The sequence below is a fragment of the Caloenas nicobarica genome, chromosome 3 (assembly GCF_036013445.1).
Source record: "Caloenas nicobarica isolate bCalNic1 chromosome 3, bCalNic1.hap1, whole genome shotgun sequence".
Lineage (NCBI taxonomy): Eukaryota > Metazoa > Chordata > Aves > Columbiformes > Columbidae > Caloenas > Caloenas nicobarica.
This window is the reverse complement of record NC_088247.1, coordinates 73,943,970-74,232,327: the sequence shown is the minus strand read 5'-3', so window position 1 is coordinate 74,232,327 and position 288,358 is coordinate 73,943,970. Positions and strand designations below refer to the sequence as shown.

The following is a 288,358-nucleotide window of genomic DNA, read 5'->3' as shown; positions in this document are numbered from 1 at the left end:
AGTGCTCCTCCACTCTCTTGTGGTGATTTCCAAAATAGGTTTAGTTTATGTTAAACACGATAGATGAGGGGGTTTTCTTTGCCTGCGAGGGACTAAGCAGAATCAGCTTGGACTCTGCCTCACATGTCCTTTTCTTTATCTTGAAGACTATTCCTCCCCCTCCAACTTGCTGCCTAAAAAATATATTCAGGGACTAATCATATTCCCTCTCAGTTTCTTTTCTGCAGAGCTAAACAAGCCAAACTCTCTTTAGCCTCCTTTTGCAAGGTAAGCTTTCCAGTTCCTCTGCTTTGTGTAGTATCGTTCTCCTGTTTGACTATTTATTTCTCGCACGCGAGTAACCAGAAGTACACACAGCTTTGCAGATGACAAATATGTGTGTCAAGATGTTTCATTAGACACACTGTTAAATCACATTTGCCTTTTCCAGGCTGCTTGATCCGTGGTGGCTCACTGTCATCTCTGAATCGATCCTTGGATTACACCCCACTGTTCTCCTGTGTTGATTCCAAACAATAAGCTGCTACTTTTGGGTTCTGAGGGTTTATCACTTTACATACCTGTTACTGCATTTCAACCACATCGCTATTGGTGAGAATCAGGGCATGGTCTTTTCAGCAGATTTCATCCTCTAGTCCCTATTTTTTGTGCAGAAGTTATTATAAAAAATGTCGGTGTCAGGATGAAGTCTGAAGGAAATCTGTTAGACCTTTTTGCAGCTTGGAGTAAGGTTTTCATAGTATCTGCTTTAGCTATTTTCCCCTATGTAATATTTCTGTATCAGCCTCCATTTTAACAGCTTCCCCTCGTGGCATGTCACCAAATGCTTTATTAAAATCTGAATAGATAAGATCTACTCTGTTTTATTTCTCCAGAAAATTAGCTATTCTCTGAAAGAATAGGCTATTCTGGTACTACCTGCCTTTGATAAATGGTAATGTTATCAAGTTCCATTTTTGTGTGTGTGTTTAATTGTATTTTATGTTGGTTTTAAAGATTTTTATACTACTGTGAACAAGCTAATATAATCTTAGGCCTTAAGTTTAATTTGCAGTGATCTCACATCTTTCTCTTTTTTAAATGCAGATGCTATGCTTGTTGTTTCCCAGTGATGGGGTATCATCTCTTTCTGTAGAGGGAATTCCAGAGGGAATCCATATAGAAAGAATTTATTGTATTAAAAATGTATTCTTCTGGATTTGTAATTTCTTATGTCAAGTGTTTTAGCATTCTGGGATGGAGATTGCCCAGTCTCTACTTAGAAAATTGCAGCAAGCACACTTAGGTTTCTTTCCATCTCAGATGTGGTGTTTTCTGTTCTTTTCATTTCTATACACAATAGTGGTTTTCAGTTCAGACCTGGATTGCATTTAAACTTCTTGCTTGTCTGTGAAATCATGTAGGTTATCTGCATTACCTATTTTAAGCAGGTACAGGCATTATCTCTTAAGGGCAAAAATTAAGACTATAGGTATGGTCATCAGCCTGACTGATGATGACCACAAAACTATCTGTATTAGACCTTACATAATATTTCCCATGGAGTGTGGTAGTAATTGTGAAATTTTGTTGGGTTTATACTGTTGAAAAACTGATGGACTCTTCATAGTGTTACTTAACGTTTGCCTATGAAGCATATTCAGGTATTGCCACTAATTCACTGTTGTGCATGTAAATATTAATGTGTGATTACTTTGATATAATAATAGGTGAGGAAATGAAAACCTTGCAGAAAGAAATCTGACTCCCATGTATTTGGGAAGTAGTAAGAATTGTTGCTTATTCATTTGCCCACTGAGATTGAATCGTGTTCAGGCCTTTTTCTGGTGGATCTTTGGTCTTTTAATTATCGGTCAAGAATTATGTATTTCCAGTAATACACAGCTGAGAGACATGGGTCTGAATCAGATTTGATTTCTTTGGCCAGATTCCTTTAAGGTCTTTGAATGTCACCACTCTGACTTTGTTGGGATTACGTATTCAATGAAAGCATAAAAATGATGTGTTCAGTGTTATCTGTATTGCTGAGCAGGCTGTCACCTCTTATGCCAGATGGAGGATTTTTCAGGATGTGCGTTTCCAGTTCCAGATATGAATTACAATAATCAACTTAGCTGTGCTCTGCAAAGCTTTCCCTTTTGTTGCATAATTTTAACTTTAACCACAGCTGTTAAGACCCTCCATGATAGTAAATATATATAGCTCTATTATAATGGAGGAATTACTACTTTCAGTGGGCTGCCTTTCGCAAGTTAGCTTTTTTTTATTTAATGTGATTCTTTCGCTGTGACAGTTCAGGACTCTGAGACCCAGCAAGTCTCATGCTAACGTGTATGTACTCTGTGGCTGTCAGCAAGTGCCATTCTCACTTGCAACATCAGCCTCAGAGCCAAGAATGCACGTAAATGATATTTGGATGTAACTGTTCTTGCTCATTTCTCAATTTGCATGGGACCCCCTGGAATTTCTATAAAGGCCTCTCTTTGATACTGATTACCATTGTGTAAATGTGGTTTATGACTCAATTTCTGTGGTAATTTTTCAACAATGCATAAACACCTCTGTAATGCACACTGAAGACTGCAGCCCAAACCAGCTTTATTTAACATTTAGGGACTTGAAACATGTTTTACTGTCACTTTCTTTTTGCCTAATGCAGTTATTGTTCAATGAAGTAATTTTTAAAATATGCAATGACCACATTTGAGTCAAATACAAATCGTGTTGGACTTCAAATCCTTAACAAAGGGTAGAAACATCTGCTCTGTGGGTGGGAAGCTAGTGCCTAAAGCAATTCTTTCAGGAGTTCAAGTAAGTAGGCAAGATGAATGCACTTAATTTTCAAAGCATTCAGATACAGGAATTTCTCAGGAGGATTACTTCTATGAGGAGACCACTTTTTGACTTGCTACAAGGACCTTTATTTCCTTATATTTTCCTGCACCCTTGTATAAACAGTTTGAAAAATGATAGGACTTACTTCTGTGCTGTCTGTCTAGTGATAAGTATTTATCTCCTATACAGAAATTTTATTTGTGTGTTGCAAATAATCCCCTGTTGTTTGGGGGATCCACTTGGGAAGCAGGCTGAAGGCCTTGTGCCTGTTGGCCATTGTCCAGGAGCTTGTAACTAAGGAGAGGGATCTTCAAAATCATCTGAGAGTAACACAGTGTGTGATAAGATAATTTTGAGTTTTCAGTCATTAGGACATAAGTGAACCAGACTTTGCAATTTTTTTTTCTGTACAATTTCTAGAACTAGAAATTACAATTTTCTTAAATGACTTTTCATATCCTTGTAAAATCACCTGACTCACCTGACTCTGAGAGCTGGGGTTAGAAGATAAATATAAAGTTGTTATATCAGCTATTATAAAACTGCAGCACTGACTTCCAGGAGGTTGAGAGAAGGATATCAGAGCAGGTTTATTTAAAACTTACTTCTAATGAGAAATTAAAGGCAGACATACAGATTATTGTACCCAGCAAGGAAAACAAAAACAAACAACAAAAACAAAAAGCAAACAGATGTAGTGCTTTTAGATCTTTATCTCCTTTTAATCTGTTTTGCTTTTAACTTTCTTGTTACTGTCTGGCAGTGAAAGTTACATCTTCTGTTGTAAATTAGACGATTCTGATCAAAATCAAGGATGCTATACATATTTATGTAAAATAAAGAACTGGTTCAAAATAGTATATTTTATAGTTAGGTAATAGGAACCTGAATCCACAAAGTAAAAACATGCAGGACTTGTCATGGCAGTAAACCCTTTTGAAAACTTGTAAATGAGTTTTTAAAGTTTTCCATTCCTTTTGAGTTTTGGAGAAAGCAAAGAGGTATTTTTGCATCTTTATTCTACTGTTGCAAATTTAGCAAGACTTATAATATTTCAGTATGCAGTGTTGCACTATTAAATTATTTAAACTTTGTGAAACAATTTAGAAACAAGTCTTTAAACAAAAGAACATACCATTTTGTGGATGTTCTGTTACAAAATCTTGAACTATTTAAAAGAAATATTTGTAGTATGCTGCACAACTGTTGTGGATCATTACTACTCTGTTTTAAATTCTTCAGCCTCTTCAAAGACAGATGTTTACCTAACTGGTCCACATTTTGAGGTCTACAATGTAGGGAGATATTCCATTCTCCAGAATTTGTTTTGATAAATTCGAGAAGGCTTTTTATTCTCTTGCTTTTCTTCTCTACAATGTTTTTGACCGTGAAAGAAAAGAGAATTTGAGTTAAAAGTTCTCCTTAAAATGTGAGTTACATAAATTATTATGCTTTCCAAGTGTAGTTGCATCTGACCACGGATATTGGTAGCAAAACTTCCTTTGGTTTCCAAAGCATGTGCAGATTGTTGGTGCATGCAATCACTTTGTAGTGTCTTCAAAGACATAGGTTGATTTATATGTGCAAAAGAAAAATATTGATAGAGACGACTGACTTTCCTGTCATGTTCCAGTACAGTTTATATACGTTTCATGAGGTCTGTTTTATCTTCTTCCTGAATCTTGACTTTGCCAAAAGTCTAGTATAAGAGTATAAACTTCAGCTTCAAGGTTTTTTTGTTTTTTCCTCCACAACTCTAGTGTTTTTTTCTCTATCCATTCTTCATCCTGTAGACTGAAACTGTAAAGCTGACTATTTATGTAAAAGACTTGTTGGGAAGCTTTACTTCAACTTCTTCAGTACCACTAAGCCAGAGTTCAAAGAATTTAATCCTTCCATTTAGACAAATGGATTTGAAAACCCATGCCCCAAATTAAGTGTGAGCTTAAGTGTTACTGAAATGGGGAGGTTGCATTAGGATGTCCAAGCTGCATCTGGAAGAAAAAATGAAGAAGGTGAGTGACAGCAAAAGGAAAATCAGAACCTTGCAAGTTCCAGTTGTGTATACATTCAAAAATGTAAAACTTGTCAGAAATTCCATTTTAAAGCAGATAAAAACCACCTATTTCTTGAAATGGGGAAGGGAATTTTTCCTTCTGCTTTCCTTCTGCACTTCATACATTGACTTCTTTCTTTGCCTTCAAAGATTCACTTCTGTGAAATGGACCTACTCTCTTCCAAGTTCTTGTCCTGAGACAACTTGAAAATTGAGGTCAAATGCTGAACTCACTTTTCACTGGAAGGGACGAGGGGAAAGAGATCAGGCAACATGATCAGGACAAATAAAGAATTTTCTTTCCATCTCTAAGTCTTAAGGGAGAGTTAAATTCTTTTCTGCAAAGGTTTGAAGGTTCATATTTTCTTTTTGCCACAAGTACTGTAAGCAAATTACTGGAGGATGTTATGAGGGAGGGAGTGTGCACTCTTCCCTGCAAAAGCTGTCCTGATTTGACAGAGGAGGTCTGAAATGCGTAGATCCCAGATCCCAGGTGTGAGTGCTGTCATATGGTCATTTTCTCAGGTATATTTATTAATAACTTTGTAGAACAGCTCTAGCAGGAGACATTGTGGAGATTTTAATGGCTATTTCATGACTGGAGGCTTGGACATTTTTCTTAAAGAGAAAGTAAATGTATTCAAATCACTCTGGGAACTAAAGAGAATTTAAAATGGGTACTGAGATTGAAGTGTAATGTGTGTGTGTGAGTGCTCTAACCAGTCTCTGACCAGTTCAATATTGGGTGAAGACATGGGTAATGACTTCTCACAAGTTGTGAGTCTAGCTCATGCTTGTCCTTCTTCACTCTTGTAATTGTTCAAAACAAATTACATTGTGTGTGTGAGCAGCATATTCACAGAATCACAGAATCACAGAATGTTAGGGATTGGAAGGGACCTCGAAAGATCATCTAGTCCAATCCCCCTGCCGGAGCAGGAACACCCAGATGAGGTTACACAGGAAGGCGTCCAGGCGGGTTTTGAATGTCTCCAGAGAAGGAGAATCCACAACCTCCCTGGGCAGCCTGTTCCAGTGTTCCGTCACCCTCACTGAGAAGAAGTTTCTTCTCAAATTTAAGTGGAACCTCTTGTGTTCCAGCTTGAACCCATTACCCCTTGTCTTACTGTTGGTTGTCACCAAGAAGAGCCTGGCTCCATCCTCGTGACACCCACCCTTTATATATTTATAAACATTGATGAGGTCACCCCTCAGTCTCCTCTTCTCCAAGCTAAAGAGACCCAGCTCCCTCAGCCTTTCCTCATAAGGGAGATGCTCCACTCCCTTAATCATCTTTGTGGCCCTGCGCTGGACTCTCTCCAGCAGTTCCCTGTCCTTCTTGAACTGAGGGGCCCAGAACTGGACACAATATTCCAGATGAAATGGAAACTATTCTTTGTTTTAATACAAGGAGGAAAGACTGGAAATGCAAAGGAGGGTTTATTTTACTGAAAACTTCCTTATCTGCCCTCACCTTTCTCTCTTACAAAAAATAAATTTCAAAGTTGGTTTAATCCAAGCACAAGAGCATTTTCTTAGTTCAGTTGTTGAATGATAATAAAAAAAAACCCCTGAAACTTTACACAGCTTTACTCATCATTTGTTTAATATAATAAGCACAGGATTTTTTTCCCCCATGCTAAGTTCTTAATTGTAACATTGTGAAAAATGCCCAGCTAGCCAAGTAAAATTACTGGAGGTGACTGTTGACCTAAAGTACAAGAAGAAATCAAAGATTGCTATTCTAAGATAGCATCTAAAGATCTTAAGAGAGAAGCCTTTTGGTAGACAGACAAGGTAGCTCTTATGTGCTGAAAATGACAATGTGATGCACCTGTTTGTAAGGCAAATGGTGGAAGATAGATTTGCCAAGCCTGTAGAATTTAGACAGGTCAGGTTTTGCGTATCAGGCTTAAAATTGTATAAAGTCACTACAAAAACAGTGGTATAGAGATATCTGTGTAGCTTTTAATATGTGAAGTCATTTAATTTTTTCTAATAAATTGAACTTTTTAATAGTGTTATCTGTAAATACAGATCATTAGTTTTCCCAATTCTACAATTTCATTTAAAAGTAAAGGTCCCTAGAGTTGATTGAAGACATATTTCTTTCCAGTATGCTTCTTGAAAGTCAGCTTAGAGAAAACTTCAACAGATTAGGCATGTTTTTTTCATAATGGCTGCTGAAATTGTTATTTTTTACGTTATATGTTTAAGCATGTAGTGTTTTACAAATAAATATCAAAGCATTTCTTTTTTCACGAGTAACTTGCAGCCCAAGGTCCTCACCCGGTGCAGATATTTGTCTGTGATTTGCAGTATCATCCAGGATTTAAGGCCAGAAGGGATATTAGATCACCTTGTGGGATTTATTTTGTAATACAGGGCTTTCACGTTTCCCATCTCAACTGTTTTGTTCTGAGAAACATTTGTTTGGCTAAGCAGATATTCCAGAGAAGTGCTCAGACATGATTCAAGGTTCACAAAGGGTGGAGAATCTGCCGCTTCTCTTGGTAACTAGTGCCAGAGACTGATCATCTTCTCTGTTTAGAGTTTGCACCCTATTTTCAACTTGCATCTGGCTTTGGCTTTCAGGCTCAGGGCTGGTTCTCCGCTGCCCAAGCTGTCCCGCTTCAACTCAGCATTATGAAACATCTCTGTGATTCTAGTAAAACATTTCTTGCTCTTGAATACACGCAAAATACTTGGTGGGGTGTGTTTATCCCTGTGCATGCTTTGGGATAGAGCAATTGTTGCTGTCCTTTAAAGCAGAACTAAAATCGCATGTTTCTTACAGTAGGTTAGGAGAAGGGCCAGCATTTAATACTGTTTCCTACCTGCTGTATACTTGTGCAAAGACCAGCTGTGACCTAGCTTTGAATGGTTTTATTACAGAAAAAATACTTTAATAGGCTTTTCTTTAATCTGTGATAATTAAAAGCAGCATTTGCCTTTTATTTCTAGAAAGATGGTTAAGGGGAAACATTTTTTCTCGTTTTACTGTGAAGTTTCTTACATATGCTTGGTGTAATGTGAATCTAACCCAAATGTGTCTTAATGGTCTTGCTTATGTATGTTAGAAAACCCTTAAGGCGTTCCCTTAGCTGGCCTGTACTGCATGTATAATTTCTTGCAGTTTATGTCTGTATTGACTCATCTGAAAATTCATACTTTGCTTTCCTGTTGCACAGAGAGTCTTTCCATTTTATATTTGCATCATGCTCTTTGTTATTGATTGCAGTCCTGTATTTTCTAAATATTTTAGGTGTCAGGAAGGCAATTCCTGCATCAGTTGGTTTGCTTCCACGCATCCTGCATCAGAATATTCTTTAAAATTAAAGTGTGAGGGACTTTTGACTCTTTAATTACAACAATATAGTTTTGTTTTAAAAAGTTCTTCTGTAGCCTAATAATTTATTTTCAAGCTGAGGATTTTAATCCGTCACAGACAGAGCCACCTCTGATCTATATCGAAATGAGGCACAGCTGCAGCTACACCAGACAACGTGAGATATGGACTCCCCACACCCTTCTGCTAGTGGCAGCACAAATCTGCTTAAACCTCCTGGGAAATCTGCATTTGTCTATACTTTAATTGTAAGACAGGGTAAAACTGTGTTTTCTTGCTAATGCCTAATGGCACATGTGGTTCATAATGTACATCCCAAGTCAAATAGACACTGGATAAATCATCTGTGACACTCGCTATTGTGTTAAGATATTACTGGATTTATATTCTTGTGGGTATAATTAGTTTCTTTTAAGAAAACCTGATTGTTATAAGCGAAACCGTATGCCAATCTCAATTATCGAATTAGAATTTATTAAGCAAGCAGTAAACAGGCAAAACAGCGCTGGGCGGCCGGGCAGTCTCAGCTCCACCAACGGCACGCAACCCACCCCCACCAGAGTCCCTCTCTTCATAGTTTTCTTGTCTCCAGGTAGATTTTCAGGTGGGCATGGCTTGGTCCCATGTCTTCTGTGGCTGCGCGTCTTGTTACTAGGGGGTCTCTTCAGGCTCCCTGGCGGCTGTGGGACGAAGGCAATAGTTTCCCCCCCACACCGCAAGGTGCGACCTCACCCCTTGGAACATGCGCAGCACATTTCACCCACATAACTCCAATACATTTCCCCACCAGGCAATCATGCCAACATATTTTGTTCACCCGGTCTGATCAACAAATTTACAATATTAATCTATTACACTGATCATGAGATATATTGCTTAACATCATTTGTGCTATTTACGTGTGGATCAGAAGTTTTTAATGGTTCTCAATTATAATGGGCGCTCTGAGCAATCTGATCTAGTTGAAGATGTCCCTGCTCATTGCAGCGGGGTTGGACTAGATGATCTTTAAAGGTCCCTTCCAACCCAAACTATTCTATGATATCTGAGCCGTGACACTGCAAGTGACTGGCAGAGTTACAGATAGTCATGAAGCAGAGCTTTGTGGGGCAGCTGCTTGTGCCCACAGTTTTCAGTAGCGTTGCAGTAGTCGTCCTCATGAGGCCTATGCTGGCTATATAAAAACTTATCCTGGGTGTGCCTCCCAAGCCAAGGTACTCTTGAACCCAGTCTGAGGCAGTGTCAAGTGAGAGAGGTCAGAAGAATGCTGTTCAGTGGGAGAAGGTGCCCATGGGGGTCTTTGGAGTATAAGCCTCCAGTAGCATGGCTGTGTCCTTGACAACTTGCTTCCTCTTTAGCTTCTGGCCTTGTTATTAGGAGCAGCCACAACAGCTATATGGTAAAGTGCAGCTTCTGCCTGCCCTTAAGTATAGATGCCATCCCAGGAGCAGATGTTTTAGTAGTCCCTGGCTGGTTTAGTTTCTCCTGCAGCTAACCTGCCAAGGGTGGGGAACAACAGTGAGTTCCTTCTAACTCCATTGCACATCCCACTACACTTTGCATGTACTAGGAATTAAGGATTAGGTGCTGATATATGCTTTAAATACTGATTATGAAGGATGTGTGGGAAATAAGATTTCTCTACAAGAGAAAGAATCTAGTCTCAAGAGAAAGGATCTGGTCTTAAATGTTGATATTCATAATTTGCATGAAGGTGTAGCGCTGCACCTAACATACCCCATTCCAGCGTGCAAGCATAAAGTGGTGTCAAATCCCTGAACAGCCTGTGGCTTTTATTTAAGCATCAGAACTTTCTCAGACAGGAACAGGGAGTTCAGAATTCTTTCTGTCAGTGTCTAACTTGCACGTTGTTGTCTAAGTCACCCGAATTTGTTTACTGAAGCGTTTGCACTAGTTTGGCATACATAATGTTTAAGAACGTGATGCTCAGGCAAGCTGGCAAGCTGAAGTTTTCAGGTAGATAGGCAGATTTTGTTCTAAGATGTGGATCATAAACTGGGACCCCAAATGTGAAATATGCGGAATAATTTTTATTGAAATACTGCATTCATGTTATATTCTGGTATCTAAACTCCAGTACAAGGTGGAGTTCTTTTGTGCTATGAATTGCACAGAATGTAATCTAAATGTCAGTTTGTATTTCAAAGAGCATACACTGAGACACTTACTAACGATTTGCTCTGAACTCTGTGGTGATGGTGGCCTGCATGTAGAGAGAGGTGTTATTAATCCATCATTTGTAACAGAATCATGGATGTAGGCTATGCCATGTTAAAACTTCTCCAGCAAGTGTAGTAATGTCTAAGATAACTCGCTGAGAAAACTGCAGAAAATCTTAAAAAACTACTTACAAAAGACAAAGAGCTGCATATAAAATGAAATGAGACAGCTTGTCAATGTATTTAATATGCTGCTTACAGCTGGCATTTCAGATGAGTTGAAACACTGAGAAGTATGGTACACATCAAGGCAGTTTGTGTATAAAATGAATATTTTAATAAATATTTGGTTTTATCCTTTCTGAAAGATAGTCTTATGGGCTTGCCTGTTTTGTAGTTTTGTTTTGAGGTTTTATGTGTGTGGTTTGTTTTGTTTTGTTTGTTGGTTTGTTTTTTTTTAAACTTCACCTTCTCCCCTAGTCATTGGCAGCTGAAAGCAAATAATGATCAAACATTGTATGTTTTCAGTACTACATGATTAGTATCCAAACAAACACATTAGAGCAATGCAATTCTCTCTGTCTCTAATAGTCTGCTGGCTTGTATTTTAGAAGGATTTAGTTTTCTGTTATAAAGAAAACTTGTCTACCCTGCCTGTATGTCTGTGTTAGGGCTTGGGAGTGCATAAGAAGGGTGGAGTTGACTTTTCGAGTCAGTTGCATGCAATGTGGGAAAATGGAGTCCTGAAACTGGAACCCGAATGCTGAGGCTGCTGTTTGCTTCTGTGCATTTTAACTGGATGAATTTTATTGCTTTTTGATGATGTTTCTCCTCTTAAAAGTTATTCAGGATTTTAATGCAGTTAGTGCATCACAGGATATATAGTCAGTGGTGCAGGTACTCACTTAAATCTGTTGTCGTTCAACAGGATTTCTGTTTTAATCTGCAAGCTTCAGGCAAAAGCATAAGAGTTAAGCTGCACCATAAACAAGCAGGTAACAGTAACATTATGTGCCAGCCCAAAGCAAAAGCGGGTGATAGCCACCTCGTTTCCTGCTGGAGAGACAGTCATAGAATCATTTTGGTTGGAAGAGGCCCTCAAGATCATCGAGTCCAACCATAACCTAACTCTAGCACTAAACCATGTCCCTAAGAACCTCATCTATGCGCCTTTTAGACACCTCCAGGGATGGTGACTGGGTCTGTAGTGGAGATGTGGGTCAGTAGGAGGAGCAGAACTGCAGAAACTGGATGCAGATTCTGAACCTCCTAATTACACACCTGGGTGAAATGTCTATGGAAAGGTGGTATGGATCCCTCCCAGTGCAGCAAGAAATTGTCTCCTGTTTGCCTCTCATTCCTCAGTTCCATGGAAAGCTGAACTTGGATATTCTTGGAATTGCATCAGGATTTCGTCCTAGTGACCTGCTTTCTATTAGTCCTTTCCTTGAGGAATGCACACTGCAGCACCACAGGGAGGCTAATGGGACTGTGCACACAGAATACTGATGATCTGACTGATTAGTGACTACTAATGAGATGACCAATCCTTGTCAGGGCCACATCCTGCCATAGTTTTGACATGAATATGTATGAGATGGCACCTCTATGGATCAGCATACCTATGATACTTGACAACCAATCAAGCTGTTTTTGAAAGGAGTTCTCTCTGATGAAGAACAAGATGGGTGGAGATACCTTGTTTACAGAAAAGTATTATTTTCAGCCTATGGAGAAATTTCTCATCCAGCTTTGCTAGATAGCAGTTTCTCTCTTTTAGGGAAATAGTTTCTGAAAGCAGGAAGCTTAAACTGGAGGTGAAGTAAGAGGGAGATCCATGCCAAAGAAAACAAATGAAGAAGGCGTTCCTGTTTGAGGTACAGGCCAGAAGGTCATAGGGATTATCTGAGACATGCCAGGACACTGTCTTGGGAGTGATTACGTATTTCAGAGAACGTGTTCCTGCTCTTGTGTTCACAGAGACACACAAGAATGATTATATTTTGCCTCACTGGAACTAAGATGAGGAGGACCTAGTAGAATTATATTTTCTTCAGAGGCAACTGAACCACACAGTTTGGACACATGGTCATAAATGGATTTTGCCTGAACTTGAAGAGATTAGCAATAGTATTGAACCCATTAAGCCCCACCTTTGACATTGCTATTGTTATTCCAATTATTATTTTTAAGAGGAAAACAGAAAGATTGAGGGACTCGCTGTGTCAGTTTGTCTTACAATAACTTCACTGTGAAGACACAGTTTTCCAAATGCTGTTCATTTATCAGACCTGTACCTCACATGGTGTGAGCTCATGTCTCTCCTGTTCTGTAGGCATCATTGCAGGAGCTGTCTTGTCCATTGTTGTTAGCCATTTGATCCAGATTTTGAGTGGTTCATATAGCACTGTAAGCTACATGAATGCTTTGAAACCTAATTATCCAGGTCAAATCCTCTTACCTGAGAAACTGAGGGCTGAACCTCCCGTTCCAACAGACAAAGACATTTTAGGTATTTGGAGGAAAAAATGTGTTTCAAAAGAAAGTTAAGTCTCCCACTCCTGCTCCTAATTAACAATTTCCTAGGCAAAGAACACCTTTCCATGGTAAAGAATGACTCACCACAGGTAATGAGTTTTGTCATGCTTTTCCTTATTTGATGCTCTAGCACAGACTTTTCAGACAAGGCTATGTTAGCTGCTCCCTTCATTATCCAGAGCTCCCTCGTAATCTAAGTGGGATTTGTATGTGAGTATTCAAGAAAGAACACATTCCACCTTGAGATATGGGTATTTCAGTTTGTAGCAATCCCATCTTCTCAAATCAGGAGATATTTCCTTTTTCTTTCTCTTGAAAGGGCTGTAGACATTTTGAATGACGTAAATCAGAGTACCTCTGCTTTTCTGAGTATCCTGTTGAGTAGCAGTCAGAGATGTGGACAGGATGTGCAAATGTGGGCTTTAGGTTTGCTTTGTGCTGCTGAGCAGCTCAGCCTGACCAATTCCACTGCACTGACCTTTGTTTTATTGCTGGGGTTTAAACTGCCAGTAGTAAGTATGGCTTCTAGGAGCTATTATTAGTTAAGGAGGATAAGAAAACATCTCAGGTAAGATTGTTTAATTTCCATTTATTCTTAAGATGGTTCTAGTTAATGGATCCCACATGCCCTCTTGTCAGGATCTGTGTCTTGCGTGTACTTATGTGAGGGTTTAATTATGGTATTCACAGCCTTCCTCCAGTCAGTAAGCAGAGTTCACACATACAAAAATAATGTACTGGCCTTCTTTCAAATTATGGTGAGAACACAGAGATGGCTCCACTTGACAGTGATGAGGACACAGTCTTTGAAGCAGATGTTGTTCCTAATCCGTTTTCCTATATTTGCAGGTTGATAAGAAGAAGAAAGAGGAGAATATTAATTTGTACTAGCACAACAGAAACTAAACCATGAGAATGGTTTTGTCAGAACTGGAAATAAGTGATGTTTGAAAATATTCAAACAGTTCTAGTGTTGAAATGGTAAAGGAATGTGTATTGCGAACAGACTAAACATGGAAGAACCTTCAGAAAACCAGATACATTCAAGGCAGGCTTTACATCCCATTGGTAACTTTGAGGTGCTTTACAAGGACTTGGTATTAGCACTTGAAAGAGGTTTGAGTGTGTCTCCACTGGATGTCAGTAAAAGTCAAGGAACAGAAAACAAAAAGAGGTATTGCAAATATGTTGATCTCATTTACAGAAATGTCAATTGCACGTTATCCACAAATCTGCAGGCAGCTGAATGACATTGTACCAGGTACTCAAATGATGGGGCAGTGAACACTTTGCCTTGTCTTTTCAGTGATGGACAAACCCTTTTCTTAGAAAAAGTCTCAAGGTTTTTTCAGACTGTAGCCAAAACTGAACCATAAAAGTCATGCAACTGTGGTGTCACCATGATTTAATCCCAGCTGGAAACTAAGCACCACACAACTGCCCACTCATTTCCCCACAGTGGGATGAGGGAGAGAAGCAGAAGAGTAAAAGTGAGAAAACTCATTGGTTGAGATAAAGACAGTTTAATAAAAGCTGCGCACACACACAAAGCAAAAAAAGGGATTCATTCATTACTTCCCATGGGCAGGCAAGTGTTCAGCCATCTCCAGGAAAACTGGGCTCCATCACACTTAACTGTTATCTGAGAAGACAAATGCCATCACTCCGAATGTCCCCCCCCTTTCCTCCTTCAGCTTAATACACTGAGCGTGATGTCACATGGTATGGAATATCGCTTTGGTCAGTTGGAGTCAGCTGTCCTGGCTGTGTCCCCTCCCAACCTTTTGTACATTACCCGCCTTCTCATTGGAAGGCCTACATGAGAAGCTGAAAAGTCCTTGACTACCTAGCAACAACTAAACCATCAGTGTGTTATCAACATTATTGTTATACTAAATCCAAAGTGCAGTACTATACCAGCTACTAGGAAAAAAAATGAAGTCTATCCCAAGCAAAATCAAGACAGATGTTCTTCACCTTAAAGGGTCACCATTTGTTTACAGCTGAAATGCAAGACTTCTTCCAAAGAAGCCAGAAGAAATAGCTAATCTGCTATTTATTGTTGCACTTGTTTGCACTTCAGCAGGATTCTTTACGCAGAGATGCTAAGAATTCTCAGCACTGGCTTCTCTGCAAAGATATCACCAGATTTATCAAAAATTATGTAACTAATAATGAAGGTTAAAAACAGGACATCTACACTATTGGTGCTATTATTTCACTCCAAAGAAGAATCATGAAGTGCACTGCTCACACTTTCGGGGATCTGAGATGTTCACGTTTTAGGGTTTGAAGATCTCGCATCCCTAGAACTTTGAACAGTGGGCTTTGTTGTCACTGATGGCAGTATTCATTTAATTTGGCAAAAGAGCAGATTGTGACCTGCAGAGCTTTACTTTTAAAAAGCTGCCTCTGTCGTGTGCCACATACTTTCATGCGAAGTAATTTTATTTAAAAAAAAAAAATCCTGGTCTAAGCATGTCAACAGTTTAAAGATCTTTTCCAGGAGAGCGCTAGGGCAGATGAGATTAATCTGGCACTAGATTTCACACCTGCTCTGCCTCTTGCAGTGTATGGGGTCTCCCACAGCTGTTCCTGTGAAGGTTTTCAAAAGTGTCTATGAAGACTGCTGCAGTTAGGTGAAAGAAGCTCTTAGCTGATGATGATCCATTTTAGAGTACTAACGATTTCCTAAAGCTTTCCCATCTGAAGAAAATGTGCTGCTGCTCTTTCTTGGGGCTTAGGGGTTACATTGGTAGGAGCTCTTTTAGCCTCTAAGATGAATATTAGCTTTCTGGATTCTTGACTGAATCTCTGGTAGTCTAAAGTGTGGTGTGGGTGGCTGAATCAGAAGGTGCAGCAGTTCATAAATGAAGTGAAATAACTTTTTGAAGGTCTTAAATTCAACTCTTGATGAGGATGACAAACTCCCAGAAGCTGATTAAATTGTCAGTGATTCATGTTATGACTTAAGGCTCTTTGTGTTTTACAGAAAACTTTGCTAAGGAAACTTAGTGTCATAAAATTTCCTTGCTTTCCTTTTTTTTTTAGTTTGAAAAAGATTCAAAACTTTTAACAAACTCACCCCATTGAGGATTGATCCAAAGTCTCATTTTTAACAAGGCTAATGTTATCACACTGTTTATACCTGTCTTTCAGTTCCTCCACTTATCTTCAGATAACTTTTCTATTTGTTTTAACCCATTTTCCACATATATTGTTGGATGGCTAGCAGGAATAGAGATTATAATTTCCTGGAAAACAAACAAACAGAAAAACCCAAAAACCACAAACACAAAAAAATCTGATGGCCAAATATAGAAAGGACAGTCAAAGGAATACCTCCATTGCAAAGGAGGTTATAATCCTGTACTTTGTGTTTCCCAGAGATAGTAGTCATCTGGTCAGTGGTGGTGCTCCAGTCTGGTCAAAGCATGTGCTGTCACTTGGTAAGCCCAGCATGGAGTGGTGTGGGAAACACACAGAGAAGGAAGGGCACTTGGCACACAGGAGAGAGCTGGCTGAGCAGTGAAGCATTAGAAGTTGTAGGACAGAACACTGTATGAAACATGCTGTGTTAATTCTATTTGTAATACTGCTTCTTGGCATCACAGGTTCATAGGAAGATTGGGGAGGAGCTGCTAGAGGCCATCAGGTCCATCCTCCTCGAAGGCAGGAGATCACCAAGAAAAATGAAATCCTGATGGAGGTTTTGTCTTCAGTGCCTCCTGTGACAAATATCTGATGACCTCCGCAGGCAATCTACTCTGGTGTTTCACTAGCTTCAGATTTGGTGGTTTTCCTAATATCAAGACCAAATCTTGTTAAAATTGAAGCTTAGTTACATTTAAAATTTAAGCTCACTGCTTAGTCTGCCCATTGGGCATATGGTGAACTCTTTTCAAGTGCATAGAAAGTTGTCTTCTCTTCAGAAATAATCTGTATTTACTTCAGTGGGAATTGGATCAAGTTCTGACAATTTCTGAAGAGTTTCTAGTAAATGTACAATATAGTAGTTGTAGTAGACAATAGCACCCATAATACCATATAAAAAGCATTCATGATACTATATGAAAAGTTTTTAAACTATTTATATTGTAGCCCGTTGACTGTCACTTTTTACAATTTTCTTTTTGAATGGAAAGTATTCTTTCTGACTTTCTCATAGAAAGGTGTATTTCTTTTGGAAATGTTGAGTAAAATCCTTTAATAACATAATTTGAGAAGAACAAGAATTTAATTTGCATAGAGAATCTAAGTCTTATTGGCTGATACTGGAAACATGAATTAAAGTATAAAAGTACACTTAATATATTGAAATTATGTGTTAAACTATGGTAGGGAGGAGGTCTGTGTTAACTAGTAATTTTTCTTCTAGTCCAGAACATGTCTGCAATTTGAATACTTGAAATATAAAGAACATACCATATGGCCAACTTAAAGTTGCTTCTGAGTTCACCTGAAAGATGGAATTTCGGAAGGAGATTTTGGATACTTCGTGCTGCTTCAGCATTTTTTCCATGTGATGACAAAACCACAGTCTATAAACAAGTAAGTGTATTTTTTTAGCGCATTTTGGAGCAATGCATCCACCCTCAGTATGAGCTGTGCGTGCTCCTCTGCTAGGGAGGGAAATGGAAAGTCCTGTCCAGAAAACTCTCCATAATCTTTTCCTCGAGACTTGCTTTTTTTATCCAGAGCACAGACTGAAAATCAGAATAAGTCGATGCTTAACTACTGGATGCTAATGATGAGGCCTTTCCAACACAGACTAGCTTTATGAGAGGTGTGTCAGCTGGTTCAGGGTTGGAGTTTTCAGTTGACTTCTGTGTTCGTGAACACATCAACTGTGTGAACGAGCAAAGCGATTCATGATGTGGTCTCTGCCGCATCTCCGTGATATCATTTTGGCTGCCTACAGAGAGATATTGACACTGTCATACAAGACTGTGGTTAATAGACGTTGGGCTCAGAGGTCTGATAAATATGCCTATAATCAATACTTTCTTTTTTATTTTTTTTTTTTTGTGTATGTTGTTGATGTTGACCCAATGCCAGAGCTTTATTAGAAGTTGGAGTGCAAAACAAATAAAAGGAGAATCTTGGCTGTGAAGGGCTTTAACTTAAGATGCAAACAGTAGGATAAGGCAAGAAACGAAAGGAGGTTTGATAAGGGATTATGAATCACGAGCATGCTGTGGTTTTTGGAGGCTGCAAATATTTCTTTATGGTTTTAGTGTACCCAGTCCTAGTTGACATGCATGATTGTACGGTCTGGAATGTGTTAAACATTTAAGGTATCTAGAAAAGGGCAAGTTGAGTTTAGTCATCAGTGCAGTGTTACCTGTATTGATGAGTTATTGTATAATCTTGCTCATGTTCAGCATGGTATAGCAGGGGGTTGGTTATTTTAAATACAATACAAAAATGTTTTCATGCTCGCACTCGATTGCTTTAAACAGTTATTGTGTATATCAAATTTTCAAGCATAATCAAAGTGTTACAAGATACTTAAATGGAGATTCCTGGCATGAACAGTTATTAAACTATTTTATTGAATCTCCTAGTTAGTTTGCTATAACCCAAACTGTCCATCCTTTAATTAAAAAAAACCCTCAGAATCTTAAAATGGCTAATTATGATAACTAATGCTTGGTTGCTGATGCTTTGTTGGACCTACTGCTTTTCTTAAGAGGCAAGTGTTCTCTGTGGTCTCCATTTGTTTCAGAGTAATGTGATTCAGAGAGGGCTAAATGCAGGTGCAGTTCTTATTTTCTCCAGTGGAAATGTCATCCTCTTCACGCTGAATTTCATTTTCTCTAATGATGACTGCATACTGGCAGCATCTCGCGGGTGTGTCAGGTGCTTCTGTGTTGTGTACAGTGTACACATTTAACAAAAAAGATGCTCCTTGTTCTTCTTGCTCAGGAGTTAAGTTTTAAGGAACTTGAAAAACATGATTCTCTTGACTAGCTATGAGAGTGGTTGTTTTTTTTGTCCCCCCCCATCACAAACCCTGAAAGCATGTCAGCAGTGTAATCTTTGAATTCAATAGGAAGATAATATAATAGAGATATTATTGTGAAGGATGAATACCCTGGTGATTGATTTGAGATGGCATTCATATCTGGAGAGTCTTTTGTTTGGATGGTGTTTTGGAATGTTGAGATTTTGGACTTGTAATGGAAATAAGACAGATAAAGTATGAGCTATGATGGACGGAGAATGAAGGGCATCATTATGAAAAGAGCAGGAAGAAAGGAGACTTTTGAGGCTTTTGTTTGTTGTGGGAACCTTAATGAGAGAACATGTTTAACAGATGCAAGGCCTCAAAGTCTACGGTCACAGGCACCAGTACAAAACCCTGCAATAAATAATTCTTGCTGAGTAGAACAGAGAAGTACGAACTTGGAAAGCTTAGAAGACAAGCAATACTGGTTGGCAGCAGGCACTTGCTGTGTTGTACATCAGCAGCAATAAGGGAGGCGGAAAAAGAGCTGCTGCTTAAAGGGAGCGGGCTCATTGCAGAAGGAAACTGCATTCTTTTTTTTTTCTCTGCTTCTTTCGCTTTGGGGTGTGGGAATTTCACAACATCAGTTTTCAGGAACTAAGAGCAACTGCTTTCAGTCCGCACCCAAAACAAGTGAAGAGTAGCAATGAAATGGGTGACTCAGAGAGATGACTGACTCTAAATCCAGTGACTGATTGGATGGAATGCTTTCTTGAGTCCTAGACATCTGTATCAGACTTCTGAGCCTGTTTTGGTGCTTGCTTTTCCAAATATCTGGTAGCTGAATATTTTCCAATCCATATTTGGAAATAGTTGATTCATTCATAAGGATAATATTCGTGCTGTTCAGGAAATGCAGTAGTTTGCTCACACAGATCTAATTCAAGTGGTGGTGTAAAACTAGCCATTATTTTCATTACTAAAATAATATCTATTCATTTTCTGAGAACTCTATATGAAAGCACAAGTGATACGAGCTACCTGTGAGTAACTCTGGTGAAGCATAGGAAATGCTTTTCTTTTCCTTTAAAACGTTGGTACTTAGTTAGCTATTCCTTGTCTTGAAATTTAAAATATTGCTAAGTGATATTTCCTTTTAATGATAAGGTGGGGTCTCGCACATCACATGAGTTGGAACTCTTCCCAGACAAACCTCTGAACATGAAATTGGCCACCATATAGTCTGTTCTTTGCTTACTTTACAAACTTGCCGTTGTGTTTCTTGTGGAGTTAAGAAGGACTCTGTGTGCAGGTGGAATCAGTGTATACGTCAGCAGTGCTGTCAAAGGAATATCAGAACTAAATGGTTGAGACAGGAATATTATGTGTGATTTTGTATTTCTCTGATATAATTTGTGTTTGGCTTCAGGTCAGAGCTATGGAATAAACTTGAAGAAAGCGAGGTCACTGCTTTTCGGGGTACTGCAGACTGGGCATGCACTTCAGACTCTGGGATCTTCACAGCTACACAGCTGGGAGAGAGGTTTCTCTGCCAGGTGATGATGAAATCCTGCGACCATCTGCCTGCAAATCCTGTACTTTTTAAAAACATTAAACTCACTTTTGTTTCTTCTCTCCTTTTTAAGAAGTTATCCATGGCCTCTTCACACAGAATCACAGAATGTTAGGGATTGGAAGGGACCTCAAAAGATCATCTAGTCCAATCCCCCTGCCAGAGCAGGAACACCTAGGTGAGGTTACACAGGAAGGCGTCCAGGTGGGTTTTGAATGTCTCCAGAGAAGGAGACTCCACAACCTCCCTGGGCGGCCTGTTCCAGTGTTCTGTCACCCTCACTGAGAAGAAGTTTCTTCTCAAATTTAAGTGGAACCTCTTGTGTTCCAGCTTGAACCCATTACCCCTTGTCTTACTGTTGGTTGTCACCAAGAAGAGCCTGGCTCCATCCTCGTGACACCCACCCTTTATATATTTATAAACATTGATGAGGTCACCCCTCAGTCTCCTCTTCTCCAAGCTAAAGAGACCCAGCTCCCTCAGCCTTTCCTCATAAGGGAGATGCTCCACTCCCTTAATCATCTTTGTGGCCCTGCGCTGGACTCTCTCCAGCAGTTCCCTGTCCTTCTTGAACTGAGGGGCCCAGAACTGGACACAATATTCCAGATGAGGTCTCACCAGAGCAGAGTAGAGGGGAAGGAGAACCTCTCTCGACCCACTAACCACCCCCCTTCTAATACACCCCAGGATGCCATTGGCCTTCTTGGCCACAAGGGCACAGTGCTGGCTCATGGTCATCCTGCTGTCCACCAGGACCCCCAGGTCCCTTTCCCCTACACTACTCTCTAATAGGTCATTCCCCAACCTATACTGGAACCTGGGGTTGTTCCTGCCCAGATGTAAGACTCTGCACGTTCCCTTGTTATATTTCATTAAATTTTTCCCCGCCCAACTCTCTGGCCTGTCCAGATCTCGCTGGATGGCAGCACAGCCTTCTGGCGTGTCAGCCACTCCTCCCAGCTTGGTGTCATCAGCAAACTTGCTGATAGTACACTCAATTCCCTCATCCAAGTCGTTGATGAATATATTGAATAGTATTGGTCCCAGAACTGACCCTTGAGGCACTCCACTAGATACAGGCCTCCAACCAGACTCCGCCCCATTGACCACGACTCTCTGGCTTCTCTCCTTCAGCCAGTTTGCGGTCTCCACCTCACTACCCAGTTGTCCAGTCCACACTTCCTCAGTTTTGCCGTGAGGATGCTGTGGGAGACGGTGTCAAATGCTTTGCTGAAGTCAAGGTAGACCACATCCACCGCTCTGCCATCATCAATCCACCTTGTTATGTCTTCATAAAAGGCTATGAGGTTGGTCAAGCATGACTTCCCCTTGGTGAAGCCGTGTTGACTGCCCCTGATGACCCTCTTACCCTTGATATGTCTTAAGATGGCACCAAGGATAAGGTGTTCCATCACTTTCCCAGGGATGGAGGTGAGGCTGACCGGTCTATAGTTGCCCGGGTCCTCCTTCTTGCCCTTTTTGAAGACTGGAGTGACATTTGCTTTCCTCCAGTCCTCAGGTACCTCTCCCGTTTCCCAAGACTTGGCAAAGATGATGGAGAGTGGTCCAGCAATGACTTCAGCCTCTTCCTGAGATTAAAAAAAAAAAGAAACAAACAAACAAAACCTAATCCCACAAAACAAAAAAAAAACCAAATAAGCAAAACCAAACCAAAACAACAAACAAACAAAACCCAAACCAACAAACAAAAAACCCCACCACTAACAAAACAGCCTCTGAAATAAAAATTGTAAGGTAAGGTCCACAAAGCTGGAGAGGAAGAGACTTCCCAAAGCACCAATGATAGTGGGACACCCAGTTCCCATCCAGGGTCACTGAGAAATCTTATGGCAGAGCTGAGGAAAGAATACAGGTATCGCCGCCACAGTCATGGGCATGTCCTCCCTTTGTTAGTTCAGAATTTGGGGGTTTTGTCTTGCTTCCTGTTACCTTTTTTTGTTGTTTTTCTCCCAGTAGCTTCATGGGTTCTGCATGCCACAAAAATAGTTTGAAAAAACATCTTTTACTTCTGTTTTCTTGATGACCTTTTAAAATGTTTATAAACAGTAAGAATTGAGCTTGTTGCCATAATAATCAACTATCGAATCAATAAAGTCAAGCTAGTTGCTAAGGAAAGGCCATGGATGGTTGTGATGTAACCCTGACTGCGTCAGCCCATCTTGTAACAAGAGAGAGGCATTGAAGGGGATGATTCTTCTGCAGGGAGGGCTGCTGAAATCTGAATTAAGCTTAGCAGTGTTGATTTAAAGTACCTTTCTTTGTTATGGCAACAGAAGGAAACCATCACATGTCTTTTGAAATATCTAATCTTGCTTCCCTCATTGACCTTGTTCTTGATGAACAGGATTAAATATCCTTGTAAGAAATTTGCTTTAGTGATTATGCTAGAAGTATGTGAAGATGTGCATAGCTGCAGAAGTGAAGAGTAGCAAACTACTTGTAATACAGACTGAATTAGCCACTCACCTTTTCCCCTTCAAAGTTCACCATTTCAAAGTAAGTGCCCCAAATACAACAGCTTCGATGTTGTGAGTGGCAAGTCCTCATCCTTGGGTGCTTTGAAGGCTCACCTCCGCGTATAAAAATCTTCCGTGGTTGTAAAGCTTTAAATCAGCAGCTGCTATGCTGCCAGCTCTCACGGTGGCTGAAGTCATGGTGACTTCCCTTCAGCCCTGCCACCCCCAGCAGGAGCTGTGGGCGACTAGTCTGCCTGAGAGGGACTAGATAACTGGCCTTGCGAGCTGAGTGGTGGCACAACGATGACCAGAGAATCAGTTTGGTGTGCCTGCACTTTCCCTCAGCTTTGTAGCGTGCTTCTTGGCTGCAGCTGGGCCATCAGACCATTGTGTGTTGAACAATCGCCAAACAAAATGGGATTTAAAAAAATACAATATGGATTGTCAGCCTAAGGTTACTGCACAATCCGAGTGAATAGTTAACTCATAATGTAAATATTTTTACTTCAGGTGTTTATAAAAGTAATAGAGAAACAAGATATCTCAGAGGTGCTTAATGGGAGAATTAGGAATGGTTCCCTTCAAGGCCTCCAGATCAGATCTCTCTTAAGGTAGCAGCTCCTGCAAACCAGGAATATTGAACAGAGAAAAGAAATTATTTAGTTGATTTCTAGATCTCATAGCAAAACAACAATCACAGAAACCATTCTTCTTAGAGAGACTAAGAATTACATTGCCATAGAGATTTATCCTCTTGAGCTGCTGCTCTCGTGAATCAGGGTTAACACTCGTCGTCTGAGCTGCCTGCGTTGCCAGTGCTTGTATCTACCTTCCCTTTGCAAAGAGCTTTGACTCCGGAAAGGTTGATCTGCCAATCTGGAGGTCAAACAAAACCTGGAGAACAAATTTCAATTGCAGTTTGTTCCATTGACAGTAATACATAGGTATTAGCATTACAGTCTTCATCACGCTTAGTCACAGCTTGAGAAACGTGCATGTAGGCAAGGAGAGACACAGTGTATCTTATATACAGATGACCTGCAGAAAACAAATTTGTGTAAAACAGGGTTATGAAATTGCTTGCATAAGCAAGGCTTGATTAGTAGTAGTCTTTTTTTTTATGGTTGAGATTTTTTTTTTTTCATTAGGGTGGTGTGAGTCACTGCTGGTGAGATTGCAGGAAGGGTAGTGTTTTGAGGAAGGGAATGTAAAGGACTAGAGAGAAACTGTGTGTTCTCCAGGCTCAGGGATTGTATTTGGGAAGGTTTTGGCTCTACAAATGACAAACTGTAAATACAATTGTAATATTTTGATATTACAAACATGGACCTTTATTCTTTTGTGTCTGCTATCATCAGCAGTCCTCAAAGAAATTACTTTTAAAGGTTTCATGCAGACTCATTATTTTGCCTTTTTTTTAATTGAGTTTTGGCTTTTGTTTTTGACTTTTCTTCAGGGCACTTTGTCAGTACATTGCCCATCAACAACCTTGCTGTGGGCTAGGTGATAGTGTGAGGCACAGCTGGGAAAGGCATGCTTTGCAAGCTATTTCAGTGCCTTAAATATGCTCTGCAGGCAGAAGACAGAGCTTCCTGCACCTTTAGGATGGCTCTTCCATCCTCCTCACAGGTGCTAGGCTGGCTGGCCACGAAGGGAAACTCCTGCTTCCCCTCTCCCTACTTTTCCTTCCTAACGATCCCTGGGCTTGAGCCGTGGCTTCTCTGCATGTGCTACACCATCTGAGTAGCTCTGCTTCATCCATACGTGTGTATATAGGGCTCGTTTGTCCCACCTGCTCATTGCCCTATTGACGATAACAATCTAGCCTTTAGAGTGTTTTCCACTTGGCAAAATTGCCCACAACCAACCATTGTTTAGATTAATGCTGACCTTGTAGCTTGTGATGAACCCAAGACCTACGCAAACAGAAAGTGAATAGCCACAGTTGAAAAGTATCTTATCAGATATTTGAAAGAATAATAAACAAGAGGAAGTGGATAGAAGAATGCCTTTCAGTGAGACCATATTAAAATAGAGCTTCATGGCCCGGCTTCTGTGATAATAGATAGGTTCAGGCAGCGATTACACTGAAGCAATGCTGCTGTACTTTCTTTGAGGTAGTCACAGTAATCCCCTACATCATTGTCCTAGAGTTATTCCCTATCATCACTTCAAGGCCTACGTTGGGCAGTCTGGATTCTACAGTTGCACCTTTGTTACTAGGTGTTTGTCCAATACATTAAAATAATTGTACCTCAACGTACAGCATATTAGCTGAGAATTTCTGGGCTTTGCAGTGCTTGGTTTGAGGATAATTTACAGTCTCCCTGTAATCTCAAGGAGGGTGCCTACCGAGAAAAAGGCTTTCAGAGTCAAGTTGTCTCTCATTGTGTAAGTCCCCTATTGCTCTTCAGTCCAGGAGCCACGTTTGTGCAAGATCTTCCTGAAGGCTCTGCAGGAATTGGCAGCAGGTAGCAACTCTGTAATACCTGTCTGCGGGAGATACAGGGAGGGCTCAGCCCTTACTTCTGCTGGGACTTCCCTGGCAGCCAGGCAGAGCTGGCCAAAAGTGTGTTTGGGAAGCAGGAGGTTGTTGGACACTTGGCTCCGAACCTGTCACGATGTGTGTACTGCCTTGCGTCTGGTCAGTGAGCCAGAGGCAGGTTAGAGACATGAGAAGGAGGGTGTGTGGGAGGATGTGTAGCAGCTGGGAAAGGACATAGGGTGCCAGCCTATGAGGTCAGGGCTGGGACACAGAGCTGGAGTTAACTATGAACATAGCTTGGGGGATGTAGAAGAGCACTGCAGGAGTGAGGCTTGTTGAAGTGAATGTTAGGGATGTAGTTTGCACATTTCCAAATATGATATTTGTGCTCACTGCAGAGTGATCTAGGGTCACGGTGTCGGTTTTTTGTTTACTTTTAAAACACACATATATTCCTTGCAGATGGGCATGTGCAATATACATACTGGTAACTCTTCCATTCTGCTTTACCTTTTTGTCTTGAAGTATCAGGGGACAGACAAGTTGCGTAGTGACTAGTGAACCTCTGTGTGCTACAGATCCTGTAGCTGAATGTGGAAGCAAAGAGAGATGGACAGAGGAATAACCCTGGGGCAAAAAAAGCCTTTCTATTGATATGCACACTCTCTTCTTTTAGGGTCCTGGACTCTTTTTTGGGAGGGACCTGAAAGGATGAGTAGTCCGATAGGTTATCTGTCTGAAATTGCATAAAAGCCATAGGCAGTGACCTAGTTGTTTAAAAAGTTGCAGTTGTTCTCCTGAGGATCGTGAGCAACAACCAAGAATAAATGTCATTGACAGCTCAATACAAATGAAGGAAGCAAGGACAACAAAATTTGCTCTTCAAAACAGATTTGTGTTAAAGCCCTCTACTGCTGAAGCTCAAGGTGCAAATGTTCCCTTTTATGTCGTGCAAGTTAGGAGCTGAACATCATCTAATAGTTTGGTCTGGATTTGATTGATTGATGAACTATATTGATGGCAGTGGGACTGCTGAAATTGAACACCCACTTGGTGCAGGATTGTGATTCACATGCTGGGTGTATTATGCCATCTTTCCCCCAAAGATTCAGTCACTGGTCATCAGGGCTGAGGTGTATTATTATTATTACTGTTGTTGTTATTATTATTATTAAAAATATCTTGGGTTTCCTTGGGGGAAGATGGCTGGTTCTATGGAAGCTGTTGTCACAGTGAGAAGTTATTGCACCTGCAGCAGCGGGATTCTCCCTGCCTTGCAGCCCTGCTGCCACCATGTCCTGCTGCCACCAGATCTTACTGCCATGAGGTTTCTCCCAGCAGCCTGCCGAGATCTGGCCCTTCTGAGAGTGTTCTGAGTTGTGCTCAGCCACCAAACACTTTCTGTTTGCTTTGAAATAAGTGGTTAGGGATGTTTGCAGAATGACCGTGGAATGAACATGTGGTGTAGGGCTTGGTTTGTCTGACTTTATGCTTTGGGAGAAGGGCTTTTTGGGGAGTGTACAGAAAGCCTTAGCTGGTGTCAGTGCACCTGTACTGCCATGAACCACATTACACGGTCAATGAAGTGGTGGAAGCGCTGCTGCTGCTGTCTTCCCTGTGCTCCTTCTGTGGCCTCCTGTGGGCTGCTTGTTGTTTTAAATGGTTGAAACTGCAAAAGCAATCTGAGGCCTAGAATTTATTTAAATGGTTTAAACACATCTAAAGCCTTAAGGCCAAATCAAGCTGTAACTATTCATGCGAGTAGTTATGTTGACGTCAGTGGGTTTTCTCGCTTAAGTGTACTAGATTTGACAGCTAGGTTAGAGGTTATCAAGATTTTAAACTGTTGGGGGGTGCGGGTGAGGGGAAGGGCACTAAACAGAAGCTCTTGATGTCCCTTAAATTGAAGCAGTGCCTTTTGCGTGGACAGCAAGAAACATCTGGCAATGTAAGAAGAGCAACAATTTTGCTCTCTAAACTTTTATGAAGTCGAATAAGTTAAATGCACATGAACACCAAGGTGTGGAAGGAAAACACGTGCCCTGGAGACACCCAGGCTTCTGGCTTCTTTTTCTTGACTAGAATTTGTGGAGGTTTCAGATGCTTATCTTGCCACTTGCAACTTGGGAAACAATCAAGCAAACAAAAGGTCTAGTAAATGCAATGAAGAGGAAAAAATTACCTGAGATCACACTGATATTACAAACTGAATCTTAAAAAAAAATAAATCTGTCTAACCTCTCGCCTGGTACAGCTTTTAACTTCCTAAAATCTGAAAAAGTCCTCAGGTGCCCAGATGCTTTTCTCTTTTTCTCTAGCTTTATTGTTTGACCCAGAAAACTATTGCTTCTTCCTCTAGACTTTGCCCTGCTATACTGTTATGCTGTTAGGCTATAATACTGTTACCACTTTAAATTCATTGTCACTTATCCCTGGGAAATGCAGATATGGGGGACTGTGGGAAGAGAAACTTGAGTTGTACAGCCACAGCTGGGCAGTACTGTCACCACTGGGCACAAGGGACAGAGAAGAGGCTGCAGATCAGTCTTGGCTCCCCGCTGCCTGCCGCTTAGGTGCTTCATTGGGCAAACCTCTTGAAGGAGGGATGGCTTTTTTCACTGAAGAAGCACTGAAGTACTGGTCGCAGAGTTTTGACAACGTGCGCTTTAAAGGGAACATTTTGAAGTTAATCTCTCTGGTAGTTCTCGGCTGCGTGAGGCTGAGTTTTATAAAGCCAGGATTGCGGTGCTGTGAAGCAGAGCAACTTGCGGTTGGTGCGGTACCGAAGCAATCCCAAGAGCACTTTGCAGAGTGGCAAAGCACATGTGAGTACAGTGAGTGCGTAGGCTGGAGATAACGAGGAGCTGAGGAGAAGAATGGCTTAGCTGGGGAGGAGGTGGAATGAAGTGGGAGTGGGGCTCTCAGCCCCAAGGCTGAGCCTGTGCAGGACCCCCAGCCCCTGCCTGGCCGGCCAGGAGGGCAGGACAAGGTGCCGAGGTGGTGACCGGTGTGGGCAGGATGGAGGCAGGGTGACCATGAGCAGGGCGGGCGGGTGTTTGACAGTGCATGCCTGGTTTTGTGCTGGGCTCTGGGTATTTCATTTCCCATCGTGTCTCTGCAGTACCAGTTTGCAAGACATGAGTGGCAGCTTTGCCATGTAATTTATTTGATCACGGTAATTTTTTTGACAGGCTTCCTTGTGATTTTTTAATATATCAAATAGAGTTTAATAATAGCCTGCTATTAAGTCCTTTTAGTTCTCCCTTGGGATTTACTTATGACTGTTGCCTTTCTTATCTATTTGAAGCTCTGAATCTATTTTCCAACTGTGAAGAACTTAGCAGCGTGAGCACATGCATAATATGTAAAAACATGCAACAGAATCATTGTTATGCTTGGGAATTAATAAATGTCAGTGTTGAGGGTAATGGAAGGATAAACCAGGCTTGCTTAATTTCCAGGGGTATTCCTATCAAATTCAGTGGGACAGGCTGTCAGCAGGATGCTTTCCAGAAGATTTTTTTAAATTCTATTTCTACTCCACTTTTGAAGATGAATTTTATCACTGGCTTCAGGATCAAGTGACCTCTGAAGAGAAGAGCCTCAGTGACAGCAAAATTGAACAAAAGAAAGTAAATTGTGCAGTATAGCTAATAGCTTTGAAATATCAAAGACAATAAAAGGAAAGAGGCTATGTGCATTTAATCAAAGTACAGTAAGCACATCTAAATGGCATCTAATGGTAGACGATTATGTTCTTTAATGGGGAGAGCCAAAATTATCTTGTTTTCGTTATTCCCTGGAGACTGTTGGTGTTGTATCTTTCACTACCTGTTTTCTATCTCCACACGTGCTAGGCCTACCTGTTTATCCTCTTTGCTTTCACTGGTATTTTCCAAGAAACTAAAAAAAAATTACTTCTACTCATTCCCTTCATACACAATGTGTAAATGGGGATAGAGTAAAGCCTGATCTGACTGGTCAGTATTCAAGTGCACAGAGGGTGACTCAGACCTTCCCTTTTCTCATCTGCTTGCTACTACTCCGGTTGTTTAGCCCCAATGTGATCATTCAGATTTCTCCTCCTTCTCTCCAACTCAGACTTTTCTGTGTGTCCCTGCCAGAAAAGAAACGTGCTAGATAAGGGACTGGCTCCGTTTTGCTGAATTCAAAGTCAGTCAGAGTTCACAGGCAAACACTGGCTTGTGCTAAGCCCTGATAGTGTTTGCAGCAGTGTGAGGATAATGTAGCACTCTGTGAAATTGTGCATGCCAGCAGCAGACCCAGATTTGCAGTTGTGGCGCAATTCTGGGAGAAGGGAGTTACAGCAGTACTAGGACGGCTGGCAGGAGGAGCTGTAGCAATTCAACCCTCTGCCTATGTGTGCAATGGATAAGGGAGGAGATACCCAAGTGCACCCACCCCCATCAACAATGAAGGTCACATAGTGTTTGAATTATTTGGCTAAAGAAGAACCGACAGTAGTTTGCAGAGCAATCACTCATCCTTTTGTAGAAACCTGAGGCATGTGGAAGTCCTCAAAGCCAGTTGTTTCAGAAGCAGATGATGATGTGGTTTGATCTTACCGCTTGAACATATATGAATTGAACAGCTTTCCTGATTTAAACTTATTTTTATTAAATTGGGAATATTTTCCAGGATATTAGTCAGCCAAGGATTATTGCTTTGTCTGCAATGTGAAATTCTTTTAGTCTTTTTAAATTTTATCTTTTGTCTCTCCTTTTCCTCCCTCTTTGCAATGGCATTTGTTGTGACCATTGGGAGGAAACATTGTTCTGCTTACTAATACTTGGGTTCCTCTTACATAGTTAGAGGGCTTTGGGGAAAGACTGTGTTGAGGTCACACATCACAGCTGTGTGGTGGTGAAGGCTGGACAAGAACTTCCATGGCTGCAGAACAGCATGGCTCAGGGGATCGGCTCTCAGGGAAGGAGACAACTTTTTGCATTTAATAATGACGGGCAAAAAAATCTTTCAAGAAAGAGGATTACATCAAGAAATAATATTTCTGCTATGTAAAAAAAAAAAACAACTTTTTTTTAAAAAAATATTTTATAGTTAAATGAAGTAGAAGGCATGGAATAGGCAGAAAAGTGTAGATCTAATTCTGAGCACCTATATAGGGACAGTGCCATAACTGAAGTTCAAAACGTGGCAGTGCTTGGCAAATCATGTGGAAATGATTTTGGTGTGCACTGAGAAAGCACTTAGTTGGAGTATCCCAACAGTCTGCTGCTTTCTTCGAGTTCCAGAAATATTTTATCTGATCTTGTTATCCATCCTCCCAAGAAACAGTTATTCAAGTAAAATACAAATAGTGTTCTACGTCAGAAAGCATCTTACACTTCCCTGAATTTCCTCGAAGGCTTTCCGAAACAAATAAAACCTGCAGAGTGCTCCAAAGACAGTTAAATTCAAGTTAATTTTGAACTAGGAAGCTATGAGCTTTTCAAAACCCTTAGGCCATTTTGGGGAATGCTGCACTAGCTGTAGCTATATAGCATTTTTCCAGAGCATTGATGAAGTGATTGATGATGCAAAAGCAGGGAAGTTAATAGAAAGGGCATGTGTATTTTGTAACCAGTTGAAAAATGAAGTAAAGAGAAAAAAATGGTGCTGCTTTCGTGAAAAGATATGGACAGAAACTTTGATCCCGTCCTACCCATCGTGTCCCGTTCTGTTCCCCTATGCATTGAAGACAAGTGGAGGAGAGGGATCAGAATTATTTATAATTTTGGCACCAAGGATAAAAATAAATGGCTGGCAGTCTGTGGAAGTTCTTTGTAACTTTCTGAATTTCTGAATATGAATTGAGTGAATGGAGAAACTGTTATGCACCCTTTTTCTTTCTACCAGTTTGTCATTGCCTCTGGATTTTGGTATCTGAAGTGCTTGCTTGTTGCAGGAACCAGGGGACTGAATCACTGCAGGCAGCCCACAGGTCTGGTGACTTCATTTCCTGGGTTATATAAAATCCAAACTTCCTAACAAATTGTCTGCAGGAAGTGTTTACCACATTGCTGTAGAACAATTAGAGTGCACAGAAACCTGACCAGGTTGAAAAAACAATTATGTGAAGCATTGACGTTAATTTCTAAAGACCTCTAAACACGGCAGTGGGGTTGCCAGACAACGAACAACCAACTTACCTGGGTTCCTGAGCAGGAATATTCAGTTAGATGTTGAGACTAGATTTATTGTGAAGGGTGGAGAACTGTGTGGAAAAAATGCAACTAAGGCATTATGTCTGTTTTGTTACATTCTCTCTAATGAATTGTTTACTTGTGTAGAGCAAGAGATCCCATATTCACATTTGTTAACATAAATCTTCTGTAAGTCTGCTGAGGGCCCTAGAGTTAGTCTAGATTTAAATAGCCCAATTAAGAAATAAATTTGTTGCTTTGTGTGGAGAGATGTGCCTCCTATTGCAGAAACCTGCTCCTGTTCTGAGCCGTTTGGAGGTCATGAAGATGGAGGGCTCCCAGCACTGGCCTGGTGCTGCTGTAGGAAATAAGGTTAGCAGAAACAAGAACCACTCATTAATCTCTCACTGCATGGAGTTAGGAGTAAAATGGTATTTCCCTGTGCTATGTAGTCCACAGGCATCCTCTTTTGCCCTGCAAGTGCAGCTTTTCTGTGACTAATCATTCTTTGTAGTACAAAATGGCAACAGAACAAAAAGCAGCAGAAAACTGTTGACAACTACATAAAATATGCCTCTTTCACATTCACCATTTTCTTTTCTAAAGACCCCAACCAAAAGAAACAGGTTCTGATGGAGCTGTTATTGAAGCCATGTTTGTAAGTCTTGACTCCCTGGCCAAGTTCTGTTAGTTACTTTTATGGCTTGCAAATTTTCATCAGGATGGCAGCCTTCTGTTCATTTAATATTGTAAATTATACTTGTCAAAAGCATTTTTATCAACATTTGTAAACAGAACCTTGGCCTAGATTTTGAAAAGAAGAAAGATACAACTGCTGTGGTGTGAATGCCTAGCACTGCCTTTATGGAGAAGATGAAATGGGAGAAAAATTGGGAAAAATACATCTTCGCATTCAACTGGAACTGTAGAAAGTGGAAAGAAAACCAGCAAGCTACCTACGTGAACTGGTATTTAGCTGTTTCAGCATAGCTTTAACTGAGAGCTGAAACAGATATTGCTTTGACTGCTATTTTAGATGCGTCAATGGAATTTTTTTCTCTGAATCATGACTATCTCAGGGGTTCTTGTTTGAAGGCAGAGGATGCCCACTTCTAGGAGCTTCCCAGTGCCTAGGTCTTGGTTCACTAGTTTGTTGGGGAAGTTCCTTGTTAGGACTGTTTTTCAGAAGGTTAATTGTTAATGTTTGCTATTTTGCTTTTAGATGGTAAGGATCAGATCTCTTGCTATGAAATTGTAGCTTTCTTTAGTCTTCTAAGAAAGCCTTGCCTCTGGCTAGTTTCTTGCCTAACTTCAGTGACATGTTTGGCTATTGAAGGTTCTCTAATGTGTTATCTTTAGAGAAGCTTGTAGTACTGAAGCCTTTGTGCATTTCTCATTTAAAGCAGTAGCGTTTTTTTGGTTTTGTTTTAGACCATCTGCAATGAAATAAGATCTCTTTCTCACGTTTTCTCGTCTATGAAAGGATTGTAATACTTCATTACTGTTGCAAAGTATTGAGACCTCTGGCCAGTAGCATTTGTGTGGCTGTTAAATATCATGTTGCCCTTAATTCTGTTGGAGGACTCTTAAATAGAAACAGTATGATTTTCAGAAGTGGTGAGCAAATGCAACTGAACTGAAAGAGAAGCTAATAAATACCTAGGAAATCAAGCTGCTTATATTTAAGTGACTAGCTATATTGACTATAGAAATCTGGATCTTGGGAAAGGGTATGAACTATTACTATGTGCTGGAAGTGTCAGTATTTAAACTTGAATGTGCCCAAATATAGAACTAGGTGCCTGCATTTTTACATCTGAATTTGCAGAGAGCTTGACATTTAGGAAATGCTGAGCTCTCATCTTCTGCAACTTTGGCATATCCACAGCATCTCAGAGGGGCATCTAAAATTACTAAATACTTTGTAACTTTTGGCCTTAGAATTTAGACTCTGCTACTCATTTTCTCTTCATTGGGATGCAGCCATTTACAGCACAGGCTGGAAATATACAAAAAGAGGTATTTCCTTCAAGGAATTTGCCAGAATTTATGTTGGTATCTAAATCAACGTACTTGGAATTTTTGCCGAAATTTGTAAAGAGAGCATGCTCTTAACATATGTTTCACGTTAGAGAATGAAACAGCCTTTTGCAGTCTGACTCAGCCTTATTCGCATTGCAGGCTTTGACTATGCATGAGGGCATACGTGTAGACCAAGCTCTTGATGTAACAGTAAAAATTATGTGCATTTGATGCATCATTTCTTACGTGAATCAACCTTTACTGCTATTAAACTACTACTGTGGAATTTTTAAGAGAGTGCTTAAGCCCTATGAGATTTCATTCTCTCTATTCCTCAAGCCTGCCTGTTTTCATTTTAAAACAAACAAACAACTTCCCTACCCGCCTCGCCCGCCATCAATCCTGAAGAACAAACTGTCAGCTTTAGAAATGCTGTAAACATGGGGACAGTAAGTGACATTTTTCTTATAAACTTGTCTTTGGGAAGGAAGATCTGAATGAAGAAGTGATAATCAGAAACATCTGGAAAATATATCTGTAAAGAAATTAATGGAAAATAGACCACTTACACTTCTATTAAAATAACAAAACAAAAAAGAAATCTCAGTGTCTGTGTAGGAATATAATGGAGGCAAAGCTGATTGCTTACAATATGGTAATAATCCCAGGAAGAGTGTTTTCAGCTCTGGTTGCTCTGCTGCATGGCTTTTGAGCCATGTTGTCAGGGTATATGTGAGAAATTACCATCATTTTAGTGGATCTGGAAATCGCAGATGTGGTTCTTTGGGCTTGCTGGGCTTCATGTGCCCAGGGAGCTGGGCAGTCCTTAGGTCTCTGTAAATCTGTAGGCAGGGTGGAGGCTGATTTCTCATTCACTTCATAGGAGATCTGTCACTGAGTTTCTCTGACTGATCCCTTGCAGTGGTTTCTCCAATGTGTTATTCTGGCCTTACCTGTCCTCTCCTGGAAATGCCTGAGGCACTGATGCAGCACAAGCTTAACCCTCACCTCATGTTGCCCAGGCATTCCCCGGACACTGTGAGAGGTTTTCCATGCACAGATTAAGTAATTCTCTGTTTGCTACATGGTGCTTCATATGGACTGTATCGAGTTCATGGGGTGTGAAATGAATCACCGTCTACCTGTTGCATGCGCGTGCATATTTATTTTGCAGGTTGGTCCTGGAAGTACTCCTTGTTGTGAGGTCCCTGGTTACTTGACAGCTTTCTTAATAATGACTGCTTCTGGGACCAGATGAAGAGACATGGCTATTGGGAACGGAGAGGTTCTGGCTAAAATGCAGGGACCTGAGGTGAAGAAATAATGATGTGTGGAGGCAAATGCATGCCAGCAGTATTCTGCAAGTGCAGAGTCCATCTTTTTTGTCTTTACCCAGCTGCAGAAGTCACAGCTGTCAGCATCAATGAAACAGTCCTATAGAGTAAAGGCCATCATCTTTTGGCAGCCCGGTAGCACAATGGTACTCTCATTAGCTGTGTCTCAGGGAACGGTGGAAAAGTCCTGTCTGACTCTGAACATCTACTGAATCTGCAGAGTGCTGCATCTTGGCACTGGTGGGAAGGAAATCTGGCTTCCAGGTAGTACTCTGTCAGTGTAAACATGTTCTGCTTTTATTCCCTTTTAGCGGCAAAGATTGAATACTGTTTTGACCCAATGAGGCCCAATTCATCTGATTCTTCTTGTCAAACCCATCTTAATTGCAAAATAATTTGCTTATTAAAATAATGGTGAATATATATGTCTTCCTCATGCTATGAGACAGAACAGCTCTGCCTGTCCCTTGAAGAGTCTACTTATATTAGGGCTTCAGCAAGAGTAACATTCCACTTCAGTGGCTCAAGAAGTTTTTGGTGGAGAAGGGCTAGACAGCATGGATTACAGCTCTCTTGTTTTATAGCTACTGATGTAAATGCTGTATGCTTCAGCTTGTGCCTCTCTTAGCATGTCTCACCAAAACGAGGCTAGTGTAAAGAAATAAAAATTATGGAAAAATGTAGTAGAGCGGAAAATTTTCTCTGTACACCAAAAGTATTTAATCCAAACATCACAGAAACTCTTATTTCTGAGGCTGAAAACAAGGGCATTAACTGAGTCATAGTTCACAATCTCGTGTTAAAAATCTCTCCAAAATGGAAATATCAGTTTGCACTCTGAGACACACATCCTATTTTAGCAGACTTGTACAAACTGACAACTGGGATATAGTTCCTATAGGCCCGGTGTTGCATACACCCATCTACATGGCCCATTCACCTCTTTGATATTACTTATAGGTTCTGAAGGAGTCAGAGCTTCTCTGTACTGTTAATTTTTTTTGTGTGACATAAGGGAAGTCACTTAACTTCTATTTTGTACTTCTGCCCAATTAGTATCAAACACAGAGACAGATGTACCTGGATGCTATAGAGACCAGCCCCAGGTAGATCCTCCAGTGGGTTCTTTAGGGCTATCCGACTAGCTCCCCAGTGCTTTTGGAAAGAAGCAGACCTGCTTTTGACAGCATATTTTGTGTGTGATGATGTCGTAGATAAGGAATGGACAAACACTTTTGGTTTGCCAGTGTTACTCTACTTTGCAAAAATAACATAGTTAAAATTGAGGGCGGGTGAGATTAAATAAACCATTTAAAATGAAGATAACCTTTTTTGATAGCCTAATTTTCTAAGTGAAAATAACTGTAGGTGGATGCTGGGAGGTGCAGAGAAGCAGGCAGTGAAGGGCATGCTGAGGGAAAAGATGTCTCTGTTTACCAAGGACTCATCCCCTGGAAATACAGGCTGTCCTCTCAAGGTCTGCAGCTCGGGGATTTGCAGAGCGGTGACTGCCTGTGAAAGGAACATCTCGGGATTCCCCTCCACGGCTGTTATCTTCTATCGGTTTTGCTGCTGCTTCCTGTTTGTGGGAAATTCATGGCAGGAATGGGATTGTTTTGGGTTGCAGTTCAGATAAAGTCTAAGGAAAAGTCCTGAGAGCCAGGACCTTGGCTGCTTTGGCCACTGCAACAATCCAGTCCTGTTGTTGTAACTCAGATTTTCTAGCTTTCCTCTCCTGCCAGGAATCAGATTTCTGTCCCATCAAACATTGCAAGGCCTGGAAGGGGCAAATCCTCAATGTTATGGTACCCAACTTTTTGAATTTTTCTGGTCAGTGAGTCACAGATGATTTGGGCATTTTTACTTTGGTTGTGTAAAATCAGCCTGGGTGGTTTGTCTCTGCTGAGGAGGCTGAGCAGCCCAGTTAGTCCCTGCAGGAGAACTCACTTGGCCTGGGGTCTCCCTCAGTCCTTTACCACATGCTTCTTTCCTTATCCACAGGGCTTCCACTGTCTTCCTGTCTCCATCTGTTAGCACTGGCCTTTGTTTTGCTCAAAGAAAGCTTCATCTTCTTTTTGCCCTTACTGCTTTTGATCCTGCTAAGCTGTTTCACACCAGTAATGGTATAAATGAGTTCCCGCTCCTGGTGGTCTCTCCCCTTAGTGTTGGGTGACAGTGGTCTCTCTCCTCTTTCCAGTTACTCTTTTAAAGGGGGAGAAATCACTGACCAAAGTGCTCATTATGGAGAAAAAATAGGTCATCTGCTTGAAGGGTTGCATCCACCACTGAAGAATGCCATGTGGCTCACAAAGATGTTCTCTTCATCCCCTGAAATGTCCACCTCTCTTCCCTCTTTGCATTTTAGGCAGAGGAACCAGGAATGGCATTAAGGGGTAAAATATCCCCCTTGTTATCATTAAGAGCATTGCTTCATGGCCTCTTTTATAAATCAGTAACAGAGGGTAATGGAGCAGAAGGTTCTCTCTGAGTTCTTAATTAATCCAAGCAGAGATATGTGTCTGTGATGTGAGTTAGGATTAGAAATTAGCTCTAAAAACAAAATAGCCTATGCAAAATTGATGTACACTGGCCTATAAAACAATTCCGTGAATGAGTTCCCGTTTGTAATGTGGTATTCCTTGAAATAATTGGCCAACACAGTCTTCAGCAGAGAAGGTAGTAAAGACTTGAATAAATAATTTCATCACTTAAAGTGAATTTATGATGGTGTGGAGAGGCTGACCAGTCTGTTCTACCACTGAGCCAGAGCCTAGCACATTGCTATGGCCTTATAAAAAGATGCTCCTTTTACTTTTTGAGCTACACCTTAAATGTAGAGGCCTGTGACTGGGATGGGAGGTTCAGTCAAGCTCCAGAGGAGGGAACGCATCCAGGAAAAAAATATAAGAGTGTCTATGTGGGCATCAGAGAACAGAGAGGGGTTGGAGGACTGACAGGCTTCCATGTTAGAAAGTAAACTTCTTCCCTATGCACGCCTGTGGGAGTAGGCGTAGAGGGGAGGCTGACTGCTTGACTTTCTTCTGGAAATCTTCCATGTTTTCAGCAGAGTGAAAAGAACATTATTTTTATTACTACTGAAAAGCGCTTCTCCACTTAGAGTGTCTGCAAGTGAGTATTAGAGTGCTGCTCAGTGGAAGGTTAGCTGAAAGTCAGAGGATATGTTTTGCCTAATGCCTTGGGAGGCTTCAATCTGCATTTTACCTGTGTGATCTCAAAACTAAGTACAAGGGATTAGGAGGTTCCTGTGGTCAGTAATGGGATACAGGAGGCCTTCACATGGGGCAGGGGGGCTCTTTGGTGAGCTGTGGAAGGGGAAAGTGAAGGCCACAAGGATTGCAAGCAAGGAAGGAGGCAAGAAAAGGCATGCAAGAGGACAAAAAATGTACCTGGCAAAAGGAAGGTGATTAATGAGCATTTCCAAAGGCTTCAAGTATATGGAGTGTTCTTCCTGGGAGCAAGGCATTAGGCTGAAAGAGAGTGATGGGGGACATAGCACAGAGTCTGAAGGCAAATGGTAATGACGGAAAGCGAGGGGGCTCCTGCATAATGCCCAAGTCCCTCAGAAAACTTCCTAAAGACAAGACAAAATTTTGCAAGGGGTGAATGCTGCCAAAAAATGGATTCTATAAAGTGTGTTAATTTGGTTTTGGGTGGTTTATTTTGTTTGGGGGTTTTTTGGTTGTTTTTTTCCACCTACTGTTTGGTGCTGAAGTGAAGCTATATGGTCATATATACCACATCTCCTGATGCTAGTTGGGCAATATGTCTCATTTCAGCCAACAGAATACAGCAAGATGATAATAAGGTGTTCAGTGGTCAGCTGCCCTTGTGAGTAATAGAGGCACTGAAGACATGAGTGTTTGCCAGGAAGCTGCCAGGAAGGTGCCTTGGATGGGCACTGGTGCTGTGGTATGATTGCTCTGTCCATCCTGGATGTTCCCCTGCTAGTTGGGGAAGGTGCTGGGATCCCTTTGCTCCTTCTGATTGTCAGAAGCAGGTTTGATGAGTCTGATAATGGTCTGAGCAACAGGTCTGGTGTGTTGCTCTGCTTCAGCTGCAGGAACCAAGGGCAGGGCTGCCCTATAGGTGCCTCTGGACAGCCCCAACCACCTGGTCAGCATACCTAGTTATACCTCCTCCCATTTCTTCACCCTCTTTCCTCCACTCCCATAGCTCCCTCTCAGCTAGCAGCTGGTTTGTGAAAGGTGGGACTAAGCAGCTTGTTTAGATGCCCTTCTGAACCCTCAGCTTCATGAGGCTGGAGTGTCTGGAGATGGTTATTCTGACCATGATTTTGTTACTTCTGTAGTTATATTAGGGAGAGGTAGCCTTCTGACAGGCACTCTGTGTACCCCTCTCTTCAGTGTTATCGTCCCTGGTGCCATCAGCCAAAGCAGTGTGTGCAAAGTGTGCCATGGATAAATGATCATTACCAACCAATGTTTTCCTTGCCGGCAATGTTAAGGCAGAATGGTATTCCCGGCATCTCTGTATACTGCAAATAGTCTTTGTTGCCAGCAATTAAGGATTGGATATGATTTTAAAGAATTATATTGGCATCTGTTACAGAAGAACTTAACCCTTCCAAATCAAGTCTGTATTTGGCACAAAACCTGCTTTGAAGTCCTGCAGCTAATAAAACACAGAGGTCAAGAAAGCAAGTCTTAGGAAATGTTGTCTTCTACACCGAAGGAGGATAAAATTAAAGAGCGGCATGACCATGCCTCTGGTAGCACTGTGTTACCTGGGGGATCAGGGAGAAATCACAAATCCCCAGCAGGGACCTTGTTGGCTGCCCATGGGAACTTCCTTATCTATCAGATCAGATCCATGCTCGTTCTTCACTTTTCTTCACATTCTCACCCCTTATGGAGTCAGAAACCCAGTCCTGCTAGGAAATAGAGTGATTGCCCCCAAAGCGTGAGATGGTGCTCCACACTCCATCCTCAGTCTCCTCTCTTTTTAAGGCCAATTAGGCCTCCCAAGAACCAGCGAGACAGGAATAAGTCTGCAGTGAATGCATCAGATTGATTGCATGTGTCATTTAGACTGCTTGCAAGTAAATGATTATGTTCTTTAGATAGGTCGTAAATTTGTCTAATTCTTCACGTAATCCTTAAGGAAAAAAAAAAAAAGGGAAATACACGAGAGACTGGTCAAGGGCACCATTCCTTAGCCAGAATAAAAAGAATGCAAAATTTTTAGACCAAGCTATTCTGGAGAGCTGACAAATCCGAAGAGTATTTAATAACACCTTTGAAAATGGAATCCAATGTTCTTTTCTTATTTGATTCATTTCAAACCTTTTCCTGTTTGGTGGTTGGAGGCTTTTTGTGGTGTGTGTTTGTTTGTTGTTGGTTTTGGGTTTTTGTTTTGGTTTTTTGTTTGTTTTTTGTTTTGGTGGTGGTTTTGTTTTGTTTGTTTGTTCTTGGGTTTCTTTTTTTTCTTTCCCTACTCTGATCAATTGCATGATCAAAACTCAGGGAGATGAGTCAAACTATGGGAAGGATTAGCTCCAGCTTTATTGACAAATAACTCTTCCTCAGTGATATCAATGTCCATAAAGAGGAAAAATGAGAAAATGAGAACACTCTTTGGGGACCTGTACCCATTGCTAGCCTGGTTAATTACTGTTGGTAATTACTAATACTTTGATACTGGCTGCAGCTGAATTTTATGGGTACAACAGAGCATAAGACAGAAAGAAGCAGCAAAGTTTACTAGAAGGGAGTAGCATAGTAGAGTCCTGCACCTCGTTGGTACATGTGTCCCAGGCTCAGGCTGTGGGGCAGAGCTGGTGTCCCTGGGTTCCTTCCATTGGAGAAGTGTGTCACCTAGAGCGGGCGCATGAAGGACAGTTGGTTTACTGCCTACCAAACTATATCTAGCCCTCTTTAAGGTTTGGAAGTGAACAGATGTCCTGCCCCGCCTCTGCTAGTGATGTGGCAAGCAACATGAGGGAAGGGGTGTGGAGATGTCCCTTGTGAGCTTTGTGCCCATACTCTGGTAGCTGCTTTAGAAGAATGTGGAGAGAGGAGGCACAAGCTAGATGAGATTTGTGTTATTACAGCAAAGAGTAGGCATCCTGCTCCCCCTGCCCTTCCATTTCCTGCCCCAAGCTCCTGCAGCATATTTCTGGTGTGCACATCATTCCTGCGTCATAGCTGTCCTCTTCCCTTATTATTTTTCTACCCTAATTCGTCTTGTTACACAGTGTCAGGCAGGCCTAGCAGTAAAATAAAGCAACGGTTTATTAATCAAAGCCCAAGACAAAGGTATTAGCTTTTAGAAGACTTATGACTATAAGCAGAGCAAACTGTATGTGGTTACAGCCTTCATTTAAAGTGAGGTGCTTCCCTAGCTGTCTCAGTACATCTCAGTCAAAAGCTGTGTAGCACATACTAATTTGGGGTGAATGAGCTGATCTCTTCTCACATCAGATAAATTCTTCAAGTTCTAAGGGAATTCAGTTTCCCTCAAAATGTTTCTGGTCTTATTTTTAATAAGAATAACAGGCCAGTAGCAAAGCACTTTACCAAGACCTGCTACTCCTCTCCTACAGTCAGTCTCTGGATCACCTTCTCCCCAGCATGAAGGAAAGTTTTTGGACAGAGCATTGGTGTCTCCATGTTGTACTCCTGCATGCACTTGCGCACACGTGTTTTCTCCTGTGCACTTCTGGGGGCAAATGGCACCGTTTCCATATGCTCTGTGCAGGGTGAGAGGACAGGATGGGCAGGGAGGCTTCCCTGAAACATTACTGTAGCAATGGTGGTGGCTGCACACTGATTGTGGGTAATTCCTCATGATGAAGGAGCAGTCTTCCTCACATTCAACTCAACCCACAGCCATGGCAAACTTACCTTGTCTACCCTGTACTCACCGTTCCCTTCTCTCACACCTGGAAGGGCTGGGACAAAGGGGGATCATTTCTCTGTCTCAGGTGGACACTGTGAGCAGGCTTGGGACCCATCCACCCACTGTACCCTGTCAGAGCTTGTGTTGCCCCTGACTGCCAGCCCCGCTACCGTTGCCATAGTCCTGTAGGCTGCCATCCAGGAGAACCTGTGTGAGGATGTCATGGAGGCACCCCAAAATAAGTTTAGGTGGGCAACAAGGTCCAAAACAAACTTTATTCTGGCCGGAAAAGTACTGCCAATAAACCAATTTGAAACGGGGTTTATACAATTAGTTAGCACTCTGATAACATAAGATACAGGTTCGGATATTAGGTTAGGAGATTCTTTGGAGTGCAGCGAAAATAAGAATAATGAGGATCCACAGTGTGCATATATGCGCTCACAAGAAAACAAACCAGAGCCCTCTCTGCCCTGTTTTGCCCATAAGAGATAAACACTTGCCTCCTGCGGCCAGGACTTTACACTCGTCTGTCCCAGACAAGGAATTTACACTCGCCTACCAGGCGAGGACTTATTAAAGCATATATTCAGTGATTTATCACTCACCCACACGTGGACGCGAGGTGCTCCCAATCCTGGGAGGTTACCTTAGACAGCTTCTCCGTCTAAGGGGAGGGACTCCGGCAGCACGGCAGACCCGCAGCTCCGAGAAGACCACACAAAGGGAGTCTCCGGCGGGAACCCCATTCATAGTCTGCTCAGATCTGACTGTGGGCATTCCAGAAGCTTCTCGGCTTCTCTGGGCTGTGGGCGCTCTTGGCCCCTCCTCTGCTGACGACCCTGCCCACCGACTCTGGGTCTCCACAAAGAGCCATTGGCTGCCCCATTGAAGGCCCCAGTTCTGAGAGGGGCATGGGCAGCTACCAGTGCCACTGCCACACCAGTTCTCACAGCGTGGGGGGGAAAGTGCAACTGCCGCAGAGGATGTATGCAATATGAGTGGAAGAGGAAGGTTTGCTGGGTGTGGTGGGGGAAGAGCATGCAACAGGTGCCTGTTTTAGAAGGGGATGAGTAGTTTAGTTCCACATGTTGCCAACGGAGGTGAGAAATATTAATGTCAGTATGGCCTTCTGTGACTATCAGTAGTGACATGCTGGATTCTGGCTAGAAACTGTTTTCAGAAGAGCATGACTGAAACCTGGGGTTGCTCACACAAGCCAAAGCTCCAAGTACTACATCAGTGGCAGCTTAGTATAGGGAGAGGAAAGCTGACTTTTGTAAATACAATTTTAACCTATCTGTGTCTCTTTAACAGAGACTGAAGTATCTAAGGAGGAAGATGTAAAGCCTCTTGAAAACCTGAAGTTCAATGAATTTCTAGGACCAAAAGGTACTAGTATACACCTAAGGCTTTTGGAATAAATAGTGCGGAATCACAAAAATAATGAATTGTGGTCCTCACCCCAGTCCTGGTGAGGTCCAGAGGAGTTTCAACATGCTCCTTCAGCTGGAGGATGACATCCCAAGTGTGTAGTGAATAGAGTTGTTGGTTTCTTTGAAGGACCAGACAGCTTTATGAATAACTTTTGTATTTTAGCAATTTATGACTAGTTGTTTGTGGAGAGAGGAAGTTGTTGTTGTTGTAGTGCCTGTTATTGACTGTTTGCTGAGGTACTTCAGAGCATAATTAGGGGGAGGAAAGGCCAGTGTAGGGTCCTGGAGAGCCAGTTCCTGGCCAAGTGCTCCCAATTCTTAAGGCCTTTTTGGTGTAGGCCTTCATAAGAAACTCTGAAAGCAAATACAGAGCTACTAGGCAAGGAGCTTTTATCCTGAACCAATGAGTTAAGATTTGGAAGTGTGGGTATCTGCTATGCCAAACAAGGGGCATGCTCTGTAGCCACAGAATAGACAAATGATGACTAGCGGTGGCTCAGAGCAGAGCAAAGTTCAGAGGGGACTCGTAGTTAGAAGGAGTTGGTACTGAACCAAGAGCATTGTAGGGATTTGAAGGATTTAGAAGAGGGAGTGGAAAATAAATTGGGAATTGGCCTGAAGCCCTATGAAATCAGTGGGAAGACTTCCCTTGGATTTCAGGTCAAAATGTGAATGTAGACGGTGAAGAGCACCCGAAGAGTTGTAAGCACCAGTGCAGATGGGGAGAGAAGGAAGAGAGGTGTGAAGGGCACTAAAAGTACAGGGAGAAGTAAGAGATTTCATATTAACTGAAAATCCCACAAATGTCCAGAGATTCCAATGAATTCTTGTGGGCTTCCTACTTCCAAACACTTGGGGCTTCTCATGGCTAACCTGATGGGGGTACTTGGGGAAACCACAATAACCACTAGAGTTGCTAGGATACTTGATTATATTAAAGAGAAGATTAAAATTCAACTGGAAGTTGTAAACCTATATGGCATAAAACTTAGGGTGGGCTGGAGTATCTTGTGAAAGTTTGTCATCTCCTTCAGTGGCACCGATTGGAAAAGATGTGATAAAAGTGGTTAAATGAGGTGGCAGGATCAGTGCATTAGAGATTTTAAAGAAGAAAGGTTTACAGGAGACAGGCATGAGGCTTTCTGAACTGTGAAGGAGATCAGTATCTAAAAATATTAAAAAAAAAAAGGGCAAAAAAACCCTGTGAAACATCTTCATTTCCTTCTGTTTTTCCTGCTGAATGAAGCCTCAAAAAAAAAGAGTAGAGCTAATCAAAGGATATACTTCCTTTCCCAACACCTTGTCAACTGCTGCAGTCCGCAGTCACAAGAGGTAGAGACACGTGCACACTGTGAATTTATTGTTGAAAGACTGGCAATTTTGCGGCAGAACACAACATTTCTGTTGTAGCAACTGAAGAAGTAACGGTGGTGTTGCTCACTAGCAGGTATTGGGAAGTAGCTCTTATATAACCCAAGTGCAGCCCTGCACAATTAGCTGGCTACTTACCTCTTCTCATTTGTCACTCCTGGTCACACGCATCAATTCTCTCACGCTTTTAGAGATATCCATGGTGGTGCTGGCACGACAGCCCCAGAGGACCACTCATCTAATCTGCTGTGGCAGTTCCTCTTCTATGTAGGCCACTGCCGAGCAAATTAAATTTTTGGTGTCATCATCCTGTTCTGCAAATGGCTTCTTTCTTTCGTCCTGCTTTAATTTATATTAGCATCCACCTTTTTTAACCACATGTGTCTGTCCCTCATCTTTGGCCTTGGGGTGAGTCCAGTAGCTGTTTTCCTGCAAATGGCAAGCGTATTTTCAAGGCCTAGGGCTTAAATTGCTGTTCTGGCAAAAAAAAAAAAAAAATTCCTCTCACGCCCTTGACATGAATATAACAATGCGAACAATGGGAGCTGGCTGGAGCCAGCCTGACGCTGGAGCACGCCGTGTGGAAGGAGGTTGAAGAGGAAAATTAAAAAAAACCCCACACGCCATGGAGGGAGGATGTTCGGCAGACTATTTGCATCAGAGTTTGAGAACCCACACAATAAAAATGAAAGTGCAGCGTGCAGGCCAGCTGCCTGCGATAAGATCACATTGTTGGAAAGCAGAGAAACGTACTGCCTCCATGCTTGCTGGGCAGGCGGCAAAAGTACACTGCAGAACAAGTGGTGAGATTGCACATGTAGCCTTTCTTCCTTGGCTGCTGACGTATCGAGCAACTTTGATTGATTTTTATGTGTCATGGTATGTCAGAGCCAACCTGCGAGAATTACAGCAGATGGTATAGCAAGCAGGGGAATTGCGCAGAGTGTGGATATGGAGGGAAGCTAAAATCAATCATTTTTAACAACTAAATGCAACTTTGTGCCATTCCCCAGCAGTGGTAGGGCCGTAACTGATGTGATGGCTTTATTGCAGCTGTTTGTGGGTGCGTTTGGCCTCAAACCGAGGGGAAAGAAGGCTCCACTGTGGCTCGAACAGAGCTCTTGTTTGTTGTCTGCACAGCTCTGGGATTCAGTTCCTTGCATCTGTGGCAAATCATCTTATTTACCACCTCCAGTGACCAATTCAGATGTCTACATAGATGTCAGTTTCAAGAATTCACAGATGCTATTAGACATAATGGGCTAGCTGGATTTTTTTATCATATATTTAACATATGCTGTGGTAACACTGCAGTGTTGGGTTCAAAGTCTCTTACCTAATTTTTAAGTCTCATTTCTTTTAATGAAAATTACTAAAAATTTTTAAAAAGCACCTTCTCATTTACTTTTAAGTTCCCACATGCCTTCCTCAAGGATTACATAAAGTTATGAGGCTGAACTGTGTTTGCATTTATTCTGTTCTGGGTTCCTAGGAGATTGCCACACCAAAATAAATGAGCACATGTCATCATTTTAAGATGATCTTGATTTTAGCCAAGTACACCAACATCAACCCTTTGCCAAAAAAATTGGGCCTGGTTCCTTAGTCTGTATATTTCTTAATCTCAGACTGACAGACTCGCATTTATTAAGGGAATTTGTCTGTAGGAATCAATGCTAAATTTTAATGCTGTTTTCTCAGATTCTTTGTGTATCAAAAGGGCTGGTAGGTACAGGTTTTCCCAGTTTCTTTTCTGTATTACATCTCCTTAAAAATATAGGCCATCTTAAGAGGACACATCCTTTACCTTCTGCCTTTTTTTAAAGTGTTCACACTGAAATAGTTTTATTCTCTTGATTTAACATAAAATATCTACTAAAACAAGGCTTTCTTCACTCATGTTGATGAGAGATGATGCCATCAAACTAACCCAAGATTGTCCAGCATCTTGTGTTGCTGGCCAGTGTTGCTGGTTTAACTTCATGCTCTGCAGACGACTTTCTGGGCCTTCTACACTACTTTTATACTTAGTGATAAAAAACGATGCCTGTGTTATTTGCAAGGAGATGTCAAGGTTTATCAGGGTGCCTGCTGGCCACTCCTCTCCACCCTTGTGCATGCAGGTGCCGACAGGTAACAGTGCTCTCACCCCCAGTGCTCTCACCTGCTTCGTGCTCCAGGGCTCCTTCTCTTCTGCTATGAACTCACAGCTTCTTAAAACTATTAGGGAGAGTTTTTAGGATGAAGTGCCCAAATATCATGACACCAGCTTTAGGTCTCCTCTGATGTAAAGTGTGGTCAACACCTTCTCTTTGTTGCCTTCTCTGCACTTGCCCTTGGGCAAAAAGAATACCTGATGTAGAGGGACCAAGCCTAAACTGGGGCAGCTGGGGAACTTCATCATGGAGCATGGTGCCCTGTAATTGCTTCCACCCAGCAAAAGGTTGCTAAGCAAGCCCACGAGCATTCTTCTGCATCCTTTGTGACAGCTAAGATGGCCTTGCCAGAAGTGAACATCTTCGTCTGCCACAGGACACCAGGCTGTGGCCATTGTGGACCTGGCCTCCCAGTATAAATGTGCGTATCTAGAGGTAAATTCCATGTGCTCCAGTGTGGCTTTGTCAAGTGAAATGGCCTTTTGTACAAGTTTTTGAAGACATCCCTGGTGTTCTTTCCTGTGTTGATACTCTGTTAAATAAAAAGGTCCCATTTTAACAGGTGGGCTTTTTTGTGTGGCCTTCAAAGACATTGACAGGACGGGCCCTGCCGTTTAGCACCTGTAGAGGTTTGTGGATGCTTTGGGTCAGGATTATTGCAGGAACTGTATGTGCGGATTTGGCCTCTTTAGCAGAACTGTTTAAAAATTACTTTCCTGTGCTCGAAATGCAAGATTCATTTGTCTGAATGAAGATGCTGGTCCTGTGCTCATAGGGTTTTTGTTTGTTTGTTTGTTCGAATTTCATACGTATATTTAAAAAAAAATATGAGCTGTTGAGCTATTGTTGATGTGCACCTACATGTGATTATATATCTCTGAGAACCCACTTGGCTTACTGAGTAAGCCCACAAGTATGGTGCTGGAAAAGAGACCGTGAAGTCAAGCTTCAGATTGCTACTAATTGAGGGTAAAAATGTGAGCAAAGTATTTAACCTTTAAGTGTCTTTGTAATTCCTCCTCTTTGAAACAGAGTTTGCGGAATTTGGTTCTGGAAGGATCTTTTGCTTTTTGGGTAAAGGTGCTATAGAAGGAAAGAGCACCTCTTCAGATTCCTGTGAGGCCAGCTCTGCCAGGTCAGCCTTTGCTCAGTCAGACCGATGCTCTTTATCAATTACATCAATGTTAGGGAGAAAAAGAGTGCTAACTAACTAGTCTGTGGGCAATGGGCGGGCAACGTGGCCTGCAGACTAATTAGGATGTTTGTCTGTTTTCTCTCTTAACTGACGCTGGAACTTAAGTAGGTACCTCCTGTAGAAGAGCACAACTGAAACTGTTTCCTGGTGTTTTAGAAAATATAACCTTCCACACACGCCTGCATCTCTAGAAAGATGACCGTGTTGAGTTTGGGTTTGTTTTGGTTTTTAACTCTAGCTGTGTTTTTTAAAAAATGGGCTTTCATGGAGGTGAACCTTTATACAAAAGTAGACCTGTATAGATTTTTTCCAAGCCATGCACAGTAGTAGAGGACAAAGTCTCCATTATTTTGTAATATAATCTTAAAAAATAGCAGAAACATGTATCACAAACTATAAAATACTGTAAGGTCTCAGTGAAGTCTGTTCAACTCTTTGTCTCCATCCTAAAGAAAGACTTTTCTGTAATTCTTGTCCATACATACATGGATTTATTTTTCATTATTATTTTTATTAAAAGAATTGTGTTTTAAGTACTGCTCAATCCACAAGGCTTAAACAAAGAAGTAATGTCTGAATTGTCATAATAATGTAATTTTTAGGCTGAAAATCCTTCTGGTATGGGATGCTTGTAGCCTAAAAGCTTTCTGCTATATAAGGAAATATATTTTATTTAACTTTCTCAACCACAGTCTATGTGCCCAAGAGAGGAGCAAAAGTGGATGAAGACCAAGCTGCCAGGTAACACATGCAGCTCAGATTCCCAATCCTTTGCTTGCTCCCTTTCAGTACAGTGGGCTGTGCAGGGATCTGTGCACAGTCATACCAAAATCAGCTCTTGAGCTCCCCAGCCCAAGTGGCTACGCTGAGTGGTGGGATCTGGTCTCCTGACACCAATTCCTCTGGTGCCAAGGGGGCAGCTGGTGGCTGCCGAGTCATCTCTGAGTAAGGGGGAGGCAAGCTGCAATGGGATGGGGGCAGGCAGGCTGAGTCTGGCCCTCTAGCTTTGGAAGCTGTCTGATTCTGATGCCCCCCGATTTTCTGGGTAAGAATGCCCCTTAGCCACCTTCCCTTAGGGCTGTATCTGCAGAAGAGGTAGTACTGCTAGAGTGTATTTACTTATGGATGCAGTGTTTAGCTTATTAGTATTTTACTGGTGCTTCAGGGAAATAAAACAAATTTTGCCCCATGTCGAACCATGTTATAGCCCCCCAGTCTTAGGAAGTGAGGTGTAACTCTGCTTTCCCGGCAGCACATGCTTCCTCCCCACTGACTGGGAAACACTGAGACAGCACGTGAAACACTGTGGTATGTAAACCTCTCTTGGTAGTGAAGCACAACAGGTTGCTTCACGTACCTGCTGACATCCATTCTTGTGCTTGCACATTGATTCCTCTCTCAGACCTGATTTTGCCTTTCACTGTAATCATCAGTGAGTCCCTTGGTATTGAGGGAGTTCAGTGCTTACAACCCAGCAACAGGAGACTCGGACCTACAAATCCATGTCTCGGGTGAATGTGATGGCTGGGTCAGTGTGCAGTTCTGTACAGTAGATGTTGCCGTTACACACAAAGGATACTTACAAATTCTATGAACAACTTTCGCCTCCCCCTTTCTTCCTCTGCCATCCATAGGCCACTGGCCAGAGAGATTTGATGAGGAAGTTGCAGGACATGAACAAGTAGGATCCAAATGGGCACCCCACGCTTCTGTTGTTTTTGTGTGCTGTGGGCTGGTTTTCCCCTGGGAAGGTGGCAGCTGCCATAGAGCCATTTGGGGTGAGTATTGGGGTGACAGTGGTGGCATGGTGTGGTGTGCCCCCTGTGATGGCAGGGAGCTGCAGATCCTCCCTGGCCTTCCTCTACCTGCAGTTTCCCCTGGCTTGTTTGGGACTGCTCTGGATTTGGGTAGGAAGGAGGAGGCATCTAATCCAGCCCTGGAACCCCCATTCCTGGCATGGGATAGCCCAGAAACTCCCCTTGCCATTTCTCTTCTCATGCTGTAAAATGCAGTTTTTGAACTGCCATGGGAAACTATAAATGCATCAGCTGGAAACAACTCCAGAAAAGTATTTTTTTTCTTTTCTCTTTATTGAATTTGGCAGATCATGGTGACATGTATTGAGACTATAGTTGTGCATCCTCTCAATTCATACCACATCTTCCTCCTCCAGGCAGAAAGCACAAAAGCTCCACATCAGTTGGCCCCCACAGACGATGGACATGCAGAACCTCAAGTTATAGGGCGAGACCTATAAATAGGAGAGTTTAAATGCCACAGGCAAAGCTTGGCATTGCGGACAGGTTATGTGTAATAGGTTTGGAAATGGGTTCCTGTCATTTTGCTCTGGAGTAGCTCACCTCCCTGACAACAGTGTTGTTGGAGCTCAAGGACAAGCAAGGTATCCCCATGAGTTTAACCTGCTTCAGCTCACAGCAAGTGCAGGTGAAAGTTTGTTTTGCCAGTGGCTCTTGGCACTGTATATACTTATCAGGGAAGTGCAATACAGCAATGGCAAACATTTAACACTCAGGCACCTCTGCTAAGAAGTTACTTTTCCTGGAAACAAATATAATTCCCATTTAGTCAATTCCTTAAATTTATTACCAGAGGCAGTAGGAGCTTGTTCATATAGGGAAATTTTACCAGTCGTGCTGACATAGTTATAGCAAGATGGTTAGAAACATAATTCCTTGCATAGATGCTTTTATTCCAGTGTAATAGTGACTTTTTGACAAAGCTTATGTGGCTTCAAATGACAAAAGTATTTTAAGAAGTGTATTTTTGCCTCAGGAGTTGCACTAGAATATCTCTACCAAACTCAGCACAAACTCAGTTTTATTCTACTAGCTTTTCAGGGTGGCACAGAGGTGCCCAGTAATACAGTCTCCTTAATAAAATTATACTACTGAGAAGGGCAGCATGTAACCATTGGACTGAAATCTGGGGGTTTCCCTACCTCAGCCACAAATTCTTCTCCTGTTTTTGAAGGATTCATCATTTAATCCACCTGTGTGTTCATTTGCCCTTTTCTGAAAACTAGGAATACTTATGTTATTTTTTTTTTCCAATTCTTCCAGGGTGCTGCCAGGTTTGAGTTATTAAACTTTAGATCTGTGAATGAAAAGCACTATTAGCTTTACTGCTCGACTATATTATATTATTATTTTTATTATTGTGGTGGTTCTTTAACAAATACAATGCTTTATAATCTCTATCCTAAAGAAATCCTATTTCACAGAGAAAGAACCGTATGCTGTAGTTACATGCAGTGTTGCTGTTAAACACCAGGCTGTTGCTAATTTTCTGCTGGCATCCATGATTTCAGAGGCATCTCCTTATTTTACTACCTGTGACTGGGAGCAATCATGAAGAGTGACTGCAACAGGAAGACCAGTGTCTCTGAATGGACTCCTATACAATCTCCTTTAAAAGGACACATGGATCCACAGGCAGCAGCCTTTGCAATAATGAATACTGCTTCCCTGTGGATTTGTGTCTTGGAATCATAGAATCATTTTAGTTGGAAAAGACCTTCAGGATCATCGAGTCCAACCATTAGCCTAACACCGCAAAGTCCGCCACTAAACCATGTCCCTAAGAACCTCATCTACATGTCTTGTAAACATCTCCAGGGATGGTGACTCCACCACTTCCCTGGGCAGCCTGTTCCAATGCCTGACAACCCTTTCTGTGAAGAAAGTTTTTCCTAATATCCAATCGAAACCTCCCGTGGCACAACTTGAGGCCATTTCCTCGCATTCTATCACTTGCTACGTGCGAGAAGAGACCAACACCCTGCTCGCTACAACCTCCTTTTGGGTAGTTGTAGAGAGCAATAAGGTCTTTGGGGAAGGCTGGGCATGTTCTGCATCTTGCTGGGTTCTTGGATGTCTATTAAGGGTTGTACTTGAAGGGTATGTTTGCTGTCAGGGATGGTAGCCCAGCTTTTCCCCTGCTTCATTGTGGAGAGGTCTCCTGGATCATGTCTGGAACAGGGTGTTAATGAAGCCAAGTTTTCTCCATGGCTGTGGACAAAAGCTCATTTCAATTCGGCATGAACATAATCTGGGCAATCTGGAGTAATCTAAGGCCACTTTAAATTCTCTTTCACTTATGTTGGTGTAACTTCATGGTCTTCTGTGAGGTCGCTTATCATTTACACTGATATAAATGGGAGATGAATTGGCCCTATGTGCTTTGCTGACTGGGAGGAGACGAAATTAAAAACAATGTTAGTGTTGCCTCTTCCTTCCTATTCCCATTTCCCTGTGGTTATCTTGTTAAGTGATTCAGAGTAGCTCCTTTTCTTTGACTCTCTTACCCATTTCACAGTCTTTGCTTTACCTCCTTTTAATAGTCCAGATACCTTTGTGAAGGGCCTATTAGGAACACCTAAGTTTGACAGCTGTATCATTGAACTTATCTGGGCTTCTATTTAATCTCTGCTTATGGTATGTCATGATGAAGAATAATGCAGGAGAAGATGACGTGTCTCTTATTCAGTAGCATCAATCTCTTCCTTCATTCTCCTCTCTATTGTACAATGAAACAAGGATAATGAAGTTTAGATCTTGTCTCTTTTGATTGCTTAATTCATTTTATAGCTGTGTAGTTGTAACGTAGCTTTGACAGGTATATCTCTGGGAGAAACTCTGACCCCGTTCTTGTCTGCATGGGCAGAATATTCAATATTCTTATGGATGCACTTCCTTTATCATGGGTTTTTTTGTTCTTGCAATTCATTTTATTGTCTGTTAAGTTCTTTGTGGGCAAGGTGACGTTAACAGGATCACGGTCAGCAGATACAATGGAGAATTGTGAATACAGTGCAATGCGGTTCATTGTAAAGCAGTAGGCAGATTTCAGGGGTGTTCTGTCTTAAGGCAACATGTTTGTTCCTCAAGTACCTGTAATCACATCCTAGAATAAAATGGTTATAGTAGATGTGTTAAAGTAATTAGTTCCATTTATAAGCACATTAGGAGTTATGTAGCTGCATTTTTTTCAATGCAAGACCTACATTTCAGACATTCAAGGTTGCTCCCTCACATTAACAAATCACTAACATAATGGCTATGAAACATTTTCAATTTATTGTCATTTTCACATTTCTGAGCATCTTTCTGCAGTTACTGAATAATATAATTTGCCTTCTTGGACTCAAACAGTTGATCAACATTTCAAGGCAAGGCAAGCTGTACTAATGAGGAAAAGCAAATGATGGTGTGAGTTGTGTATCTGTGCCACTGCCCTGCATGTCAGCAAAGAACATGCAAAGTCCTGTATTTCTGCACTGGGAGGGGTGTGTATGTTTGGGAAGGAGAGGGGATGGTGGAGGAAAATTGAGGGAATGGGACAGAACCCCAAACAGATGCTGTTTATTTTGAACACAAAATGCTTCCTGAGGGGATGGGGTCCGTGAGCCCAGTGCTTAGTCATGCTGTACTTCCTCTGCTTGTCTGCCTCCATGGGGGTTTGCTTTGGCTTGGTGGTTTTTGTTTGTTTGTTTTTTTCTCTGTATTTTGGGTCATACATCCTTCTCTTACAGGAATAGTCACTGAAAGGCCTTTTTTCCTTCACATGCATAACATGTGCCTGTGTTCGTGGGGTGATCTGTGCCCATGTTTAAGGAGGAGGCTGCCTTTGTTTCTAATACCTTCTTCCAGGAATGAGGCTAAATATGCTGGGGTTTTTTAATGCTTTTCTACATGCCATATTGCTGTTAGACTTATCACGTTTCAAAGAGATTTAATACAATCCATTAGAGCATTAAGTAATTACTTATCTATTGTTGCAATGAGTAAACTGATTACAGTGATGCTTAAAGAGCATATGTTGATTAATGTAGGAGTTATGGAAATTTCAGAGATACTGCTTGATGCTGCTTTTCTCACTATTTTTAATGGATAATGTAGTTTCCATCTTTGTTTGTAGCCTCCATTGATCTCTGCTTATTTTTCTGTTAATGTGTTCATCACTCCCTTGCTGGATGTCTCTCTATAATAGTAAAGCCTATATGATGGTTATTTCCACTGTTTGCCAGTGCTCTCTGTACATATTGCTGCTTGGTTTTCCTACCATGTCTAGTTAGTAACACCAAGGGGTCTTTTGGGCTGTTATGTATGATAAGGCTATCACTGAAGAATTCATTTCATGCTTTCCCTGTACACACATTATGTGGTTGCTGTTGGAAACATTTGAAGTAGCTTAATCTTTACAGTGTATTTCATTGTTTTTATTAGACACAGTCTCTGTTCTGCACTGCTGTGCAGAAAAGCGTTAAATAGCTCTTCTGCCCTGTGCAATGAATGCTTGCCTCTTTATCCCAAACATGGACTTTTCTATTTGGTGTCTGTCTTGAACCAGACACTAACCAGACGTGGACTATCGCTGTTTCAGCAGGCTGTAAAACAAAAGGAAAGAAAAAGAATTCAGTGGAAGTGGAAAAGTTTTGCTGGTCATATTAAACTCAGTGTCAACACTTAATGATTCCGTACTGTAGCTCTGGATATAACTTTTTCTCTCCACTCAGTTTGGACGAGCTTTAAAAAAAAAAAGTGTTTGTGGGGGTAGTTTTGCTCCACTATTGCAGCTGCAGTCATTGAAACACAGAAAACTGCAATGACTGGTCCAAAATCAGTGTTGGGAACAGAGCACAACATGGTTTGACCTTACAAATATTACAGTTTCTAAAGGACAGGTTTCCCAAGCTGAGGATGTTTCTTGTGTTGTTGAAGCATGTGTTGCCGTTTTGCTTGCTTTATCAAAGATCAGTATTTTTAATGTTATAACAAGCATAACATAAGGTTGGTGTTAAAACCTGATCGTGCTGACAGAAATGAGATTTTTGTCATTGACTTTTGAGAAAGGCCGAAATTTCCCTGTTGAATTCTGTATGCGCTTTAATGCTGTTTAAACCAGGATGAAGAGAATTTATTGTTCAAAGAAACTGTGTGGCCTGTCTCACAAGTTTTATTTTTCACAGCAGTGATCCTAACCAGACCTGTGGTCACAGTACTGATGCTGTGCAGGAGGAAACCTTGTAGTACAGCACTTGGCAATTCGCAAAGTAATTTGGCATATTTGTTTAACACTGCAGTCAGCATGTTTGTAGAATTGCTGTATTTTTTTTCCTATTTCTTTTCTTTGTTTTTATTGTCTTGGTGATGGGTTTTGGGCTGAGTGTGTAGGTTTGCCGGAGTATTTCCTCTGCTGTTTACACCTGTTACGTAAATCCCTGTTGTTAAGCTATTTTTCTCAGCCATGGAGACATGTTGGTTTGGACTTCAGTAGCAGAGAGTGCCATGGCTGTAACAGGACTTTGTCCACATGTAACACCATATATCCAAGGGTGTCCCAGTCTCCAAGACACTGAGATAGTGGGACTCACAGCCACAGTGTTCACCACCACTGATCTGTCTATATTTCTAAGGCTGTTTTTGTGAAATAAAAATGTTAAATATTTGTTAATTTGTTTACTTAAGCAAGACGAGGTTAAATCTCAGATTAGGAGTCTATAAAATGGAGAAATGCATGGGCCCATGTTCTGAAGGCCTCTGAGACTTTGGTTTTTTAGTCTAAATATTCTGTAGTGCTGTTGTATCCCTTTGAGAGTGGTGGGTCTGAAAATGGATAGCAGAAGTGATGCTGAATTCGAGCTCTTTAAGTCTCTCTCCTATGGCTTGGCATGCACTATCAAGCAATTATTTTGATTACTTGTATTTTAGTTTCCCCCTTTTTTTTTTCCTTATTCTTCTTAATAACATTCACCCATTCACTATTGGCCTCAGCCAGTATCCTATAATAGATGGGAACTATCCTACATCTCCTACTTTAGAGAGGTGTAAGGGGATGGGGAGAGTGAGGACATTTGGGGCCAAGTTTCGGTTTGCTCATCAGTGGCACTTTGATGGCAGCAGTGCAGTCAGTGTCAGCTTTATTTGCAGTACTGTTGGTCTTCTGGAAATAAAGGACAGGAGATATTCTGGGAGAAAGCTTCAATGCCTGTTCTGCCATCTCAGCTGGTTTTGTCTGTATGTAAAACATGTCATACACATGATTTAAATAACTTGATAAACTTACGCAAAGGTCTCTAAACAAGCGCCTAGCCAGAAACCTAGTCCTGGTGAACATGCAGAGGTCCCTGAGGACAGCAGTGGACATCAGCCAATAAGATGTAAAGATCCCAGATTCAGCCCTGAGACTGCAGCGTATTCTGACCTGAAGCTACCTTTCGGTGTCTGGGCTGCAGTTGTTGTTTGGGGACACTTAATTCAGAACTGGTCTTAATGCAATGGAGAAGTAGGAAAGGTCTGTACCTAAGGTGAGGAACGACATAAGGGTTTGATTTTTGCAATGTATTTGAATAAGTTTTGGCATGGCTGTTGAAATGATCTGAAATACTGAGGCTTGTAACAGTGTTCATTCCGAGCAATGAGATATGGCCCATCCCAGCAACATTTGCTCAATAGGACAAGAGGAAATGGCCTCAAGTTGCACCAAGGAAGGTTCAGATTGGATATGAGGAAAAAATCCTTCACAGAAAGGGTTGTCAGGCATTGGAATAGGCTGCCCAGGGAAGTGGTGGAGTCACTGTCCCTGGAGGTGTTTAAAAGGCATTGAGACAAGGTTCTTAGGGACATGGTTTAGTGCTAGAGTTAGGTTATAGTTGGACTCGATGATCCTGAGGGTCTCTTCCAATTGAAATGATTCTATGATTCTATGATTTTGTGACCCAATTAGCTTAAACATGTACATGAAGGGAGAGGGATAGTTATCCTCCAGTAAGTGAGTAAGTACGAGCACAGCCAATATCTTGTCTTCAAACGTCCTTGCTGGTGTTACCAGCTACCTGACTGCTGGAGGGCTGTGGCTTGGTGTGCGGTACCCTCTGCCCTGTGATTTTGCAGAGGAATGAAACTCCTCTTTCAAGCCTGCAAGTCAGACAGTGCACCAACCAAAAGCCATTTCATTCCTGGAACTGTCAGAAGTAGCAGAGGTCAGGCCAGGGCCGGTTAAGGTTGTGTCTGCCGTTTCAGTGCCAAACACTATTGGAATTATTGCAGTGATGATATGATGAATGCTTCTATTGCAGGGTGGTGGCAAGTGATTTACAGTGTTTATCTGGTGTCTGGAGGTGGCTTCAGCAGGGCTGGTCTTTCCAGATCAGCAGAAGTATTTCAGAATGGTAGGCATAGGCTTTCAGGTCCCTCTGTTCAGTTCTGGCTAGTTTTTCTGGTTGTACTATTTTCAAAAAGGTTTAGACGTGTCTGAACAGCACTATCGATGGAGAACAGAGCCCAGAAAAAGTACGAGTAGAGCATTCACAATCCCAGTGTCCAGCCACTACCATGCTTTCTCTCAGTGAGCCATTATTTATTTTGTTTGTTGATTTGATTCAACTTGAAAAGAGTACAACACAATGTTCCTCAAGAAAGGTTTATTTGGGCTGGCACGTCTACCAGTCAGACTGCATGCATGTTGGCCATCAGCTCTATTCAGAGAGCAGAACTGGAGCCTGACATGTTTATACATTCAGCAAAATCGGATCCGATGACTTCAGCTGGTCTTTAATCTGTGCAAGCTTCTTGCAATGCATTATAAATATTATGAAGAAAAGGTTATGATGGGGAAGCTTGGGATGGACTGAAGCAGGCGTTGGTTACTGAACAACTGAACATCCATACTATTACCTTCCTGAGTCACCTCCTTTGCTGGTTTCACCTTTGAGAGATCAGAGCTGACTCCTTTGTCAGCAGGTACACACTACAAAAAAAGTGTTTGTCCACGGTTGGCATTCCACCTTATTTTTGGGCAGCCTGGGACATACCTATGTGCTTTGTCATGATCTTTTGGCTTGAAGTTCTAAGGCAAGAAGGTCGGTGAGTACTACACTCCCTCTACCTTGTTTTCCTTTGCTACTTCAGCTGACGAAGGTCACCTTCTCTTCCTGCTGTGGGCTGCCCTGTTGTGCTCCCAGCTATTGTTCAGTGCAGATCAGACCTCCACCAAGTGGGGTGATCGCTGAACATATGAAGCTGAGGGAAAGAGTAATTGATATCCAGATGTTATTGTTCTTCTCTGTGTATACTGTTATAACCACCGCTTGATTTTTCATGATGCATTGCCCTTGTGTATAATTGTCCTTAAAAAATTGGTTGTGATAGGCAAGATGAAATCTAGGAAGATGCTATAGTTTTTAAATGAATGTACTTGTCTTCAAATTGGAAATAACTTATCTGGATCATAATTATTCTCATACTGTAGAGAACTTCATAAGATTTTTTTTTTAATCAAGGTTGATTTTTCTTTTTTCAGTTTATCTTCTGTCTTAGAAGGATTCAACTATTATACATTTCAAATAAACCCCTGATGATCAAAAAACTAATGTAACTTTTATTAAAATTCATATAAATAAAAACTGAGTGACCTGAGCTGTTTCTTTCAAACCAGAACCTAGTGAATTTGTCCCAAAAGCTAAATATAATGAGACTCAAGTTGCAATAAAATGAGAATGGGAGAAGTGGAAAATTTTAGCAATGCCCTAGATATTGTTTAATTCAAAGCCACACTGAAATAAAGCAAGCCTTTCCAGCCTTAACAGGGAATTTGATCTGACCTATGTGTAGATGTTAACAGAGATATAAATTATATTGAAATCATTTTTTCTGAATAAAAATGAACCCACCATGTTATAAAATCATCTAATGGTGTAACTTTATGTGAATCTAATTTTATGTTATTTCATGTGCAAATTGACAGTCTAATTAATATCTCACTTATAAAGAATGATATTGAGTTCAAGTAAATTTTAGTGATTTAGTCTTAAGAACATGTTATGCAGAAATTGGGTAAGGAGCACACACAATTTGAGAAGAGACTGCGATTCCTGCCTCTGCTTTTGTTTTGTTGTGTTTTGTTTTGAAAGGGTAAGCACGTTTGATGAGTTTCAGACATGGCAACAAAAGACTTTCTGCTAATCTTTAGTTAGAAGAAATCACCAGTGTTCGTTTTGATTCTGGTTTTAATGAACACAAATGGTGATGACAGCTTTGTTTAGTTTTTAAGGTTGTCAGTCTCTTTTGGATGCTTTTCCTGCTTGGGCTGCAGGCGGGGGGCAGCGTTGCTGGGGTGGGCTCTGAACTCCCCGGGGCCAGAGGGGCCTGGGACACCCCGTTTGCTGTCCTGCCTGCAGAGCGGTGAGCTCGGGAGCTCCTGCAGTCCCGTCAGGAACAACTTGCGCAACTCTGGACATGCCAGCAATATGCTACGCTGTGAAATAGTCTCTTCCCTGCTTGCTGGCTTTTTAAAAAAAAATTTCTTCTTTTTTTTTTTTTTTAATTCCGTTCTTTCTCTCTCAAAGGGATTGCATCATCTGCCTGTATTTCACAGCTTGTGCAGCAGGGGGAAGGAATGGAATAAATCAACATGTTGCTTTTATCAAGTAAACTTCTGTGATGTGGCCTGGTCAGAAGACATGTATATTCTTTCTATCTAAGCCATCTTTAAAGAATGTTTCACCTCCTTCTTCCTTTCAAGGATTTTTTTTAAGGCTTTCCAAATCACTTTATCAGAACATGTGATAAGTTAAAAGGCTGTGTTTTCAACAGTTTGCAAGACTAAAAAATCCTTTTCTCAGAACTGAAAGCATCTAACAGCTAAAATGAAATCATTTCAAAATCTCCTAGCTCTATAGTCATGGTGGGATGATACCTGTTTCCTCCATGAGAGGTAAACATCCAGCACTCTTCCACTGGTTTCCGTGGAGTTACCATGGACTTGCAGAGAGGGAAGGGAGGAGAGAACCTGTTCCAGTGCTACCCAAAGCTGGAGGAAGTGGCACAGGTGTGTGGAAGTGATCAGCAATCAGTGGGAGCAATGGCGACTGCAGCAAAAAAAATGTGGGGCTATGATGTCAGGATTTCTCATGTAAAATCTTTTTCGGCTCTTCCATTGCCTTAAAGTGTGGAGCAATGGCTATAGTCAAAATTTCCATTGTTGCCAAAGATTACCTTGTTGCACTTGTTTGGGTTTTGTGTTTCCTGTGTTTCTTTAACTTTTTGGTTTTAGGGTTTTTTGGTTTGGGGGTTTTTTGGTTTGGAGGGTTTTTTTGTGGGTTTTTTTGTTTTGGTTTGGGTTTTTTTGGTTGGTTTGGGTTTTTGTTTGTTTGGTTTGGTTTTTTGTTTATTCTGTGGGTTTTTTTGTTTTGTTTCAGGTTTTTTGTGTGTTTTGGTTTGGTTTGGTTTGGTTTTTTAATGGAAAAAAATGTCCCGTAAAAAGGAAAGCTCTTATTGGTTTCCAGGATCAGTCTGAGTGTTGTTGGACCACATGCTCTATATTAAAGACAATTGGATCATTTTAATCACTTTATATTGAAATTTCTTGTTGGCTTTCAAGATGAGAAGATAAGGGATAAGATTTGGTAGGAGGGGGTGGGTTTTCCCTCTAGGCAGATAGATCTATGTTAGCTGAAGATCCTAAATCAAAACGCAAAAAAACTTCCTGGCATCTTTTAAGCTTGAAAATACATCCTCATATTGGAGGATGAATACATATAGAATTGTTTAATCTCTCAGAGATTCTTCTAGTTCAAGCAATGCCTTGTACAGTCCTTACAAGAACTGTATTTTAGAATAAATTTTTCTAGCGCTTTTGCTTTCCACCAAGCCACTGCTGAAGCTCAGAGGGGGCTGGGGGTGGATCTATAGAAAGCCATATGTATGGTGAACAAGAATGAACCCATTATCTTCCGACAAACAGATCCATGTTGTTGCTACTAAAGGGTAGATGTGTCCGTCTGCTGTGCTCTGGGCTTTAATGGAAAGAGACTGGCTGTGCAAATAGCATCATTTTTTTTTCATTGTAGCCCAGAAACACTGAAAAGGCAGTGAAAATGGAAGTACACTTGTGACAGGAAAGAAAGAGGACTAAAAGTAGCATTTATGGGGATACCTTTCTTTGCATAGTTCTAGGTATTGGGGCCATCAACGCCCAATTATTTACATTCTTCTTCAGGTATACCCAGGTTCGATGAATTGTTGTCATCTGCAGGCCAGGATCTGGAGGTGTCTGTTTGGGTTTTGATTTATTTTTATGAAGGAAATTTCAATGCATTGGAATTAGAATCTTGTGTTTGAAGTGTTTCTCAAGAACACAGTTCCACTTAGGGATAATATTTACACTTCATATAAAAATTCATAACCATGTTATGAAAAATGTTTTAGAAGATTACAACAAATGGTTTAACACAACAAATTTACTTCGTAATTTTTGTGGGTTTATTAAGTTTTGCCTTTTCACTTCTTAGCCTGCCAATAAAAAGTAGATATGCTTTTATTTTACTGGTAAGCAGTTCCATGTTCCTTGTTTGGGATACAAATTCTGTGCTTTGAAAGTTGAATTTGCCTCTTTTTTTTTTTTTTTTTTTTTTTTAGGAACTAATATTTTTATTTTACTCCAGCTCATTGCAAACTGTGTTCCAGGAGCCAGTTTAACTTGTCAGTGTTATTTTAGATGTAGACTTCATTAAATATCTACAAGCAAATTAAAATAATTCATGTAAGTGAGATATTTTGTCAAGAATTTGGCTTCCAGCACTAGAAATACAGGAAAAGAGTGCCAGGGGCATTACTGTGTTGGAAGGAGAACACTTAAGTGCCAGTGAAGTATAAGATACCTTTATGTAAAATAAACATGCTAGAAGAAAACTTTTAGCAGTATCCTTTGCATTTGGTTTGCTTTGCTGAGAAAGGAAGTGTTTACTTGAGAAAGCATCTGGATTTTATTGTTTTTTAATTCATTGTGGACAGCCTGATGAAGTCTGGAACCACTTAGAGTGTCACAACCTTTCATTGTCACATGCAATGTGGAAACGAAATAAAAAGCAATTCAAATCTCAGACTATGTAGCCCGAGTTGTTAAGTTTGCTGTGGTCTCCCTCCTATAAGACAACTTTCTTCAACAAATACCAATTTGTAGTGACAGTCTTTAGAAAATGCCTCTTTGTTCATCTGAATACTCCTCAGTGAGCCTCAGTCAGGTTTCTCAGGACTAGGGAAACATGAACAAACCTGGATAAAGGAAAAAACCGAACAATGTGCCTATTGTTCCTTTTCTCATGAAGGCAAACAAGAAGAGGTAACATCTATGGTGGTGCATCTGAGACTGGGTTCACTTTTTTTTTTCCCCCCCCCACGTGGTTCTGGTCACTTCTGTCTACTATGATAGATGACATCCCAAGGAAAGTTAACTCATCTGCAAGATGAACTCAGTTTTTCAGGGCAAAGTCTGAATTATTTAAATTATTTTTTTTTTTTTTTAAAATCATGCCTGATTTTTTTTTTAATTCCATGAAACAAACCTTCCTGTTTCTAGTGATTCATTTATAAGATGAAGTTAATGTATATAACCTGCATTAATGACCTGCATCCAATTATTTCATTTTTATAAAATTTCTAATTTATATTTTTAAAGGTAACCTGCCCACCTACATGAGTATGGTGAGCAGATGACACATTTCAAGAGCAGATACTTTCATTCTTACTCCTCCTCTCAAGCCTATGAAATTACATCAGAAAATAATTTGGACAAGTACATCTGAGCAGTCCTTTTGTTTAATAAATATCTGCAAAAGAACTTAGTATTCCCTTTCTCTTCATCTTCCCATTCTTTCTTCTCTTTGTGTTTTAAATAATACTTTTTTGTATCAATCTGTCGCTAGAACTGATGTTCTTGTCTTCACTAACACTTTCTGATGGCAAACTGTCTGCAGCATTAACGCACAAAAATCTTTGTTGTGAAACAGCTATGTTGTATGTTTGTGTGTATGTAGCAACCCTGATGGCCCTAAGCCACAAAGGCATAAAAATCAAAAGCTCATGTACATGCAGCATTGCTGACACAAAATCAAAGAAAAGGAAGAATCTGGAAAATGAAGGCAGTGCATACCTCCCACCCACATGTCCATCCCTTACCGTTACTGCAAACTCCGCACACTTAATTAGTGGAGAGAAAGCTTGCCCTTCTGTTCTCTATTCTTTAGCTCCTTCTCCTTCCCAACACAAAGCGCAGGCAGTGGTGGATATTTGCCACAGCACTGAGTTGTGAAAGAAAAGGAAGATGTACAGGAGCAAAGGATAATTGGAGTGGGGGGAAGGCTGATGCTGCTGTGGAGCAGAATTTGAGACTAGGATTCATGGTCTGTGATTCATGATGCTTGTGTTCATAGTAGAATACCCTCTTGTAGGTGGAGGATTAGCAACTGTGTATTGTTTAGGTGGTTATGCTAGAAATGCTGAAGGCACAGTGATTGTTGTTTCACAGTGCATGATAATTTCCTCATTTCATTGAAAGGCAGGTCAGTGTGGAGGGTTCCGTCAGGCAAATATTTTCCATTAGTGGGAGCAGGGGTGGGGGGAGAGCCTCGTTTCCCTAGTTAGCACAGGTCCTTGAGGGAGACCTTCGTGTGACACGATGCACAGTCAGTTCTCTCCCTTCCCACCCTGTCTCCTGCTAAGATTGTGCAGGATCAGTCCTGAGTCAAGTCAGGGAGTGGGGACAAAGTAGAATTAGTAGTAAAAATGCAGCTTCCCATAAATGTTTCTTTATTAGAAGATAAAATTGGACCTCCCCAAAAAAGAACTAATGAGAATTATGACTAAAAATTGTCTGTAATTCCAACTTTTTTAAGAAGCTCTTGTTATAGGAAGTCTGCTCTGTCCGGATCTATGAGATTTCTGTCTGTCTGTGAGGTTCTTCCTGGAGCAGAATGGAAGACAAACTATAATTTTACTTTTAATTGTTGCAACGGTGGAGGCTAATGACCAACAAAGTTTCTAGAAACCAAAGGGAAAGGCCTTATGAAAAAATACAAATAGAAGAGAACAAAGGGAATTGCTAAATTCAGCAGTCTAGTCATATCTTAATATAAAATATGTGTGCTGAATCCATGTATGGAAAACACATGTACTTTGGCAGTTCTTTGATCTATAGAAGATGGATGTGTAAAAGCTCATTACAATATTATGGCTCCAGATCCTAATTCAGTGTGGCTCTCAGGAAAAAGTCCCTCTTTCAGTGCATGTATCATCCCTGTTGATTTTATGGGTCCCTGTGTGCATAGAGGGTGAACATGACCTCAACTGCTTTGTGGGCTATCAGTCCAGTTTGTTGTACAGAGTGCATGTCATGGTTCCCTGTGGCTAAAATACAGTAACATCCTACCACATATGGGTGATTCACAGCTGATGAAGGCCGAAAGGCTTCTTTGGTTGTCTAATTCGGCTTCCTATAGGGCAGACTGAATGACAGTTTTAAACTGTGATACAGCCTTTAAACTCTGAAACTGTAGCAAAAGTCTACAGCATAAGAGAAATGTTTTGTTTCTGTCTATGGAGGAAGGACTGAGCACCATGGCTGTATATGTGGTGTCTGCAGAATTGCATGCAGCTGCAGATCATTTGCATTGTATTTCTGTGTATTTTCTTCTGAAAAAGCAGTTCCTGCACAGTGAGCAATTGACCTTTTTAATTGTAAACTCCTGTTTACTGTTGCCATGGGTGTTTTCCCTGTTTGAACCACAGCTTAATGGCTCAGGAATCTCTCTTGTGCAGGTTGTGATCTGCTTTCTTTCTGTTGAAACAGAGAGACTTGAGCCCGGCTGTTTCCCACTGGTATGACACTGCCACAGCCTCTGTCAGTGAGCTCTGCTCACCCATGTGATGGCCTGGTGATCCCAGGGCTGATTTGTATTTTGTTCCATCAGTAGGAATAAGTAATTGCACATTTAACTGTCTTCATAAATAATAGGCTTCTTTCTCACAGGATTCTTTAGTTTGTAACTTTTCTGTCTGAATTTTAAATAATATTTGGGATGTAACTCAATCTGCAAATAGATTAATATTTTGTGAGAAAGGCTTGTCATTGGTTTTGTTCTGAACAATTTTGCTGGGAAATTATTCTGGTTTGTGAGGGTACGAAACCAATTAGCGTGCTGCCCCTGTGGCAGCCTAATTCATTGGCAGAATTATTAACTATAAGCTCACCAGTAATTCTTGTACTAGGTAGTAAATAAGTACAAAGCAGACTTGAGTACGGTAATGGGCAAGCACTAAAAGAAATTCAGTTTCATCCTACTCTTCTAATTTCTTAAATGACATAGCTCCCTGGTACTCAAGTTTTGTGTCCTGTTTTAAAGAAGTGACCTTTCCTTCCTGAAGTGCAGACTCAGTGCTGTTTGCAGCAGAAGCAAAGAAGAGCCTTCTGGAAAATTAAAAGAAAAAGTAGCAAGTGAGTTTAATAGGATCTTCATTGAACTGAAACTGAGAGATTTTTCAGACTCCTCCATGCAGCCCTGTTCCCATAGTGATGGCTTGATACCAAGTGATGCTGCATTTGACCAGTCCAACCCTAGATTAGATGCTGTATTTCTAGTGCCAGGGTGCTTTACTGAAGGACTGGCATCTGCTGATGTCTATGGATGTGTATAGGAAGCTCCTACCCAAATATCAGGAGCAACACAAAGATGCATGTTTATAAACTTAAGTTACAAGTAATGCACATAGTTTTCTAGAGTCAGCTGGGCATCCTGGTAGTTGGTGGGAAGCAGTAGGTAGGGAAGACATAAAAAGTTTTTCAGGGAATTTCTTGCTTCCCCCATCTTCAAAAGAGAACAGTGTTTCACTCCCTGCCTCCTAGGATGTTGTACTGGTTTTAGCTGGGATAGAGTTCATTTTTTTCATTGTTCATGAGTATCTGTATTTTGGATACAGCTTCAGGAATAATGCTGCTTTTCTCCGTGCTGGCTAAAGCTCCTGCTGACAAATACTGTGCTACCGGAGCTGCAGTGCTGTTTTTTCCCTACGTGGGCTGTGTGGTACCATACCCCCTGAGCACCCTCTCAACAGTCCATGCCGGGTGACAGTGGCATTCGGATGGAGGTCCCCAAGCAGGCTGTCTCAGAAGGAGCTTGGCTGCATCTGTAGGAGTTGCTGTCACATGTACGGGATGTAGCATGAAGACCTTCTCCTCCCCGCAAAGATATCCATCCATGGGTAGTGATCTCCAGTACTTGAACTTCTTCAGATTCATGTAGTAACATAACAGCGATTTTGAAAGAGAAAGAAAGAAAATAAGTTCCTTTTTATTTTGTTATAATTCTATCATCTGATCCACATACTTTGAAGGCTTAATGATTTCATGAAACTTTGGAAAATCCCCTCTAAAGACTTTTTTTTTCCATTTCCTTGGAGCTCACATGTAAAAAAACCGATACTGAAGCCTCTTTTGAGAGTAGACAAGGCTTACTTAGCTTTCAAAAAAAGGAGCCAACAGAAAATCCTATCAGTTGATGAGACTTTTTTGTTGTTGTTCTTCTTCTTTAAAGTTGCAATTTTGACTTGTAGTAAAATTCTTTGTTTCAGAAGGCATTCACCATGAACTGCCCTGATTGGGAGTGCAGTGGACAGGTCAAACCCACCTCTGAATGTCAGGCATTGGGTACGAAGGGCCATCACAAACTACTTTCTGTTCAGTTTTGTTTGCTGTCTTTGGGGTTTTGGTTTAGAGTTTTTCTTAAGTTGGAAAAAATTACTATATTTAATGCTCCTGCATTTCCAAATCCTCCACGGAAGATCAGAACATGCTAAAAAATGTTTCCGCATGTTCAATCACTAGGAGTTAAATAAATGTATCGGACCAGCCACTCTTTAGCTTTCTGCTTGTTTAACTGGAAGTCTAAGACTCAAATTCTTTCAAAGTTCAGCATTGTCCTTTTTTTTTTTTCTCTGTAGAGTGGCCCTATGAGGTAGTGAGTCATCCTATATAAAAATTCTCCCTTTTATTGAGCTGTTTGGAAAATATGGAAGTGCATTACCTGAAATACTTGTCTCAAGAAACAGAACTACCACCTTCCCAAACTAGCTATTCCACTGAGCCAGACAATAGGCAAAAGAAAAGAGTTGCCCATGAAAGGGGCCTCGCAAGGTGGAAGAGTTAGCCGAGATGAAAAAAGCATCCACTGGCTCCTTGCAAGCTGCTGGTGTCTTGGGGAACAGGGCAGAATGGGCCAATGCCACAGGGACCCAGGAGATGGCACTGCCAGCTGCATCCATCATGTACCGGGAAGCAGGGTGATGATGAGCACTGGGGTGCGCAGCCCCATCACCCACAGCCTTCACAATCCTCTCAACACAGGAGATGTGGAATCGTCATTTGTCAGTGGAATCATAATTTGTCGGTTTAATGGGGTACGCTGTTGGGGCTGCCATTCAAGTATTGCCAGCCAAGGGGAAATAACATTAAAGGTTAAAAGTGCAGGAAATAGTCAAGTCACTTGCAATTTCGTTTGTTATGGAAATGGAGAATGAAGTCTTGAAGTTTCCAGACTGGAAGGGGATTTTTGTTATGAGCAAACTCAGATTTCAAAGGTATTTTGTTTTCATTCTCTGATGCAATATTGTTCAATGATGATACTTTTTATGACCACTAAACTGAATGAAACTGGTTTAGACTCTTTATATTGAAAGTATGGGAATCCAGAGTCAATCATTTAGGATTCAGAGCTGATGCAAAAGGATTGTGGGTTTTGTTTTGCTTTTTTTAATATCATACCTGTAAAGAGAGACGTGTGTGTGCTGTACTGCCAGTTGTCATTCATTATGGAAGTTGCTGAAGCTCCCAATCATCACCAAATCTGAGTATTTCTGGCACTAGAGGCTTAGTCCTTAGTCCTTAGTCCATCTTCATGAGGCTGAGAAGTACCATTTGCCTGGTTGTAAAGGGTGTGAAAAGAAGGATTAAATCATACTGGCAGTCTCTTGCAGAGCTGTCAGCTGGATCCAGTTTGAGACCTCAGGTGTCAAACCTATCTTCTCCTCAGTGCTTTGCCTTTTAAGCCACTTTCCCCTGAATCATTTCTGAAAAACTTAAACACTTGCCGCTTTTAACAACATGATGTCTCTATCTTATGAAGTTGGTGAAATCACCTAATGATGATGCAGGGGAAATGGAAGTACTAACCAAAAAAAATACATGTGGGAATAAATCAGGCAGATGTCCTTACTCCCCCTGGGGTTTGAGCTGGCAATCAGAAGGTCGTATGCATGTGCTGCTCCTGTCTGCACCACATCTGGACTGCAGAGCTCCTACAAAGCACTGTCCAGACTGTCCTTGTTACTGTCCATCCCTATGTTGCTGGAGTATAGGCAACTATTACTATGGGCTTTGTCTCACCATTGAATTACTCTGTGCTGATGAAGACAGGAGAACCCTTTGTGCCTTAACAAGTTTAAAATACATTGTCTTTACCTAAACTGCTGTTTCACCTGCTAGTGTGTGTGATCAGTAATCCTGAGTCAACCAGTGGGTAGTATCTTCCCCCACCACTGTAAAGGTACAGTATGCGTGAGCCCTAACAAGAGTTCAGGGAACCTAAAGAACCTTTCACATGCCTCACTTCGAATGTGCTTGTCTGCTACAAGCTGGACTTCAAATGTGCATTAATTCATTTCACTGCAAGAAAAATATTCAGAGAAACTGAAAATACAGAACACAGTTTCCCCACAGCTCTTTATTAAACACAGGGGTCTCAAGTGATTTGTTTTAATTTGTTTAATAGTTTTGAGATAATTCTGGTATATTCTACTGATTGCACATGCAAATACCTTGAGGATTCTTTCCGGAAGTTGATTTTGAATAGTGTTGGTTTAGTAATGTGTGGGAGTTTAAACCTTCTAGTTTGAGACTATTGCTTACAACTTTCTCCCTCTTTTGAGAGCAGTGATTACACAGACTTAAGAAAAGACAGTGCCAGCTTCGTTGGGACCTAGCTTTTAGTTGCTGAATTTAATTTAGAACCTTGGTTTACAAAACTAGTCTGAAGCAAACTACTTACAAGTTTTCATTTTTCAGGGAGCGGGGGAAGCGGCAGAAATTAGGTTTAAAGACTTGCAAATGTTTTGTTCAATCTTGCTACGCCAACCACGGGAACCTTGCATAGATGTCTTGTAGCCAGAGAATAAAATGTGCCATCAACAGAAATGCAAGTTGTCTAAACTGGGGGTGTCTAACTCATTTTCACCGAGGGCCACATCAGCTTTGCAGTTGCCTTCGAAGGGCCGAATGTAATTTTAGGACTGTATAAATGTAACTACCTCTACATGTATACAGTCCCAAAATTACATTCGGCCCTTCGAAGGCAACCGCGAGGCTGATGTGGCCCCCTGGTGAAAATGAGTTAGACACCCCCAGTCTAGAAAACTTCTGGAGACAAAGTGGCAGAAACTGCCATATGAAATATCTCAGAGGCCAGGCTGGGCTAGGTGGTAGAACTGAACAAAAGTCACTGAATCCACAAGGAAGGCTTTTTGCCTGTGTGCTTCCAGCAGATTATCTTCTTGGTGCACACCATTTTGTCTTCCAGGTTTTGTATAAAAACTTGCTGTCATTCAGCTTCGGATGTCAGCTTCAATTATTCACAGCTTGGTGTAAAATAATAGTGGTTTCTCTTGTTTGTTTGTTTAATTGATAGAGTCTCATCCAATTTGTGTCCCTGTGTCCTTGCATTATGCTCTGGACAGCTTCCTTTGGATCACCAATTTTAATGTGATTTTAAAATTTGACTGATTAGTTTTAGACTGCAGCTCAAGCACAATTACCATAACTTTAAAACAATAAAACATTTTAAGAGGAATTTTATCTCTGTGTTTATGGTCAAAAGGAAAAATGCATAAGTATATAGCAACCACTATTAGCTGCATTAAATGAAGAAACTGGACAATTAATGATTTTTTAGATCAGTTACTTCATTCTGAGTTGCTGTACTCAGTCTCAAAGTTTCAAGTGAACACATGTGAAAAGCTGAAATAACCCTTGCCTTGTTCAGATATTTCATATACCTCCATTTTTGATACCAGACAACCACAGCACAATGTGATTGGATGCTGCTTCCATTTCACTCTTGGCAAGTACTTGGGCTTACAAAGAATGCTGTCCTTGTTGCAAACAAGTAGTGGCTAGCCTTCTTTAAAGCTGTTTACTCTTAACAGAGAACAGGAGGCAGAACCTGCCAGAATCATCACATCAGGGACTGACTGATGGAGAGATGTGAAAAGATCAATGAGCACAGGGAATATGGGCGCAGAGATGAGTATTTCTGGCGATGAGAGCAAGACCACGTAATTTTTTTTTTTCGCAATAAAAGCAGCTAGAAACAGACAAGGGACTCAAGGAAGAAATTCTGCTACTGCAGTAGTAGGAACAATGCGAGCAACAGCATTCAGCATGACCTCAATAGAAGTGAGCACGTCTTTGAAATCCACTGGTGGTTTGTGATCATCGTTCCCATTGGCCAAACCATGACTGCTTCCCAGGCACAAACCTGGATACTTGTTGTGTGATTTGAGAATTAATCACCAGCTCCGGTTCTCTGTGTCTAACAGCCGCCTCTGGGAAGTGCTAGGGGAGCCTTGCCGGGAGACCACAATGCAAGGGACACTGAAGTGCTTGTATTTGATGTAAGTGGTCAACAAGTGATGAGGATAGAGTCCTGTTGGTGCTCTGCTCCTCACCAGTGCCAGGGCAGGGCACGGCACAAACCCTCCAGGTTTAGACCTCTGTCTCCTTGTTCCTATTTAAATATAAAAGAAAGGTTTCCCAGTGGTGATAACTGATGGGCTTTTTAACATGCCGGCTACAGAATTGGCTCATTTCTTAAAATTCTTAAAACGAAATCAATTATTTAGCAATGCACTCCACATGGAACCTGATTAAAAAGCAAATATCCCTGAATATCTGTTAGGTCCATTCTGTTGGTTCATCACCTGAATCAAGACCAACAGCTAATGCATAAAAATGAATTTGACCTGATTTACGCTTCATAATTCTATAGTGAGTCACTAATTAAATTTCACAATTCCAAGTGCAGCCCCTGGCTACTCATAAATATCTCAGAGATCTTAAAGGAAATATAGGTGTTAGTCTTTTAGGAAGATAATGTCAGCCTGTCTTCTAGAATCTTTATTTGCTAAATGCTGAAACTATGGTGTCTGTTTCCAAATACTTGGAAAATACTTCTACAAATAGTGAATGAGTCATGTTTTTCATCTTTCATCTCTAGGTAACTCATACTGACTAGTGCTTCATCTCCCTCTATCCCTAAAATATTCTTGCTTTACCCCTTGTTCACAACCAGTTTTCTGTTCCTTTCCCTCATTAGTTCACCTGAAAATGTTGTCAGCATTGTTAATACTTATTTCCTCACATACAGAATAAACTGGTTCATTGTTCCACACTTTCAAATTAATGTTACTTCGTTATTTCTAAACCAGCCGAGTTTGCTCTCTCATTTTTCAGATTTCGTGAAATTTATTTCTCATGCTACTATTGTCTCAGGGGGCTTAGTCTACCTTGTTTTAACTTTGTGTTAAACTCCTTATGCTGCTGCTTTTAGAAGGTTGGATAGGGCCAGAAGAAGAGATTGGGAGTATATAACATGACTTTACCTCTGAGTGTTATCTTCGAAAATGCCCACCCTGTAAGTTTCCCACACAGTGTACTGGAGTCAGAAGTGGCAGATTTACTTGGAATTGAGACAGTGCCATATTTTTGTAAATCATCGTTTTATCTTGCTGTCCTCCCAGATTTCCTTTCTGGAAGACGTCCTGGTGTTAAAAGAAAGTCCAGTGCGCCAGGGCTTCAGCTGGCTGCCCACAGGGGTTAAGAAGGATGTTTTCCTCTGATGCACAGTTAGCCAGATGTGTTCTGGGGCTCTTTTTCACGTTCTTTTGAGTCCTCCAAGAGAGGCCACAGTTGTAGATGAGAGACCAGATAGGGTAGATACCTGTCTAGTGTCTCACAGTCTTACACCTCATGTGAAAATGCTGGTTAGATTTGGATCAACCAGGGGAAAAAATTATTTTCCTGGTCACTAAGCGGAGACCGGGGAAGCATCTTGATTTTCTCTCAGAATAGGCATGTGGATCACCTACAAGGAATGTGTGGTCGTACCACACCTGTGGTTGCAAGTGTTTGGGGTCTGGCTTCCCTTCCTGCTTGTAGTCTCACAGCATGCAGGTAGCTTGGCTGACTGATGAATGAATTGCTTTATTGTAACCAAATTCTCAATAGAAAGAGCAGTTGTGAAATTTAATGGCCAGCAATAAGCAGGAGGTCATGGTAGATCACCTTGTGATCTCTTCTAGCTTTAAACACTATGAAATCTCCCTCCAGAACTGATGCCATTATTACTCCATAGGTTAGCTGGCAAGGAGAGGCTTCCAAGGCAGGCATCCAGTACCCACCCACAGATTGTGTTGGCTCTGAGCCTGGCAGTTTGAGTCCCTTCCAAAATGTATCCAGGATCTTCTAGTTAGGAATGCAGCATATTGCTGGTTGTGACACAGATACAGCTGAGTTTACTCCATGTCTTATCTGTAACCTTTTAACGTTTTCACATGGCTTACTCATTTGAAGAAGCTTTTGTAAACCTGGAAACATAAAACAGCATGGGCTTCATGCAGCTACTGCTGTTTTCCCCGATGTAAGATGTTCCCAGTCGTGGCTGTGGGTATCCTTCATGTTACTTTTAAACCTCCAAGGGTCTGCTGTTGTTGCTTTCTGGCCCGCGCCCTTCATTTTTCTGGGCAAACCTCCCTCTAGCCTGTTGATGTTGTTCCTAATTGCCCAAAGGAATCATTGCTGAGCAATGTGAGGCATTTCCTTCCCTCTTATTAAAAAGCACCAAAATAAAACTTAGCCTTTCACAGCAGTGGCTAAACCCACCACGTCTTTAAATTGTGTTATGGCTGTGGCATTTTGGACTGTTACTGTGAAGCAAGAAGGTGTTTTAAATCAGGTTTTCATTAATCTTTCCTGCTCCCTGACATTCATGCACACTGTATGTACATGCATGGATGTTCAATGAAGTCTTTCTCTACCTCAGTATCCCCCTGGCAAAAAATTGCTTGTGCCAAGGTCTTGTGACTATAGCACTGTAGACACTGGGAGGCAAACACTGTGCTGTTTGCATCCCAGGAGCAGAGGTTGCTCCTAAACCACAGTGAAGAAAGGTCAATTGAAAATGGTGCTTCTAAGGTACTTACTCTATGTCCCCTGTACTGACCACTTGCTATTTTTTTTCCAGAATTGTCTTGGAGTAACCCAGAACAGAGATCTATTGTGTTAGTTTGTCATACTACTTGAACGCAGAACAGTAGACTCTCCCTGCTTCAAAGCCCTGACAAGCAAACTGGTCAATACCTAGTTTAAGTGAAGTCTAAAAACCCCATATATATATATACACATATATATGTATGTATAAAGCTAGGTTCAGTCAACTGCAACTTCATAGCCGTACAACTCAGTGCTCTTCTTAGTAAAAGAGGAAAAAAAATACAGTAAAAGTCTAGTGACTTCTTAAGGAAATGTGTGGTGGCTGCTGAACACAGACTGCTCTCATCACTTTGTCAAACTCTGGGACTGTCCCTGGAGTTGTGCTGGCCTAGAAGAGAAAAAAACTCAGAAATGAATTGTTGGGCTATTACTATAGATTTCTATAGTACTGTTGGTGGTGCATGAGGCTTTACAAGTCCTTGAAAATTAACTATCATGGATATTAGCACTTACCTACAGTCAGATGCTTTGATTAATTACACTCCGCAATAAAACTTCCCTATGAAAAAAATCCCGTTCTTCTTGACAATCAGCTAATAACTGAAGGTCAAAAAAACTGGAAGGAGGCGTCTTGAAATTCCTCTCAGGGTAATGGTTAGTGATAATCATCTCCCAAAAGTTGAAGTTACATTTCAGATGGGAGGTTGGGATTGCTCTTTGTAATAGAAATTCTGGCCTGTAAGAATGCTGCCAAGATGCTAAAGTCATCCCAGCTGTGGAAACTCTAGCTGCTCCTCACCAGTAGCTTTGGGACTGGCAGGCTTAGACTGAGATTTAGGCACAGCAGCAGTGTCATAGCCCTGCTTTCCTCCACTCTGGCTAGAAAGACTCTCAGAAATGAATGGAGTTAAGCCTGCAAGCCAGTTCCACCCCATTTCTTCCACTGACACTACTGATAAGGCTTGATAATATTTTTTCATTCTAGAGATGTGCTTTTGAAGTGTGGTTACCATCCCTTTTATAGAAATTATTTGCAACCATTAACACCCTACAGGCAACCAGAAAGCTGTCAGAGCACAGAGAAAGGTTTGAACTGTACCTGACAGAAACATCTCCTTGTGAATGGAATGAGACCCCTTTTCTTAAGGGGTGAGGTGTGCTGTATTGAGTCTTAGGGCATTAATAACACAATTATTAGTGTGGTCAGTCTCAAGGTGAAATGTTGTTACTATCACCAGCCTCCTGAGATACCTGTTTCCCCTCTAGTTTTATACCATTGCACTGATTTTGATGCTCTACCCAAAAAAAGGAAGTTGTTTTGGTATATTTTCACTCTTCCTTTGTTGTTACTGAAGATAGTAATTCAGTAAAGAGCTGCCAACCTGCAAACACGTGCTGGGTTTTGTGTTTGCTGCTAGACTGCTATGTTGATGCAACACATTATGTATTAAATTTGTGATTTCAAATCACCATCAGGGACTGCTCAAGGAGTAGGCCAGAGAGTCAATTGTGCCTCTTCCACAGGACTCTTGGTTCCTTCCCTCTTCACAGCAGGTCAGGAGCCATCCTCGCCTCTTGTTCCTGTCCCTCACCTCTGCACCCTCCCTCTCTGCCTGCCCCAAGTGCTTTTCCCAACAGTATAATTGCCCCAACTGGGAACATCCTTAGAGGGTTTGGGTGACAGACTCACCAGAGTTCAAGTTGCACAGTGCCTGGGTCCCTGCAGGCCCTCCTGAGTGCTACCATTATACAAATAATCGAGTGACCTATGCATCTTTACTCTCCTCTATATGTTAGGAGGGAAAGAATAGTCTTCACAGCTAACTTTTGGATATATACACTTTATATCCTGTTCAAATTGGAGAAGGTGAGGCAGATGGATGTGCTTACCTGCCTGCAAAACTTGAGCAGCGCAATGCTTGTTGCTCCTGAGTTAGCAGTGAAATTCAGTGGCTGGTGTTCGTAGGAGCAGAATGCCACATCCAACATTGTGATGTGGACAGAATGTAAAATTAAATCATCCCAAGCTTTAAAAAGGGTCACCCCCTGCAGGTCTGGAGGTGCTGAAAAGAAGGCTGAGGGGAGACCTTATCGCTCTCTACAACTATCTGAAAGGAGGTTGTAGCATGGAGGGTGTTGGTCTCTCATCCCAAGTAGCAAGTGATAGGACGAGAGGAAATGGCCCCAAGTTGTGCCAGGGCAGGTTCAGGTTGGATATTAGGAAAAAATTATTCATGGAAAGGGTTGTGAAGCACTGGAATAGGCTGCCCAGGGAAGTGACTGAGTCACCATCCCTGGAGGTTTTTAAAAGATGCGTAGAATAGGTTCTTTGGCACATGGTTTAGTGCCAGTGTAAGGTTATGTTTGGACTCAATGATCTTGAGGGTATTTTCCATCCAAAATGATTCTGTGATTCTATGCTGGTGAGCCTGAGTTATGCTGTGTGCTGCTCCTGTGTGCTGGAAGAGAGTGAGAAGGTCCTGGCGGATTCTGTCGCCTTCAGTTGCAGGGGGACAAAATACCAGTTGTGTCAAAGAAGGGGTTATCAGACTTTACCTGAGCAAAGTAACTCCTTGACAGAAGCCATATAACTAGTTACAATTTCTCAACTCATCATTTCTGGCTGGTGTTTGCTAAGACATCTCAGATGTAGTATCTGGCAGTGTCTGGAGTTAGCAAGGCATTTTGGTTCCATTCAGCTCAATCTTTTCTTTCATCAACATGCATGGCACTTTCCGATTGAGATAAAGATGCCCTGAAAAGTTTCCAGCCCAAGTTAAAAGGAGAACAAACAGGAGGAACTGGCAGCAGAGATAGGGGTGAGAGAGGAGAAAGTGAATGAATGCAAGACTGGCATGATTATTGCAAGAATTAATTCAGATGACTGATGCCAGTGAGTTTTCCAGATTAATATGAGTAAGTTTAAAGGCATTTTTTTTAATGTGGCAGAGGCCACTGTTTAAGTCTCCTTGAAGTTAATTTTGTGAAGGTGTGTAAGGTGGGAGGAAGAGAGAGCAAATGCATGCCATGATAGGGTTTAAGAAGAGAAATCCAGTCACAGAGACAGCATGAAAAGAGCTTGCAAGCAGGCATGTGAGGGGAACACAAAGGGGCTGGAGGGAGGAGGTGAATAGAGATGGAGAAGGGCCGGGCTGAGCAGATGGAGACAAGGAGAAGAGGAGGATGGGCAGGCAGGAAAGGGGATTTGCTTCTAAAGGGACCCTGGAAAGTGAAAGCAAGGAGTTTGGCATTGGCTAAGAGTGGGGAAAGGGAGAGCGCAGGGACCCCCTGGGTGCTGAAGGCAGGTACTGGTGTGGGGCTCAGCACCCCAGGAGAGTTTGGGTGGGTCTAGAGGGGAATGAATCATCTTTCTGGGGCCAGAGCCCACTCAGCACCCTTGGAGACCAAGGCCTCGCTCCAGAATTGCAGTGGGTACACAGAGAGAAAGGATGAAGATGTTTAGCGGTACAGAGAGCAGGATTTCTCCAAGCACTTTCTGGGGAATCTTTCCTTGTCCCACTCAGCATTGCATCCAGGATTCAAGCACAATCACAAAGATGTTAAAATGAAACAAGGCAGCAGCTCCTAGAAACTCAAACACGCAAAATCTGTCAAGGGGGCACCTCAAACAGAAGAGAAGATAAAGCTCCATGTACGAAGCCATTAAGAGGGAGACAAAAATGAGCTCAGTGATGCTCACATCTACAGAAATGGAGAGCAAACATGCCTAAAATGTTTCCAACTTTAAAAGTAAGGTGTAAGGAACTTCCATGACCTGTTGCTGAGGAGTAACTCTTGCATCCTGGTAGAGGCATGTCTGCCTGGCTGCATTAAGAATCGAGGTAGGGGGCACAAATTGAAAACAGCATCATAACTGGGGTTGTCAATTTTGCGTCATCATTGCAACCCCTTATTAAATAGTGAGGAGGAAACTGATGACAATTTGGATGACTAGCTAGAATTTAACCGTCCTTCTATCAGCAGAGAGCAGGAAGGGTGACCAGGATACCGCTAGGATGCTTTCTGAGGGACTAAATGAAGGGCACAGTGCTGTCTCCCAGCATGATTATGAAGTGCATGTTCTTAGACATGAAGATAGGGTCATGAAAAGCTAAAATGTCAAGAGATTTTGGAGATCTTTGTGTATCCATATCCATGTGTCCTTTTCAGTCTCTTTATTTTTCAGATAGCTTTAAAATAACTTTTTGTTTTGCTCTGGGTTTTTTGTTTTGTTTTGGGTTTTTTTTGGTTAAAGGTTCATTTTGTGGAAAAAAAAAAAAAAATCAGGGGAGGGAAATAACTGAACTTTTTAAAAGGTGGAGTATTTTTCCCAGCTGAGCACAGCTGGCCCTGGTGGCCAAAACTATCTGGTGATAACATGCAGCTCCTCGTGCCTCAGCCATGTATATTTTGTTTGCAATCACCACATCAAGCAAACTGTTGCTTGGGGAATTACCTTTTGGATGAGTGTTGGGGTGATTCAGAGTGCGTTCAGTTTTGTGATTCATGGAGCTGCAAAGGAAAACTGATGACTGAGGGCGGAGGAAGGAGTGAGACAGTGAGGCAGAAAATCGATGTCCAGAAGCATTTGTGAACAGGCACGTTTCAAAGTTTCTAACAACATGGGACAGAGACATTTGGCAACCACTACATTTATGCTGCATACTTTAATCTCTACTTTCTGACAATATTTTAATGTTTTGCAAAAACACTATTGCTAACATATGAACACTAATATTTTTAGATCGCTTCCTACTCTTAGGTACTGTTATATCACACAGAACAAGTTAAACCAACTGTTCCAGCTAGGTACTTTTTGGGAATGCAGTCTGTTCGTCAGGCTATATTCTGAAGTCCTTATTCATCTTCTGTTCTGCCAAATTTCTTTTCCATGTGAAGTTCTCCATTGCTCTGGTTACCCTTTCCCCCAGTGTATTTTTTTAAAATTCTTCCTGCCTGCCCCTCTCCCGCCCCAAAGTTAGGTTTGCTAGAAACACAGGAGAAGCAATTGCAGATAAGCCTGTCTAGTGGTCTTGCCCTGCTTTGAGAGAGTTCACATTAAGAAACTTTGGAAGAATCTACAAGAAATCTCAGTGAAGGCACCTGTGGAATGAACTGCTCATGGGAGAAGATTTTTCCTAGCCTCTTTCATTGATTTGCCAGCCTAAATTCTGAAACTTAGGTTAACTTCTTTTCTAATTCAAGCTTAACCTTGTTAACTGTCTATAAACACCTCATTTTTAAAATAGCAATGATTCCAACAGCATGGTTACACATTGCATATTCTGAATATTTTTAGCCAGTTATACAGTTTTAGCATTTCTGGAAAAGAAGCAAACCTTTTTAGTTATTAACTACACTACACTAGCTTGACTCTTCAAGTTTCTGAAAACAACCAGGTATGATCACCATGCACAAATGCTTAGGTATACCTCAGTATTTAGTGTTAATTATTTAGTTAGTTCTGTGTGCGTAGCCATTTGTACAAATACAGTGTTCACAGAGTCCTTAAGCACACAAGAACAAAATGTTCCGAGCATTAAACGTGGGCTGAAATGACCTGTCAGCTGAGGATGGTCAATGTTTGTGCTTAGAATATGCAAACCTCTAACAAAACCATGATGCTAATGGATACCAATGGAGTCAAAAAGCCCATTCCACTGGGCTCTTATGGGAAGTAGAATACAAAAAATGATGCCAAAAGTAAAGAAATTCAGAAAGGCTTTTTTTCAAGTAAACAAAGCATTTCCCAAACAACAGGACATAATGGTTTTGAAAATATCTGCAGTCAGAATTATCCCAGTCATAACTTGTGGCAAGTTACCTAATTAGACAGTGACACCAGGGAGTAATTAATCTTAAACAGTTTCTTTGGTGCATTAAATACATCTGGGCTTTTATATAGCATCTATGCCTTTTATCCCACCTGTTTTTCCTTTAAAATGTTTTAAAGAACTATAAAGAAATCCATTTCATTCAGCAGTTAATACAGGGCTTTAAAATCAATAGCCAGTGAAGACTGAGTCTACAAATGTGGGCAGTTTGTTTTAGTCTCATGCGTGAAAAGCCCAGTTGTAATTCTGCTTTCCCTGGCTTTCTGAGGTTTTTGTTTTATTTTGTTTTCAAAATGCATGGAAGGCACATGTTGACAACTCAGCAAAATATGACAGTCTTGTTAGCTTTTAAAGTAATTTTCCATCTGGTAGACTCATCTAATTGGAGTGGTGGGCTTGAAGTTGTTCACTGCTGCTCATTTCACACAATTTGAACAGTGTTACCTGTACAGGGATTCCCAAATTTCTCTCCATGTCCAGTGCTCATCAAGAGGTGGATCTACTCCTCATCCCATGTAGCTGCAGAGCATACTCATCTGCAGTAAAAAGCTTAGAGAACTTCTAGTATTTTGTGCCCTAGAAAGAGAACCTCATCTCAGCCAGCTCCTAGTGAGCCGCAGTTGGAAAGGCTTTGAAATGGAAAAAAAAAAAGTATTAAAAAGAGGCAGGCAGGCAAGGGAAGGGCTGGGAGTAAAGTCCAAAAACAGGCAGTCTGGCTCTTCTCTTTGTTTGCAGTAGAAATAACTGAATCCATTGAAGTTGACGGCTTTATGCTGGCACAAAGCAGAAGAGAATCAGGCACAGGGTTTCAGGCATAGCGAGGACACAATCTTTTTCGTGGGCAAATGAGTGAATTATTGTTCAACTTGAACTTCTCATCAAGAAAACTGTGTTATGGATGAGAGAGTCAGAACATGAAGGGTCTATTAGACAAGCATGTTTCTGATTGCCTGAATCTACCTCAAGGATGTGGTGGGATTTACAATAACTGCTAGCTAAAGAATTTAAAAAGCAGAACTTTTTTTTTTTTGGCTAAGATGATGCATGCTTTCCCAGGGCTCCCCCAAAGCTCCAAGATGGTGACTTCACTTGACTCTGCCTGCTTTTCCATTACTTTTCTCTGCATTTCCCTTCCTTCTGAATTTTAACCTGCTATCTGATTAGACAGCTGTTTTTTCTTTCTCTTTTATGTACCTTCATACAAGAGATTTCTAGATCTTTTCCATTCCTTCCTACGTTTATTCTTGCATTCCTTAAAGTGCTATAGAGAGTTGGGGAACTAGTACGGGCTTTACACTGAGATCTCTTTTCTATAGAGAAATATCTTTGCTGAAACACAGCTATGCTGATTTTCATGGAAGAGTAGTAGCGTGAATTAACTTGTTGTTGTTACTCAAAACAAGAGCCATTTCAAAATGTCTTTTGAAAAACCTAATCTGACACACAGCGCACACAGAAATGGCAGCTGTAATAAGTCCTGCTGTGGCTGGGTCGTTTGTGTCCCAAAAGAGGAGTACAGGTCAGTGCAACAGCAGCAGCTGCTGCTGTGTCTGTTATGTTCAGCAGCTGCCTGAAACCCAACTACTGGAAAAATCTAAGAAAAAACTGCAGAAGCATCTCAAACTGTGTGCCAGACTTCAACACGGGTGACGTGGATCAAATATTTTCACTTGGCAGTGTAATACAGCAAGCTCATGAAAGCTGTTTAGTATTGCCAATGCACAAATCTCTAGGTGGGAATCTTCCTTCTAAGCCCAGGCCAGGACAGATATCTGATTACAGAGACCAAGTTCTTACTCAGAAGCAGGTATGTATAACTGGGGAGGTGGGAGCTTTTTTACATCTCACTATGAACAAATAAACAAACCAAGAGATTTTCTTATCAAATAACAAATCAGTTACCGCTGCTAAATTTCTTCTCAGATTAAATGTAGTCATTTATGTACATTGGAATTTAATGTTTGGTAGAGTGGGTTGGCATAGAGGGCTGGTAGTTCACAGCCAAGGAGGGATGGTTTGATCTCAGCAATGAGTGCGGTTTTGTAAAATCACACTTCTGTTGAATGTGAGGGCTTGTTTTAAAAACTGTTTAGTGTCACGAATAACAAAGAAAAATGGCCATGGGAACAGGGAAAACAAAAGAGAGCAGAAATTTGTTTTCCTTAAAAAAGCAGGGCAGCAGGCACTAAGGACAAGCTGCACATTGTGATCATACCCTCGGTGGCTGCAACAGCAGGAGGCTTTTCAGGCAGGGCTGGAGCTGTGCTCCTTGGGTGGCTACCCTGCTGGGAGAGCTTGTCTGCTTGCCTTCCTGGAAGGGCAGCGCAGGCAGCCAGGTGCCCTCTGGCAGTCTGCGGTTTTTGGGATCTGCTTACTTTGCCTCTGCCTAAAGCCAGCCCCAGCCTGGACTTCTTCCTCATATATGTGATGGATGAGAAAACTGTGATATTGCAGGCAGAGGAATAGACGGGGGACCAGGATACTTTCCTGTCATTCTTTCAAAGCTCTTTTACAAGTATTTTTTTTTAATTTCCTGCATAACTTTAGGGAAAAAAAAAATTCTCTGTTTCTTCTTCTGTGAGCAGCATTCATGAACAGTATTTCCCTGTTTTGCAGAGCTGTCAGGCAATGTCTTGAGCATTTCCTAGGTCTGCAGAAACACTAGGTGCTGTAGACCACCTGTGACAGAAGTGCGTATAGCTAAAGGGAGGACATTTGCCCCACTGGCATAAGGAATGTTGCAAGTTGAATTTAGCAAGAATTTGTCTGAGGACTGGACTGGTTTCATATGTTCTTTCCTGCATGCAAAGCTGTGTTAGCAGAGTTTATAGATTATAAAATTTGAGAGGCCATTGTCTGCACATAGGGGAACAGGAGCAGATTCTGGGATGATTCAGAGAGCTTTGAGGTCTGTATTACTATGAGTAGGATGAAACGTAGCAGTACAGAGTGCAAAATCATTCACCTAGGGATGAATATGAATTTTGTCTTTGAGCTCATCAGTTGGAAACAACTAATAAAGAAGGAAATCCTCATGGCTTTGTCCATCACAAAATGACTTGGGCAACAGTGACCTCTCCCATCCCCCCCAGTATTGCAACCTTGATATATCAGGCAAAAATTCTCCAGAAGAACTGGGCAAGTGTTTAACTCATCTGTAAAACCTTAGTAAGAGCATGTCTGCAACATGCACCTGTATTGAGGAAAGATGAATTCCAGATGGAAGAGGTGTAGAGAAGGGCTTGTAAGGTGATCCATCAGGAGATCGGAGTTACTGTTATACGAAAGAACTGAAAGATTGTGCCTCATTTAGTCAAGGAAAATGAAGTCTGAGGAAGGTACTACTGCTCCTTTTAAATACCAAAGGTCAGGAAGGCAGAAAAGATGTTTAAAGCTAGAAGAAAAAACTGGTCCAAAAGAAGTGGCCATACATTTATTTTGGCTGGAACACAGGAGGAAAGAAGAGTGAGATTCTGAATGACCTTTTTACTGGGTCACTGGAAGCTGTGTAACTGATTTTTGGATGTGTGACCAGTCTACGATAGTAGGGACTGACGTCAGTGATCAGGGGATCCCTCACAGGCCTCTGTTTCAGAACTCCACTGACCTGGAAGAGAGTGACAGACTCTATGGGGCAGCGCCTGCAGCTGGAGCCCGACTTCTAGGCAAGGGGCTGGTGGGTGGGTTCCCCTCCCATGGCACACGCTGCTTCCCAAGCTTCCCCTCATGCCAAAATTCTGCCCAGTTGTCTTGGTTTTGCTTTCTTCCCCCTTTAAAGGTTTGTGTGGCTCCCTTTCCCCCTCATTTAAACCCTTGTCCTATGGATCAATTAAAGCTGTGTTCATGGCAGGCTATTATTTTGGAGCTCCAAGGGGTTGAAATAATTAGAAATTCAACCCTGATAATTTTGTAGGTGAGAAAAATAGTCTCCAGTTTTGAGTGTGTATTGGGATAAGCCGTGTGCAGGACAAGGGCTGGCAGGCAACAAAATCTATTTGCCGGAAAAAATCTGTTTTTCTAATAAAATCCTTTAGATTTTTTGTAGCGAAGCCACATCCAGTCAAACCATACTTTAGGTTAGAGTAATCATGGGTGATAAACCCTACATAGAGCTTTAGGTGAAATGGGAGGTTTGCAGTCTCAAAACAGAACCCATTCTCTAGTAATAAACCCAGAGTTGCTCCTGCATTTATGGCTTGTTTAGTCTGGATGTCAATCTGTACTTCAAAAAACAAAATCGTAATGATAGATAATTATATCTGAATGTGCATGAGCCAGATCAGATGTGGAGATGGTCTGATGTGATGTAACTTGGGTGCAGGGACTACTGTGCGATTTACTTTTTCTGCACTTAAAAACTACAAACTAGAGGGCTTGTCAGAAGCTTTCTCGGTGTAGGGATTCTGAGTTATGGGATTTGGTGGGATCCACATTGATGCTTTGTTTGGAAAATAATCAGACCCACAGCTGCAGTATTTACATCTCTGCAGACTGTATCCAGTAAGAGAAAGCTGAGCTGAGGATACTATAGAGTTTGCTTCAAGTGGGTTATACTGTGCATTCTCTTCTGCTTTTGTCCTAAAGGTGCAAGAGATTTTCAGAAAAACAAACAAACCAGTTCAAATAAACTGTTTGCAAAAACCTGCTAGATGCTCAAGTCTGTTCTTTCCAAAAGTGATTGCTTTGTTTTGCAGTATACTGCTCTGTATTTATTTTCTATGTAATAAAGCAATCAATATCTTTTAACATCCCCATCCCATTTGGCTAGCACGAATACACAACTTCCTAGCCTGAACAGGACTCCTGTCAGTTATACCTATGGAACATAACTTTCTTTCTAAGGAAAACTCATAAAGAAATTATTTGTGTTTATTTGATTTCTGGGCTTGTTTGGAGTAGCTGCTGATCATGTATTATCATGGGCGTATGATTTGTCCTATTCGTTCTCCTTGAGCTCTGTGGTCTGTACTCAGTCTCCCAGTCATTCATTTAGGGAACCCATATCAAGCAGGAGGGATGCACAGCTCCCTGTGTCTGTAGCCAGGCTGATACGATAATGCCACTTCATTTCTACCATCCTAAAACCTCCTCCATAGGGAGCCCCAGGCTTCTGGTAGAGCACAAGCAGTCTCTGTCCTTCTTCTTGCCCTGCTTTACCAGCTGCCTTTTATTTAGACCCAAGGCTTGGGAAAAATCCCCCTCCCCTTGTGAGCATCAGAGCTCTTCATGGGACCTGGCCAGCAGAAGGGCAGGAGGAGGTGCTTCTGCTGGGGAAAGCCTTCGGAAGCCATGAAGGGAAAGCAGATGAAGAGCTTGTTGCAGCTGAGACAAGCAGGGATACTGCCAGCTTGAAGTATGTTTGCTGAGATGTGGCAGATGTGGTACTGTGGGGAGAAATGGTGAACTGGAGAGAAGGATGGAAGGACGGATCATGAATGAGGAAGAGAAAGCTGATGGGGAATGAGTAAACAGACAGATAAAAGAGAATGAATAAAAGAACACAGCAGTGGTGTCTTATTTCTGGAGGAGAATAATTGTACTGAATTGAATGAGCTTGTCTGCAGTGGTCTGGGTTTGCATACGTGAGACAGTTTTCAGGGATGATGCAGCAATACTCCAGCCTTCTACATGGTGTTTTTCACAGGTTGATATTAGAGTATCTTCCAAAGGAAATCTGCACTGTTATGTTGATCCTGCAGCTAGAGGAATACTGGCTTTTTGTGTGTGAGAGGGGGAGGGAGGGGGAGAAAGAAAAAGAGAAAAAAAAAAGAGAGGGAGAAGTGTGAAGAACAGGCAAGAAGAAGATAGCAAGTATGACGAAGGGTGAGATGTAAAGACAGCAGATGCATGTTCATAGTGTGTGCATGTGTCCTGCTGTGGGGACACAAGCTGGGTTGAACTTCTTGGTGCCTAAAGTGAGAATGGGATAGAGAAAAGTTAATTAGACAAGAAACTTTTCTCAATTTTACCTGCTTGATTGTGGTATTGAATGAATGCATGTCACAGTGGCATCAATCTGAGAGTCCACACAGGAGAACTATGCATGCACAACAAACTTGAAGAGTTCGAGCTTTCATTTCGAAGTCAAGCTTTGTAGTTTTTAGGATTGCAAAAGTATATTTCTGCATTCAAACAGGGCATGGATTTGAAATCAAAGTGGTTTAGAAAATATGTTAAATAGCCTGTGGTTGCTGGAGGTATGTATTTCTTTGCACTTTTTGTCTCATCAGGGTGTTAACTCTGAAGGCTAATGGCTATATTTCGCTATCAACAGCCACAGTTTCAGGATTGACTTTTTTTAACAGATGGGGCAAGAGTAAAATTCCTGTTCTTCCCAGCAGGTAACTTGGTGGTTACAGCAACTGAGCAAAATGGGGCTTGTCAGAAACTGTAAAACAAAGGCAGAATTCAAGTGAAAAAGATGAAGCATTGTTCCAGAAAGAAACTTGTTTTCCCTCAAGTGATGCTCAGAAGTCACAATAAGGTGCTTGAATTCAACAAAAATTTGGGTTTTTTTTGTAGATAGTTCTAGAGGCTGGACACAGTCTCTTCATTTATTGTAGCACCTGCTGTTAATATCAAAGAGGAATCTGCTGTATGCTTAGGCTAGAACAAAGCCTTACACTTAAACTCAGAGCTGAGATTGCTGGTTCCCTCAAAGAATTTGCCAGTGACGGGGCAATAGGATTTTTCCTGAACCATGTTAGGGAAAAAGTCTGCTTGTTTTTGGTGGTTGGAAAATTTGGGAAAGTGAAGAAGGGGATTGCAAGAGAGTTGTTGGGGAAAGCTGACATCCCTGTTGTGACAGTAGCAATTTATGGTCTGTGCTACATGCTAGCAAGATGCAAAACTCATGGTGAAAGCATAAAAGACAAGTCAGTGTTAACTTTTGATTTTTGATTTTTCTTAAATTTGTTACCTATAAAGCAACTCTAATTCATGTAAAGGTTAGAATTTCTGTGTTCCAGTCGAACACAGAATTGAAATAACTTACTTGTCTCTAGCAGATAGCAGATTATAACAATGTTCTTCTATCATAAATTAACTCTAGATTTCATTATGAAAACAGAAAGACAAAATTACAAAAATTCTGATGACCCTATTTATTTTTCTTGCAATAAAAAATGGCCATTTCAACAGTGTTAGGTAACAGCAGTGCTGTTGCCTACAACGCCAACTGTTACATCGTTTGCTGTTTGCATTTCATTACTACCCAAGAGGCCCTGGTCCCAAGCCAGGATCCTGTTGTACTGGATGTGATTCAAAAGATGCCCTTTGTATCAAAGAGCTTACAGCAGGGGCATCAAACTCATTTTCACTGGGCGCCACATCAGCCTCGTGGTTGCCTTCAAAGGGCCAAATTTAATTTTCAGACTGTATAAATGTGTATAAAAATATATAAATAAATACGTATGTATATATAAATATATGTAGGAGTAGTTACAATTTATATAGCTCTAGAATTACATTCGGCCCTTTGAAGGCAATCGCGAGGCTGATGTGGCGCCCAGTGAAAATGAGTTTGACACCCCTGGCTTACAGTGTTTACAGTGCTTTGGGTTTATAACATAGCATCTTGGTAAAGAGAGCTGCTGTTGGAGTTTTAACTTATTTAGAGGACAGTTTCTCTGAATGGAGGAGGTCCTCTACTTTAACAAAAGTAACTTAAGCCCGAACAGCTGGTTCCTTTTCTGAATGCCCTTTAAATAAAACCAATACATATCTGATCTTTGTGCTGTACAGGACAGCACAGAATGGTAGATGGCATCATAAGGTTTTCTTTAGCTTCTTTCATAGTCTTATGTAGGAAACAAATCTGAGTACAATTATTGTAGATATTTCCCTTCATATATTGACACAAGTTTTTTTTCCTTTTGAAATTAAATATATTTTGCTTTTTATTACAATGTAATACGTAGTAATATGTCTACCTGAAAATTTTGTCATTAAAAATTGCATGAGACATCTTCTTTCCATAAATGATTGTAAATTTTCCCCGAAAAATAATACTGAAAACTTTGCATAGTTTTGTGTGTTTCTAAAAGGGAAAAAAATCCTGGAAAAGACACAGTCTTCATAGCTTTATTAATGTACCCACCATCATCCATCATATAACATAGTATGTCTAGAGGAACTTTTATTTTTTGTAGTTCCAGCAGCATAACATTTCAACTATCACCTTGCAGAGCAGAAAGTGAAGTGACATAAGCTGAGCTGGACAAACTACTGAAAGCAAAGTATATACTTATTTGGGTTTTTTTGTTCGTTTGTTCTGTATGCTAGTTATCTCTGAACAAACCTGGACTACTTAAAAAAAAAAAAAAGTTGTTTCGATTTGCTGAACAAATTGCAGTTCATTTTGGATCTCACAGTATTTCTTCTGCATCTGAACTAGATAATTCACAAAACCACTTTCAAGATGGCAGCTGGTATATGTTAGCATGTTATCAACACTCATCATTAATATTATTGTGGAAAAGAGGTGGCTTCTGCAAAAGTGTGTTTGTGGGAATAAAAGAAAATGGCTGTTACATTCCCTTTAGACAAATTTACTTCTTGCATGGGTACAGTATTTGAGAATAACCCTTTGTAAAAAGAATCCCTTATGAAATAGAGTTGTCTATAAATTACTCTAAAGGCTTATAGAATAAGGCTTTAGGAAACAATGTATTTTCTGTAGGTTTCTAGTTTGTGATGGTAATTCAGTATCTGGGTAATAATTACTATATTTTGTAAGATCGTTTAGCAGAAAATACCTAGAAAAAATGCAATTATTTTTATTAACTTGCACAGGACTTTTCCATAAAGGATTTAATTTGGGGCTGTATTTATTGAGCTCTAGAGCATGGGTTTCAGCTGGATTTATGCTTTTGCTCCTTCCATCCCACCTTTCTAGCAGGTTGCTTTCTCTGTATTTCATTTTAGCTGTTCCTGCCTGATCCACATTCAGGTGGTTGGTCCCATCATCTCCTCTACTGCCATCATCCTACATTTTTCTAAACTCACTTTCTCCATAATCTGTGTTATTCCGTACTTTTTTGTAAAGAATTGATCATACATCATAGAGGGGACTCATGATATAAAGATGATGAGTGAACTAAGAGGATTTAGCAGGCAAAAGAGTTGGACCAGATAAAAATGAGTCACTGTCATTCTTAAAATGTGGCAGTCAGAACTGGGAAAGAACAGGTATGTTTAATACCCAACAACCGTTGTTATAACTTGATTTTATTCTTTCCCTACAATGCTTTCCTTCAAGTATTTTCATTAATGTTGCCAAATTATTGCCAAACAGGCTTATTTTCTGCCTTCAAACCAGGCCTGTTCATGTAAGTATGATACATGCTAGACCTCCTGATGGCTTCAGTGGGCACTCTGACTCCTAAACTTGTGAAATCACATTTACCTATGCAAATACAACCAAAGACTTCTATTTGTTGTTGCACTGACACAGTGCCCTCATGCCAGAACTCTTGCACTTGATGCAAGTGGATGGACCAGAGTGTTTTAATTTGCATTTCTTTCTGTTTCAGAGTTTTTAAAATCCCTTTTTTGGGGGATGATGTAGCAAACCTCACTGTTTCACGTCAAAAATTCCTATTGGACTGGGTGAGACTTTTCCAGTAAATGATACGGGTGTACGGTCATTAACCACAGTGGCATCAGTGACATCGTCGCTCGGTGGCAATGGAAACTGTTGTGAGCTGAGTGAGCAGTGGAAACCTAGATTGACACATACATTGGGGAATGAGCAAATGTAATTCACTACTAATTTATCCTCAGGTATTGAGATGGCCACCAAGTATCTTTGACTTGTCTGCAAATCTATGTGTATATATATATATATATACACACACACATACACACATATATATGTACAGAGCTTAAAAATTAATTTTCACTGTCATCTAACTTTTCTTCTGCAATTGCTTTTGCTTACCTAGCCAAGAAGCAGGTGACGAATCAGGTATGAATTGCCAATGGCTAATGAATAATAACCAAATGAACAGTTTGTAAATAACCCTTAACCTGAAAACTGCTTGTCTAGAATATCTGATGATTTCTCACAAATCAAAATGTATTTTGCCTGGTTTGTTGAATATACACATACATATTTATACATACACAATTCACATTCCTTGTATAAATACACAGATATCCAGTTGCAGGCAGTGATACTTGAACAACTGTATTTTGGATGAACGACAGTTGAGGAATTTAGCACAGATTACCATAGTCAAACAAGATTTCTACAATTATAAATTGACGATGTAAAGTTTCAGTAATTTACTGTCGATTTTTACAGAACAATTTGGGACTAATCTGTCTAGAGGAGCACCTTTCATTTTTTTCAGGTGAATTGCTCTCGCTTTTTGTTAGTCATTTCAATCTGATTATCTCTTTCAATGTAAATGTTTTAGTAAAAGAGATTTTCTAATAAGGAGTTGTTAATTGCTAAGCAAACATGTTGCAACAATGAAACACAATTTACTGAAGTTTTGTTTCCGTTAGCTAAGCTTTTTCTCAGAGAATTTAAGTATTTGCTGGATCTCTAGTCAGCCTGCTGCAGTTATGAGAGAAAAGCTCTAAATGTAAAGTAAGTAAATAACGGTTGGACTTAAGGAAATAAAAGCACCTCACACAAATAGATACATGAAACTGAAGTTATTCAACTGTTTTGATACAGTCAAATACACTGAAAGAAAATCACAGAAGCAGATGCAGCTTTCTGTATTTTAGTTCAGGATTTTTAGGCAACAGCAGTTTTTAAGAACCATGCAGATGAAAACAGTTTAGTAAAACCTGCCTTCTCTGAGTTTGTTTTCTTTTGAGCGGAGTTTGGGGATTTTTTTGAGAGTCTTTGCTCAGTTTTGGCATTTTAAACCTTTTGCAAACTCTGTGGATTGTTTCCTACTGTTACAGAACATTCAACTAGCTGAAAACACATTTTAATTTGAAAGCATTATAATTTTAGCGGAACATCTGATTTTGCAGCCTTCCAGATTCACAGGGATACACAAAGACTAACTTTGACTGGAGTTAGTGCGTATTCTAGCATCAATAGAAGTCCTGAAATTATATATATCAAATGCTTGAACGGTTTAAAATAAAACCCAAAAGCGTAGGTTTATATTGTTTTCAAAGCAGGAGTCGAAATTCGAAAGAAAAGAGCCTAATTTTGAACGGAAATAGGAAGATCGCGGTCGTTCGATGAGGATTCCCGCAGGCACCTGGGACCGCAGACCCGCTAACGCAGCACCGGGACTCCCACCGGACGACGCGGAGGTTTCATCTCCCGGAAGATAGAGGAAGAAAACAGAATCTCCCGCGTTTCGGCTGCCCCGCTGGCAACAGCAAAAGAAACATCTTTCCCGCGAATATCTGCAACAGTTTCCGCGGTACCTGCTCCCGGCCCGCCCCAGCAGCGCAGCCCCGGTGCTGCTGCCGTGCGGCGTCTCCCCGCCGCAGAGGAGCCGGTCCCCGCCGCGCCGCAACAAAAACTGCCGCAAGGGGCACGGCGGCGGCCCGGCCGGGCGGGCGCCGCCGCCACAACCGCTTCTCCGCCCGCGGGCGGGGGGGAAGCACCGTGGGAACCGGCCGTCTACCTGAGGAGCGCAGTCCCCTCCGCCCCGTCCAGGTATTTGAGAAGAGGGAGCCTCGACCGGGACGTCCTGCCGAGGCGGGGGGACGGTGCAGCGTGGGCCGGCCCGGCCCCGTAGCGGAGCCACGGGAGATGCCCCCCGCGCTGGCAGCTGGCGCCGAGGCTTCACCGGAGGGACCGGGTGCTGCCAGCCCGGCGCTCGGGCAGTAGAATCTGTGGTCCGGAGTCCCCGCTGAGAGCGAGGACAGCCCCGCCGCCCAGCAGCCGCCCGCCGGGTGTGGGGAGGCGAGGGCAGAGCGGCCGCCGCCCAGGTGCGCGCCGCCGGCTCAGGGCAAGGGCAGGGGCGGCACGGTATCTACGAGCTGCCCGGTTTACGAACGATCCTCGCCGGTTAACGGCGCCGACAAGGCAGCGAGGCGAGGGGAGAGGCTGCCCCGGGACGGGGGGGCGGCGGGCTGCCCGCTGCCCCGGGTGCCGTTAGGCTGGCAGGTGGCGCGGGGCAACGGGTCCGCAACGGCCGCGTGCCGCGCGGCCCGTTCCGAGGGAAGCGCCGCAGGCGGGCTGAGGGGAGCCCCGCGGCCGGTTGGAGATGTCCTCACCCCTTCCTTGCCGTGGAGGTAAACTCCGCTCAGACTTTGACCTCCCCGCCCGCCTCTCGGCGGCGGCTGGCGCCCATAGCAGAGTGAGTTTGGGGAGAAAACGAAATACGTGGGGCGGGGGCTTCCAGCGCAGCCCTCGGGTCCACTCCGTTCCGAGCCCGCCCTCGGGCTTCCCTTGGCCGGGCGTTCCCCCGGCAGCTGCCCTGCTGAGGGACGCTGTAGCGCGGCCCGCCGGGACGGGCGGGCTACGGCTGGGCCGTCGGGGCGGGGTGGCGAGGCGTCGGCCCGGGGGCCCGCGGCGGTGGCGGAACGCTCCTTCGAGGGGAGCGCGGCTGCCTGGGGGCTGCGGGGCGGGAGCCCGCCTGCCTGGGAACCCCGTCACGGAGTCGGGCTGGCGGCTGGCGGGCGCGACAGGCTCCGTGGGTGTGCGTGTGGAGCAAGGCCAGTGGTGACCCCGGAGCCACACCGCACCTGAGGCCGGGGGTTGAGGTAGCCCCTTCGGGGAGTTGGGCAGCTTGGAGGGCTGGTGCTGAGGAGTATGTGGCTGCGGCTGTGCCCAGTAGAGACTGGGGAGGACAAGAAGGGAAGGAGGGCTTGAAGCAAACACACATGGTGCGGAGCATCGGGAGGAACTGTGCATCTCCGAATGGGAACAGCGGTTTGATACCCCACGGAAACGGGGGGTCAGTTTTCTGGCACCTTCGTCCCGGGCGCCGCAGGGCGTCTGCTTTTTGATCTCGGTGGCTGGAAATATCTGTTTGAAATACTGAGGCCGCATAGGGAGGATCTTTTTCTCGTGCCGCTGCCTCTCCTCTGCGTTGCCTTTAGGTAAGCGCTGTGCTGTAGCTCCTGTGTGCGCGCCTCGTAATAAGAGGAAGGGAGGGAAGGCAGCCTGGGAAGCGCTGGCTCCGCCCGTGGGCGTTTTCTGGCGGCCGGGGCTGGTATTGGAAGCGGCACTGCAGTGATTTTATCTGCCTCTTTGCAGACGCGCACCAACATACGGGGCAATATTTGCCTTTCTCGAAGAAAATACAGATTGTTGCCGTTTTATTGTTTTGAATGCGAGGTGGGAGCATGAGAAAAAGAGGACTTTGAAAGGGGATCGGAACCGCTTGGCGGTCAGTAGCGCTCTGTTCCCTCCGGCTAAAGGGGGAACGGAAATGTGAGGATTTTATGAGGGCGGGGATCTGGGGTGCAGAGGAAATATTGCCCGGGGGTTGCTGGAGGGAACGAAGGACCGAACTGCGGTTGTCCCTCGTTTGGCTCCGTGCTTTTTCGGTTTCCCCTTTCGCTTTATTCTGGTACCTCTCGTATACGTCCTGCCTTAAACTACCGCGAAAGGGAGGGAAGAGCGGAAGCATGTCCAACCCGGAGAAGCGGCTCTTATCCCGCCCCTCGGCCCCCCTGGCTGCAGCACCCGGGGAAAAGCTCGGCTCCGGCAGCTGCTCGCTCCACTCCCATGGCCAGAGCGGCGGAGGTGGAGGCAGCGGCGGGTCTCCTCCTCCTCCCCCCGCTCCTGGAGGCGGCTCGGCTGCCTGCAGCTCCCTCTCTCTCCTCTTAACAACCACCAGCAGCAGGAGCCGTGCTGCAGGGACAGCCTCCTCCGCCGCCTCCGCCAGCATCGTCCCCAGAGCGGCAGCGGCTCCTTTCCTCGCTCCAGTCCCCTCCTTTTCCTCCGCTTCTCCATCTTCTTTTTACTTCTTGCCGCCGCCTCCTCGTTTTCCCTCCTCATCTTCCTTTAACCTCACAAGTCTCCAAGGGAGGGAAGGAGGAGGAGAGGCAGTGAGAGCGGCAGGAGGAGGAGGAAGAGATGTTGGCGGAGCAGCAGCAGCTCACTTGATCGCCCTTCCAGGCAGCAGCGGCAGGAGGAGACTCTTCTCCTCTTCCTCTATCCAGAGCTTGCTGCTCCGTTCCGCAGCCGGCGGTAACCTGCACCGCTCCCGGTTCCTCCTCTCCCCACCCGCCTCTGGCCCGTGGTCCTGCAATTCCCTCGGTGCTGCAGCAGCAGCAGCCCGCGGCGACGGGATCCGAGGAGGCGACAGCCCCGGCGGGAGCAGGACTCCTAGGCGGCAGCAGCGGCAGAGAGGCGCCTTCTTCTCCTTCTCGTCTCCCCTGCTCCTAGGGCCAGACATGGAAGATGGATCTAATTCTGCAAGCTGCTTTAGGAGGTTTACGGACTGTTTCCTTAACACAAGTAGGTACCGGAGCGCTGTGCCCGGCGGCAGGTCACGCGTGTCTCGGGGGAAGGCGAAGGGCTGTGTCCGAGGCTGGGTGCATGCCTTGAGGAAAGGGTATTTCTTTGTGAGTGGGAGAGAGGCGAAGACACAAAGGGGCCGTATACGTGGGGCGTGCGTGGACGCATGGAGGAGCGGCCGGGTGTGTATTGAGGATGCACGGACAAAGGGGATGCTCGGCGTAACTGAGTGCTCTTTGTGGGAGCTGGCTGTTAACGCCTTGGGCATCATTTCGGGATCAGACAGCTACGTATATGTGTGTCAGCTTTTTACTTGGTGCATGCTTCATTTTCTCAGGCATGATACGTAGGGGAATGGAGACTTTCCCCTCTACTTACTTGAAGTAGCAATAAGGAAGCATTACGGTATCGGTGGTTGACTGAAAAGCGGCGGCGGAGGACCGAACATGGTGAAATGTATCGCTTCTTCCTGCATCCCCTGTCAGATCCGCCACACGCCTGCGAATTCCGTGGCTTTGATCCGGCTTTGGTTGTGGGTGCCTTCTTCCCTTGGCCGTAGCTCATTGCAAGGCGGGCGAGAAGCCGGCGAGGAAACATGTGCTCCTTGCTGGGAGGGGGCTGGCGCTGTAACGGGGATAGCGACCGGCTGGCGCGGAAAGCGGAATAAACGGGGCATTGGGGTGCTCCATAAAGGGCGCTCCGCAGCGAGCCTCTTCCGCTGCCGGCGAGGAAACCTTTGCCGGTTCCCACCGAGCCCAACCGCGGGGGAAGGGCGCGGGGCCGCGTTCGCCTCGTGCCGGGTGTGGGGCGAGAGCAGCCGCTCGGCCTTTGGATGCGGAGCTCGGCGAGTGCTCTCCCCGCGCTGGGCGTGGGGAGCCCGGCGGCAGCGGCGGCCGCTGGCCAGCCCGAGCCGCTGGGGCGGGTTGTGCGAGGAGGAGGAGGGTTTCACATGGCAGAAGCTCCCCGTTCACAGGGACGCGGCCCGGCTCCCCCTCGGGTGTTTTGCCCCGAGCCTGCCGCCTCCTTCCTCTCTCCGAGGCGTTTCGCTGATACGCCGCGCCCCGCCGCGGGGCGACCCCAGCGTGGGGCGTCCCTGGAGCGGCCGGCGCTTCGGGCTGAAACCCCTCGGCGTCGGGCTGCCCGTGCCCTCCCGCCAGCCCCTCAGCTCCAGCACCCCGCCGGGAGATGTGCTGATCAATTTCGTCATGGAATTAATGATTTTCCAAGCAGAGCATATACTAGGGCTGAAATACTTTCTCTTTATTTTTTAAATTTTTTTAATCAGAAAGTTTTTTTTTTCTCGCCTAATATTTTGATGTTTAGAGTGACTACAATCAGCTGTGGTTATTTGCGATTTTTATTTTTTTCTTCTTTTTGTGACAGTTTCTTAAATCATAAATTTATGCCTTAAAGCATTACTAAACTTGCATTTTAATTTTCTAGCATACTTTTATTTGGTGGCTTTTTGAATGTAGGTTAATAGCACATAGTTCGCAAGTGTGTATTTTGGGAGGTTGTGAGAAGAACTGTAGAGGTGTCAGCTGAAACCTCATCATTTGTTGTCTTGCAGGCTACTGTGCTGAAGACAGCTGTAAGCGTGGCAGTACTTGTTCTGCTCAGCAGTCGAGATGAATAAAGATGACTATATGTTTGCTGCATTGACTTTTTGAAACTTCATTCAATAGTTGATTATGTTACAAAGCAACATACTTGTTTAGTTTTGAGGCCTGAAGGGAATCCTAAGCTCTTCCAGATTTTATTTTCTCTGTGTTTGAGAGGGGTAGAAAGCTGTTGTGTTAGGTACAACTCTGATGTTTTAAAATAAGTGGTCTTGAGAGTAAAGGACCGAGCCAGGGAATGTGTGTCATGCAGGGTAATTCTCGCCTGTGCTACACTAAGAAAAAAAAATGACATGGAAAAACATCAGCTCTGTTCAAAACACCATTTTGAAAGCAGTGGTGTCTTCAACTTATGCTATTTTATGAACTCTTGAACACAAAAAGCCTGGTCACCTTTGGCTGATTGTGACCTCTGACTGAAGATTTTCCTGCAGACAGGAAAGGAGCAGAACAGTTCTTTCCCCTGTGAGTTTAGTGACGTCTAAGACGACAGCCTCTCTCTCTGTGGAGACACTTTTCCGTGCTCTGCAGCCTGCTCTCATGAAACTTTCAAGAACCTAAATGTCTGATATCTCTGCTCTTTTGAATATGATTGAAACCGGCCAATGGGCTCAAAAGGTATTAGTGAGGTCAGACGGACAGACATCCACGTGCCTGCATATATACATATGCGTACACTTCCCTCCCTCCCTGAATGATTGCATAAGTCTGATTTCCTTAGGAAACTGGGCTGAAAAAAAGGAGTGGAGGGAAGTGCAGATACTATTCAGTTCCAGTGCAGCTACTGCAAAGAGCACTTGTCCAACTGTTTGCAGTACTGTGCACAGTCCTTGTTACACTGCAGCCGGAAGGCTATTATTGTTTTGAAGAGGGTGAGATCATGTAGAATAATAATGATAATGTACTGCATCTCATAGCTTTTGTTCTTGAATTGTATTTTACGTTGTAATCATGTGTCTATACATATATACACTGATCCCTTTAAAGATAAAAAGGCTTAAATATTTTTACAGGGAAACTAACGAGTTATGTAGGGACGAGAATTGAGATGAGCTCTTTTGGAATGGAGATTTGAAAGTGACTTAACAGAATCCTCAAGATTGGAAAACAATGAAATTGTTAGAGATATGTTCTTTGCCTCTCAGCTCTTTAGGCTTGCATGCTCTCTAGTCAGGATTTTGTTAGAAGGTTCTTGATATTATTAACATTTCAGGTTCTGCAATACGCTGTGCCATATCTGGCTATTTTTGTTTTTAAGATTCCTAATAAGGTGTTGGACTAGAGAAGCTTATATGTATGTACTTTGTGTGCTGTGTGTTGTTTTTTCGTAACTGTTTAAAATCTGTTACTTGCTGCATAACATAGTGTTTTGAGAAACTTTTACTGTCTAACATGCTGAATCAATTCTCCAGTGGAGTTCTACCATATTTAGGATACTGCAAGCTGCCAGGTATTCCAGGTTTCTGTCAAATGTCTTACCTTCAGGAGACCATCTCATGTTCCTTCTATGCTCAAGGTCTCTCAAGCTGCACATGTGTACCATATTTTATCTGTGACTCATGAGTCTACTCACAGGTATGAGTATTTTACAGTATGAGGGCTTTCTGCTTCTCAGAGTATTATGACTATATTGGTATTTTATACAGAGTTACCTTTTATCTAGCTTTTTGTGTGTGTGTGATGCAGCAAGTTTATCCTGCACCTTCATGTACCAGTTGCTAAGACTTTCTGAGTAATGCTCTAAGAAAGAGTAGATGTAGTAAGATTTGTAGTTGTAGAAGAAAATAGCAATTAAGGTTTAAATAAAGTTAAAAGTATTTCTGTTACCTGCACTAATGGGAAAGTTAATCTTGGCTTGACTTTTTTTTTTCTACTCTTTGTATTCATTACTTGCGATCAGGGTTTTGTAAGCCACATGCCGATCTTCAGCAATGAATCTCATGTGTAAAGATGAACAGGGTTTGGTTTTACAATGAAATCATACTTAAAATTTAGATGCTGATGTAGAAAGCTGAATTGTCTCTGGTTTTCACTCCAGGGATTCTGGCTCCACATTAATGGCAAGTGAAATTGTCACTAAAGCGGTGTATTGTTGTCATGTTAAGTGATATTGTTTAGAGACTCCATCAGGCTAGTATTTCATAATACCACATTTTGCATGAAGTTATAGGAACACCATCTATCCTGGTCTGAAGCGCTGCCTTTGTAGAAGGACCAATGCATAGGGCAGACAGCAAGGAATGGCATGGAAAGGGAAAGGAAAACGTGGGGGCAGAAGCAGTTAACGGTGAAGGAAGGCTTGTTTGTGGGAGTCAGGGATATTTTTGCAAATGGTTTTCTATAAGGCATGCAGTTTACTTTTGAAATAACTAATCATCTGTCCCTTTGACTCCTCAGCTCCGCTGCTCGTGTTTGCCTGATGGCTTGGGGGTACCCAGTGCTCACAGGCCTTGAGAAAGGAGGTAACGCTTTCACTGTTAACTCAGTAAGATGGGCTGTGGAAGGTGTGATTATGTACGGTGGGATAATGTGAGTTGGGAGGTAGTTTCTTTTTGTCACTCATGCGAGGAGGATGGCAGCTTATTGAAGGTCTAATGCAAGGCTGGCAGTTCGGATTACCCTGTTCATGTCCCTTCCTTCTTTTGCTTAGGTGTAAGCCATACTCATCAGCTGGACATGTGAAAACCCAAAAGTGTGAAGATGAGTTTTTGTTTCAGCATGACTTAGTGACTTGATTTTGAAACAGTCATGTAAACGCTTATTTCCTCGAATGATCTAGAGTTTATATTTGGTTCACTTGCTTTTAAATCATCTCTTGTACAGCACAGTGCAATAGTACCTTTCGTTCAGTTTTAAGATTTTTGTGCTGTATTCTAATACAAATAGATTGTACCTAATTTCTCTCAATGTTCTCAAATCATGAACTTAGTTTTAGATTCAGAAAATAAGAATGAGAGTCTGTGTATGTGTGTATTTATAACTTGGAAATGGCTTATGTAGCTTGTTGGTCGATGTTAACCTTTTCTGTGATTGAAATAATATTTCAGTTTGAGGCTTATAAGAGCTATTTTTTTAACACTACTTTAAAAACTATGTTAGTTTCAAGTAATTATGTTTAATACTTTAAAATTCAATGTTTTTTACAATATTCCAGTCTTTACACTTCTGGCACTATTGCCATAATCTAAAAGAAAACTAAGAACATAGGTTAAAATTATATATATATATTTTATATATATATATATATATATATAAAGAAGGGCTTTATAGATATATATATAAAATTTTGTTTTTATACTCCCTCTGCTGGCTGTTTCAATTACAAGTGCCTGTACTTGAACTTTGTTACTAAATCTGCTCTTCCTTTACTGTTTTATCAAATGAGCAGTAATGCGTATTGATTTCAATCTGTATTTAAAATGCAAAAAAACCCTGTAATCGTTAAATGAAGTAAAGCTATTTGCAGGAATGGAAAATTTGACACCTGTTTTATGGAGCAATGTTTTCATTTTTGTTATACCTTGTATTGATTTGAACTCTAAAAACAATTGAATATTTTGGTGGGTGAGTCACATCTTCACCAGTAAATATTAACATAAATAACAATTCAGGTATTGTTCCAAAAGATTTAGGTATCTATTCCATATATTGTAACAGATTTACTGTGGAGCTTTGAAGAACACTTGTGGCAAAACCTAAATAGTTATGCTATGTTTTGTTATGTTAAAAAAAAAATCAATAATGAGTTTGACTTACATGTACATAATTAGCTACAAGGCTACACTGGAATTATTCTGCAGATGTAATGGATTATTTCTTAGGACACTGGTTTTACTACACTAGTATACAGCAGTGTTAACCCAAAATATTTATAGCACTTAAAAATTGTAATTCTTAGGAACTTCAGAGGTTGTGTACAAGGATCGCTGTATATGCTATTGAAATGGAGCCATTGCATTTCCATGGGTGTTAGTTGTGGTTAAAATTGTGCAATATTTCTCGTTTATATTTCGGCTAAAGATCCAGACTTCGCTATGTAATGTGTCTGTAATGTGTCCTCACTTGTGCTGGTACTTGACTTCTTACTGTCAGAGTTTGGAGAGTGCCACCTACTGAATGACAGCTCCTTCCAGCAATTAGTTCCTTTGCTATCTGAAGGCTCTTGCAGCTCAGCCTCACTTATCTTGTGGGATGTGAGAAGTTGATGTGGTTGAACATGGCAACTGCGTTGAATCAAGCCTCAGCTTTGACCTCTTCTATTAAGTGATGCTATCTTTTCGTTCTGATTCGTTTCAAGGTGAGGAAACAGGATTTTCATCCTGGGAGGTGAGCTTCCCCTTATCCCCTTTTTAAACACTTGTGAGACAGCATTGTATTTCTGTGGTTTTGTTGTCAATTCACATTAAGCTGCCACAATTAGTGTGAGAGGAACCAGCTTGGCTGATGTTTATAGAAGACTTTGGCTTCTGCTATGCCAGACAATGCATTGATATGTTGCACAGTCAAATGAGGCAGTTCAAAAAGCAGGTAACAGACTCGCAGTCGTGACTTTATTAACAAATGAACATTCCAAAATGCTGATAATGTGTTTGTTTTTGCAGGGTATAAGGACAATCTGGTTAACAAGTTCTAAATTTTTATGGTAAATAGATGAATTCATCTCTACTGTTAGTGCACACTGAGAATGCTTTATTTCAACATAGAAGCATGGTAATTATGTTCTCAGGGAAAAAAAAACTTGGCAAGAGTATGAATGAGTTCAAAAAAGTGTATAATTTACATATTTACAAGGAACTTCTTTATTTCAGCATTCTTTTTATATATCTTCTTCCCAGTGATATCTTGCCACAGGAAGCTTGCTTAATTCCCAGCTCCTAAGCACCTTGTCATAGATGGCATTAAGAAGAAGAAATATTGTCTTTCCAAATTTCATATTCTTTCAGAAAATATGTGGATAGTAAATTTTAGTCTGTGTGAGTGAGGTTTTTAAAATGTCACATCATTAAGAGATGCCAAATCTTATCATAGAATCATAGAAAGTCCTGAGTTGGAAGGGACCCACAAGGATCATTGAGTCCAACTCTTGTCCCTGCATATGACAACCCCACAGTTCACACCATGTGTCTGAGGGTGTTGTCCAGTCTCTTCTTGAACACTGTCAGGCTTGGGGCCGTGACATCTCCCTGGGGAGCCTCTTCCAGTCCTGCACCACCCTCAGGGGGAAGAACCTTTTCCTAATGTCCAACCTAAACCTTCCCTGGTACATCTTCCTGCCATTCCCTCAGGTTATGGCTCAATAGGACTAGAATTGAGGTTTCTGTATCACTTGAAGGCTTTCCGAAGTAGTTCTGACTCAATACCAAAATAGAAGGCTTCTGGATATTACTCACTGCCTTTAGAGAACTCATTTTAGTAGTTTCTAATTAAAATAATAATAAAAAACCTCAGCATAGAAGGAGCAATAGTAATGTCATCTACCTTGATGCTGGGACCCAAAGAAGATGCTGTCAGGATGTGAGACCAGTTAATCCACCTTCTGTCTGGAAACTGGAGATTTTAATGCTTGCATTAGCACTTATTGATCTGATTCCTTGTTTCTGCATTATCAACCAGCTCCTGTGGATCTGAGCTGTGCTTCTCAACAAAGTTTATTCAGCTGTTAATAATTCCTAAATTCTTCCTTTTATCCTTCCACTTGCATCAAAAAGAAATCTCTGAATGTCAACGCACTAATAGTTACTAAAGGAAAGAAAATGTGTCCAAAGTTCTAACAACTTTATACAGAAATCTTGCATCTCTAATCCTTCTGATCTGTATGTACCCAAAAGAGCAGATATTTCTAACTGCTGGCAAGCATTGCCATGCTCACCTTAATAATACTGTTTACTTTGCTTCATTCTATGAGGAAATTCTGTAATTAGCAGGGAAGATGTCACTTTCTTTGCCCTAAATATTTTAGTAGCATTTCTGCAAATTGGGGGTGTTCTGCTGGTTCAGAGAATAAGATGATTAGGCTGAAAGGGCGGATAAGTGTGCATTCCATATATTCTTTTGTAGTTTTACTCACTGCCTAATTTTTATTTCCTTGTATTTCTTTCGTAGCATCTTACTTTATTTACTTCCAAACTGGGTAAAGCTACTACCCTCTCTTCTAATGGTCTTCGAGTTATTCTGGGGGGGAAAAAAAAAAAAAAGTAAAAAAAAAAAAGTCATGGGCCTTATTATTTCACTAATAATTTTTCCGTAACACATAGCAGTTAAGTTTATGATAAGTCATTCTTTTACTTACACTGGTTTTCTTCGTTTGTTGTGTCGTGGGGTTTTTTTGTTTGTTTTTTGTTGGTTGTTTTTTTTCTGGGTGTGTTTATATTTTGGTTTTCTTTGATGCACATACAGATACCTTGGTAACTTCTCCAGAGTGAATTCTTTCTTGGAACATAGCTTTGTCAGCTGTGCTTTCTTTGCATGGCTTTCTCTTTCTTTCAGTTGTATCTGCATTTTCGCCTTAATATTGTTTCCTTCTTGTCCACCCATCAGCTTATTTCAGCTGTTGCTTCCTTCTTGATTGCTCAATTGTGTTGATTTTGTTTCTTCCTGCAGTGGGCCTGTGTCTTACCCTGTCCTTTTTACAGTGTTCTTGTTTTCCCCAACTGCTTTGGTTGTGTGAAAGCAGTATGCTGCTGTTATTTTTCTTGTGATGTAGTTTGCTTTGGCTGTATTGTCTATTTTTTTTTTTTTTGTAAGACTAAGTTTTGCATGGCAGTCTGAAAACTCTTGCTATGTGTTCTGTATTTGCAGTGACTCATTGTATTTCCTAATCTGCTACTGTCTGCCCAGCCCTAAGTGTGATGTCAGTAGAGGTTTTTTTTCTTGCTTTTTTTTTTTTTTTAAGCAAACGTAGGACTGATGAAAGTTACTGTTTGATGTAACAGGAAACTGAACTCATCTGTTCTCAAAACAGGCACTGCCTTGGCCAGCGTGCTCAGGTTTCACCATACCAGGCTTCTGCGTCTTGTACTTGGGAGCAAATCGCTTTTGTGTGGATGTGTCTCTCTGTTCCCGCTTCCTCAGACTTGAGTTTTCAGCAGTGAAGACTCCTGAGACAACTACCCTTGAGAAGCTTCTTTTTCATGAATCTTGAGTCTTCATGATTATGAATGCAAGAGGGTCTTGGGATTAGAGATGTCCTTTCAAGAGGTCAGAGACTGTGGGTGACCTATGGTCTCCAATGTTTATAGGACAGTGCATTCTCCTTACAACTTCTGCTTTAGCTCTTGTGGTGGTAGAGAGAACAGGATAATTTGGCGTGTTGTCATAGGCTGTTGGTGGGTAGAGATGTGCTTGTCGATTGCCTGTTTCTTTCAAACCTTTTTTGGACTTGTGTTGGAGCTATATGCAGTGCTTATACTTCTGAACTAAACACACGGAGCATGTAGGCTCAAGCTCTAGCCCTGTCTGTTCTGCTTAATTTTTAGTGTGCTCCTCGGTCCAGTTTAGACTGATGCCTAGCTGCCTGCATGTGCACTGGGAGAAAGCAAAGAAGGGACTGTTCCCAAAAGGCAGTGGGAATGGTACTTGTCTCTTCTGACCTGGTGTAAGGAGAAGTCTTTAGCTTTGTAGACACAAGCTGTGTCATGCCCTTTTGTGGCTAGAGAACAGGCTCTGGGCTGCTTTATTTACTCGCATAGGGACAAACCCACATGGACCAGGAGAGGAATCTTTATGCTGTTTGTGGCAGTGGGACAGACATTGTTTCTACAGACCAAGTTCTCCTAGTGAGTTTCATCACCTTACTGCTTTGTAAGGCTTCTTAAAAGTTGTGGTTAAAATTTGTGAATGAATGGTCATAGGGGAGTGAGAAGACACTAGGTTTGTAACTTGACAAGGATGAATGAAGTGTATGTGGTAATATCTCATGTTTTATGGTAACAAAAAATGATGGAGGCTTATCTGCCTATGGCAGTAGTCATGAAGGGGTAGAAATCAGAAATACAAAAAGGAGAAGATTGGAATGGTACGAGAAATTTAACATTTTTATTGCTCAAAGGAATGTTATTGCAACAGAAGAAAATGTTCATCCTTCTAGCGAAAGCTATTTATAAACTCAGAGGTTTCTTTTGGGGTAGATGAAAGACTTAATATGTAAATCTCTCTCAGGAAATCACCTATTTTTGAAGAAATCTTTTCACTGAAGTGTAAGATTATGGTTTTTTTAAGTGTGAGGGATATTTTTCTTTTTAACATCATCAGTATTTGCTTTCTGCTTAACTATATTTTTTTTTCCTCTTTTTAGTAACAACATAAATGGTGCTTGGTGATTCTTACCTACTTTTTGAACGTATTTACAGATAACCTTTTAATTTATTTCTTCACTTTTCGTAGCTTAATGTTATCTTCACTGATCAGCCAATTGCTATTTGACAATCTCTTGTGTATGCCAGCTGGCCATGTCTTTTATCATTATTTTACTAGCTCACTCTGAAAGTTTTACTGTACTACCCTGTGTACTTGTTTTTTTAAGCTTTATTTGTAATTTGAGAACTTATCCACCTTGTTCCTGTTTTTTTCTAACAGCTTCTTAAAGCATAACTCTGACTACATGTAGAGCACATGCCCCTTCTCTGTCTCTCTTAACGTGGATCGTCTTGGATGGCTCTAGCCATGGGCATGTTGTGAGTACAGCTAACGTCACCGTGTCTGGTTACTTTGCTGATGGTGACCTCTTACTTGTCCATGACAAGCCGTGATTCTTGTTTACAAGGAGATGTTGCAGTTGATGCCTTCTGATTTGGCTGCAAGGCTAATTTTTTTATTTGTTTTTGTTCATTCAGCTGTGTGTACCTTTCTTAAAAATATGTTGAACTACTCTCTTAGCACTTCACAACATCTTGTTTTAACAATGTGTGCTTGAATCAAAGCAACTAGCTGTTCTGCTGTGCCAAGAAATGCTTTTACCCAAGCACTTGTAAAAGGGGGTTTTTGTTCTCCTTGTTTGACAATTCTTTTGGTGCTTATGGAGCTGAAGGGAGGAATGGTAAAGAAGTTGAAATCTGTTATATATATCAAAATTGAAAAGAGAACGTGAGAACAGTTATATTGAGTAATATTGGAATATTGAAATCCTTTTGCTAAAACTTAAGCTGGTAAGTGGAAAGTGACTTAAGCTTTGTTTAAATATAGAAATGTCCTGTGCTGAGCTTCAGTTTGGAACTTAAAACTGAGTTGTCAAAGACTTTTATATTGGCTTAAACAAATATTATTTTGGTAGGTTTTAGACTTCTCAGAGATGAGCTGTGTCAGGTCTACTAGTGGCAGCTGAGATCCCTAACCTGTGCTGCTCTGCTCAAAGTCACTACCAGCTTAGCAGAATTAGCAGAAGAAAGGCTCACACACACTGCCTGGCTTCCTAACCTCTGGTGCATGCGATGTTAAATTTTGATAATATATTGAACTCTAGGCTGTGGTGACTGATGATTGAACTGCAGAAGTGATCTTGGGTCTTCCTCGTATGCTGGTAACATCTGGAAGCAGGTTGCAAGAGGCCATTAGGACCAACGAGGGCATAAACTGCTACACCTGCTTGCTTCCTTCCCCTTTCTGTCTCTTAATGCTGGAACAAGCCTGACTCCAAAGCAAGCTGTTTCAGGGACAGGAGACGGTAGGTGCCTGTTGACTCTCTGGCATAGGTTAAGTTTTCTGCTGGTTGACTTGATGAATAAATTCAGTGTGGAAGCTGGAGGATCACCAGTGCTGTGGGGATAACAAGCCATGTCAGCATGTTGCTGGGAGCTGATAATGCCTTTCATCAGCAGTTCATCTTAGATCAGCTTGGCTGTGCTTGATACAGTTTCACCACAGTTTCGTGGTCACTCAAAGTTCACATAAACTAAACCTCCTGTTTAAAGAAATGGCCTAATTCTTCCTCCTTAAGGCTGCTCTTTCATGTACATAGGTACTCTTCCCTTGTGTAGGAACATTTGTGTGGCTCCATGGTGATCTAGATTGAGGACCCGCTCTCAGTTAAAACAGACCAAGATTAAAAAGGGAGATGATGCATGCCTTAAAGGATTCCTGAACTTCCGAAAATATGTTGGAAGTGCATGTTTAAAATGTGTTAGTTAAGGTGGAAGTGTCCTTCAGAGATAAGGAAATAAGGAAATAACATGATTTATGTGATGTGGATTTTGCCATCTTGGAAGTCAGCTTTATGAAGGTCTCTACTTGCATGCTTAGCGTTTGGTTTTTTTTTTGGATTGGTGTTTGTGTTATGTGTGTGATGTGTTGTTGTTGTTTTGTTTTGGTGGTTGTTTGGGTTTTTTTGGTTGTTGTTGTGGGTTTTTTTGGTGGTGTTTTGTTTTGTTTTGTTTCCTCCACATGTCTTTTGCTTTGCTTGCCCAATACTTTACCCAGCCCAGAATGTGCATGGTGTTGATGACAGGAGGTATTACTTGGTATCTTCTTTTTTTCTTAGCAAACACTGAATCCTTCTAATTCTAGAGTGAAGACCTTCCACAGAATGTGGAATTGCTAGTTGTCTTATGAGCTTTTCTACTCGTGGTGGTTGCATGAAAGTTTTGCGGTCATTAATTTTTTTTTTTTTTGTACTACAGGGTAGTAAAAGACTCTTGTCACTTGCATATTACTGAAGAATGCAAAAGGGATTAGACAGAAGTACAAGAATATTTACTAGTTATGTGCATGTCAGTGATAACCTGAAATAACAATATCCACGACACCTACTCCCTTGCCACCGAGCTCTGGGTAAGCACAAACTAGTTCTCCCAACACACCTGGAAGTTTTCTAAACCAGGAGATTGTCTAAAATTTAGACAACATGGGCACCTCTGCCATCTTTCCGAGCAGTTGGGAAAAACATTTCAAATTAGATGAGTGGGTACTAGGCAGAAAAATGTCAGAGCCACAATGAGACTTCACGACCTGGCTTCTAATCTGGGGATACCTCTGCCAGACAACATTGAGTTGATGATCCAAAGAGAACGTTGCTATAGCTTCCTGTGACTTAATTTGTTCTTGTGTTTATCTTTTTCTGTAGACAGCTCCCAGACACTGGAGATCTAGGAGCTTTGAATGAAAAACATAATGGTGCATCGTTCTTTTCAAGGCCAACAGTGAAACCAGTTTAAATGTGTTTGTATTAAAACCGCGAAGTGAGGTAATGATTAGTTTTGATTAGATCTACTGCTTCCACTTTCCTAAGATAAACTTTAATTGAGGAAAGAGTTACTGTTTTAGCAAATAGCATTACATTTGTTGAGAAACGGTAAGAAAAATAAAGACAAGTTTACCTCGCTAGCATCAATAAGACTGGGTGGGAGAAAAAAGATGAAAGACAGAAGACAAGATATCCTTCAGATGTTTCTGGACTGTATTTACAATTCATGGTTCTCTGGACTCTTGGCATTTTCTGCTCATTTATTGATCCTGAGCATGAGAATTTGCAGCTGCATCTTTGCTACAGTTGGGAAATTTCATGAAACTACTTAAAAGCTTTTGAACTTCAAAATTATTGTTGGGTTTTTGTGAGGAGTGTCAGTATAGGGTGAAAAGAAGGAGAAATAGATAAGCATGTTTAAAATTGTACAGCAATTGTAAAGTACTGTGTCTTTGGTCTAGATGGTGGTTGCTGATACTTTCCTGTGTCGCTGTTCAGTTACGTGCAGGAGTGTGGATAACAATGACTTCCTGTCTTGTACTGCTGGAGGCTATAGGTGGTCCTTTACTTACTAGTAGCTTCTATAGTGTTTTGCTGTCAAAATCCACATGTGAAGGTTTAGTCTTTCAGTTTTAACAACTGATCAGCTGATGCAGAGATCAGCAAACATTTCTGAATTCAGACTTGGCATTTGTTTATTTAGTTTTTAGCAGTTTATTTCCATCCAACACTTGTTTGGCAACAATGCTGCTCTGAAAATAGCTATGTATTCATGAATTATTTTGGTAAAACACTATAATGCAAATACTGTCATCTTACTGCCATACTACTTTCTTTTTTTGGAGCAATGCATAATTTGGGTCCCACCCAAAGTGCCGCTCTCCTATTTTATATGTATCCATATTTTCAGCTAATTTGCTTGCACTGTTTTTCTACTGAAACACTGGGAATCTGCTTAACTCAGCACCTGTAACAGAACAAGTCAAATTAAGTAAGACAAAGACCAATAACCTCTAAACCCCAAGCAATTCACTGGGTATTAGATCTGAAGTCTGGATGTTCCTGCTGCTTTTTTTTCTCTCTTTGCTTCCTCCTCTCATTTTTTTTCTGCCTGGCCGTCGTGCTACCTGGAACCTCTGCTATCTCACAAGGTGGGCAGAACTTCTCTTTTAGCAGACACTTGTTTGTGTCCCTGTGGTCTTTCTAGCTGCTGCTTTTCATGAACTCATCTGATACGTATATTGTGGGTCAAATTTGGTTGCAGTTAGTCATAAGGTCAAACTGTATTTGTAGAAGCAAATTTTGTGGCTGAAAAGCCATTAAGACAATTGCATGTCTTGTTTCTTTTGACCTGCTAAACATTTGGACTTTTGTTGTTGTTGCATCTTTATTAGTTCTTTCAGTAGCATCGAGGTTCTATTAATGATGGCTCCAATTTATTTGGATTCCTAAATTTGTTAATGTTTTATGCACAAGGCAGAGATACATAGCTTCTAGGGTGAGAGGTCAATGATGTTTTCAGTAGCTTCTTCCTTCTGAAGTGTAATTTAACAAGGGACTCTGCAATTGAGTCATCATGATGGGAAGTGCATCTCAACTGATGTAATGCGTTTGTGTTTCCTGGAAACAGAACAATATCGCAGCTTCGCCCCATTTAATGCAAGATTTGTCATTGATTTTGGTTACCATGTGTTATTTACTCCTATCATTTGATCTTTTTGTTGTAATGGGTTGTTCATACTTCGAGTCTGATTTCTGACATCAGTCCCTCAAAGCGGTGTTGAAAGTTTTTATTCACGAAGAGTATTTTACATAATATTTTGAAATACAGCACAGCCAAATCTGATTTCAACAAAACTTCTACTTTCTTCCTCTGTAGACTATGCTAAAACAGGGGATCAACATAACTGGTACAGCAAGAGGGACTAGATGCATAAAGCTGGGTAGATTTCATGGATAAATTCTTCCAATAGATTAAATATTTACCTAATGAGTATTACTCCTGTCAGGAATATATTTTCTGAATAAGATGCAGTGTTTCCTCTTGGTCTATCTTGGAAACTAAAATGCGTTAAGTTAAACCAGTATCACCTTGGTCCTGTCTACTGCAACAGTATCTGTTCAACCAAATCACTTTGTTATATTACATACTATTTTAACTATTTTGTCTAAAAACTCATTTAATCTGAAGTGAAACACATTGCGTTTCATCACTTGCACAAATGCTGTGTATTCTTTCAAAGATTCATACTAGAAATGTTCAGTGACTACTTCTGAATATTATTTTTTGGCCTCTGTAAAATTATACTGTTTTGCTAATTTTTTGATATTACTTCCTCTCTGTTGACTTAAGAAAAAGTAAGTTATCACAGTATATGGAGGAACGTGAGCTCCATGTTATATAAGTGGTTGGTCTGAATGCTTGGTCTCTCCAAATGTTTTTATCCTTTCACAGTTGTTAGAATACAACACACAGAAATTTACCTTAGTAATAGTTTGTAGAGTGAATAATTATGTGTAATGAATTTGTGACCAGAAAATCTTCAAGAACACTCTGAAGTGAATAGTCTTCCCTTAGTTATTCTTGCCTATCCTTAATTTCGGTGGGGATCATAGCAGTGGAGTAGAGGACAGGTTTGGTGCTTAGTAACTTTATCTGATTTTTGCTGTATTTAAGGCAAGGGTAGTATAGGGGATGGGAAAGCATAGGGCCAATTAAAAAAAAAAAATGTAAATCAAAAAAGTCCCTCCTATGTACAGACAGTTTGATCACAGTGATATTTTCAGAATTCAGCCAGACCTATGCAATGTTGTTGTGATGTTGTTCTGTAGAAATTTTTATGCACTTTGTCAGTTACTTATATGTGCAGATACGGAAGCAAAAATGACTACTTGCAGAGGTTCCCATCTTTGTGTGTCATAATGGTGCTCTGGTGGCTCGATATTATTAAAAATAATGGTAATTATTTTTGTTATGGGTACTTCTGTGTGCTGTTTTATAGCTCATGTTCTTAAGGAAGTTTGCAAGCCACTGGCTGAACCTTGTGGCAGCCTTGATAGGAAGGAAATGGTAACCAGACAGACAGTTGTTCTTTCTGTATGCCGTAGGGCAGAAGACTCAATGGTCGGGTTTTTACGTGCTTAACTCTGCATAAATCTTGCTGAAGAAAACTTCTGCAAGTGGTTTGAAAACAGTAGGATAAAACGATTTTGTAAAATAAAACAAATTATGTTATTGTAACAGCTTGAAGATATTTATTCTGGTTTTGGTCATTTTGTGGCTGTTCATTTCTCTAGGCCAAAAATGTATTTGCAACTCAAATCCCAATGAAACTCTAAATAAGAGTTGGATTCTCAGATGAGAATGGTACATAGCTTTATTTTTTTTCAAATAGACTTTTTCTTTTAAGTGGGGTGATGTTTCTCTAAACATATTTGTGAATTAAATGAAGCCTGGTCTGGTTTAGCTTCAGATTTCAGGAAAATGAACTTGAAAGGACTCTGAGTGGTCTGAACTAACATGGATAAGCTATGTTAAACTGGTGAAAGTTTTCTTTTTTCAGATGTTGGAGTGCTTGGTTCCTACTTCATAGCAATCTCATGGGAAACAACTGGCATCCTCTTATTTGTGTGTTTTGTTTTGTTGTTTTTGTCATTTAAATCATAATGAACCATTAAGTTTTTCACGTGGCCTTTCTGTAAAATCATACATTGACACAAGCTTAAGGGCATGAACTGCGTTTTGTGTTTATAAAGAAAATGGAAATCAAGGGAAAGGCAGGAATTGGAAGCAGTGATGGATTTTTCTGATGAAACTTCTACACAGCTCTGCTGCTGATTTCTCCTTATGTGCATGTCTGACAGAAAATGGAAAACACCTTTCCTTCATCACTTCCCCCATGATAAAAAATAGGGCCTTTTTCTCTGCTGGCCTGCAGCTTGGAGGGGTGAGGATGGCAACTCTAGTTTTGCTTATGAAAGGATTTTGATGTTTTTAGGGAAGTTTTTAAGAAAACAAAACTTTAAATAGCTGTTATACAAAGGGGCACCAGTCATAAAATATATTAAAAGTGTATTTCTGAATCATAAGTTGCATTTTAGACTTAAAACAGACTTTTTTAAATTCCCCCAGTGTTTGTGGCAAGTATTAAAAATGCGTTAACGACAATGCTGGTCCCATAGCAATTGAAATATTAGATTATAGAGATGGTTCTCTTGATCAAACGCAGCAGACGGGCAACTCCCTGCTTGCCTTTCAGCCAGTTGTGCAATGTTCAGGGCTGAAAGTCTGTCAACTCAACTCTTTTTTTTTTTTTTTTTTGAGCACATGGGGACACTTGTGGAAGCAGACTGTCAGAGCTCCCTAAAAAAACCTAAAAGGTCACTAGGATCATGACTTGGATAAGGAAAATTCGTTAACTTCATTTCAGGTTTTGAAGGAAGCACAGTGTCGCTGCCCAAGCCAGAATATTTGACATTCGAGTATGTTTTAGAACCTTATATAATATTTAACTGAGTTTTTCCTCTCTTGAAAGTGGAAGGCAAGAAGCTGCTGTGTTTCAGGAAATGAATGTCTGGTTTATGGTGTCTTTAAGACCCTTTACCCTTCTAGCTCAGCTCACAGCAATAGTTCATATTCAGGCACTTGCTATATTTGACTTGAATTCAGCTTGATTTTCCTGACTCCTTTTTAAAAAAGAAGTGACAGAGACTCAACAGATGGGCTCGTGACACCTCTGAAAATCATCAGGCTTTGTGAAAAGAAATTGTAGTTGCTGTTTCTGAGACTGTGGTGAGGAAACAGTACTGTTGGTTATGGTTGGGAGACTGGAGTCCAAAATATGATTGTGAGCTAGCCTAATATTCTACAACTTTTCTTTTGGTATTCACATAGTTGTATGTAGATAGCATTTGTTTCTCAGTGCTGTGGCATTTTGGAGTGGACTACTGTGTGGGGCAGATGAAATAACGCTTCATCTCAACTGATATAATGGTCAAAAGGAAGAAGGGAAATACTGCTTTGAAAGACTGTGAGCTGCTAGAGCTGTTGTGGTTTCACTTAGTCACCTGCTCCCTTCTCTTGCTGATTTTAAGTTATGTATGGTTTAGATCTAGTTCTATGGTAAATATATTTTTCTTTACTGATATATGATACCTTTTTCAAATTCCCATGTATCGTTCATGTAGAAGGTGGGCGGCTGGTGGAAGCTGGGGAAGGAAATAAGAGTTCTACAAGTGCTGGTAACAATATTTTTAACAACATAAACTGATCTGTTCATATCCTCCTAAATACAGAGGTGGGATTCCTGGTGAGATAAGATGACAGCTCTGCCTCCCCAATTAGGGCTATTTGCTGGAAGAGTGAAAGAGCTTTCAGTTGCCTTTCTTCCTTCCAAAACTTCTCTTTTTTTTTTTTTTTTTTTTTTTTTGTTAATTGATTCCTACCACAGCCTCTTAGTAGTTGCAGGATCTTCAGGAAGAGGGGTTTTTTATTTGTTTGTTTTTTATCCCATCACAACTCCATTTCAGAAGAGACATTTCTCTGAAAGACCGAACACCTGCCCCCCCTACGTTGACAGGTTTACCAAGGGAGGGCAGCTGTCAAATGAATGAGATTGGTAGTTTTATAGATACCCATAATCTTATTGGGAATTGATATCTAGTAGTTACAATTCTGTGACTGCTTTAAGTAGCCATCTCACAGCTATTTATTATCTTGAGTAATGCTGGCAGCATAAAGGGCTACTTGATTCTACCTCAAAGTGTACTTTGTGTGCAGGATATGGTAATAGGAGGAGAACAGAAGAGAGCAGGAAAGCATATAAAAGAAACAAGATAGAGTTTCATAGCTTCCTCGCCAATTGGAAAATAAACATAGCTGGAAAGACAATTGGGACATCAAGAAATGGAAGGGGCAGTAAGGAATTTTCTGGCAGAAAAGGGAGATTTAAAAAATCCTAACAAAATAAAAATAGATGATGATACATCAGTTCAGATTTTTCCATTGAGGAGATACAGTCCCACCTACTCAAGTTTCTGAAAGAAAATCTGCCAGTTTGAGGAACTGAAATATCAACCTTCGGTCATATTTCTTGTGATATGTTCTTTTTCTCTGTATGTTAGGAGGATATAGGGACTGTGGTGGTTTTTTAGGTCCATTCTTTATTGCAAATAGCAACTAGTGTTATGGTAGATGCCTTTTATGGTGCACTTAGGTTTTAATGCTTCCTTAATTATTTCCTTTGTTACAGCTTAAAAAGGCAAAGACTGGCCTGCCACTAAGTTTCTAGGCAGCTGATCTGGCTCTAAAAGAGAAGTTTCCTTGCAGGATTTCCAGTGTGAGAGGAGGATGGTATTTCTTGGCCATTTAGGAAATCTTAACTTCTTGAATACCTTGAATCTATTTTTCAGAGCCATTCAGAGTACAGATTCCTCTTATATTTGTTTTCTTACTAAAGAAGGTGACTTCAACTGCAAGTTCAGCATGGAAAGGCAAAAGAGCTTTACAGGCACCTGAGTATTGGAGGGTAAAGTGCTTCATACCAATAGTGTTCTTCAGACTTTAGGTTTATTGGCAAGGAAATGTCTGAGGCTTTACTAAAAAATAGGAAGAAGGCAAAATCCTTTATCTGTTTCTATTCTTTCAGTGTTACTGACTCTATCATTGTATGAGGGTTTTATAATTCTCCCCCCCCCCGCCTCTGCCAAGGGGACACAACTGTCTGCTCTGTAACTTCGACTGTCACCATTAGCACTCTGTTATCTCACACAGCCGTGTGTGGACTTTAATCTTCTATATAATTGGTGGCGGTGATTGCTGCTAAAGCTGTAAAGGAAAAGCATCCGTTCACCTTCGTGTGGAACTGGATGATTGACGAACTCATGAATGTTTCCTCTCTCGGCTCTGAACCGAGTAGGTAAGGCAGAGTACCTCAGGCAGTCTAATTTCCTGGCTTGATAATACGCTGGGAAAAGAGCCATTTGTTGTCTTCGGGGTTGTCCATATATGGACAAATCTTTTGCCGGGCTAAGTAAAAACAGTAATCTTTCAGGAAAGAATAGAATGTTACAGGATTTTGGAAAGAGCAGGTTTTATAAGCAGAAGTCTAGCTTAAAATAATGGATGGTTGTTTAATGCACTTCAAAACAGCACGGGCTCAGGTTTGTATCCTGGAAGTGTTAGAGAATTGCAGCTGGAGATGTGAAGTGTGTGTGTTAACTCTTACCATAGTTGTTTGGCAGCCTTGGCTTTGAGAGGGACCAACACCAGTGCTGCTGCAGACTATACCTGTAGGCTTTCCCTGCCTTTTTATTTAATTTTGGAGTAAAGAACAGAGAGGCATTTATGGTGCAGTAAAATACAAGAAAGTTTCAGTCTTTGATCATCTGTGGCTTAGTAGTACACTTGTTTATCATTTTTGAAGACCTTTAATAGTATTCCTTGATGAGTTGGAGGATCAAGCTAGGTATTATCACATAGGAGATCCAAGAACAGCTGGACAAATTGTGAGTTGACTGCAGAATTGTGGTGCTATTTTCTGTTCATCCAAAAAGTTTGGAGTCTGTGTGGAGTCCTCCTGTTTTTACTCAAGGGGACTATGAAATACAGAATATGTGTGTGGGGAAGCAGTCAAACAGTTTTCTCTCAGATGGACCGTAGGACACCACAAAATGAGCTGCTTTTAGCCATTCCTGGAATGCTGTTATGTTTGCGTTTCATCAGATGACACACTTGAGGATAGTAAGAGTGAGGGAATAAGTCAAACTCATGGTTGTAGGATTATGTTGTATCTACTAATACAGTTTCAACTAGTTACAATATTTTATGTTTATTATCTTTGTTCCAGGTGTAGTAGCAGAGACCTTGATTTCTGATGAACAGAGACTATGGAAAGGGTCCTTCATTTCTGATAAGGGACTGTGTGTAGGACTCCTCCAAATGTTTGTGTTATCAAGCCCAGAGCCACTATGGTTAGGACATTGGTTTACTTCTGACTGAGAGGAGACCGTGCAGTATCCTGAATAGTAAAAATCCTCCGCAAAACTCTTATATTGTTCTGGAGGTTCACTTAGAGTTGTTCTGTTGACAATCTTGAAGATGACATGTTTTGGCACATTAAAGCCCAGAGTGGCTTCTCTCCCCCACCTGTTGTACTTGGAAGGAGAAGGTAGAGAAGACAAAGTAGGCAAGATTTTTTTTTTTTTTTCCTTTTTTTAAGGATAGTGAGAATAAAGCAGCTGATTTGCTTTAGGTATCACTGAAAATTCCAGCTGAATTCCTTACACAGAAATAAGATTTGACAGATGCTTGAATTGGAATGGTCTGTCTTTTTAACAGTAGGTAGGAGTCTTCCCAAAAGTAGGGAAATCTCCTTAAATTTTTTTTTTGTTGTCTTAGAGGTTGGGTCAAAAAAGATTAAAAAAAAAAAAATTTGGCTATCGAAAGTATTCAAGTTTAAAGAGAGAGGAAGGAAGGAATGGACATAGGGGAAGAGAGCAGCATGCGTCCTGTCTTTGAGACTGGTGTGTTTAAGTGTTATAAAGGAACAGTGGCCCAGACTGACTGTGCTGCTGGGCAGGACATCAAATAATGCAGTTTCCATAGTCGGTCTGTAAATGTGTGGGATTCTGTAGGCTTAACTTTCCTCAATGAACAGGAGATTGATGTGGGTTGAACTCATCATCTCTGGCCTAAATATTTGACCTTGAGTTTTTCCAAGCTGTGGTGAAAGTGCTTTCCTTATGTAAGGATTTTATATGTGGGTTCTGAGTTACAATAACTTTTTATTTGTCTTGTTTTGTGTGTTTGGTTTTTTTATGTAAAAAAATAAATGGTTCATTTCTGTTTTACACTTAGCAGAGAGTGTTTCAGTTTCCTGGTCATCTTGCAGTGCTTTCTTCTTACAGATCTGATTTAGAACACTTGCACAGATCTTCAGCTGTGAAACCTATCATTTTGTTTTGTATTCCTTACTAGATTGAGATAGTTGAAGCCTTTTTCTGTTTTTACTATTACAGTTTTTGCTGAAAGCAAAAGACAGTGCCACAAAAGAATTTCTTATTACTGCCTCCTGCTTTCAGAAATACCTAATCCCCTATTGAAAAGAGAATCCAGATCTGCTTGTAGTTCCATAGCAAACATTGGACCCCTTTTTCACTAGGCAAAAAGTTGGTGCTAGCTTGGGTTCAGCTAAGAAAAAACAACTGAACCAGATAAGATTAAATATTTTCTCCCTTTTACACAAATCTATATGTTGGAGGTGAAATTTACAGTAATTGTTTCATTTTTCAAGGAGTATGAATGTGAAAACATAAATGAATAAAAATAAAGCGTATGTTCCTTTTATTTTTACATTTCACTGATTTTTAACATGCATATTATGCTTTTCTTCATACGTTGCACCAATACTTAGTTTATATTAAGTAGATCAATTAACCCGCGTATTAGTCATTACTGAGAAATAGGTTGGCTACATTCCACCACCAGCACAAGCTCTGCAATAAGTTTATTTAGCACTAAATTTAAGATTTTGTGACGTGTTAGTGAGAAGCACTTTGTTAAAGAATAGCAAAATAGTATTTTAGTTTTTTTCTAATTAAAAAATTATCTGCATCTGTCCTATGTATATTTTCTCATTTTTTCTTCTGTTTCTGTGTTGCATTTAGCACTTTCCAAGTTCTGTTTTAATTCTGTCCCAGGCAACTTTACTCTCTGCAGTCAGCGTCCCTCTCCCCTTGTATTTGGTGGATCGCTTTTTGAATGTCTCCCTTCTGATGATCTTCCGACTCAAGTGTAATACCATTCCCTGACTGTCGAACTCATGCAAGGTTTTAATTTTCGGTACACTTCAGACAGCCTGTCTTATGATGACGTGGTACTAGGTTGCCTATTGCCGAAGCCTCTGTCCGCTGGACTGTTCTTCCTGGGCCAACATCGAGATTTAACATAAAGAGGAGAAAACTGTGACTGGGAGCATGTCTGTATTAGTGCATTCAGGTCAGAATTGAAATGACAATTCTAATTGTTCTCATTAGTTCCTGGTTCATATCAGAAAATGGTCCCACAGAGCATCCATACATTAACTGGATTTTTTTCCAGACAAAACAAAACTGGGATGTGAGCTACAGCATTCTACCCAACAAAGCAGGTTTAGTGCATAGGACCATGTAGATCTAGTCTGACATAAAATGCACAAAACGGTGAAAAGTATGAATGCTCTGTCCTTGTAATCACCTGCTTTGGCCTGGAAATCACTCCCGGTAGGCTGTGCTATGTGCTATTGTAGGCACAGCCCTGATTTGCAGCTCACTTTGCTTTGAAAATTCAGCAGTACCACGGGAATCCTTTATGGTGGTGGTGGTGGTTGCAGCAGGAGGGGTACCCAAGGTGTATGTTATACATTGACTGACGTTTTGCTTGCATATAGTTGTCTGAAAAATGTCCTTTGAACACCAGGGTCTGCTGAAGAGCTTTGACAAAGCATGGAGGAAATAGTACAGAATAATGCTTTAAGAATATTTCATCAAACATCGAAACAAAATCAGATGGATGCGTAAGAAGGATCACTTTACCATAGGCCTATTCAATCTGTTCATGATAAATGTGTTTGTAGAACATAGCTAAGACTTATATATTACACTCTTTTGAGATGCTGTCTTGAGTTTTGGTGATTTATTTATGTTATAAATTTGATCCTGCTGAGATGAGCCTACTTGCAAAGAAAATAAGAATTTTTATTTCACCAAGGAAGCAACATTATGCACTATGTCAGACGTAGTTATGAAAAGTTCAAATAAATGTGGTTATGAAATGCCATGACTCTGAAATAGCAAGGAAAAAAGAATCCAATATACTTTCAAAACACAAATGTCAAAAGAGGAATATTGCACTTAAATAATGGTGTGCCATTCAATGTTCTTTCTGATTCTGTAGAATGAACTACTGATCCTTTGTTGTGCATTCTTTTTGTATTTATATAAATATCGAGTCTGATAGGGTCCTAATTTAAACTATATGATGAAAATTTCTTTACAAAATTTGTGAATGTTGGATTGTTTGTGGTGTGTCTCCCCCCCCACTCCTCCTCCCCCCGCACCCTGCCACATTCTCCTGTATCTAGCCAAGTGCACTTTTTACTATTCTCATAATGGCTAATGCACAAACTTATGCACTCTTTTCTGACTATCTAACCTAGCTAAAAATAAAATGACCTTAATCTGAAAGGTCTGAAGAACACACATGCTCATGAACTATGCGATCCCAATTATGAGCTGCTACTTCTCGTGTACAGAATAATTCCAGTGGGCTCTGTTTTCAGTGGTGTGATTTAATTTTGAATAGGTCTTTTATTTTAATCTTCAGACTGTCCTTTGTATAAATAAGGCTCACTTTGCGTTCTCTTGTCTTTGTTTTAGTGTAATTTCTGGCTAGGTAAGCTAAATGAGAATAGAATCACACAGAATCACAGGATGTTAGGGATTGGAAGGGACCTCAAAAGATCATCCAGTCCAATCCCACTGCCAGAGCAGGAAGACCCAGATGAGGCTACACAGGAATGTGTCCAGTCGGGTTTTGAATGTCTCCAGAGAAGGAGAATCCACAACCTCCCTGGGCAGCCTGTTCCAGTGTTCCGTCACCCTCATTGAGAAGAAGTTTCTTCTCAAATTTTAGTGGAACCTCTTGTGTTCCAGCTTGAATCCATTACCCCTTGTCCTATCATTGGTTGTCACCAAGAAGAGCCTGGCTCCTTCCTTGTGACACTCACCTTTTATATATTTATAAACATTAATGAGGTCACCCCTCAGTCTCCTCCAAGCTAAAGAGACCCAGCTCCCTCAGCCTTTCCTCGTAAGGGAGATGCTCCACTCCCTTAATCATCTTTGTGGCCCTGCGCTGGACTCTCTCCAGCAGTTCCCTGTCCTTCTTGAACTGAGGGGCCCAGAACTGGACACAATATTCCAGATGAGGTCTCACCAGGGCAGAGTAGAGGGGAAGGAGAACCTCTCTCGACCCACTAACCACCCCCCTTCTAATACACCCCAGGATGCCATTGGCCTTCTTGGCCACAAGGGCACAGTGCTGGCTCATGGTCATCCTGCTGTCCACCAGGACCCCCAGGTCCCTTTCCCCTACACTGCTCTCTAATAGGTCATTCCCCAACCTGTACTGGAACCTGGGGTTGTTCCTGCCCAGATGCAAGGCTCGACATTTTCCCTTATTATATTTCATTAAATTTTTCCCCGCCCAACTCTCCAGCCTGTCCAGATCTCGCTGGATGGCAGCACAGCCTTCTGGCGTGTCAGCCACTCCTCCCAGCTTGGTGTCATCAGCAAACTTGCTGATAGTACACTCAATTCCCTCATAGTCCAAAGCTTGCCTGGTTCTTAAAGAAGCTGTTGGAAGGGAGTGCGTGTGGTGTTTGAAGTGGTGTGTAGCTGGATCACATATCAGGAACTGCTGCTTTTATGTTCCCAAGCAGAAAAACAAAAGGCCAATATCAAGCTTCAAACTTGACTTCCCATTTGGTAGTGCACAGTGTCACTGGCAGGCCATAGAAACATCCATATTTGTAAAAATAAATAAAATTGAACATTACATTCTCTGCTGGGGGCTCTGCTGATACCATTTGTTTAGATTCCTGTTTGTGTTAAGACCTGTCTGATCTGATATCTTATGCCATTCATCAGTGTAACACGATAAATCTAACAGGAACTTATATTTGCTGTCAAGAAAGTGCATGTTTCAGCAGTGAAGCACAGAACTGACATTATAATAAGCATGAGATGTACCTTACTCTTGCTGAAGTTTAAAGTGAAGCTCTCCTTGGCTCCTGGGAGCTGGGATGAATCCCTTAATGGTCCGATGCACTGGGGCTATTCTTACTTCTCTCTTTATGGCATGGGGAGATGTTCATAGGATGATGCCAGCTGTCTTGCTAGGATTTAATAATTTGTGTTTTGATGAGAAGCGTTTTTCTTTTATTTGCTGGAATGCTGAATAAGACCAAAAAAAAAATCATATATGTGTTGTAATTGATTCTACTCCTAAACACTGTTTTTCTCTTTCTCTGTTCTCAGAAAATCACTGGTTTTACCTTCAGCAGGTGCAGCATGTTTTCCTAATGCTGATGTTTTATGTAACCATGGTCACAGTTACTGTATTTGCAAGGGTTTTATTGACTGATAACAAATCACTATTTTATATTGCAATTTTATGTATTTAATTACAAACACTATAATCATCTCTAGTGCAGGCACTGCACTGACAGGAACATATTAAAGTTTGGTGTTCTCTCACTTCTTCTTGGAGTAGTTCAGTAGAGCACTCTGAAAGCATTGTGTACACTGACATATTTATATTACGTGTCTGGTGCTCCTAACGCTAGGGAGTGAGTGTTATGTGTGTGTGTTGGTTGTGTGTTTGTGGTTTTTTGTGTGTGGGTTTTTTTTTTTTTTCCTTCTGTTAAGCCAAGCATTGTCAACGCTGCTGTGGCAGCTTTAGCTCTTTACTGGTTGTTTTTGATATACAGAGATTCTGATGTGAAGTTACTTTAGGAAGTAGACTGTACAAACTCTTGTGTGATAAATGCTATACCTATACCAGTCTCGGCTAAGTTATCCAAGGCTGCCTTTGACTCCAACAACAGAAGCTAACTAGCTCGACATTTTTGAATTTTAATAGCGCTGTGTGCCTCATATAGATGGCACTGGCAGCATTGTTTTAACCACAGATAAGGTGATATTATTAATTGCTCTTTTGTGTAATGTTACTTGCATTGGTACTGTGTTGGTAGTTTTTATTATAGTTCTGCCTTCGCTGTTTGCATACGTTGAGAGCATGTTAAAAAACGTAGGTATGGCATTTGTCACAGGTGTGGCTTGTCACACAAGGTTCTAGTCTGTTAGCTGGAAGAACAGCAGAGTGGAGTTCGTGAGCGTGCTGGTGGGAAGCAGTGAATGTCATGCAGCCCTAAGTGAACATACTTGTGCACATACATAAACCACGCAGAGTTTGTGACTGATTTTTACATGCCCTCTTGAGATGAACTGAACCATCAACCCACCTGTTTGTTATCTTTATAGTCACATGTCAGATTTGTCTGCTGTAGACATACGTTGAATCAGGCCTCCAAGGTGTGGATTTTGTGTTTTGGAAAAAACAGCACTGTAAGGATTTATGTCTGAGAATGGTGTTCCCAGTTGTAATAGTTGCTACAGTTGTTGTGAAATGCCATTTTTTTCCTGAAAAGTTATGGTAGAGCTTGAATAGAATTTAAATCATGTTGAACTGATTGGTGCTGATGAAGGAGTCTGGCTGGACATGAGTTCTTCATTTTCTCATCCAGTTTTGTTTACATTATATTTTGTACACACCAACATATAAAAGATGTGTGTTTGATCTTGTTTAATGTCTATGGTGTCTAAAACCCATTTATTTGGTATTCTTAAGCAGTTCTTGCTGTCAACTGCAGAAGATAGAGCTGCTAGACTGCGCTTGACCACTATCATGAAAATGAATGTCAGCACAAAATAAATGTTGTTCTCTCTCTGGGAGCTGTTACAAAAGGAATAGTCACTGAAATATTAGGTTATTATCTAAGCCTCTTCCCACCATAAGACTGTTTTTAAATGCGGGGCTGACGAGTTGGGAAAGGTGAAGATGGGAGGTTAGGTTAGCTGAAGATGATTGATACTTAATTCATTCTGACTTCAGGTCTTGTCTGTTTTGCATGTGCTGATTTCGAAGCAGATTGAGTTATTGTAAGGAGTTTGCAGGAATAATGCTGTAATAAATAGATATGTAAACCATTACAATATAATGATATTTAACTAGTAATGTAGTCTTGGTGATTTATATATTTTGGTGATTCATATACTTTGCACTTCATATACTTTCTAATTCTGAAAGGGTATAAAGCTCAGGTGCATGCCCTCCTAGTGAGATCTGAAAGCTCCACCCGGGATAGCGTACTTGGTTTTAGATGATCCTTCTGGTAGCAATTTGAAAGCATACAGCTATAAACTTTTTGGACAGGAAGAGGACTGCTGTGTTTAACAGTGCTGTATATAACATCAATACTATGGTAAAGAAAGTAATTAAAAAAGACAGTGGAATGTATGGAAACTGTTTATGACACTTAATTGAATGATTTGCATTTATGTTGAAATCTTAATTATTCTTTCTTTAAACTTAGTTAAAAAACAATCAAGAGAAAGTAGTAGTTCCACATCCCTTGTATTGTTTAACTGTTGCATGTGGGTGTTGAGATCACACTTTCATAAAGTGTATGCAGTCATCTCTTTCCACAAGGAATGTATTCTTTGTGTGCCCACTAAGGCAGTCCTTAGGATAGCATAGTATATTGTCTTGTAATTATTAATGATAATGATACCTCATAGGCACTGGAAAATGAGGTTAGGTTTGAATGATGAGCCTGAAGTTGGTGTATTCTAATTTCTGAATTCTGGCACTACACAAGTAAGAAATGACGACATAAAATAGTGTTTTTATCTTAAATTTCCCTTTTAAAAAATAAATAGAAAACTGAAGAACCAGGAAAATTTAGTTATATTCCCATTGTAACTAATACTCAGACCTCCAACTTGTAAAATGGGGCATCATACATTAGCAGCATGTGGCATTGTTTGTTAAGAGAGGTGGTGAAGTGAAGCCTCAACCCAAGCAAGTATGAGGAGAAGCTTAGCAGAACATTACAAATAGAGGATTTCAAAGACTCCATGTTGGACCATGCTGTGAGGCTAAATAAAATGGTTATAAAATGCAGAGCTACCAATTTTATCCTGATTTCTGTGGAGCTGGATGTTTTTCCCTAGACGAACCATCCTTTGGGAACATATTTAATGCAGGTGGAACATCAAGCAGTTTCTGGGACAAGTGTTGAAGTTCTGAGCATAGACAATTAAGAATATCCATTGGTTACTGTTTAACCATATTTGGTGAAGTATTTACCCATAGCTGTGTATCACTCTGACTTCTGTTGTGATCCCTGTTCCTATTTTTAACCTCAAGAGACACTAGGACTAATTAGACAAATGTGCAAATGACTAGAGTTTACTGAATGTGGGCAAATCTGTACATTTTCTAGCATCGTTTTCTGAAATAATTCTTTGCTATTTTAGTCTTTGTGTTCAGTGTAAGTTCCACTGAATTAAAACCAGTCATGGAAAATTTTTATTTAAAATCTGTCATTTATGAAGTGGTGATTTTAAAGAATAGTGTTGGGCACTGTTAACTATAGACACTGTTATCCCAGTCATTCATTTTGGAAAACTTATTAACTGTGGATTTTATTTTTACTTTGATAAATTGCCTAATGATTGAGCAGTAATTATAGTAGTAATAATTAGGTGTGATGCCTGTTTGTGTTCATTAAGCTCTGGGAAGACAACAATAAGAAAAAAGCTAGACAGCAGTTGGACCACTGAGACCTTGTGCTTTGATGTTTTAGGGCAGTCTGACAAATTCTTCAAACGAGCATATGCCAACACTGCTGCTAAAAGAGTCAGTGCTGGCATTTCTGAGATCTGCTTGCCAGCTCGAGGGAGGGCAAGGCAAAACATTTCCACAAGGAGGGTGTGTGTCGATGTGCCTAAGAAGAACAGGGGAGAGAAGTGAACAGTTAAGAGAAGAGGAAGAGGTGCTCTAGAGATGCTGAAAATATGCCAGATCACATTATCTGTTGAGCTGGGTGACATTAGGATTGGTCCACTCCTGTGTGAGAGAACAAATGATTAAGTAGCCCCACGAAACTCAACAGTGGGACTAATAAAGCGCTTTTTCTTCTGTTTTTGTCTGGTGGATGGTCTCCCTCTGTACATGCCATTGTATTTTGCAAGGATTTAGCTGCACCCTTTTTTCTCAGTAGAGGCACAGATGCACACTCTTTTCTATACCAGGCTGATCATTAATACAAGTATTCTATGGTGATCTCAAACAGATTAAATCCTTGAAAGAGGTGAATATTTTTAGTTGCAAATGAATAGAACTTAATATTTTCTCACATACATGTGCATGTTTGCACATATATTGATTATAAAATTTGCTCATTCCTTTTGGAAGTCATGCAAAAGTAGTTTCACATGGAGATGAATTACACATTCTGAATTTAGTATCTCTAGCGGTACCTCTTCCCCACTGTAATGCTTTTGGCCTGTGTCCCCACATACTCTTCTTCCCATGTTCCCTGGTGGCCATGTGGAGATGTAGCATGTGACGTTACTGATGGTGTGGGTTGACTAGCTGCCAGTGTATGGATTGACCAAACCCTCGCCAGGCAAGAGAAAATCTGAAGCTTTTTTTAACCATGAGCATGTCAATTTATCCAGGTCCAAGTGGCCATAAAACTTTCAGGAATGTAGTTATCCTTGGATTACTGTTGTCTTGTGTTGGGTATAGACGAAATTGGCTCATAAGTCCAGAAGTTACTAAGGGATGAAAGCAGAGAGGCTGCTCATTTGGCCAATCCGAGAGGAACTGGGCTGAAGATGTGAACACTGTGAAGCCTTCTGCAGCAGCTCTGACTTGCACAGGATGTTTCCAGACTTGCAAGTCTAATGGGGTGAATGCAGAGTTCGTTCTTTCTTCTTGCCTTTGCTTCACGCTCCTGTGTTGTGGCATTTGTATCCCCAATCTCAAGTTGCAGGGCAGCATGTAGTCACCGCCTTCCTGTCTGAGAAGGCATTGTGCCAAACTCTCGTGGGTGAACAGACTGACTATTCCTGCAATGCGGAGTGGATGTATGTTGTGGTATAACTAGTTAAAAATGCACTTATCTTCCCCTGGTGTGTGACCCAATGTACCAAGAGGAGTGCTTAGCATGTGACTCTCTGAGGACTTGCATAATACCTGAGCAAATGGACTAGAATTCTGTTAGCTAGAGAGGTAAGTCTGTCTGCAATCTTGTTTCCGTTTGCCATCCACACTATTGTTTCAGTGCTTTTTGTGTTGGTGACAAAGGGCTATTTCAGGCAAAAGCTATTGGTGATGTGCAGCGTTTCCCAGTATCTTGATGAAGAACAGGAATGACGTTGCTCAGAAGTAATGCAGTGAAGTGCCTAGGGGCCTAGCACTTTCCAGGATGGTACATAGGGATAACCACAGAAACAGAGCAGAGGAGGGGATGTATGTTACAGGGAAGGAGATGTGGAAAAAGAAGGTGAGTACTGTGATGTTAAGTGGATTTGCAGGGGAAAACACTTTGTGCTAAGGATTCAACATTCATCCTGTGTCTTTTAGTGAGGTTCACTTCAGCCTGACTCTGCTTCAGTTCTGTGTATTACAATACCCTTGGAGTTCCTGCAGTGCCTCTTTCTGTGTAGCTCAGCCTGTGGGGGAGCTTCCATGCAGCTGTTCTGAGACTGCTGCGTGTGGGAACCTGGGCGTGGTGAGGAGGGGAAACGGGGAGATTCGCTGCAGAAGCAAACTTCTGAGCCCTTCATGTACGAATAGTGTGCTAGCATGGACATGCACCCCATAGGGTGCCACTGGCAGTGCTGTTAACATGCTTAAAGAGCACTTTCGTTACCCCTTGAATCTTCCAGTTGTGCTTTGCTTCAGGTTTCTCTCCCTCCAGTGTCGGTGCTGAGCTGTCCTGCATGGGTGAGCCCTAGGCTGCAGACACTTCTTGAAGGCCCACAGCAAAGGCTTCCAGACAGGGATGGTGGGTTGGAGGCTGGTGAAGCAGCTCGCCAGTGTTGCCCATCAGCAGGCGAGGGGCAGGGTGCTTGCTGTCCTCGTGGCTCTTCCACCCAACCCTTGGTCCTTGCTGCCAGCTAAGTGAGCCCAGTGTGGCACCAGCCCTTATAGCACATGCAGCATTTGTGTCCTTGGCCCCTGATCCACCAAGGTGGTGTAAATCAGTGTGTCAGAGGGCACTGAAAAGTGACACCTGGACCCATGGGCAAGGTGACTTTTTTTTTATTTTTGGTCATCTTGCCCATGATAAGGAGGAGAAATGGGTGAGAAAATGCTTGGGAGCCACAGCTTGCGAGCAGCACCAAACAGGCAGGTCTGGCCTGTTGAGGGAAGAGTGATGGAAAACAAGTGCTGAGATAGGGAAAGCTTTCAGAATTCAGGGCTGTTTTTTGGTTTATATACATTTGTTGCCTGAGTGGGCAGGTGTTGCTGCATTTGAAATTCTTTCAGTGGTTTGGTTGGTTGGTTTGTTGGCTTTAAAATTAAAACATCTGCCACTGATGAGAAGAGGCTACAAAAGTGTATTAGCTGAAATAAATGCATGCTAGCTCTCTGCATTTTCTTTCCAAAAGCTTCTCTAGGTCCTACGTTACTTCTGTGGATTTAAAAGAAATATTTTCACTTGTCACATTTAAAGTCTCTTTAAAAAAAAATAAAAGTAATTTTTCTTCAAAAAAGTTCCAAAGTTTGGTAGCTGTGAGGAAGCTGAAGATTAGTGTCAGTCGTGGTTAGCTCTCAGCAGCAAAGTTGGTGGACACATCCCAAACCATAAGCACTGCAACCAGTGACAGCTTTTGGCAGGTATTTGCAGACCACCAGAAGATACAAAGACAAAAGCAGGGACAAGTAAGGTGGGATGGGAAGAAAGCTAGCGAAAGGGAAAGAAAGAAAGAAACAAACAAACATAGAGCCAAACAGATCTTGGTGGATGTAAAGGTCAGTCTTCTTTGTTAGGACAAAAAAGCTATTGCTGAGTAACTCAGTTCAAGGTCTTGGCCGCTCCTAGAGAGGGGTTAGCTAGTTTTGTGGGGAGAGTGAAGGTGTTAGCTCCTTTAGGAGAGAAAGGTAGAGCTGGTCAGCTGAATGGGATGAATTATCCGCTTTTCTAGGATTAAAAATTTTGGCAGTGCTTGTGGAGACTGTGGGACTTAAAGTGAGAAACCTTTGCTAATAAGTGTGCCCCACTGATTCATTTGTGACTGATGGATGTTTTCCTGAAGAGGGTTCCGTTCTCGTTGTTTGCAGTAGACAATTCAATGGCTTTAGAATTGATACATTTTTCTCTTTCAATTTCTGCAAGGTCGGTGAAAGGTGTATTTTTAAAATTTGCTGTTCAAGGTTTGCTTGTTCATGTTTTTCCACTTCAACTTTAAAAAAAGTGAGAGGCAAATAAACTCGGCAAAAGCGAAAGCCTTCAAACTGTTTCACTCTGAAAGAGATTTCTATCTCTGCACCCTGTTTCTTCCCCCTCCCTCTGGACAAGATGTGGCTTGCCTATTCACTTGACTGACCTGCCACTTCCATCACAATTGTCTACTTCTGTGTGGAGATTAACGAATAATTTGTTATTTCAAACCTGAAAACCTTGGAGATGCAAAAGACGGTATCAGCTTGTAGTCATGCAGATTTTGAACATGAAAAACCTGGTAATGCTGAAGAGAAGAGGTCTCCAACTGAACTGGTTGGAGCTGGCTTGGCCAGTGTGTGGCTTGCTTTCCCCTTTGTCTGCAAGGGAGCAGGAGCTTAGCATAATATTGAAGGGTACTGTGCTTTTGAGTATTGAAATTGCTAAGATAAAAACCGAGTGGGGCTCGGTCTGTTTGTTAGGAAACGTTTGTATGACATTGCATTTAAGTGTGTTTTCTGAACAATTGGCTTGTACCCCACTGAACTCAGCTCAGTATACTTTGGCTGCAGGAGAAGCTCTTCCTCACCCCTCTGCAGGCAACAAACGGGCTCTGGTTGTTGGGTGGTCTCTAGCTTGTACTATGTACAGTGCATGTATACGTATCTCAAGAGCAACAGGGAAAATCCATATTTATATTGTCTCTGTGGTTAAAATACTTCTGTCTTCAGTGAGTTTGAACAAGCTACATTGACTTCTCTGGTTAGATCATTGCTCATCAGCAAGTGCTTCTACTTTGCAGGAGAGTTTACGATGCTGTACAATGCAGAAATGGTAGAAAAATGCAAAGAGAGTGGTATTCTGCAGTTAAAGCCAGAATAACCAGAAAGAAAATATGGAGGAGGAAGGGCAAGCAGTAGAGGGCTGCAGAGCTCAGGGAGCAGTTCTGGTTGATTATGTTTTTGGAGAGAAACTTGTTGAAAGGAGAGGAAGAAATTAAGATGTGTGATGTCAGTGTTCCAAACAGAAACAGTTAATAAGAGTTGGAGGAATGGAAAATCAGAGTTTTTTTGGCAAGGGTTCCCATCTGAAGCTAATATATGAAAGTAAAACTAACAATGAATATTAGTGAAATGTCAAACATTAAATAGTCATTTCCCGTAAGTTCTGGGGCTCTGTTCAAGGTACTTCAGGTGATACCATTTTTAAAAAATAATTCCAGTTTGGGATGTTTAAGTCAGGCAGCGCTTTGGCTGTTTGCCCATCAAAATGCAGCATTTTCTAATGTTTATGGTTATACCTGTTACATGCAGCTGGCAAGTACATAGTGTAGAAACATGGGTCTCAATTGTTTTTGAGTAAGAGTATTTGAAATAAGTAATACTTTCTTGGTTTTGAGTTTTTGGCACTGACTGAATGATAAATGGGAGCATTAACTTAGTGGACATCTTCAGTTATAATTCAGTATTGTTTTTTTCAAAAGCTAATTAGCCTAGAGTATCCACAAAAAGTAGACCTTGCTAGATTGGATGCATATCAGGTGAGAATCATGGATAATTTTTCAAAGGCTGAATGAGAAATATTATTTTTCTGCAAATCGGGGTGAGGAGGGGGAGAGAAGGCAAGCTTTTAATTTGTATGTCTCAAATCTCAGGCAGGCCTGACCCTGCCTCTTGGCCAAAGAAGTCTGATCAGGGCAGGACCAGATGAGTAATGTTTGTGGTGGTTCAAATCCCTGGCGACCCATTCTGAGCAGCTGCAGTTCCTAGTTATTGGAAAACTCAGGTTTTGACTAAGACAACAGCTGGAGTCTGGCAGGTTAGTAATAATAAAACAAATTAGCATTATCAGCGTGACAGTGGCAATAGCTTTAAATGTTAAGTAAGAAATTTTAAATTCCTTATTCCAGTTTTACTTCTTGGCTGAAGGCAGAAAAAATTGGCAGTAAAATAAATCCTCTGAATACAATACACTGTTCATTGTGTGGTGTTCAGGAGCAGCACAGTAGAATTAACTGGTACTTTTTGTATTAGAGCAAGGAAACAACTTTTTTTTTTTTTTTTTTTTTTCTTCCCAAGGTTTGTCCAATCCTTATCATTTTAGAATCATAGAATGGTTTGGGTTGGAAGGGACTTCAAAGATCATATAATACCAACCCCCTTGCCATTGGCAGGGACATCTTCCGTTAGACCAGGTTGCTCAAAGCCCCGTCTAATCTAAATCTACCCTCTTTCAGTTTAAAGACAGTTGTTCCTTTTGAAAGTCTCCCTGAGTAAGGTTATATGCTTTATAGAGATGCCTCTTGGAGGTCTCTACTGCACTCCCAAGGTAGATGGGAGAATGTAAGGCAAAACCCAGATATGAAAACAAGCCACATAGCTTATTATTTTAGAACTGATCTAATCTGAAATGTCTGATAATCAAAGGGATCATGCAGCATTCCTTTTCACCAATTTATCAATTGCAAATACTGTTGTGGTTAGAAACGAACATTACTGGTGTTTTTAATTTATAAGACTGTATTTCTTGAACTTATAGCAGCAGTATCAAATATACAAGAAAGCAAACTATGGATGATGTAGACAAGGTGGTATTTCACAGGCCAGATGAAAAATAAATGTCAATATTTTGACATTGAGGCTTGAAGTTTCTTAATATTTTCATTTGCTCACCTTCTGTATGTATACATGCAAAAGCAGAAGGGAAAGTTTACGAAAAACAAACAAACAAAACCAACAAAAAACAACAAACCTTGAGGGAACATTTCCAATCCAGAAAATATACATAAATGTATACTTAAGAATATACTAAAATAATTTAATTTCTGCCTGCAGTAAAGATATAATTACTGGGATACTGGAAGGACTGCAAGGACTGCACACAACTTTGGGACTAGATGTCCCATTTCTGTGCTTCACCTACTGCTGAGAACTGTGGTGACCATTGAGCTGGGAAGCTGAGCAAGAAAATGTGTCAATCTAAAGTCTTTTTACTTTTGAGTAATACTCGTTTATCTTCTGTGATTCATGTTACTTTTTCAGCCCTGGTCATATTTTCCTTTTTGTTGAGCTATCAGAAATGACCTGACTGCTATGGGCAATGTGATGGCTCTACTACTAGTAATGCTACAGGAACAGTTATCCTAATAGCTCCTAAAAGGATACTGGGTGTCATGTAGCTGTGAGAGAAAAAAAATGACCTAGTGTGCATTGGCAAACCAGCACCAAAAAGAGAATAGCCGGCACCACTTTCAAGTAAGAGGGTAGAGGATAGATGGGGATGTAGAAGACAGATGCCCTTCATATATGTTTTTAGTTTTTCTGGTTATGCTTCGATAACCGTATAAATGTTTCTAGAGGTTGCCACTAAGATTACACATCAAATTATGTGCTCAGTGGCAGTTTGCCACTGCCAGAGGCACTACTGCATATCTAACCTGATGCAAGGTTAGAGGTAGTGCTGTCTTTGCTAACAGATGCATCTGTGTAAGTTCTTGAAATTTTAGTGTTCTACATTCTGCAGTTTATAACAAAAAAATAGTAGTCCTATTACATAGAAATAGGATGTCATACAATGTTTTCCTAAGCCTTACTAACAAAAATATTAATGCATGGTCTTTGTAAACTTATGTTTTACTTGGAGTGCATTTAGTGCTGTTGAATCTACAACTAGAGAGGAATAACTTTTAAGCGTTTGTAATTGGGCTCCTTTGTTTGTCCAGATTTACTGCACCAGATGTATTAATACATGTGAAAATAACCTCCTTGTTTTCTTTTCCCTGTTGGGTTGGTTCGTTGTGACATTTTGGAGGGAATATTAACCGCTTTCCACAGTGAACAACTTTAAAGCTTAAATGATATGTATGTCTGTGAAAACTAAATCTGCACACTTATTTCAGTGCGTGTTAGAGAGGAGGACTAACCTGCTAGTTAGAGCCTCAGCTTCTCTCTAGCTTGAGCTGGTCCAGCATTTCTCAGGATTCCCAGCTTGGTTTGGCAGTGTGCTCCCGAACCGTCTCTAAATGGCCTTCAGAGATCTCATGTCACTTTCCATGGGTGCTGACAATTGCACAGCAACACTCATGTGACTGTGTATTATGATATTTAATTTTCCTTAATGTTTTCAGCCTCTCTTCAGTGATACTTCCATGCAAACAGTTCGCTGAGGGACTACTGCCACAAATCACGCCGCCAGCATTGCATCATGAAATTAATTAAAGGTGACCACAGACAGAATACTGTCCAAAATTGTCCGTAATCTCATAGCAGCCCCACAGAGGCAGACACTGCCTGTCCAGAGAGCAAAATTACTCTGAAACCATACTTGGATCATTGATAGGCAGCTCATTGCAAGATCACTTGTAAATTGTGACTCTGTGACAGTTTCAGTTTACTTACAACTTCTGAGCAAAGGGTAGGGGAAAGAGCAAGGAATATTGTTTACATACTGAAGCTGAGAATAGGTATAGATGCTTTCATATGAGCCTGCTGACTGTATTGCTATTTATGGCATGTATATAGCAATTGTTAGCAATATGTAATACTAAGGTTAATATTAAATAAAATAGAAACAATGGAATAGAATAGTTTCTGTTGTTGGAGGAATATTGGTTAGGCCAAAGAAATGTAAGTAAAATATAAATCCAGTTGACCATCAGTTCACAGTGAAATGTTATTCTCAAGAGTTTATAACAGATGTGTCATATTAGACAAATGTTGCTTCTTTTCAGTCACCAAGTGTACAAACTAGCAGATTAGTAACAGGCTTTGGTATTCATGTTTTTGTGTGTGTGTGTTTTTTTTTTTTTAAAAAAAAAGCAAAGCTAATAGCTAGACAATTACAGCTGCTGAAAATAAAAATGGTACCAATGTTGTGAATTGTGTAAGCCATGTAAGTAGTGAAGAGGGGAAACACTTTCCATATTTTTAATAACATTTTTATATTAACGATTCTTAAATAACCTAACATTTGAGGAATTTGGGCAGTTCAGATTCCTGTAGTTTCTTGTTATTATCATCTATATCTATTAAATGTTGAGTCTAGTTAGCTTTTAAAAAGTATATGAGAAAATAATCTTAAATAAGATAATAGTATGTATTTTGAAAGTTTTTATTTAGTATTTAAGGAATCTGAATCAAGCATGCAGCTTTCTTTGACAGAATTAATCTGTGCTGTAACACAGTAACAGTTGATCGTTGCTTACTTATCAAAATATTCTAGGCTTAAAAGGCCGATGATTTAAAAAAAAAAAAAAAAAGAAAAAGAGGAGGAAAAAAAAAGACAAATTCTTGGTAATAAAATAATTCAACTCACTTTAACCTTCTAAGTATGATAGGGATTTTTGTATCCTGACTCAGTAACAGCTTATTTGACCATTCTGACTGAAAAAAAAACCCAAGAGTTGGTCTGCTTTGCTATTATGTTCTTGCTTGGTTGATTGACTAATGGAATTATTCACCATAGATTAATCATGGTATTCAACAGCCACTCCTCCATGTGAAGGAGTTCCAAGAAAAAATCCTAAAAATAAGCGAATGGCAGTAAGATCATAACTGTCTCTTACTTTGTTATACTTTAGTGGTTTTTTTGGTTGTTCTGTTTTTATTTTTTGTTTGTTTGTTTGGGGTTTTTTTTGTTGTTTTGTTTTTTTCTGGTCAAGCTCATTACTGTAGTCTTTTAGCACAAAGGCTGTTTTAAAGGTGGGAAATCAAGACATTGAGACTCGTTTTGTGAAATGTAGCTACAAATTTTACATTTATCTGTGCTAAAGTGTCTCTCCTGAAAATTCTGGGCTTTTGAAAGTCACTTTTATATCACAGAGTGAATCCAAAGAGAAAACAAACTAGCTCTTCTGACAGTCAGGCCGAAAGAGTCTCCGATGGGTACCAGAACACGACATCTGGAATGGCTGGTTCCTGCTGAGTGGTTTGGCCTTTAGAACTTCCTCAAGTTCTCATGGGAAAGTGATGTCAGAAATGGAAACAGAATTTTGTTCTCTTGAGCAAATCTATTTTTATTAATGAAAATGTTATAATTAAGGCTTCATCATGGTTTCCACTCAAAGTTCCTGGTTTAAATGCTCATTGCCATCTGAAACTTCATGCTCTTTAGGTAGCAATTCCCAGGCTTTTCTTCTGGCTGAAAATGGTTATTTAAGGAATTCACATTAATACAGTTTTCTGAGGGAGAGGAGAGACAGGGAATGATGATGGTGCTGTTTTTTTATTGTTAATATTTTTTAAAATATTTATTAAAGCAAAACTTTGAGTCAAATGTTGAAGCTTTTGCTTACTAAGGAGATACCTGTTGAAGTGTTTCAGGTTTCGATTTGACTGCTCTATGGACTTTGAAAGCTGATGTATCTGCAGGATTTCCTTTGAAGCACTGCCAAGTGTATAAAGTGAGTAGCTAGAGAGGGTCTGCTGCTTATGCGTTTCAATAACCTTGTGTTTTACAAATGTGTGTTTTCGTGTTTCACATCTCAAGATCAGGCATTGAAAAAGTAGAACATTGTGCTAGCATTGTCTAATATTCTATTACATTTTTGATAAGTTGGAAAAAGCAGAGTATAGGTACATATTCTGATTTATTCTATTTTTTTTAAACCTTCCAACTTGACCAAATGCAAACCAGATTTTCACCAATGGAAGTCTGTCTTGAAATTAAAATTCAATTTGTTAATCCTTTGGTTTAGTACTTGAGATGCTGTTAAATTTGACAGTATTGGTGGTTTGGCGTTGTGGGTTTTTTTGTGTGTGTGTGGTTTTTGTTGTTGTTGTTGGGGTTTTTATTTGTTTTTGTTTGTTTGGGGGTTTTTTGGGGTTTTGTTTTGGTTGCTTCCTCTCCCCACCCCCAGATGGGAAGTATACTTTATTTTGCCATTTCTGAAGCAAACTGAACTATTTATCTCTAAGTCTGGTCTTCGCTGGCTGCAAATGTTTTGATAAGCTTGTCTTGAACAATGAAAATTACACTTAACTGAAAAAGGCTTTTACTGACACGAGTAATCTTAAGAATTGTCATTCAGGATGTAATTTCAAGTTAATGAGTTGAAAATAATTTCAGCCCTCCCAAAAGACTTTGAAAACACTGAATCTTCCTGTTGATTGCGAGGTTTGTATATCTTGTTTCAATGCTTCTGTCTTCTCCTTATGCTATGAGAAGTATGCATATGAACTGAGGCTGCTGACTACTTCAAGGAGAGGAATTTTTACAAACTATAGCTGGAGTGGAGCCAAGTAACCACATTATTTTAATTAAATAATGCTGCAGCTTTTAATTTTAATGTTAATTGAAAGGTTTTTTCCTCACATGAGGAAAACCCAAAGGGTTGCTGTTTTTCTCTACCAGCTGCTGATATCACTCACACCTAAATTATGGGGAATTGCATTCTTGCTGCTGATTTTAGGTTCTACTGATGCTGCCAATTACAGCAGAGGAAACACTGGAACCCAGAGACCTGAATGCAAAAATTCACAATACATGGTGGCAGAAGTTATTTTAATGTTATTTTTAATGCATTTCTTTATAATATAGTTTCTCTTTTTGCATTAATAATGGAAACTTCAGTTGAGATCTTGTTTTATATTTTAAATAATTACTTAAAGAGCATTCATGCTCAATTTTTTTGTGATCTATTGGCTATTCTTTCCAAGCAGTGTTGACTAGTTGTGTTTCTGTATGGGCCTGGATTTAATCATAGCAATATAAATCTACAAATCGGAGCAGAAAAGGTATTCAGGATTTAAAATGTGTAGTTTCCCAGGTTCTTAAGAATGTCAGCTGAAGAGTACTAATGTGTTTTGTAGAGAACCTGCCATTATTTTTCAAAAGAACTTTTTAGTGCTCCTTCCTTCTAATCCATAGTGCTGTGCAGTACAGGCATGCTATACTCGACATGAACACTGTACGTTCACTGTAAAAATGGATGAATTTTGCAATTCTAAGTATTATTAATCTTAAGTTTTCTTTTATGTGTGCAACAGGAACATTAATTGATAATTTTAATTTCAAAAAATATTTTTATTCTTTCTGTGCAAGCATTATCAGTAATGTTTGAGAGGACTGATTAATATGAGACCTTAAGAATGCAAACTGAAGCAGAAGTCTCAGTCTAACTTTATGTAAATTTTTACTGTTGAAAGAGTCTCCTCTTAATTACTAAGATGCATAAAACCAAGCACAGTTTTATTTATGAATAATCTTTGTCTTTTATCATGCTGTAGGTGATAATTTTTTTGTATGCAAGTGGAAACATTTGCGTAGGAGGAGGTTGATTAAGGGGAGCCTAAAAGTGTCTGAGTGAAGTTAAGCACATGTGGTTAATACTTAGTAAACATACATGTTTAACAAGCAGCTTTTCATTCCTTGCCTGAGGCTGGGGTCAGCCTAGACTTGGAATTGGAAGTTATTACTTGGATTACATAAGCTCAAACTGAGCAATTTTACATAAAGGACAGTGTTTGAGGTTGTGTTAACGTTTTGGGATTGGAAAAGCAAGGAGCATACAGCTTGGCTGAAGTTCAACTTTAGCTGTACATCACTTTTTTGCTGCATCTAAGAACCCGGACTTCGCTTGAACTCTATCAGTTAGTTCTACTTGCCTCTTAAAATTCTCGTATTTGCTGTGTTCTCTATTGTATTGATGTAACTGTTAAGGCAGAACTCAGATGGCTTTCTTGTGGCTTCTTAAATCATGTTGTAATGAGGATGATCAGCTAAGATAAATGTCAAACAAGTGGGTCATATTGTCATCTTTCACATTTTTAGGATTGCACAGAAAATACACTTTACAATATGTGATTGAGCTATATTTATGAACAGTTATCTTTGATGTATTTCATTTGATGCCCCTTTAGCATAATGAGGCATCAGATACTACACACATCGATGGTTACTGCAGAAATATTGGATGTCTCTTCTGTTATAGTTCCTCAGTGCTCCAGAGCCAAATTGTGACTAGCCTCACCTGGAGCTACTCACTTGTATGTTTGCTTTGTTCCCCTTACCAGCTTCCTCTGTTGTCAGAGTTTTTCACATTTCCCGAGTGTCCAGGCTCTGTTTGCCCCATATAATAGCTAATAATAGCTGTCTATTTATTAAGAAAGGAGGGGAAAATGCGGGGAACAAAAAGAATGTGTACAGCGAAGGAAAGAGGAAGTGTGGAATCCAGTTTAAGAGTAATCGGTGGGCATAACCTCTGACGGACAAAACGGTACCAAGCATGCAGTTAGCTAGCTTTCCAGTGTCTGAAGAGTTAAAAATCCATCTCTTCTATAACAGACCATTTATCAGTTTATGGAGTTGCTTCGCTCTTTTTTAAAGACATGTTAACTTGAATCAAATATAGGTCCTATAATTTTCACACTATTTTTTAAAATTCTTTCTTTTACATTCAAAAAGGAATAACCTAAAAATTAGTTTGCCTCCTGTGTAAAATCCTGGGTGTTTGAAGTTGAATCTTGTTGACATTTTGTACATGTACTTTCCACTGATTTATATGGAATTGCTCAGCGTTTCTATTGCAGTACTTGGCCTGAGTTGAACTCAACTGCCTCCCCGATGTTCATATGAAAATATTGATAGTTTTAATATTAAAAAATCCTTTGTTAAAATGCAAGACTTACTTTTTTTTCATGTGGTATCTCTATATCAGCCTAGGATTTCTTAGCACAGTATATCTTCTGGCTGTGTCTTTAAAATGGATGAGTTGGCATGTGAAATCAAAGGTGTGACCAGCTTGAAGCATCCATAAAAGTTTATGTGGACCTTTGGGGGCTCCTTGGGTCTTGCTACTTGCACAATTGCTCTTACAGAGAGGCCCAAGCAATTAGCAGAGTCTGTCTCCCAGAACAGTTCTGTGTGCGTTTGTCCTCACTAGACCTGCAACTTGAGTCATTACATGCTATTTTCTCAAGGTTGTCAACACGTTTGAAAGGAACATCTGGACACTCTTCAAATGTTTGTTCCCAGCTACAAACATTTGCGGCTTGCCTTGGAATCCTTTTGGATAAACCACAGGCACTTGAGCCTGGGGTAACTACTTGGAACATGCATGACGAATGTGTTGATTAATTCTACCTGATTGTCACTCAGCTTAAAGAAACAACCCACAAATCAAAGAGAAACCACCAGAACTTTCAGATCTGAAAGGCTAAGGGTTAGTTTGTTTTCTTGAGGCTGGAAGGCTGACACCTTTCAAAGCCTCTTGCAGACAAGGCCTTATTGTCTAACTGGAGAACGCAGAGACATAGTTCTGCAGAGCAAGGGGAGGCATACCTTTCAAAGAAAAATCTCTACGGCCATCCCTTGGCCCAGCTTTGGATTATCTGTCCCTGCCTGATTTGGAAGGAAGGGCCAACCTTATAAAAAACAAAGGCAGGTGGAATCTTGGTTGGTACTATCTTCTAAGAGCAAGGCTGCTTTAAAAACAAGCCCTGGTGTTAATACAGAGTTGCAACATTGCAGTCCTCTGGCTAGATTTCACTAGGTTTTCTTACATTTTCTACTTTAAAAATACTTTTAAAAGCTTGCAAGATTTCTTATTTTAAAATTCGAAGATGAAAAGTCATCTTTGTACAACAATTTTGATCTCTTTCACAATTTTAGTGCTGCTGTAGGCATTTGTGCATGGGAGTCATTTAAAATTTCTTAGATATGTGAACATGCCTACTGAAATCGGTAATACTTAAAATGGGACACATGCTGACATGTTTGCAGGTTTTGAGTTCTAGGATTCAGCACAGAAAATATTTTCTGAGCAAAAATTTTATTCTGTAAGCATTATCTCATGTGCCTGATAGGTTTTTCTCTCAAGTCTGCTGACAGGTTTATGAAAAAACTGCAGCCCTTTTCTAGTCTGCTAGCAATGGGATTATTCATGTACCTGTGTCAGTAAACCCCTTTCTCCAGTGATGAACAGGCAATGCAGTCTCCTTGCAGGAATGACTGTTCTGGATAAACTTTAAACTCTGTAATCCAGAGATCCCTTTGAACAGTACAATCCCACATTTTAACTTTGCACTTTGCCCCTGAAGTGAGCAGCTCAGTGTCATTTTGAATTATGATGGTTTTATCAGTGTGGGCATCCAGTAGGATGCTGGATGAAGCACTGTAGCTAGTCAGGAGCTTCTGGGCAAAAGCCTGTAGACAAAAATGGCACGAAAATGATACCAGATCAGCCAGCCATTGAGAACTGTTAAGAATGAGGTAGAACCATAGTTACTGCAGAATGCAATTTTAATTGATGCAATTAAGAGAGGACAATTAATAGAGTTGCTTTACTAATGCCAAGCTGTTTGTTATTCTCCCTCTGCATAGTGAATGTTTATGTCTAGAGACTTTTCTTTGAGAGTTTATGGTTTTATGTATGTCATTGTGTTTTCTCTATCAAGGAAAAATGTGACTAAAAAGTTAACAGGTTGAAATAGAGCTTTGTGGAGGCTGACTACAAATTGCTATATTTCCCTGAGAGGATGGGAGCATTTTCCACAGTGTGGTACATCAGCTTTCTCTGTCCTAGGTAAGTTTGCCCTAAAGGGGAGTGTTAGTTGGCAGTGGTTGGGGACAAGAGAGGGCCCGAGAACAAGGCCAGGTCTCTTCAGCTGAGCTGACCTGGTGTTGTGAAAACTACCTAAGCAGAGGTAGCTGGCTGGGAATGTTCTGTTGGAGCACACTGGTTGCTAACAAGAGTCTAGTTGATTTTTTGCCAAACTTTCTGGGGTACACAAGGTCCCTCACAACATCCTTCTCTTTACTTTGGAGAGATATGGATTTGATGGATGGGACGGTTCAGTGGACGAGCAATTGGCTGGATAGTTGCATCCAGAAGGTAGTGGTCAATGGCTCAATGTCTGGAGGGACACTGGTGACAAGTGGTGTCCATCAGGGACCTGTATTGGGACCAGTACTGTTTTGTGTCTTCATCAATGACATAGACAGTGGGATTGAGTGCACCCTCAGCAGGTTCACAGATGACAGCAAGCTGAGTGATGCAGCTGACATGCCTGAGGGATGGGATACCATCCAGAGGAACCTGGACAAGCTCAAGAAATGGGCCCATGTGAACCTCATGAGGTTCAACAAGGCCAAGTGCCATGTCCTGCACCTGGGTCAGGGCCACCCCTGGTATGAATACAGGGTGGGGGATGAAGGGATTGAGAGCAGCCCTATGAGTAGGGACTGGGATGTACTGGTGGATGAAAGATTGGACGTGAGCTGGCAATATGTGCTTGCAGCCCAGAAGGCCAATTGTCTCTTGGGCTGCATCAAAAGGAACATGGCCAGCAGGCCGAGGGAGGTGATTGTGCCATTCTGCTCTGCCCTGGTGAGATCCCACGTGGAGTCCTGCATCCAGCACTGGAGCCCTCAGTACAGGAAAGACATGGAGCTGTTGGAGAGGGTCCCAGGGAGGCCACCAAAGTGGTCAGAGAGCTGAAACACCTCTCCTGTCAGAACAGGCTGAGAGAGTTGGGGTTGTTCAGCCTGGAGAAGAGAAGGCTCCCAGGAAACCTTATTGCAGCCTTTCAGTACTTAAAAGGGGCCTATAAGAAGGATGGGGACAGACTTTTTAGCAGGGCCTGTTGCAATAGTACAATGGGTGATGATTTTAAACTAAAAGAGGGGAGATTCAGACTAGACATGAGGAAGAAATTTTTTACAGTGAGGGTGGTAAAGTATTGGAATAGGTTGCCCAGGGAGATAGTAGATGCCCCATTCCTGGAAACATTCAAGGCCAGGCTGGACGTGGCTCTGAGCAACCTGATCTAGTTGAAGATGCCCCTGCTCATTGCAGGAGAGTTGGACTAGATGACCTTTGAAGGTCCCTTCCAACCCAAACTATTCCATGATTCTAAATTTCCAGAAAAGTATGATTTGGATATGCAATATAAATTCAGGTAGTACAATGTGTAGGTCTGGAATGTCATCAGTTGACAGTGGTGAACTAAAGACAGTGTTGTTTGTTTTAGAACAGATTTTGTTCATGTGGAAAAAATGAGTTACCAGAATGCTTAACAGCTAATGGTTTTGGTATGAGTGCTCTTTGAGTCCTTTTAAAATTGTCTTGAAGCAAGATGTTTAGTTTGGGATTTTAACCTTATAAACTGTATTTTTCTGTGAGAAAGAAGGAATGGGTGTTAAGACAATCTGTAATTTCATCTTAGTGAGAACTGAAAACAACAGTCATAATTATGAACACATCTATGGTGTTTTCTTGAAATCAGCCTGTCCAGGTAGTTTTACTGAATTTTGTGAGGAACAAATATTTTCCCAAAGTAGTGATAGATAGGAGATTCACTGTATCCGAATGCACTTTATAATATTCTTAAATTCCCATACTAATGTTTTGTGGAGCGGTCTTTCTAGTTCAATGAAGATAAAACCATAATATTTTATAGATACTGCTGAGTCTGTATAAAAGGCTTTTCTTTTTAATGTTACTTTATTTGAAGTTAATTTTTCTGCAGACATTCATGCGGTCAGACTTGTTAAAATAATAGCACAGTAGACTCTTCTGTTACTTCTGTAGTATTTTCCATGCTGGAATGCAAGAAGAGTAGAACATCCAGTAATTCTGTATCTTAGATGTTTTTACATAATTGATTTTTAAAACCAAGTACAACGTGGCCATACTAGATTCAAAATTATTTCTATACACAAATAATTTTGTCATTTTTTGTAAAACCCTACAGTTGTTTGTCTTGCCAAAGCTGACCAAGATCTCTGCGAGTAAAAAAAGATGAAGACGTAAAAACAGAAAACATACAATTTCACATTAGTTTTAAAGACAGCACGTGTTTATGCTTTGATTTCTTATGTTGTTCTCTTAATATATTTTGAGCATATTACAGGGGGTTTTGAGATAGTGTTTGCCCAAGTGGGTATCCTTCATGCTGTGATGTTTGAGGGAATCTCGTGCTGAAGAGTATTTGGAATAAATTTTATATGGTTAAAGAGACAATTTTTTCCTTTGGTCTGTGCTGAATCATTCTTCTAGCTGTGGACATGTCTTATCTTTGGATAAGATAACAAATAGTACTATATGGGGTTGTTAACTTTCGCAGGATACTTCATTAGCTAGGGTGTGTTAGTCCTTTGTTTTGATCACTTTACCTCATAATTATTTTCCTTCTGATTTGCATTCTTTGTGTAATTTTGATTTCCTAATGCTTTCCTATTTACATACATGAGGCTGTTGAACTGAATTACATCAGAATGTCAAAAAAACAGTGCTACCTTAAGGTCTGGAGTTCCTTTAACAAGATAGGAAAGCTTAAGGATCACTTCATCCATCTCCCATGCCTGTTGAGAGCCTTAATTTCATCCACTGTTTGCATAGCAGTTTGATCCACGGTTTGCCTAGCATTTTGAAGACTGGAGAAAACAGTCGTGGCAAGTAAAGGAATCAATAGAAGTGGTTATAAATGAAGGATCAATGGCATGTTGGTTGGTTGTCTGGTGTTTTGCGTTTTTTTTTTTTTTTTTTTTTTTTTTTTTAATTATTAGAGTATTTTTAGCAAATGTGGTCAAGATCAAGGCCACATTTTGCTTAATAGGTTGTTCAACCTGTGCAGGGTACAAACAAATGTCTGTCTTTTTTTAATCTTTAAGCATGTGAAGAGGTCCTATTGACTTCATTATACTAAATGCATGAGTAAACGTTGGACTGTAGATGTTTCTCCTCAGGTTTCTGTTTCTATTTTTCCCTGTCTCCTAGACCTGATAAAGTAATAACATCTTTGACCAAGAAAAAAGAAGTATCGAATAGGAAAACAGAAAAATAAATTGGAATCAGAAAAACAGTCTCGTGTTGTGATGATTTCATAGATTTTCATAGCAAAACAGTGGATATGTAGTATTTCACTGTATAGACAGCGTTTTAAATGTAAGGATCTTTGATAATAAATTTTTATTTTGTCTTTTATGTAAGAATACGTTATTGGTATTTACCTAATAAATAGTCAGGTTCTATTTGGAAAGCAAAGTGTATTACTTGTATCAGAAAATTTCCCAAAATACACTAAACTCACAGTGCAGATTTTAGCCTCTTATTGGCAATGTTGACAAAGGTTTTGGATGCGTTTTCATTTAATTCTTTATTTCTGGTAGTGTGTTTTGACCGTAAAGCTGTATTTCCTCTTCAGATGAATGATCGTCCCACAGACTACACAATATTATTTTGGTTCAGAAAGTTGACATAACACAAGGAATGAACCTGGGAGCACAGGATGGTTGTATGCAGCAAAACATAACAATTTTTGACAATACTGTTTATCAGAAGAGTGTTTTGCAGTAATAAATCTAGAACTTTCATCAGAGTGAACAGAAACCCATGACAGGCTGCCCAGTCCTGGTCCTTCATCAAGGAGGTGTTCTCAGAACTCTCCCGAATCCTTAGCAAACAAGGTTTCCGTGCGAGAGTTGAGCAGTTCTCTTTTGTTCTGTACTAATGTTAGTCTGGCTTACTGTAGCATAAGATGAGATGTTTTTGTAGGGAAATACTTCGAAATAATTATTAAGATTGGTCAGGGGTACAAACCCACTAATTTCCACAGATACTTTAGCAGCTTCTCATTTTCTCCTGTAATTTATACCTGGTGATGCAGTTTTAGAGGTAGAATAGTGCTTAATTTAAGGAAATTAATCTGAAGGAGGTGACTTTTTCTTTTGCTGTCTGATTCATGCACATTGTGTAGGAAGGGTAGGGTAAGACAAATAATATTTTTCTGAGTAATTATATTAATTTTTCAGTTGGAATAAACCTTGGAAAGCAGATGTTTTACTTGATGATTGCCTTCCTGGGTGAATGTTTTTTTAGGTGCTATACAAAAGTTCATTTGTGCAATCAAGTTTTAAGCTTGGACTTGTACTTTATCATAAGTCTCATTTGTCCCTGAGAATTATTTGCTATAATAAGTCTTGCTGAAGCTGTACATTTGAAGAAATAATTTGGGCCATTTAAATCCTGTTAGCAATGAGAAGCTGCACCGGTTCAGAGATTTCCTGGAGGACATGCTTACCTTGATAAGCTTTTTCATGAGTGTATCCTATTCCTCGTTTGTCTGGAAGCGCCCCTATCAGCTGTATGTGAAAGGCAGCATTGGCCCCCCTGGCACGCACATTGTTCTGCCATCTCTGAAATTAAATGAGAAGTGGTTCCTCTCTCTTACAAGCATATGTGGAAAGCAGGAGAAATCTCTGTTAGGATTTTCTGCAACCATACGCAGCACAGTAGGCCAAAGTATAATCTGGGTTCTGTTCTGCCGTCCAACCTGGCTTACAAATCCCCTTTGACCTCCTCCCTCCTAGTTATATGCTCCTTCCCTCCTTCCCCGCCCCTCCCCCCCCCCCCCTTTTTTTTTTTCCTTTTCACACTGCAGAAGTTGAAGTGCCAGACCCTGCAAACTGATAAGATAAGAACCACACAGTGCATTGCCATAAGCCAGGGGTCCCCACTGGGTCCACTGACGCACGCAGTCCTCCCCTGATGTCAAACAACTGATAAGTAGCACTTTGGCTCTGGTCCCAAACCTCTGTGCCAAGAGGGGAAAAAAAGGCTCTTTGTCTGGAAAAGGCAGCTCTGTTGAGATATTTTTTTAACATCTTGCTGCTTTTCTTGAATTCAGGCCAGAGTTCTGTCTGTTTAAACTATTTAGTATAATTTCTGAATTGTTTGGCAAGAATAGATGTCCGCTCAAAAAAGTGTGTTTAATTCATCATGTGTGATGTATATTTGACTGTACTTGCAGCATCAGACACACAATACAGCATGTAGTGTTTGTAAAGCGTGACAGCCAAGCCCAAGTTACAATGCTCTTTAAAGCTATATGAAGCATGCTTTCCAAGAACCTATCTTACCATGGAGCAGAACAAAAAAAAAAATCACAAATTTAAGAGTAAATTTATGATAAAAAATGAGTTAGCTGTCAAAACGATTCCGTAGTAAACATAGAAGAATGGTGCTCTCTGAAGTCTTTCACCTTTTTTGTTTCTCTTAATCTTTGTAGTCCTTATTGTATGAACTTCCATATTATATTGCAGTTTCAGTACTTCAGATTTTGAGATGTATGCATGCTTCAAAAGTATTATATTTTCTCTTGTTAATTTTTTCTAACAAAATAATTTCTTTCTGAATGTTTCAGAATGTGAAAACCTTTAGAAGTAAGATGGCTTACGTGATTACAATTAGCTTGCATGATTTCAATGCTTTAAGTGTTGTGGTATATATGATATGAAATTGAACGTTTCATAATCACGTGCTTATTTTTGTATATTTGTATAAGCCTTTTGATTGAAAATGGTACATTCAGCTATCTAAAAATATTTCAAAATTTGCATTAAGTGATTTGCAATTTGTGTTCATTTTTTTTTACACTTTAGTGTGCTTACAAATGTATTAATAGTAATACACAGTGACAATTTTATTTTACACAGCTGTGAAGCCATATCTAAGTCAGACATGCCAAGATGACCCGGTTAATCAGAGGTGTCAGAGGCCTGGGGAGCCGCTGCAGTGGCTGCTGCTGTTGAAGCTGCTCTAAGGCTGCTGGAGGAGGCAGCCTTGAAGCGTTGCTGCTGCACGTAGTGAAGAGGAGGCAGAAAGTCTCTGATGTGTTGTTTAACGTGGGCTAACTATTCAAATCCTTATCCAAAGGTTTTTGGGAAGCTTTGCAGTCTAAGGGAATACTTTAAACCGGTGTTGGGGCTCTACTTTTGGCAACACCTTAACTGAAGACAATATATCCTTGTGTTGTGAAGTGCAGGGCTGATGCTAACATTAAGCGGTGATAAAGAGAATATCAGTATATGTAGTGTATGTGCTGTCATATGGGTGTTATGCAGCAGTTACTAAAATATGTGGACTTGTTTTGGGCTACTTTGTGTGTAAAGCCATTTATACTACTTGTCGTTCATTTGTAGAACTTGATCCATATATCAAAAATTACCTGAAAAGTGGAGAGCATATGTGGGTGTCTGTGTGTTTAAAATGCCGTATGTAGAAGTCTGATGCAAAACAGCTTTTGACAGAGTGATGCTAAATCTCAGTGCCACACATTTGGATTGTTGGGATGGAAATCACCATCCCAACGCAAATTTTGAGATATTTTGAGAGACCCACGCGTTTGTGGGTCTCTCAAAATATGACTTTTCTTTGGGCTGGCACTCTCCTGGCTACATAGGTAAAGCTTGCAAAATTCAGCTGAATTTCTGTTCAGGAAGAGCTTGCAGGATTAGTGCCTCACTGGCTCCGAGTTGGCTTCAATGCACAGCATTTAAGTCTAAAAACCAAACATGCTTCATTTCTGTAAGGACTGGATGCATAGGTGTCTAGAAATGATGTGACTTCATGTTCTTAGAAGTTTATGCAATGTATTATTAAGATGGGAATGCTGGGTACAATATTATTTGTTGTGAAAGCCCATGTTACTTCTCAAGCAAGTAGTTGTTTTAAGTGATACCTAAATCATCCTGAAGTGAAACTGGGCATCAAATGATCCATTATGTATTTTTTTTGGCCATGTAAGAAGTCAGAATGGAGTGGTTTAAATTATGTGCAACTCCGACTTTTCGGGAAATTACTATTTAGAAAGAAATTATGCAGTGAATTTCATCAATATGCAGCATTTTTCTCTCGTATCTCCTCCTCTCTTCCAGATAACAGTGGGCATCATTTCCTGCTTGTGTGGTAGGGTTTCTCTTAGCTCTCTTCCCATTCTCAATCTGGTTGTTGTATTCTTGTTTCTCAAGATAAAGACTACAAGAAGTGTTTTGTGGATTCCCTTCATGAAAAAGAAAGGTGAGGTTTTCCCTTGGTCCTCTGCTGCTTCTGGTTTCTAGAGAGTATATTTGCTGTAGAATCCTATTAAAGAGAGTATCTTATGAAGCATGACTTAAAAGGCTAGTATTAACTATTGACAACAACGATAATATCAAAAGAACTATCCAAATATTGTACACATACCTGTATATTTTCGTAATTGTCACATTTAGAGGGAGCCTTTCTCTGACAAATCTTTTCTTCTGCTTAAACTTGGCATACAGATAGATACTGTGATTAATAGAGGCCAAATTTCACCATGCTGCTTGGCAGGATGATGTTTTACTCTAGGGATTCAAGAATGATTATCCTCAGATAATTTTGGAAAGAATTACGATTATTATTTTGAAGTTAAAAACATTTCATGATTCCTCAGTGGGAAGCTATCATACATAGCATTAATTTCTAATGTAATGTGACTCTAGATACTTCATACTCACCAAATGTTAATGTTTATAAAATACAAAATAACTTAAATTCTCATTTTATCAGTTAGCATCCTTTTAATAATAGCATGACAAGATAATTGTGTTTTAATGTGAGTAATTACATAATTTTGGTCCTTTAGCAATTTGGAAGCTGGAATTGATTTCATTATAGTCAGCAGCATTATCTCGTTGTCTTTAAGGGAAGCATCAGGTTCTGTACTCTTCTTTTACTTTGGCTATAATGATTTTTGTATTGCTTATGTTACTTAAAATTCATGAAATAATTTCTTCTGAGTAGAAGAAACTTTAAAACAGGTGCTGAATCTCACTGATCAAACCCGTTTTAGAATAACTCAGTTATTGAAAAAGACAGACTTTTGTGTGACTGAAGGGTTTAGTAACATATTTGGAACATATTCTAAGTGTTTTATAATGTTAATATAGGACATACAGCATGACATTGAAGAAGGAAGACAAAAGTTAATGTATGTAGAGTAACTGCAAAAAATTACTACTGTTAAAAAAAAAATCAGAAATGGTGAGGTGTAAAATGAAGTGACATGAAATAAAATTCAAGATCGTCCTTAGAAAAAGCTTAGCCATTGAGTGAGGGGAAAGTTACAAATGAAGAGAGCAGCTAAGGCAGAAGTGATGATTATAGAAAGGCTATGACCAAACATTTGATACACCTGGATCATTAATAACAGTGCTCAGTAGGAACATAGCAGGCACGGAACATTTTTCGAAGTTAGTTGCAGCCTAAGGAGTAGGATCTGATTAAGTTCTTCTCAGATTCTTTGTCTCAGAGGTCCCATGATAAACTGAACACTTCTTGTGCTCCTTCTCTTCTCCTCCCACACCATTTAAACTTTTCTGCTGCCTGGTTTGAGAGCTGCTATGGTGTGACCTACAGAACTTCTGCTCAACTTTAATGTCATTCTGTGTGTTATCAACAAGTAAAACAGGCATGTCTTACTCTAATTAATATAATGAGATTACCAAGTGAACAACATTACTCAAAAAACAATTATTAGTTGTTTGCTTTTGAACTTGACAGCAGATGCAAACTTTTTCTTTGGCTTCATATGTTTCATTGAAGAGTGTGCGAAACATGAGGATACATATACAAAAATCAGTGGATGCCACCAATCAAGGAGGAAGTTGCAAAGAAGGTTTACCATTCAAGAATCTTGAAAAACTGTGGTAGTGATCTGGAATAAACACAACAAAGTATAATAAAAATGCTAAATACAACATATGCAAATGTAAAATTAGCTAGGTAGAAGTGCTGCAGAATTACATGTGGGATAGTAATGGACAGCAAAATGAGTAAGTCAACAAAGTATGGTAAAAGTTTAGTTAACAGAAACACTACAAGTGAAATAAGAAATAACTATTCCACTCTGTGGACCACTGGTGAGGCTGTATCCACAGTGACACACGTACATTGGAAGAGCACACTCTGGGGGTATAAACAAGTTAGAATCCAAAGGAAAGAAATAGAATTGGTAAGAGGTTTAGAAGCATGACACATTTTGATCCAGTCAGAAAAGAGAAGATAGATTGTAAAGGGCAGATAAAATGTGGCAGTCAGTTTGAGAGAACTTGTTACATGAAGCAAGACTGATTTTTTTTCTGTAGGAGGGCATGATATCACAAGAGAAAACATCAAGAAAATGCAGATTAAATAGTAAGAAGTATATCAACAGTAAACCAATATAAATTGGAATGCCTGCTATCATAGACTTTTAGGAAAATTAAATAACACCTGAGAATGGACACACTTAAAAGTACTTATTTAATCTTGATTCAGAGCAGAGAGACTTGGACATTCTCTCGTATTCTGTGTTTCTGTACTGTTTACTGTGTTTTTTTAAAATTACCTCTATTGCGTAACTTTGACTTTATAAAAATAAGGAATTAAATCCAGAAACTTTATAATAGTGAAAATGAAAATTTTGGCTTTACATTTTCACTAATTAAAAATAATAAGAATAAAAAGACAGTTGGTAACTGACCTGTATTTTAGCCCTTTAGTCTCTCCTCTGAAACTTGGCAGCAAGTAGAAATTTCCTTCCCCCCCCCCCCCCTCCCGAGAACAATAGTTTAGACATCTTTCACAGCTTTTTTATGGCTTCAAAAACAAAATTTTGTATGTGAACACTGCTGTTGTTAAATTAATGTGATTAAGTAAAAGCAAACTGAACTGATTTCTGCTTTTTATAAAGTGTCTTCCAAAATCCGTTAGAAGGCATTTATAATCTAGGAGAGGGAAAGAATTCAGGCAGTGTTTACTTAAATGTTACCTCAAATAGGAACCTATTGTTTACAAAGAGGACAAAATATTCTTGACGTGTATGCAGACTAAAGAAAACTGGAAGAAGTCCCCAGCTGTAGAAAAATGCAAGATGAAGACAGGAGAAGCCAAGACAGAAAAAGCAAAATGAGCAGGTAGAGAGATTAGGTGAATATTGAATTTTGGAATACAAGAGAATTTGGCTTTGGGAAGTCTGGAAACCAGTATGCCATTTTAAAATTGTCACCCTGATGGTGGCTATGTGAAGGATGTGATGGGGGTGGAAGAGGAGTGTGGTGGAGCAGAAGGAGAGAGGTGATAAAAACTTGCTAACTGGCATGACAGTAGAATATAGCCACAGCATTGAAAAATGGGTGCATTTAATACAGTATGTGGGGTATTGCAGAAGTCTGAGCAGGAAACAATTTTGGTATAAATAAAGGTGTATCAAGGAAGCCTGATATGAGGGATACTGTGGTGCACATTTGTGGTGTGTTATTGATTCTATTCTGATATAAAATGATGGATGTAAATGTAAAACACAAACTTTGGAGAAGACAGGTATGTTTTCGCATATGGTCTTGGTGGACATAATAGATAGGCTGCCAATGCTTATAGTGCAACAGTTCAAAATAGTATTCAGCAATTCAGCAAGGTGGATGATTTTTTCGGATGGTTAGTGCTCTATAGGGAGCTTAAGGCCAAGTTGCAGCAGCTGAATGTGCAGTCCCATGCTGGCACTTTTTTTTTTTTTTTTTTCAGTGGCTGGCAAAAAATACTCTTTCTTCCTTTACTAAGTACTGAAGAAAATACCTTAAAACAAAAGGAAGAGGTAATAGGAGGTTTCGCTTCAAAAGAAGATGTGAGACTACAGGTAAAGGCAGGGAAGCTCAAACTTCATGGACAGGAGGAATGCAATGTATGAATTAGAGCGGGGGTGTCAAACTCATTTTCACCGGGGGCCACATCAGCCTCGCGGTTACCTTCAAAGGGCCGAATGTAATTTTAGGACTGTATATATGTAACTACTCCTACATTTATACAGTCCTAAAATTACTTTTGGCCCTTTGAAGGAAACCGCGAGGCTGATGTGGCCCCCAGTGAAAATGAGTTTGATGCCCCCACAGTAGAGGGAAGCAGTGATGGAACAGTTGTTACCTAGAGCCTCAAGCTATTCTTCTGCTCTGCCTGCACATCAAAAATAAAGTTTTGGTCACCCATGATTTAAATTAATTTAAACCGACAGTTTTCCTTTTATCACCTGGAAGCCAGAATGTTATTACAACACTGTATTATAAATCAGTATGAATTATCCAAATATGTACAATTCTTTCTTTCCACTAAGCAGGAGGATTTACAAAAGAACTGGAGCAAGTTGGGTGACTGTCATAGAAATAAATGTTTCTTAGATTTCTACAGGGCTATACCTCCTTTAAAAAGCTTAATAAAGCATCTGCCATCTTTGTGTGAGGGTATAATCTCTGCAAATTTGGCTTGTTGTCCTTTACTGTTTTCAAGTCCCAAATTAAGTCACTGTTACGGTCATACTATGCTATGTTTGCTGAAGGTGTTGGGATACTTTCTTGTGGGTGTGACATCTGTGACAACAGTTGTCTCTTTCTAGAAGTGAGATTTCCCTTTAGTGTAAGGTTTTTGATTTGTATCCTGTATCTCATCAAAGAGAATCTTTCTTTCATTGAAAATGTATAACCTTCTGCAGGTATAAAATTCATTATTTTTAAATGAATTCACAAATTTAGACACAAACAAAGTTTGTTCTGTATCTCATTCGTAGAATCATTGCTGTATTTCAGACTGCATTGATTTTGCTAGGTATATGTCTACCTTTTGGAGTGAACTGGAAAGTGTGAAAATCTGGCACTGTTCTCAGAGTTTATAGATGATCTGAAAAATCACTAAGCTCTGAATATTTTAATTATGTTGATTTTGGATAGGTAGTACTGAAAAAGTGGGCTGTACATTCTGACGTGGCAAACCTTACAGTTAACTCCCGTTGAGTTAAGTGAAAGTTAGTGGGAAGGCTTCACACTTCTGAAAATAAGATGAATTAGATGAGGATCTTAGAATTCTAGGATCACAGACTTAAGTCCCCATGCACACCATTTGAAAAAAAAGTAATTCCTCTTATGTGTGAGAGTTGTATTTCCATGGAACTTTGTGTATTACTGAGAATTGATGTCCATCCTTATAGTTTGACTGGTGTTAGGCTCTCAGGATAGATTGCTGCCTGTATAATAATGTGGAAAGTAGAAGAAAATGACGAAAAGAAACAGTCGTCTTCATGAAGTGAGTTAATTAGAGTGAGGGAGTCATTGCAGCCTGGACTCAGTCTCACTGGTGTACTTGACAGCAGGGCAAAGTAAGAACAAAGAATGAAATTTCATCTCTGCCTTGCCAAGCGCCATTACAGGTGCTTTTCACATGGAAGTGAGGGAGCAAGTTTTGTTTTTCTATACTCAAGACCAAAGTCAGCAGCTGCCGTTTCTGGCTAGGGGCAGACTACGCTATAACTTTACAATCCGACTGGTCACTTTGTGCAAAACCATTTCTTCCTTCTGTTGTCAGTAACAGCACATTGTTAAATTAATGGTGATGAGTGCTTATGAGCAGCCAGTATTTTAGCTGTACTAACTATTTGTTTGGGATTATGGAAGACAGACAGTACTTCAGATGATTAAAAGGACTTGACACAAATCTCATTTGAAAATGTTCCTGCAGGGTATGTAGAGCAAGTCATTGTGTATATGAGTATAAATACTGTTAGATGTTGTCTTAGAAGTTGTAAATAATATATAAGTTGTCTGGTAAGAGACATTTAAATTGAAATATTTCTTATTTGAGATGAGTATATAGCTATAACATTAAGACTAAAATACTGTCCTGAGTTCATCTCTAAGTGTCAGGAATATTATAAGCTTTTAAAGCTGTATGAGTTTATTTCATATAATGAAGTAGTAGTAATTTGAACTCCTCCAAAGTTAACTGAAAACCAAGTGCAGGAATCACTTAAATGCTTGATTTCTTTTATATAATCATAAAATTGATACTCCTAAATATCTGTAGGTTTAATTAAATATTTTTTGTAGTACATCGAGGTGATACTTAAATGAAAAGAAACTACTTTTTAGGCAAACATAGAAAAAAGTTTTATTTCATTTTTTTAAGAGAGGTTTGTACTTTATTTTGAAATAACAAGGTAGTGACTGTAGGACCTAAAAATCAAAGTATACCAGGTGTTTTTTACGGCTCGACAGAGTAAATTTGTAGGAAATGCAGAAGGACAAAGCTTTAAAAACTGGTTATTGCTTATGACAAGATTCATGTTGTTTAAAAAGGAGCGACATTAAACAGTATACAAGTCTCTGCAATGCCATTTTTTTTCTATCTTCAGAGACAATCTGTTTTTTGCAAAGAAAGGCTTGAGGATGTTTTGAAGATGGTGATTCTAATAAGCCAGCCATTAAACAGAGAAGACACTACTCTTAGTTTCAATATCATTGTTCTGAAGTGAAAAACAACTTTCAGCATCAAGGCGCCATGGCACTGGCTGGGATTTTTTTTTGGTTACTGCATGTGGTGCTGCTGTAATTTTTATTTTAATTAAGTAACACTTTTTTTCATTATGCTACTTAAAAGAAACTGAGACACATAAAAGCAAGGTGAAATCAGTGCTGTCGTGGACATAAGAGAAGTGTGTATCTTTTAATGCTTTTTGTTTGCTGGTCTATCTGATTGGATGGAAAGAAGAATTTCACTTTTAATCTTCCAACAAAAGTGCCACTATTCTGCTGAGGTTTCTCTGTATTCAAAACACTTAGAGCCAGATTTTAGTATCCTGAATTTAACTGTTTAGCTGCTTCCTGACGTTCCCCAAAGTGAGCTGTGTGTGTGTCTACCACCTCTCTCAGATCAAAAGTTCTCTGAAATGGAGACTCTCTGCAGCTACCAACTTGTTGCTGCAATCCACCATAAAAGCTTCAGTTACGCTAATGTGAGTGAACATATTTCTGATTCTTCTTCTGCTTGCCATGATTTGACCATCACACCAACCCACAATTTTTCAATTTCTATGGCTTTTTTTCTTTAAATGACTGGACAGGTACGTGGCATGTGTATGAACTACGTTATAACCATAGTTGTAAGTTTCAGTTAATACTTTTGCTTAGTAGTGCAAATAAGCTTCATGCATTTTTCTAATAGAATAAGCATATATATCGATAAAATTATTAAATGCTATATTAGTTTGGCAAGTGTAACTACGTATCCTTAGTAGTAGGGGGAAGTTAATCCTTTGGTAGATTTCTGTCAGTTTCATTAAAGCTCCATCAAGGGAATAATTGTTCTAGTGTGTGTGTGGAATGGTTGTACACTAGATGTTTGTACAGTAACTTTCTGAAATAGTGGCCTCCTACAGTGAAAAGTTTGAGTTTCTCTTTTTTAGGAGGTGTGTGGGGAGCGTGGTGAAGGGGAGTACTAGATCCTGAGAACAAAGTAGTAATATTTTCTCTGGATTTGCAATGTTTATGATTGTAACAGCACAACATCTTTCCAGCATGGGCATTTTATTTCTTTTAGGGAAGTGGGATGTGTTGTCCTTAAGTGATACAGTGGTTTAGTAGTATTTCCTGCTATATCTTAAAATAAAGGCCCAATAAAACATGTGTATGTGTGCAGCATGGATGTGAGTTGTTCTTGGAGACCTACTTAAACCAAAGCAAAAAACACCTATGTTGTTACCTTCTATGTGTATTGTGCAGTAGAAAGTCACTGTATGGGAACCAGAAATAGTTTTAGGAGAACAAACCAAGACAAGGAGGTACTCCCAGCTGCCAGCTGAGAGCTGTGGTCCCTCTGCTGGAATACTGTTGCTTTCTCTGCCTCAGGCTCTGTGACTTCTCCATGTCTGGAAGGACTGAGACCTGTTTCAGAAGCTTAACCTCCCTCCTTTGCCTGTGTCCCACTGGAGCTCCTCACTGTGTGCTGGTTAAGGCCATCTGCAGTGATTTATGAACTGTTCATTCCAGTAGCTTTGGCTATGGAGGGTAATGGTACCACACATTCTACCCTATCTGCAGGTGTTCCTGCTACTGGGCTGTCGTATAAAGAGGAAGTTTTGATTGCTCGTGTTGGCCTGTGGTAGCATTATGCTGACCACATCCATAGTTCCAGACTCTCTTAGGTGTTCAGGCATCTCTTTGCAACCCTCTGGTCACAGAAGCAGAAGAGTAGGTGACAGTGTCCCCTGAGATTTTTCAAATTGTTTCTTTGGTTTAGAGGAAACTAAGGTAGGTCCGAAGATGTATTGTATGTGCATGCCCTGAGCGTGAAGGAAAAGGCAAAGCTCAAACATGTTTTTTCTCAAGACTGCAGAAGAAAATGATTTTTCTCAGTTTGGAAAACAGGAGAAATGCCTGTCTCATTTACACGTATTGTTAGATACATCTCAAGGAATCTCCTAACAATCAATCTCTCACCAAGGATTTTCTTTTTTTTAATTTTTATTTTTCTTTAAACTGAAGTTGACCACAAACCAGAAACCCAGTAAGTTTCTATGTTGTACTTATGATAACCTGAAATAATGTAATAATAAAATGTAATAAAATAATGTAATATTGGCCATTAGTCTACTGATTTATCTTTTAAATTTGAAGACATACCATACCACATCAGAGGGAGAGGAGGATATCACACTGATGGCTTAGGTTTACAGCTTTCTACAGTTAAAACTTGGTATTTTCTTATGGAGCTTACTTACAATTTCAGCTGATTTTTTTTTTCCACTCTGTACAAAGTTTGTGCTATATATATGTTTTATGAACATTTAGGACATAAATTCTTCGGGATAAATAAAATGCTGATGAATACAATTTTTTTCCAAAGAATACAATTTATTTCCAAAGAACACATTTTAAGTTCATATTATCATCTAGCATAAAAGTGCAGCAAAACCAAATAAACCAACTGCCCCAAAGCCACCAAACCCCAGACATTTCATTTTCATTTAATGGCAGTCGTAAGTTTGAGAAGTTGTCAATCATAAAACATGTACTGGTGAAAGGCTGATACTCTTTATCAAAACACTTTAAATTTAAAATGGATTTAACATCAATTAGAAAGTTCCAACAAATAAAATCTGCTAATTTTCTTAAAGTAAAAAAGTGTTACAAAAATTACCCTGTGTTTTTTCCGCTTCTATACTTAGTTGCAAAATTGAGGCTACTAAAGACTAATTTTACATAGCATGTATTGGACTATGTGGAAAGTGGTATTTTTCTTTAAATTGTTTATTCTTTATATAATTAAAACCACTATTTTTTCATGTATCACATGCATTAATATTTGGGACTTATTTTTCAACAGAAGTGCTTCTTATGGGCAGGATTTTTTTTGATATTACACAGCTCTTTTCCTGAAGAAAAGCTGCAAATGCTAATGCACACATAACTTTGCTAGTAAAACTTCCAGTGGATAGGGAAATGTGGACTGACTTGTTATATTTTTATTTTTAAATGATAATTTTTACTAACTAAAGTTTTAGAAGTTCATAATTAAATACAGAAGTATTCAGTGAGGGATGGCTATGCACATAACAGTTCTTGAATGGCAATTTTGACTCCAGTGTGTCTGTGTCTCTTGGATGGCATCTTCAGATTGACTAGGTAGCCTGCTTATGTTGAAAAACACAGCTTGGCTTCAGTTTATTTTTTCTTAATCTGACTCTTAGGAAGCTCAATTGTTTTTTTGTCTCTACAAGGCCACACTGCCATATTTTTTTTATGGTTTGCCAAGTAAGATGATCAGTAAGGTTCAGCTCATCCTGGTGCTTCTACTAAGGAGAAGTTAAAGAAAAACACACATCTGCATATTGCATAGTAAGAGGGACTTTGAGGGGCATGGAGACTTGGGCTCTTGCCACTCGTAGATGTGACTGGAGCAATTGTTGTGCTGCATAAAATTAAAAACAAACAAAAAAGCCCCTAATTTTCTTTCTTCTTTAAATGGCTGAAAGTCATCTTTTTAATATTATTAACGAATGAAAACAAATTTCAGGATGTTGGAATATTTATTTTTCCTGGGAAATTCTCCAGCTACTTTTGAGAAACTAATTGATTAGATCTGGATATTTTTAATAAGTATTTTGTATATCCTGAAAACACTGGCACCAATACCTTTCTTGACAGAGAGGAGAAGTGAACTTCAGCTGTTAGTAGGCATTGAGTCCAATACTAACAATTCAGATTCAGTATCTCCAAAGTTCGGATTCAGTGCCTTGAAAGGCACAACTTTGTGTAGCTTCAAAATAAAATAAGAAATGTATATTCAATTATCAATTTTATATTCAATTGCTATCTGTCAGAACTCTTATGGTCATCAGAAACCTGCTGAGAATCACAAAACTTTGGAGGTTGTGGATTTTTTTTTTTTTTTTTTTAATAAGTGAAGTTTGATGTAAACTAATGCAAAGATAGGATACAACCAGATGGGACATCCTCATTACTCTCTTCATTCCCAGGGAAGAAGTCTGCTAAAATCAAACTTTTTTTTCTGCATCAGTTTTCAGATGGATGGATTTTCCATGCAGTTCACCTCACAATTGCTCAATAGCTTGCAATGATACAAAAAAGGCATCAGGAATATGCAGTTGAGTGTGAAAGATGAAGCAACACTGTCGGTTTTGGTGGTAATCTGCTGTTACATGAGTTTTAAGTGATCATAGGAAAAGCTATGAGCAGAAGAGGTCAGAATTTTGTTTCAAAGAGAAGCTTCTCTTTGCCTGCAGACCTTCTGGAAAATAAAACCCAGCCTCCCCCTACCCTAGGATTTCATGAAGAACAGAGTAATGGAATTGTCTTTCCAAGCAAGCAGAAAGGGAGGTAGAGGGACAATAGCTTTCATGAGTTCAAATCTTAAACTTGCTAGATTGTCCTTGGTAAAACAGTGGTTCTCAAAAGAGTTTAAAGATACTTGTCATTGACCAAGAGTTGCAAGCCTTGCTCTCACACTTGTAAATGACCCTTTTAAATGAGGTGATTGTAGAGAGACTTGCATTGTCTTGTTCTTGTGTTGCAAGTGTCTGGAAAAGTTTTGTTTCCAAGGCTGTAAGGCAATTCCTTGCGCAGTTTGCGTCAGTTTTTTAAAAATCCAATTTCTTATGTTTATAAAAGAAGGATCATATATTGTATCTTCAAATCAGACTTTCAAGGTTAGGAGACCTCTCCTTTTGTCAGAAAAGGATTGTTCAAAGGAGCTTCATAGAGTAGACTACATAGAATGAAATACTTGGTTATAACTGTTGACATGGAAACAATGTGCAATAGGTAAGACAGTGTTGCACAATAAGCATATTGTTAGAATACCCTTTTTATTCTGCATCTGCTTGTTTTTGTGGTCCAGAAAGGCTGAACAGCTCGAGTCTGCATGCAAGAGAGATCCAGTAATCTTTGGTGTTATTTTGTAATGTCTTTATACAATAGACTTATACTCTGTTGAATGGCTTGTTGTGTGAGTTACTTGTTTATTGCATCCGAAAAGCATGTTAGCTGATCTTTTCTGAATGTTATATACTTGCAAGTTAATGTGTAGTTATGTGGCTTCTCAGTTGGCATGCTTTTATTCTTTTGCATTTCAGGCTGTAAATCACAATCGTTGTAAACCAGAGGAGATGAATGGTGTTGCTGTAGGAAGAGATCTTACCTTCTCTCAACCAGGGCTGTTAATTCCCACCCTCGTACTGCTCACTCTTTGCTACAACATAAAGGTTAATGCAGGTAGACAGGATAACTTGGTTGTGGCAAAAGCAGTTACTTTGGGTTTGGGGTTGTGGTGTGTGTTGGGTTTTTTTATTGTTTGTTTGTTTTTCTTGTTAATTTTGAACTGCTTTGGTTCCTCATTCCAGTTCTGTGTAGTGCCTGCCCACGCAGAAGCTTCATTCCCTTACCTCCTGAATACAGTCTTTGTGTTCTTCCTGACCTGTGTTCGTCCTCATGCCCCTCAAGTTTGCGTCTGTCTTCTCTTTGTGCTTTCTCCCAGCTTTACTTTGCCCATTTATCCATGATGAAAGAGTGGTCACAGAGGGGGCCCTGTGACCTTTTCCTGCTGATAATAGATCCAGTATTTCTTGAGCCTGCCAATCACAGGAGAAGGCGACTATGCCTAAAAACTTGGAGTTGATTAATTTTTCATTAGCCTTTTGCTTGTCTCTTTCTTCATTCCTTTCGCTACTTTCTGGCCCATCCCCTGCCCATTAAAAATACCTGTGAATTAAGATTTTCTCAGCTGCTGGCTGTCATGCTAAATGTACTCAACTTACTTACGAAAATATTTTGTGTTTACTGACTTCAGTATGCTTGGATATCTGGCAATGAAGTTACAGTATGTGTGTCAGTGTCATTTGAATGTAAGCGTTACAGGATTGCTTGTTTGCTTTCCGGAAAAGCATACCAGGGAGTTCAGATGAGTTTGATTGTCAGATATATTCATTAGCTCACGAAGTAACACAAACAAAGCACCAGGACTGTTAAGTCCCCAAAACTGCTGTTCACAAAATTACTAAGCCATTACTCTGTAGAATAATTCAACAGTGGTACTAAAGCAGAAACAGTAAAGTACTGTCATTTGTGACTGCTTTTCATCATCGATCCCGTATCTTCTAGAGACATTCTGGTGCCATTTTTCTTGCAGTACAACATGGAGCCACTTTCAATTATCTTAGGTGCACTGAATTTTTCTCCAAATCTTCCATATCGTTGTCAGTTAAACTCAATAGTATTAAAATTTATATTTGCCAGTCTACAGAAGTTGCAGTCTTGGATGCTTTCCTGAAGTGGATCTGAAGGAGTTTAAGAATGTTGAAAGCTGCCTATTTGTTAATCTCTTTATTTTGTCTGATTTGAAGTTTTCGAAGTTCTTTTCCTTACTTCTTCTATTGAATATTTTATGATACAGCTTTTAATTGACTAATTTTAACAGTGGATTGGTCTGTTTCTGTGCTATAAATGTGATTTTTAGGTATGTTTTTAGGCTTTTTGTTTTGTCATTTTATGTTATTGTAACAGGCCTATTACAGTCTCATGAGAATGGTTTTGGTCAGTCAGTGTGGTGGGCAGAAATCAGAATCTCAGCCCCTAGAACTGTAACGCACTGAAGTGGAAATTTATGACCAGTCATGTGGAAACATGCTTTACTTCCTATATTAGAGTGTGTGTCTTATACGGACATCTTTATAGTTTTAAAGTGTTTTCTGAATGTAGCCAATGGCCAAGTTCAAGTAGAATTTAGATAAAATAATAATAATAAATGGTAATAATAAATTGTAATAGAAATTATTACAAAGCTGATTACATTGAAAGATGAAGTGTTTCTACCAGAATTTTTTTTCTCATTGAGTACTTTCTTGTCTTTGTCTGTGAAAAGTTTATATAAATCATTATGCAAAGGCACAATGCAGAATGTGCATCCTGTGAATATGGTAATGTAGACTACAATGTTTTTTTTAAAGGTGTTTCCTGAGTCCTATACAAACAAAAGTTCTCGGTTTCCATCTCTCCCGTTTTCCTTTTCCTTTTAAATTCTGCTGTTTCCAAATATTCTTTTCCCTCCTGCACCCTTCCTTTTCTTCTAAGGATGCTTTTTTGAGGTGAACACATATTGAGCTACACTGTCTCCAAAACAAACAAAAGAGGGTGGGGAGATGATGAGGGGGAGGAGGACAGGGAAAAGATACAGCTGCTCGTTTTTAATTTTTGAAACTAGCCTTGAATTCTGTGGCATTTGCTTAAGCTTTATAATAAAAACTAGGGGCTCGACAGTGAAACTCTACATATTTGTTTTTACTGTGTTTGCCAACAAGAAAATGTTAAAATAGTAACAAATAGATTATTTGAATTCTTGTCTAAAATGGTATTGATAGATGTCTTGCCAGATGAGCTTGCATGAGTAGAAGGTTGCTACACCAGTGAAATATTGTGGAAAAGCAGCCAACCCCATATGTTGTTTTTTCCTCTCTTGTACTAACATCCAAGCCAGTAGAGGGTATTAACCTTTATTGCACCTGCTAGGAAGTAGAAATCCTTGTAGCATTGGGTCCTGTAATTCCTTTCTATTGAAGCTCAACAAGCAGCGTGCCCTCACAGCAAAGGCGGCCAACAACATCCTGGGCTGCATTAGGAAGAGTATTGTCAGCAGGTTGAGGGAGGTGATCCTGCACCTCTGCCCAGCTCTGGTGAGACACATCTGGAGTGCTGGCTCCAGTTCTGGGCTCCCCAGTACAAGAGGGACATGGGCATACTGGGTTGAGTTCAGTGAAGGGCCATAAAGGTAATTTGAAATGGGAGTGTTCAGGCTGGAGAAAAGACGACTCAGGGGGATCTTATCCATGTGTATAAATACCTTATGGAGGGAAAGTAAAAAAGACGAAGCCAGACTTTTCTGGGTGGTGACCAGCGACAGGACAAAAGGCAATGGGCACCAACTGAAATGCAGGAATTTCCACCTGAACACAGGAAAACACTTTTTGCACTGTGAGGGTGATTGAGCACTGGCAGGGGCCCCCCAGAGAGGGTGTGGAGTCTCCATCGCTGGCGATGCTCAAAAGCCAATGGGGCAGGACCCTGAGCAACCCACTGGCTGGCCCTGCTTGAGCAGGGGGGGATTAGGTGATCGCTAGGGGTGCCTGCCAGCCACAGGGAGTCTGTGATTCTTGTGTGCCTCTGATTCGGTATTTAGCTGAAATACTGGGCGATGGCAGATACCAAGTTGTATGTTTTCACATATTTTTTCTGAATGGTAACGTTAATGAAATAATATTATTAACACTATTAGGGGAAAACCTGTGGTTGAGGAATAAAGCTTGAAACAATGTGTGGAATGAAATGTGTTTGGGGCTTTGTTGCACAACTCTTCACATGTTAGTGAGCTCTTACCCACGTAAGTAGTCTCATTGACGTCAGTAGGACTACTCCTATAAGTGTTCACCCATGCAAGTAAGGGTTGCACAATGTGTCCTTGTCTGTAATGTACAAGTGTATGTAACACACTGTTTAATTATCACTTCAAACCCCTTTATTTCAGTGGCATATTCATTTAAATATCTCAAATTATACTGTTTTTCCTAGGCCATATTTTACTGACACAGAGATATCATTACATCCATTACCATAAAATTGAGCAGAGATAGCATCTCTGAAAAATCATCTTTCCTTCTGTTCATTTATACAGCTGAAAAAAGGGGTGTCAGAAAAAGAAAATCATTCTCTTCCTTTGTGTTTTAAATAAATTGGAGTTTCTAACATTTTTCTGACAGTTTGATGGAGTCAGTACTTTAGTTTCAGTGCTTAATTAGTCTGAAGGTAGGCTTTTTTTCCCCACAAAGACAACAGGGTTTTTTGTATATTTTAAATGTCAAAGTTTAATTTTTTATAAACAGGCATCTTGTATCTATATTTTATAGTAGTACCAAAGGTAAGGTAAAAAAAGCATTTTCCAAGATTAATTATTTGGTACTAACTTTTCATATATCAACTTTACTGCTAAAACATCTACTGTGGCACTTTTGGTGGGGTTGGGGGAAGATTATGTTGTACTCTCTAACATTCAAGTGATAAAGCCAGAATCTGTTTTACAAAACCTGATATTTTTGAGACTTTTGGAGTTAGAGACTTTTCTGAAACTGCATAGTGCATATGAATAGCTGGAGTTAGATATCTTTGGAATTGTGAAATGCTGTAAGAATACAATGTTATAATTTAGAAAAATGAGCCTATTCTACTTTGTAAAGAGGATACATGTTAGTAACTCAGACTAGTGATACCTTCACAAAGAGATGATCTCTAATGCTGAAAAATCTTATAAGGTAATAGTTAAAATATGAAAAGATGATAGTTAAAATATGAAAAAAAACTTGATTGCTTTAAGCTGAAATAAGAAAAGCTGATATTGGATTTTTTTTTTAATAGAAAATTCATTAGTAACCTGAAGAGATTAACTGGGAAATGTGTTAAACTCTTCTACAGCTTGAGTCTTTTATTCAAAATCAGATGTCTTTTTTTTAACATACATGTATCGGTTCAGCCTTCAATTTATTAGGTGTAACGTACAGCTGGCAGATGAGACTCTTTGTGTTAATCAGTATGTCAGGATCTTAACAGCACTTTAGATCAGGTAAGAATAGCAAATCCTGATCTGTGGTGCCCTAGATAAGGTCCTAGTACTACCAAAGTAGAGAACACTCAGGTGTCCAGCCTTGTTGGCAGGTAGTGTGTTATTTGACTATGTGCAGTTATTATTTAAAGAGTTCTGTGCCCTCGGAAATTGTCCTAACATGTCTGCTAATGTAATTGTTAAGATGAAGTGAGATGCTCCTTTCAGAAGGAAGAACATTCTGTTTCCTATTTGGTGAAGCGAGACTTGACATGGGCATGTAGTATCCTTCAAAGGAGGTTTCACCATACTGGATCTTGTTTGTGGAAGAAGTTAAGTAGCATTTTAGTGAACAGCACTATACATTTATATTTTTAAGTATATTATAAAGCATTTGCAGAACCTTATTCATGAGAGTTCATTTGAAGAAACAAATCAGCAGTAAAACTTAGTAATAAAGACAATGGGACTACTCTTGGCCCAGAAGTTTACTCAAGAAGGGAACTACTCCAGGATCAGGTGTCAGATGGGAGGAAGACATTACGTCAGGCAGAAGGTATTACTGGAGAAGTCATAAATGAAAAACTTGGTCCCAACACCTCTACCCAAGGGAAGAGTTAAGGCATTCTTGCCTTGTTTAATCGTTAGATTTTAAGTAGTTTAATTTAGAGCTGCATGTGATCTTTCCAGAGATTAAGTGTGTGCAAGTCCTGAGTGTCTTGACATTTTTCATCATGGGTTATGAATGAACTGTGTTTTAATACTCGTCACCACTAAGTTGAGTATTACTGGTCAGGTATATTTTGGGCAGGGGACAAGGTATCCTGGCTGTATGTGTTGCACAAGAGAATAAAAAAGAGCAAATAATTATAGGCCATAATGAGATATTCCTTATATGTTTACAAATACATTTTCATTTCAGTGTGATGTGTTATTTTTAATTACGTTGATAATTATTTTTATCAGTAACCTTGAGATGATACATAGCTTTCTCTTCAAGCAAAAACTTGAAATTAATTTGATTACAGTTTGCAAGTCCTAAAACATGTCTGTATTCCTCTTTTAGCATTTTGCAGAGTGTTAATTAAATTCCCAAATTTGGTCCACCTGGAACTACCTCAGAGTTACTCCAGTGTGCTGATTAGAACTGGAGAAAAGCCACTCTCAAACCAAGAAAGTAACAGAGTTTGAAAAAGCCCCATACATCAAATAATGGAGAGTATTACAGCGTTACACTATAGGCGTCCTGTGCAGGATTGTGCCATTCAGACAATTTGAATGTGTATTGATACCCTATGGAAAATGATGATTCAAATTAGGAACACATTTACATCAAGCGTATATATAATTCCTGTGGAAGGTTTATAGGCCTTTTAATCTTAGCTAATGAAAACTGATTTCATCAACACTCTTCTATGCCGTTTTGCTTTTTAAATTAATATTGAAGCAGTGCTCAGAGCTGCCAGTACTATGCAGTTCTTGAGTGCTGGATTTTGGGAGACACGACCAGCTGAGTATCTGTAGGGGGCTCAAGTTTGCAAGAGGCTGGTAATATCAGAAAAAAAAACCTGTGGAAGTTGGTGGAGTCCATAGGCTCTTATGTCCACGTGTTGCTCAGCATCTGGCATGGTCAGGTGCTAAGATAGGTACATCCATGGTTTCTTCATCAGGAAAAGGGGGTTTGAATTACAGAATGCAGGATGAGGCTGTCTTCTTTCAGTATGAATGCATTCCATCTCTGTTTGGCCAAGCTGGTTTTATTTTCTCTCTCTAAAACTTCAGCAGTGCTGCTGGTGTCCTGACTGACGTGTTGCATCACGTGCTGCTGTAGCTGCTGGACTTTGATTGTGAACGAAACTCTGACCTAAATGTAAACAGAGCTTGCAGTTTTATGCAGTGACTGGAGGCTGGCATAATTAGGCATTCATCTTTATATGAAGATTTGAAATGTAGGTGAAGCAAACGTATGCCCTTTTTAAATTCCAAAATTGACAGTGTAGTCTTCTTCTGTACCACATTGTTGTTTTTCACTGCTAATGCTGTGAACTGTGTGTTGCCTTTTTTTCTAGCAATGCAGGTAGCAGTTGGAGTAGGAGGGGCAAAAAAAGTGAATGGAGTGTATCACAGATGAGTTTTTTAGTTAATTTTTCAAGAAAAGAGAAATGTAAAAGAGATTTGACCATTCTGATGGCTTCTTGTTAGTGATTATAGTTTTTGCCAGAGCAATAATGTCAGGTTTCACGGAGTCTGGGCACTTGGTTGTGTTACATTCCTGTATACTTAAATGGATTAAGATAAAAAGTCTGACTTGAAAAGGATATTCCAAAACTAACTGTGCCTGTGGTTTTGAATCCTGATGCTTTGAACAAAGAAGGGATTCATTTAATGGGATTAATGCTTAATCCAGATGAAGCAATGTACACACATGCCTTGAATGCTTTTGAGAATAACTACAAATATCATTTATAAGGTTTTGTAGAAAGATACAGAGAGGTGATATTTGTGTAAGAAAGAGATGGGTCAGAACAGCTTTGAATAAAGAACAGAGGCAGAGTTGTGTTCAAATTAGCTCTTCCGGATTACTTTCAGATATTTTAAGGCTTCTTTTTTTTGTACAAATATGGCATTTATTTTCAAGTTCTGATTTTGAGGAAGTGTTACACGTCTCTTCATATTCCAGATGAGAAGATTTATTTTAATATTATACATTTTTTTAAACTTGTATTTGAGGTAAAATTGTTTTGTGTTTCAGATAATACCTTTTCTGGAAAGTGTTAATCATCATGATTTGATTTTTCTTTTCTTAATTATTATTTTTAATGGCTTGCAGATTTTCTGTGTGGCACAAAATATTGTTACTTTGAGAAATTATGACTTTACCCATGTTTACTGTGACTCTGCCGCTCCTCTCATTTCAGGGAAGTGTTGTTTATTAAACCAAACAAGGCAATTTTGTTGTTGTTGTTGTTGAGTTTTGTTGGTTGGTTATGTTTTTTAACTTTATTATTTTTTAATGTTAACAGAGGCAACATTTACAACATTTACAGTTATTTCCTTTCATCTTTATTAACAGTAGTTTTCTTGATACTTAAAGTTCGTCCAGGTTTTTTTTTATATTGACCAGTATATACCTTCACAATGTGTTTTCAAAGCGTTGGGTCATGTCTAACTGGGCAAAATGTATATCATATACATCAAACACTGCTGCAAGGATTTTGAGGATCCCAGTGGCTGCAGTCTTTCAGAGTGTAGCTAGGATAAAATGCTGACACTTGATAAATATTAGGCCAGCCCATCAATTTTTATCCATTCTCCCCTGCCTCCCCACACATACCCCAGCCTGGGAACCAGAAACTTTAGGTGAAAACTAAAATTCTTGCCCAATTATGAGACTTGATTAAGCTAGTGGTTTTAGAAAAAAGACCAAATATCACAACACTAATGAAAAAATTGCAAGACTTGCTAATGATGTGACTGGCTCATGTTGCTAAATGGAGCAGATTTTTAAACATAGCTCTAGGCTTCAATTCTTTCAGCTCGCTCAGTCAGTTCTGCCTTATACTGAGCTCAGTGAAGCTGTTCTCAGAGGAGAGGGCAGTACAGCCTAGATTGAGAGTCAGAGAGTGGAGCCATTAATTGATTTGGTACTACACAGGTTATTTTAATATCTAAGAAATGTTTTAATTATTTTAGGCAGCATAAAAAGTTCAAAGCAAAAATATAATTTTCAAGTGGGTTTATTTGCCTTTTATTATAAGGGAAGGCTGTTGGTGGCTGGTTGAAAGGCAAGGAGTAATTACTGGTAATTGGTGTTTGAAGGAGGTCTTGTTTCTTAGTTTATTTTGGAATCCAGCTGTGCTGTATCTGGGATAGTAAACAGTGTGAAGGAACGTTCTTATGTACTGTATGTTTTTTTGTCTGCGCTGGTACACTGTTAGAATTGTTCTTGGCTGTGCATTGTCCAAAACCAGCGAGTGGTGTCCCAGGCAGGTCCTAGAAAATTGCTCTGGAGCAGGGTCAGGCTGAGGATGGTTCCCAGCAGGCAGTCAGCATGTATTCCTGTTCCAGTTTTCCCTCATTTTCATCGTCAGAGGTCAAGAGAGCTTAATAGTAAGGATGGAGGAATTTGCAAGCCACTTGGTTTCCAGGTCAGTGAGCAGCCCTAGACATACTTGGTTTACTGGTGTAGACAAACCTACAGTGTTGCCTTGTACAGTACCATTATGATTTAAACCAGTCAAGTGAGTTGCTAAGATGCTGAGTTTGGTATACATTGTCACATCTGCTCAAAAAGCAGTTTCTGCCTTAGGATATAAGAGTTTTATACCTTTTTACCTTTTTTTTTTTCCCAAGTGTTGATATCCAGTTATTTTCTAAAGAGTATTTCACTGGCATCTTAAGAGAACAACAGCATCTCAGACTGTGACAGTGTTTACAGTTTCTATCTCTCCTAAACCCTAACATAGGTGTTGTGAGGATTGTGGTAATCAACAGGGTGAATGTGAATGCATTTATTACATGAATCTTCCTATTCCCTATGCTCTGCCCACTGTTACGCTTCATTCTGTATTGGTCATTCAAATATACAATTCATTTGGAAACTGTCTTCACTCACTTGAGGCTTCTTGAAAAAGATTTGTGCCAGTACCTGTGAAATGATCTGCTTGCATAGCATGCCCAGCTGCAATGAAAGTTCCCTAATTTTCTCTCATCTTAATTAGTTGTTTTTTTGTGTTTGTGGTTTTTTGTTTTGTTTCGTGGGGGTTTTTTCGTTTGTTTCTTTTTGGTTTTTGTTTTTTGATTTTTTTTTCTTTTTTTAGTGCTACAGATTTTCTTTTTGACTTACGAAGCTGCTGGTTTATTTACACTGAGCAGTAGGAGATTTCTCTGTGAATTCACTTAACCTCTTTTAGGGTTTTACCTGATGTTAACACTATGAAATGCTGGAGTTGTTGAAGTGAAAGCTTTATTGGTAGATGAAAAGGGGAATCCAGGCTTGAGTGGGCCAGGCAATCACTAAATCAATCATTCTAGTCCTAGTACACTGTTGAAATAAATAAAAAGAAACGATAGTTTGTTGTGGTGGTTTGGAATCTCTGTGAATAACTATTCCTCTTCAAGTAGCTCTACTAAACTTGCTAAATTACCTTCAAATAAAGGTTTCTTTATTCTTTTCCCTTAGTTAAATGAAGCCCATTTTTTTAAGTATTAATCATAGGACCACTGAAAAGAGGTCACAAGTCACAAATGTTTGACTTCCAACTTTATGTTCAAATTACTGGACTCTGATATTTAGTAGCAATATTTGTCTTTTCTGTAGTTAGTTTACTTAAATAACAAAGGTAAGAAATCCACCCATAATTCTGTCTTTAACTATATGTATTTCTGCTATTAATTTTAGTGAAAAAGAAACTGTATCTCATAGATTGTGAAGGAAAAAACAAACAACAAACAACAAAACCCCCCAAAAAACCCCAAACAAAAAAAAAACCCAAACCCAGAACATTCTTATACATGCTTCATTGAAAGCTGAGGAGTTATTAAAAAAAAAACCAACCAAACCTCACGAGCACCACCACAAAAACAAACAAACAAACCCCCAAAACACACACATAAAAAAAACCAACAAGAAACCAACCAACCAACCAAACCCCCAAAAGACCCCAACCCAACCACAAAACACAGACCTGAAATTCTGATATCCTGTCATGAGCTATGCCAGTTAGATGAACAGTTTGAGACTCAGGCACATGCAAAGTGGAAAAACATGGCTATTGTTTATTTGATAGAGTGCACCAATACATCAGTTTATAGAAATACTGTAAGTAAATACAGTTGTTTCTTTTCTGTCATTTGATATACCAATTCCATTCCTAACATCTCAGAATGAATGTCCTGCCATAAAGATTGTTCCGTCTGGCAGTAAAACGGCCTTTGGCTAATCAAGGAGTTGCCTGTTGGGTGGTGTTTGGGGACACGCTGTCTTCTGCCCTCTGCTTTGTGTGAAGCTTTGCCAAGTTTGTATCATCTTACTCTATAATAAATGAGATACACAAAAAACACAATAAGGTGAAACATTTGCATAAAACCCAGCATTTATTGAAAAGCTGTATTTCCACTTACTATTCAGACAGGGGGTAGCCAAGAAATGGAGAAAAGGAAACCAAACCAACCTTGATTAATGTTTTCCGTGTTGACGAATGAACTTTTAAAAGCAAATGACACGACCAAAGAGAGCATTTCAAATGAAGATCTACAAAGAGGACCTAAATTGTTGTGCTGGTCAGGAAGAGAGGAGCTCCTGAGCTTGCACAGCCGGCAGGCGGCCAGAGCTGTTTCTTTGCCTATGGTTTGTTCAGAGGGAAATGAAAAAAGAGAAAGCTTATCAGATACATGTCCTTTTGCATGAGACTTTTATTATCATTTTCATTATTTGATCACAAATCCAGAACAAATAGTTAATACGTGTGTAAAACATGACAATAGCAAGTTGTGTCAGAAAGACACCAGCACTGAAATGCGAGTTTATCACTTTAAAATATGAATACATGGGAGAAAGGTGGTTTGGAGTGGGTGTGTTTAATTAAACAGGATATATGTGTGAATCAGGAAGGCAAACTCCAGTGTATAGAAGGAATGAATAAACATTCAACCCAAATTCCAGATTCTTCCTTTAATTCCCAGAGGAATTAGGTTCATTCCAGTCGTTCTGTGCTTTCTGGCCTGCTGCATGCCAGGCTGTTGGCCAGAATTCAGCCCTCCCAAGTGATGGTCCCCCTTGATAACTTCCACAGCTCTGTGACAAGGGAGACAGGTTCCAGATATAAGAGGTAATGCTATCTGAGGATGCATGGAAAGAAACAAGGGAAGCTGTTGTTTCGACTTCTTCAAGATACTATATTTTTCTTAGCTGAGCATATTGCAAAATTATATTAGTTACTCTGATTTTTCAGTATGTGAGGTGATACCTCTATTGGCTGAAAAATGTTTCATGTGGCACATGTGTACTCCTTTTTAGATGCATTATGATCTAAATTTACAGACTTTCACCTAAGGTTAAACAATCAATGTAGTGGGCTTTTTGTTTTGTTTTTTTGTCCCCACACTGATAGTCTCTTGATCTCATTGATTTAGAAAGCGCTTTTTCTTCTTTACTAATGAAAATCAGGATACTCATTTAGCTCTTTTAATTTATCTGATCCAGATCTGGAGATTCTTGTATGGAAGTGGGAATGTTGTTATTCGAGTCTGTGATATCCACTGGGACCTGCTGCCTATATGGATTAAGAGTAAAAAGGGTATTTTAAGCCATGTTTGGGCTGATGGGGGCTGATGTGGTGGGAAAGTTGTGGTGCAGTTGGCGTGGGGAGAGTGACGTGCGGCTGCGCTCTGCAGGCTGAAGCTGTTGCTTTGTGTTCTGATATTGCTTCTTGGAGGCTTTTATAGTAAACATTATAGTTGTTGACTAGCATTTAAATTACACTGTAGCTGTTTCCAGCATGTTCTGATACTGTGTGAAGCATAAAATAGGAAAACTGATCTTATTTGATAGCACAAATACCCTCCAAAAGAGGTCAGTGTTGCTTGGAGGGGAGTTTCTCTTCTGTCTAACCTAGCCTTCTTTTTGTGGAGAATTTACAAGTATGTTTGTATACACCCAACCTAAGAGGAGAAGATTTATTTGGTCATTAGGGCGGTTGTTACTCCTCTTCCCTCAGATCTCATTAAGGCCGTTGTACGGGGGGTGCGTGCTCCCTTTGTGGCAGCTCAGTCCCTTGGGACAGCTGCGCTCCTGCCCTCCCTCAGGCAGCCCCTGTAGCCAATGGTTTTGTTCGAGGCATTTGCAAAGAGTATTATCACATTGTGATTATTTTTTAAATTTGGGAATGTATTTTTGATTGTGTCTGGGATCTGAGATTTCTGAATTTTGCTTCTTGAGATATGTACTGGCATTTTCTTTATGTTGCAGATATTGTAAAGGCCTTTTACTTACAATTGATTTAATTTTGATAACTCAATTACTAAGGCATTGGAAGCATGCATGTGAAAGCAGTTTATATTTCTAAAGTTACTTAAGTAACTACAGTATTTAAAAATTGCACTTGATTTTGATGTTCTATAATAGTTTTTGTTGCTTTTGCTGCGGCTTGCAGTGCGAATGTTAAATTTGATGCTCTGCGAGAAATATCAGTTCACTTTCTTTAATCTCCTACCACCTATTTCTTTATCAATATATCATCTTGCATATCTTGGAAATAAGTAATTTTAGAATCATAATCATCATAATAAATTCCTTCCTGGCCATTTTCCTTAGGGAATATTTGTGTGTACTCCTGTAGGGGACTTTTTGTACGCAGTATCTTGCTGGATATGCTTTGCTTCTACTGTTTTCTATATGACAACTCATTTTTTTGACTGGATATTGTTCTGTCTGAGAGGACGCAATTTAAATAGGCATGTATTCCATCAGCGTGTTATACAAAAGGATGTTGATTGTTGCTGGCATCTAGGTGTTGTTTGATGCAAGGAATTTCATGCCAATAGTGTAATCAATTAATATTCTCTCTTTCAGGTTTAACGGATGAAAAAGTGAAGGCCTATCTTTCTCTTCACCCCCAGGTACTGGATGAGTTTGTTTCAGAAAGTGTAAGTGCAGAAACTGTGGAAAAATGGCTAAAAAGGAAAAATAACAGACAGGAAGGTAAGTCCGCTTTATTTGCAATTAATATTTAGTTTTGAACAGCTCAGCTCTTATTTTTAGATCTAAAAAGGAAACCCAGTTTTGGTAAAACTTGACTGTTATGATTTTTATACCTAGGTTCCACCATTTTTTGAAAGCCAAAAGAGGTTAGCTTTTTATTTTCTCCTTAATCTTTTCAACCTGTTGGCATTTCTATTTTGGAATATACTGATATTTGTTTTGGAGGTTCTTTTTACCCATTTTGAGTTACAAATACTGTTGCCACCAATCTGTAATATCTTGTACATTAGTGTATGTTTTGTGAACATAATTCTATCTTCTTAGATCTCAATTTGGTACATTTTGAATTAAAATTATGCAGTACATACAGGATGCAAGCCTCAGTAAAATACTGGTGTATGGGAATGTAGTGGAAGATTTGGCGAGGAGGTTAGTTAAATGTAAATATGCTCAAAGTGACTTGCACCTGTCTGTAGAAAAAGCACATACATCACACTAATTGTTTTACTGACCTTGTGTGCTTGATGAGTAGAACCTCTGTGTTAGATAACATAAGCCTGTGAGAAACTCTAGGCACCTTGTCACTATGTCTGAGATTCCTGCTTTGTTGTGAGAAAGAGCAGGAGGCTGTGCCTGCCTGAAGCCCTGAAATCCAGGCGAGCTCAGCAGGCCCAGTGATCTTCCAGCAGGGCTGAACTTACCAGCGCCTGCGTCCCCGTTTGTGTCACCTCTGCCTGGGAGCTCAGGTGTGACTTCGGAGATCCCCCAGTAGAGAGGTAGCTAAAATAAAACTTGCTCTTTGCAATGCATTCGTGGCCTCTGGCTCTTCTTGCGACGTGCCTGCATATGTGTACACAACCGGATATACCATCTCAAACATTCCTACTTGCAACATGTATTAAATCAACTTTAGATATGAGTATTGACACAGAGGCTGTATAACAATTTCTTGAATTCTGGGAGTATTTCTGTTGGGTTGCTTTAGGTATAAGCCCTCACCAACTAGACCCAGAAAACTCTTTCCTATCAGTTGACCTGGGTTGACAATGAGTGTAAATTTTGCAATGATGTTAAATTTTGTGAGATTGTATGCAAGCATAAGATACATGCAATTCTAACAATGATTTGGAATGTACCAGGTAAGATGCAAAAGAGGAGATTACCAAGAAGGTGAGGAAAGAAACACGGATTTTTCCTCTGCATGTGCATTGCTCTGTGGCTGACTTCCAAGTTGCTTGGTGTTTAGGTTCTGGTGATAATTACTATTTTAAATAGAGGGGCTGTGGCTACTCCCTAGACGATAACTGTGTGTTTTCTGCAGAATTATAGAAGAAGAAAATGGTGGGCAAAGGACAGAGAAGACTATATCGAGATAGATTTTGGTGGTGAAGCCTGTGTTTCTGATACTAAGGTGGTAGTATATTTTTCTTGGTTTAAAGAGGTTACCTAATAGAAAAGTAACAGTATATAGCAATAGACCACCTGTTTACTACTTTCTTTATGGTTTACAAACTGCAGTACTGCAGGATGACTATCGTTATAATCCACAAATACAATCAGAAAAGCAGTCTTATGAATCAAGAGAATAAGTCATGACAATGTTTTTTGTAGACAGAAAAAGTACTTTGATGTTATCAGAAACAAATTCTACTTATTTCAAAGACCTATGTTCATGTGGAAATGATTTTTTTTCTATGGTGATTGAAATCACTATTAGAAATCATTCCTTGTTTGAAATGCGGTTTATGGGTCAAGGATTTTGATGCTAAAACTGAATGAATGCTTTGGATAGCATTTCAGCTTCAAGAATCTTATGTTGCTGAGTTGAATTTATAACGAGTTACTCAAAGTTCCCCTTTTTTGGGGAGGATGTAAAAGTCCACTTGTAAAAGTGCTGATACATTTTTTTTAAGCCAATTGCAAAAGCAAAGTAACTGCTGCCTATTGTCTTAGTTAAGTTTTAACACTAATAGCTGCAACAGTGTGGTTTGTCCATTGTTTTCTTAAATTTTAAAACTTCTGTTTTATGGCTAACTCTCCACAAACTGTTGAATTAAAAGTGTCAAGCAATAGTTATGCTATCATTATCATTCGGCTTTGTATCTGTTATCATCAAGCGGGTCTTTTGGCCTGCCTTTCTGCTTTCCTTGTACTGACAGTAATCTTTAAGGTGGCTGTATTTATTACACTAAAGGCAGTTATGCAGATGTGGCTTTCATAGTGTATTATTTTTAGATGAAAATAAGCAGAACCAGATTTAAGACTACGCTGACAGAATCAAAAAGAATAATTTGAATGCATTTTGTTTATAAAATGAAACAGATGCTGATTAGCCTAAGCTGCGATTTTCTTCTAGAAAGATAAAGGCTATAGCCAAATAAAATGTCTCTGATAACAAAACATCTTAATTTGTCAGATTGCAACATTTTTAGGAAAGAGACTTGCTAGATGATTTACTTGGTTTACATTAGATACGTACAAATCCTACTGCCTGAGTAATGGTGGCAGTGAAAAATGAGGAGGAGAGATGGAACCAGTTCTTTTGTTTTCAGCATGGATCTCTGGTGACTTAAAGTGAACACGTAGCGTAAGTCACTTTACATCAAATTTTCTCTGTATCTGTCTTGCTTTATTGTAGTCTGCTTTCCAAAGATTCACATCACGTAATGTGATACAGACAGAAAAATAAGCTTTGTTTTTATTAGAAAGTTGCCAAGCAGGCAAAGTGCTGTTTTCAGATCTCTGACTTAGTGTCCATACTCTCATATGTTGGTGACGCACAACAGTCGTTAACCTATATGCAGAAATTGTGTCCTGCCCAATTTACAGGCAACCAGCTGTGTGGACCTTCAGCCAGAAGTCAGTGGGCCTGCAGCCAGGGTAGTTTATCTGAATTTCATTAGCATGAATATAAACCAAAATGTCTGATTTGGACTTCAGTGAACGCAATTTATCTGTGACTGAGATTCACTGAATTAGTTACTTTAGGTGGATTTTTTTTTTTTAACCCAAAATACTGAAAAGGGAGGCAATCAGTAAATACTGTGGTGTTTAAGGTATAACTGTACACCAAAATATCATGAGTTATGTTATCACTGTGTGCCAGATAAATCTTGTATGTATCACAGTAAATATTAGAGCGAGTGTTGCTCAGGTTGATGGTGACCTGTCTGGGAATATAAGATTATTATTATTTTTTTTTAATTGGAGAAAACCTCCAAAGGTAGCACTGGGAAGGAATGCTGCACATACTGGATATTCACTGCAACTTTCTGAACCCTGACTATTACCTACCAATAAAATACATGCTCAAAACACACCCAGGCTTCTTTTGTTGCACACAGCATTCCCAAAGAACTCCACTTGTAAGAAACTAATACTTGAGTTTTAAATTTTTCACAGATCATGGCCAAATTAGGCAGGACTCTGAATGGAACTGGAGCACAAATTGGACTGCTTCTCATGCAAAGTATTTTTGTTTGGTTTTTGCAAGCAAAATTTAACCAAGTAAAAAGGCATCTTGATTAAAGAAACTGATTAGATATTTATGGGTTCATTTTAACTCTTCTTTAAAGTTGTTTACATGTTAGCTGTGGAGTGAACTTGTTTACAGGTTAAGCTTATTACTTGGACTCTGAGGTCTGGTCTGTACTTTATGCGTTATGGCCTCATGGGATGTTTTATGAAGTTTAAAGATCAGAAAAACATCTTTGTATAGACACAGTAAAAAGTTCCTTTGCTCGTATGTCTCATCTTACTGGAGGTGCTGGTGTAAGTTAAATCAAAAAGACACATGGTCTTGCTTTAAAAACTCATTAAACGTACATCTTCGTAGAAGTAGACTTTTTCAATGGACTTTATGAGTTAATGTGCAAGAAGATCTTTTTTTTTTTCCAGATGCCCAGGTATAATACTCTCAGAAGTCACAAGACTTCTTCCAGTTGTCCTTTTCCATATAATTCAAGCAAAAGTATCACGTGGTTGTAGCAAGAGCCATAAGATGATGGAATTTTTAGGCTATGCTGGGTAGATCCTCATCTCCCAACAAATTTCTCAGAAAAGTTTTTATGAACTCCAACCTTCATCATATTATTTGAAGCTTCACTGCCACAACAGTAAAAAGAGGCTAAGCACATTGGTTATAAGTCAGATGCATGTCTTTTACACAGCTGGTACTGAATTTCACAGATGTCTTTCTGAATTTTTTAATGGCATTTTTATATAGGAAGAAAGGACAAACTGTACTGACAGAATTTCTACATGGGAAGCTGCCTGTATTACCTCTTGCTCTGTGCGAGCAAGGTCCTCACTTCCCGAAGGGGATGGCTCTCCTGGTTTTAGGAAGTGGGGATCAGGTACAGAAGAAAAAAGTCATACTAATAACTGCATGGTGCAGCTGAAGGGACACAGTTTCAGTTCTGTCTTCTTCTAGCTCAGCAAATGCAGAGTATTGAACCTCCGTGGACAAGTCAGAGCATTTATAATTGATTTCTTGGATGATATTCTACATGTGGAGAATATTCCACGTTTGTTGAGTTTGCGATTAAATTTGTATTCCCTTGGCAGGTATAACTAAAGTTTCAAAACAATTGCAGTGAGTAGCGGTTTGGATTCAGATGTTCTTAATTTTATATTAAAAAGTATCTTTTTTATTTTGAATGATCTGTGCATATTTTTTAGGCAAAGATTTAGTTCTTTTGAAAACCTGAACTTGTAATTCTTAGGCTTTTTACAAGGGTTGGGATGAGAGAGGAAAAATGTAATTTGAAAAAAAAAATTGCACTGCTTCCAAATTAGTAGTTCAGAAGCGAGAAGTAACATTATAATTGTCAAATATGTGTGAAATAATGCGAATAAATGGTTTTTAAGTCAGGCATGAAGACGATTGTGAAGTTCTGCTCACAATGGTGGAAGAAACTAATAAACTAAATAACTCTTTTGATCCAGCCCAATCTATGTTATTCTGGCTAAACCTGATTGTCGCCAAGAGATTTTGTACTGAAGACACTGTAAGTATCAGCTGAATATAAACCACAAAATTTCATTACTGATCATATTTATTAATACATTGTTTAATCTTAATTTTCCAAAATTATTCATAACCTGTGCAATTTGTATGACCATTGTAAAGTATTTGCACTATACAGGGAGAATGGATGACATGTGCTTGCTTGTCTTAGTGCTATGTCACTTAATTGTACATTTCTAGTGTTTAAGATGAGTGTGTTCTAAGAAAGACATAATGACCTCTAGAATTGCTTTCTTGGTAGGGCATTAAACTCTGATGCAGACATAGTTTCCCCTGTAGTTTAATCAGGTTTTTAAAATTACTGCATTGCACAGGAGTCTGCATCCTCTGATCTATCTCATTCTCAGATACCTCTAAAGCATCGCAGGGTTCTCCTTGAGTCTAAATGAAGATATTCCACATCACTGTATCTTCTGGCTGAGTGGCCAGACCTCTCTTGGGAAGAGTCTGATTGAAGAATACAAAAATGGAAGCCGTGGGAAGCAGTCACTTTGAAATTACCTTCTCATTGCTGCTTTTCTTACACTCATGTGTTGGTCTCCATTCCAATTTTTTTTTGTTCCCCCCCTCGCCCCGTATTTCTGTATAGCAACCTCCACAGAATTTTGTCCTGCTGGTTATGAACCTTTCTTTCTGATCCATACATTTGTTTTCTTGGCTACTTCTTCCTCTCTCTACTCCAGAGCCTTGTTTATCAAAGTGCATGATCACGTGCTTAATTTTTCCTGAATCTGGATACATTAACAACAGCTGTATATGTTATTTTCTTCCAGCAATACTTATAAAACCATGTAAAGCTATGTATAGTGGGAACCTAAGGTTCTTTGCTACCGTGCAAATGCTGCTGTTAAGTAATTTCTAAATAGAATTTAAATTTTTTTTAAATGGAAAATTGTACATAAGAGTACATTCAGTACACAGTATGACACGGATTATACACAGTCATATGTTACTGTCTGTTAAGTGCAGTGGTCTTAATGCATTTACAGGAGATAAAAATTTCATAATTGACCTGTTTTAAAAAGCAAAACAAAACAACGCACCCCCTAAGAAATTAGAAAATTAATTGCTTAATAAAATGTTACTGTGATATTGCTGTTGTGTTTATTCAGGATGTATAGTCCTCAAGAAATTATCACAATTTTTCCTGAGCTTTGAAAAACAATAGGATAGATTATCTTTGGATAAGTCCAAGGTATTGCCATTCTAATACTAATATTTCCGTTTATGGACTTCATAATATAATACTTTCTTGTAACCTGCTGTACATTCAAGTAAGAAGAGAATGTGTAATGCAATGTGACCGAAGTACTGCTGCTTTAGAAACTGTAGCTTTAGCATTTGCTGGTATTTCCTTACCTGAGTTGTTTAAACAGAAGTGTGAAATTACTTTTTAAGTAATTTTACATATATACTTTTATGGACTGTTGATTTTTTTTTTTTTTTTCCTGTTATTCTTTCCTGTATCTGTTAATTTACTGTCAGTGTTAAATTAATGCTCTTTGCTAGATATGCTGCTGCTAGTCTGATGCAAATGATTAAATGAGTGTTGTTAGTTGTTTCAGTTTGCGGACATTTATAAACATTCAAAGTACTTTTTCTTCTTATTTTATTTATCATTACACAATAAATCAGAGCGTATTCATTGCTAGTTTTATGTAATTACTATAAGCAGCCTGGCTGACTGCAATATAAAATTTAATTCTTCATTAGTCATTTAAGTGCATGATTTTCTCATGGTGTGTCTCATTCTTATGATGTTTCTCGTGAAGCGAATATGACAACACTGTGTGGGTTCAGAATTCAGATTAAGCCCAGATTCTGTCTGCATCAGATTTGGTGCACTGGATGGCTTTAAGTTTGGCAGAGGAATGGAAGCAGCAGTCTCTGGATACATTCATTTTAATAGTTTTGAAAAATCACTGTAGCTTCCCTTTGATAGAAAATTGAGTAGGCTTCCAGAGGAAAGACATCTGCATAAAATCCCTCACTCACATGTTGCTTTGGATATTTTCCGATGTGTATAGATGTATGTTATACACTTCAGCAATCAATACCTATGATAGCTTTCAATAAGCTAATTGAGCACAGAAAGAATACAGATCTGTGCAGGTTAGTTAAAAGTATTTTTTTTTCTTACTTTAGAGGCTGTACTGGGTTGAAGATAGTGATGACTGAAATGGTTGTGGTGCCTGAGTTAGTTTGTTTAAGCCTGATACCTTCTGTGGTTTTAGGAAAAATAAGTATTTTTTTTCTTTTTAGTCTTTTTTTTCTGTACAAGAGAAGGGATTTGAGGAATAGAATCTGTGGCAGAAGACTTCATTATGCCCAGACTTTGAGATTATATACAGAGGGAGCATTTGTTACTAGACCTTTAAGTCCAGTACTAAAACAAAAAGTGTGCTAAGCTGCACTAAGCTGCAGCATTAAAATGTTAAAAAAAAAGTAAAGTTCTGTGATCCAAAATAGATGGAAAATTTTTCTTTTCTGGTGCTGCACTTGAAGATATTAAGATACTAGCATAATGTGCCTTAAAGTTTCTTACATTTGTGTGAGAGAGAAAGCAGTGAGCGTTAGAGACGTTGATGTGTGGCTCTATTTAGAGAGCAAGTCTGTACTCTAGGTATTTCTTGTTAAGCAATACTGAAGTACCCATTTCTACAATAAATCATAGTTATTGCTCTATTTGCTTTTTTAAATAGGTAATTCATTCCTGTTTTTAAATGATGCTGTGGGGGAATGTTATTTGCACTTTGGCTAAGGTTGTTAAATATGTGAAAGGATGGCTAACATGCATTTCCATAAGCAGGGATAGAGTATGTGAAAAGAGAAATGTAAGCTGGAAGAGCATATGTATGCTAAATATATGTCAGCTTGCTGCCAGAATGAAAAAGAAAAAAAAAAATGAGCCTGTGCTTGATTTGTTAGTTTTTTGAGGACTATGCGGTTCCACACTAATCCGAAATAACCGTTCTGTAGAGTAGGGTAGTAGTTGTATTATAGCATAGCAGATGAAGGGTCTCAGAAGCTGGAGAGTATCACTGTGTGACACTCCACAGCTTGCTGTGATTCTGACATCTCCCAACCTAGGCTAGAGGAACTGAGATGGCAGCATGTTGATCACCTCCTTGATTTCTAATTAGGCTGTCTTAATATTTCATTGATGCTGCAGACACGCTGTTTCAGTCTGATGTAGCCCTGCTGTACTTACGTTTGTGATATCCAAACAGGCAACGTACTTCCCAAAAAGCAAGAGTGAATATGGGAATGATTTGGGTAATGCGTGACTTCCGCTGTTGACACCATAGCAGTAGCTCTTAATGCTTCTTATCATGAAACCACACTATTTAAATATTTTGATGCCTTTCTTAGAGATGCGTTTTTTTTTTTGTTTTGTTGGTTTTTTTGGTTTTTGTTTGGTTTTTTGTTTAGTGTTTTGTTTTGTTTGGTTTTTTGGTTTTTTGGTTTTTTTTTTCCACAGTCCCATTCCCCCTAGTGCGAGTGACATAATTGCTTGCCCTTCTCATACTCTTCCATCAGCATCTGCTGGGGCCAGCTGGAGCCAGGATGTTGGACTAGGTGGTCTTGTTGGTCTGATCCAATGTAACTGATATGATGCTGACAGGTGCTACTTTCTGGGATAATATCCAGACTGATAAAAGTTGTCTTTATTGTGAATGTTTTTCTCAAAAAAGTTGCAATAGTATCTGGAGCTTGACTCCATAGATGCTGTTCCTCCATGCATTTGGTATCATGCTTACTTCCATAGAGACAAAACGCATCAGTAGACTTTTGTATAGAGGAGTTTACAGGTTGCCATTTTTTCATGTCTTTAGATAGCTTATATTAGCGTATCAGTATTTCAGAGGCAGAGAGATGAAGTGACGGCACTTCCCAGCACTGTGGTAGAGCTCTCCACGAGAATGCCCTTTTAGTGCAGATGATGAAAATGGCATACATCTGTCACAGGTACAGAATAATTTTAGAGCTGATTTCTGGAGAGGCTGTTGTATTATGCCATTGCTTTTAAATTTTTTCTTTCACTGAGTCATTTCCTGGAACAGTCAGTATAATTGTCCAAGGTGAAATTGTTTCTTTCCTGTGTGTCCGGTTCAATGGGGTTTTTATTGTTTTCCCTGGGTTATTCTGAAGAGAGCCAGTTTAGAAGTGGCTGCATTTTGGCTATGAAAATATTGAGGAAGAGTTAGTGAAAAAGTTTCTCTCTGTTGTGTTGTTGGGCTGTTCTTTTGGGCAGAAGAAAAGTCTAGTGGAAAGGATACCTAGGTCAGACAGATCAGGAGTTGTTCTTATGTACTGATAGTACAGAAATATTGAGCAGTGGCCTCTTGGTAGATAATAATTAGGTCTTGAGTGGTGATGATGTTTTTTGTTCAATACGTGTCTTGATGTTGAAGTAATAGCTGATTTTATGATTTGTTATTTGAATGGCTATCAGTAGCAGACTCCAAGCAACTGCAAATATAAGCCTGGTGCATTAGTTGAATGTGTTTTGGGATTGTTTTCTTCTCATTTGCTGAAGTATGTGAGAGTTTTTCTGATTTTTTTTTTTTTTTTTTTTTGAGTAGGTTAGGTGAAGGAGGCATTATTTCTGTTTTTCTGGAGCTCTTCTGCATATTTAGAATTGTTTAGATGATCAGAGATTTGCAGAGGGTGATCCTTTAATGATGAGATGTTTGGCTTTAGGAAGCAGATATCACTGCTTGGTCTGATTTCCCTCTTGAATTAATTATGTTAATCGCATTGTATCTGGAGCAATTATTCTCAACATATACTTCAAATGATGTTTGTCGTGTCTTTGTTAGGCTTGAATGAAGAGTTTCTAAGAGTTTCTAAATTTTTTTTCTGTTAATTCGAAAATACTGCTTCTCCTTTTTTATAGTCTTCACTGAATCATTTTGTGCCTGTATCTGCTAGATATATTAGCAAGTAAACAGATGGTGATTTTTGTCATTTCTCCATCTTTCAAGCAAATTGGGGCATGGATCTTCTTTTAGTATCTTACTGAGAAAGAAGTTTCCCAGTTTTCTTATTGTTTCTCATCAGTTTACATTTTGAACCTTTTCAAATTATCAATGTCTTCTATAAAATGTAGTCAGTTTAAGAGGGATAGCATTGCAATAATGCGTTCATCAGTATTGTACACAGTATGGACCCATTTCCCTACTATGCAAGAGAGTACTCCTTAATGATGTTTGGCCCTGTTGCTCTTTGTTTTCAGATTGTTTCCCTCCTGTACATGGGATCTTTGGTTCTAGAGTAAAAATCAAGAAAGCAAAAGAAAAAAATAAGCAAAATAAAAAAACCCCAACCAAACAAAAAACTCTCGCTAAATGATGATCACTCTGATCACGTGTGGAGACTGTATACCAATGTAGCCAACATTTTTAATAATGATTATTTATGGTGATGTAAGCTAACCAGTTTTACCTGCATTAGAATGGAGTAGGAACATTCCCATGGATTGTAAGATGAGAAAGCAATAAATAAGAACAAGGGAATAGTCATTAACTTTTATGAGACAGTAGCTTTTTAATCCAAGTATAAAAGTATTAACTTAGGAAATGTTGGCTAGACAAGGCCTGTAATCAAACATTGACCAATAAGCATAACGAGAAAAAAATGTAAAATAATGTTAGCATTGCTTGTTCTCTCCATTAAATGAGACTTGCACCTTTGGTGAAAAAGACAGTATGTGATCATGGAGTTTCATAGTCTGTTATACTACATGTGCACAAAGAAAGGGTAAGTAACATAGTTATTCATGGATCCTTTGTATGCCAGTAGAGAAAACTCAATTCAGCAAAGTTCTTGATACCTTGTCCATATAAAATATATGTGAAAATTTCTGCCATCTCTTTTATCTCCCAGGGAGTACAGGAAGCCCTGAGGACAAGTGAAAGTTATCTTTTACTGTGAAGATGGCTAGTGGGATGTAAATGGTAACACCATGCTTTCTAAATGGATGAATTTATGTGTCTGTGGGTGGAAACGAATAATGGTAGTTGTTATTACATTATATTGGCTATTAGTGAAGATTTTCAGCAGAAAGTTTACTTCTGAAACTGCCCTGTTGCCTTAAGACTTTGAATTCAGATTGTAAAGACAGAAATGGAAAGCACAGACATCAGCATATCCGTAGTTTGGGCTTAATGAAGACTATCAATTTTCAGTGTGTCATCCTATAATGATTTAGCTAATGATGATGGTAATTCAGTTACTTTATCCTTCAAAATATCTATGATTAGATTGAGTTTTTAACTAGTTGTTCTGTGCTCGCCTATCAGATTTAGTGCAGCTGATGGAAAGAGTGTACTTTTCATACTTTCATGGTGAGTCATAGGTACTCACTTTATTTGTCCTAGTGGTCACTGGTAGGTCAAGTGCTTTGAAGAGGTAGCTTTGTCCAAAAATTACTTCTTCATATTATGCATAGTGAAATAAATCCTGACAATTAACTTTCAACGAGACTATAATAAAATACTTTTTTTTGGTATGTTTTATCTATGCATGTTAAATTACTTCCTGCTTCATTCAGTGAGAGAAAGGTCTGTGCATGACTTCATTCCCGTTGATTTACTGCTGTACATTCCCTAACTTATTGCTTTAGGTGATGATACTTGTTTAAGTATGTTATGGGAGGGAGAAGTTTATTGCACATAAATGAACACTGCTACCTCTATTTAGCTGCCATAGATTTCTATGGAAGAAAGGTGTCACAAATATTACTCAAATGTTTTGAAGATATTATTAAGCATGTGGATGGAAGTTATTTGGTTGAAAATGTGTGCTCAAGTTTCAGATTAAAAAACCCAAACCAACCAACCAAACAAAAAAAACCCACAAAGATTTGACATGAGCTTTTTTCAGCGACAGTCAAAGATACAGGCATAAGAGGAAAAGTCCTCTTGTAGATTACTAAGTTGCTAAAAACTAGGAAGTAAGCTATAGAAACGCCTAGACAATTTTCACTACAGAGGTCATCAGCAGTCTGAGAAAGTATTTTTATAGGCTCTCTGTAAAAATGGGTGCATATGAGGATGATAAAGTTTTGGGCATGCTATGAAAATTAAAACCAGATGTATAGAGACTTAAAAGAATCTCGTAAAGCTGAGTAATTGAAGAATAAATTAACAGATAAAATTTTTGACTGATCTTTACCTCTGAAGCCAAGTTGCATGGCAGAAGTCACAAGGCAAAACTACTTTTCCCTCCCTCCCAAATTGGATGTTGCATCCAAACTGCCTCTTGGAATGGCGCTGCGCAGGTGCTAGTCCTCTCAACTGGGCCCAAATGTTCTTTCGGGAAAGTGCAAATTGGCGAAATCCAAGCCATGCTGTGGGTGCAGACAGTGAGTCAAGTACAGGTGATGTTCAAGCCCAGTCTTCAGCCTTATTTCCTCTTTATTTTAGGCCGAGCCTGAATTAGCTAATACAGCTAAAGGAGAGGTGCTGGGAATCTAGTGGAAAAACCAGCCATTAGAGCTTAGCAGCAAATAGATATTTCAGCCAAATGCAAATAAATAGGAAACATCATTAAGTCATTGAGGAAAATTGTGATTAATTTGAAGTTCAGACACTTTGTGCACGTCATGTCATTTTCTCAAGATGCACAGAAGAACAAAGATAAACAGATGTGTAGAAGTCTATAAGCTGTATTTCTGAAAGTCAGAAATAGAAGCAAAAAAGGAAGATTTTTTTTTTTTAAAACTTAGATCTTTTTGTTGGTCCAATATGAGACAAGTTAACAGTTCTGTTAGCACACCCAAGGGGGGCAATGAAATGTGAAGACTGTAGGAACCACTTAGCCTGACTTTGCCAATGAAGAATGTACTTGGATAACAGCACACTGAGTTATAATTATGTTTAATTATTTTAATAATTTAGACAATTTCAGTGAAATGAGTGACTATGGATTATGGAACAGGAGGAGATTGTAGACTGTCATCTTCTCTGGGCCTGAGAGGGATGGATACATATATATATATATATATATTTATATATATATATATTTCCCTTTGGAACACTTAAAGCTCAGGTCTAAGGAGGTTGTGGGGGAAATTAAATGCGTTATAAAAGTGGTATCAACTGCTGTTGACTCCATAACAGGTATAAATTTTATTTGAAAAACTTGTCTTCTTTGAGCATCAGGACTGAAAAGCTTAAAAAGAATTAGTTGTTTTAAGAATAACCTTTTCTCAACAGTGATGTTGAGTTTCTATTCTTCATAAATTCTGTGAAGCCATTTAGGTCTGTTAAACTAAACAGATTATGTTTGAGGGTTCTTGTTTAGTATGTGCAGATCTCATGCTCTTTTGTAGGGGGCTTGTGGTGGAGGAAGGTTAGCAAGGTGTGATTTTTTTTTTTTTTTTTTTTTTTTTAAAAAATGGCTAATGCATCTAGTTCAATTTAGCTACAAAAAGACCCTCTGCTCCTGATAACAGTATTAGCTTTTTACAAAGCCTACCTTGCTTGTTATCTTTGTGCTGTCATGACTTTTATGGTACTGCTACCAAATAGAGGGGGATTCTTCATTCTGCAAAAGACCTTAACTGTAGCAGAAGTTTTGTAATTATAGCTTCATGATGAAGACAGTTGACAGATTTACCTTTTTTATGATGGAAGATCTGAAGGGCACCCCAAGAAATGAATTGGCTACAGATTTGAAACAACAGGATGTCTCTTTTCACACAACCCATGCCTGAATTGTGAACTTATTAGCATAAGATATTTTAGATGTTAAAAATGTAAATGGGTTCAAAAAGTGATTAGACACAATCCAAGGAAGAAATACTTCATCAAGAGCTGTTACATACTATGATCCTGATGCAGCCTCCAGCTGAGAAAATTCATAAGTGTCTGATTGCTCTGAGGACATACTGGAGTAAGTATACTCTGTGCATCTATAGTCTGTGCTCTCTTTCTTTTTGCTATAGTGTAGTTTCTTCAGACTTTTTCCATAGTGAGCTGTTACTAGCCATTGTCATAGACAATGAACTCAAGTAGGCAAACTTTTAGTTTAGCAGGGTAGGACCATTCTATTCTATGATTATGCTTCTGCTGCTTCTCTAGGATTTATTTACCATCCATTGTTAGAATTGTGAATCAAGTTGTCTTAACACATTTGAATATAGTGAAAAAGAATTTGTGTTTTTTATAACATATTGTTTATGGATCTTTTTAGATAAGCTGCAATAGATCTTTTTAGTTGTAACACTAAGGAATCTTTCAAACCCTTTGGAGATGGCACCTTGTCCAGACTCATGTTGCTTAGCTGCAGTACTAAGCTAAATTATTTTATTCTCTCTTCCAACCTGCATTATGCAGAGATACCCATAAATGATGATTGTGAATCTTCTTTGGCTTACAGAAAAAGAGCAGTTTTATCTTTGTCCAGTTGAAATTGCTGAGTAACGCTGAACAACAGAATAACTTTCTTATATTCTTTTAATGCAAAGGAGAATGTTTTGTGTGCTCATTTGTTTTTTCAGCTAACAGAAGAGAGCTCTTTTACAAGGTGCTTGGTCCTCACCCAGAAAGTTTAATTTCATTTGTCATTAAATAAGTATGGGGAGTGAAAAGGAAAGAGACGATTGTGTTGATGAGGAACAAGGGTTAGGAAATTAATAAGACGCAATTCAGTAATAGGTGTGGGAGGAGGAATGTGTGTGAGTTTTGAAGGATTTATAGCAATTGAGTGTAACAGTGCATTATGTTTTGGTGGTTGACAACAGACTTGTTACAATTATACTAATTCAGTTCAAGTGTGTCCACTGTGAATACTCAGAAATATCTTAATGCAGTGCATCAGCTATCTACATAGCAATAGAGATAGGTTTACTCCTGGGGACTTGCTGGGCAGTGACTTTTAGATCTACTGTAGAACACTTGTGGAGGTTTATCAAAACAACTTTTAAAGCTAGTAACTACACAGTGACCCATCTTTTTGAATCAGAGTTGTCATGACCCACACAGTGGATGCCCGTTTAGGACAGGAGAAGGTTACTTCATTTGAAGTTTTTAGATTACCAGTATGTCCTCTCTTTGCGTTGTATAACCTAGAAAGCCATGTCATTGTGACATCTGCTGGCTTACTATCATGTATCTATTTCATGGTATATCATATAAATGTGCTTCAGGAATAATCTGAATATTCCCTATTGCCTAACTTTAATTCTACGAATCATGGTGTGTTTTCACAGGCATGCACTATTACCAGATTGCCTTTTCCAACTGTTCTGTGGCCAAAAACATTTGTTATCATCCCCTCTGTCAACATACTTGTGTTCCTCAAAAAGCTTTGCTTGTGAGTAGTCATCAGTGACAGTAAATCTCTGATATGTTTAAATGTTTGGGGTACATACTGTAACAGCCAACTGCATACACCAAGTACAGTGAAACTGACAGCATATAATACAGGAAAGGGGTATTATAAGCCTTTTCTCAAGTTCTGGTTTGTGGGGTTTTTGTTTGTTTTGTTTTGTTTTTTCAATCAAAAACTCGGTTGCATTAATAAGACTTCTCAAATTATGAATCAACATGGTTTGAGCAGGTCTGGCAAAACAATTTAGACTCTTCAAAATGTTTGACATTTCCATTCACAATAGGTGGCATGGAACAGTATTGGAGAGTCAAAGAAACATAGGAAATCTCAGAAATACTGTTGTCTGACATGGTCTAGTTCGACATTTTTTATTGGTCATTTTTCGAACTGAATACTGATGAATGGATCACTGGCCCATGATAGCAGTTTTATGTTTCACAAGTAAGTCTTTATGAGAATAGATAAACTCAAATTTTGGAATACATGCTACAACTTTCCTCAAAGACAGATTTATGTAAGTATTGCCAAGACTGGCCCTTTGATATAGGGACATAAATAAGATTATTTTAAATACACTTGAAGGAAACTCACCAAACCTGTCATGTACACAGAATTCTCAGGAATAAATGTCAGGCTACAAGTTCAACTTTTTTCTTTTATTCTTTTTTATCTTCCTGTAAATCTGTAGTTAAAGTGGCAGAAGATATTTGATTTAGCCTTTTTTCATTCTTAATAAATGTTCATCAAATCTTGGTTGAATTTATCTTAGTACTTGAGTTATTATACTTGTTTTTCTGTACTTCTGTGATGCATCTTAAAATACACATTAATGAATTATTAGAAATAATACAATATTGTCTCTGGAAGATTTCTCAACTCCAGAATTTCTTAGTTGAGTTTTTGAAGAACTCTTTATTCTGCAGACTGTTAGGAAATGGAAGCAGCACCCTGGTTCCTAACAGCTGATCCCAGAGAGGGAAGAGAGGAAAAGGCAGAAAGGCCTAGAGGTCTCTGCAAAACAGCAGGATGGCAAAAGGCCCAACTAAGGAAAGTCCTGAACAGAACTCCCCTGAACAGGTCTCCATCCTGGCTCTGACTGAAGCTAGCCAGAAGATGCCGACTCTAAGTATGAAGCATGACGCTAATGGGATGGAATCAGTCGATGTCAGTCAAGGTCTGCCCCATCTATGTCCCCCTTGCTAGCTGCCTTGCACCTATGGGCTCTCAGTTAACTCTGTCCCAGAGTGTTATCTTCTTGTTCTCGACTGTGCTAGCTACAAAAAAGAAAGGTTTCTAACTGCATGAAGGAAAATTAACTCGTTTTCATTCAAGCCAGCACAATATATTTCTGTAATTCTAAGATTATTGGGAGATATATAATTTTTAGTAGGTTTTCATTCTGAGGTCTTGCTTTTTTTTTTTTTTTTTTAATGACACAGCGATGAAACAATTTCCTTTGGTTTTCGGGTTCTTCCTCTCTTCATATGTCCAAATCCCTCAGATGTGGTTGTTTTCCTTTCAGTGCTCTCTCTGAGGATGGATTTTCTTAAAGAGTGCAGAAATGGAGACACTTGTCTGAAGCCTTTTTTTGTACAGCAGTTAGATGAGATTTGTCTCAGAGCCAGGTAGTCAGGGGCTTTCTGACTGATAGCAAGCTTCATTTAATACAGCTTTGAGTTCTGACCCTACTTTTACCTCTTAGGAAAAAAAAAAAAAACTTTAATAAGGGCTTCTATCATTGCAATTTTCATATCCTTGAGTCTTCATCTGTACCTCTCAAAGGGCTAAGGAAAACCGTTGCTGTGCTAAGTGATAAGGACACACATTTGCATAACGAGAATCAAGTAAAAGGAGGGCAGGTGTTATTTCATTCTTACCAGGGCCCCACAAAACTTTATGTTTCTGTTTCAAGAGTTTTGCATCAGATACTACTTTTATTTTTGAGAATGTTTTTAGAACATGTTAAGGATCCAAACCTGGTGGAGGAATCAGTAAAAACTGGCTTGGTAACTCCTGTGTTTCCTTGAGGAAACAGATTAGGAATCTAGAGAATGGTACTGAATTTCTGTTCTGACCTTCCAGTAATCCTGTTATCGCCTCAGTCTGACCTCTGCTTTGAAAACACCTCTGATTATTTGCAAGAGAGATCATATTCAATTAAATGGTTTTTTTTAATTTTATATCTTTAATCTTCACAAATTTTCCTTTTAGTGGTTGCACAAAAGTATATGCTGATTTCCAAATACTAACATCCTTATAGACAAGAAAAAAATCACATAGCTCTGGTTCGTTTCATGAATTTTACTAGAAAAGTCTAGGTTTATGCAAGACCAGAATGTATTTTTTTAAGAAAAATGATACCTAGAATTCCTTATGGCCAACTGAACTGCTGCAGGAGAATACATGCTGAATAATGGTGCATTTCTTTGAGCTGATGGCAAGAGTGGTGTTGTATGGCTCCTAAAACACATTTAAAGATGAAGTCTGTGACTTTGGCCAAAAAGATATTGTGTGTGAACAATAGTTGTGTTAAGGAAAGTGTCAGTACCTAAGCATTTACTGTGTCTTTCCTACCGAACTTGTATCTGAAGAAACCTCCTAGCTTGTTTATGAATTGAGTCCTTGTACAAATTCGGAATCTTATGAGTTTTCCACTGCTAGGTTTAGCATTTACTAGAAAAATTGCTGCTCCGAAGATCAGTGTTTCAGAGACTTTGTGGCATAATACATGACAAACTTGAGCTGCTCTGTCAGTAGAGAAACTTAGGAACCAGCTTACCTGCTTATCCCGCTTATGCTTTTTGTAAACATCCTTGGCTGCTCTCCCAGTAAAGACAGGAATATGAAGCAGTTTTGTCTAGTGCTTTCTTTAAAGATTCCCTGACATACTGAAACTGGAGCCCTTTGCGGTAACATAGGACATGGGCAAAACCAGCGGGAGTAGATACACTTTGACTAGAAAAGGGAGGAATGGCTTGTGTAATGTATTGCTGATGGCAGGCTGAGAGACTGGTCCCTTTCAATTAACAACTCATACGTTACAACAAATATGGACTATTTGTTGTTTTTCATTTTCTTGCTGATTTTCAGTTCCAGCTATTTGTAGATTGGTCAGGTAGGATACTACAGAGCCTGGGTTTCTTTGGGCTTAAAGAAAACACAATTTCCAGAATTTAACAAGTTGCAATTCAAGTAATAAGTACTACTTATATTAATATTATCTGTTAACTTAGACAACCTAGAGTTTCTAAAAGAATGCCTGAAGTTATGTAGCTTGTTTTAAGATTACAGGAAATCCTTTTATATGTCAAATTAAAGAACACTATGGCTAAATGATATATGGAACAATAAATAAGTCTAGTGACTGATAATATTCTAAAACAGAACTGGAACATTTAATTAGGATTTTTTGCTTGTTTTGATAATTACAAAATGATGTTTAGTACAAGAACACGGGATTCTGTCATTAAAATAATTCTGAGTACTTGTTGTGTTTTCTTTGGATCAAATTATGTACAATATGGTTATGGCTAACATTGACCAGGTGATAGATTAAATTGAAAGATTATTCTTCTTAATCTTTAGACTCTAAACAACCTCCCAATATGTTGCCGACGCGAATGTGTCTTTGGGGACAGAACCCAGTCTGCACCATGTGGCTGACTGCCAAGTCTTTCCACTGAAAAGCCAGCTATTATAATATTCTCTGCTTTCTACTGCACAGTATGATGCATCCACCACTTTACAGCTTTTAGCCATAGCTTTTTATTTTACGGTAATCATTTGTATTATATATTCACAGGAATAAATTTTCTCTACCCACGTAGGTCATGTTTCTCCCAAGCCAAAGCAGAAACATGGTAGACTAATTTCATTCCTAAAGTGTCTTTGTAAAAATCATAGTCTCTAGCCAGGATTTTTCTTAGAAATGGACATGTTTTTACCCTGTCACTGACATTGTAGGCATACCTAATCCAATTTTATTGGCATACTATAGTAGGCAAGCAAACAAAAGTAAAATAGGCTGTAGTTTTGCATTACTTCAATATACCTGTAATTAATGAAAAAAGAACGCAGTAAAGGTAATAATTCAGCATAAATCAGTAATTGGAATCACAGGCATCTTCCAGAACACAGTTACGGAATATGCCATTGTGCTGTCAAAGTGAGTTTCTCTCCATGCTTGTTTCCTTCTTGAGATTTCACTAAATAATTCAAATCCAGGAAGCTAACAATAATTCTAAATCTTACTCTCCTCCTTCTTTTGCCTGTTCTGAAGATCTTCTCGTCTAAAGAGGCAATCCTAAATCATTTAAGTGTAGGATGGACCAACAGAAGCTGCTCAGTCGTATTACTTAGCTGTGTTTGTCTTGAATGTTAAAACAGTTTCAAGATTTGAAGATAATAGTGTAAATTTTTACCTAAGCCTTTCTCTGCACGCTGTAGAGATATCTAAAACATATTAAAACTTCTTATTCTTTCCAGTAATGTGCTAGAGAAAACTATTAACTAGAAATGAATGTTGATGTAGATCATCATACCCTTTAAATGGAAGAACCCATTAAATCTAGACGACTCTGCAACTGCTACATTTCACTAAAGAGGATGTGTCTGTTTGTGTCTCCTGCCTCAAGGTAGCTGTAATTGTGTCCTTTATTATATCTGAAACTATCACATATGAAAGAACTTATCATGCTAAAAAACCCAACAAAAACCACAAACAAACAAAAACAAAACAAAAACACACAAAACAATTATCTTGGCAAAGACAACTTTCAATGCCTCCTTAAGAATCTTCAGAATCTCAGGCCCTTTTAGGAGGCATGAACTAGTCCTGAAGAGCCCATTCATTAAGAAGCTGAGATGCCAATGAGTCCTGTCTGCTTAAGCAGTATTCACTCAAACCAAAACCTCTTGGTTCCCAGGAAACAACTCTGTGTCCATCCCAGCCCACGCTGCCTGCCCTCAGCTTTCATCCCTGGGTTTGTATATCCAGCCTTTCTCTTGCGTTGGTCCTTGTACCTGTGTAATTGTAAATTATGTCTAAAATTTGCTGAGCTACTGCAGCCAAAAACTGCCCCAAGGCAGTGGAGAGAGCTCAAGGGTGGCAGCTCAGGCTTCAATTGGTTTTTGCTGGTATGGACCTGCACCCTGCAATTCCTCTCTAGGTAGATTTGGCTCTTCGGGAAGAAACAGTTTCAAATATTCTAGTCTGACATTGCATCAATTATAGTTGATTAAATAGGCACACATTGGCAAAAAAAATGGATAAGGTTTAGGTAATAGATCTATCAAAAGAAAAAAGTGCCATGGAATTCTTTAAAATCTGGATCAAATAGACATTTTGAAATAATATACATCTGTCTGAATCATTTTCCATGTAGGTATTAAATTGAGGACTTTCCTAGAACGACATGTTAGACTGGATAAAATATAGAGAGTGGATAGAGTGCTTAAAGGAGTTAAACCCTAACACAGATAGTACTAATAAAAACTGCAGAGAAAAGTGGTGTACATCTGAATAAATCAGCGCATATGGGAACTGGTATAAATTAGTTTGGAGTGAAAGCTCAATTTTCAGTGTTAGCTATCTCTTTTTATAGTGAATCCATTTTGTCACATTTTGAAGGTGACAGGAATTTGCATCTTTTTCAAGTAAATTAGAATACTAACAGACCCACCTTTACCAAATTGAGACATTGCTGTGGCTGGAAGAAAGACAATAGAAAGTAAGACAAGCAATTACAAATCATACTATTCCTAAGTGAATTCTGTATAGGCTAATAATTCAAGATGATGAAGAGAACAGCAAACAAAGCATCTCAGGTATCAAATAAGCCAGTCTGGCACAGCATTTAAAAGCACTAATACATGTGCTAGACACATTTGGCTGACCTTTTGTTTATTTTCTGGGAACATCACCTCAGAGAATAAGACTGAAATTTCTGTGGGGGTTTAGTTCTAGAATAATTTCATTATTACTTATTGTATATCATAGTATGAATTTTACATATATGTAGCAAAAGCAACAGGCTTTTTCCTCTCTCAGTTGTCTTATAAACTAACTTGAAACCCTTTGTATAGAATTCAGGCTCAGAATGCATGAAGTAACTTGGAAGTGACCCTAGAAGATAAATTACTGTTTTATAGACTACTTCATGCATTTTTAGTGTGTTCTGTTTCATTTGGGAATATTGTTTTTATATACTAACTCATAAATGTGGGTTTATAACCGTTATTTGTACTTTTATGCTATTTTGAATCTTGTGATTTTGTTTGCAATGTTACTGTCCTTTTTTGTATAGTTAGTGTTGTCTAATGAACTTATAAATACTTCATTCTACTAGAATTTTAATAATGCCATCTGTTCACTTGTTCAAAAATTGCAAAGAACATTGAAGCAACTACCTTTTTTCTTGACAGCTGTATTTTTTAAGCTTAATATTAAAGTTTCCAGTTTTTTCTTTAACAGCAGCACTCAACAATGTTACAAACAAAAGGATTTGTTTTTGCACAAATTTTAATTGACAAAAAGTAAAGTAATCCTAGAGAGGTCAGTAAGATAGATCGCAGTAGCGTCTGACATCTTTCTCCAAGCTTCTTACTCATCCTGGCATCTCTGTCCCTCTTTTCCTCCATCTCCTCCTTTTGAAACTGTTTTGAAGTTCTTTTCTTTGGCTCTTCTTTCCATGTTCAGGTTTGCTTTATTTAATTATTTTAATGCTTGTCTTTTGAACCACCAACTTATTATGTAGTTACTAGGCTGTTCTCTTTGGTGTACTGATGTGTAACTCAATCTCACTCCTGCAGTTAGGTGTCAGAATGAGTGGGTCTGATGATTAGATATGGTTGACTCTGTAGTACCTCCTGAACAAATTAGTGCTGCTGGCCATTTACTGCTTGTGAAAATCAGATGGTCTTATATGTATGCCTGTGAGACCCAAATGAATTAACTAATACAGCTCTGGTGTTCCTTAATGCAAATATAAAGGAAGAGTCTAAGGAGCAGTTGCAGCACAGGGCTGTTTTTCCAAATTCCTCTTCCAGGGAGGTTTATGATGCTTGCTTTATGTAAGAAACTCCTGTTGGTGTGGACAGAGCTGTGTGGCAGGCCTGATGAAGGAAGCTGGGAAGAATGATGCTGTAACTGACAAAATACGAGATTCCTCAGTCATGACTATTTCAAAACTATTTTGAAGGCATGGGGAGAGGGGACTTAGATTATGAATTACTCTTTTCATACTTGCAGGAATTTATTTCTCGCTTGGTTGCCTACTCTCAGTGTGTGATCATTAGTAGTTCTCTTAGATTGACAATTTGGGAGACAGACACAGCTCCTTATCCCAGCAGGTGGCAACTTCAGCCATGCTGAGGAGGTATGGTTGGCTCTGGTTCCCTTTATTCCACCAACAGAAGTGGTACTTGCACCCTTTCTTACTGCTGTGTTAGATATAGTTTATTAGCTTCCCAGCTGATTTCTCTATATATTTCTTGAGTTATTATTAGTATTTAAATTAATTTACCATCTGCATTGGATTTTGTTAGTTAAATAAAGAAGCACGTGAAAGTAATTCTGTCTTGCATGAACACATCCAGTTCTACATTCACTCTAAGCTTATACATCTGTATTTGTAGTTTTCTTTTTGATGTTTCTACACTTTGTTTTCCCTTTTCCTTGGTATCTGTCAGGTGGACTGTGAGCAGAGAATTCCCTATGAAGCTGCCAGTTAATCTGTTCTCTGTATGGGTGTGAGTCTGGGGCACATTTACCTTGCAAACTCTAAAAATGGGATAGTTTCTGTAACCAAGTCTGTCTTAAGTTTCTAACTGCAGAGGTACTGTGATTTACCTCCCTTGCTTATGGTTGAGTGTTGCAGGCAGCCACCTGTGTCTGATGGTAGAGCCAGTCCTCTGTTTGAAGCCGTTGTCAAAGTTTCTCTACTTAAAGTTGGTATGTGGTAGGTTTTTTTTTTTGGTGGAATCTCTCACAGAACCACTATGGATGGATAAAAGGACTGAATAATCTGGATGCTACTGTGCCAAGGTATTTAATGACCATAACTCCTGATGTATGTGGACTGTTAGGTGCCATGACTTTGCAATGTGTACCAGTGCTGAAGTCTCTGATGTTGGCTGTCACAGCGTGTCCTGACGTTTACAGAAGACTGACTGGAGGTATATAAACTTTTGGAACGTCCTTGTTTTCAGCCAGGAACATCTGGTATGTGTCACATTTTTTATGTGGCTTTTTAGGAAGGTCTCTGTCCAATATTATAACGTTCATCAATTAGGTCAAGCATTATATCAGAGATTCATTACATAGTTCAGAGCCTTAAGATGATGCTATGGGATCACAGGTGGCTAAGTCCCCACAACTTTATGAATTATTATTCTCACTTGAGCTGTGGTAAATCATTGTGCCTGCTCATAGCTGGGATATTTTAACTTCCTTTCATTTCAAGGAATTGGGTGCCTGGCTTGTTTAGAGATTTTTGGAAATCCTAGTGCATGTTATCACTGCCTGAAAACTTTTCTAAGTCTGGCCTAGTATCTTGAATACCATAGCTGCTACTAGAGCGAGTTAAAACCTTGCATTTGTTGAAATGCCAGTGTAAGAACACTGAACTTCACAACCGGTCTTGGATTTTTTTGATTTTTCTCTTGTATAATTCCCGAGGATTGTAATTATCTGTCATTTTAAATATTTTTAAAGTAAAACTGCCTAGTTTAGAAATTCTGATGTCATTATCATTGTCTTTGATAGAGAGCTGTCTGTAATTTTGTAGTTACATATTCTGTTCCTTTACGCTCCCTGAAGTTATAATTATTTTTTTTTTCTACCAGGCTCTTCCTTGCAAGCAAAATGTTTCACTTATGGTGGTGGTACTGTTAAGTAGTAAATAGTTCAATCTTCTCTGGTTTCAATCTGTGTATCGTGTTAGTGTAATGTGTTATTTTTCAGAGACTTCAAAATCCTGAATTATCTGCACATCATTATTCTGTAACACTCAACACACAGCCACTGAGAGCTTGATTATGATTACAAACGAATCAACTGAAATATTCTAAAAGGAAAAAGGCTTAATTTGTAAATTTTATTCTGTCACTTTTTCTTCTTCAGTATTATCCAGATTAATCTGAACATTTTCTGTGTTTCTCAGTTTTCAATCTCCAGGGTAAAATAAATAAAATACATCTCTAATACAAATGTACATATGTTGTAGTTACAGTAGGGTTTCTTCAGAGTGATTGAAATGATTCCCCTGACATAAACATGTTTTACACCGGATCACTACACCCTCCCATGTGGTAACCTATCATCTCAAGCACTAATGATCCCTAACCCTTGTTGACGTTAGCAAACTTTTCCTCTGGGGCATTTTCTTTTGTTTCTTTTGTCAGCTGGTCTAAAGCGAAAAAAACTGCTCAGTCTTGATTTTTCTGCAGATGTTGAGGATTTTACTGCAAAGTTCAATAAACTGACATTTGTTTTCAATGTAGGCAGAGACACAGAAAGGAGAAAATCATTCAGGCTGCAAAGCTTCTTGTTCTACTTTAGATTCTCTATAGCAGATAAACACTGGAATCTGAAAATTTCAAATAACTTCATTAGAGTGCAATAGCTTGCACTTTTATTACATGGACATGTTTTTCCCTAACAAAATCCTATGTGTAAGGTAAGAATACAGTAAACAAAAAAGTAAGGATGAGTACAAAATACAAAGAATTAAAGGGAAAGAATTGTAGTAAAAACATTGGTATCTGATGTTCTTTTTATGCAAGGGAAGTGTAAGATTACTATATCCTCTTGCTGTCACTGAGCCATATGCAGTGTTTTCTGCTTCAGAAGCTGAAACTTCTTTGGCCTGTTTGTGCCAACAAACTTTTGAAGCATCACTCCGTGATGGGGGTGGGATTTTCATGATACTGAGCTGTGTGTGCACTGTAATCCCATCCCGGGCCTCGTAGGGCTGAGTGGAGGACAGGCTGGATACAGGTCTTGGGGAAGGAGGAGGAACTGCCTTTCCTTGAAATCCTCCAGACAGCTTATCAGTCAGGAACAGATATTCGTGGACTAGGAATGAACAAGCCAAACCCAAGAGGCCCACCAGAGTCCAAAGAGTATGGATATATGTTTTATAATATCCCAGTGTCTTGCAGTGGACGAGATCCAATGTGGCTTTCTCATGTTGTTGGAGCTTTGTAGGACTTGTTTTGAGTACCATTCTCTCTTAATGATCTCCTTCAGCCCTGGATCACTACACATTACAGGAATGCTGTGACATTTAATACATAAAAGTGTTTCTGGTTTCCAGTGCATGCTGTGGCAGTTCTATTGATTTCCATGGAATTGCTTAAGGTACGTGTCTGGGTAGTATTTGAGCTAACAAGGATGTAATTTTTTCCTTCTCATTGAAAACACCTGCCGAACACAACAAAACTGCAACCGTTGTGTAGTATATTTGAAACACATTCAAATGTGAAGGAACAGCTCTATTCAACAGTGAGGGAACAGCTTAGTAGTGTTAATGCTGTTTCTGAGACATAAATTGCAGTAAACTTTAAGGATACCTAATACTCAGCAACCACCAGGATTCTGAGAGCAAAAAATAGGAGAAAATCTAGTTTAATTTAACAAGAGTGATACTGAAATTGTATTACTACTGGATGAGAGACTTCTTTCACCAAACATGTTTGCAAGACCTGTAACCAATTTTAAAGAAAGCTGCCTACAACAGCTAGTGCAGTGAATGCCAAACAGAATTGAGTGTCAGGCAAGAAAAGTGGTAGATATAGCCAAAACAGTGTAGCTGTGAACTGTTAAGTATGACAAAAATCTGAAGTTGTTACACATGATCTTCAGCCTGTTGTCTAGTGGCTGTATTCCGGTAATAAACAATGATAATTGCACATTGTTGACTGATAAGATAGATGAGCTAACCAGTTTAACACTCTTCATTCAGCAATTGTGTTGAGTAGGATATGAAGTCATAGGCTGATTACCATAAAACACAATTGTAGACTGTGTTGGTGAAGTACATTCACTGCTGGAAACTATGAAGTTTCTTCCTGGCGGTCTGGTGCCAGGTTCCAACATGATTTTTGCTGAGGTGTATTCAACTTGAGAGACTTTTTCAGAATGTTATGACACTTTTAGCTGGCGTGGGGAAGTTGTCATTCCACGAATTCAGAAGCACATGCATCATCCCTCTATTTAAACAGAAGCGAGAAAGTCTATGCTGACTATAAAACAATTTTCGTGATCATCATTTTGTGGAAATACCCTGCTTAAATTGTCACATGAAGTATACACTTGAGAATTTTTTGTTCGTGGATATGGAAAGTGTGGAGCTACTATCAATGTGTTTTGGACTGCTAAGCAATTTCAAAAATGAGCAAAATCTGGATCTTTGTATGCCTTTCTGTTCTCACAAGGGATGGTGATATTTTTATAGGGTCTCTTTGGTAATTTTGCGGTCAAAATGGGTTGTACTGCAAAATTGCTCCAAATGTTTCATCAGTTTTATGAGGGCTAAGACCAGAAAAAACAATGAGCTTCCAAATATTTAGGTTATCTCTAATGAAGTTAAATGCACTGTCTCCTGACTCCTCTTTCATGTTAGTGCCCTGTTTGCTTATATGCAAAGGAGTGTATAACAATTTTAGGACACCTGGCAGGCTGACAATGTGTTTCTCTGCTTACCATCTGCAATGAAGTCTTGGTTCAGGACTTATTTGTCTTCTGTTCCATGTTACTTTTGTGTTTAAGAAGAGGAAGAATGGAGCATCCTTTCTCAGGAACTTTAAAAAATGTGGATCTCACTGTTGATGTAAAAAAGAAAAAAAAGAATTCATGTTTTGCCCTGCTTCAAGGAAAGAAAACTAGACTGCCATCGGGGATCAATACTAATGAATTTTCCCTTTCAATGTCTTAAGTCCATGTCTAAACAAACTGCCTTAGTTTTCAATGAAGTAACATCATAAGTACTTCTGAACTGTGACATAAATCCAGACAGCTGAAAGTAGGAAGAACTGTTTAGGTGTTCTTGGCGAGACTATGCATTAAGAAGCAAGAATATTTTTGAATGATGGCTTTAGCATTTCTGTTATATGGGTGATAGTTGCCGCTTTAGGAAACTCACCCTCAGCTAAGGTGTCTCTGTGGAATGGAGGCATAAGCTGCCAGGTATGTGGTGTCTAAAATAAGGATGCAGAGTGTCTCATATAAGGATGCAAATAACAATTAAAATAGGCTGACGAACTAATCTGATTGATGTCATTCTACCACGGAAATAAATTAAACCTGGTAAACTTTATTTCATGGTGGTGAGATTAACCAATCTACATTTATTGATGTGGAATTTCTATTGACGTGGGTGTATGACACTTCTCAAGGGGAAAAAAAAGCAGGAAAGATATTTATGCTGGTTTAATTGCATTCCAAACAACTCGTGGCTTATTAGCTGAAGGAAAAGGAACCTAAAGCAAATTTTGAAAAGAAAAATTATTAGGTCAATCTGACATCTGTTGTGTGGGAAAACATTCCTTGGGAAAATGTGACTGTACAGCTATCTGGGATCTCATAATAAACAGAATTAATCCTAAGCATTTGTTTGCTGTCATCAACAACAATGGTGGACCAGCAGTAATATTTAACCACATAGAACAAATACAGCATAAGACCAGGCAGAAAGTGCAATATTATTTTTCCAAACAAGTTCCTGTGATGAAACTAACTAGGTATTAAAATTATTGCTTCCTTGATAAACGCATCAGAATATCATATCTGAGATGTTTGAGCACTTGTTTAGCGTTACAGTTGGTTTTGTGACTACTCTGGCTAAAGCATGCATACTCTGGTGAAAGCATGCATAGAAAGACAAGTATGAGATGAGATTTTTTTTTTAATGTGCAAAATAAATCCAAATTTTTCCTATTAAATGAACTATTACACAATGTAATACCCCTTCACACACACCCCCCAAAAAAGAGAACCCCAAACCAAGCTAAAACTGGTCTTCTGTATATTGTGCCAAATACCAAACTTGGCTTCATTTGTACTGTGCCAAATGCCAAACCTTATGTGGAGTTTTTTTTCCCGTCTGTTCCCTTTCTTGTTTTTTGCTTCTTCCTATCTTGCTTCTCTTGGTTTAGCATGGAAGCTTTGAGATGAATACTGTCTTTAATTACCATACCAGTTATTATGCATATCTGTAGTGTGTTGTGCAGTTGTTAATTAGAATTGTACAGGTAGTAAAGCTGAGGTATTATAGTCTTTTAAGTTTTAATTTTTTTCTTAAAACACAAATCTTGTGACAGAACTCTTCTTATTCTTCCATGCCTCCTCCTGATATCACTAACTCTGAAGAGAGCATTTTAAATAGTAATGTTTACAACGTTGTCAAGATAAAACTGAATCTAACTTTATTCTTGTGGCCTAGGATAGTTACCTGCTTTTGAAAATTTAGAAAGTGAACCATTTTCTGCACATTTAGTGGGTGGCACCAGCTTACTGTGGGCTAGATGAACATCATTGCTGGTGCAAAGGTTTCGGCCTGCAAACTTCGTGAAGTTTGGTTCTGTTCCCCACAGTTCCTTGTTTTTCCAGCTGTGATATCAGTGAGTGTTTATGCTCAAATTAACAGCATAATGGAGTTTATAGCATTAGCTAAACCAAAGCATTCCGCTGCATTACTGACATGTGCCTTGTGCTTCTGGAGGACAAAATTACTTCTTGCTTGGATCATGGGCTCTTCTGAGCTGCTCCCATTGTGCTGTAGCTGACTACCTACCTCACCGTCCATCAGACCACGTGGAGAATTATGGTGTTAAAAATACACCTTGCAACAGCCTCAACTGAGCAGTACAGCCAAGTTAATTTATTCAAGTTTAGCGATTTATTTTCAAGAGTTCATCACATTATTTTTGAAACTGTTAAGATCAATGTTGGCACGTTCAGAGTGCCAGAACTAAATCATACATGTTTCTTGTACTACTCTTGTGTTAATAATTATGTCAGGTATCACAAAAAGTTAACATGATTCTCCTAAATTTTGTGAATGGCAATACTACTAACAAGTGCCATTGAGAAGGTGACACTTATTAATATATCATGATTGTATTTGATGTCTAAAGAAAAAGTGAACTCTCAACTGAAAAGATTCTAGTGTCTGGAGCATTTGTATGATCTCTTTCACAAACACTTTCTCCCAGGGTGCTTATTTCCCTCAGTGCAGACACTAATAAGACATTTTCCCCTATCTGACTGTTTTCCCATGCAATTTGCCATCATAAATGGGGACCTTTATATTCAAGCACAGAATTTTTCCAAGAGATTTAAATCTATAGCAAGCGGCTATTTATTAATGTGCTTAATGTCTCTGAATTTATTTTAATGGTTAATCTGTTTCTTTAAAAGCGTTGTATTTTACAGGCATGGAATTTGATTTACAAACAAGAGATCCATGTGTTTGTACCTTTTAAACAAACAAAATTCATGGTTTTTAAATTAAACAGGAATATGCAAATGAGGGTATTTTTCATCAGCTCACTCTTTAATGTATCAATTAATGCTATATTTTGTCTATTAAAGTAATTTGTGTGAAAAGGTGCTCTTCTAATGCTTTTCCCTGTATTTAGCTCGTAGAAACTACGTCATAAGGGAAGTATTGCGCTCTGCACTACAGATAAAACCACAGCAAGGGTGCCAGCAGCGAGGTGCACGTGCATCCTGTCCCTCAGCCTGTACCTGGGCCTTAAATACTGCATCTCCAGAAAACCAATTTGTCTCAGTTCAGGTTCATGGGATTGCATTTCTTCCTTTCCTCTAGGGGGAAAAAAGGCATTATATATATTAATATGGAAAAATATTTTCTAGCTCATTGTGTAGCAATTTAGTGTCCATCTAGATGTATTAACAGAGTATTTGATACTTTTATTCCCCCTTCTCATGGATAAATGCTGACTGCTTTACATGGGGGAAGATGTTTCTAATTTTACATTTGCAGTAGTGGGATCTTAATTAGCTGTTAGAGCTCTGGAGGGAGATACTGGTATTGCAAAGTATAAATTTTTGAAAATGTTGGCTCAATGTTTAGTAACCATCAAGAAACAGGTAAAATGTTAGGTATTACTCCTTTCAAAGAGAGAGTGGAGCCCTAAATTGCCCCTGTGTCATTCTGTAGATCCTGGTTGTGTTTTTGTGAGCCACAGTGTTGCTCATAGTCCTGGACTTCCCACCCCGGGAGGACACAATGGAATCAGAGGGTGTAGGAGCAGCAAGAGCGACCAGCATTGCCAAGCGCCTTGCTTGGCACCAGCAGTAAACCAGACCAGACTTCTCAAGCCAGGAAACGTTTTGATGGGGTGTGAAGCAGAAAATGGCTTGTTTGAGAGATTTGTAGAATCACAGGCTCCATACATAAGGTGAATAGAGTGCATCAGATGAAATTCATAATGTGCAGATTCAAAATAAAATAGATGTAGTTTTTCTCGTAATACATATTTAGACCATGGAACTTGGACAATGTTGTGAATGCTCAAGGATGGTGGCTCAGGTTTGAAAAGGAAACAACCAAAATCTAACACCCCTCTTACCTCTGCAAAAGTGTGAGGTAGAATACCCCATCTTAGTCTTTTAAACAGAAAAATATCACCACTGATTCAAGAAATGTTTGATCTAGTGGTTACAGAAAACAGGGTATATTCCGGAGAAGACATCATTATGTCATCACTCAGTTTTCTTCTGATCACATTTTCTGTTGCCCACTGTCAGAAATAAAGTAGTATGGGAGATGGATTTTGAATCTGACTTTGGCTGTTCTTGGAACTGGTATATAGATTTGTCGAGTCAAAGAAGATACTATGATCACTGGACGTTGCTGAGTATGTGTTACACATTGCATTGCAAATGACAGAACTACCTTAAATATCTCCATGTTCTGCATGTGTAAATTACTGGCATATTTAATTGGGGGTAAGAGAAGACTAACATTCACTCATGATTGTGAAATAAATTATTTTACTTGGTATTATTTAATTTTGAGAAGAAATCAGTATGATTATTGAGAGTTCTTTCACTGGAAATTTGGTCTTGGATCTGTTTTCTAGAATTTTTTTTTTTAGGTTTATTCTTTGAAAGGTCATCTTAAATGGTAAGATCGGAAGAGCCTTTGCTGATGATAGCATTGAAATATTTATAAATGTGCCCTTCTCAAGTGGCACCTTGAGATTCCTTCTTCACCTGGGGATGAGTTTGGGGAAAATGTAGTGTATCTGTTGTTAAGCAGCCTGGTGATACTATGTCTGTGTCTGACAGAGATATCTGAAAATCCACCCAGTAGAGATTAATCAAAATATGTGAAAATTAAGGGCCAGAAATAGAAACATATGATTTTTCTCTGTGAGATTAAATCTATTTGGTGACTTAAAATTAATTTCCAAAGCATAGAAATTTGATTCCTAGGATCAAATAAAAGGTTACAAATAATTCTCTTCATGTTTTCAAAAACAGCTAACTCAGTGGAGGTTTGTAAGGATGTCTTTAAGCTGCTTTTAGTATGGTTGAACTGGAAGTTGGAAACCTTTCCTGTGGCAGATGCATTCTTGCTGTATAACTGCTTTTCCTTTGTTTTCAGAAATACCACTCAATGTTTTAGATAGTGATCTGGTATCATTCCTATGTTTATTTTTACATATTTAAATTACAAAAAATGCACGAGTCTGCTTGCATTTGAAAAGACAACACGATAGTGTGTGTATATATATATACATACTTATGTATAAATATGCATATAAAATGTCATAATCTTATGTGCTTGTAACATGTTATGCCAGATCACATTGGTCATAGTCTTGTAGTCTTGTGGCCACCAGGCTTTCTTTCCACATCCAAAGAAGTCAGCAGGAGTAGCATCTTTGATCTTCAGAAAGTCTGACTCTACTGGCGAATTTGCTCTTACTGACTAACTTGTAGGATGTTGGTGGCATATATTTGGTAGCAAAAAGGGCCTTTACTTCTCAGACTGTACAATACTAACAATTGTTTTACTGAATTAGAATATAAATATAGGAGAATGATATAGGACTTATTGGTTTAGCTGGCCTGTGAATTGACATAGGAAATGTAGGAAATTTTCTATTTCTATCAAGTCAGGACATAATTCTTGAATGCTTTAATTTTAATTCATTTTTAGATTTAGAAGTTGAAAGTTTGTAAATGCACACCAGTATCAGATTTCTTTTACTTAATTGAACCATGTTAGAAGTTTTGTACAATGGTGCAAAAATTGTTTGAAGTGCAGTATCTTGTTTATCTTGCAGTCTAGAAACTTCCCTGAGTGCCTAATTGTTTGTTTTGTTTTCTCTTAGATGAATCGACTCCTAAAGAAGTCAGCAGGGTAAGTGCTACTTTCCATCCCCTCTAAAAAGATGTATAGTCTCTGAAGCCCACTGTTCACTTGAGATGATTTTTGTGCAGTTTCTGATCAAGATTTGACTCTATTCCATGGACAAAGTGGATCTCCAGAGAAAAAAAAAATTGGTGTACTGTCTGACTAGAGAACAGTTAATAAGGGAAATAAGTATTGAGAACACTTGATTGGCTGTAAATAAATTAAAGGGTATTTTGCATTAACAAATTTAGAGTTGTCACAGTGCTATTTTTGCAATCCAGTTTTAAAAAAGTACTTCACAGAACCGAGGAAAATCATGGGACTTTGAGCTTAGGCATAACAGTAGACTATTTAATCAGTATTACTGCCTCGAGAGATGGCAAGCGTAAGAGGAATCACGGGAAGGAATATGCCCCATTTAATAATTCCCTTTGAGATGTACTGTGCTACAGATGTGCTAAACTCTTTAATATGAAATATTTTGCAGTGTACTGTATGAAATATAATGAAAAATCTTAAAAAACATATTCAGTAATAAATTCCCAACTCTAGCCTTAAGTGTCCTGTCAGTCCATGGTTGAGGACTAGTTAGGAGGTTCTATTAGAAACTAGTGCCTTTGCTGGGAATGACAAAAGATCAGTACAGGGCAATCTGTTGGCCTCAGTTGTGTCCAGTCAGCCTGAAGCACCCAAATGTTTCATATAAGATGAGGGAGCCACTTACAGCTTTCTGAGGTGAAATCATAGTCCTGTTTTGCTCCTCTTCTTTAATGTCTTGCATAATCTATTTCGTGTTCCCAGGTGACACATATTAAAAATAAGGCTGGCTGAAAGCTGGCTGGGTGGTCTTGCTTTCAGTAGAAGTCCTTTGGAAAATACTGGAGTATGGAAGGAGTTGAAACAGGCTGGTAGTGGAAACCTTGGTTTGGTGACCCTGAGAGCAAGTGTCTGGCATAAGCAGGAACTGAAGTTCAACTCTTACAAGACGGTTAGAGAGATTAAATGATGTGCAAAATGAGTGTATTTAAGGAGAAGCTCTCCATATACATGATGTGCTATGGATGTATAAAGGTATTTAGGTAAAAATTAATGTTTTAGTAATTTATTGATTTAAAACACCTTTTTTTTTGGTTACTCCTTAGTATTCAGGAGTTACAGCAGTTGATTATCTGTCGGTGGAACCAAAGATTATTGTTGTTAGTACATCTGTATATATTGTTTTGTTTTCAAAATAATAAAAGATTTTCCTAAAAAGCTCAGAAACGAATTATTTCTGTGGAAGAAAGTTTACTTTTAGTTGTTGATTTAGTAAATAAATTCAGATTTTACTAAAACTCTGTCAAATGGAGTTACAAAACCTATCTAGGTTGCAATAAAAAACAAAGACCAAAAAAAAGCGCAGACTCTGGAACCCTGAAACCTCCCAAACCTGCCCTGCCAGTCACCTCAGTCTCTCAGACATGCTGGTCCCAGCCATCTCGGCCCCTCAAAGTCATATATTGTGACTTAGAGTTTTCCTGAAGATCGGTGGGCTGTCCCTTCATGTCCTGGAGTCAGTGGGGTGCAGATGATACTTTACATGTCCCTAAGTAAATATTTTCTTCCTTTTTTTTTTATAGCTATCAATCATCGTGTACCGGCTGTAAATACTGTGTTACACTACTATTATTTTTTTTTTTTTTTTAAAGTACGATACTTGAGGGCACTCAGTAATGCACCATGCTACAGATGAACATGTTAGTTTATAGTATTTTTGAGTAATGCTGTATATAATAATGTACACGATTGTAATACATCCTCTTTCTTCAGCAGCTCAAACAGATGCCAGTTTAATTAAAATCTGAACATAAATCAGAATTTAAATTAAGAAAGCTCTGTATGTGAGTAATGTTTTTCAGACAAAAAGACATGTTCGTGGTGACCGAAGAACTATGAGTTTTAAGTCATTAAGTGTTACATTTTTAATTTCTGAAAATGTCTGTAAGAAGCAGCTTACATCATAGGGAAGCAAAAATAAAGGTTAGTGAAAGGAAATTTATTGCAGAATTAAATCACCAAACGGTTTAAAATATTACATTAGTTAGGAACCAAGGCAGAAATATGCTGGAAAAAAAAGTATTTTTCATCACTGGATTTCTCTTTACATCTTTCAAAGTTGGGCAGAGTAAAAACATTAAAACAGTCATATGCTGTGACATCAGTTGCTTCAATAGTATCCTTTTCTGTTGTGCTTACACAGGGCAAGAGAATTAAATTGGGGGCAGATTTTTTTTGTTAAATTTATTTAACCCCTATCTCCTCAAAAAAAATCCTCAGTTTTTTTCTTTATAAACATACAAGACTATAGGGTTGTTCTAGGGGCTCTAAATACTGAACTTATTGTTCATTTGCCTTTTTTTCTTTTTATCAGCACAATGCAGTGGGATGAACGGTGTCCAGATTATTGAAAAAAAAATAATCTTTTACTTCTTGAATTTTTGGGAGGAATTTTTCATAGTTTCAATGATTTGTATTACAGTTACAGCCTTCAAAAACAGAGCAAGTTCTGAAAAATACTGTTGTATAGGAATTGCATTTTTATTCTTTTACTATTTTTAACAGCCTAGTAGAAAAATGAAAATAAAGTATCAATCTCGGCCATCAGCATTACATTGCATGTTTTTGAAGCAAGGAGAGAGTAGGAGAAACCTTCCACATATATTAATTTTTTAGATTTGTAGAACAGAAGCTTTTCAAAATGCGTTTTTTTAAATCCATTTGCCTAATAGCAATTTCATTAATATTTTGGTGTTAGAAGTTATATGTAAAGATGTCCCAGATTGTCCTGACCATGGCTGATGGGTGCGGGAGGGAAAAAATAATTCCCCATTCCTGTAGACTGCTTTTGGCACACGAACAACTCTGGTTACAAAATATCTCATGAGTATCTGTGACCAAACAGTGAACCTGTGAACTTTTTTTCTGCATGCTAGATTCCAGTATTTATGAAATATATGTAACTAGGGACCGAATCTCCTTTCATGTGATGTAGTATTGGGAACATCCTTGGAAATGCTGAGTTTCTTCTGCTTACTTATTGTGCAGATGTGTGTTGGCTGATCCCATCCATCCTAGCTATAGAAGTGGTTTTCTGGGTAGAAGGACTTCAGAAAGAAAACCAATTAGTGAACTATTTTGATGAAGAAAACTAAGCTGAATTTTATACTTTTTTTTTCTGTTTTTCCACAAAAGAAGCTAAAATAGAGGAGTATGAGCACTAAGTGCATATGTATTCGTGTATATCTAGACTAAAGATATATTTCTTTGACAGTATTAGTGAAAACAGCGTGCATTGGAGACATGTTATTCTTTTCAGTTGGCAAAAATAACCCCATTCCTACATGAACTATAGCCAGGATTTTGTTCTACATGCTGCTAAGTTTCCCATGATCACTGTGTGCTCTTTTGTACCTCAGATTGTGAGGTTTAAACAAAAATACATAATGTTCCTGATATGATCACAGTGAAATTAGCTGTTGTTCATTTTGCTTAATGACTTTCCATTCCATGTTTACTTGAACAATACTTCCAGTGAAGCTGCCTTTTGGCATGTACCTTTGCTTTATAAACTCTGGTGATGCCAACAGCAATTCACTTTGCAGAAGTTTACCATATAAACACCAGAAAATTATTACCTAGCAAGTGACTAGCTCGTTTACAGTACTTTATTCTTGGAAACCGGGATAGTCCTTTTAATCCTCTCGTTTCACTTTTCTGGACTTGGAGCTTTTGGCAGCTGCCTGGGCACCAGCCAGTAGCCAGCATAGTGTGTTGCTGACAGTTACAGAATTAGCAAGCGTGTTTTCAGTAAATAGTTGCAGTAATTGCATGTATCTTCACCATGCAACTGATAATAAAAGTTTGGATTTTTTATGAAACATTGGCAAAGCAAGCTCATTCTTTGTAGTATTTCCTTATTAAAGATGAGATTTAAAAGTTTTTGCACAGTCCCACAACGGAAGACTGTGACAAATTAATATACAAGTTAGGAGAACTAGAACAAACATATAGATTCGGCCTTTAGTAGTGATGCAAATGGCATTGCACCCATTGTCATGAGAAGATGGTTGTATAAGCTGATTTCTTTATAAAGAAAATCTTGTGGATACTATGGTAGTGATAAGCAACTGTGGTAGGAAAATGAGGAAGTTTATTTTTAATTTTGTACATTATGTCTTTAGAGTGCTTGCATGCTAAAGTATTAGGAGGGAATGTGATTTTTATAAAAAGTGTTTTAAAAACAGGAGCAATATTCAGCCTTGTCAAGTTAAAATGAAGCTCATTATGCTGTTTTATTATATAATCTGGAGAGATGATATAATTGAGATATTTGTGCAGTTTTATGAGCCTTACAGTTAATAACAGCTGTAATAGTTACTTCTCTATGATCATAACATTCTTTTCTTGTAAGGCAAACCTTTGCTTTTTTTTAATATATTTTTCCTATTACTAGTAAAGCAATTTATTTCAGTGTTACCATTTGATAACAGAGAAGGAGCTGATGGAAAGTTTAGGACTGGATGCCAGTGAATGGCGGCTATTTGGCAAGTACCTTCTCCTAGGGAAGGGGTTCACCATCTCTCCAAGGCTTGGAAATCAGCTACATAAACAGACTGGGAAACACAGGACTTCAGAATCAGTGAACTCTTTCTGTGCAGACTGGGAACTGCGTTGCATCTTTTGACATAATAGGGCCCATCCTGCCAAATGTCATCTCATATTTTCCCTTCTTCGCTTTTGTCATGAACAGCGTTTGATGTGCGAGCAAACAATTCATAAATATCTGTGTACAGTGCCACAATGCTAAACTTTATTTACTGAGCAAGTTCTAACCCATGTCCTCTCCAGTCAAAACAAGAACAACAGACGTCAGATAAATGCATGTAGAAAAAGTTTCCTCTGAGGCTATGTACAAGTATTAAAATTAATCACCTCGGCTAGGTCTGCTCTTTATAGCTTCTTGCTTCCCAGTGTCTAAGTTTAAACAAAACTGGTAACTGCAGTCAACCCTGGTTACTTCTTCTGATTTTTTGGAGCAGAGAGATTTTTCTGAGCTTCCTCTCTAAACTCACTGCTCCTCTGAAATCCAACCCTGCACTGTAAGCTTGCTTACAGCATTCTCTCTAGTTTTATTTTTCAGTCTGAGGACTTGCCATCCTTCACCTCAGCATTTCTACCTTGAAGCAAGCAAGCAGTTTTATTCCTTTTCTGTAGGCTTTTTTTTTCCTTGGTTGGTGGGTGTTGTGGTTTTTTTTGTTATGTTTTTGTTTGGTTGGTTGGTTTGTTTTGTTGGTTTTGTTGTTATTGTTCTTCACATGTACCGTTTAGATGTACTTTCACTGTTATTAAGACACAGTTATCTCTTAGTTATATGTGCCCAAAACCGAGAAACACCGGTGATGTGAACTCTAGGCATCAGTGCAGCTAAGCAATGCAAATTATCACAGCCAATAAAGGTACCAGACCTACAGAAGGCAACAATAGCTGTAAACATACATATCAACATACATATCAAGCACGTGCACAACCTAACTTTTATACACATAAAAGTGACCTGGCTTTGTCTTTTTTCTTCTTCCGGCCCACCTCCCGCCTCTCTTACATGTCTCAGATTATATTTCTGACCTCAGTTTCAACTGCCTAGGGACAGAACAGCCAACTGTGTGGCCCCTCTGAAGACTCTAGAGTGCCTTGCAAAGGGTCAGGGTGGCATTGGACCCAATACGTATAACAGGAGGTGGCCCAGCACTACTGGTGTCCTCACTGCATGCTCTGTCCTGCCACCTCACACAGTGTGAAGGCTCAGGCAGTACCTCTCACCTCCCAGCTCCTCTAACATAGCAAATGCAATAGGGGAAGTGGTCCTAATGGGATGCACCCGCGGGTGCTGAGGGAGCTGGCCGAAGTCATTGCTAGGTCACTTCTCCATCATCTTTGCCAAGTGGTGGGGAACGGGAGAGGTGCCTGAGGACTGGAGGAAAGCCAGTGTCACTCCGGTATTCAAAAAGGGCAAGAAGGAGGACCTAGGTAACTATAGACCGGTCAGCCTCACCTCCATTCCTGGAAATGTGATGGAACACCTTATCCTTGGTACCATCTCAAGGATAAGAGGGTCATTAGGGACAGTCAACATGGCTTCACCAAGGGGAAGTCATGCTTAACCAACCTCATAGCCTTTTATGAGGACATAACCAGGTGGATAGATGATGGTAAAACAATGGATGTGGTCTGTCTTGATTTCAGTAAAGCATTTGACGCCATCAGCATGCTCGCAGCTAAACTAAGTGTGGTCTGGATGATCGGGTAATGAAGTGGACTGGGAACTGGCTGAAGGAAAGAAGCCAGACGGTCGTGGTCAATGGGACAGAGTCTAGCTGGAGGCCTGTATCTAGTGGAGTCCCTCAAGGGTTGGTATTGGGACCAGTACTATTCAACATATTCATCAATAACTTGGATGAGGGAACAGAGTGTTCTGTCAGCAAGTTTGCTGAAGACACCAAACTGGGAGGAGTGGCTGACACGCCAGAAGGCTGTGCTGCCATCCAGCGAGACCTAGACAGGCTAGAGAGTTGGGCAGGGAAAAATTTAATGAAATATAACAAGGGAAAATGTAGAGTCTTGCATCTGGGCAGGAACAACTCCAGGTACTGGTATAAGTTGGGGAATGACCTGTTGGAGAGTAGTGTAGGGGAAAGGGACCTGGGGGTCCTGGTGGACAGCAGGATGACCATGAGCCAGCACTGGGCCCTTGTGGGCTCTATTAGAAGGGGGGTGGTTAGTAGGTCGAGAGAGGTTTTCCTTCCCCTCTACTCTGCCCTGGTGAGACCTCATCTGGAATATTGTGTCCAGTTCTGGGCCCCTCAGTTCAAGAAGGACAGGGAACTGCTGGAGAGAGTCCAGCGCAGGGCAACAAAGATGATTAAGGGAGTGGAGCATCTCCCTTACGAGGAAAGGCTGAGGGAGCTGGGTCTCTTTAGCTTGGAGAAGAGGAGACTGAGGGGTGACCTCATTAATGTTTATAAATATGTAAAGGGTGAGTGTCACGAGGATGGAGCCAGGCTCTTCTTGGTGACAACCAACAGTAAGACAAGGGGCAGTGGGTGCAAGCTGGAACACAAGAGGTTCCAGTTGAATATGAGAAGAAACTTCTTCTCAGTGAGGGTGACAGAACACTGGAACAGGCTGTCCAGGGAGGTTGTGGAGTCTTCTTCTCTGGAGACATTCAAAACCCGCCTGGACGCCTTCCTGTGTAACTTCATCTAGATGTTCCTGCTCCGGCAGGGGGATTGGACTAGATGACCTTTGAGGTCCCTTCCAATCCCTAATGTTCTGTGATTCTGTGATGGCACCAGTGGCTGGTCCTGAAGCACTGGTTATGACTATCCAGTGCTTTCCCATGGCCTCTCTACATTTCAGTCTGATAATACTTGAAAGGGTGGATAAGGAGCATTTAAAATTTTTTAAGAAAGTGCTTGATGCTTACTAGAGGAATAGGTCCCTGCTTTCCCAACAGTCAGTTTCCCAGGCATGTTGATATGACAGGTCAGCACCTTCTCCCCTTTCCTGAGTAGAACACCCTTTCCCATTGCGGCTGTGAGGAAACAGGACTTCACAGCCATCTCCCAGAAGGGGCCCTGCTCTGGCCCTCACAGCACTGCGGCCAGCTAGAGGCCACCTGTGTCTGTTGACAAAGAGCTCTGTTTTGTGGTTCTCTCAGACATCCTCTGAAACCAGCCTAAGATGCTTAGATTACAGATTAAAAATAAGCAACATCAAGAGGAATCTCTCTGGATATGTCCACTTCCCCCATGTTTCACGCCTTTCAGTTTGGTTTGGCTTTTTTTCCTCTCCTCATCCAATGAAGTTCTGCATCCCCGAAGTACATTTGGCCATACCTTTCTGTGTTACGTGGAATTTGGCTGTTCGTTTCTCCTAACTCCTCCCAGCATGCAATAATGTCGTACACTATGAGGTCTGTAAAAGGACATGTTTCTGGTGCAGAACCAGGCAAGAAGGAGCTCTGTAGTAGGGAGCAGTAAGTATTACATATAAACTCGCTCTTCTCATGGCTATTCAGAAGACATTTTAAGAAGTTACAGAGAAAACAGATCAACTTCTGGATTATGTTGGCACTTATTGACCCTGTGCTGTATTAATGAAGGCTTTTTGTTGCAGCAGCAGGGCTTTTTCTTTACTGCAGGAGCATAAAATGCCCCTGGCACAGCTACCCTATAAGAATGAAAGCATGGAAATCAATCTTAATTTTAGTTTATCATACATAAAATTTACTTTGAATATTAAATTATGTCCTTGAATATTTTTTGGTGTCTTAATTGTTCAGAATGAATAGTTAAAATTCATCTCTATGACATTTCAGTATCTCCTTTCATGGAGTAAAATATTTGTGATTCTGAGCCTCTTTGTTTAGATCTAAGTCACAGGACTGTTCTTAAATAACTTGTCATGGGTTGCTGTCCTCTATTGCACCACAATATTCTAAAGACAAATTGCCATAGAAATATTTTTATATAAATCCTGCAAAAATGTCCTTTCATATTTATAAATCTGAATATTTATAACAGAATTTCCCTTCTTAATTGTTAGTTCTCTTTCATAGCATTATAATACATGCAGCTACTGAAATATGGTGCTGGTATGATAGTGCTAAAGCAGTTTTTAGTCTACTTGAATTGTTTTAATTTCAACAAAATCAGGAATGGGAAGAATGAATTAAGTATTAATAATGTTTAAATTGCAAACCAAGATACCAAAATGTAATTAAGAAACATTATTTACACTGTATCTGATGACAAATAAATACTCTTTTTCCACTGAGTGTGTTCAAATTTTGAGGAATTACTTTCCTAAAGGAAGTTTTACACCAAATATGCACAGGTCTGTGTTAGCAATCACATTGGATAATGCTTGTACCAAGGTTTGCTGATGACATGTTCAGTGTTTAAATACATGGTTTCATAAAGAATATTGTGGCTTTTGAACCAAACATAATTGTGGTTATCCAATCTAAAATGCCAAATAAACAAATCTCTTTCATTCCACTGTAATAACAATAAAACCATTTTGCAACATGATGGAGTCATTCTTTGCCGGCATTTGAGCTGTCATAGAATTAGTTAGTTGTGAATCTGGACAAATTCTATACAGCTGGCTAGTTGTGCATCCACAGATTGTCAGTAACAGAAATCTGTTGTGTTACTACTGTATGTATTATGCAGCTACATCTTTTTAGTAACGTCCATTCATGCAATTATTTGCCCTGCTTACAAAATGTTTGCAAGCATATGTTGCAGGGGTGAGGAGAAAGGACATGTAGCCTGTTATGTAATTACTATGCACGTGGAACTCCTGCTTGATTATGAGGAAAGTTATTATTCTGCCATGGCTTGTATGCCAGTGGGCTCATATTGATGATGTTCTCTTAATGTATTAGCTTCAGCCTTTGAAGATTTGATTTAAATCCTGACTCTGCATCACGGGTTAAGAGATATGTATTCATTCTGAGAAGGCATTTTTCCACATAATAGAGATTTTGTGCAAAGGCATTTTTCCACATAATAAAGGTTTTGTGCACGTGTGCTTGATGAGCTATTGCTGCTTTAGGATATGTAGCTACACATACTTTTGACGATGTGAGTTAGCACATATGAATAATACAGATTGTTGTTCACCATTTTCCTGTTATATGGCTACTTACGGCTGTATCTTAAGTATAAAAAATTCACTTTCATGAAACTATGATATTATTTTTTCCCTTTGAAGAATCATACAACACTAAATGTGGGACACAACAGAGGACAGTCAATGGAAGCTTGCTAGCTGCCATACGCTGCCAATAATGGTAATGGCATGCTCGACTGTAAACTCAAGACTTGCCCAAGCAGTAACTGTATGTATGCAGTGTGACCTTACATCTCTGTCAAAATTTACAATCATCACATCATTTTATAGAAAGAATTATTAAATGTTAAGTTTGTTATACATTGAGAACATTTTATGTATGCTAGGTCTCAAATGTTCCAATATGTCCATCTGAAGCAATAGATTAATACACCACCATGTGTTAAGAAGGGGTCATGGCAAAGATTGTGTGTTCTCAGGAGCCGTTTTAAGGTCAAGATTAAAACCTTAATTTAAAGGAACTGGGAATTGATATTGTCCAGCAAATGCTTGGGTTTTTTATTGGTGGGTTTGGGGGTTTTTTTTGAGATGAAGAAGACGAATGTGTCCTAGATGTATATGTCCATATCCTTTGTATTCACAACAGAGTGTATTCTATGAAGAAATGCAGGAAAGTAATAGTGGGAATAAATGTTATATTGTAGAATATATTGTGCAATTTAGGTATTTAATCCATCAATAAGAGTCACATGTACAGGTTTACCCAAAGTTACAGGCAGAGAAGATCCAGAAAGATATGAAGCAGTTACATACGTGCACATAAACATGGGAGTGGTGGGTAGACAGTGATACGCGGAACTTCTGTGGCGTTTTCCATAGTACTGTGTACATTAGTCTGGTCTATATTACATTTGGCTCTAAAGTATGAATGAGCAGGAGAATGAGTCTTAGTCTTTCAAGCAACATTAATTCATCTAAATATCACCAGCTTCATTTTTAGTTTAAGCAACATAATTTACTATGTCACTGAGTTCAATAAGTAATTGACCATATTACTTTCTTCAGTTACCACATTACCATTTTTGGGCAGGGTAATGAATCTTTGCTTGCTGCCAAGTATTGCTTTCTGTGGAATTATTGTTCATGGTGCTGTCATGCTACACATGCACATTTACAGCCAGTTTTATCAGCCCTTCAGGACTTGGTTTCAGGGCTCGGGAGGTGCATAACCAAAGGCAGCTGGGCTCGTGAAGGGAGACCGCATCTCCTTTCCTATGAAGTTTTGGCATGTCATGCTCTTTCATCATACCAACAACCAGCACCCCATTGCTCCCATCTAATTATCCTAACTGATTTGTAATCTCTTTCTGGCGTTGTCTGCCATCTTCAGTTGAAACGAATGCCCATTAGGCCACAGTGGCTAGCATGATTTTGGCTTGTGATTTCTGCCCTCCGCTCTGTTGGTGTTAATCACTGCTGTGTTTGAAAGGCTGAGCTCTTTGAGCTACCACTTCAAAGCTCTGCTGCTTGGGCACAGTTCTGTCATTTGGTTCGTGAATTTGAGGTGGAAGATGCTGGTAAATAGAGCTAGTTGTCTCTTTTCGTGGTGGAGTAGGAGCTTAAAAAGAAGGAGTTCAAGGTTATTTACCTTATGATTATTGCATCTCGGTTTCTGCTTGAGACATTATCCTGTCACCTTGGCCAAGTTTAGGTGATTACTAGTTGCTCAGTGGTTTACTCAGTACATTTTGAACAAATGTCTAATGGAGCATAGAGTGGAGTTCTGGGATTCTTGCTTGTCAGTGACCCTGTTCTTCATGCAGCTGTATTAGGACACTTGCAAGTGACTCGTTATTGAAATTTCAACATATTATTTTTAATGAACGTGTATGTTCAAAACCTGCAAAATACATCTGAATTTTTCTAAGATGTTCTTCTCATCTTTGCTTCTGCAGTACCAGGATACGAATATGCAAGGTGTAGTGTATGAATTGAACAGCTACATAGAACAGCGCCTGGATGCAGGAGGAGATAACCAACTACTGCTGTATGAACTGAGCAGCATCATCAAAATAGGTAAGACAGAGAATCAGTTGTCTTTGAGCTATTACTTAGCATCAGTGCACTGCACATTTCTTACATGGTTTAATAAAGACAGGGATTGAGGGATAACACAATTTTATTTGGATGTTGTCTCAGTATGAACTTATTCTGCCTTCTGTCCCTTAGTGAATCCCTGACTGCACTTAAGTGAATTTCATCTTTGGAGAGAGCTGTGTATCCAATTGCTAAATTAGAGTCCCCTGTTAAATGAACCAAAGAATAGACCGTTCTGGTTATGATGGTGTTACAATGTCAATATTGAAAGTAAAATAAAAATCTATCAGTAATATCACTGCATACTTGAACTCCTTTTGAAACAAAGCTGAGATACTACTGAAAGAAGGTATACCTTTTGTGTGATCTCAAATTACATTCAGTTGTTTAACCATTTTTTTTCTATCTGATGTAGGTGTCTTCTGTGGCAATAAAGTACTATATATTAACAAAGGTTAAAAAAAATAAACATAAAAAAATCCAAATAACACTATGAGTGTAATTTGGCTTCTTTTTAGCCAGAGTGGATGTACTCAGACTTCAATAGGAAGTATCAGTAGCTTCTTTCAGTATAGATTTCAGTGAGCTCTTTAGAAAGGTTTTACCATCTCTGCTACTTTATCATTTTGTAATGATGAGTAATAGTTCTGGTTTATATACATGATGTTTTAAAAGGACTGCTTCTGTTTACTGATTTTGCTTAAGTGGTTATTTGGATATTGATGTGCAGCTCACAGCAAATCAAACTGGATTTTGTTAATACACAGCAAGTGAGAAGCTATAGGAGGCAAGGTCTGCTTATCTTTTACGTTTTTTTTTTTCTTTTGTAAAACAGATTTTCTTTTTGTAAAACAGTATTTAAGATCTGAATGCAAATTACCATGCCCTGAACTCTCACTGGTGTTACACAGTTGACTATAAGCAAGTAACTACACAGTGGGATTTTTTTCTTTTGAAAAAGAGATGCAGAAAGCCAAATGATTTTATCACACAAGAGTATAATCACTCCCCTGAAACAGGCTAAATGGATTCTTGTGTTCATTCATAAAACCTGGGTATTAGATATGTACATTTACTGGTTAGAATGTTAGTTCACTGTTGGAAAGACATACAGACTTGCACTCAAAGTATCAAAGTCTATTGTGTAAAGCAGGGTATAAAACATTGCTGTATCCTCTTCTGATTTTGAGTGTTTTTATTTTAGCAGTAAGTTATGATGGTTGGTTGACTTTAAACTTTTGAGAGTTTCTTAAAACTTTGCCCTGTTTCATGCAAGGATCTGCATCTGGCAGAAATCTGACAAAATAAACTTAGTGATGTGTGTCAGTGTTTTCAATGTGGGGCAGGTGCAGAAAATAGAAACAGTTTGTTTTGAAACACATTTTTATGGTGATATTTGCAACATTTTACTTTCCCATAATTTTCTATCTGAAGTAAAGGACAAATATAGCTTACCATCTATGAATGGTATTTATTTTACTCATGGAAATTCGAATGTTATTTGCCTGATTACATTGTTAACACCTGTTGTGTTACTTCTATACTGTCATATGAATTGATTTGAATTTAGACATTTGGCCTTGGAATAAGAATAAGAGGTATAAAGAGGTCATTTCTGATTATCTTTTAGAATGTGTTTAATGCCAATGGGGAGAACAAGAATTACCTTGTACCTCTAACTTAGTAGAGTCTGGGAAGTTTCAAGGGACACAGCAATAGACCCTCACCTGTAGAATTTTAGATGTTTGTCCTAAGAGGAGTTGAATCTGTGGTTTCACCTTAGAGATCTTGTGTGAGTTTGATTTCCCTCTGAGAGTACAATTACTTCTTTTGTTATTGCTTTGGCAGCTACAAAAGCTGATGGATTTGCACTATATTTCCTGGGAGAATGCAATAATGTAAGTATACTGGATTAAGGTGCTGATTTTTCTGTACGGTTACAAATGCATTTTCCATTTGGCAATGATATTTTGATTTTATTTTGCATATCATTTAGCAGGAAATATTACCTGAGTGCTGAATATTATCATTATGTTACCTTTGTTTCTATAAAATATAATTTTTTTTGAACATGCTGGTAATGAAAAAAATATTTCCTGTATTTAGAACCTTCGTCTTTTAATTTTTTTTAAGATTTGGCAGTAGTGCTGTTGTTTCTCTGACTGTACCAACTTAACTTGCAATTTATCCCCATTGTTAATTGTCTTTTATAAACAGAAAACTTAACTGGGATTTACTCTCAGCATAGCCTGCTCTTTTTATCTAGTTATCTCTGATTTTTTTTTTAATGTTACCAGGTCTTTTGTTAGTTGCCAGCTGCAACTTGATAGTGAGATAATGTAAATTTTAATTAGCATAAAATAATTTATACATTTAGAATTTATGAATGAAATTAGTTTCTAGTGTAATAATTTGAGGAAGAGTGAGTACAGTATTTGCTATTTTGTTATTTGGCATTTAGAGCACACTACTTTTTTTCTACCCAGATTAACTTGCACAGTTACCATTATGCAAAGTAACTGTAGTTATCTCAGATGGCTACCAAGAAGGATCACAATTTGTCAGAAATGTTATGTCTTTCTTTGGTTCAAGAAACAAATGAAACTTTTCTTACTGAAAAATGACCAGAGAGGAAGATATTTTTCTTACTGGTTTTGTTTCCTTACTTTACACAGCCAGTTTTAATAGTTTATTTTTGTGTAGTCCATTAATGAATTTCCTTTGCTCTTTGTGAAATGATTACATTCAGAAAAAGGGAAAGAAAGAAATTTTTTGAAATAATGGAAACTGGACTGAATATGTACAAGCCTGCAGGTGACTTGAGCCTCGCCTGAGAATATTTTTTACTTATTCAGAAAGATAGTGTCTAATTTGAAGGATGTGGAAGAAGGCCCATACAGAAATATCCTAGAAGAAATGGAAGTGGGTTTTGTATTTCCTTTTCATTTAATTATTATTTCATGTAATAAAGATAAACCATTTTATTATTCAGAAATTGGATGTGTTCTGAATGAGTTCTGTAAATATCTAAACAACATATATTTTTAATTAACCTTTTCACTGAGGGGTGTAATTAAAGTAACGTTCATCCTTTGTGAATGCAATCTTTGGTTCACATTGGTAGGTGGTAGAGTCCACTGTCGGGGGCGGGGGGGGTGATGCAAATGGTCACTGAAGAGCTTCCTCCTGCTGCCAAAGGTAGGAGCTTTGCGGGAAATGCCACCAAACATTCTGACTGCAGAACGGTGGCTGCTTCAGTGGCAGTAACTGCATGACAGCTAAGCATGCTCATCTCTAAATGCTTTATAAAAGATTACAGTAAAATTAACTTTACAGCTTGAGACCTAGAGAATCCTTACTATGGTGAGGGTTTTCCTATTAGATTAGCATGGCATAATTTAGGGTTCTTCCCAGTCTCCTGATACCTTGAGGGCCTGGGTACTTTATGACCTACTACTTCTCTTTTTAATTTTTTTTTAATAGCCTGTTATGCAGTTGAATCTTTTTGCTTCCCAGTATAACTCTTTCCTGAAAAAATCTCCAACAACTAAAAACACACATTGACTTTATTATCCACTGCTGTGTACCAGCATCTCCCAAAATGGAATGTAGTTATTATAGGGACTGATCCCAAGTCCTTTGAAGTTAGTGTGAGATTTTCCATTCACATTAGTGGGCTTTGGGCCAGACCAATGTTTTTAGTCTTGTAACTAAGTAGTCGTGCATTAGCCTACTTTTTGTAAGAAATTGTCATTGAGAGTTAATTTAGACATCTTTCTCTCTTGAGTATTTAATTTAAAAGATGTGTCCAAGTGAGATTAACCATTGGCCAGCAAATACTGGCAATGTATTTGTATTTATTTTTGTTAAATATCTTTTTAAAATGGGAACAAAAAGATTCTGCATAATATAAATGGCAGAAAAGAGGTAATTCTTTATGGTGAAGTTTCAAAAATTATAAAGCCCCTGTCTTATGCCTAGAGAAAATAGTTGCTGAACAACCATGGCTGCATGTTGAAGAAGGCCTTCTATTTTTAGTGGCTTAATTTTTCGATGCTTGCTTTTTAACTTAAGTTTCACAAAATCCGCTTCTCCTCCTCCCCCCACCAATTTTAGCATTTGTCTCTTTGATTGTTAGCTTGAGAAATATACATAAATCTGCCGGTGTTTATCCAGTTGGCAATCTCATGTTTCAGAACTAGACCTGATGTAACAGTTGTTTCCACCGTGCTTTCAAAGAAATTATTTGTCCCTGATACAGCTTTTCTGGAATGTGTGTCCATGTCTTTTTGAGAATTAGGTGCTGGGAGGGGATTGTGTAAGAATGGATGGAATCCTGTTGATAAGTGGATATCTACTTTCTCCCAAATGGTTTGGTAATGTTTAGTGATGTGTGTTCTGATATATTTTGTAAGGGATCTTTGGATCAAAACTGAAGCAAAAGCATTAACTCTACTTCATTTCAGCTCTCGCTGTAAATTTGTATGTGTACACTGTTGGAAGAAATCCAAATTTGAGAATCTTGACATGTGTTAATCTCAGCTAAGGAACATTTTTGCAACATGCAATTTCCATAACTACCTTTAGCATAGATTAAATAGTGAGTTTCTAATTAGGATAGAAGGTAACTTCCTTTTACAGAAATTCTAAATATTTACAAAATGAAAAGCAGCAAATGATTACTGCATACTGTGTGCTATTATTTCTTTATACTGAGAGAACTGCTATACCATTGCAATTTTTTTTTTTTCATGAGTTACTAAGAATTTATTGTAAATCTTTCTTTGGTGCAATTTTTAATATGGGCAGCACTTCCCTTACATGAAAATTGTATTAGAACTGAGAGCAAATTTGTTTAATGTGTTGAAAAGCTCTATATTAGCTTGCCCTTTTCTTTTTGCAAAACATAGATGAGATGCTGGCCTTTAAAGGAGCACCTGGTTTTAGAAAAAATGCCTTTGGTGTTTAACACCACAAATTAGTTTGGTAAAATACCTGTCCATATATAAAGTTTCTTAATGGCCTTATTTTCTTCCTCTCTATTGAAGTATACAAAACTATATCTTGACTTGTTGGGTAACAGCATAAGGACAAAGTAACTTCTGGCTGACAGGTCAGGTCAATTGCTTTCAGGATCTGTATTTGAATGAATGCACTTGATATGGAAGATACTGCACCAATTGCAGGTTGAAGTGCATTTCTTTATGCAAGTATTTCTCAGAATTAGCACCAGATGAGTGTGGCCAGTTCAGTTATTTTAGCAACCTTCTGGTTGTTCAGATTGCTTGGGAGAACTAGCACTCATCACACTACTCACTAAGAGTGTTTGGTAGTATGATTCTGCTTTTCAAATGATTGCCCCAAGCAGGGAAGTAACACTCACATGCTTAAGTCCTTGCTTCCCTATAAAGTCACCCTGTATATTGGAATCTGGTTTTGCATTTGCTGTATGTGTGGTAGAATGTATTTTAAGATGCACAGCTACTAGCGACAAGATAGCTTCCTCATCAGGGTCAAGTGATCTGAACAGACATCTAAGAAATACTCTTTGTCCGTGGGTTAATGCAGTTAGGCAAATTATTTATGCTTAAGGTACCTAACAGCCAGTTTGCAAATACTATATATTGGAGACCAGAAACCCTTCTAAATCAAACAGGAATGTTTCACAGCTCTCAAGAGAAGGGCTTTGTTTCAGTTTTCTATTTTATTCTTTATAGGGACAAATATATAGTTCATAATTCTCATGACCTTAATTGTATATCCTCTTCAAACATGACTTAAAGGATTTACCGAAATCCTCATACTGGATTGGTGTGTGTGTGTGTGTAAATCAATGTGCCTAAGTACCATGCTGGCTGGGCATAGATTTAAGCCCATAAGATGACATCTTTACAATGCAGTATTTCTGTAATACTTATCACAGCTACAGTTTCTAATGTATTATTGTATTATCTGATTCTTCAGAAGCTTCTTGTTTATAGTCCTGATTTGTGTGAGTAATTCACCTCATGATTACATTGTGATTCCTACGTAAAGATGACTTCGAATGTAATAGGCATTCACTTAAAGTAGCTTTTATTAGGTCTTGTGAGTGTTACTTAGTTCCTGAAACTGCAAATTGTGTTGATGAACAGATCATCCTTGCTTCAGATTGAAGTTTCCAATAGCTTTATTGTAAGAAATAATTATGCAAGACCACAAGTATGTGTACATACTCTCAGGTGGGATGTTATTAAGCTAGTCTAGAATTTCTGGTCCTGCAGAAAAACTACTGCAGCTTGATGTGCAGTGCCACCTAGTGAGTTTATGGGGTGGGTGAATTGAACTACTAAGAACCAAGGAACCAAGGCTTGCTAACTGTCTCAGGTTTTTGTGCCAGACTAAGGTATGCTATTTTGCATGCGTAGACATCTCTGAAATTTGAATCTTATAAGCGTGTTTCCAGGTGAAACCCTTTTAGCTGCAAGTCAGTTCAGAAAATTTTGGTCTCTATCCTTGAATGGGTTCTAACATAATATACTATTTTTCTACATAAAATGGAAGAAATCTTATTTGCCGCTGAATACTCAGCATTGGGAAAGCTGTTGGTGAGTTATAGTGTCTGAGTTTGAGTCAAGAAATTCTCAAACTGAAAGAAATTAGATAAATAACCATCAAGATATATTTTAGTGAAATTTTGGTCCTGTTTCCTGTAATATTCAGGTAAATGGACTTGTGGAATATGGTCATGATGAATATACTATACATAGAATGCAGGCCCTGTTAGAAAACTAGACAGAGACTAGTTGCTTCTGGTTCACTATCAAAATGGGAGGGTATTTTGCACAAATCTTCAGGATTTATCCTGGATCTTACCATGGTTTTGTGCGATATCTTTATTAATTCATGGGCGAAGGAAGAATATAAGCTTATTAAATTTGCATACTAAATGAAATTGGGAATGACTACAGCTGTGTTTGTAGGGATAAATTAGAATTCAAACTGATCTTGGTAAAATGGTCTGAAGGAACTGGACAGTGATTCAATGAGCACAAGTGCTTGGCTCTCCATAGATTGCCTCTTTGTGTGTAGGGTAGTTGATGACTGACAAAGATTCTGGGGTTTACAGTGAATTTGAAGGTAAACATGAGTCAGCAATATCATTGCTGGAGCAAAAAAAAAAAAAAAGCAGAAATCTAGCCTTCATGTAAAGTAATCTTCCCATTCTTCTGTCCACCCCTAAGGTCTCAGGTGGAATAATAAGTCTGGTTTAAGCACTGTGCATTTACAGGAAAAAAAAAAAATGGATTGCAGGAGAGAGCAGGGAGAATGGTCATCAAACAAAAGAACTGGTATTGTTTGGTCTAAAGGAGAAAAAGCTGAGGGGTAAAGATATGCCTGGATAAGGCAAACAGGGAGGGAATCATCCCCACACCTGCAGTGTATAGGGCAAGAAGCAATGGGCTTGAACTGGCATGAAGAAAGCTTCCCCAGTGGTGGCTGCAGTGAAAGGGTGTGCTGCTTGTGAAAGCTCAGGTGTCCTCATCCCTGGAGGTGTCTGAGAACTGTCTGGACAAGCATCTTTCAGAAAAAAGCTTACCTGACCATGCCTTGAAATGGAAGGGATGGAGGAGAGGCATGTCAACTTAGTTTTCTGTGTCAATGAACTGGTATAACTCTTGTGGTGTTTTTACGTCATGTAAATCAATTGGAAAGTTTCCAGGAATGAAGTGCAGTTAGAAGTTGATACCATTCAGAAGTATGAAAACATCAAAAAAACCCACCCCACAACTACTAGTTTTTACAGCATATAAGTGCATCATCTATATTTCCCAAGTATTCAACATTTTACATACTATCTAGTTTAAAAATGCAAATGACCAGCCAATTACACTGTCAGTTATCCAGAAGGAAATAAGGAGTTTTTTATAAATAGTAGAGGTAGTTGCTGTTTTGTTGGGTGGTAGGGTTTTGTTTGTTTTGGTTTGGGTTTTTGTTTATTTTTTTGTTGTTTGGGGGTTGGTTTGTTTTGGTTTGTTGGGGTTTTTTTCTTCTTTTACCCTGTTGTGTTTCACATAGTAGGATTGCTGCACTTGTGTTTAAACACAGAACAAAATTTCCTATATCTCTTTAAGATTTTAGCATGGTAGTATTAGGCTGCTACTTCAGCTTAACCTGTTGACAAATCCAAGGCTTTTGCCTGTGGATACTTTCCAAATTAGTTCTGTTTGGTTTTCTTGGTCATCATTACTTATTGTGATGAATTTTATTCCTGTAAAAAACTGGCCTTAGGTCACAGCCTTTATACCTATCTAACTTTATTATTAGGCTGTGTGGTCTTACATATAGGTTGTTACATCCTTTACTAAGAGTAAAAATCTATTACTGTTACTGAACAGAAAAATATGCGAGCAGTCAAACCCATTAAGCTTACTTAATATCAACTTACTTAATCCCCATTTTTCTTTAACGTGTTTTTTGGTATTGTTTTTTTTTTTCCAAGAGTCAAGTCGAATAGGAATGCTTTAGTATTAATGCTTTCATTTAATTTCAGTTGAATATTAAATTATTTTCCATTAAGAGTATTTAGGGTCAGTTTTATCAGCAATATTTGCTGTGGGAGAAACTAGATCAGGATCCAGTCACCCTTACCACCAAAACAGTTTGTTATTTGAATGCTCGTCACATGTGCACTTTAACTCTCATTCTGACCATTAAATCTGATTCTTATCCAGATATCTATTCTGCAAATAAATTTTAGAAAAATCAAGTCTGATTGGTGTTTGCTTAGTTATAAAGAGTATTATGAAAAAAAGAAGAAACAACTGAGCAGTTTCTGAAGTGGTGAGCAATACATGTTTGCACTTCAAATCCAGCCCTGGCAAACTTCAGTGAGCTGAATGGTTTATGGCCTTCGTGGGTTGAGACTTGGTGTTGTGCCAGATTCCCACAGGCTACACACCACAGCCACCAGAAGAATACCATTGATTACACCTGTAGTTAATGTCTTCATCAGAAGAGCCACAGACTGAAAGCATCTAAAAACTGTAGGTACTTTCTCATCACTGTAAGAACATCTGTCAGGAGGTGATGATGGTATTGTGTTATGAGACTTCAGCTGCTGCTCCTCATCTTTTATTTTGCTGGGATTTTAATCTGCTTCCTCTGTCAAGCATTAGATTTTCACTAGAAAAACCAACTGGGGGGCCAAGGTACGACAGCACGACAAGATGAACATCAGTAATTCTTCATGCACATGCTCTTAGCTGTTACAAATGAGGGGTAATGAGGGTTTTTTTCAGCCACAGTGAAAAGGCTTCAAGATAAATTACTTCATAATTTCAACAGATTGCGTGAATGGCACCAAGAAAAGAGCACCTAAAGCCATGGTATTATGGCTTATTGGATATATACTAGTTTTATTATGTATCTGAAAGCCACATTTGCTGTATTTAGCTGTGAATCGAGAATGCTGTCACGATGTTATCCCTCAAGCACTGGTTATGGTGTACATAATTCTGCATTCCTGTAGAATGGAAGACTTGTTAATATATTAGCATTTTAAAAAGACATTAGAGATTACAATATGTAGCCTTGTACCTAAAGTGCCTATGAAATATGTAGAAGTGAATTTTGTTTTATTTGTCTGTGTTCACCAGTGGTTGAACCTTTTTTATGGTTTTCATTTGTTTTGGACTTTGTTTTGTTTCAGTTTGTTTTGTGTTGTTTTTTTTTTTTTTTAAGCATCTCTTGCTCTCTGTGGTCGTGATAAGGCAGTTAGTGGATTCCAAGCCCCACTGTAACATCAGTCCAAATTAATAGAAGTTTTTTTTAGTTGGAGACTTTATCACAGTTAATTAAGAGATTAAACTAGGAGGTAAGGAATAATTTTGAAGATTTTGGGCCCAGCTGGAACAACCTTTTCACAGACGGCATGAAAGAAGGCACCTTGTGTGCTCTAGATTCCAACAAGGTGTAGGAGGTTTCGGCTGTCAGACTCCAGTGTTCTCCTGCCTAACTACATTGAAAGAAAGAGGTCCATCATGATATGGAACTTGTTGGAAAAAGATAGGTAATAAGGTAGTCGAGTTTACTGTAGGTAAGGAGATTCTGTCTGTGTCTGGAAGGAGAGAAAACAGATCAAAATAGGGAACTGCAGGATGCCATGGGCTGCCAGAATGCATTAACCTGGAACCTTCCGAAGGATTTACTCTCCAAGCCAGTGTTTGCTCTTTGGTGGTTTATCAAACCCAGAGTGACTGTCCTGTCTTGGTTGCCATCTCCTGTCTTGGCGGTAGGGATATCTAATGCTTTGTCTGCATTAGATATCTTTTATTACTTAACTTTTGCCAGGAGAGAGACAGTGACATTGCATTGTCAGTAAAGAGCTATTTGTGTTTATCTGATAATGACTTACAGTCTCACTGCCAAGTGCTTATAGCAACAAAAGATACTGTGAGCAGTGCACAGGCATCCTGCCTGCATTGTGAGTTGTCAGTATAGTATTTAGGTAATTATAGGACTTTATTTTCTCATATTTCTTTTTTTATTGACTATATATATTCTTTAAGTTGTGGTTGAAAGCCCACTGGTTCCTTATTTTGATTATTAATCACAGTTCAGTATCGCTAACAGAAATGCAAACTGCCAGTCCATTTTTGAAGTAAAATATTCAAACCCACTAAAGAAATGAAAGTAATTTGAAAGGGCCTAAGCTATCCATTTCTTCATTCATTTGTGAAGCTGTATACAATATATCTGATGTCTGCATAGTAACATTTCTAATTACCCTTTGAGCTGGTGAAGCATGATTTGAATGTGTATTTGCAAGTTAAAAGAATCCTGGAGTGATTCGTAGTTAGAAGAGAATAAGTGAGCCCCAGATTTTAATATTACTACAGTACATTTTATTTTACAAATATTTTCTTACGCAAAAGGCAATGTGAACTGGATGGCTGATGTGAAAAACCTGGTGGTTTTGGACAATGGTAATTAAAGAGTTTCCCCTAAAGCCGTGTCTGTGGGATGCCTCAGAGATTATTTCAGTAACATGCTGTAGCAGACCAGGGCACAGCTTTTTTGTTCTTACTGCATTTTATTTGACTGACCTTGCCATTGATGGCTTCTAAGATTTAAAAGCTTTGTTAACAGAACTCCAACAAAACTCAAGACATTTCCACACCCTTTTTTGGTGATAAATGTGTAAACTCATTCCGATTTAAATTGACCATATATGGAATGTATCAACAATTATGAAACTTTAGTAGGTGTATGTAAAAAGTCGATGTGGAATGGTATTAGAGAAGCTTATGGAGTAATTGCAGCTTATATATGGTAATGACAAAATTTTCCTTTCTTTTTAATAGTGCTGCATGGTCAGGATAAGTCTATCAATTGTTCTGTGGCCTTAGAGGTCAAGGGTTGTTGTTTGAGGTCTGGGTGGAGGTCTGTCCTTGCACAGTCGTACTTTTCTACCTCAACAGGGTCAGGAGGAATAGTGGCAAATTTAGAACCTGCTGGGTAATTTCAAGAGTTTTTTGATCACTGACTGCTTAGTAGTGGGGTTTGTAGTTTCCCATCAGAAGCAGGATAGGATTGTTTCTGCAAAAGTCATTTTAAGACTGAAAGTAAAAAAATGTCCACAAACTTTTCCCAGTGTAGGGCTACCTGTTCACAGCAGTGCTTTATGGTGGTAGCAGCAGAGGGGTTTACCAGTTAAATTGATTGTTACACAAGGACATGGGAGAGACGGTGCTGGTGAAAGCAACTTTTGCTGGCAGCACTTCATGGTGTTGACACGGATTTTTGGCCACCGCAGATCCAGTGGACACCTTTTCTACAGAAAAATATGTATGTGTGGAAGAAGTGAGTTCTTTATTTTCTGGTGAAAGAAGCCTTTTCGTTTTGTCTTTCTTGTATTCTGCTTTGAGAAGCTGTTCCTGAGAAGAGAAAGATTTGTGCATTGTTTTAGATTTCATTATAGGCGTGACTCACAAGACCAGTGTAGAAAAGCACATTTTATACACATAATTTAAATAACAGTTACTTTGATAAGTGTCACACATTGCTATCTTGGCATAAAAAACCAAATAGATATTAAGAAAAATGATGTGAATAAAACTGTTAGTCTTTGGAGATCAGCTTTGGTCTCCTGTGTCCTGTTAATTTAATTTGACTCATTCCACTACTTCAGCTATATAATTCAGGCTTTAAACATTGTGTTTCATCTCTAACATTTTACAGTACTCTGCAATATGAAACACCTTTTCGGTATTGAAAACGTTACAGTGTTACTGTTCCTGCTGCATTAGTACTTTTTTTCCCCCATAACTACGTAGTGTAGCAGGTCAAACATTTGTGAATATATGTATTCAGTATTTCTGTGTATTTTGTATCCTAAAACTTTTCCTAGCTTCTTTGATTTAAGAAAAAAAAAAATCAGAACATGGATTTAAATAACTTGCGAACTGTTGTTTGTTCGGTTTTATTAGAATACTTTTTTCTTGGATCTGTTATGTAAAATGTTCTTTTTCATTCTATTTAAGTGCATGGAAAATTATGAAACTGAACCTTATGAAGGCAAGTAAATGTGAAACTAAGTTTTTATTTAAGAGTTATATGTATCTTTATTTGATTAGATTATGAGAAAGTAAGAATAAATGGTGTTTTTTCTTCTGATAAATTGAACAGTCTTGTTCTGGCAGGTCTAATGTGCTGATTTAATGGATTTTGTTGTTTGAGGTTTTTTTGTAGCACGTTCTTGTAATTAATATAGAAAATAAACATTCTGGCTTTTCCAGTGTCTTTCACTGCTAAAGGCCACTCTTTAAAGAAGCTGTGAGTATAAATGGGTTTGAAGAATAAGGTTGAGGTTTGGGATCAGAAAAAATGGAAAATTTTAATATTTCGTGCACCGGTACCGCAATGCAAGGCATCAAAATGAGGCAAATACCATGCATGTTCAGTAGAACTACTCCATCGAAGAAGTATCTTTCCTTCTGACTGCATGAGATGTATGAAATAAATATGCTGAAATGACTTGTCAGAGCTAAAATACTATGTGGCAACTCTGTTTTCTCATTTAAGGGCGTTTAATTCTCATCTGTATCACAATATTAGCAAATGAATAACTGGATGGAAAACTCTTCCCTGTCTTGCTGAACTTTTTGAGACTGCTTGACTTTCTGTATATGACCAAGACAAATACTCAGTTACTGGGTTTGTCAGAATCCAGAGTGTTTTCCTTTTGAACTCACTAAACACACTAACCATTGGACTGCTGACACCTCAGCATAAAGTGCAACTTTCTTCTTCCACAACACTGTTAATCCATTACAGCTAAGGTACTTGCATTGCTGCAGGAGTACCTACATATGGTGCATTATGGTGCATCTCCTTCATCTTCTGTTTCTGAACATTTCAGTGTGTTCTTTTGGCAATTGTTCAGTATGTTTTAGGATGTGCCTCAATATGTTTGCAGAATAAAGAAATATTAATTCAGAGAGAATACATCTCATATCATCAACTTCTTTTTCTACAGCTGACAGTAGATGATGAATTTTCACATGCAAATTGTACCTTTAATATTCAATGCTAGAAAACAGCTCCTATTGAGTAATTTACCAGATCTCACAGGGCCCAAATTGGTAACTATCAATCTCTGAAGTCTGTCTCTTTTCTTTCACACTTGAGTTTTCTTTGTCTTGTGATCCATTTGCTCTAGCACTAAGACATAGTGCAAGGCATTCATTATGTGATGAGCTGTGAATGTACTCAAATAGTAACTGGAGCCTCAGGTAAAATAAGGATATCAATACAAAATTGTGATTGTAGTTTCTATGTATAAAATGAGAATGACATCACCACCCAACATACAGGAGAGCTGTAATAATGCATAGTAAGAGATTGTGAGGTACTCAGATGATACAGTGATACTGACCTCACAGGTCTAGCAGAGTGAAATAAGAGAAATGCCATTGATTTCATAGTGCCTGGATTTCTCTTAATTTCTTTAATGAATCAGGCTCATAGATTTTTTTTTTAGACTTTTTTTTTTTTTTGGTAAGGGAATTAAGTATGCATATAATGGCATAATATTTAAATAATAAGAATTCCAGTGTGAGGCTCCCTGCTTACTGCTAAGCCTAAGCTGAAATCTTATTTGAACAAACTAAAAGATTGTTGTTCAGTCTTTCAAGAAAATGCTGCATTCTGAGCTACTGGAATCTGGAGTACCTGTGCACCTGCTTTTGCCTACTATTACAGAAACATTTATGAATGTAGGAGACAGATTAGATGTAACTAATATTAATTATCATAACCATCAATGCTGTCGAATTCTGGATGATTGACCCTTGTAACAGCCCTAATGAAAGCAAAATCAATACAAAGGACTGGTACAACACGGGTCCGTTCTTACCAGGAACATTAGTAATACATTGTGTGGTGGCACTATCATCTCTCTGTGGCATTATAGATATATAAATTAGAAAAAAAAATCTATTCCTAGAAAAGATCTTTGCTTAAAATATTTCATCTTAGTTTTTATGCTTTAAGTTCATAATTTAAAGTCATAGAGTTATTTAGCAGTAGAACTACCTATATATACTCCTGCTCTTGCGTATTTGTCAGTGATTATATCACTGATTATAGTAAATAAGAAAACACAATTTGCTAGCAGAAGGTGGGTCTCCGAGGTAGTGCTTTGATTCTGTTAATATTGAGAATGTATAAGGAGGTATAGCTCAAGAGATTAGACATTAAACTGAGGTCTTGCAAATAGAGATTTGATCCCTGCTGTTCTAACACTGTGTAAGCTTTGCCATGTCATCTATTCATCATGTACCTAAATTCCCTTTGTTTAAATATAGCTCTGCTATGCTGACTAGGGTGTGACAGTGGTAAATGCTTTAAAATTTTGAGAGTCTGATTCTGTAGCATTAGGAGACACAAGTTGATGAATGTAATGAGACAAAGGTAGAAAAATGAAACAGGCTATTTGCTTGTAAAATGAACTGTCGGCTGATTGCATTTGAGACAGGGTTTTTTTGTGGTTTTGTGACTTTAAAATTGGTTGTTGCTGACAGCCTGCTTCTTTTCAAGTTATCTGAGGTGAAAAATAAAGGAAAATTTTAAAGAGACTGTGATACGGACATTGCTTTCCAGCACTCTACTGTTCCATAAAGTTTATTTTTCACCCCAAAATGAAGGAAATTTTATATTTGAAGGGTATTTGACATACAGAAGGGTTTGTGGTTTCAGCCTCTTTATATGTGTAATTGTAAAATAATATTTGCAATCCCATTCATTCCAGTGGCATTAACCTGTTTAATATTTTTGTTATAGAACAATTATCAGATGTTTCTGGATGAGTTTCATGAAGTTAATGTTGTCATGCTTAACTTTGCAACAAATGAGACAGTTTTAGGCAGCAAGTAAGACAGATGTTTCTTCTTCTACAGGGGACAAATGCAGTCACTTGGATTTCTGGAAATACAGTGTTAGGATAATTTTTAAATTACCATTCCTTAGGATGAGATAAACAAGAAATTCAAAGATTATGTCTGCTTTTTGAGCATTTTTTATTGAAATAAAAAAGTGCATCCTAGAAAAAAAGAAACAGCAGAAGAGTTACCCACTTTCTGAATGGTGACTTTAGAATTGGGTTTCCTAAGATTTTAAAACAGTTAAGTGGAGTTTATCCAACTACTTTTCACTGACAAAAGCACAAAAGCTGTGTTTCTCTATGTTATCTACTTTATTCAAGCCTTTGAATTACATAGGTAGCACAGCAGCTCTGTAAAAGTAGCCACACTTTCTAATTCCATTCTTTTTGTTTTCTTCCTTCTAACTAGAGTCTGTGTGTATTTACACCACCAGGAGCTAAAGAAGGACAACCGCGGCTCATTCCTGCAGGGCCCATCGCACATGGCACTACAGTATCTGCTTATGTAGCCAGATCCAGAAAAACGGTGTTAGTAGAAGATATTCTGGGGGTAAAAAGCTTTCTCTTTTTAATGAGATGCTTACAGCATGTTCTTAGAATGAGTATTTTGATGCTGAAATGTATATTGAGCTGACAAGAATGTCAGTCAGAATTTGGGTTATTAGACAGGACTTTGATCTCTGCTTACATTAGTGTAAAGCTAGAATCTTACAACATCAGTAGACCTACATCAAAGGCACACTAATGTAACCGATATCAAAATACAGGCCTTTGTCCATAAAAGGATTCAGAAAACCCTAAGGTGATATTCTGATAATTCTTGGCACTCTGCATGTCTGTACTTTTTAATTTTTTAAAAAACTTCATTCTGTAGTTGCATCTATGCAATTGTATCAGACTAGCATTTAAACTGCACTTTATGAGAACACTTTATGATCAGCTGGTTGTGAGAACATCAGGGAAGTTTAAATTCTCTTTTCAGTGTTTTCTGTTCTTTTGAGCTCTGTCCAGAATAACAATCTTTAGATACTGTGGCTAAAATTGGACATTGCTGTCTCTATTTTAAAAAAAAATATTTGTTAGGAAATGCATGACCTTTCTTGGGCAAACACAGGCTATAAACAAAATGCTAAATGCCTAACGTGAGTAGACTTAAACAAAACCACAAAAACATAAGGCAGAAGTCGCTTTCTCTGTAGTAACAATCAGTTACATTGTTATGTAACATTCTATACATAATCTATAAAGATTGTGTGTGGTGTTAGTTTTTTTCAGTCACACGTAGGGCTTAAATTGTCACTGGTAATTTCCAATCAAGATCATGATATCCTTATATATGAGGGTTGTGTGTTTTGATTTTACATTCATAATAAAATGAGGAAGAGTTAGTGCGGAGGAGTTTTGAATTTTTTTGTTGGTTTACAGTATCAGCGAATTATTGAATGAACAAGGAGATGGATTTTGGCGACATGGTTTGCCTTCCAGGGGTTTTAGGAGAGTCTCAGTAGTGAAAGGAAGCACTTGCAGGTAGTCTTGCTAGGCCTTTCTTTTTTTCTTTTGAGGGCAGAATTTAAAAGTGAAATCAGGAGGATCCTGTTGCAAAGTGCTTCCCACTCTCTTTTTGTCTGTCATTTGTTCCCAGCCATTCAGATTGATTGTCATCTTAGTAATTAAGATAGAGATTACTTGCTGTTTTCTTTGAGAAAGGAGAGATTTTGATCAGCCCCGAAGGAGTGTCTGTCTTGCCTAATCACAGCCAGCAGGGAACATCTGGTAGGAATCAAGTACTGAAGGATTGACATGGAACAGAATGGATCTCTCACACTTGACATAGGCTAGTTATTGCCTTGCTAACTGTAACACCCTGGTGGTGTCTCAGGTCTTTGTGAGTTTTCATACATCGGGAACTGAAGCTATAAAGCCTTGGACATTCCCTATGTAGATTAAAATTTAAGAATTTGGGTCTGTTATAGCACCTGGTAGGTTATTTTCGTATTTGTTCCTGTAACTTTTGAGCCAGCTTATACAGGATGCATCAGCAAGGGAAACAGACAGATTCTTACTCTCCTGCATAATTTTTTGGGAACACATTTTCTCTTCAGGAGTCAGTTGAGAATTATGAATCCTTATAATGTAAAGCTTTAGCTTCAGGTTTCGATTTTTTTTTTTCTCTTGTAAGGACTTCCATCTGCTTGATAACACTGAAATCTGAGCAGTCCACTTCATAATTACAAATGCTTTGGGGTATTTTTTGGGGGGGAGAGGGTGGTGGGGTAGTGTTGTTTACTTGGGTTTTTACTTAATCTGGACTGGCATTAGCAATTAAGTGCTGGTTTTGCTGCGTGTGAGATTAGAGGAAAATATATGATCAAAATGAACCCAAAGTTTGGTCTAATATAAAAGCTGATTCTGACTTTACATCAATAAGATTCTCTCTCTATGTAAATTAATGCTTAGACTTTTTATTGAATTTTTTAGTAGATGTCTTAATACTGTGTGTAAATTATACTAAGAGGTATGGGTTTTATGAGTTTTATAATTTTCCTGCAGATTTGATCAGCTGGGAGAGGGAGGAAAATGTCAATGTATCTTTCATGTTAATGTTATGATATTTACATTTTATCAGTTTATGTTTACATTTTATAGGATGAGCGATTTCCCAAAGGTACTGGACTGGAATCAGGGACTCGTATCAAATCTGTTCTGTGTTTGCCAATTGTTACTGCAATTGGTGATCTGATTGGTATCCTGGAGCTTTACCGTCACTGGGGCAAAGAAGCCTTCCGTCTGAGTCACCAAGAGGTGAGCTCACAGCCAGCCTCTCCCCACTTCCCCACAAAGGTCACCACTTCAGCCCCCCTACACTTTCTTCTCTCACTCTTCTCATGTGTTTCTTACCTTGTTTGTACTTGATTTTTTTGTTCTCATCAAATATTACTCATTCACAGGATGTAAAATTTACATATACAAGTACAGGGACACCTCAAGAATTTTGCCTTGTGTTCTTTTATGGAAAAGCAGGTTCAAGATTTCTCTATTGATTATAAACTCACTCTAGAGTTGTTTGAGAAGTTAATGCAAAGAAGGTGAATGAAATGTAAGTGTAAATCGAATGTCAAAAAACGAAATCGCTTTGTGTAAAAAGGACACTCCCAAGTTATCCTGAGCCTCAATTTTAACTTGCCAGTAAGGTTTTATTTTACAGTATGGAAACATTGATTTATTATTATTTTTTTAATTTTTCACCTGACTTTTTTGATGTGGCTTCTCAGTGAATGAGCCCTATTGTTAAACATAATTTTGCAACATTATAGCAACAGTACATCAAGTCTAAATGCTAGGTCTCGTCAGAGGTGAAAGTGATTTTATTTTAAAACAAAAGTGAAACAGCAGAGATTTCTTGTATTTGCATCCACATTCTTACCTCCACACACTCTCAGGCACCGAGATATGTGTGTCCAGGTGATATTTCAGAGAGTTGTGCATAGAGGTACAGATATCCAGGTAGTCTCTCCAGGATGCATTGCAATGACATGGAGGACAAGGGATGCCACCTGTTGAGTCCTTATGTCTCCTGGTTTCTTTCCTAGGTTGACAACCATGTGCTGGTTTTGGGTCAGCCTTTTCTTTAGCCTGTAGGAGCTGACATCTTTTGTCTCTCTAGCCTGTCCCATCTCTGTGAGTCATCAAGATTTACTCACTGTCCTTAGATGTCCTTAGAAGCTGTGTGTGGATGTGCTGGTACCTGGATGACCTGCTAATCTAGGTGCCATTCATAAAGCTCTTCTCTGCTGTTTCTTTTCCTTCTGATGCTTCCCAATCTGGATATTTCCATTCATAACCGTCTTCCCATTTCCATGACTGTTATCTATAATGCATGGTTTCATATGTTTGTATAAGGCCTGTGTAGTTATGTTGTCCGTACATGTCCATTTGTCAATACAAAGTTATGAGTTGTTAGCCAAGTAGAAACAAATTTGAACATGGAGCAGGTGTCTTGAAGGCTGTCTCTGTATTAAAGGTTTTAGAAGTGCATCTTAGCGGTCATGTCTGGGTGAGGATCCTTGTTATGTCCCATGTAGAAATTAGGTTGGCTCTTGCATTAAGATGAATGTACCATTTGTTTCTGTCTGTGCCCTTTCCCAGGGAAGGGAACCTGAACAGAGAGGTTAGGACAAAATGGCATGAGTTCTAGCCAGCTCTGTTGTCTGGATAGTGGTATGAGATGCACCATGGAGCAGTTTAGCTGTACTGAACTGGAATTTTTATTGTGAAAAGAACAGAAAATGTGCAATCAAGAGATATTAAAACTAGCCCTCCCAAGGAAATAAAAACCCATCAATATTTGTCAATTGTATATTCTGTTTATTGGTAACCTAATTAGCCTAGCATACATATGATGCTCGTATATGTATATTAGTTGGGCAGTCATGTTACTTTAGCCTCAGTGTCACACCTGGTATTTTTTCAGCAACAAGCAGAGGTCGTGGTAGGAGACTGGATTAGTGTGGTGGTGCCAGTGTCCCTGCTCACAGAACAAAGAACTGGCATTCATACAAAACCAGGCTTTGTTAATTCTGCTGCTTACACATAACACATTTATTTTTTATAATTATCCTATTACATTACTCAATCTAAAATTCAGATAGGTCTCAGACATACATTATGCTGTGCAGATATGAATCTTTTATGTTACATGAAATACCTTCTGTACCTGAAGTTCATGAATGTTCTACTTGGAAAAGACTGGCTGCTAAACATAAGTATTTTATTAGTAAATGAAAAGTATTTTAAGGTTGCTTTTTGAGTGTTCTAAAGCATTCTTCTCATTTTCAGGTTTCAGAAAGCCTTTGGATACCGTTAACAGTTTTTATAAAATGTGTACAATTTGTGCTGTTTAAAAAAAATAAAATTAAAAAAGTACCTTAGGAGAGCACGCAGCAGCAGACCTCTTGTACTTCTGTCCTCTGTGTTCTTATAAAGCTCATGTGTTTCAAGGACAGGAGACTATGCATAGTAGCACATCTTAGCTAACTGCAGTTTACATGACATTTGTTTGAAATGTTGCCTGGAAACTGTCATACTTCAAACACTAGTCTTGAGCTGAGGGATCAGGTCTGGTTCTTCTGCCACCAAAATGGCAGTGAAAGAAACAGTACCTGTTTACAGCTGGAAATAGCTGTGACTGAAGAGATACAGCCCCAGAAAGGTGTTATGCGATATTTTATTTCTATGGCAGAACCTTTCAACAATGTGCATAATGTAATTTTTAAAGCCCTCGGCTCAGGAGATGTTTGTTTTAATGTTGTATTTCTAAGATGATGGGTTCCCAATACTGCTTCGGAAGACAATTGGTAAGCCTTTTTTTGATACAAAAAATGATTCTTTTGTGACTGAATGTGCCTTAGTAAAATTGAGACACTGAGACTTTCACAAAATAACTGTCTACCCACAAATTGCTACTGCCTGCCAGTCTAAAACAGCTCAGTTAATTTACTTCACATCTAGATAGAGAAAATGAGCTGATGTGCAGTTTTCAAGGTTTCTTCAGTTAGATTCTTCTCTTTTGTTTCAGGTTGCAACAGCAAATCTTGCATGGGCTTCAGTAGCAATACATCAAGTACAAGTAAGTGTGGATTTTTCATTTTTTCATTGCTTCTACCAGGACTTGATGAGTAGGAACATAGATTATGATCAAATTATTTTTTATGTTCATTGAGCTAGTTTTCCTCACTTGCAACCATGGATCAAATAACTTAACAAACAGTATTTTTACTAAAGGAAAAAGAAACTCTAACAAAGTAGATAAATAGTTGTTAAAGCAGAATGATAACAATTTGCAGATTTGTTTGGGGTTTGTTTGTTTGTGGTATTGGGGTTTTTGTTTGTTTGGGGGGGTTTTGTGAGTTTTTTTGGGTTTTTTGTGGTGGTGGGTTTTTTTGTTTTTTTTTTTTTTTGGTTTGGTGTGGTTTGGTTTTTTTGTTGTGTGTTTGTTGTTGTTTTGTTTGTTGTTTGTTTGTTTGTCTTGTAAGAGAGCAACTGCTAGGCCAACTGATTGCTTTCCTCCTGCTTTGGTGTTCAGCTTGAGATTCTTAGGCGTTGCCTGCTAAGACTACTTTAAGCCATCCTTGCTAGCTGCTTCGTGGTCCTGTACCTACTCCCACTAAGGATACTTGGTGCTGTCCCTGGTCAGGTGCCTAATGGAGCTCCAGACAGTGACAGCTGCTCTAGCAAACTCCAGCAGCCTTGGTAATAGGTTTTGTTACTTCAGCTGCTAGAAGACAGTAACAGAAACTAAACATATTCTGTCAACTCACAGAAGATGCTAAAATAGGGTCTTCTGTCAACTCACAGGAAGTAGTTTGTGACATTCTTTTTTTTTTACGGTGTCTTTCATAAGTGGCAGAAGACTTGCACCAAGCTTCCCGCTTTTCTTTTCTAGACTCTACCATTTGCCACCTTGGTGCTGGAAGTCATTGACTTTCTTTGGGATTGTCCTTCACTCCAGCACATTTAGGCAGAATTAGCGGGTGTACACTATTGTGTGCCAGTAGAATTGCAATTACATGATGTTGTACCTTCACTTGGTAACAATGACTCCCTCTTTAACTGAGAAGCCTTTCACACCTGACAAAACAAACCAGGAAAGTTTAGTCCATTGGTCATTTTCATTTCTCTCCTAAGCAGAAGGCTTGCCCTTCCCAAGTTTTTGCATGAGAAGAATGCAAGAGTTTTGATCTGGTGTTGGGCTGTATCTACCAGGCTCACAGCTGGGCTTTAGGAAGTAGTGTGTATCAAGAAGTTGTACCTAGTTACCCAGTTATATGCAAGAGAAAGGCTTGTAGATGTAGTTTGCATATTTTGCATATTTATTTGTATCTGCATTGCACAGATGAAAGAAATTACTAGTTTGGAGTGGTATTATATTGTGTAAAAGGTACCAACAGTAGAGGCTTTTTTTCTTTTTTTGACCTCAGTGCTTCATGTAGTAGTATACAGATATACAATTGTACTTTAGATACAGAGTTTGGAATTATGTGAAGTAAAAATATAGTTCAAAACTTTGCTTCATCTAACTCTTTGCTTCTAAAATACAGTGTGCATACTGTTTTTCATGTTCATGCTGATTTCTCCCAAAGATAAGCATATATCATCTGCTACTTAGCTTACTTAAAGCTTGCCTGATGTCAAGTCTTCAGTTGTGCCTACATGCTGCTTTGCAAACTGGAAAAGAAGTGGTAAAAGAGTATGGTGAGGAAAAAAGCAAACAAAAATGTTCAACAATATTCTGAGAAGAGCCAAGGGTCTGGATAAGGAGATGTAGTTGAACTGATTCCATAACCACATTCAGTGGCAGCCTTTGGGGCAGCATGAACAAGTGTAACAAACAATATCTTTTGAAGAGTCTTAAGAAAGGTGTTACTTGTGTTTTGACAGTTTTAACTCAGCAGTTGGCTGAGATTGAAGCCCGGTACACAAATCCATCTTTTAATTTTATACAGTCCTGTAACATATATATATATATATATATACACACACACACAAGCAGTGGTATGTTTTCATATTTGTTAAATGGGTGAACTGCATGACCTCAGTTTCCCTCTGACTTCAGTGTTCTCCTGGAGCAAATGATAACATGATCTGTGCTTCCAGGTGTGCCGAGGCCTTGCCAAGCAGACTGAACTGAACGACTTCTTGCTTGATGTATCAAAGTAAGTCTGATTTGCACTATAATCTTGTTGATTTATTTTGATGAGCTTTTTTTAACTTGGCTCTTTCAATTCACCTGTTTCACCCTGTAGCTCACTAACGGGTGTGAAGGCACACCTTGGAGGGTGGGCAAGCTTCAGCACAGGGACAAGAACGAATGATGTGGGTGGCGTGATGTGTACCTGCTAAACTTTATTTTTGGTGATTATGCAGAAGAAAATGGACCATATGATTATACCTTACAGAATTTGTTTACTCTTGTCATCTTTTGCATGAGCTTTTTGCCTGTTTTTCCCCTTTCCTGTCAGAGTTGTGTGACCCTCTTTTGAGATGTGACAAATAGGCTTGATATCTCTTTTCACAGCCAATTTTAGAAGGTTTGAAAGGGCTTTATTACAAGTTAGCTAGGTTCAGCATCCCCTCCACACCCTTTTTTGACATGAGTGTGAACACACAACATGCATGCATAAGTATAGGCACTTCAGAGATATATCCTTGAAGACTCAGGGCTGCCACATGGTTCTTTTTCTGTCGCATTTTCTGGATGCTCTATTTTCATTTTCAAAGGCTGTAACTGCATGTAGCATATTTTCTTTTAATTTCTTGTCACAATAAATGCAAAATTAAATTGAAAACACGTTAAAAGTATGAAAGCTTGAGCTTAGACTTGCAAAGTCAGTGTAGTGTCTTAGGTGATCTGCTCTTCCTTCATTCCTTTCTCTTTGTTCCTGCTACTAGCATCTTTAAATAGTAGAGATAGCCAATAAGTTAAAAGGCAAAACAAAATTGTACTTTTGGTAAATTGCAGTCTAGGATGCTTAACAGTGTTTTGTCAAACTATTTAGTTGAAGAATTTCTAAGTGCATCACAAAGGACTGATGGTACTGTGTAAAAATGAGATGTTTTGGATTTTTGCTGTTACAAACGCTTCTGTGGGTCTTCAAGAACAATTTTCAAACTGATGAGATTAGAGGATGTCCAGGATTCCTGTGCCTTTGCTCAGGAATGCAGGCAGCTCAGTTGCCCTGGCTGAAAAATGAGGAACGAACACCTCAGTGAGGAGTCTACCTCTTGCAAGGATGGCAAGCGGGCAGTATCCAGATGTTTGTCCTAGCTTTTTTTCATCAGGGATGACCTTTTTTTAAAAAAAAAAAAAGTCAGTTTAGGTTCAGACTGTGTCTCCTAAAGGGCACTCTCATCATTCCTTTGCCAGAGCTACCCTCTTGCTGCATTGTCTAGCACCATTATTTTCCTTTCCAGAGTGCTTTTATATGGCTAGCATCTGTACTGAGCTCCTTTAATCTACCCACATTTATGGGCTGGCAATTTACTCATGGTACATAATAACTGAGATTGTTTTAAAACACTTTGTAATTATTTTAAAATGTTAAGATTAAAATTACAATAAATACTGCAAATATATAATACGTATTTCTGTGAGAAAATACCTCTCAGACAGCATTATCAATTACTAGAATTAAATTTTCATAAAAAAGAAACCTTATGATTTGAGCCACAAAAGTGGGTTATCATTTAATAACAACTTTATGAGCTTCCTGTAGATGAAGACTTACACTAGCAAGAAAAGAATTAATTTGCTCTTAGAAATGGTCTGTACCTTCTCTTACATGGAAAGAGCATTTCCTTTTCAGCAAGGAAATTCTTAGTGTGCAATGTCATTGGGACATGCTCTGTAACATTTAACATCCTATGCAGTGCTCCACCTCTTCAAGTCCCTGATAATGTAAGACTAACATATTATATTGAGCTGTATATATGTTCAAGGCCATGGGACAATGCCTTTCTGTCTGCTGGGAACATTGTAATCCAAGGATTATTAAGACTTGGCATGTGGAAGATTTAGACTTCTTTTACTAATAAGTTTGACCTTTATCTTTCAATGTTGCTGGCTGTCCTTGGACTCTTGGACTTTGCTGTGAAACAGAGATACTTTTTTTTGGTTTTGTGTGGTTTTGTTTTTTTTTTTTTTTTAAGGGACAAGATCAGTCTTTTTCTGCAACTTCAACATGCTACATCTGGGTTGATAGAGAAGACTCATTAAGAGTTTTATAAATTGTTGCCTTGTACATAGTGCCAAGGGTTGGATAACATGATGCAAATTTAGCTACAATACATAGATTTCATTAGTTCTCAGTACATAGCCCTCTATGCAAAAACCTAATGAGATATTTTGAAAGCATATAGATAATATGTATCAGCATGGAAGAAATTGCTATTTTTTTATCTTCTGGATTGCTTTTTTGCTTTTCTGTTTAAAATTTTCAGTGTGCAAAGGGTGTCAAAGCATTTTGATACATTCTTGGTATTGCTGAACAGGGGCCTATTCAATCCATGGTAGGGAACATTTTGTGGTCTTTTCCTTTTCTACAAAGAAAATTCTACATATTGTAGAGATATTCTACAATTCTGTAATTGTGGAATAATGGCTTAAAGGAACAGAGCTAGGACCATTTCTCAATTCCTTTGTGCTATAGCAAGCCAGTCAGTGATTTTCAAGGTTCAGAGGTTTGTCCTCACCTATTTGGGCTCCACGGTTAAGTGGTTGTAAAACGAGAGCCTGTGATAGCCATTTGAAAAATGTTTGACTAAATGCCTTTATTTACTGACTTCTCTTTCTCTGCAGAACGTATTTTGATAATATAGTTGCAATAGATTCACTACTTGAACATATAATGGTAAGTTGTCTTTTTCACTTTTAAGTTTATTAGAGTCCTTCCTTCTCCTTTTCTTGAAGTAAGACATTACATCATTGAAATAGATGATCTGTTTATAATGGACACGTAATACAAACAGTATTAACATCTCTATATGGAAGAAAGCGGCAAAGGTCAGCGTGATTTTTCATTGTCAACGACAACTTTGTTTCACTGCTTTCATAAGTAATGGAACATGACTGTCTCTGGACTCAATAGCTACTATTACATTTTAGAGAAGGCTTGAATATTGTAACAGAAAGGCTTCTGGTTTTCCTTTTATTTTAGCTTGGTGTATTAATTTGCAGCTACATGCTGCAAAACACTTCTGAAGAAGTTATTGTCTGTAGAAAGGACTAGAGGTCAAACATTACATTAGTATTTGTCCCATTTACTGAGTGAGATGTGCAAGACATGACATCCCTTTTGCTTTACAAAAGTATTTACACCCATAACTAGAGTGACAGTCAATATTTTATAAAACCCACTAAAGCCAAGGCCACTGAAATAACTAAGACTGTGTTTAATCAATGAATTTAAGTAGTTGAGAAATGGATTATAATTTTTTGAATCTATTTCAAACTCAGAATTATTTCCTGAGTAGTGTTTACAAATACCAATGGACTGGTTGTTCATAGCACATTTTGAGTGTTTGAAATATGAAATATGTTTTTTAGCTTTAAACATATTCATCACATACTGCAGTTCTTTTTCCTGAATGTAAATCTTAATCAGGTCTGTGATAGTACTGCTTCAATTTGCATATTCAAAAAATTACTGTCCAAGAGTACTCCAATACTTACCCTAATCTTTGAAGTGATATTCTTAGCTAAACTATTAAAAAACAATAAATTTAGAATTCAAACAATATAACAGTGGTTTTATTTAGAAACTTATATTAATAATGGAAAATATCCTGCAGTGTTTGTCTTATTCTAGTTAATAAACAGTCAAGAATTCTGCACATAGGACACATTTCTGAATATTGACTTTTCCAATTTAAATGAACTGCTTAAAAATAGCTTAATATTTAAAAGACCTGGTGTAATATAACATACGGCATTTATAACAAATATTGATATTCTTCCCTGTTCTTCCCTATGAATAGAGGTCTGGTGGAAAACACAACTGGCAGTAAAATATGCTAACTCTTTCATGTTCTTTTCTAGCACTTGGCTGCATCATGATTCTGCATTTTAACCTGCGTAGATGTTTCATACTCAGCTTCCTTTGTAAGCTGGAGCAGTTGGCTGTTTCTTAGGCCAGTTAATTGAATTGCATCTTTGCACATTTATTGCCATTTTATGAGAGTGTGATTTTATCATTATGTGGCTTATTTTGTGTTTCCCAGTGAAAAAAGAGTGACACTCAGTTTCACCTCACTATGTCATCCTTTGGTGATTGCACTTTAAGCTTGATTTGTTCCTATAAGAATAAAGTACAGGGATTTTAGCATTCTCATAATTTTTATTTTCATTAATATCCCTCAGCAAAGTTAGTGGTGTAAGGGTGATTTTGAGTATAGATGCAAGGAGGGGAAGCAGAAGTTGTCTTGCAAATTTTCTTACCAGTATGCTTGAGTAGTTACGAGCAACCTACCCAAAAGGTGGTCCCTGGCCTCCCTGTTGACAATGCAAAACATACCTTTCGTACTGGTGTTCCTCTTCAGCTACTGGCCTGGATTTGAGCTAGGGCTTTGGAGAAGTAAGACTTTCTCATTCCATTAACTATTTCTCTCAATTAAGCAGTGTTTAGGCAGTTACTTTTGAAAAGTGTGAGTCATGACCAAGTTAAGATCTTGAGTCATATGCATTAGAACACAAAAGTTTAATTGTGTAAAATCAACACTGTGCTATTGATTTTATAAAGAAATCTGATACAGCTTCCGAATAAGTGTAGAGAAGCATTTGCTGCACCCCTTGTCCTTTTTTGCACAGTTTATATTCACTCTGTTTTGAGAAAAGGAATAAATGGTATGAGTGGTTGAGAACTTCAAACTTCTTAATGCCCTAAATGGGAGATATTTCCAAAAAATTACCCCTTAGCTTGCAGTCTTCCCAACTTTCTACTGCTGTGATGGAGTAAATGGAGAAGAAAGCAACAGAATCTTTCCAGCACAGATTCTTTCAGTTGGTCTAGATGGATTGTCCTGCTCTACTCTGCACTGGTGTGGCCTTACCTGAAGCACTGTGTGCAGTCTTGGGTGCCACTGTATAAAAAGGATACAAAAGATATAGAGAGAGTGTCCAGAAGAGTGCCACGGCATTGGTGAAGGGTTTGGAGAGGAAGCAGTATGAGGAGCAGCTGAAGTCACTTGGTTTGTTCAACTTGGAGAAGAGGAGACCTCATCACAGTCTACAGCTTCCTCACAAGGGGAGAAGGAGGGGCAGGCACCAAACTCGTCTCTTTAGTGACCAGTGACAGAACCTGAGGGAATGGCAGGAAGATGTGCCAGGGGAGGTTTAGGTTGGACATTAGGAAAAGGTTCTTCCCCCAGAGGGTGGTGGAGCACTGGAACAGGCTCCCCAGGGAGGTGTCACGGCCCCAAGCCTGACAGTGTTCAAGAAGAGACTGGACAACGCCCTCAGACACATGGTGTGACCTGTGGGGTTGTCATATGCAGGGGCAGGAGTTGGACTCGATGATCCTTGTGGGTCCCTTCCAACTCAGGACATTCTATGATTCTATGATTTCTGCGAAGCTCCCATTACACAGCTCATATGGCACAGGATTAAAACCTAATGTCTAATGATTTATCGTCTCATAGGGTTTTTTTCTGTGAAGGTCTAACTTTTGTCTATTTGCATTAACATGAAATGTGAGGGTTTTTTATTTTATTTTTGAAAGACAGGAGAGAAGAGAGGGAAGTTAATTAATTTACATGGAAGTCTCGCGAATTCTTAGATATCTCACCTGCATGCATTGTATATGGAGATGTAGTCAGCCTCTTTCTGTGGCTGAATGACTAGATAAGTATTATATACAATTTTAAAAGGTTGAGCAAGGTCCATCTCAGATCATGCTCTACCATGCACTTACTATACTTTCTGAGACAAGAAGAAACATAGGAAGCTTATCTGAAGTGGATAGAGCATGTTCTTGAAACCTGACTATATGGCATCTTCAGTTAATACAGTGATCCATGTTGAACTTTGGTTCACTCTTCCCTCTTGTTGTCAGAAAGTCTATTGTATGTCTGAGAAACATTTCATTGAAGAGCTGCAGTGTTCCTGGGACAAGATTCTGTTCTGACAATCAGTGCTGACTGTCAGTTAGTTTTGCTAAGATAAAACTAGCTAGTTCAAAGTATGATAGACACCATGCTAGTCTATTGCTGTACTGTGGTACTTTTTTGACTATGAGTGGTACCTTGTGGGCTTTGGTTAGCTCATGTAGAACTACTAAGTCACAGTTTTTGTGCAAGGACTGTCCCTTGCATCAGGAAGGCACAGACACTTCCTGTACTACTGGATAGGGCAATCCATAATGATATTTCTAATCTTCCATGTTCGTTCATTGTTATGTACTACAGGCACATGTAGCTTTTTTAGAAACAAACACTAGCCTCCCTGTTACGTCTTTCTTTGCTGGATATTCAATACAAATATATTTGCATTGAAATTAAAGATAAAAAGCCAAAAATCTTCTTAGGTCTTGCTATATCCTATCTATTCAAAATCAAGTTAAGGTGCATAATATCTAAACATAGGGTAAGGAAACATACCATTTTGAAAAGCATTCCTTGTACTTGAAAAACAGTGTAGTAGGAAAGCCTTTTCTCTTTTAGCAAACATTCAAGCCTTGAAAGATATTCCCGCTTTTCTCAAAGAGAAAAACATTCTAATTAAAAAAAACGAAACCAAACGAACAAAAAACCACAAACAAAAAAACCAAAGAAAACAAGCAAAAAAAAAAAGGCAAAAAATTCCCCACCCATTGAATAAAAGACACGCTTTCATTTTGAATTGTATTCTAAAAGATTGCTGTAAGGGTGGTTGCTCCGTCAAACAGATTTTCATACTGGATAATTTCTCAAAATTTTTATCTTCTAGAGACTTAGGTTTTTACCAGAAAAATGACTGAAGATAATCTAACTCATGACCATTAGCTCTAATTTTGGGGTTTTTTTGTTGTTTTTTTTTTGTCTATAGATATATGCAAAAAACCTGGTGAATGCAGATAGGTGTGCACTCTTCCAGGTTGACCACAAAAATAAAGAGCTGTATTCAGACCTTTTTGATAGTGGAGAAGAAAATGATGGGAAACCTGTCTTCAAGAAGACCAAAGAAATAAGGTAAGAGTAGCTCACAGAAGAATGCAGTTTCCTTATAACTACAGATGTGCAGGCATTTTATTACCCAGTCTCTGTGCCTATCTGCAGGTACCCTGACAATACTTGTCATACTGTGATATCATTCCCACCAGGACCCGCCTCCAGAAGGTAGTACTTCTGGGAATGACATTGCAGTGCCATCGAAACAACGTCTCTGAAGCTATAACGTCACTCCTGGAAATGCCGTCTTCCGGAGGCGGTCCTTTTGGAAATCATGTTGGGAATAAAACAGAGGTGTTCTGAGGTAGGTAAAGGTGCAGATAAAGGTGCACCTAATCCGTAGTCTGCCAGTATGGGACTTTGTTTCCCAAGAGGAACTAAAAATCCGTGTGATTCAAACACATCCAAAGCAAGGAATTTGTACTCCTTACAGACGGATTAGGCATATGTAGAATCTAGTATGGACACGTCATTGGTTTTGAACAATTTGAGTCCAGTAATTTAATTTTACTTTTTCTCATGTGAATTTAGAGTACTTTCAAACTTTCAAATAATTGTGATTCTGAAGTATGCTTGCAGTGGTGGATTTGAAATTGCATATGGACTTGTAATGAATACTTAGTATTCTCTGCCTAAAATTGATGTGTATTTCTGCTTCATGTCACAAGTAGATCGTTTTTACACACATGCACTTCTTTAATGAAAGAGGCAAATCAACAAAGTAAATATAACATTTTTCACTTTTCAAAAATTATGAATCCTTGATAGATACAAATTGAGATTTTTCAAAGACACGAAGGTGTTAAACCTGCAGCTTCTTAAAAAGAAAGAAACGTATGACTAAATATCCTGCTCTAAAATTTCGTTAAAATACTCAGCATAGATTTTGTCATAATTTTTTTCGTTTCCTCCTTATACTTCTGAAGTTCTGAGCCAAGATGAGATGTGATTCATGTCTTCACTTAGACTCCTTTAGAAAAACTTACTCCCACTTACTACATTGTGTGAGTGGAATGTGAATGGAAGGATTCAAAATCGGTGCAGTTTATGTACTGACAAGCAAGGAGGTGGTGTAAATTAAAGAAGGTGGCCTGCTTTAACATACACTTTCATACTCTTCTTGATAATTCTTTTTCTTGCTTATATCTTTCTATCTTTTCTGTATTAAAATTATCGAAATGTTGACTCTGAGTGCAAGGGTGTGAGCCATTTTGTGGATTCTGTATACTGAAAGAGAAGTACAACTTAAATATCTGTAAGAAAGTGGCGCTGAGTCAGTCATTGCGAAGGAGATTTAAGTTGGTGTGATGTACATATCGTAAGAAGCAGCAGAAGAAACTACCTTAAAATCGATTGTGCAGGGTGAAATCTTGTCAGCTTTGTCACTAACTTCAGTGGGGCCAGGATACTACTCGGGTACATTTAGATTTGAAAGCGTTCCACATGTGATTCTTTCTACTTATTATTCTCCACAAATTCTTCTGTGCTTGTATGTCATAACTGGTTTATGTCAAAGAATTTATATTTATTTCCTCACAGGACAGACTTTTAGATTTTTTTTTTTTAATTCAACTCCACAATATTTGTTCTGTTTAAGTTTCTTGCATGGTAGCATGGCATTGTTGGCATGTCATGAGATGAAACAAGCTAGTTATTCTGAAGTGTACATGACAAATGAATTTAATGTTTACCTTTGAAATTTCCACTGGTCTTTTTCCAAAGTTTATTCTACCAAATCCATCTGCCCCCCAGAAGAAACAAGCTCCATATTGCACATGATGTGTCTAAAGAAACAATGAATATGTAAAAGGAATGATAAAATCAATAGCTTGTAAAGGGAAACATGAGTCTCAGGTTCTATACAAATGTCATGTTTATTAGGCATAACTGCCAGGGTTATCAAAGACTTCAAATTTTTGTTGCTAAAATGGTCATATTATGGCATCTTTTGTATTAGGCTACGTAGTTATACATTTTTTTTTTTCAGAAAGTATCTATTAATATGTGGGGTTTTTATTTTATTATTTGCTACTAGTTGTTGTCTTGTAAGATTTTTTTTTTTTCCTAAAAGCATCAAAATGACACTGGTTGTGAACAAATATCCATTACCGTGCCTGAAACAAACTCCACTGGAAAAATGTTTTCTCAGATAGTTCGTACTGCAGCTAACACACATTTTTATTTTTGCAGATTTTCTATAGAAAAAGGGATAGCTGGTCAAGTGGCAAGAACAGGAGAAGTTCTTAACATCCCTGATGCCTATGCAGATCCACGCTTTAATAGGTAGGATGTTATTCATGAGATAGGAAGATAGCTCACCAAACCTTTTACTTAAAATTACTACTTAAATTTCATGTTAGGATGCATTCATGGAGCTGTGAACCTCTGATGAGGAGACAACCTATAGATATCTGTTTAAAAGCTTTAACCATCAGAGATATATTAAAGATACAAATAAAAAGTATTATTTTTATCAAATATAAGTGTAATGGAGAAAAATTTAGTTATTTTTCCTGTTACTGAACTTTGCCCAGTTAGTGAGGTTGTTGCTGATTTTCTTTTATTAGCCTCCCTGCAATATGATTAGTTTCAGGGGAGGAAAAAAAAGCTCACTAACAAAGTGAGCCTGAGTACCCGAATGCATTCTTTGATTTTATGAATGAACTGATAGTACATTTGAAGAAATATTAATTCTTTATCTTGCAAATTAAGATTAAAGTATTAAAAAGTTGTTTCTAAATATGACCTAATAGATGGAAATATTTGAGAACTCTGGAGGCAAACTTCTTGCAGGTACTAATTACATCTGCTTTAAAACTATTTAGTATATTGTACGTTAACATTTCTGAGAATCAATATTAATTAATAATATTAACTTTTTTTTCATTTTTTCCTTTCTCTTTTCTGGCTCTCCAGAGAAGTAGACCTCTACACAGGCTACACAACCAGAAATATCCTGTGCATGCCTATTGTGAGCCGAGGAAGTGTAATAGGTGTTGTGCAGATGGTGAACAAAATAAGTGGAAGTGCCTTCTCTAAAACTGATGAGAACAACTTTAAAATGTTTGCAGTCTTTTGTGCTTTAGCCTTACACTGTGCTAATGTAAGTTTTATTTACAGTTTTGTAAGCTCTTGGTTACAATAGGAAGACTTAGAATCCTACTTAAGGATTTTGATGTTCCAGATTATTAAAGTGATTCATAAATCTGCTCCATTGAATTAACGAGGAAATGGGAATGATTGAATTCTTTGTTGAATAATTACATTTTATGAGGATGACAGAGATTCATTTGATGCTTTCTGAAATAATTGTACTCTGGATACATCAATTTAATGTAGTTAAACTGAGAGAGCAAGCTCTGAGCTGTGAATGATACCTGTCTGTCTTGTCTTTTTGGTTAGAAAGTATGATTCTTATTTACTTTGATAAATTCAGATCATATGTTTTACCAATTTAACTGGGGGATGGATATGTTATGTATTCTCTGGATTCCGTATGCTTACTATTCAAAGATATCTATTTATACATTTATATGCTGCGCTATACACTCATAATTATCCACACTTCTAGATAAGAGTGGGTAGCTATTTTTGTTTTCAAACCTTTATCATTGCAAAAATTACTATTCCTGTAGGAAGCGTAAGCAATGTAATGATCATTATTATGTAAGTATAAAAATGCAATAAATGCAATAAAAATGTGATGCAAAAATAGTGTGTCATATTCATGGGAGGTAATATACAGTACAGTGCCACTTAAGCGTGGTGATTAACATTAAGCCATTTCAGCAACATTGTGCAGTCGATATACTGGGGCAGCAAATTTTACTGATAATTACTTAAATGTGTTCCACATGATTCAAGGCAAGTGGTAAGTCCTGCATATAAATGAAACTTGGGACTAAGCAATCACTCAGTTGTGTGGGGGTTCACTCTTTCTAGATGGTGAATGTTACCATCCAGGGCATACTGCTCCAGAAAATTATCTTTACTAGCAGTGTTGTGTCCCCACTCATTTACAAACCATGCCATGTCTGCAATAGTTGTCTGAACCTCTTAATAGTTAACGGTAGTTGTTTTTCACAGTTATTGCATAGTAATATAGGTATGATAAATATCTAATGTACTTTTTACTCTTCATAGGTAGCATATATTTGTACCAATTAGTAGCTGAATTCACACAGTGGCACAAAATATGAATTGTGCCTTGTTATCAGTTTTCTTTCTGTTAACATATTTCAAGGGACTGAGCTCTCTTTCTAACTCCTGCACTTTGATTCTTTTTCTTGGGAGACCTCAGATGCAGTGAAAAATCAGCTGGACTTTAGATCTTTACCTAAGTGAGTAGGTGCAGAATGATGTGATAGGAGGCCCAGTTTTCCAGATGTACTGAATTTCATATAATCTATCGCTTTTCTAATGTGTGAAGTTGAGCAGCCAAAAACACTAGTGTTTTTGCAGCTGTGTATTTTAAGAATAAGCATTTGAATACAAGAAAGAAATGTTTTTTCCTTCATTAAAAATTTCACATTAGTGAATGACTTCCCTTTTTCAGATGTACCACAGAATCCGCCATTCAGAGTGTATTTACCGTGTAACGATGGAGAAGCTATCCTACCACAGTGTTTGTACAGCAGAAGAGTGGCAAAACCTCATGCACTGCACACTGCCTCCACAGATTTATAAAGAAATTGAACTGTAAGTATTTCTCTCATATAGCAACAGTTGTATCTTGCATCAGTTTGTGAAAAAAAAAGATTTTTTTTTCCCTAGGTGTAAGAGAAGGTTTTGTAGGAAGCACTTTCATTATTGAACCATCTCAAAATCATAGGGGTTTATCTCTTTCTCATACTTAATTATACTTAATGAAAATTTATCTGTCAAAAATGTAAAATAATACCTAATCAGAACGGTAGCATTTTCCTCAGGCATGAGTAGGTACAGTAGTTGCTTTAAGCATTAGTTTATATGTAAGGATTGTAGAGGTGAGCTAGCTTTCTGATAGTCCCAAGTCACCAACAGCTCAGAGCCAGAGAGGAAGCTGAGCTGGAACATCAGTAGTTAAGAGCAAATGCATGATCTCATCCCTTGTATATGTTTTAGAATATATATTTTAGAATTCAGGTCATTCCTGGGATTTTTTTGATTGTGTGTTTTTTAGTTAAGGTTTTAGCGGACTGGGGTTGAGGTTCGAGTTTTCTGTGTGTGTATGTTTTGTGCATCTGTGTTTCTTGATGGAGGGGAAAAGGGATACAGATCTGTAAATTTCTGGAGAGAATTCCAAGTTACTAATCTCAGCTGCTAGAGTTTAGAGTTATGGCCTAAATTTGGAGGAGAACTTCCCATCCAGCCTCTTAGGCCTTCTCCAGAATAATTCAGTTACTTTCAGCTCTCGGGGGACTGCTGTGTGCTGAAGATCTACCTCTGTCTGTATTTTATCAGTCAGTCCCCACTCAATACTAACACTGGGACCCATCTCATTTTTTTCATCAGTGTTTCTGGCCCAGGACAATAAATTCTACTGTAGCGTCCAGGTGCCTAAAATCAAAACTCTATGGTATTGAGTCACAAAATCTAAGTTGTCTTTGTAAACCTCATCTCCAGAGCTCGCTCACTCCTGTTAGACGCTGGGCATTGTAGCTGTGAGTGAGCAAAGCATGCAAGCGTATGCTATTAAGCATATGTTTGCAGTTAAAGTTCATTACATGCTGAAGTGATTTGCTTGAAAGCCAGAGTACTAACAGCTTCCAGGATTACACCCTAATAGAAGCTTATTCTTTGCGATACAATTTCTTGTGCTTTGTTAGATGATATTATATAAGCCACCTCCTCAGCAAAAATGACTTTTGCTTGCAAAGATGACAGGTTTCATTCTAAATTATATTAACATCATTTAGTTTGAGCAATCTGAATACATTTAACTGTTTTCCAAGCAATTCAGCTACCTTAAGCTCTTGTGCACCTGCTGTGCTGTTCAGTATGCCATGGACGCACAAGTGTTTAGCTGGGTTCAATGGAAAGTAAACAGAAGACTTGCAGCACAGCAGGTGCAGGGCAAGGGGTTAACTAATAATCAAAGGACAACAGTTCTACTGAGTGGGTCCCTAATATTAGGCCTAAATATTGCTATCGGGAGAGGGGAGAAGTCTTCAGCTAATGAAACATAAAAATGCAGTTTTGAATGTTTGATTTTTGAAGTTTGGGCTTAATTCTATTAGATTCTTAATTCTAATTTCTATTCGATTTTCTTCTGTCAAAATTAGACCATGTCTCACAGAATTTGTGACAGAAATTATTACAAAAAACCCCAGTAAATATACTATTAGAAACACCATCTTTACAGTTTATGGGAGGAAAGTCTAGAATATTTTAGGAGTGCCTGTAAAGCTCTCATCATCTCTGTAGAACAAAGAGTTTTTTACATTACTTAAGAAATGGATTCTGAAATAAATATTTATGTCTCTATTAACTAAACAAAGGCAAAGGCTAACCAATGGCTAAGAGTTGGACTTGATCATTTCCAACCTAAATGATTCTATGATTCCATAAGCATAGTTCCATTTATCTTAGTGGAAGTATATTCCTTTACATTGCTGGAAAATAAAGCCTGTAAAGTCAATTTTTTGTGTATATTCAGAAACAAGTGAATGCTGTCGAGTATACGTTACCTAGTTGTTTTCACTTGCTTTTAGTAAGAATGAGAAGGTGTTTGTCCTTACTAAGCTTAAACTTTCTTCTTAGATACCACTTTGATATCAGCCCATATGAGGGTGTCTGGCCTGCCATTTTTGTCTACATGGTTCACCAGTCCTGTGGGACAGCGAGGTATGATGTATATGATTTATTACTTTAATTCTATTATTTAAGTGTTTATTTACTAGGAAATTTTGAGATAATTATTTTCTAATTCAAGGTCTTGTTTGGGAGTTATTTACTGTGTTCGGTCTGTACAGAGCTCTAACAAGCAGGCTGGATTTTTTGTTCCAGCTTCTTGGTCTTCAGTTAATGAAATTTGGGAACTTACTTGACATTTTGCAAGTGAGTCCCAGCTTTCACATATAAAGTTAAAGAAAAAAAAAAAGTGAGGAAAGTACTGAAGTACTTGAGGAGGAGGCTGTTTGGACTGGACTTGTATTTAATTTCTGGTAGAACAAAACTTCTCAACCCTCAGAAACAAGTATAGCTATTTTAAGACTAAAATTTGATTTTAATGTATTGAGGAGTAAGGTTCTGCCTTTAAGTATACACCTATGTAATGTGTAACTGCCCTGTCCAGGGGGGATTTTGGAGAAAAATCTATGATGCTCACTACATTTTTTGTGCTCTCATGTAGAAACAATCTTTTACTGCTTTAATCAAGTATACAAAATATAGCAGTGAAGGAAGTAATTGTATTCTACATTGAAATATCATTGATAATGTTTTTCCCTTTGGCTACAACTTTTCTGTCCTGTAGTAACCATTGATTTGATATTGGATGTAGATGGAAGTGACTGTTGTGATATTCTGAATTATGATGTACTATTTTAAACAGTAGTTCTGACTATTGCTCTAGAGCTGTCTGACTTAACTCTCAAGAATTAAAAAAGAAACCATAAAGCTTCTTTGAAAGACAGTATGCCTCCATTTTGACTAATGTCAGACTAAGGCTAAGAAGAATAATGACCTCGCTCAGCACACAACCATAGAAATATGTTTTTCTATGTAACTGACTCCATATAGAAGATGTATTTACATTTTTACATCTAGATCAGACACATTCAGCTTCGTTTCAATAGCCCACATATACTGCAAAACCAGAACATTAATACTGCTTCCCTGAGATACCCAAGAAATTATCAAAACATGGAAATTGGGGAAAAAAAAGTCAACCACAGTAACGGGGAAAAATGAGAATAAAAGAAAACGGATCTGTTTATGAGGGGAAAAAGTCAGTGGCTTGGGACTCTGGCATCTTCAGTTTGGTTCTAAGCTCAAGTGAAATATTAGCATTTCACCCTGGGCACGTGAGATGAGGTACTTCAGAAAATTTTACCTGATATCTAATCTGTGCCTGAATTTCCCATCTGTAAACAAAAAAGTATTCAGCTTTCCTTTCAAAGGAACATTGTTAGGTAAAGTCTGTTAAAGATTATGAAGGGCTCTGGTGCTACAGAATATGTATTCTCTCAGAGATGTTTTTGATGATCACATAAGCCAAACATAAAAATTACTTTACTACTTCTTTTTATTATTACCTTAGTGAAAATGCTCTTGATCATAATTAATTTTACTTGTCTATAGCAATAGCAAAAAAATAAACAAAAAATCTTTAGCAAATAATCCCATAAATGCTATAGATTTGGGGCATTTTCATGGTTAACTGGCAATTATTTGCCAAAATATTGTTTGGTGAAAAACGAAGAAATGCTGAAATGTGAATTTCTGTTCATTTGGCCAAACTGTAAAAAAAGTATTAGTCTTGGAAAAAGTAAAATCTTTACAATGTGAATATGGAGCATCTCAGCTTCTTTTATTCAAAACAATTTATGCATTTGGTGTTTGACTGAAATTCTAATTTAAACAGGATTATTTCTTGTGTGTCATTCGCTTAAAAAAACCCTAATTTTCTGTCTTGATCACAAATGATGTTTTCAAATTGTCCTTTAGATGCAGAGTTTCACTATTTGTCAGGTTGAACAGATAATGATGTAAAGAAACCACTCTTCAAGTTTCTTGGAGCAGGAAAGGTTATGCGATTGTGTTGCCTGAGCTGGGTAGCTTGACTTATGTTCCAGAATTTGACAGATTAAACTAAGAGCATTGCCAGGCATCCACGCTCCTCTGTCCTTGCCAAAACTTGAATGGCTCTTGTAATCAATGAGTCATCCGCCGTGAGAGTCAATCCTAGCAAGGAGGGTAAATTCTTGTTTCTTGTCTCTGACCAAATAATTTCTTTCTAGCTTTGAACTTGAAAAGCTGTGCAGGTTTACAATGTCTGTAAAGAAGAATTATCGCCGTGTGCCCTACCACAACTGGAAGCACGCAGTTACCGTTGCACATTGCATGTATGCCATACTGCAGAACAACCAGCAGCTTTTCACTGATCTAGAGGTAGGTGAGATGATTTTGTCGGTTACTAGACCTGATCAGAGGTATCAGCTATCATAGAAGTACATTTTCTATGCCAGAATTTTGCTGTCAGCTTGGGCTGAATGTATATAAAGGTCCCTGCAGAGAAACATGTGTGAGTAGAAAGCTCGAGGAAGGAGAATTATTCAGATTCTTAATCCTGGTGTTCCCCTCCCATTTTTCAGGTCTGCCCACTGAAGAAGCAGGAGCAGATTTGCTACAAGTCCATGTCCACAATTTGAAGTTCTCTGTGCCCGCTTATAACCACAGTCTTTATTTTAATTAATTAATTGTCAGATCTGTACTGAGGGAAGGGAAACATCCTGGATCTTGTACCCTGTGAGGTCTGGGAGATCCTGAATAGGAGGGCAAGGGAGAAGGGCTTGGTGTTGCAGAGATGGTTGACATGTGTGAATAAAGGAGAAGAGTAGAAAGGACAGAAGGAACACAGTTGTCCAGATGTGCTACCTCACTGATTAACTTTTATTATACAACAATTTTCCTTAGCATACATGTACATATTTTAAAGATAAATGCATAGTGTTTAAAAAAAAAAAACAGAAAGAAAAATAATTTGAATGGATTACTAGCTGTAAAAGTTACAAAATGGAAGGCTTAGAATGGCTAAATGTTAATGTACACTATGAAGAACTGTTACTTGTTTTTTTTTTCTGAATTATAGTAGGTGCAACTGGGAGTGCTGTCTGTTATTAATACTACCTGAAACTTATGACTGGTAGAACCTGTTTTCAGTTGTGTATAAATTTGCCAAAGAGTAGCCATTTGGGTTGTAATTTTTCAAGCTCTGTGACTTCCTCAAGCTGTTTAATTTGGGGAAATTTCTGCCAAAACTGTTGGGCTCTTTTAAAGAGACATGCTAGGAGAAATCAAGTCTTTGTTCGGTGTATAAGAGGAAGTGGCATTTGACAGGCATATGCTGAAAGCTGGCAAAACTGTACAAGTTTGGAAAAATCACTATTCCTTTAACTACAAACATCTTTGGATTGCAGCCTTGGGGAATATTTAAAGTTTTAATAACATTCAGTACTAACCAAGTAGTTAAGCCTCATCTTTTTGGAGGCACCAAGTAAGAAAGACAGAGAGAGCAAAAGCGCAGCTGTTAAGAGAGATGGAAACAGTCTTTGTTCCCTGCCAAACTCCAGCCAGCCTTCTCCTGTTTCAATGCCTTATCCCAGTCTATATTCCAGGTCTTTCTAGCAGTCTCCTTTCTCGAGACTGGAGATTAATCCAACAAGAATACAGAAAACTGCTGAAGGAAGGTTTGGAGAACTATCATGGGATAGTCTCAGGTGAGGGACGATTATGTGAACCTTGATAGACTTAGAGATGGGAAGAGAAGTATGAAACACTGTAAAGGGGACTCTAATATAGACACAAATAGATCCAGCAGTTGGCAGTGGCTGAATCGTTGGAATCCAAGTGGGGACGATGGGTACAAGGTCAAGAGCACTAGGATTAGGCAATGTATAATCCTGAAGGAGTGAGACAAGTCTGATTTACTGGGATGTGGAGACTGGGACAAGCTAGGCAACAAAAACCATCTGGTACAAGGGACAGACTGATGGGAATTGTAAGACTGGAAAAAACACAGATTATGAAGGATGCAACAGGAGAATTAAACCTGTGGGGGAAGGACAGAAAAGCTTATGCCTCCTACATCCAACACGTAGCAGAAAGGATTCTGAGAGTCACCTTTCTTTTGCTGTCAGTGACTGTTTTTCAAGTCTGTTGGTTACATGTCTTGCCCCTCCTGATAGCAGTGAAAAGGGGACACCAGCTTCCTACAGCTGTTACCGCGAGGCTTCAAGTTATATAGGTGTGTGTTATGCGCCTGAGGGTTCCAGTTCCGCTGAGGATCTCTGTGGTTGTGTGCTGCTGCATCATCTGTTTTATTAAGTACTTTCTAAAATGCAAGTCACAAGATGCAATATTGAAAAGGCATTATTAAAAATAAAAGTGAAGGATTTAAGATAAAAGTGAAGGTCTCAAAATCAAAAATACAATTTGGGTTGCTGCAGCCTTCATTCTGCACATTGTATATTTGCAATAAGTTCTTTAGTTACATCGTTGTTTGCTGTTGTTCCACAGCATCACGTATCTTTTAGTACAGTATACAGGTTGGATGTTGCTCACTTAATAGGTGGTTAATCAGAATTCTTTTTCTGCTTCATTCTATAGCCTTATCCTTTTTTTACTGAACGGTCATCAGAACCAACTATAAGGCAGAGCTGTTAAGTCTATAAAGACATTATCATGATACTCCATGCTGACAGTGACTGCTTCACAAACATTACTGAATGTGGTTTTAAAACACAGCTGCTGCGTGAACATCTTTTGCAAGCGTTCACATATTTTGTGTGTTGAAGGAATTCAAGGACTTCATTTCCTCAGGATATTAGGAGTTAATGAAACAGAAAAAATCAGTTTCCGTCTGTCTTTGCAATGCTGTAGTCCAGCATTTCTGTGGCTCGCATCAGTGAGTTCCTAGGAAGAGTTTTGCCTGGGAGACTTGGTCAGTGACTTTGAGGACCATTGGAGAGGCAGGGTTAGCATCGGACTTTTATGCAACTACCTTGACCATCTTATATATTTCCTCTCCTTCAATAACTGCAATTTTTAATTTTTTAATAAACATGGTAATGAATCAGTGGATGACCAGACTATCTGTTTATAAGTCAGATTTCTTTCTGAAGCAGATTCCACCCAATAGCATGTGATTGTGCAATGTTTTCTTAATTCATAATCCATAAAATGTTTGAGCTACAATTGGACCAAGAATTTTAATTCAGCATGTCCTCAGTATCGTGTTTCTCACAATTTTAAGGACTTTCTCTATGTGCTTTTCGAAGGCACTGTAAGTGTAGTGCGACTTTTACAGTATTATGGGAAGAGAGTGACATCTAGGGGCAGGAAATACATCTTACTTTTTATGCTTATCTCAATTTTTTTTGTAGCGGAAAGGTCTTTTGGTTGCATGTCTGTGTCATGACCTGGATCACAGAGGTTACAGCAACAGCTATCTTCAGAAGTTTGATCACCCCTTAGCTGCTCTCTATTCCACATCAACAATGGAACAGCACCACTTCTCGCAGACTGTGTCCATCCTGCAGGTAGGATTATTGAAATTGTATCTTCTGTGCGGAAGAGTCCAGTGGTGGAAACAGGAGTCACATCATTACCCAGTAGATATTCTGAAGCATGCTTAATTTAATTTCTGGATTGTAGTGCTCATTTGGAAGTGTGGAAGATTTATTACAGCAAGCTGGGTTCCACAATTAGCAACGGAAGCATTCAATAATAGTGCAAAACATAGCTTTCCCAAAACTTTGATATTATAAAAAATATTGTGTATTTGGAGGTCTTTGCTTGTGGCCTTCCTTTGGAGCTTTTAGCTTCTGGGTCAACGGGGCTTTTTAGAAAATTAAAAAGCAGTTTCTCAGATATTTCCAGCATAATAACCTTCAACAAAGTCTTCATCCATCCTGAAATTCTCAATAAAATCTCAAGTACTGGCAAAAGTTAGTATGGGAAGCTTGAAAAACATGCTGTAATAAATTCTGTGGACAGTAACTATGTGGCATGAAGAAGGAAATGTTAATTTTGCACGCATGAAAAGTTTAAGTTTGTTTCATTATGTTATCATGTGCTTTTTTATTATTTAGCAATTTGAAATAACAAAACCTAAGAAAGGTACTATTCTATTAAAGAGAGTTCTTATTATGAGGTAATGTGTCTGTATGTTTAATGAATAGAAAACTGCAAGAAAGCATGCAAGATACATTTTGGGAAATCCTAGTATGCTACTGACACAGATATTTTCTCAGCAGTGAAAGTTTTTTCATGCTCTATTAGAAGCGCTAGAACTCTCACCTATGAAACCCCTGTCAGTCCATAACATATTTGTGCTCACTGATTTTAATTTGCCCTGCACACATTCAATGCACAGCCTTGCCATGCTACTGTGCCACTAATTTATATTAAACCTTTCCTTGTGGTCTTTCAGGGGGAAGATAGTTCTTTTCTTAAATATCTAATCACCTTTTAGGAATAAATACATGTTCTCTTGTATTCAGAAGCACATCTTGTGATTTTGGTTTTAAGCATTATATACATTTCATCAGCGAACAGAAGCTTTATCTCTGAATGCTTCTCCATGTAGGAGGTTGTAATTGAACCCTTCAGTGGTGATATGGCATTAGATTTGTAGTCTTCATCCTTCATGTGAGTTTGTGCACAGTGAGCAAGTTCCTCAGTCATTCACGCTTCTCTGTCCCACTATGGCTACATGAAGCAGACTTCAGCCATTCTTCAAAAACCATTTTCCATTTTTCCTGCAGAAATGTTGTAGTCAGTGAAAGTCCCTTTTGCCCAATGTAGGGAAACCTTTTGCATCTCTGATGTCTCCTGGCCTTGGCCATAGGTGTGAGCCAGGAGAGAGAGAGATGGGTGGTCAGAGCTGTATGCCCAGGGGTGGTGATTAGCAGCAAAGGCAGGTTAGAGCAGCCTGTTGGACTTGCTATTTTTCGTTTCAATCAAGAAGCCTTACCGAATTCTTGGGCTGTTACCAAACCAACCAAACAAAAAACCCCAAACAACACCCCCCCCCCCCCCAAAAAAAAAAAACCAAACAACCCACAACAAAAAAACCCAACAACCCAAAACACAAACCCAAAAAGAACAGACAAACAACACCAAACAACCCACAAACAATACCCACCAAACCCTTTAGGGTTTATCTCAGTGAATTTTGATTTGATGTTAGTAGCCTGCAGTACTTTTCACTGTTTGAAACTTTATAGCTGCTTTGCTTATCCACCCGCAGTTCTAATGTGCATCACCCTTACAAACACAGAGGATTCCATTCACTAGCTTTGCTCAGCAGGGAAAGAACAAAGTTTTAGGATCTGTACGTCATATGTGCTACTCAAAAGCCTAACTGACGTGTTCAGAAATGGCAGCTTCCATCAATACTTAAAGGAATCGGTTTTCTTCGATCAGTATGAACAGAAGCTGTCACAGTGGTCTTCTTGAGAGTGCAGCTTCTAAAGCCTAAAGGTGATGTCTCCAAATCTAGAATAATTTAAATATTAGGGCAAATAGCATGTTCTCATGGACTAAGCAGCAAAGTTGGAGAGGAAAGGGTTCCCAAAACCCTAAATCATGAAAATTAGTATTGGTAGTTTCCTGGTCCCAAAGTATTGATGATGGGTTAAAATGTTCTGAACTTCTTTTTTTGAAAATCATGTTCTATGACTTAGGAGACTGTCAAAGGAAAATTGAGACATAGAAGGATTGTATTTTCTATTCATTATTCACAATAAATCTACTTGTCCAGGTAAAAATGTTGGAAAATGACATTTATGTTCCGGATGGGGAGAGAAACCAAGCCTATTTGTACCACAGAGGATTTATTTGGAAAAAAAATATGTAAATTCTTGACAAATATCAGGGAATCTTTTGATGAGCTTCAGCCGAAATGCCAATTAAATGTCAAAACACATCTGCATTTGATGTATTTTAATAATATTTTCTATTTGTGAATGTGCACACCTTGACATGACTGGTTCATTCTTATTTTTCTGTTTCCTCTCAACAGCAGGAAGACTTTTGATAAGTTGTTTTTCAACTTTTCAACAGACAGTGAATAGTGCTGACTTCTCAAACTGTGATATAGCTTTGTGAGTGATCGCAGTACATGGATATTGTCAATTAAATGTGCAACAATACATAGTGGAAATTTAAAAGGGATGACAGTGACATGTTCCCAGAACCTCCATAGTGGAAACCATTATCTTTATTTTATGAGCCAGTCAAGTCATGGTTGAACAAAGCAGCTTTTTCCCCTAAATGTTCATATACATTTAAGTATTGTAATTAACTTTACTTCTATAGAGAAAATTGTATCAGTAAATACTGCATTTTCAGGCAAATTTCATTTGAAACACTATGAAACCAAAATTATTTTAGTCTTTAAATTGGATATTTCCTTATCCATGTTATGTGTTATTAGTATCAAAATTGTACTTCAGAGTGAATGAGACACTCCGTTGACCAACTTGGCGATGCAGTACTCAGGATCAGGATTGAATGACAAATTCCCGACCTAACGGTCTCTGGAAGTGCTGTGTCTTCAGCTCTGATTTATAAGCACTACAAAAGCTAGCATTTTTCTCTGTTAATACCTTTAGGCTTCAGAAGGAGCAGTCCCAAAACCAAATCAGTGGCTTAGTAATAGATTTCATGACAGTATTTAAAAAGGAAAGATAAAAATGGGAATTTCAGGCTAACATTTGACTTTGCAACAAAAATTGTCATTGGGCTGTGAAATCGTTTTAACCTGTTCTGGTGAAGTAAAGACTGAAATCATCTCAGAATTAGAGCTTGTGCTTTTTATTGGATTTTTACTTTTTCATAGCTGGAAGGGCACAATATCTTCTCCAATCTGAGCTCCAGTGAATATGAGCAAGTACTTGAGATCATCCGGAAAGCCATCATTGCTACAGACCTGGCCCTGTACTTTGGAAACAGGAAACAGCTTGAAGAGCTGCATCAGACAGGAGCATTAAACCTTAAGAATCAAGCACACAGGTAAAAAGCAGCAAACCAGTATTAGTTCTGTGTACACAGTCATTTTCTTACATATGAGGTTTCTAAGACCAGCTCTGTGTAAAATTCCAAGTATGTAGCAGTAATTTACATATTTGCATGTCACCACCTTTGGATGTCATCTGCACATTTCAGTGATGGACTCTCTGCAGAGGAAAGTTAGTACATGCAGTTAGGAGGTGTGGAAAAAAGTATAGCACAATAGTTACTTAGTTTTATTTTTATGTCAAAATTTTTATTATTCTGTCAACATGCTTTTTTGGAAAGAATCTCAACCTTTGTGAATTAAGATAGCTCTAAGTTTTAAAAATACACAACGTGCATATATTCACAAATACATGAATCTCTTTGTCCACATAAGCAAAACATAATGCACCCTGGATGAGAGATGTCTCTCCTAACAGGCTTTATTAAAGTGCTCATGCAGCCTTTCAGAGCTTCTTTACTGGGAAGTGGATCCTGTCATTAATGCTGGAAAAATTAGAGAGGTAATATGGGAAAATATTGAGTCATGATTCTGATTTGTTTTCAAAAAGAGCCTTTGTACTTAGGTCTTCTTTCTGAAGAGTTCTGCAGGGTTTTGCCAGTAGTTTTGAATTATAACACTGTAGGAAGGGCAGTTTTTAAAAGCTATTTCACAGTTTGGAACTAAAGACTTGAATATACTTCAGCATCTTAAAAAGACAAAGTAGCTCCTGATAATCTCAGAATGAAATTTACCAGAAATAGGACATTCAATAGTACACAACAGTTTACTTGTGTGATTGAATATTCTATTATGTTTGTATTCTTTTTTTTTTCTTACCTGCCCTTCAGAGCATTTTTAGGGCACTGCCATGTTGCCCAAAGACAGAACATCGGTTTGTGATGTGGCTAAAGAACCCAAGAGTTGTAGGTGGTATCTGTGCATGCAGTGGAATACTAAATTTGGCACTTATGTGGCTGATGAATCCTCTTTCTTAAATCAGGGGAACTGCACTTTGCCATTTATCTACTGATTATGTTGTGTATTTGTGTATTTTCCCTGGTATATTTGTCTGTTGGTACAGTTTTAATGACTGCCGTCACATTGCATGCAAGTTAGCAAGTTGTGTGTTTTTTTCATGGAACAGACATTATTCAACAAAGATGTAAATATCCTTAAGTGTCATCTTAAAGTTATCCATTGGGTGGAAAACACACAAATCCATTCTTTAATTTGACAGTTTTCTTTATGAGACTTAGATTCATAAATGATAGGTTTTGATGGTATGCTAGAAAACTGTTTAAATAAGACTTGGTTTTGTGTGCCTTGTTCTAATAATGATTGTAATCCTACTGCTAGTGTTCAGTAATTCTGTGAACTTGTTCATCATTGTACAGGACAGCGTTACATGTAGGATTCTTTTTCTGTCAGGATTAGAGTTCATTCCAACAAAGCAATGACCGAATACCTAGAGATAGACTCAGTACTAGTTTTTCCTCTTCTTGGAGCATGTGTTACTCCCTCTTGAACAGAAAGAAATGCAGCAAAAGGATATGCCATCTTTCTTTTACAGACTTGTACTATATTTTCAGAAAATTAAGGAGGGGTATGCAAGCCAGGCATTCTTGTCTAGTTTTCTATTAGTTTGATTGTCCAGAGAATAGTCGATGAACTCTGGTTGTAAACAATGCATGGAATATTACAGAGAATATAATAAACAATTTGTGTGATGCCTTACCAATGAATGGTAAAAAGTGAGGAAGAAGCAAGCGAGGTGGGAGAAATTTTGTAGTATTTATACTTCTGATTGAACGGAGGAAGGGCAAATAAAAACATCGCAGTGTGATCATCAATTCTTTACCAAACTTACAATTTAATGTTATTTTCTTTAGAGATAGAGTGATTGGTCTGATGATGACGGCTTGTGATTTATGTTCTGTAACAAAATTGTGGCCAGTAACCAGACTGACGGCTAATGATATATATGCGGAGTTCTGGGCTGAGGTATGCATGTTTCTTTTGTTTACTCTCTTTTCTTTATAAATGTAAGTATCCAGGAAGAAAAAAGCAACCAAAAGCATTTTTCAATTGATATCTTGATGTCTTTGTTTTAAAGAGATTTCAGTGGTGTATGCATGTGTTTGGTTGTTTACTCTCAAGCTATTTAAGGAGCTAAGTTAGCTTCCTAATTTTCAGGCAGCATTTTTTCTCTTTGTTAAAGATGGCTTTAGAAAATAAGTCCTGACATAATGTGACCAAGCAGCGGGACACAGAAGAAAATCTCTAAGGTTTTTTGAGTCATTAACTGTAGTTTTGTGAAGGATCTATTTGTATTCTAAAAATCCAAAATATGAAAACAGCTTCCAGGTCAGCTGCCTTGTAACAAACATATAAAGCTATAGTATGAGTCCAGGAGATGCTAAAGCAAATATGACAAAAATTGTTGTGATCTGACCATTTGAATCTTTCTTGTGAACGAGCTCAACGACTGGGTCTCAGAGACAGTTTTTTTTTTAATATGCTGAAAGTTACTCCACATGTATTGAAAATTGAAACAAGGCATTGAGCTGTGCTAATGTTCCTGTTCATAAATAAAGATGCAATCTCTCACATGTCTTACACTGAGGAGTAAATGTTCTAATAATTTAATTTTTAAAGTGAAAGTGACTATTTAGAGATATAAAGAATAAATTCTTAGGGCGTTGCATAGAGTTGAATTATGCAGTTTTAGGAGAAAACCTTGTATTTTCAGAACTACTATTGCACATGTGTATCATAAAGTGTTGTTCTCTGTTATGTGCCCTGTGGAAGCTTGCAGAGTTTGGTGGGCTTATTTCTGTTTTACACTGGTGTAAAATAGAGATCAGGCCCACAGAGTTGATGTAGTGTGCATATAGTGTGGAGACTGTCTTGCCTGTTGCATGTTCATTGTGAAATTCAAGATGTGCATGGCTTGTGGGTGTTTTTTGTGTTCACATGTTCTCATTCTCTTAATTCTGAACTGCTCGGTTTACAATAATATATTTGAAAAATGCAGGCTGTATAAGCTCTAAGATCTAGTTCAGTACTCTCTAAAATGTCAGCACTGGCAAGGAAGTTCTTATGAGTGATATAATGGAGGTACAATGTTGATGTGCCTTACCGATTTACATACTCAACATTTTTGCTTTCAAGTAGAAAACTCAGTTGAGAACGAAGGATCAAAATGAGTTTTCCTACTCAACAATAGTAAAGATGGGAATTATAGACATAATGGAGCCTGCCCAGACTTTAACCTGTTTTGTAATCCAAGGATGAATAAATAAAAGGTGGATCTTGTTATAGTACTACTTCATGGAGCAAATGTAAATAAGTAGTTATTGACAGAAATTGAATTATGTAATTGGTGTTCTACTGAATCCTCTTTAAGAAGAGTTTTAATTGATATGTAGCAGAAGTTGGAAATGTTGTGATCCAGTCAGGATGACTGACAAATCCAGCCAGAGGTCTAAACACTTCTGGAAATTGGAAAGCTGGAGACAAATATGGAGAAAATCCTGGGAAAGCTAAACCAACAGAAAGTTTAGATTTGTGTTTCACTGCAGAATTTTTTACTTTTACTGGGAATAAGGTAAACTCTAAAAAAGTATATTTGACTAGATTGAATTGTTATGTTACAGTTCTAAAAGTCAGATAGAATGTTGTTTCTAATTACTACTTGAGTTCATAATCTTAGTATGTTGAATGATTTAATCAAAACGTTATTATAACATTTCTTCTTTGTGTAATTATTAACTAAAACAACTGCAGAAGAGGTTGCAACAGTTTTGTGGTATGTCACACGGATATTTCTTCATTGAATGAAGCCCAGTATAGCTAATTTTTGAAGCTAAGACTTACCTTGATACCACTTCAGCATGAAGCTTTCCCACAGTGCTACACCTCAAGCAAAATGATAAATTTGCTGATCAGTTATATAGAGTTACAAGCTTGTGTAAGATTTGTCTGCTGTGACTGTTTTGTGATATATGAGACACTAGGCAGTTGAAAACCCTTTCTGCCATATTTTTAGGATACTTATTATACTTATCATACTGTAGGTATGATACAAATTTCTTTGATTAAAATTTCAACTTTAACTTTCTGGTCACAATCATAACTATGAGGATAAAAGCAGTATTTTTACAGCAGTGTATCATTTATGTGCTCACACGTACTGATCACAAGAAAACACTTGTGTTTCTAGCTCATGCCTTCAATTTAAACATAATATGTTTTTACGGTGGGGGTAGTCAACCAGTGGCACAGGTCATCCAGAGAGGTTGTGGAGTCTCTGTCATTAGAGATATTCCACACTGGACTGGACACAGTCCTGGATCACCTGCTCTAGCTGGTCCGGCTGGGGTAGGTGTGCGGGATGTATTGGATGATCCCAAGAGGTCCCTTCCAACCCAAACCATTCTGTGATTCTGTGATACCTTTTTCTTTCAAGGTGAAATGGTGAATGTAAATCTGGGCTTTGTTCAGTTTTGGCATAATCAGAGGCCAGACAGCTTCCTCAAAGCTCTGACTCCAAGTGTTGCTCAGGCGCTTGATATTACATTAATCAAAGAGCTTAAAATCATAAGATGCTAAATGGTTTAATGTTGAGGTTATCACTGAGACTGTGGTAGCTCCAGACAGTCTTGGATCAATCAATTGCAGGACTTCAAGCAAATGGAAAAAAATAATCAAATATTTACTGGGGATATATAAAACAAAAAATTGCCTACAGTTCCTAAATAACAATCTGCTGAATTTCTGTGCTTGGAATTGCTACAGGCATCTTTTTTATCATCTGAGAAAGGAGGCGTTTTCTTTTGTTCTTTCAACACTAAAATGTCTAACAGAGACTAGATTTGATGATTCTAGCCTCTCTATTTGGAGAAAGAAATATGTGATATGAGAGAATAGTGCAGACATCAATTCAAAACCAGCTTCCTGATTACACCTCTTGTCGGTTGAGCAGAATCGTAGTTAGTAGGTGATGCTGAGGCCAAATATGCAAGAGGGAATGGACTTCCAGAAGCCCCCATCTTTTCTACACTCAGGATAGTTGCAAGGCAGTCACACAGATACTCTGGTCAGACCAGAATCAATTTATTACATTGCAAACTTGTCTTCGAGTAAAGGTGCAAAAGTCTTTCCTTGGAAGGGTATGTGGGCACTTGAAACATGGCTTGATAAAATCTTATAAGAAAGGTGTAGTAAATTGTCTCTAGGAGATGCCTTCACTAGCTGCAGCAGAAACATAGAACACAGATTTAGGGAACATCTCAGCTTTCAGATAGCTGAAGCTCCCATTAAAGGACACAGATAAGCAAATGTTGTATGAGCAGTTACCCTGCATTAACATTTGCCCTAACTAAGGTGTATTGGGTCTGTCTGGGATGGAGTTAACTTTCCGCATAGCAGCCCTCACAGTGATGGCATTGGCTCTATCGGACACAGGAGGAAGCTTCTGGCATCTTCTCACAGAAGTCACGCCTGTAGACCCCGGCTACCAAAACCTTGCCACACGTACCCAAAACATAAGGTTATAGCAGTTTGAAGATCACATTGACTTTGGAATCTCAGACACAAGCGGTAGCCAAAAGCAAGCCTTCCTACAGCTGTAGTTGGCATTATAACCTCAGGATTAAACATCTGTGGTGTTTTGATAATGCAGTTGGGGCATAAGACTATTGGAAAACTTCAGTTTGTTACAGAGATTAGCCATCTACCTATGGAATTTAAGGAGTAGTTGTGTTCAGGCCCAGTATAGTGCCAGGAAATGTGTTTTGGCTGCTATGCTGGTAATGGGTGAAATACAAGGAGACTGTTTTCTCTTGTACATTACATATATCTGGTCTTTGGATATACTGCATCTTTCCCAGTATTCCTCTTATGAATGTAGAGAGATAATGTACTTAAGAAGGCTGTTTGACAGGCAGCTTCTTCAAAGCAGCATGGTCAAATAGATCAGGTTGTTGACAAAGAAGGCACATTGTAAATTCATTTATTTTACTCAGCTTTTCCTCGGATGGGTGAGTTGTGTTATATTGGTCATTGTATTATAGAGCTTTTAATAGGTAATATTTTGAAAGATGAGACTAACTATAAGTAGAACAGAATAGAATGGACTGATTTCTTTGGTTTTATTCTTCCAGTTGCTTTTTATCATGGAGATGCCCTTGTAAATAAGGTAAATGTGTGTACGTTGACTCAAAAACTTAATTTTCAGGATCTGCTGTTTACATTATCATTTAGTTGAATGTATAAAATGAAACTGACATGCACTAGAAGATGGAAATTAATGAAGATCCTCCATAGTTTTGATTTCTGTTTTCCTAACCTCTCTCTCTGCTTTTCTCCAGGGTGATGAAATGAAGAAAACGGGTATTCAGCCTATTCCTATGATGGACAGAGACAAGAAAGATGAAGTCCCTCAGGGTCAGGTATGAACTCTCTCTATAAAATACATGTTTATACTCTTAATAAAACATTTATGGAAAAAACATTTTACATGTTAGTGAATATTGCATTTGATGTTAGTGTATGTGGGCTGCTGAGTTCTGTATTCTGCATGCAAAACAAAGTTAATTTTTTTAAGTAGCAATGGAAAGCTTGTTTTTTAATGTTTACTTAAATGACAACGTGCTCTTTGCTGTTGTCACCTCTTCCCTTCTTTATACTTCTAACTAGCTAAAACCACAATCACCTATGATTTTGAAAAGTGTCAGTAACACTTTTTCAACTTAATAAGTGGTTGCTTCAGCCATTCTATAAAAGGTTTTGCTGTTTTATCCTGAATGCAAAATGAACATCCTCACCTGTTCCTGATTAAAATATTCAGGTTCAGATTTCAAAATATTTGTGATTTTAGATGAATCTTTATTCATTAGTTTTTTGGAGAACTACAACCACTGCTTTTTTACATCCCTAAAAAAAAAAAAGTTTCTTGAGGGTATATTTCTAAGAGCCTCAATTGTCTATTTTTCAAATTCTATGGGTACTGATTTTCCTGTGAACAAATATGCAGAAATGACTGCTTTTTCATGCTTTCTGTAGGGAAAATTTGTATTTTGTAAACATAAATTTGAGGGGAAAAAAGGGTCTTTGAACTAACTTTTTTGGGTAAATGAAAAAAAAGTAAATTGTCCTTTGGTTATCTGAGCAGAGAAAAGTAAATTGAAATTGTCCATTGTCCATTCATATACATATATATATGTAGATGTATAAGTGGGGGTTTTTTGTACATTTCAGTGGTCTCTGATGATTTAATTGTCAGTAGTTAGCACACAAAGCATTTCGTGAACTGTGAAATGAACAATAATGTTTAAAATTAATTAGAAATAGCAAAGTATCAAAAAAATACCTGTAGATTAGTTACTTGGAAAGCAAGACTATGGAATTTTTTTTATTCTGACACTTTACTCCATATACTCTATTATATTTTAGCATAAAAACTATTACCCTTATTATAGTAAGGAATTAGCAGTTAATTTACTAAATCTGCGTGTTTAGTATAATCCTAAGAATGGAAGAAACATTTTTCTGCATTTGGTTCCTTTTTCCGCACACTGTATTAGTTATTTTTAACTGTCTTGAAAAGTACACAGTATTAGAGTATGTAGTTGTCTTGGCATTTGTGAAAGAATTGTTAATGGGGTGAAAGCACAGATCTAAAAAATAAGATTTTTTTCTTTTTAAAACACAGTAAGTATTGTTCCACATACTGTATTTATCAGGTTCTATTTTTTACTTCATGCTCTGTTTTGTGCTTCTTAATAGTATAACAGTAAAATATTAAGCAAAATAGGAGATAAAAAGCCATCATCTGTAGTATAGTTGTAGCTGCTGTATCTTACAATAACATTACAGCAAAATGTGAGAGTTAGGACATACGGAATTCTGCGAAAGTAACCATTCCTATGTGTATATAGAGACCGAAGAACTTAATAAAGCATTATCATCCATTTCCTTGAGCTCTAACAAAGAGCATTAATGAGCATTTTAATGTGGATTTTAATTAAAGCATTAATACCTTATTTAAATAACAATTATGTTTAGGAAATGAAGATTTGTATAAACCTGTAATCTCTGAAAAAAACTTCTGCTGCCTCAAGTACTCTTCTTTGATGAGAATAGCTTGTACTTAGCTCTTCATCTCACTTGGGCGGCCAGATGAGTTGGTCTCTGTTGTGCTTTCCACCCCTTGCAGCACAACTGGTGCAAGGTCTTGAGCTTGGTGTCTGTCTGCTCTGGAGCCTGCACTGAGCATTTGTTCCCGACTCAGCAAGGATCTCATCACCCTCTTGTCTGCCTCTGTTTACCAAACCTATGAAGAAAATAGATATACCAAAACTATGCAGTGATCTGAAGGCTATTTTAATGAGCAAGTCAAGCCAGCCTGAGTAAAAAAGGGAGAGAAAAAGAATGGTTCGTGTGCTTCAGCCATTCAAAGCTTATCCCAGAAATACAGTTTTCAAGTTGAAAATAGAAAATTTACTCTTATCTAGCAAGGATTAAAATGCTAAGGGTGTTTTCTTACTTCAGTCAGAGCATTAAAGATCCAGCTCTTAAAGCTAGCAGTATGTTTAGGACACACAGTTGGAGAGACTGGAGCACTTTATTTCGGAAGCAAAATATATTTTTTATTTCCTCTTGCATATACATCGTAGGATATGCAAACACTGCCTTTCCTGAAGTGACTCCGATAGTTTGCTCATACCTGAGTGAACTCTAGGCTTTCTGTCTAGCCACAGCAACATTAAAATAAATCTGGAATAATTTATTCAGATAATCTAAACCTTGTACTAAAGAGATTTGTGTGAGTTTGCTCTGGTCAGAAATGGAAACTCTCGCAAAGTAGTTTTTAATTAGCTTGGCTTTGTTCAAAACCGAAATCCATTAAGTTTTTTAGGGGTTTTCCTCCTTGACTGATGTGCATTTTAACTTAAAAGCTTTAAGAACATTAAAGGACACATTTCATTTTTAAATACTGGGCTTCTAAGGAGAAGCTTGTTCAGAATATATTGCGGATTAACTTAGTTTGGTTGAAATCTTTTATATTTTCCAATGGCAACACACTTGTCATTCAGCCAGGCCTAAATTTTGACTATACCTACGGTCCTATTTTCATTTTTGATAGCTATGGAATAATCTGCTATTTTCCAGTGAAATAAAATATCCTCACTTAAAAAAAACCCAACCAAAACCAAACCAAAACAACAACCAAACAAAAAACACAAAAAACCCCAAACCACCACATAGGAAGAAAACAATGCATTATGCAAAATAACAAATATTTTGTTGATGAGCAGACTTCATGTCTGTGTTCTGCCTTGCTTTATTGACAGCTGCATTTTCTTTCTCTTGGTTACACCATGATTACTTCAACTCAGACTGTTGGGTTCTCAGGTCAGAAAGTGTATCTTATGTTTTTTAAGTACAGAATAGACTTGGTTACACAGCAGCATGGGAGGAATCTATTGATGGAGGTGAGGATGAGAGTTGCTCTTTGATTTCTGAATAAGGGCCAATGTTTAGACTGTTAATAAAAGGCTTATTATCAAATGCTTTGGTGACAGTATGATACATATTGTTTCATTAAAAGGCATTTAAAAACTCTGCCCAAAGAAAGGGTTCATAGTGCACTATTGTAACTATCATGAGTCTGGAATAAATGAGTGATGTTATAATGGATCTGAATTTAACTTGTCATCCTTGCTAATATATAAGTAGAATTTTCTAAAAATTCCCTTGTATCATGACAATTCAGTTGTGACATGGTAGCCGCCATAGGCCCCTAAGCCCGAATGAATCAGATATCATTAAAAGGTGTTCATTTGATGTTCTCTAAATAGATTTATATGATAATGGTAAAAATATCACAGAACCACGTACATGAAAAGGAATTGCAAGCCAATTATTCATCACAGTGCATCCCTTTTAGAAACTTTCCAAAGGTGCAAAGTCCCCAGCATCTCAAGTACATTGAGCTATGAAATACATACTCTAAAAGATACCAGAAAAATCTAGAATCTCATCATATTTTGGCAATGCTGCACAACTTTTCTTTTGAAAAAAAAAAATTCATCACAAGAATAATGTTTGCAGAAATGGCTCTGCCATCTGCACCTACTTCCTGCTACTACTGACACCAAAAAGCCAGACAGATCCTGGGCAAATCAGTTGAATCAGTTGAATAATAAAAAGTCCTGTAGGAGATCCTATCTGAAGCAGCCACATTAGTGATGAGAGGGGCATGTAAGCAACTTGTAATTTTCAGAGACTTCATTGTTAATGCTTCATTGTAAGGGATTCAGTTATTAAGATGAGATGCAGAAGTATGAAGTACTAACACGTAGTAACTAAGTAGTCAACAGCTTTGAGCCATTATAGTTGGCTGTTAACTTTCAGTGTTGTAGTTTGGCAACATTTAACTATTTTTTTTCATTGCTATTTTTCATAGATTGGGTTCTACAATGCTGTAGCCATCCCATGTTACACCACACTTGCAAAGATCTTTCCTTCAACTGGGCCACTGCTCCGAGCATGCAGGTGAGTACATGTGCAAGTTTTTGCATAGCTTGTAGGCTGGTTAAAGAGAAAACAAAAACATGCTTTGCAAGTTTGTCTGGAAATACAGACGCTGAATTTTAGAATTTGCATGCAGATAAACAAGGATACACATCTTGCATTAATCTATGCAGAAACCAGAGGCAATAACTACTGTCTGGGACTATCCAATGCAGATCTACAGACACAGTTGATTAAAATGTGTTTGACACCAAAAACATTTAGAGAGAAACAGATTCAGTGCTTAAGTATCCCCGTGTAGGCTGGTTCAGTGCAATTTCTCTCTGTGTCCTTTTTACTTCAACATGGTTCTCACAACTAAGGTTGTCTAGAATTCTATATCATTAAAAAAATGTGGTTTGGACATGTGGTTGGGATGTGGGATTGAGATGCAAATGTAATTTTGTCCTGTCAGTCAGTTGGGATTTAGATAGGGATCTTCTGGAGGAGAGTCAACAGTCCTTAACCACTTCGCTGCTTTTACCCTGGAACGATGGTGGATATCTTTGTGGAGGTAGTTCTGTCCAATACTTATATCCTGGACCTTAGCAATCTTTTCTGACAAAACTTCTGTTGAAACCAGTATGCTTCACAAAAATGTTCCCGTTTCAGCTTAATCCATATTCTCTAAGGAAAAACAGTTGGTTCATAAAATGCCACCAACCTTCAGTCACATCCAGGGAAAAGAGGTCTGTTTTTCTGTGCTCTTACTAGCAGCTCTCTCATAATATTTTTTTTTCCTCTCGTGGTCCTTAAATTCTAGGTAGCACTGAACTTTTCTTTGTTCTGTGTAGCAGATTTACCTACTGCGTCACTTTCCTGATCTTGTGGGCTAAATGATCTGTGTGAAGTAACAGAAGGGTGCCTACTGTATATAAAATGCCATGAAATGTAATGTAGTCGTTAGCAAAATAATTTCATTTGCGCCGAAATGCTATTTCACATAGCTAGGAGATGGGTATGTAGGTCTGTACCAGTGGGACAGAGGACTGTGTTATGAAAAACAGTATCTAGGAGCCATTGTTAATAGTCAGCTCCCCCTAAGGTCCCACCACTGAGCATGGCTCTGCAACCCTTAGATGGATAGGGAGGGAATATTAGGTAGGATTAGAAACTATACCTCGGTAGTTATTACATTAGGAATTCTGTTATACATCTGTGCTTTAAGAAGAGTTGATAAAGACACTAACAAAGAAGAGGAGATTAAGAAAGAGCTTGAAGAATGTTTTGAGACCTTAGTAGTGAGAAACTAAAATATCTTATGAAATGTATTGTTTATCCAAGAGAAGGTCTGTGTCAAAATCTGTAACCGTGTGTTTTCTGATTTGACAAAGCTCATTGATTTAGCAGGTAGAGACTACTTGAAGCCCAAAGGTCCAAACAAGGAATATGGTGAATGTCTTTTTTAGCATTTGGAATAATGTCAGTTGAAGATCTTAAACCACGGCTAGGTGTACTTCTTAAAAGAGAGATGCAAGGTGAAAGGGATACAGGTCTGAGGCACAGTTACTGTGATGAAATTTCCAGGGCCTGTCTTTTCCATGCAGTTGATCCCTATAGTAGTGTCTTTAGCCCTCAGAAGCTGTGAAAGTATCAATGTCTGGTAATTTCTTATTCTAAATTGAGTAATATGTAAGTATTTGTAAGTATATGTTTTAGTGGTTCCATCAGTTATAATACAGCAATAAACTCCTATCTAGTTTGAAAATGCCATGGAGTGTGTTACTATCGTAATGGTATTGAAGTCCAAATCCTGTTTTGGAATTCAGAGTTACAGTACGGGACAGGAATATGTAGTCCCTGGGCTGAATTGACCTAACATATACATGTTGATAGTTTGATTATAGATAGCTGAGTGGTGCGTACTCTGACGAATAGAGTTGCTTTCAGTGCGAAATCAGAGAAATGAACTAAACTGTAGAATAGGGGTGTCAAACTCATTTTCACTGTGGACCACATCAGCCTCACAGTTGCTTTCAAAGGTCTGAATGTAATTTTAGGACTATTTATACAATGGCTGGAGGCTATTTATACAGTCCTAAACTTACAGTCGGCCCTTTGAAGGCAACCACGAGGCTGATGCGGCCCCCAGTGAAAATGAGTTTGACACCCCTGCTATAGAACTACTTGTAATCCTTTCAGTCTTTACGAGGTTATGAGTCAACCAGCTGCTTTACAGAGAGGTAGTCTGAGGTCTTGTAAGTTTTCTAACTTCTTTTTCTTTGTAATTCTTGCTTGAAGGCATGTTGCTTCAGCTGTATTGATGGCTGAAAGCTAAATAATCAGTTATTCAATCTATGTAACTGGAACATAGACTGTGCTTTGCGTGACCATGTTTTCAGTCAGAAAGAGTTTTATACTGTTTACACGGACTAAATAGCATCAACTACGATACCCACCATTTAGAAATGCAGTAATGCTTATTATGAGCATTTCTAGTTGCTTGTTTCTACTCAAGCCAAGGAATACTGTCAAACTGTTTTATATATGTAAAAATTTTGATTTCTTTGTATTATGCATTTGTCAATGTTTAGGTGTGCTTTCACTCCACAAGTCACTGTCTTTATGCTTTTAACATGCAAATGTCTTGCAGAAGCTGTATGATTAATAAAGTAACCTCAGCGCTGGTTGTCAGAGTTCTGTTACTAGCACAATCACATGGGAGGTCTTAAAAATAGGTTTGTGCTTACTGTAGAAATATTTGCATAAGCCTGCCAGTATCTTTGGTAAGAAGTTAGCATTGTTACTCCACTTAATGGGAGTTGAGGCTTAGAAAGGCTTGGTTGAGTGCTTAAGACTGCACAACTTCTTTTCAGGAAAAGGATTCTGGGAAGATCCATATCTTTTGGTTTCTAGCCACATATCCAAATGAGGCTTATTTTCAAAAGTGGCTTGTACTACTTGATGCTCCATCTTTTGGTACTTAGACGAGGAAATGTGAAGTTGTATTGTAGGATATCAAGCACTTGCATACGTATGTGTTCTAGATGAAAGGTTTTCCATCCTTCTGAAGATCAAGCATGAGCAACTTTTCAAGAGTGGCTTTCTCTGCAAAGGGTGTGATGCCTGACAGTCAGACTCCCAGCAGAGGTCATATGAATATTTTCTATTGTAGAAGTTCTTTGTTGTTTGGAATTCTGGTTATAATACTGCTACTTCTGGCAGCTACACTAGCATAATCTCCAGACTGGGCACAGCTCTTTACAGACAAAGCTCCCCACTCTGCTCTTGTGTATTCCTTAATTTAGATTGCACTGATGCAGAACTGGGGTGTAGATGTGTGGATGTGGTGTAAGATCTTTGTAAGACAAAAAACTTCCTGAAAATCCACACGCTGGCATAAGGTCCTCTGATGAACAGTTTGATAGTTTTGTCTTAGCCTTGAAATTACTCTCTGCCTTCTGTCTGAGAGGGCTGAAGGGGAAGTGTTGAGAGTTAAGACTTGGAGATGCAGACTTGGAAATCAACTAGGAAGGTCTCCAGTTGGTGCAAAAGTAATTACGGTTTTAGACCATCAATTTTGAATCATTATAACTAGGCTCAAACACGTCTTCATTAATCAAAATAGGAACCATTGCAATCAACACATTTTTGCCAACGAGAAATGAGTTTGTTTATTCGTGTAGTGTAAAAATCCATGCTTCTGGATTTGATGAAGTCTTGGAAAGCATTTTCTGCGCTCTGCTGGTTATGGGAGTGCTTTCCCTGCAAAAAGTTGTCAAGATGCTTGGACAAGTGGTAGTTGGTTGGCGAGAGGTCAGGCGAATATGGCAGATGAGGCAAAACTTCGTAGCCCAATTCGTTCAACTTTTAAAGCATTGGTTGTGCGATGTGTGGTCAGGTGTTGTCATGGAGAAGAATTAGACCCTTTCAGTTGACCAGTGCCAGCTGCAGGTGTTGCAGTTTTTGGTGCATCTTATTGATTTGCTGAGCGTACTTCTCAGATGGAATGATTTCACTGGGATTCAGAAAGCTGTACTGGATCAAACTGGCAGCAGACCACCAAACAGTGACCATGACCTTTTTTTGGTGCAAGTTTGGCTTTGAGAAGTGCTTTGGAGATTCTTCTTGGTCCAACCACTGAGCTGGTCATCACCAGTTATCATATACAATCCACTTTTCGTCTCATGTCACAATCTGATCGAGAAATGGTTTGTTGTAGTTGCATAGCATAAGAGAAGATGACACTTCAAAATTTTTTTTTTTTATTTTTCGGTCAGCTCATGAGGCACCCACTTATCGAGCTTTTTCAACTTTCTCATTTGCTTCAAATGCCAAACAGCCGTAGAATGGTTGATGTTGAGTTCTTCGGCAACTTCTCGTGTAGTTGTAAGAGAATCAGCTTGGATGATTGCTCTCAATTGGCTGGCCACTACGCTCCTCATGTTCAAGACTCTTGTCTCCTTTGCAAAACTTCTTGAACCACCACTGCGCTGTACGTTCAGTAGCAGTTCCTGGGACAAATGCGTTGCTGATGTTGCAAGTTGTCTCTGCTGTTTCTGACCCAACTCGAATAATGAAAACACTCAAATTTGCTTTTTGTCTAACATCATTTCCATAGTCTAAAATAAATACAGAACACACAAGTAATAATCTAGTAGCAAAAAAAACATAAAGTGAGAAAAACTCATTAAAATGATGTGTAACATAACCACATTTATTTAAGAATATATTCCAATATCAAACAGCAAATTTCAACAATGCAAAAATGTCAATTCCTTTTGCACCAACCTACGGAGATGTATGTTATTTTAAGGTCGTCCTGCTTTTGGCTGGGATAGAGTTTTCTTCCTCGTAGCTGGTATGGTGCTGTGTTTTGGATTTAGAGTGAGAACAATGTTGATAACACATGGATGTTTTAGTTGTTGTTAAGCAGTTAAGGACTTTTCAGCTTCTCATGCTGTGCCAGGTGCACAAGAAGCTGGGCGTACGCACAGCCAGGACAGCTGACCCCAACTGACCAAAGGGATATTCCAGACGATATGACGTCATACTCAGTATAAAAGCTGGAGGAAGGGGAGGACATTTAGAGTTATGGTGTTTGTCTTCCAAAGTCACCCTTACGCATGAAGGAGCCCTGCTTTCCAGGAGATGGCTGAACACTTGTCTGCCAATGGGAAGTGGTGAATGAATCCCTTGTTTTGCTTTGCTGCGTGTGCAGCTTTTGCTTTACATATTAATGTGTCTTTATCTCAACCCACGAGTTTTCTCAGTTTTATTCTTCTGATTCTCTCCTCCAACCCATTGCAGGGACTGAGTGGCTGCATAGGACTTACTTGCTGACTGGGGTTAGACCACAACAAAGATTTATGTTACTCCACAGTGTTTAAAATAGCTGATTTTGCGCTACACTTTTTTTTTTTCTTCTTTTTTTTCTTTTTTAAGAGAGAGAGCGAGCTAAATGTTTTTCAGTGTGATGATAGGAATACATCCTCATTCCTGTTGGTATTGCCTCAGCTGCTGACTGAAATGATTTTGATATCACCTCTTCACCAGCAGTGCTCGTTCTTGGAACACTGTGTTTAAGCTTCCATGTCCTTGAGTTGTTTGGAATGCAGGCACCAGCTGCAAATAATAGCAGAAGAAGCAGCCAAGACAGCCTGTCGGCATCAAGGTTTTTATTTTGAGAGCCTCTGGGCATTTATTCCAGACACTTAGGAGCCAGGGCTTCACTGGGAGCACAAAGGCAAATTAATCGTACTATCTACACCCTTAAAAAGAAAAGGTATCAGTCACTGATTTCCCTGAGATAAGGTAGCAGCTGAGAATCTATAAGGTTTTCTTGACCAGTGTTTCATTCCACGTTTTTAAATACTCTCTTGTCTACAATGTATTTATTTTCTTATTTGGAAAATTTCTAAATATCTTGCGCATTCTGTATAGATGAAAACTACCAGCCACCTGTGTTACAGTGTTCAGAGTTAAGTCCTATGTGTGTTTTGTAGCATATGTGCTCAATAGGCCTACCAAAGTGGCAAATCTATGATAGTATATTTATTTTGAGGATGAGGTTGCATGATATTTTTTTCCCCTTTATTTCATAGAAACATAGAATGATTTGGTTTGGAAGGGACCTGAAAGATCATCTAGTTCCAATCCCTCTGCCATGTGCAGGGACACTTCTCACTAGACCAGGTTACTCAAAGCCACATCCAGCCTGGCTTTGGACACTTCCAGCGGTGGGGCATCCACAACTTCTCTGGGCAGCCTATTCCAGTGCCTCACCACCCTCATGGTAAAGAATATATTCCTTATATCTAGTCTAAATCTACCCTCTCGCCATTTAAAGCCACCAGCCCTTGTCCTATCACTACATGCCTTTGTAAAAAGTCCATCCTCCGATTTCTTGTAGGTCCCCTTTAGATACTGGTAGGCTTCTATTAGGTCTCCCCAGAGCCTTCTCTTCTCCAGGCTGAAAAACCCTGCTCTCTCAGCCTGTCTTCACAAGAGAGGTGCTCCAACACTCTGATCATCTTTGTGGCCCTACTCTGGACTCACTCCGACAGGTCCATGTCCTTCTTATGTTGGGGAACCCAGAGCTGAAGACAGCACTCCAGGTGGGGTCTCACAAAAGCAGAGCAGAAGGGGAGAATCACCTCACTTGACCTGAATTATTTCAGACCGAATAATTTTAAACAATTTTTCATGTGCTTTCATGTCTCTCACTTCTTGCTGAAACTGATATAATTTAAAAATATTTTGGCTGCAATTCTCGGCATTACTTTCCCAGTTTCAGGAAAGGGACCTAGAAATAGTGACAGTTCAGTTTTTCTGATCCTTAGTGCCTGTTTGTATTAGCTGAGATTCAGTGCCATATTAAAGCTGTCTTCAAGAGTTCCAGTTGGTCTGGAGCACTTGGCAGAGCAAATTTCCATTTATGTACAGAAAATGGTGTCAGTGTTCCCCTAGAGGGCACCAGCTTTCTTTGGTAGAATCCATCAGATCCTGCCTTCCTCCACCTCTAGAAAATGCAACAATTTCTCTTCTTACCTGTTATCTGTGCTTTCAGCTCATTATTTTCTGTTTTATCAACGGTTTCAGCAAAGCTGTGACATAAAAATCAGAAGAGCTCTGCCACATAAATTGCAATGTAATAAAAGAATATGACACATAGCATGTAAGACTTTAGTACTTTTACCAAGGAGTTTGTTTACTGAAGACATCTATGAACTGTTGTTTTAGTAACTAGATATGTGAGAGTATGAAACTGTGAAAAAGTTGAGCTTGCTCTCTTTCTCTCTGTATTTGAATACGGAATGCTAGATTTGGCCACAGGTTACAGGTGTGGTCCACTGTTGGGTATCATAGACTTCCACGTCACTGGAGTGGTAGTAGTGTGGAACAAGTAAGATTATAAGTCTATACTCTCTTCAGATCATTAAAATGTTACCAGCTTAATTTCTCATCATTTTATGGCTTGCGAACCAAAATTTGGACTTGGGAGCTGGTCAGGCCGTGAGACACTAAAAAAAAATTCTGTCTTGAGGAGGGGGAACTCTTTAAATATAGTAGATTGATAATATGATCACCACAGTAGGAACTCAAAAGTTGATAACTATAGCATTGGCATGCAACATTTTATACACCGTCAGGCAGCCCATGTGCAGGAGTTTCAGAAGGCTTAATGCGCTTCTGTGGTTTCCGATGAAAGAAGTTTCCTGGCAAAAGTCCTGGTCTCTGTCATGGTTTTGAAAAGGGCCAAAGTGTGCTGTGGTAAAATCCCTGAAGTGACGAAGGCTGCTTGTTTCCAGACTGCTGTTTCGGAGTTTCTGCAGACATGTCTCTCTGCTGGGTCACAGCTGAGTTTTCTCTGCAGCCATGAGGGCTAGAAATTTGTAATGGAAAGCAGGTGCTAACCTCTAGCTCCAGGGCTCCTTCTGGAGAAGGTATGCTGTAGGTTTATATATAGTCAACATGTATATGAGCCACACAAGATTACAATATGAGATCCTGAAGGTAAAGGATGAAATAATGTAAGGATGATAAAGGCTTGATGACATGCAAGTACTTATGTACAGCATAAAGCTACATCTCAAAGTAAAGTACAGTAGACAGTTTTGCTGGGAAGAAATCCCAGTGAACTTACGAACAATGCTTTACCTCTTGACTTTCTTTTGCATCTCCAGGGACAATCTCAGCCAATGGGAGAAAGTAACAAGAGGTGAGGAAGCCTCTATATGGATGCCTGCCCAGTCCCTTCCTCCTGGGACCTCAGATTCACTCCCTGTGAAGATTGATGACTGAACAGCAGAACCAGATTGTTTTAACCTGAAAAGCATCACTTCTTGTTTTGGGGGTTGTTTTATGTTTTGTTTTTATTTGAAAAAAAAAAAAAAAGGAAAAAGAAAAGCTACAAAATGCTGACTGAGAAGCAGATCTGCCTAGGAAGGTGACGCCCATGGAGTTACCTTAGCTAAATGACTCTGGCAGCCAGTCTCCTGACCTACATGAGTGACACAACGTGAACGGTGGGAAAACGGCAACACAGATGTTTTGGAATCAGCTATAAAAAGAGAACTTACGACTTGTGAATATAAAAGACTGGCCTTATCTCATGGGCTACATTGCTGAGGCCTTAATATAAAACTGATGGGGGAAATCCTAGGGGGTACTTCTAAATTGTATCTTTCTAGTAAGGGTTTCAATGGTACTTTTATTATACTATACTGTGGCTGGCTTACACACCAGTGTCACTTGGGAGTTCTTGGCTATAAATAGAACAATATACCCATTGCTATTGTGAATGTTTATGTGTGATCTACTTGTAATCAGTTTGAACTCCAGCAGAATCCTTGAAGACTATAATTCTTGCTTAGGTTACAGTGAATTCTCTTGCTGCAAACTAAAAGAAAACCAACCTTCAGGTTAAAGGTTTAAAGTACTTCATTAAGCATCATGATGCAAATCATCTGTCACTCACAAGGCAAATGTCGAAAGAACTAGTAATGGTGTTTTGTTCTTCAAAATGATTTATAAACCTAGACAACTCCTTCCTTAAAACACTGGAAGTACTGGATCTTTATCTTCAATATGAGAGTTTCAGGTTGGAGTTTTTTTATCCATAGTGACAGAAGTATCAGATTAAAATTTAAATGTGACAGCAAAGATTTCTTTGCCTAGCTCACAATTAAGCAGAATAATCATTTTTATTTCTACCTGCTGAGTTGTATTTTAAAAGGTATTAGAGACATACCGGAAGTCTGCTATCTGCTGGGAACAAAAGCGTTGTCAGAAAAGTCAGCTCTGATAAGAGGGATTGTGGTGCCGTCACAATAAATCAAAAATGTTTTTGTATTCACTAGCTCTTGTGTTGCACGGTAACACTGCATGTCTTTTACTGTTCTCTTCCCCTCTCCCAAGATGAGTGAAATTAGCAAATTTCTCCATTAGTCTGTTTGCTTTTTTCCCCTAGTTCGGCAAAATTTCCAGGCTCAGAACTGCTTTTCTCAATGAAAGAATAGCTGACTGAAGAAAAGCACTCTAAAATATTGTGTTCACAGTTCTGTGCTGACTTAGGCTTCAGCCTTACAAACTTAGGCACAGACTTTAAGACCTTACATTTAATGCCACTCCGCTCTTTTCAATTTAGTGCAATTGTACAGTATATTTCAACAACATTTAGTTTGCCCTCATCTTTCTCTTAAAAATGGGAAAAAAGTTTTCATATTGTTCCACACAGTAGGTGAAAACACAGTCTTTGCATACCTTTCACATACAGCCTATACTGCATTATATGCTTTTTCACAGATTATATTCTCTTGTAGAGGTTCTGTGATAACATGCCCATTTCTGTAACTGCAACAAATAGTAGTAGTGACTTAAAAACAGAACACAGGTTTTCTTTTTCCATCTCCTATCTGTGGAGTCATATTGCTCTAATAAGCATCCCGTCTTATGGGTTTCATGTAAATGACTTGGACTCTTGAGTTTTGCCTTCTGTTATGGTCGAGCACATGCCAGTATCTGTACATGTGTAGAGTACGTGATATATAATCGCAAAATATATAAATGCACTTGAGCCTTTGCAGTACGTAGGTATCCCAGAGTTTGAGTATTTAATATAAAGTTACCTTATTTGTATGATACAGGTTACCTAGCAGCAGCTTCATAATTTTTTTTGTTTGTTTTGCCAATTCTGGGTGCAGAAATTCACTGTTAAACACAGCAATTGATTTTGGAATTTAAAAAAAAAAAAAGGCAGAAAAGAATTACACGAAAAGAGAATGAATAGTATATCATGCTGTGTCCTCTGCTTTACTCCTTAGCAGTTCTGTTTTAACTAAATCTTGTAGATGCAACCTTTCATCCGCTAAGTATTTGAGAGACAATCCACATTTCCTAATACTTAAATGAAAATTATCCAAATCTTTGGTGACTACAAAAATGCTGTCTGACATTCAGATACCCCAACAACTGAATGGAACGTTTTTCCTTCATAGGTTAAGTGTATTCTCTGTTATTCTCCCTCTTTGAATGCTGATCTTACAAGTGTTGCAAAAATATTCCTTATCACACTGTGCCTGTGTTATGGAAAGCTTTTAATTCAACTTTTACTCATTGACAATAATGACTTCGCTAGTTCTGTTAGTTACCATTCAAAATATTTGGCAGTATCACATAAAATATGATGTTTTAAAGTTTATAAGTACTGTTACAGAACATGTTTCCCTAACAAATTTGTCAAATTGGCAATAAGTTGTTCTAGTAATGTCTCAAGTCAATCAGACATTGTTTCTAATGTAGAACTATCCAAACCACATAAAATATGTGTTTGCTATAGAATAATGTCCATTGGAATTAAAAAGTCTGACTCCAGTGGTTGTGGTTTGGTTTGTTTTCCTGAGTAAAAGGAGAAAGGTCGTGACAAAATGTTACTCTTTGGTAGAACCTAGACCCACAATAGTAGCCACAATGGGCTGTATTTTCTAAGCAAGTTTAATCTGTCTAAGCATTTACAGAGTGCAGATTCAGATGTGTAATTTTTTTGCAGAAACAAACTTATACTTGCACTTCCAAAGTCAAAACCACCAAAAATTCAAACTTTGAAGCTGCAGTTGAATTTCATGGCTCAAGGACATATTGAGATTTAGTTGTTCAAAATTCTGGACTTGGACTCACGGAGCAGTAAAACATCTAGATCTGCAAGACATCTGGCCCATTAAGTTAAACCGCCAAGAGCCATTCGTTCTTGCATTTTCATCCTACTAAAACTGATCTTGTCCAAGATCAATAAGAATCTATAAAAAACCTAACAGACCTCTCCTTTCCTAGAAGTGTTAGGCTTTATATTCCCAGAACTGCATTATTTTTGTAAACAGTTCCAATTGCTTTTCCCTTCTAAGGCTGGTAAAGGTAAAAGGACTGTTCGAAGCCCTCTGTGAGCATTTCTAATATGTTATAAAATGGTGCCTGAAAGGTATGCACTAAGTGAGAAAAATAGTTGACATAGCGTGATACTCATCTGAGATGTTGCATATTTTAGTACAGCACTGACAGAAACTCCACTGTTATAATTAATCTATGAATTTTGTACAGTGGTACAACATTCTGCTGTAATGGTTCAACTCATGGCAGTATGTTTTGTTAAAGTATCCATTTAGTTATTACATTAGAGGAATGCAATATGGGGGTTTTTTTAATTGGAGTATATGATAAAACATATTTCCATTGGAGGGGACACGCAGTGTGGAATTAATCTTTTTATGTGGCACGGACTCCTTTCATGTGTTTAAGCTTTGAACAGTGTGATCATTTTGCTGTGACTGCATTTAGAGCATTTAGTGTCAAAATTGTAGGGATAGCAAATAGCATGATTCATGTTAAAAAGTAGAGACTATTAGATGCTCAAAACAATTATGACCCTCTTGAAAAAATGCATTTGCCTCAAACACTGTGATACAGGAACAGTTGTGTGAAGTGGAACAATTAATTTGTTCATTCTAAGCACAGAAAAGGCTTTCTGCACACTACAATGAAGAGATTCATGTTCAAACTTTAGGTTGTATTTCCCAATCTAGCAAAGGCAAGTTATAACTCTTATTTTGCTTTCTGACCAAAAACTGTGCTCGATTGTAATACGGGTGTATACTCTGTCAAAAACCCTAAAATAACAGACTGCTTTCTAGGGTAGATCAAACTGATTTGTAGAGTAGATTCATATATATTCAAAATTCAGGTTGGGCTGTTATGTGAAGAAGAATGAACTTCAAGGAAACTACATTCAACTTTACTACATTTAGTGAGCTGAAAAATTTGTTTTATATATATATTTACACACACACATATATATGATACATATAAACTATCTTTGTAAAAAAAACACAAAAAAATGCAAGTGCAATAATTTAAAGAGGTCTTAACTTTGCATTTATAAATTATAAATACTGTACATGGTGTGTAATTTTTTCATGTATTCATTTGCAGTCTTTGTATTTAAAAACAAAAACAAAACCAAACAAACCTAAACCTTTACTATTATGTTTGTACAATAGAACAGTAAGCATTTATTATGATATAGTTAAGTTGTAAATAAATTCACAAACCAAACAGCCAGAACATATGCATATATGGGTGTCCTATTGTGAAACCTGTTTTTGCTTTTTCTGCTGGCTTTAGCACAGCAAGACTACTTCTGTGGATATGTAATTATACATATAAATATATGTATGATACATAAAATATATTTAGAAATGTTCATAATTTTAATGGATATATCTATACATATACTTTGGTGTGAATATTACTGAATACAGAGTTTTTTAATATTATTTTTTGTTTATTTTTGCTGTTATTGAGCATGAAAGTGTGGGGTGGGAAGTGAGTATGCGTATGTATGTGTTTAGACCACAAGTAATCCACAGGAGAAATGGAATCAAAGCCTAATGCAGTCCTTTAAGAAGGTAGCGCCTGTTTTTCCCTGTAATTGCATTTTGCTCTTTATGATGTGTTTTCCCAATGTAAGGTCATTTCTTTAAAAAAAAAAAGTCTCTTTTTGTGTCACCTATTGCAAGTTCCAATTGTCACAAACTGCAAAAGGATCCACTTTTCCATTTGCTCTCCTGTGCCAGGGAACTTACCTTGCTGTTCACAGATCCTTGCTTTGCCACTGTCAAACAGCAGTGCAGGTAATGCCAAATCATTTGCTACCTTTGGGGAGTTATGGAGATACTCAGAAAAATATTGTAGAAAATATTATAGAAAAGTAGTCCCACACTCAAATGTTTAAGGTTTGTTAGTCTGAAGTGCTGTAGGGCTTTGACAGCTGCCAGTACCATGAAAATACAAGGTAGGTTCAGGGAACTGTAAAGGGAAGTTCTAAACAACACATTAGCAGATATTTATAAAATAGGTGAACAAAAACGAGGATAAAAATATCCTATGCATTTATCTACCTAATACATTGATTTGCTTCAAAGATCTCTTGCACTGTTCATGCTCAGCAACCAAGAGTATTCACCCTTTATAGACCTCAGAGTGGCCTTGTGTCTCTGCATGACCCTGCCGTTTTCAGAGAAAGATCTCGAGCCTGGGACAGAGAGTTCAACCTGAACTCTGTCTCTAGTTCTCAGCATGGCCTCCAAACGTTCCTGCTCTCCCTTCTCACTGAAGGAGCTCGGCATCGCTGGGACAACCTAGCCAGAAAGAGATTTCCAGGACGACTGTTTTGGTTTAACTACCGTATACAGTTGTCAAAAACGAGTTTTACAAACTATACTGGGTTAGTGCAGTTGTGACCAGCCCTTCCAGAAAGCTTGGTTTGCTGCAAGGGTGAACTTCTGTGACTACATGGAAATTGCACTGACATTTAATGCATAGAATTTCTTCATTTAAGATAAAATTTTCTGAATTATTTTGAGCAATACAAGAGGAATATTCTGTGAATAGTATTAATTTCATCCTTTCCACCCGTGTCTATATTGTTGGCAAGAAACTGTAGGCTGAAGTCAATCAATGTTCTGGTCAAGCTTTTCAAACTGATGGCAGGCAGTCATATGCCTTTTCATATTTTTCTGCTTGCCATGCAGACTTATCTCCCATAGCAGAGCATGGTGCTTTGGCATTGATGGTCACTGCCCACACAGGATGCTTCCCCTAAGTTTTTGCCCTTTGTTATTGAAAAACATTGTCAGAGACCTCTGCATATATTCCCTTGCAGACATTGGAAAAAGCACCTTAATGGAAGCTCGCTGAAGTTTGGGGAGGAAAACTGCATTTCTTTTGGTTTTGAGGAACTTAGAGTTAGGCTTATTTGAAAGTATCCAAGTGCTCTTTAAGATCCTGTGCTCATTCGAGTCAATTGTAAGGGACAGAGACTTCAGTGGAATTCACCTCCTCAACAAGCACTGGAGATTAGTTTGTTGTACTTGTTTTGCTGAAGACAATTACTAAGGAGAAATTCCCCTTCCTCAATCTGTAGCCTCTCTTCCTCAGATTAGGGAGAAAGGTTTGTTGGGTTTTTTTGTGTTTCAGTAGCGCTCTAGTGCTACCTGTACTGTCAGTGTTTACGAAGATGAAGATCTTTGTCTCTCGGTGAAGAATGAGTTACAGAGAAATGCTTCAGAAGGTAGGTGGTGTGTGCGTAAGACATATTACTTAAAAGTCTTCTAAAAGAAAGGGGAACCCTAAGACCAAAGAACTTTGAAAAGAATTAATTATACCAGGTAAAGTTTTTCTTTCATGTTTTTTTGGTTTGTAACGTTGCTGGAAGGGCTAAATGATTTTCACCACATCATCCGTTAGCATTTAGCTGGCATTAATTCTTCTTCTTTTTTTATAGAAATGTAAACCCTGTGAATATAGGTGAGAATGTTTGTAGAACTACTTCTGTTCTTTGAACTGTATTTGTGTTGCTTATGGAAGCAATATAAGTTGTTAATAAACACTCTTTAATGAGCATACGGAAATGAAAAAATAGGCTTGTAACATACCAAACAAAAGGCAAAAAAAGAAACTTTTGGAAGCACCTAAGAAAGTCAGTATCTGCCAGAAGCCTTTGAAAATTTTACTATCAGCAGTGATGAATGTGGTGCAGTGGTGAGTACCGGCAGTTTGGAATTAGTGCTGATGGACTAGTTGATCATAAAGAAGAGAAGCAGTATGATAACATCAGTTTCCAGCTAGTGAAGTCTAAGTTGGTTTTTGCTGCTGACTTGTGGAGAGAAAATAAATATTCAATATTGGGCGTATTTTATGACAAAAAAAATCGGACCTTGCTGAAAAAAAAATACTTTCTCATGTGGCTAGCCTGGGAATAGGGCCAGTGACACATGACTTTCCTCTTAACATGAAAATCTACTGAAGCTTGCAGAAAATAATAGCACATTTGGAAAGACAATCGACGTCTGATAAGATGCTACTCATGAACTTGAGGGAACTGGGTTGTTCTGTGACAGATTTCCATTATGTCCTTGTGCAAGTTGCCCAACAGTGGACGGTTTGGGGATTGTTAACTTATTCAAGCCTCTGAACACCTTTGTTTTATGTTATGAATGTTTGGAAATATCCCTGGTTACATGCATTCAAGAATTCAACATAAATAGAGAGGTAATCAGTTAATCACATTATAATTTGTATGATGATGTTAACTTTCCTCTCAGGTAAAGACACATATCAGAGAGCTGTGATGTCCACACAGATGCTGCTGCTGAGTACCATAGATGAGTGCTTTCTTTTCCATTTTCTACAGCTGTGAGGAAAGGCTTAAGAAATCACAGTGCAAACTTTCAAGCTGGCATATGTAATTTCATATTTAACAACTTTCGAGCTGTCACAGCGGCATACAATCTTGAAAATTTTCAAACTCCTTTAATTAAACACGGTGTCAGATTTTTTTTAAAATCTGTACTGACTTCTATGTGAGGGCCAATGGCAAATTCTTTTGAGTACCTGTCTAGGGAATTGGGTCTATCTTCTGTGGAGTTCTCCCTGGTTTTCATGATTAGTTACCAAATATATTAAGATGTGCTGTAGCCTCATGCAGAGCTTCATGTACAATGTATTGACTTCCTCTCAAAGTTTCTTATTTAGCCACAGCACTAGTAAATGTTCTAGGCACCTTAGAATCACAAACATGATAAAACTAAAGTTTCCAAGGAATAAATAGTGGTTTTTTATGTTGTTTGTTGTTGGGAATATATGTAAAATAACACACAAAAACTCAGAAAATATTCTTTTGGAAGTTATCTTTCATGACTCTTTTCTGCATATTACGGAAAAATACTCTCTGAAATCCCTCTCTTGTCCCCAGCAGGGCATTGCCATCAGAGCTAACTATTTTTTAACTGGTGATGTACCAGAAGCATTAGTGAAGTAAGTGCTGGGTCCATCAAGAAAACCTAGAGAACTTCCACACGATCTGGGACTCAGAGCTAATCCAGGATGTCTGCTAATATGGTTTAGCTTCCCAAATGTACAAGGACAGCAGTCTTCATTGAGTTTGTCCTAAACCTTTGCAATGCCAACAGATCAGAGGGAGCTGACCTAGTGTTTAGAGGTGGTTGCCATTCTAGCTGGTGAGGCATCCGTTGAAGACTTTTTCTGTCCTTCACCACAAGACATGTGAACCGCAAAAGCACCAGTATCAGAAAATCAAGATGTACTGTGCCGCTGACTTAAAAGGAACCTGCACACAGGAAAACTAACATCTTATGAGGCACTCATGTAGTTGCTATCTGAAAGCTTCTAAATCAGCTCCTTGAAATCATTAAATAGAATTTACTGATAAGGTTGGCAGGTTCCTCATTTTCTGCCTTTTTTTAATTTCTGCTTTTTTGTCCTATGAATTTGCTTTCCTCATGAAGCAATTTCTTTTTCTTTCACCTTTGAGGACTGCCGTCTCTACAGCCTCTTCTGCCCTCTCTACTTCTGAGATCTGAGTTAATTCCAAGCGATTTGGAAGCATAAAGCTGTTCTGCAGGGCTATGTTTCCAAGATTTGAGCACGGAGAAGAGGGTATGTACCGAGTACTGAGTTTGTGGGCTGGAGTTGTGGAAAAGAGACTTTAGCTTCTTTCTGCCCTGAGAAGTAATAGTTTGCATGCAGTATTAGATACCTGAAAAGCCTGGAACAAAGTAAATGCTGTGGCATGTCAGGGTAAGAGGGCAGAACTAAAATAAAGGACAGGCTCTGCATATAGGGAAAGCTTCTCTCACCCACCAGCTGGCCTAAAATAGGGAGGCTGACCTGAAGTCTGGGCTCCCCAGTCTTCCTGCACAGTAAGTTTTGCCTTGAATTGTGTAAAGGCCTCGTACAGAATCACCCTCTGCCTCCCAGTGGTGTCCTGTAACGCTTATCATGCAGGAGAGCTTTCTCAAGTGCTTCGGACTTGGTCTCTATGCAGAGTTGGCATCGGTGAAATGAATGTGGCTGGGGATCCTGGTGCTTTTCTTTTGAAGCTGAAAGTCTATTGTAGACCTGTTTAGGAAGTTACAAGAAGGGACTACAGAGTGAGATCAAGAGGGTTTTTCATTTGCAAGACCTTTTACCAATTTCCTGAATTTAGTTGATCTTGCATAACCTACATCACAGATGATTACGTTTGTGCATCTTAGTCTTCTTGCTGCATAGCTAATATTGGCAATAAAACAGGGCAGAGTTTGCAGAATTTTGCTTGAGCTTCGATTTCTTCAGTTTCTGTTTGCTATCTAACCTTACCTTCTGATACTGATAGAGTTCACTGTCCCCAGGAATATTGATGCTAGAGGAAATTCCATGGCAGACATCCATAGGGTAAACAGGAAAGAATTTTTTCACATTCTTTCAACTGGAACCTGTACCAAGAGAGGATCTGTGTCATCTTTTTCCATGAAGTCAATCAATATAAACC

At 38.9% G+C, this 288,358-nt stretch overlaps 1 protein-coding gene across 1 annotated transcript; it reads left to right on the top strand.

Annotated features, from left to right (window-relative positions):
• The first annotated feature begins 92,504 nt into the window (after window positions 1-92,504).
• Window positions 92,505-283,481, top strand: PDE10A (phosphodiesterase 10A). Its single transcript, XM_065631131.1, has 22 exons — window positions 92,505-93,339; window positions 169,463-169,591; window positions 202,332-202,360; window positions 213,988-214,108; window positions 215,978-216,027; window positions 229,963-230,103; window positions 232,200-232,355; window positions 235,129-235,179; window positions 237,207-237,265; window positions 239,908-239,959; window positions 244,129-244,271; window positions 246,441-246,533; window positions 247,167-247,353; window positions 248,806-248,948; window positions 250,992-251,075; window positions 253,193-253,343; window positions 256,337-256,492; window positions 259,798-259,970; window positions 261,846-261,957; window positions 266,328-266,408; window positions 270,428-270,516; window positions 278,661-283,481. Exons 1-22 carry the CDS (start codon window positions 92,505-92,507, stop codon window positions 278,776-278,778), a joined length of 3,153 nt encoding a protein of 1,050 aa, XP_065487203.1. The 3' UTR covers window positions 278,779-283,481.
• Window positions 283,482-288,358: the final 4,877 nt, after the last annotated feature.

Bases quoted from the DNA above. Each gene is read 5' to 3' on its own strand.
- PDE10A (XM_065631131.1), top strand. From the start codon at position 92,505: ATGTCCAACCCGGAGAAGCGGCTCTTATCCCGCCCCTCGGCCCCCCTG. The intron at 251,076-253,192 runs GTATGATGTATA...ATTTCTTTCTAG, and splicing joins CAGTCCTGTGGGACAGCGAG to CTTTGAACTTGAAAAGCTGT. The intron at 261,958-266,327 runs GTATGCATGTTT...GCTTTTCTCCAG, and splicing joins ATGCGGAGTTCTGGGCTGAG to GGTGATGAAATGAAGAAAAC.